Below are 229,103 nucleotides of genomic sequence, written 5' to 3'. Positions count from 1 at the left end.
TATCCTGGGGTTTAGATCTTTGGGCTCATGGGGGAGTTATCTGCAATTCTAGAATTGGAGTTGCGGGGTCAAAGGGCACGTGCCAGTGGTGACTTCCGCACGGAATTGAGTTCACCGCCCGGCAGGCGGAGGAGGAGAGAATGACCACAGGGCCTGAGTCTTCCATGGAATCTCCAAGTGGATCCGACGGGATCCCTCTCCTGCCTCTTCCAGTTCTGGTTGATGGGACGGTCTGCGTGCCAGGGACTTTGGATTCATCCTCCCATTGTCCCCTCCCAACAAAAGTACCGGAGAGACACCAACGCATCCTCCTCTGACAGGCGAGAACACGGGGGCTCAGAGAGGGAACGACGCCCCAAGCCACACAGCTCCGAAGGAGCGGAGCTGGGAGTTTGACTCTACAGTTTACGGTCGTTTTTGTTGCTCTTTTCCTTTTTTGAAACTTTTTTTAGGTGTAATTCACATACTATAAAATTCACCATTTTAACATGTGCAATTCAGTGGGTTTTAGTATATTCACAAGATTGTGTAATTGATGCCACTATCTAACTCCAGAATATTTTCATGGTGCCCAAAGGAAATTTGCACTCATTAGCAGTCACTCCACAATCCTCACAGCCCCCTGGCCCCTGGCAGCCACTAGTCTGCTTTCTGTCTCTATGGATTTACCTACTCTAGACCTTTCAAATAAAGGGAATCCTACAATACGTGGTCTTTTGTGTCTGATTTCTTTTACTTAGCACACTGTTTTCCATTTTCACCCATGTTGGAGCATCTGTCAAGACTTCCTTCCTTTTCATGGCTGAGTAATATTCCATTGTGTGGATGGATTGCAGCTCCTTTATCCATTCATCCGCTGATGGGCATTTGGGTTGCTTCCACCCTTTGGCGATTGTGAATAGCACTGCTCTGAGCATCTGTGCACACGTTTTTGCGTGGATGTGTCCTCCCATTTCTTTTGCATACATACCCAGGAGTGGAATTGCTGGGTCATCCTGTAATTCTATGTCTAACTATTCCAGGAATCCAGACTGTTTTCCAGAGCAGCTGCACCCCACCAGCAACGCACGAAGGTTCCAGTTTCTCTACGTTCTAACCAACACTTATTATTACCTGACTTGTGATTATAGTCATCCCAGTGGGTGTGAGACCGTATCTCATTGTGGTTTGGGTTTTTCTGATGACTAATGGCGTTCAGCGTCTCCCCGTGTGCTTATTGGCCATTTGTGCAGCTTCTTTGGAGAAATGTCTATTCAAGTTCTTTGCCCATTTCTTAACTGGATTATTTCTTTTTTTTTTTTTTCAAAGATTGACAACTGAGCTAACATCGGTTGCCAATCTTTTTTTTTTTAAATTTCTTCTCCCCAAAGCCCCCAGTACATAGTTGCAAATTCTAGTTGTGGCATGTGGGATGCCGCCTCAGCATGGCCTGATGAGCGATGCCATGTCCGCGTCCAGGATCCGAACGGGTGAAACCCTGGGCCACCGAAGCTGAGCATGTGAACTTAACCACTCGGCCACGGAGCCAGCCCCTATTTCACTTTTAATTGTTGAATTGTAAGAGTCCTTTATAGATTCTGGACACAGCTCACTTATGAGATCTGTGATTTGCAAATATATTCTTCCAGCCTGTGGGGCAACTTTTCACTTTCTTGATGGTGTCTTTTGAAACTCTAAACTTTTACATTTTAATTAAGTACTCACTAGTCCATTCTCTTGATCACCGAACTCTATTGCCTAGTGTTTATTCAGGGTTTTGTTCAGGGTTCTCACATGTGGGACAGATACCCAGAGAGAGGGGGACGGGGACCCAGAGAGAGGGGGACGGGGACCCAGAGAGGGGGACAGGAACCCAGAGAGAGGGGGACAGGGACCCAGAGAGAGGGAGACAGGGACCCAGAGAGAGGGGAAACACAAAAAGAGAGAGAAACAAAGTGCGGGACTGCGAGTGGGGACAGGAAGGCTCCAGGGTCGCAGAGGGCGGATGGCCCGAGGTGTCCGCAGCAGCCCGGCTCTGTGACTGGAGGGTGGGCAGGGGGGCGGCTGCTGGCAGGGGAGCCCCGGGCGGGGAGGGCGTGTGGTGCCCCGACTCTGGAGGCCGCCTCGGGCTGAGAGGCTGAGCAGAAATGGTGCAGCCCCCCCAGGGCAGGTGACCGAGTGGAGAGGAAGCTGGCGGGTGGCTGAGGCGGTGCCCCATCCATGGGTGTGACAGTCCCTGAACTAGGGCAGAAGTGCCCCAGGAGACAGGTCAGGGGCCCCACCTCTGCCTCAGGGCGACGCCCAGGCCTGGACTGGGGTGTGTGAGTACCTGTGTGTGTGCTATTTACTCAGCAGATAGCACAGCACAATATTTTACTTTTAAAACCCTTTTATTGTGAAATATAACACACATCCAGAAAAGGACACAATGCATAATGTGCAAGCGACCCAAGTGTCCGTGGACGGATGAAAGAATAAAGACAATGTGGTCTATCCATCCAGTGGAATATTACTCAGCCCTAAAAAAGAAGGAAATGCTGACACATGCTCCCATTTGGATGAACCTTGGGGACATCAGGCAAAGTGAAATAAGCCAGTCACAGAAACACAAACATGGCATGAGTCCACTTACATGAGGCACTCAGAGGAGTTAAATTCATAGAGACAGAAAGGAGAATATCGGATGCTAAGGGCTGAGAGGAGGGGAATGGGGAGTTAATGCTCATGGGTATGGAGTTCCAGGTTTGCTAGACGAAATTAGTTCTAGAGATGGATGGCGGTGATGGTCGCACGATGATGTGAATGTACTTAATGCCCTCGTACTGTATGCTTAAAATGGCTTAAAACGGCAAATTTTATATTGGATATATTTTACCACAATATCTTCTATGCTTTTTTTTTTTTTTTGGTGAGGAAGATTGGCCCTGAGCTAACATCTGTTGCCAATCTTCCTCTTTTTTTTTTTTCTCCCCAAAGCCCCAGCACATAGTTGTATCTCCTAGTTGTAAGTCCTTCTAGTTCTTCTATGTGGGACACCACAGCATGGCTTCATGGGTGGTGTGTAGGTCCGCACCCAGGATCTGAACCTGCAAACTCCAGGCTGTCGAAGCAGAGTGTGCAAACCTAACCGCTGGGCCACAGGGCTGGCCCCTAAACCCCTTCTTAATTCCTGACCCACAGAATCTGTGAGAGAGCAAACACTTACTGCTGTTTTCAGGCACTGCGTTTTGGGGTTATTTGTTACACAGCAGTAGGTGACTGTCACACTGCCCCACCAGGACGGCTGGAGGGAACTGCTCGTAGATTTGTCTTCTCTCTGAGCCAGCCCCAGACTCGCCAGACAAGTGGCAGCGCTTAACCATTAATTAATTAATTCAAACTCAGGCAGTCCCACCCTGGTGGTCCCCTTGGCCACCTGGTTCACAGGAAAGCTGGCGTTGGATTTAGTCCTTATTTACTTATTCCATTTCGCCCTCACCACCTCCTCCTTCTCCCCTGCCCGAACCGCCCTCCTGTTGTAAGCATTGTGCATCCTTCTGTTTGCAGCTGTTCCTACACACTGTGTAATTTTGGCTGGGATGCAAGAATCTTAAATTTGTATCAAGGGTATTGGGTGGGAGGTCTCGCCGTTTCTCACTGTTTTCAGCCAAATGCATGTCTGTCGCCGTGTGCACGGTGCAGCCTGTTGCTTCCGCCCCGGACGCCCCCGGGCACCCGCTGCTCCCCCCGTCGCCTCTGACCCGGCCCCGCCTCCATCAGCAGCGCCGGAGGAGCATCGCTGCCCCCGAGAGGGTGGAGTTGCCGGGCTGCGAGATCTGCAGGCGCTTCATTGAACCGAGTTTTGCAAAATGTACTCTGGCGTGGCCGCATCGGCGGAGGGACAAAGCCGGTGCTCCCTGGTCCTTGCTGCCTCCCACCCGGAGGGCCCTTCTGGCAGCTCCTACTTAGGGCACACGGCAGCCCCGTGCACAGGGCGTGGTGATGCAGGAAGAGGAAGGGATGCGCGAATTCATCTCCCAGTTCGCGTCTCGGAGAATGGTCTCCACCGCGGGAACCGCTATGATAAAGGGTCAATTCTGGGAGAGGCGGGCTGGGGCAGTAGGAAGCCAGGGCGGGCCTCTCTCTGGTCCGGAGAGAGGAATTTGAACCGGGTGCGAGCACCCCCTTGTGGTAGGATCACCCCATTACACGCTGAGGGCTTCTCTTCCCCTCCAGGAACGGCCAGCTAATTCAATTCAAATGATGTGTCGAGCGCTGTCTACGGGCTGGACCAGCGATGCCCAACGGAAATCCAAAGCGAGCCCCATATGCAATTTCAAACTTTTTCTTAACCACGTTAAAAAAGTAAAAAGACATAGCGGTTGGGTTCCCGCGTTCTGATTCGGCAGCCTGGGGTTGGTTGTTGGATCCCGGGTGTGGACCTACACACTGCTCATCAAGCGAGGCTATGGCAGCGGCCCACATACAAAATAGAGGCAGATTGGGCACAGATGTTAGTTCAGGGCCAATCTTCCTCACCAAAAAAAAAAAAAGTAAAAAGAAACCGGTGACAGTAACTGTATTAATAAACTTTATTTAACTCAGTATTCCAAAATATTATCAACACACAAACAATATAAAAATTATTCATTACGTATTTTACCTTTTTGGAGTAAGGCTTTGAAATGTTCTCAGGACAGCGCATGTCAGTTCATACACAATTTTCATTAAAAATACTCGATCTCTATTTAGATTTTATAACATTTACGGTTGAACAAGTAGATTCACGTACTCCAGTTGTTCCAAACGTGTCTGAAGGTTTCCCACTAACTGAATGGAAGATCTGGTTTTGAAAATGTAAGTTTAAATTAATCACAATTAAATACAGTTAAAAGTCAAGGGGCCGGCTGGTGGCCTAGTGGTTAAGTTCTCAGGCTCCACTTCGGTGGCCCAGGGTTTCGCTGGTTCAGATCCTGGGCACGGACATGGCACCGCTCACCAGGCCACGCTGAGGCCGCGTCCCATAGAAGAACTGGAAGGACCTACAGCCAGAATATACAACTATGTCCTGGGGCTTTGGGGAAGGAAAGAAAACAAAGTTCTGTTTCTCAGTCACGGCACCTTTCAAGCATCCGATAGCCACACGTGACTAGTGGCTTACGTCTTGGGCAGTGCAAACCTTTTTATTCCATTTCACCCTTGGGATAAGGTAGGTGTACTATGATGTCCACTTTCCAGAGGAAGAAACTGAGGCTCAGAAAGGGAAACTGGCATTTTCTTTTTTTTTCATTCAACAAACATTTATTGAGCACCTATTGTATGCCAGGTTCCTTCTAGGGGTTGGAGACATCATAGTGAGCAAGACACACAGGGTTCTGGCCTCCAGGGGCTTATTGGATGATATGGGAGAGAGACACACCAAAAAAGAATTATACATTGTCATTAGTGCCATGATGGAAACTGACATGATAATGAGTTAGAGTTGACGGCAAACTGTGGCCCCCAAGCTAAGAATAGTATTTACATTTCTAAATGGTTAAAAACTGTCGAAATAATATTCTGTGACACGTGAAAATTACATGAAATTCAAATTTCAGTGTCCATAAAATAATGTTTTCTTGGAACACAGCCTCGCTCATTCATTTCCATATTGTCTGTAGCTGCTTTCCTGTTACAACAGCAAGAGAACTATGGCCACAAAGCCTGAAATATTAACAGTCTGGCCCTTTACAGAAAGCATTTGCTGATCCCGAAAGTAGAGAATAACAGAGGCAGACATGCTTTCCAGGGGGTAATCTGGGAGGACTTCTAGGAGGAGGTGATATCGAAACAGAGAAGAATCAGGAGGCCTTTGGGAAAGTGGGAATGTAGTTGAACCCATCAAATCCATGTTAAATGTCCTGATGAAACCGGGGGCCAGCTTGCTTTAACTATACTCAGTTGTCTGTTTGCAAAAGAATTTAGATAATATGTTAGTAAATACATTACTATAGATAACAGCTCTGACGCCCAGGCCACCATGGTAACAAGTGCTTCAGTTGTTTTTCAGGAACCGAGAGTCGACTCCTCATCCAGTTCACTCGGTCCGGTTTAGACCACTGACTCATCCACTGGGCCTGCACGAATGCCCCATAGGTGACACTTTGACGTCAGGGAAGCTGAAAACTCTGCCCTCAGATCATGCTAACGCCACCACCTTGTGAGCATGCGTCCTATGAGGAGCCATGAGGCTTGACTACGCCTGCACAGATCATCAAGGACCTCACTTCTCCTCTCCTCCAACCATCTATCTCCACGCTTCAGACCATCCTGCCCCTTTATCCCATAATACCCCTAATCCCCATATTCAGGAGGCAGATTTGAGACTTGTTCTCCTGTCTCCTCACTCAGCTGCCTTGTGAATAAACCCTTTCTCTGCTGGAAACTCGTCGTCTGGGTGATTCGCATGCTGTGTGGCGGGCACGACGAACGTGGCTTGGTTACCCTGAGTGTGCGTTTGACCACTCTGGACACTCCATGTCCCTCACATAAGTGGACTCACACAGGGTCTGTCTTTTTGTGACTGGCTGATTCCACTCAGCACAATGACTCAGGGTCCGTCCACGTAGGAGCGTGTGTCAGAATTTCCTTCCTTTTTAAGACTGAATAATATCCTATGGTGTACACGTACCACATTTTGTTTATCCGCTCATTAGCCGATGGACACTTGGGTTGCTTCTGTGTTGCAGTTTTTGTGAATAACGCTGCTATGAACAGGGGCGCACAAATGTCTCTTTGAGTCCCTGCTTTCAATTCTTTTCGGCATAAACTCAGAAGCAGAATTGACGGATCTTATGTTAATCCTATTTTTAATTTATCTGAGGAAGCGCCATACTGTTTCCACAGCAGCTGGACCATTTTATATTCCCATCAAGAACGCACAAGGGTTCCAATTCTTCCACATCCTCCCCAACACTTGTTATTTTGTTTTGTTTTGTTTTGAGGAAGATTAGCCCTGAGCTAACATCTGCTGCCAATCCTCCTCTTTTTGCTGAGGAAGACTGGCCCTGAGCTAACATCCGTGCCCATCTTCCTCTACTTTATATGTGGGACGCCTGCCACAGCATGGCTTGACAAGCGGTGCCATGTCCACACCAGGGATCCGAACTGGCAAACCCCAGGTCGCTGAAGCAGAACGTGCAAACTTAACCACTGCGCCACAGGGATGGCCCCTATTTTTCATTTTTTGATGCTAGCCATCCTAATGGGTTTGAGGTGGCATCTCATTGTGTTTCCTTCTTGTTTTTTTAACATTGGCACCCGAGCTAACATCTGTTGCCAATCTCCTCTTTCTCCTCCTCCTTCTTCTTCTTCTCCCCAAAGCCCCCCAGGACATAGTTGTATATTCTAGTTGCAGGTCCTGCTGGCTCTGCTACGTGGGACGCCGCCTCAGCATGGCTTGGGTGCTAGGTCCTCGCCCAGGGTCCAAACCCACAAAACTCCGGGTTGCCGAAGTGGAGCACGAGAACTTAACCACTCAGCCACCAGGCTGCCCCTCGTGGTTTTGATCGCATTTCCCTAGTGCTCAATGATGTTGAGCATTATTTTCATGGGCTTATTGGCCATTTGTACGTCTTCTCTGGAGAAATGTCTCTTCAAGACCTTTGCCCATTTTTAATCAAAATTAACGTTTAATTAATCTTTATACAATATATTATGTATATGCAGAGAGGTACAGCAAATGCAAAGTGTTAACAGGACATATTCGACTGTTTATTATAGCATTCTTGAAACTTTTCTCTCGACTTGAAGGTTTGCAAAGTAAAAATTCCAGGGGAAAAAAAACAAAGGACATTTCCCTCCCTGTGGATTCATTGAATTTGATATTTATTGAGCAGCTAGCACATGCCAGCCATTGGACTAAAGCAGGGAGCCCAACAGCCAAACCCCTGCCTGCCCTCAGGGTATTAGCCTGCCAGAAACTCTCTTCTCATATCACACTGCTTCTCTGCCTCCCAGCAGTTAATGCAGTTTGTCATTATCTTTTTCCTTCTTTCTTTCTCTCTCTCTTTTTTTTTTTTTTGGTGAGGAAGATTGGCCCTGAGCAAACATCTGTTGCCAGTCTTCCTCTTTTTGCTTGAGGAAGATTGTTGCTGAGCTAACATCCATGCCAATCTTCCTCTATTTTGTATGTGGGATGCCTCCACAGCATGGCTTGATGAGAGGTGTGTATGTCCGTGCCCAGGATCCAAACCTTCAAACTCCAGGTCGCTGAAGCAGAGCGTGTGAACTTAACCAGTAGCCCCAGAGGCCCCTGTCATGATCTTATTTACTAATCTGTTTACCAGGTTTTACCTTTCTCCTCCCACCCCAGCTAGACCACACCCCGCGAACCAGGACTGTGCCCAGCTCATTCAGCCTGTCCCCAGCGCCGGGCACGTGTCCTACACCCACACCTGGCACACAGGTGCGCAGCACCCCCCGCGCCTGCGCACAGCGTCTATCCCGGCCCCCGCCCTTCCCCGGGGGTCGGGGGTGGGGGGTGGGGGGTGGGGGCGGGGCTGCGGGTTCCCTCGGGGACGTCACAAAGGCCCTGCCATGCCTCCCGCCCTGGCCGTGCTGCTGCTCTGGGGCCTGCTGGCCCGCGGCCGGGGCTGCCTGCAGTGCGAGCCCGCCGCGCAGGAGGCGCTGAGCCAGCTGCGCGCGGCCCTGGGCCCCGAGCGCTTCCAGCACGAGCGGCTGCACGCGCGCGCGCAGGCCCTGATGCTGGGCATGGAGGGGCCTTTCTTCCGGGACTACGCGCTGAATGCGTTCGTGGGGAAAGTGGGTGCGTGCTGGGGCGGGGGGGGGCGGGGAGCAGGGGGCCAGCCCACGGGGATGGAGACCCCGGGGCAGCCTTAGGCTGGTGGGGGAGACAGGCCACGCCCCCATGACCGGGGGGCGGGGCCGGGAGGATGGGGGAGGCAGGCCACGCCCCCAGGACGGCGAGGGCGGGGCCGGGCACAGGATGGTGGAGGCGGGCCACGCCCCCAGGACGGCGAGGGCGGGGCCGGGCACAGGACGGTGGAGGCAGGCCACGCCCCCAGGGCGGCGAGGGCGGGGCCGGGCACAGGACGGTGGAGGCGGGCCACGCCCCCAGGACGGCGAGGGCGGGGCCGGGCACAGGATGGTGGAGGCAGGCCACGCCCCCAGGACGGCGAGGGCGGGGCCGGGCGCAGGAGGATGGGGAGGCAGGTCACGCCCCCAGGACGGCGAGGGCGGGGCCGGGCACAGGACGGTGGAGGCGGGCCACGCCCCCAGGACGGCGAGGGCGGGGCCGGGCACAGGACGGTGGAGGCGGGCCACGCCCCCAGGACGGCGAGGGCGGGGCCGGGCACAGGACGGTGGAGGCGGGCCACGCCCCCAGGACGGCGAGGGCGGGGCCGGGCACAGGATGGTGGAGGTGGGCCACGCCCCCAGGACGGGGAGGGGGGGCCGGGCACAGGATGGTGGAGGCAGGCCACGCCCCCAGGGCGGCGAGGGCGGGGCCGGGCGCTGGAGGATGGGGAGGCAGGCCACGCCCCCAGGACGGGGAGGGGGGGCCGGGCACAGGATGGTGGAGGCAGGCCACGCCCCCAGGGCGGCGAGGGGGGGCCGGGCGCACGAAGATGGGGCGGTCACGTGGCTCTCTAGCCTTTCCTCCCTCTCTGCCCCCAGGAATAGGCGACCTAGAACTTGTGGCGTCCTTTCTCAAGAATCAAACAAGCCACTTAATGTCTAGTTCTCTCAAAGGTAGGAGTCGAGAGACAAAGCCTCTCCCAGCCCTCTTTCCCCTCCTTCCTGCCCCCGGGGCCACCACGCCTCCTCTTGATAGATAAATAAAAGCAAGAGCGCGTACAGCCTTGACGGTGAGTCTGGCAGGGTTCTAAGTGCTTGGAAAAGTCGAGGAAAACCTACACACCATTTGTTAATGTTTCTCCACGTTAACATACTGCCACACTTGCTCTGTGTGCGTGTGTGTGAACCATTTGACAGTTGCTGGCAGACATCACAACACTTTAACCCTAAAATCTTCTGCAGGTGATCTCCTAACAAGGAAAGACATTCTCTTATGCAATGAGTGTAACTAGGAAATTTAACATCGGCTCCACACTGTCATTGCATATTCGGTCCTCATTCAAATATCCCCAATTGTCTCAATTGTGCCCTTCGTTGCTTGTTTTCTTTCAATCCTCGGTCTCTTCTGGGGTCACGCATTGCATTCAGTTGTCTTTCATGACCCTGATGTTTTGAAACAGCCCGAGCCAATCATTTTACAGACTATGATTATGTTATCGGGGAGGGTCAGTCACATCCTATGGAGCGTCTGTGTGACTGACCTTAGCTGCCCATCCTCCAGCCCCTCCAGAGGTGGAGCTGCTACCACGTGACCCAAGGCTCCTGAGTAAGGACACTCTTAACAGGCAGGATATTCCAAGGACTCAGAGGTCCCCTCCCAGGAGCCAGGCAAGAGTCAAACCTTCTTTGGGAATGTGCAGGGTTTGGACAACCCAGGCCTGCCGAGTTAGCCCTCCAGGGCACAATATCATATGCCCAGTGGGGACAAATACTATGGAGAAGATAATAAAGCAGGGACCAGGACCAGGGGGTAGGGCGCGCTGGGAGCAGAGTGGGGGTTGCAGTTTAAAACAGGGCAGCCAAGGACATCACTGAAAAATCAGCACGTGAGGGAAGACCTGAAGGAGAGGGGAGCAGCCGTGAGGGGTCTGCGGCAGAAGCTGCAGGCAGAAAGCTAGTGCACTCCCCGAGATGGGACAGCGACGGGCAGATTCACAGAACCTCAAGGAGGCTGGAGCGGAGAGAGGGAGAGATGTGGGAGATGAGGTCCTAGAGGGAAGGGGGTGCGCGTGGGTAGACGGGGGAGGGCCTTCTCGGCCACCGTGAGGTCCCGACTGGACCTCAGCGGGCAGTCTAGGCCCGTGATGGAAACGTGGGAGGCATCCGTGTGTACAGAACAGCACTGTCCAATGGAAATATGATGGAAGGCGCCAAGAGGAGTCATATATGTCATTTTAAATTTTCTAGGAGCCACGTTTTTTATTTATTTATTTATTTTATTTTATTTTATTTTATTCCTTTTTCTCCCCAAAGCCCCCCGGTACACAGTTGTATATTCTTAGTTGTGGGTCCTTCTAGTTGTGGCATGTGGGATGCCGCCTCAGCGTGGCTCGATGAGTGGTGCCATGTCTGCGCCCAGGATTCGAATCGATGAAACACTGGGCTGCCTGCAGCGGAGCGCGCAAACTTAATCACTCGGCCACAGGGCGAGCCCCTAGGAGACACGTTTTTTAAAAGGTGAACAGATGAAATTGATTTTAATATATTTCACTTAACCCAATACCTAAAATATGACCATTTCAACATGCAATCAATGTGAAAATTATTAAGCTATTTTACAGTTATTTTTTTATACCATGTCCTCATAATCCAGCAAATATATATACATATATATATATATATATATATTTTAAAGATGGTCTGTATGCATTGTAACTTTTTTTAATTTAAAAACATTTTTTTTTGGTGAGGAAGATTGGCCCTGAGCTAACATCTGTTGCCAATCTTCCTATTTTTGCTTGAGGAAGATTGTTGCTGAGCTAACATCTATGCCAATCTTCCTCTATTTTATGTGGGATGCTGCCACAGCATGGCTTGACGAGTGGTGCTATGTCCACGCCCGGGATCCAAACCTGCGAACCCCGGGCCACCAAAGCGGAGCACGCGAACTTAACCACTACAGCACCAGCCGGCCCCTCCAGCATGTTTTATATGAACAGCACATCTCAGTTCAGACCAGCCCGTTCTGCATGCTCAGTAGCCATGTATGGCTGGAGGCTGCCATGTTGGACAGTGTAGGTCTAGGCAATATAAAAATATTTCGTGAGGCTGGATGAAGTCATGAGGGAGGGAGGGTAGACAGAGAAAAGAAGAGGAGGGAAGGGCAGATCAGAGGACAGGAGAGGAGAGGTGATCAAGTCACTCCTTCTACCACTTACCAGATGAGGAAACTGAGGCCAGGAGAGGGTGGTTTAGCCTGGGGCCGCACAGTGGAGGCAGGACCTCCCAGGTCATAGATTCGCCTCTTGGACCCTGACTAATACCTCGTCTTGGTCACTCCTGGCGCATGATAAAGAGCTTCCTCATTCCTTCTCTTTGAAGCTGCAGACGGGCTGGGCTTGCGGGGGGCCTCCCACCCCACCGGGATCTCCTTCTCTCCTCCAGATGGGCCCCTGCTGGAAGAGCTCGTGGCTCTTAGGGAGAGGGTAATCAAGGAACTGAAGAAAGCCTTGAGGTCGTATGAATTAAAAGGTGCATGGTTCAGCTGCCCCGCCTCTCCCCCACACTCCCTTTTCGCCTTTCCCAGACTCGCTCCTCCCTCCCTCTCCTTTCCTCTTCCCAAGAAACTCTCAAATAACTCCCAACTTAGCTCACCTCAGCTCTTTTCTCTTGCAGCCTGCGATCGCAAAATTTGCCGTGAGTCCTAGATTTATTGTCTGTCTGTCCCTCCCTTGTCTACCCTCCTACACCTCTTTGCTCTGTCTCCCCCCGGGTTGTCACGCCTCCTCCATCTGGTGGTTCCCCCACCCCAAAGCTATAGTACCGATGGATAGCTGACGTCTGAGGGCTGGTGAAAGTGGTTGCAACCTGCAAAAAAAGTATTAGGGGGATGTTGTCAGGATAGGATGGGCTATGCCATCGTAACAGATAACGCGCCCCCCATCTTACTGGTTTCAGAAAAGAAGGGTTTATTTATTTCTCTCTTACCCAAATTCCATTGAGAGGTGAACACTTCTTCCAAGGGGTGACTCAGGGATCCGGGCTGCACCCGTTGCTATGGCTTCTAAACTGGCTTCAGAAGAGAGAGAAAATAGAGAACCCCGTAGGGTCTTTTAAGGCCAAGCCTGGAGCTGGCCCGCATGCCTTTGCCCACTTTCCATTGGCCAGAACTCGGTCACATGGTTGCAACCTAACTGCAAAGCAGCCTGGGAAATGTAGTCTTCCTGTGTGACAGGAAGCGGAGGAGACCGTCCAGTGAGCATCTAGCAGGTCTATGCCACAGGGAGCTGCAAAGTAGGAATAGAGCAGTGCAAACTTTCTGTTTGGAGACGTATAATTAATTTCATTAATCAAATATCTCCAAACAGACAGTTGAGTCAACTGGGCAACTGCAACTCAATTCAACTCTTCAGTGATTATATAAAAATTATTTTTAACGTGAATCGTCCGTGCATTTTGGTCCACTTGCTCTGCTGCTCGTGGGACCTCCAAATTCGGGAGGACTGAGGGACTCCATCTTCTTCTTCCCCTTCTGCCTTTCTGCCCCTTGCTGGTCCTCTGATATCTTCCCTCATCCCGCTTCTCCGTGTCCCCTTGTCCAGGCTTGCAAAAGGAAGAGGTCTTAGACTGTTTACATTGCCAGAAGATCAGTCCCAAGTGTATCAAAAAGAAGTACTGTTTTGGTAAGCTCCGGGGGGTGGGGGGAGACGCGGGGCAGATGCGTGAGAGATGAAGACAGCCGTGTCCCAGTGGATGTGGGTTTTGAGGTCTCCCACATGCAGCCTTGAGTCCTGCCCTAAACGCTTGCTAACAATGTGGCCCAGAAGTTGCCTCCTCGTTCTGAAATTCACTTTCCCCCTCTCATTAAATAGGAAGACTCCTCTGTCACTTTACAATGCCGTGTAACTTTACATGGCAGGGGCTAGAAAAACATTTTCTTTTTAACCAGTGCCCTACCATTCCAGGGAGTCTGGAAGGATGTGCTGAATTCACTCATTTATTCAGAAATTTTTAAATATGTATATCCTTACAGGAGGGAGAATAGTACAATGAACCCCCACATATCCATCGAGATTGAATTGTTATGCTGGAGTTTTTCATGTGCTGTTCCCTCTCTCCTCACACTGTTCCTCTCACTCCCTCATGTCAAGAAAGTCTCAAAGTTCATCTCCTCAGAGAGGACCCCCCTGACCATACTCTCGAAAGTAGCACTTTCCATCAAATTGTGTTGACAATGAACATTCCTCCCCCGTGGCTTCACTTATTTATTGCCACAGTATTCTGAAAGAAATCTGGCGTTGTGAGATTTCACCCATACATAGTGTGGACCTCTAAAAATAAGGAATTTCCTACATCACCACGATGCCATTCCCATGCCCAACAAACCTAAGGACAATTCTCCAAGAACAAATAATTCCAGCTTCCCTAATTGTCCCCAGAATAGCTTCCACAGCCGATTCATTCAAACCAGGCTCCGAGGAGAGGACTTCTCACGTCATTCAACTGCTTGGCTTTCCCACTTCTTCTTCTCCTTTTTTTAATCTAGGAGACTTTCTCTCTCGGTTTTCCCTCCCATGGCATTGATTAGTTGAAAAGAAGAGATTCATCTATTTGCTCCCTTAAGATGCTGTTTAACTACAGCAAATATTTTCGGCACGCTGGAATGTCCCTAACTGAGGACCAGCAGAATGGGAGACAGTTGTCTCCCGGATCCCGCATTTTAATGGGGTGAAGGCTTAGACTAGGGTTTCTTGGCACCATTGACATGTGGGGCTGCGTCATCCTGTGCGATGGGGACCGTCCCGTGTGCTGTAGGATGCTTAGCAGCACCCCCTCCCCTCCACCCAGTAGATGCCAGTAGTACCACACCCCAAAGTCAGGACAATCATCTCCAGTCTCCAGACCTTTCCAAATGCCCCCTGGGGAACAAAATTGTCCCCAGCTGAGAACCACGGTTAGATGATAATTACGTGAACAAATACATGGATTAATTCCAGATAGCAATAGTGCTGTAATGAAAACGAAGCAGAACGGTCTAATAGAAGGTGCCCAGGGTGGGGGTGGGGGGGGGTGCTTCAGAGAGTGCAGGTGACAGGCGTCTCTGAGGAAGTGATGTTTGAGATCTAAAGGAAGCGAGGGAACAGTGTGAAGGACAGAGGGAACAGCAGGTGCAAAGATCCAATAGGGTTGAGCAACAAGAAGGACGCTAGTGTGGCCAGAGACGAGTGGATGAAGCGGAGGGTGGTAGGGGAGCAAGTCACATGGTGAGCAGATCGTGCAGGTCCTGGTAGACCATGGTGAGGACCTGGGCCCTTATTCTGAACGAATCGAGAGCCACGGGAAGAGGGTCGTAGGCGGACGTAGGTGTTAGCATGCGCCCTCTGGCGGCCATATGGGGAACTGTAGGGTGGCGAGGAGGAGGCAGCCCCGTGAGAGGAGCGACAGTGGAGGCTGGACCAGGCGGACCGGATTCTGGATAGATTTTGAAGGTCGAGCCAAGAGGCTTTGCTGACAGAAGGGAAGAGCTGGGGGAAGGGGCGAGTGGAAGATGCAGAATGCAAGGCCACGTTCAAGGCCACCAGCTAGGATGCAGGCTAGCTTTCCATCTTGCCTGAGATCGTCAGCGTTTTGCATCCTCCTCTCATATTCATGGGCAGTTGAACCACCCAAGTCCTCCCCCCCAACCCCCCCGTCCGATGAGATGCACGTAGCGCTGGGCTCTTGACTGTCACTGTTGACGTGCTGTGTAGACCTCAGGTGCCGTGAGGGCGGGGATGTTTGCACAGCAGTGTCCCGAGCGCCTAGAACGGAGCCCGGGACATATAATTTGAGGAAAGGATGCACCGAGAGTCAGACCCCAGGAGAGGGAGGGGCCACGTAGGGAGGAGGGAGCGAGAGGCCCAGGCTGCTGAGTGAGCAGGTGGGTGGGTGCAAGGCCAAGGAAGGGTGGTGACCTGGAGGTGGGGGCTATCCCCTCCACCCCCCCCCAAGTCGACGGGCAGCCCCGCATGACCCTGCAGTACCAGAAGGCGAGCGGATACTGGCGGAATCAGGCCCTGTTTGGCACCATCACGTCCGTGTGTCTGGCTGTCTTCCTCTTCGGGATCATCGTGGCTTCGTGAGTCGTCCCTGCCCGCTCTTGAGACCCCCCCCACCACTGCCCCACTGGGCCCCTCAAAACTGGCACTGCCCTCGATCGGTCACTCCTCCCCCGTCACTTGATGTCTCTGCCTCCCTCTGTCTCTTTTTCTCTCTCCCTCTTTTTCCTCTGTCTCTCCTTCCCCCTCTCCATCTCTTTTCTCTCTCTCATCTCTATCTCTCTGTCCATCTCTCTATCTCTCTCATCCCCTCTTCCCCTCATCCCTGGACCACATTACGTCTTTCTCGGGTCCTCAGCACTTTTGCCTTTGTGAGTCTCCTCCTCCATAAAAAAATACTACAAAAAAACAAACAAAAAAAAAGGGCGGGGGGAGCCGGCCCCGTGGCCGAGTGGTTAAGTGCGCATGCTCCACTCCGGTGGCCCAGGGTTTCACCAGCTCGGATCCTGGGCGCGGACATGGCACTGCTCATCAGGCCATGCTGAGGCGGCGTCCCACATGCCACAACTAGAAGGACCCACAACTAAAATGTACAACTATGTACTGGGGGGATTTGGGGAGAAAAAGCAGAAGAAGAAGAAAAAAAGATTGGCAACAGTTGTCAGCTTGGGTGCCAATCTTTTAAAAAAAATACTACAAATTATACTTTGTGAATGTGCTCATATGAAGAGAGACGGAATCCAAGCTGGATACATTATTATATATTCTTCAGCAGCAGCAGCAGCACTGTTACATTAATTTATCTTCTTCTTCTTTTCAAAGTATTTAAAAGGAAAACATCTCATGGGCCCTGAGGGGCGAAGTCGGCCTCACCTCCTCTGAGCGTTCTGTCGGGTCCCCTCCGCTCTCTTCCTCTCTGAAACTCTCCCCATCTCTCTGCCTCTCCCGCTGGGCTTTCTCCTCCCCTCGTCTGTCCCGTCCCAATTCTGCCATCTCCTCCTGCCCCTCCCTTACCCACAGGTGAATCTGTGTCCCTCAGTCTCTCTCTGCCTCTGTCTCTCCCCGTCTCTGGGTTTCTGACTCCCACCCAGCACCCCGCAGACTCTCTCCCTGTCTGTCAGCCCCTCTCTGCATCTTTGAATCTCCGCTGCCGCCGCCTCCCTTCCCCTCCTGCCTCCTCTCTCTTCCTCCAGCACCTTCCCCACAGCTCACCCTCCTCCTCCCACGTGTTTGAACGTCTCTCCCTGTCTTCACCCGGTCTTCATTTCACTCTCGCTCTGTCTTCCCCTCTCCCGTCTCTGGATTTCCCTTTTTGTCTTCAGTTCTGCTTCTCTCTCCCTCAGCCTCTTGCCTGAGTTTGGTGTCATCTCTCCATCTCTATATTGCAGGACCCTCTCCCTGTATCTCCATTTCCTGTGGCTTCTCTAACCAATGACCACAAACTGAGTGGCTTAAGGAATTTCATTCTCTCAGAGTTCTGGGGGCCAGAAGTCCAAAGCCAAGGGGTTGTCAGGGTTGGTTCCTTCTGGGGGTTCTGAGAGAAAATCCATTCCATACCTGTCTCCTACCTTCTTTTGGCTGCTGGCATCCTTGGCTGGTGGTTTCTGTCCAATCTCTGCTTCCGTCTTCACATGGCTTTTTCCTCCATGTCTGTGTCTCAGATCTCCCTCCCCTTTCACCTATAAGGACACCAGTCTTTGAATGTAGGGTCCAACCTCAGCCTAAATCCAGAGTGATCTCATCTTACCTTAATTACATCTGCAAAGACCCTATTTCCAAATAAGGTCATCATGGGTACTGGAGATTAGAACTTGAATAGATCTTTTGGCAGGACACAGTTCAACCCAGTACACTGGCTTCTCTCTTTTCCTCATTTCTCTCTTTCTGTCTTTCCCTTCTCTTTGAGTCTCTCTCCCTGTGTCTGTGTCTCTCAGAGTCCCTTCCTGTCTTTTTCCACTCTTTGTGTGTGTGTGTGAAGAAGATGCACTTTGAGCTAACATCCGTTGCAAATGCTCCTCTTTTTTTTTTTTTTTTTTTTTACTTGAGGAAGACTAGCCCTGAGCTAGCATCCATGCCAATCTTCCTCTACTTTGTATGTGGGATGCCTCCACAGCATAGATGATGAGTGGAGTAGGTCCACACCCGGGATCCAAACCTGAACCTGGGCCACCAAAGTGGAGCACGCAGAACTTTAACTACTTGGCCATGGGGCTGGCCCCTTCCCGCTCTTTCTGTTTCCAAATTTCACCCTCACTCCCAGTCCCAATTTTTCTCTCCTCTCGCCTCATGTGCCAACACTGATTGGCTGAGGACCCTAGACATTTGCCCAGAGACCCGTGATGTCACTGGCTGAGCCAAATAAGGCCAATGATTGGAGGGAAGTTTTGGGGGGGGGGTGTCGGTTGATCTGGAAGAGCCTGAAGTTCTCTTTCTAACCTCCAGGCTTTTTCTCTCTGACCAGGGCGATGACGTACAGGCAAAACCGAAAACTCCTGCTGCGCTAGGGCAGTGGTTTGGGAATTTGTAAGGGGAAAGGGAAAGAAATCTAATAAAGTCTATGACAAATTCCTAAATGTCTCCATCAGTTTCTGGAGGACCCCCCCCCCACCAATTGGTGTCCAGCTCTGGACACTGGACTGGGCGCTCCTCAAGTATTGGGACCAGGTCTCACCCCTCTGTAGACACCAGTTACCTTAATTCAAAGTAGAAGTGATTTGGACCCTCTAGAGGGATGGACAACCTACAGTGAGGGCTGGAAGGACCATTCCTACCTCAGGGGGGAATGCATCTCAAAGGAGATGATGCCATGGTGAGACCCTCCAGGACGGTCAGGCAGAGGAACAGCAGTGGTCCATGTGAAGAAAACAGGTTTCCCCCCTTATCTGAACTCTTACATTTTCACCTCTATGTTCCTGAATCGATTCTGTGGAAACTTTAGCTAAATTGGAGTCGGGAAGGCCTGTAGGGGGAGCTCTCACACCCTATGACACATCAGTCAATTAGTCCGAACCGGAAGAGACAGAGCTTGCATCTTTGGCAAGAAGTAAGGAAGATTTCCTTCCACGCTGGCAACAGCTCAGCCAATGAGAAAGCCCGCAGCTCAGCCAATGAGAAACCCCGCAGCTCAGCCAATGAGAAACACCACAGCTCAGCCAATGAGAAACCCCACAGCCCAGCCAATGAAAAGCCAGTTGCTGCCCTGAACTGCTACTTTTCCCCAATGGACTTCCATTTAGAATGTCCTGTCCCTACTCCCCCTTTTTCTCTATAAAGGCAGCTCCCCTCCTTTTTTTCCCCTCTGGATTTGCCTATGGTTTGCCACAGCATGCGTGTCTTGAATTGCAATTCTTTTGGCTATTCCCAAATAAATTCATTTTGAGGTAAAAATAACAGACAAATTTGCTTTTTAAGTTGACAGTTCAGATATATTTTCATGTAAATCTTTTGCTGTCTGAACTCTTGCTGCTCGCTAGCCCGAAGCAGGAGGCAAACAGGTTTGGATAACATGGTATCCTTCTGTTTCTGGACCTGCTGGCAGAACTGTTGCTGTCTCATTCAAGATTCGGATAAATGAGGATCTTTGGGAGGAAAGATGGGGGTTGATAAGACAGGCTGAATTTAGCTGAAGATTCAGCACCTGGCACTATACTTGACCCAGAGCAGATACTCCGTAAATATTTGTTGAATAAATGAGAGTGGTGGTGTTGGAGGGGGAAATCCTACCAAGTCAGTATTGATCCACACACTGAAGGGCTTTAAATGCCAGGGAAAGGAACTTGGTGGTTTTCCCCAGGGTCTGGGGTTGAAACCTCAAATATCTTCTGGGTCCCAGTAGATAAAGTAGACAAATGCAAGTCTCATTCATAGAGGATAGAAAATACTCAGCCCCATCCTATTGCCGTCATGGTGAAATAACAGATCCAGTGTTTTCAGATGTTCAGATTTTTAAAGCGAATCCAGAAATTCAAATTTTTTAATGTGAAATCTCTCGATAAGTAGTGTGGACAACTGATGTTTCCAAATACTAAAGACCAACTCAAGACACGTTTTGCCACTATTGTGAGGTGAAGGGGAAACATCTGGGGCTGGGTATTGCCTATGTATTTTATATTGGCGGGAGTTTAGCAAAGCAAAGTTTGGGTGTTGATGGATCCCGCAGGAGTCTCTAATTAACTACATTTCCCAGAATCCTCTGCCTCCCGCAAAAGCGTCCGTTGCCACAGATACTGTCCTTCCAGTCTAGTTAAAGGTAGGAGGGTGTGCGCGTAAAACTCGACTTCTGATTGGCCGAAACCTTGACTTCCTCGTTCCAGCCACCCGTTGCCAAGATACCAGTTTTCGCACATGCGTAGTAGAGCGCGCTTTGAATGGGGCGGTTTTGAAGATGTGAAGCCGAGGCTCCAACCTCTGAAACAGACCCAGCGCCAACCGAGAGGATTCTGTAAATGATAGTGTTGGCTTCCCCCATGCGCAGGCGCATTTCCTTGGATGCGGCAGACGCTGGTTGCCTTGGCTACGGCGCTCCTGGGGCGCATGACGTCACCGACACCTGCTCGCCGGCCGGGGGCGGGGCTTCTGCAGACGCGTCAAAGATGCTCCAGCTCATGCTCGCTCTTTAAGCTGGTGGCCGGCCCGAAGCTTACTCTGCGAAAGGCTCTAGCTTGGAGGTCGCAAGCTAGGGGCCTCAAAATGCTTTTTGCTTGGGTAGTAGTGTTAATTGGGGTTTTTAAATGTCTTCACGCTCCAGCTCGAGCTACTGCCTTAACTTCCTGGGAATTTCCTGGGAGCAATGCACAATAGACAGATAATTAAATTGTGCATAATTGATAGTGTGATAAGATCTCGCGGAAAACGCAGAGTCTGGGGCGGGAGAGACAGACGGTCACCAAATAATTACAATATAACAATTGCTATAATGTCGGCGCTAGGGTGCTGGGACGTTCCTGTGGGAACCCGGGGCTGGGGGGAGGGGAGGGAGTTGCCATCTCCAGCTGGGCTGAGTGGGAATAAGGGAAAGTTTCCTACAGGAATGGCTGTAAGATCTTGTTCTTGCAAGAAAAATAGGAGTTTTCCCAAAGACGTAGAGGAGAAAGGACATTCTGGACAGAGGGAACAGCAAATTCAAAGGTCAAGAGGTGGGAACTACTAACTTGTTTTTAATAATGCTGATAGCAAGCACGTAGGTGGTGTTTTCTTTTATATTCTGTTCTCATGGCTTTACTTATCAACCTATTCGAATCTCATAACCCAACGAAGAGGGCATTTATTATCTCCCCATGTGCAATGAGGAAACGGAGCACAGAGCGGTTAGTGACTTTCACTTTAAGACAACAGATAAGTGGGATTAACTGTTATGCTCTTTTGCGCTTGTTCCAGGACCCTAGGCTAAGTGAGCAAAGCGCTGTGCTGAACGACTTGTGTACAACATCAAAGTTAAGCCTCGTTAAGGCTTTAGGAGATGCTTGTGTCAGTCAGGATGGGCTAGTTATGCCACAGTAACAAACAGCCCCCCAATGGCTCAGTGACCTACAGCAATGGTTTACTTCTCGTTCGTGTGACATGCCTATCACAGGGCAGCTGGGACTGTGTTCCATGCCACCTTGACTCCAGAGTCCCAGCTGACAGAGGAGCTTCTGTGTGGGACGTTCTCAGGCATCATGATGCAAGGGAAAGAGGGCGAACTTGGCAGCTGTCAAAAGTAGTGGTTGCACAGATGGGCTGGGCCTGCATTCAACTTCTGCCTCTGTCCTTGACTAGCTCTGGGCCTTGAGTGGGTTACATAAATCCTCCGTCTTGGCGTCCTTGTCTAAAATAGGGGAGCAATGCCTTCTTCATAGGGTGGCTATGCAAGTTAAATGAGCTCCATGACTCATGTCACCTCCATCTGTAGCTCATTGGCTGAAGCAAGTAGCATGGGTGCAGCTGAATGCATACAGCAACCCTGGGGAAGGGTCCTGGTTGGTCCTGCTTGGGTCTTGGGCCCACCCCTTGGACCAATCACTATTGGTAAGATTGGGGTACATGATAAAGACATGGTTACAGGCAGTTAGGACCCAGTGTCATATATGCGCTTGATGGGGATAGCCCAGGACATTGTATGAGGTCAAAGGAGGACTCCAACCCAGCCTGGGCAATCAGCAAGGTCTTTCAGTGGAGGTGTCACCTTGGCTGTAACTTAGAAGATAAGAACCAATGGAATAAGAGACGTGAATGTGACTGATGAAGGCAGAGAGTGAGGTGGGCTGTCCCAAGCAGAAGCCTAGAGGGGAGAAGGGTATATAAGTAGTTCTTCGTGGCTGGCATGCAGGGTGGGATGTGGGAATGTGCTGTGGGCTTAAGGTTTGTGTTCGCTCACAATTCATGTGTTGAAGCTCTAACCCTCAAGGTGACTTTATTTGGAGATAGGGCCTTTATGGAAGGAAAAGTTCAATGAGATCATAAGGGCAGGGCCCTGATCCCATAGGAGTAGTGTCCTTATAAGAAGAGGAAGAGACACCAGAGCTTGCTCTCTCTACATTCTCATGCATCGAGGAAAATACCATGTGAGGATATGGCAAGAAGGTGGCCATCTACAAGCAAGGGAGAGAGCTCTCACCAGAAACCAACCATGCTAGCTCTGTGATCTGGGACTTCCAGGCTCCAGAACGTGAGAAATAACTTTCTGTTGTTGAAGCCATTCAGTCGATGGTATCTCATTATGGTACCCGAGCTAAGCTAGAGTGGGACGAAGTCAGGCAAGGCAGGCCCAGGGCTCATGGGGCTTCAAATGCCAGGCTAGGGCCTGGACACTTTCTAGAGAGGGATCCTGAGCCAGGGGAAGAGCTTTCTGCTCTGGGGCTGTGTGGGGGACAGACTGGAGGGGAGACACTGGAGGCCAGGACGTTTGGGATGAGACTGGAGTGAGGTTCCAGGGTCACAGCACAAGGCCTGAGCCAGGGCCAAGTTCATAGGCATGGAGAGGGCAGCAGAGCTGGGGAGCCTGGCAGTGAGAAGGGGGGTTTCCCTGGACCCACCAGTGCTAGCCGGGTCTTTGAGCCTTGGGGCTGCAAAGGTCTCCCAGGGGCTGCCTGACACACCTTCATAGGGGGGTTTTGCCAGTTAAATAAGCTAGTAAAGCCCACTGCATGTTGTCAACAAGTGACAGCTGCTGTTGTTTCTTTTTGGCAATGACCCATCTAGCTTCACTCACGTGTGTACATATATTTTACACTTTTATAAACATGAAGGATATGTAACTTTGCTACTTTTGTCCTTTTAACGTTTGTTTGCAAGCATTTCCCCATGTTATCGTGTCGTTGGCATAATTATTTCAGGGCTCGATGACATTTCCTGGACAGGCTGTACCGCCATTTATTTAACCGATCCCCTGAGTCCGTATAATTGAAAATAACTTTTTGTTCTCTTCTTTCTGATTGGAAATGGCCCTCCTCTGATTGACATTCAGGGACCTAGGCTCCTTCCGTCTACAACGGGTGACCTCCAGGGGCCCAGTCCTTCTGCATCGACAGAAGGGAAAAGACTGTGAACCGTGACAAAACACGCATGTCACTTCTCACATTTTATTGGCCAGACTTTAGTCACATGGCCACCCCAAATTGCACGGGAGGCTGGGAAATGTAGTCCAGCTGTGTGCACAGGAAGTAGAGGAAAAGATTTGGAGAAGAGCTATCCAGTCTTTGCGGCACGTTATTCCAATGAGGGATTACAGGCACACCTAGGAGATATTGTGGGTTCAGTTCCACACCTCCGCAATAAATCAAATATTGCAAAAAAGCAAGTCACATGAGTTTTTGGGTTTCCTAGTGCACATAAAAGTTATGTATACACCATACTGGAGTACCCTTAATTGTGCAATAGCACTGTGATTTAAAAAACAATATACATACCTTAGTTTAAAAATACTTTATCATTAAAAAATGCTAACCATCATCTGAGCCCTCAGTGAATCATAATCTTTTTGCTAGTGGAGGGTCTTGTAAAAAATGCAATATCTGCAAAGTGCAATCCAGCAAAGCACGATAAAACGAGGTATGCCCGTATAGAGAAGAAAGCCCAGATCCAGAGAGTGGAAACGAACTGCCAAGATCACAGAGAGATTAAAATCTATCAGGAAAATATGGCACTAAAATCCAAATAACCTCTTTTTCATTAGATTCCTCATAATTCTTTTTGCAAAGAGAAAACCTATTGTTTTTATTGATTATTTTTTTTAAAGATTTTTTATTTTTTTTCCTTTTTCTCCCCAAAGCCCCCCAGTACATAGTTGTACATTCTTCGTTGTGGGTCCTTCTAGTTGTGCCATGTGGGACGCTGCCTCAGCGTGGTCTGATGGGCAGTGCCATGTCCGCGCCCAGGATTCGAACCAACGAAACACTGGGCCGCCTGCAGCGGAGCGCGCGGACTTAACCACTCGGCCACGGGGCCAGCCCCTTTATTGATTAATTTTTTACCAAGTAATTTTACAAAGTTATCTTACTGCCTCTCTTAGCATTTCAGTTGCTTCTCTGATTTCCAAGATCTCAATCATACCACCTTCAAAGAAGGATGAAAACTCGGACTTCTCTGTTCCAATGACGTCTTTTCCTTCTCCTGTCTAACTACATCGATAGTTCCTCCAAAAGTAGTAATGGTGGACATTATCTTTTGTTTCTGACTTTAATAGGCAATCTTTTGGTGTCTTACCATCAAACCTGATCTGAAGCTTTGATTATATGTATTTAATTAAAAGCAAGGAGAGGCCAGTAACTCCTTAAGATTGTTATCATTACTGTTCTATGCGAGCCTATTCTTGGGGCCAGCCCCACAGCACAGTGGCTAAGTTTGGCGTGCTTCGTTTCAGTAGCCCGAGTTCGCGTATTCCAGTCCCAGGCACAGACCTACACCACTCATCAGCCATGCTGTGGCAGCAACCCACATACAAAATAGACGAAGATTGGCACAGGTGTTAGCTCAGGGCTAACCTTCCTCAAGCAAAAAAAAAAAGAGGAAGATTGGCAACAGTTGTTAGCTCCAGGCAAAATCTTCCTCAGCAAAACAAAACAAAACAAAACAAACAACAAAAAAGCCTTTTCTTAATTTATTAAGTTTTTATAGAAATAGCGCATTACTGAATGTTCTGAAAACCTTTTTCACATCTATGCACGTGATTGTATTATTCTGATATATCAGTAAGCAAATTATATAATAGCCTAATATTAAACCATCCTTGCATTTCTGGACATACACCTCTCAGCTCTCACTATAGGGGTCTAGTTCCTCTACCACACTACCCTTTAAGAGGTGATAGGTGAAACTCAGGCAAACAGGAAGGCGGATGCCCGGGGAAATTGAGGATTAAGTGACGAGCCTAGATGCATTCACCATCAGTTTAGGTGGGGCCTCCTTGCATGTGTCCTGAAGACCTGAGAGAAATTTGGGTTAGTTGGGTTAAATGGACTATGAGGTCGCCTCCCGTGGAAAGCAATGAAAAACACTCTGGCTAGAGTGGGAATATTCGCGGTGTCAATACAGCCAGACATTTCCCAAACACCATATTTCCTCCAGCTGCAAAGCCGCTCTGCATTTAGAGCATTCTTTGCCGCGCCCCACAGCCTACTCCCAGACTCCATTTCCCAGCATTCCCCTGCTTCAGGGTTCCGCCGGGAGGAGCGCGGACCGCAATGGTTTCTGGGAAATGTAGTCCAGTTGCGAAGCCGAGTTTAAAGTACGTACCAAGACTTCTAGTTCACAGAGGGCGACCGCGCAGGCGCAGTCAGCGGCCCACCAGGGAAGGAAGGCTCGGCAGCCCTGCGCATCCCGCGGGGGACGCACAGGTGAGTCCCGATCTGGCGGACCCGGGCGGAAGCGGGTGGGTGCGAGCCGGCCCAGGGAGGCGGGCGCTCAGGGGGCGGGTCCGCCTCCTTCTCAGGTGGGAGGGGGAAGGGCGCCGTGGGCAGTGCCTCGCCCCCTGCTGTCCTTCGCGACGCGGCCCCGGTGTCCTCCTGCGGTCCTCGCGGGTCGGACGATCTCCGCGCGCAGGAATTGGGCGCCTGCTGTTTGCCGGGAGTGCGGCCGATCGCGGGACCCCTGAGATCTCCCCGAGGAGGTACCTTTCCTCATTCGCAGGTGAAGAAACAGACTCTCCCGGGTCACAGTGCTGATAAGCGGTCGCCTGGGATCCCACCCGGGGATGTCCGACCGAGGGCCCCAGCGTACCCTGCACAGCCACGCCCTCGGTCTCGGTCCTCCTTATGCTGAGCATCTGTTCTCCTCCCTCTGGGTCTCTCATTTCTCTGATCTGCCCCCACCACCCCAACCTCCGTTCTGTCTCCCTCTCTCTCTCTCTGGGTCTCTGCTCTCCTATCTCTGTATGTCTCTCTCCACCTCCCCGTGTCTCTGTCCTCCCCTCTCTGGGTCTCTGCACGACCCCTGCCCCACGGGAGTCTCTGCTTTTTCTAAAAACAAGATCATTTTCTTTCAAAACCATAGCGCCATGATCACATCAGGAAATTCACATCGATACAATGCTATGAGCTCATCTACAGACCTTCTGCAAGTTTTGCTAATAGTCCCAAAAATGTCCTCAATGGCAAAAGAAAATCCCATGTCACGCACTGCTTGAGTTGTCAGGTCTCTTTCATCTCCGGTAGCCTGGAAGAGTTCTTTGGTCTTTCTTTGACTTTCGTGATCTTGGCAATTCTGAATTTTGCAGACGGTGTCCTTCTGGAATGTCCCACACTTTGGATTTGCTCGATGTTTCCTCATGATTAGATTTAGGGGGTTTTTTGGTAGCAATGCTTTAGGGGGCCAACCCGGTGGTGTAGTGGGTTAAGTTTGCACGTTCCTCTTTGGGGGTTGGGAGTTCTTGGGTTGAGATCCTGGGCACAGACCTACACACCGCTCATCAAGCCATGCTGTGGTGGCGTCCCATATACAAAACAGAGGAAGATTGGCACAGATGTTAGCTCAGGGCCAATCTTCCTCACCAAAAAAAGTAAAGAAGAAATGCTTTAGGAGTGATGCTCTGACCTTCTCATCAGATCAGGAGCCTGTGAGGTCTGTTTGGCCATCACTGGTCACGTCAACCTGGATCACTTGGCCAAGGTGGTGCCTGTCAGGTTTCTCCCTCTTCTTTTGGTAGCTTGTAAGTGACTTTGGGGAGCTGGTTAAGGCTCTGTTCCTCATTGCCCCATCAAAATGCCCCCCGCTGGTTTCGGTCTTCAGGGGCGTGCCTCCCTGTGTACCTGGGTGTGCGTGTGGCTGTTTGCCTGGAAACACGTGTGAAGCCCTGAGTCTTTATTTCTGGACTGGTTTCCCGTTGCTGCTGTAACAAATTACTGCAAACTCAGTGGCTTCAAACAGCACGGTTTTTGTAAGAGAACACTGTGCTCCCTCGCAGTTCTGGAGGGTGGGAGTCTGAGATGGGTCTCACTGGGCTGAAGTCAAGCAGAGCCGTGCTCCCTCCCGAGGCTCCAGGGGAGAATTCCTTTCCTGGCCTTTTCCAGCTTCTAGAACCACCTGCCTCCCTTGGCAGTGTCCTCTCTCTGACTCTGCTTCTCTTTTTCTGTCACATGGCCTTCCCCTCCATGTCAGATATCCCTCTGCCTGCCTCTTATAAGGACTCTTGTGGTTACATTTAGGGCCCACCTGTTGGTGTTGTGATTCAATGTACATACCAGGATAGATGCGCAGAGGGCTGATGGCCACTCTGAGTTTATTAGAACCAGCGTTTCAGTATATACATAGCTTATCTGTTAAACATACACAGGTGTTCTGGACAATGTAATTAGCAGATGCCAAGAATTCTTAGTGATTTCTCAAGGAGCCCTCCCTTGGCCTCTGTTTTGATATTATCATGTTATCGCTGTGCTCGTATATTTTATCTCAGAGCATGCAAGGCCTCCTAGGCAACGGCCCCTCCTGCTCCCGATATCGTGTCTCCATCTGTGCCCCTGGGTGGCCGTGTCTGGCTTAGGTTGCCTCCCCCTGGAGATCTTACCCGTCTTTGGCTAACCGGCCTTCTCACGTCCGGGTCACAGTTTGTTGGCAAGCCTTTTCCAGTGATTATTAACCCTTCCTGTGTCAGGGGCGGCTACAAGAACCCAGCATGGAGCCTGTCACTCACAGGGGGCTCAGAGGTGTTCGATGAATGAATGGGGGTGACCACAGTCTGAACACCAACTTCTCTTTGACAGGGACGCTCAACATTTTTGTTTAAATTTTTTTTTATTGGGGTAACATTGGTTTATTGCACTATGTAATTTTCAGGTGGACATCATTATATTTCGTTTTCTGTGTGGATGACATCATGTTCACCACCCAAAGTCTAATTATAACGCATCACCACACATGTGCCTGTCACCCCTTCCACCCTCCCCCCTTCCCCTCTGGTAACCACCAGTCCAATCTCTGTCTCTCTGTGTTTGTTTGTCGTTGTTTTTATCTTCTACTTATGAGTGAGATCATATGGTATTTGGCTTTCTCCCTCTGACTTATTTCACTCAGCATAATACCCTCAAGGTCCATCCATGTTGTCACAAATGGCCGGATGTCATCGTTTCTTATGGCTGAGTAGTATTCCGTTGTGTATAAATACCACATCGTCTTTATCCATTCGTCCCTTGATGGGCACCTAGGTGGCTTCCAAGTCTTGGCTATTGTGAATAATGCTGCGATGAACATAGGGGTGCATGGATCTTTACGCATTCGTGTTTTCACATTCTTTGGATAAATACCCAGCACTGGAATAGCTGGATCATATGGTAGATCCAGTCCTAATTTTTTGAGGAATCGCCATACTGATTTCCACAGTGGCTGCCCCAGTTTGCACTCCCACCGGCAGTCAACAAGGGTTCCCTTCTCTCCGCAAGGGATGCTTCAACTTTATTCCAACATCTTAAGCAAGAGTCCAGGATCCTTAAATAGGGTTTATAAGACAGATTGAAAGAACTCTGCAAAATGTGGTCCATCCACACAGTGGCATATTATTCAGCCGTGAAAAGGAATGAAGCAGGGATACGCGCTGTAACATGGGTAAACCTTGCACACGTTATGCAAAGTGAAAGAAGCCAGACACACAGGCCATCTGCTGTAGGAGTCCATTTATATGGAATGTCCAGAATGGGCACCTCCATTGAGACAGGAAGATGAGTGGTTATGAGGGGCTGGCGTGGGGCGGGGGGACAGGCAGATTTGGGGGTGACTGGTTAACGGGACAGGGTTCCTTTTAGGGTGATGATGAAAATGTTCTGGAACTAGATAGTAGGGATGGCTGCGCCACACTGAGAATGTCCCAAATGCCACTGAATCGTACACTTGTAAGCGGTTAAAATGGTATATTTGATGTTGTGTGTATTTTACCACAATAAAAAAAATTATAAGAAAAATAAGAGGGGTTGGCTCCAAGGCCAGACTTCTGGGTTCAATTCCTCTCTGACACTTGCTATCTCTATGACCTCGAGCAAGGGCTTCGACCTCTCGTGCCTCAGTTTCCCCATCTGGGGACAACTGTAGTTGCCTTTCCGAGAGCTGTTGGGGGGGGGGGCGGTGCAGTGAGCTGAACCTTTTTTTTTTTGAGGAAGATTAGCCCTGAGCTAACTGCTGCCAATCCTCCTGTTTTTGCTGAGGAAGACTGGCCCTGAGCTAACATCCATGCTCATCTTCCTCTACTTTCTATGTGGGACGCCTACCACAGCATGGCTTGCCAAGTGGTGCCATGTTCGCACCCGGGACCCGAACCAGCGAACCCCGGGCCGCCAAAGCGAACGTGCGCACTTAACCGCTGTGCCACCGGGCCGGCCCTGAACCTTTTGATTGCTAGTGGTGGCTGTTACAGGACGGGGGCCTCAGGCAGCACCCCCGTCACGAGGAGACCAGGGCCCCCACTGTCACCAGGCGTCTGTGGCAAAGTGTGTGCCTGTCTGGGCCAGAACTGACCGCTCTCTGCTCCGGGCTCCTCCTCCAGCTCTGCGGACTCAGGCCTGGGCCATTCTCCTGGAGGTGCATGCCGGGACCCAGCAATGGCCACCAGGACCCTGACGGCCGAGGACCAGGTGAGTCTGGGCTCCCTCTGCCCTGGGATGACCATCCCCGTCTCTGCCTGTGGCCTGAAGACCTTCTGCCCCTCCCGATACTGGGAGAGAGGCTGTGGTGGGAGGACCTCTGGGGCTGGGAGGTGCAGGGATGAGAGGGGATGGGTGGGAAGGGGGCAGGATGCTCCAAGCTGGGACATGGTGATGCGGTCTAAAAGTCAGTCATCTATCGTCCAGCAGCCTTTTGGTTACTCGGTGAAGTGGGAAGTGGACGGCTTTGCTTCACCCCAAACTTTATCTTTGGAGTCAGGAATGGGCGTTGGGATCAGGGTTGGGGTCTGGGATGGGGTGCAATTTCATAATAGCTCTGGCACACAATGGCTTGATAGCTTTTTAAAAAGTGTTTCTTGGGGCTGGCCCAGTGGCGTAGTGGTTAAGTTCACACACTCTGCTTCAGCGGCGTGGGGTTCACAGGTTTGGATCCCGGGCACGGACCTACATGCTGCTCATCAAGCCAGGCTGTGGCGACATCCCACATACAAAATAGAGGAAGATTGACACAGATGTTAGTTCGGTGACAATCTTCCTCAAGCAAAAAGAGGAAGATTGGTAACAGATGTTTGCTCAGGGCCAATCTTCCTCACCAAAAAAAAAAAAAAAAAGGTGTTTCTTAGGGCTGTCACATACAACTGTGTCGGTTACGCACTGCACAAGGGTGCCTCATCTCTGTTGCTGATTTATACTTTCTACCTCATATGTTGGTATATTTATTATGGCAGTTTTCACGCAGATGGCAGCAAATGGTCATACACTAAAAGAATTGGTTTATTATAACAGTTTTCCAACAGATGGCGGTAAAGAGTTGTGTGAAAACGGAGCCTTGTTCTCCTTTCTACCAAGGTGCTGCCCTCAACATCCGGTTTGATTCAGTCGTTCCAAATCTGCCGAGTCAGAATGTTCTAGCTTAAAGTGTGAGGCTCTTGACCCATGACCTCTCCACCCCCAGACTTCTGACAGAAGGTGCCCCTCCACCGTGTCAAATTGGCCCTTGCGGGAATCAGTGACTTTCAAGGACGTGGCCGTGGACTTCACCCTGGAGGAGTGGGGCTGGCTGGGGCCTGGCCAGAGGGAGCTGTACCGGGACGTGATGCTGGAGACCTACCAGAACCTTCTCTCACGGGGTGACGCCCCGCCCCCTGCCCTCATCTCTGTTGTGCCCACCCGCTGCTGGACGGTGGGCCTTCCCTGGGGGTCCCCGTGGTGCCCTCTCTGCTCCTCTCGCCGGTCCCTCCCGAGTGGCCTCTGTCTGTGTCTCTGTCTCAGCGTCCCTGAGCCCCGAGTCCCCTGCTCGTCCCCACCATCTTCCACCTGTGACCCCGCCCTCTTCTCAGGCTCCAAGAGCCCCCGATGTACCCAGTCAACAGGCTCCATGTTGGAATCTTCTCCCCAAAGCGCATACATGCTGTTCCCCAAAGGTGTCTCGAGTCCTACACTTGTCCACCCGCCCGCGTCCTGACCCCCCGCGAGGCCCCTCACGTTCCCCACACTCACCCTGCGCTCACGTCTCCACGCTGACCTGCTCCTTCTGCTCCTCTGCTCCCCATCTCTGGTTGGCTCCGCATCCCCCAGATTGGTTGGACCAGAGCCCCGGGCACCATCCTCAGCCTCCCCTGCCCTCCCTGACAGCCCCCGACTCTCTGTGCCCACAGCCCCGCCCCGCTCAGGCCTTGTCCTCTCCCCGGACCCCCCTCCAGCCTCCTCTTGGGTCTGTCTCCTTCTCGCTCCATCTCTTCCTTCTCAATCCCTTTCTCCGGCTCCTCCGTCCCTCCCTTTCCCTGTAAACCACGGCTGTCCCCAAGGCTGCTCCCAGGCTCCGTGATCCACTGGGAGGACCCACTGGCCTCAGTGTGTCATCGTCCTCACCCCCGGATTCATCACAGCAAAGGGACACGGAGAAGTTGGTAGAGGGATGGGACGCACGGGGTGAAGTCGGGGAGACCAGGCCTGCTTCCAGAGTCCTCTCCCCGTGGAGTCACACAGGCCGGCCCGATTTCCCCCACGTGGAGGTGTGACCACACATGGGAAATGTCAACCGGGGACACTTGTTAGAGACCCGGCACCCAGGGTTTGACAGGGGCTGGTCCCATAGGCCCCTCTGCCTGGTACGTACCAAAATTGCAGATCCCCCAAAGAAAGCGGAGGCTCAGCTTAACAGGTTGGGCACAGGGAGGCCCTCTTACTGGTCAGAGAATGCTGGAACCCTCCCGAAATCTGGGTTCGCAGCCGCCAGCCAAGGGCCACCTTGTGGGCAGGCCCCTCCGAGGACAGCAGCCAGCCTGCCGCGTTGCCCTTTTTCTGCACAACTTGCACGTACAGAATGAGGTCCCTCCAGTCTGTCCCCTGAGCTCCGACTTTGTGCAGCTGGTGGCCTCCAGGACCCCTCCCTGGGGAGGTCCCGGCCCCCAGACTCCCTGTGCCCACCGGGCTCTCCATGTCCCCCCAGACCCACTCCTCCTCTGGGTCCCCCATCTCAGGACCATCCTCCGCCCACCCGGGCACCAGGCCAGCCCCTGGCACTGGCTCTCCCGGCCCTTCCTACCCTCGTGTCCCTGCGTTTGCCCCACTCTCCGCCTCCAGCTTCACGTGGCCTGTTTCCCTCCACGTGTGTGTGTCTCTCCTCTTATGGGGACACCAGCCGCTGGCTTTAGGTCTCTCCGTCCCCCCGTAGGGCCTCATCTTAACTCGTTACATCTGCAAAGCCACTGTTTCCAAATGAGGCCACATTCTGAGGCTCCTGTGGACGTAATTTGGGGGAGCCGCTGTTCAACCTACTATAGGAAGAGGGAAATTAGTGATCTTGAAGACAGCGGACTGAAAAAAGTAAAAAGAAGCAGATGAAATTAATTTTAGTAGTATATTGTTTCACCCGATGGATCCGAAATACGGTCATCTGGGCACATGTCGAAATCATAACCAGTATACAAATTATTACAGCGAAGAAGATATTTTACACTTTTTTGCAGATTAGGTCTTTGAAATGGGGTGTGTATTTCACACTCAACTTGAACAGCTCAGAGTAAGAGCCTTCAACAGGGACGGCAGGTATGCAGTAGGTGCTCAATAAATGAGTCTGTTGTTGACCACTAGAACCTCTAAACATTAGGTGCCCAACGTATGCATCCCTCCTGCAGATCCGGGGCCTGGGGCCCGGCCCTGAGGCCTCCCTGTGACCATGGCACCCACAGCCAAGTCTCGTGTCTTTTCCACGGGGAGGGCTTCCCGGGTCCAAACCGGATATGATCTTCCGTCTGGAGCGAGGGGAGGAGCCCAGGATGGAGGAGAGAGAAGCCCTGCGAGTTACCCGTCCAGGTGGGTGAGGCTGTCCAGCGGGTGCAAGCCATCCTCCCACCCCATCTGTCATGATCAGACATGTCAAGAATGAGGCAGGGGCCAGCCCAGTGGCATAGTGGTTAGGTTCGCACACTCCACTTCGGTGGCCCAGAGTTTGTGGGTTCGGATCCCGGGTGCGAACCTACACACCACTCATCAAGCCACGCTGTGGCAGCGTCCCACATACAAGATAGAGGAAGATTGGCACAGATGTTAGCTCAGAGCCAATCTTCCTCACCAAAAAAAAAAGGGGGGGGGGGCAGGGTGACATATGGGCCATAATCATGAGTTCTGTGTTCAAATCCCAGCTCCACTACTTCCTGGCTCTGTGACCTTCAGGCAAAATATTTAGCCCCTCTGTCCCTCAAGTTTCCCATCTGCAAAATGGTGACAATAATCGTACAGTATTCCTTGGGAGGAATAAATGAGTTGACACACGCAAAGTGTGGCCCAGCGCCTGGCACACAGTGACAGAATGGGTCAGAATAGGCTGTGACGGTTATTGTTAGGATTATTCTATGGGAATCGTCTGTGTAAAGACCCAGCAGCAGTGCCTGGCCTGACCTGTTGGGGGACAGGAAGAAGCCAGAGTTTTGCCCCCACTCGCCCCCGAGCTGCATCAGAGGAGGGGGTGGAAGCATCTTTGTTTCTGCCACTGTCCACCCTGTTGTGGGGCCACACCTTGCGCCCTCCTTCCCCGTCACCCACCACAGCCTGTCAGTCCCCAGTCCCGCCCCTCCTGCCCCTAACTTCGCCCAGTGCCCTCCTCTCTCCCCTGCAGTCTGGGCTCAGGCCTCAGCTTCCCTCACCTGGCCTCTCACCCCAATCTCCTCCCTGGCCCCTCAGCCTCCAATCTTAAGCCCTCCAGTTCATCTCACACACAGCCCCGGAGGGGTCTTCCCTCGCCAAGAGCTGATACTGTCCCTCCCCTGCTCACAGCCCTCCCATGGCTCCCCAGTGCCCCTGAGTCGAACACCTGGCCCCTAAGCCTGGCACTCGGGGCCCTGTGTGTCCTCATCTCTCATCACCATCCGCCTGTGGTTGTACCCCATGCCCTGACCTCATGGAAGCACCTGTCCCTACCTGAACTTGATTGTGTATTCCCACCTTTGGGGCTTTGCACATTCTGTTCCCTCTGCCTGGAACACCCTTCCCTGCTTTGTCTGCCTGGTGAACACCTTCATGTTCCTCAAGATGAAAGTTACAGCTCACCTCCTCCAGGAGGCCCTCGCTGACTCCCAGGCTGAGCGACCTGCCCCTTCTGGGTGTTCTCACAGCTCCTTGCTTGAGCTGCCGTTACTGCACTTGCTCATGTTGTGATTAAGAGTGTGGGCCCTGGAGCCAGACTCTCTGAGTTCAAACCCCAGCTCTGCCACTGACAGGCTGTGTGACTGTGGGTAAGTGGCTTAACCTCTCAGTGCCTCTATTTCCTTATCTGTCAAGTGGGGACACTAATACTACCCACCTCGTTGAATTTTGAGGGGAGGCTAAATTAGTTAATAGATAGAACAGTGCCTGGCACATAGGAAGCATTTAATGAATATTACTTATTGCAATAATTATTATTAGTATTCTGTTACTATTACTGAATTACCTGATGTATTAATCAGGACTCGCATGTAAAAAAAATCAAAATAGCTTAAGCAAAATTAGATTTTTTTGGACCCGTATAAGTGGGACGACTTCAGGCATATGGATCTCAGCCCGTGAATGGGCTCGCTCTGTCTCTCTCCCCTTCCCTCCCCCACATGTTGATTCCACCCGTTTCTAGCTTCAGTCCATCTTCAGGCCTTTCCAAGTGGTGCTCGGTATGGCTGCCCATAGTCTCAACCTTCTATTCTGCCTAGCAACACCATATACCCATCTCAGGGAAGACTCTGATTGGCTGTGCTTGGATCTTGAACCAATTATAATTGACCTGGGGGACGGGCTATTCTGATTGGCCAGCCTGGGTCTCGTGCCCGCTCCTGAGGTGGGGATGGGGGAGACTGACGTTAACAGCCCCACCACGACTGCAGGAAAGGGGAGCCGTGGTTCTGCAAAGGCAGGGATGCTGAGGAGAGAAGGAAGAAATGTCCAAAATGTCTGAGTAGGAGCCTGCCCCTGCCCCTCTCTGAGGGCAAGGGTCAGAGGTCTGGCTCAGCACAGTCACCCACCCCCAGCACTGTGGTTGGCACATAACAATTACGTGATTAATGGGCATCCCGTGAACAAATCTACCAGCATCGAAAAGTCAGTCCCCTTCAACAAATTCCAAATGGTTTTGTTTCCCGTTCATCATCTCCTGTCTACATCTCCCTTTCTCCAAATTGCAAGATTGTGCCATTAAAGTTTCATATACATTAGATATTTGTGCATATCTTTTGATCAAATAAAAGTTATATGTGTTCTTCATAGACACTTTGAAAATCTCAATAAGAATAAAGCAGGAAGTGAAAATCCCCCAATAATCCTGCTTATCTCTAAAAAATTCACTTTTAAAATCTTAATGTAGTTCCTTCAAGAATTTTCACTCCAATATCTTTACTGCATTTTTTAAATATTTTATTTATTTTTTTATGCTTTTTCTCCCCAAATTCCCCCAGTACATAGTTGTATATTTTAGTCGAGGGTCCTTCTAGTTGTGTGTACTTTTTTAATTACAAAAGTAAATAATAACATAGATGAACCGTGGAGACATTATGCTAAGTGAAATAAGCCAGACCCCAAAGGACGAATATTATACAATTCCACGTACATGAGGTCCCCAAAGGAGGCAAATTTGTTAAGACAAAGTAGAATGGTGGTTGTCACAGCCTTGGGGGAGGGGGAATGGGGCCTTAATTGTTTAATGAGGACAGGGTTTCAGTTTGGGAAGATGAAAAAGTTCTAGAGATGAATAGTGGTGATGGTTGCACGACAATGTAATGTACTCATGCAGCTGGACTGTACACTTAAAAATGGTTTAAACGGGGGCCGGCCCCGTGGCCGAGTGGTTAAGTTCTCACGCTCTGCTTCAGTGGCCCGGGGTTCACCAGTTCGGATCCTGGGTGCAGACATGGCACCGCTCATCAAGCCGTGCTGAGGCGACATCCCACACAGAAGAACTAGAAGGACCCACAACTAGGATATATAACCATGTACTGGGGCTTTGGGGAGGAAAAAAAGAGGAAAATTGGCAGCAGATGTTAGCTCAGGGCCAATCTTCCTCACCAAAAAAAGCATACTTAAAAAAAGCAGTTTAAATGGGGGCCAGCCCTGGTGGCCTAGTGGTTAAGTTAGGCTCCACTTCAGTGGCCCAGATTCAGTTCCCGGGCACAGACCTACACCACTTTTCAGTGACTACACTGTGGTGGCAACACACATACAAAACAGAGGAAGATCAGCAACAGATGTTAGCTCAGGGCAAATATTCCTCAGGAAAAAAAAAAAAAGGTTTAAATGGTCCATTTTATGTTATGTATATTTTACCAAAATAAAAAAAGTAAATAATAAATTTAAAACCCACCACCACACCACACATGTGCACACATACATTCCCACACACATAAATTTATGGAAAATCTCTAGAGAGATTCACAATTAGAAACAGTGTAGGAACAAGGGAAGGAGAAATATTTCCTTTTCACTGTAATCACCTAGGAAAAACTTACTGTTAGTTTTCAATATTTATAATGAATAAAACATTTCAAATGTGTAATGTAGAAAGGGAAATTTCCCTCTAATCTTATTTATTTAATGGTTTTATTGAGATGTAATTCACTTACCACACAATTCACCGTTTAAAGTGTACAATTCCGTGTTTTTCAGTCTGTTCACTGAATTGTGCCCCCATTACCACGATCCATTCCAAAGCATTCTCATTACTCCCCAAAGAAACCCTGTACCCTTCAGCCGTCACTTCCTATCCCCCAGTGAACCCTGGGCCCCCAAAGCAGGACGTGTGAACTCAACCAGTGCACCGCTGGGCCAGCCCCTGGCTTCACTATTTTATTAGATTGTTTCTCTTTTTCGTATTGATTTGTCCAAATGTATTATATATTACTGCTAACAAACCACAGTGCATATCAACGGTTTTGCAACTCGGTTCTTTTCATTCTTAGACTCTATCTTGGCCATCTTTTCATGTCACCACGTGAATCTATCTACCTTGTGCGTTTTGAAATAGCAGCATAAACTTTGAAACTTTTCTTTTTGAGTTTCCCAATGTCAGTTCTAAATAATCAGCTTCCTTTGTCCTGAAACGGACGATATTCATATTTTCCATTTCTTTCCGATTTGGAGGCAAGCTCTGCAGCTACTCAGGAGATGCTTCCGAAAAAGAGCGTTTCTGAAGAGGCAGCCTCCCCAGGGGGGAAAATGGAGGGCATTTTAAGGGCTGTGCTTGGAGATGCCAAGTTGGGGGAATCCTGGACGTGTGGCCGTCGACGGGAGGACCAGGGAAAACAGGTGAGGCCTGTGAGGGGTGCCTTTGCTGCCCCCAAGGAAAACATCTGCGGGGAGAGAGGCCTCGGCTGGAACGAACTTGGGAGAAGCTTCCGGCGGACCTCAGGCTTCGTCAGGAAGCAGAGAGCGCCTGGGGGAGAGAGGCCCCAGAATTGGAATGGGCCATGGAAGAGCCTGAAACACCAAAGGACATTCGTAGGAAAGAATCCATTTAACTGCACGGAGTGTGGGAAAGCCTTCAGTTACCACTCAGACTATATCCTACAGCAGAGGACTCACACCAGGGAGAAACCCTACAAGTGCGACAACTGCGGGAAGGCGTTCAGCAAGAGCTCGTACTTCATCCAGCACCACATCATCCACACGGGGGAGAAGCCCTACGCGTGCAGGGAGTGCGGCAAGACCTTTACTCAGAGCTCGTCACTCACCGAGCATCAGAGGATCCACATGGGAAAGAAACCGTACCGATGCAAGGAATGCGGGAAGGCCTTCACCCAGAGCTCCTCCCTCATCAAACACCAGCGATGCCACACGGGGGAGAAGCCCTACAGGTGCCACCAGTGTGGGAAGTTCTACTCGCAGGTGTCCCACTTCACCCGCCACCGGAAAATCCACATGGGCGAGAAGCCCTATCGATGTGGTGAGTGTGGGAAAGCTTTCTGCCACACTTCCTCCCTCACTCGGCACCAGACCACCCACACCGGGGAGAAACCCTACAAATGTAATGAGTGCAGGAAGACCTTCAGCCACAACTCATCGCCCACGCAGCATCAGCGAGTTCACACTGGAGAAAAACCCTATGAGTGCTCCGAGTGTGGCAAAGCCTTCAGCCAGAGCTCGTCCCTCACGCAGTATCAGAGGATTCACACGGGTGAGAAGCCCTATGTGTGTAACACGTGTGGGAAGGCCTTACACGCAGATTTCCCACCTCATGAGGCACCAGAGCGTTCACATGGGCGAAAAGCCCTATGTATGTAATGAGTGCGGAAAGGCCTTTGGTCATACGTCATCATTTACGCAACACCAGACAATTCACACCAGCGAGAAGCCCTACAAATGCAACGAGTGTGGGAAAACCTTCAGCCAGAACTCGTCGCTTACGCGCCACCAGAGGATTCACACCGGCAAGAAGCCCTATAAGTGTCAAGTTTGCGGGAAGGCCTACATCCAGATTTCCCACCTCATTCGACACCAGAGGATTCACACCGGAGAGAAGCCGTACAGATGCAGTGAGTGTGGGAAAGCCTTCAGCTGGAGCACCCACCTCATCGAGCACCAGAAAGTCCACACGGGCGAGAAACCCTATAAGTGTAAAGAGTGTGGGAAGACGGTCCATCTCAGCTCGTCCCTCACTCAGCATCAGAGAATTCACACCAGCAAGAAGCCGTACGCCTGTGAGGAGGGTGGCAAAGCCTTCAACCAGAGTCTCCACCTTGTTCAGCATCAGAGGGTTCACACCGGGGAGAAGCCCTAAAAATGCAACAACTGTGGGAATACCTGTACCCAGATTTCAGACCTTATTCAACACCAGAAAGTCCACACGGCTGGCAAACGCTTGTTGGGGAGGATTTCCACTGGGGTTCACACCTGGCTAAACATCAGAGACTTCACACCATGTACAACGCGTGCATCTGCAATGATTCTGAGCAACCCTCTGCCTGGAGCTCAGAGCTCGCTGATCATCAGAGAATTCACGCTGACTAGAAGGCCTGGGACCATAACAGACTGCCCGTGCCACTGCTGGGTTCAGGTCTGGCTTCATTGGCACTAGTAACTTCCTCCCAGAGAGGAACCCTAACCTCGTATATTGAGAAAGTTGGTTTCTTTATCTCCCAGAAGGAGGCCGGCGTGATGTCTCACCAGCTGGGACAGCTTCTGCTCATTTTAGGAGCTTCCTCCCCGTTTCTCATCCTGACATTGTCCCAAGATATCGGTACTTAGGGGTGATCTAAATGCGATGCAACTTCATCTGAGATCTTTAATAAGGCCTCTCTGAGCTTTTCAAATGTATTGATCATTCATTAAATTGGAGCCTGAAAATTCAAGAAAAAAAAAACACAGCTGGGAAGATTAACCCTTTGGAGAAACAGTCTCAAATATGTGTCCTTGAACACGACTGCTGGACGATTTTAGTTTCCTTTATGACTTGAAGCTACAAATTTCATGGCAGAATCTGCAGTTGGCTTAAACACTGACTATTTTTCACACATTTACAGCCATTTTTTATGTCCTGTTGTCCCTGTCTTTTCCATTTCCAGAATTTGTGTTTTACAAAGCAGTTGCCCTATTATGCATCATTTTCTGATTTTATTTGTGCCCAAAGGGAGCACACATAATAAGACCTCATATTTTTTAATGTAGCATTTATTTTTTATTATAAAAACAATATGCATGTGTTTATAACGGGAAAAAAATTTTAAGTAAAATAACGTGCTCGTTGCAAAGGATAATTTGGAAAGTGTAGAGAAGTATGAACTAAAATACTAATTCCCCATAATCCCACAGCCCAGTCATTTTTGGGTGTATTTCTTTCTGGTTTTGTTTTACTCTGTATTCCATATCTTTATTTTTCAATGTTGAAAAATTTGGATCAAAAAACAAAACCCAGGGCCCAGCCCGGTACCACAGCAGTTAAGTTCGCACGTTCCACTTCGGCGGCCTTGGGTTCGCTGGTTTGGATCCCGGGTGTGGACACAGCACTGCTCATCAAGCCATGCTGTGGTAGGTGTCCCACGTATAAAGTGGAGGAAGATGGGCACGGATGTTAGCTCAGGGCCAGTCTTCCTCAGCAAAAAGAGGAGGATTGGCAGCAGACGTTAGCTCAGGGCTAATCTTCCTCAGGAAAAAAAAAAAAAACAACCATATACTCACCTACAGCTTGGCCACCCTCAGAAGTCATATTGTTCTGATTTTTTTCCTATTTCCTTCCAAGTAGCATTTCAAAATAAATGGAATTTTTTAATTGTAATCGGAGCGTAGAAACAATTTTGGCTGCTCCGTTTTGCCCTCATTATACCGTCAGCATTGTCCTTTGTCACCACATACACTACATACTCATCATGATTAGAGCTCATGAGATTTCGTTGGTGGGTGGAGAATAATTTACAAATCCACTCCCCCATTTAGGGTTTGTTCTGAGCCCGTGGTTATCATGGGTTGTTCACCAGTTTCTCCCCCAATTATGGATAATGTTATAATGAGCATTTCCATGCTTACTTTGGGGGGGGATTATTTATTTGGGGGAATTATTTCTCTAAGTGTAATTCCCAGCATGGGAATAACATAATCAAGACTCCAGCCCTTTCCCTGATTCCTAAGACAAGTCAGATTTCTTTCCAAAGGGACCGAACCTAATCCACCTGGCACAAGCTGGGCCTAAGGACCACTGTCCCGCTATATTTTTACCACCACTGAACATCAATCATATAATTTTTTCCCACCAAACATACAAAATGGCTAGTGCTTTCAGTAACTGTGTGCCAGTTCCTATTCTAAGCCCTTGGTGTGGATGAGCTCCTTCCATTCTTCCAGCGACCCCACGTGTTCCGGGCTGTGTGGCCCCATTTCACAGGTGAGGACACTGAGGCACAGAGAGATGAAGTGGCCAAAGTCCCACAGCTGTGAGCTCGTGGAGCCTGGGTTCAAGCCCCTGTCATCGGGCCCCAGAGGCCCCGCTCTGAACTTTTATGGGGATTGAACACGTTCCACATCTAACCTTTCCTTCTTAAAATAATGTTTATCATCTTATTATAAAAACCAACACATGCTTCTTATAGAAAATTTAGACGACCCCAGAAATCCAGATGATTTCACCCAAAGTCCAGGGCTACCCAGAGATGACTGAACATTTTTACTCCACTTCTGCTATTTTTAAAACTCAATATATAATATTATATATGCTTTACTAAATCTGGGGCCTACTGAGTATACTGTGTAAGCGCACTTCTATGTCTACTTAGCTTTACGTCATGGGCCTCCATCATTAAGTATCATGATTCGCTCATATCACTACACCCATATTATTAAATACCTATGTCATTAAATCATCTTTAACAACCAGGTGTTTGGGCGCTTTGCATAGTTTGTGTTTATACAAACAACGTACTGGCCAGGCCCCTGTTGGACATTTTGGTTGCTTCTAGGTTTTGACTTTTATGAGCATCCCTTCTACTGACGTCTTAGGCTGAGCCACTGGGCATCCCCATGTGAAATCCTGGTAGGGAGGTCGTGGGGTCAAAGGGAGAATTGTTCGGTGACCCTGTGCCCGTGGCCGGTGGCTTCCCAGAAGTTCGGTGTCAGTTGGCGGTCCGACTGGCAGTGGATGGGGCTGCATCTCGCTGACATCATCCGTGGTCCCTATGACCATGTTTAAAAGTCTTTGCCAGGTATTTTTTCTAATCTTCTGCAACTTCTTTCATGGTTGAAGAAATAGTCATTTATTGTGAATAATTCAGACTATACAAAAATGAAGAAAGCCATGGCTCTCTATAAATCTTCATTCTAAAGATTCTAGACTTTTTTCTGTGAATATGAACCTCCCTTTACGTTTTTATGAATGAAACTGGTTGTATATGTATGTATATTTTCACATAAATACGGTATACAATTTGTAGGGGATAAACTCACATATGATTTTAGAAATGACTTTTTTCACTTGGTCTAATGTGGATATTTTCCCATGACAATGCAAAACGTGTATATATTGTACATATGTATGTATCGTCATATTTCATGCTAGGCTTTCTTGAATTTCTCTAACGGGTCTCTCTGAATGGATATTTAGGTTGTTTTCACTTCCTTTCCCATCACTGGACATCTATGATTTGACCCTTGTGCAAAATATCTCCATGAGATGAATTCCTGCAAGTAAACCTGTGGGATCACAGAATGTCCATGTTTAAAATTTTGATGGTCATTGCTAAGTAATCCTCCAGAAAAGGAGGAACCAATTTACCCGACGCTTAGACATGTAGACGAGTGACTGTCGCTCTGTTCGTCCACTTCCTTCACAAATACTCAATATTAGTCTTTTTAAAAACATTTCTAGTCATAAGTAAAAATGTCTTATCGACAGTGAGATTAATAATCTTATGTGTTTACTGACGTTCTGTCTTCTTTGAATTGCTTATTTATGTATTTTGCCCATTTTTAATTGGGCTGTCTCTTTATATTGACTCATAGGAGCAAGTATTTATATATTACTCCTATTAACCCTTTGGTATATATGGTGCTAATATTTTCTCCCAGTTTATTATTTCTCTTTCAATTTTGTTTCTGGTGCGTTTTGCTATACAGAATTTTTTAATTTTCAGGTATTCAAATCTATTTGTATTGTCTTTTATAGTTCTTGGATCTACTATCATGCAAAAAAAGGCCTCTCTCATGCCCAAGATTATGAAAAAGGTTCTCCTATATTTTATTCCAGCACTTTTGTGATCTTTTTAACAATTAAATTTTGATTCCACCTGCTTTTTTATGGTTTATGGTATGAATTCTCAGTTTCTAGAGGCCACCTGTATTCCTTGGCCTGTGGCCCCTTCCTCCAACTTCAAAGCCAGCAGCGTAGCATCCTCCAGTCTCTCATCCTAATATATTCCACCATGCACGTGCCTTTTGCAGCACATTCGGTGCACGCCCTTCTCGAAGACTCACCCCCACCTTTACTAACGAACTAATGTAGAATGATCGGATTTTTAGTCTAAAAGAACCTAATTTTGAATCCTCCCTTTGCCATTGTCTTGCTGTCTGATCCAGTCTCCTTATCCTTTAAAGGAGAATGATCAGACCGTATTACCAAGGACGTTTTGGGTTTCAAGTGAAAGAAAACAACTCAAAATAGCTCAAACAAGAAGTTTACCAGCTCGAGCAGCCAAAAGGAGCAAAAACAAGGCAGTCATCCTCTTCATCCTGGAACTCGAGGATGCTGTCAGCAGCAAGGAAAAGAAAACCCCAGCTCAGATCGTCACAGACACTAGGAAGGAGAAATCTACAGGTGGGGCAAGCTCTGGCCACTATGTCTTAATATTTCTTTACAATTCCCTGGAAATTTATATGGTTTTTATTTCACACTTATGTTCTCAAATAATTAGATTTCCTGATCACACAGCCACCCTTTCATTCCTCTCTCAGCCCCTGTTTACTGCATAGTACTTAGAATTTCCTATTATATGTCTGCTAGTTACTGCCTGCTCTCTGGCTCCCTAATAGGGTCCCTGTGTGTCTTTCACCGTCACATCCCCAGGGCGTAGAGCACTGCCTGGAACAGCAGGTTCTCAGAAAATGGTCACCGAATAACTTACTGATTTATTTCAAGGCTGAAGCCACCCCCATCCCCACCTGCATGGTTGGAGAATGGTAGTTTCCCCATCCCCTCGTTAAGAATCTATGTCATACAACTTGAAATTTTGGCCAGATAGAGAAGACATTATTTTTTCCCTCTTCTCTATCTTGAGACCTCTTACTCATCCCTCAAAGCCTTATTCAAAATGCCCCCTACTCTGAGAAACCTTCCTCACATCAACTCTTTCAGTCCCGCCCTACCCAGTTTTCCTCCCTTCCTCGTGCTCTAACATAGTTTTCCATTAAGTTTCATGAGCTGAGCACGCTGTTCTGTTGGGCATCCCTATTACTTAAAAGCGCCTTTAAGCAGGGCCCTCGCCTAGCGCCAGCGCTCAGACAGTTGCCATGGAGACAAACTCGTCGTTTCCGGAGTTGTCCGTTGCCCTGGAGACGGACGCTGGTGACGGTTAGCTTTCAGAACACAGCCTGTGATGGTCGAGAGGAAAGGAACTGTGTGGCCGCCTTCTTCTCCACTCCGCCTCCGGAAGCCAGAAGGAGCTCTGAGATCGTAGGCCCAGGTGGAGGCCGCCCTGGACCCCTGGGTTCCTTCCGCCTTTGCCATCAGAGGACGGTGGCCCTGAGGAGCCTATATCCCGCGGGGATCTGGGAAATGTAGTTCAGCGGGGAGTCTGCGCAGGCGCAGAGGCATGCATGGCACACGGGCGGCACGTGCTGCGGCGATGCTGCCGACTAAGGCTTCCCCACTGGGGAGCGAACTCCTGGTGGGAGGCCAACCTGAGATCCAGGACCAGATTGCCAGGTACTTGACATGTCAACTTAAAAGGCGAATTTGCCTGTTATTTTATTTCATAATGAGTTTATTCAGGAATAGCCAAGAGAATTACAATTCAGGATGTGCATGCTATGGAGAACCATAGGCAAATCCAGAGAAGAAGGACGGGAGCTGCCTTTATTGCGAAAAAGGGGGAGAGGGAGGGGCTGTTCTAAAGGAAAGTCCACTGGGGGAAAGTAACAGTTCAGGGTGGCAACCGGCTTCTCATTGGCTGAGCTGTGGGGTTTCTCATTGGCTGAGCTGCAGTGTTTCTCATTGGCTGAGCTGCAGCATTTCTCATTGGCTGAGCTGCAGTGTTTCTCATTGGCTGAGCTGCAGCATTTCTCATTGGCTGAGCTTCAGTGTTTCTCATTGGCTGAGCTGCAGTGTTTCTCATTGGCTGGGCTGTTGCCAGGTGGGGAGAGAAATCTTCCTTCAAGTAGTAACGTAGTTTTACTTCCGGTGGAAGATGTAGCCATCTATCTCTTCCTGTTTGGTGTAATTGATGATGTGTGATAGGGCCTGAGAGCTCCACCTATAGGCATTTCTGACTACAATTTAGTTAAGGTTTCTTTTATTAATTTCTACAAGGATCTAAGTGTTAATAACACTTATCCTATCCTCCTGTCTTTGGCCAGAAGAGTGGCTTGGCTTGGGGATTTAGGTCACCTCCGTGGATAGAGGTGAGAGAAGCTGGCCCCGGCCAATGGGCCAGCAGGCGCGTGGCTGGCAGTCCGAGGCCGGTGGGGTCGGGATTAGAGGTGGTGGGGGGGTAGGGGGCGGGGTTATGGGCGGGGTTCTGAGCAGGGCCAGCCCGGATTGGTTGGAGTAGGCATGGAAGGAAGTGTGGTTGTGTCTAGGAAAAGGGGCGGGGCCTCAGGTGGGCCTGAGCTAACGAAGCCGGAGTGGGCAGATCACACTGACACTTGTTCTGAGAATCCTCGCACCCAGTATCCTTCTTGAGTCCAGTGGGGAAACTGAGTTTCTGAGAGGAGCAGGGATCCATCCATGGTTGTTCACTGATCTTCTCTTGCTTTTGGGTTAGGGACTCATGGGTTGAATTGAATGGTGAGGAACCAGCTTGGTTTCTCAGTTTCTAACCTCCCTTTCTAAGGCAGGTGATTGGTAAATGTTTAGTAATAAGAAATCTATTATTGGGGCCAGCCAGATGGTGTAGTGGTTACATTCATGCACCCCCATTCTGCAGCCCTCAGTTTGTGAGTTCAGATCCTGGGCACAGACCTACACACCGCTCATCAAGCCATGCTGTGGCAGCGTCCCACATAGAAGAACTAGAAGGACTCACAACTAGGATATACAACTACGTACCGGGGCTCTGTGGAGAAAAAAAAGAAGAGGAAGATTGGCAACAGATGTTAGCTCAGGACCAGTCTTCCTCACACACACACGCACAAATCTATTGTTATTGATTTTATGAGTAACACATTTTTCAGTCACTTATGAGTTGCCGGGTACTATGTTAAGGTAGAGGTTAAGGGCGTGTTCCAAGTTTACAAGTGCTAATCTTACAAAAGAAATCTTTAAAATCTGTGATAACAGAATGTGCTGGGTCCCAGGGCAATTGTGTGCTCAGCCTATTCAGGAAGTGCCAGATTGTTTCACTACTTCACTCCTTTTGCATTTATTCTTCTACTTTCAGATCAAAGTGGAAAATTGGAGGGACAGATGAAAGGATGGCTCTGAGCATGGCCCAAGCTCTGAGGTTAAAATTTAGGTTCCCAACCCCTGACCCCAGGAGGAAAGGCTGCTAATATTGCGGCTTTGAACCGCTCAGGTGAGAAACTCAGAAAAACGACACGTGTGAATTTCTCCCCATCCCACTGGTCCCAGTGACTTCAGAGGTGACTCATCTTAATGATTTCTCTGTCGGTGGTGAAAAGCATGAACTGAAATCTGTGCCTTCTGACTTCCACAGAGCTTCGCCTGAGCCACCTGCAGTGTCGCCGGGGGTGGTGGCCCAGTGGGAAGAGCAGGATTGGGGTTTTGATCAGGGTCTGATGTTTGTAGCTAATTCCCTTGGCCTGTCTGAGCCTTAGATTGCTCAGCCGTCAACTGGGGATCACAATATCCCCCTCAGACATGAAGATACACAAGAAAGAAAGTGTAGGGTCACTTCCATGAGCTTTTAGAGTATGACCGGCCCAACCCTTGGACGGTTTTCATGTAGAGGGCTCCACCTAGGGGGTGACTCGGGTAACCCCTCAAGTCTAGAATGGGACCCGTGATAACCACGATGCCTTCCAGCCATTGGGGAGTTGTGCTCAGTTATGAGGTCTCCTTTGTGTAGTTCTGATCATGGCATCGAAGCTTGCAGGGAATTGGTTTGAATACCTCCGTGAGAATGGATTCGCTAAGGTTTCCCTCACTTGATTTAGAACACGCCTTCCTGACTGAGGAATGAAGCGGTGAATTCAACCACTGTGCCAGCCAGGAATTCTTTGGCTGTGATGAATAGAAAACCTGCCTCCACCTGGCTTAAACAACACAGGGGAGTTACTGGCTCGGGTAACTGCAAAGTCCAAAGTTAAGTGTGCTCAGGTAAGGTTTGATCCAGGAGCTTAACAATGTCACCAAGGACCTAGTTTTGTCCTGTCAACTCACTTCACCTCCTGAAGTGCTGATTCGTCTAAGGCTGAGTCCCTGCATTAGATGCTGTAACAAAGTACCACAAACTTGGCGGCTTCAAACAACAGAAATTTATTCTCTCACAGTTCTGGAAGCCAGAATTCTGAAATCAAGATGTTGGGAGGGCCATGCTCCCTCCAAAGGCTTTAGGGGGAACCTTTCCTTGCCTCTCCCAGCTTCTGGGGGCTCCTGGTGCTCTCTGACTTGTGGCTGTGTCACTCCAATTGCTGCCTCTGTCTTCACGTGGCCTGCTTCTCTGTGTCTATGTGTCTGTGTCCTCTCTCTTATTAGGACACCAGCCATTGGATTCAGGGCCCACCCTACTCCCAGTGTGCTCTCATCTCAATCCATTAATTATTTCCAAATAAGGACATATTTTGAGGTCCTAGATGGGCATGAACTTGGGCCACCGTTTAACCCACTACAGTCCCCGGCATGGCTGGGGTGGCTGCCCCAGTGACTGCTCCACGTGTTTTTTGATCGTGCCCAGCAGGGAAGAGAGAGCACCTTTGTCCCAGCATCCTTAGCAGAGGTCCCAAGGTCCACTCTGATCGGCCCACATGCCCATTTCTGAACTAGTCACATTGGCCAGGGAAGGGAATGTCGATTGGCCAAACTAGGTCATATGTTCTTTGCCTAGAACTGGGGATGAAATGTAGGGGGCTGCAGAACTTTGTATAAGCCCAAGAGAAGTCAGGGCTGCTGGGGACGGGGTGAAGTGTGGATCTGAGACCTTTTTTTTTTTTTTGAGGAAGATTAGCCCTGCCTGACCTAGTATCTGCCACCAATGCTCCTCTTTTTGCTGAGGAAGACTGGCCCTGAGCTAACATCTGTGCTCATCTTCCTCTACTTTATATGTGGGATGCCTACTACAGCATGGCATGCCAAGCAGTGCCATGTCTGCACCCGGGATCTGAACCCATGAACTCCGGGTTGCCAAAGTGGAGCACACAAACTTAACCACTGTGCCACTGGGCCAGCCCCCCACCCTTTTTTTTTTAAAGCTTCAGTGCAGGGTTGTGTGGCCTAGTCGTAAGTTTAGTTCTCCATGGGAGCTGCCACCACAGTACAACAACTGACAGGCGGGTGGTGTGGTCCCACGACCAGGAAACGGACCTGGGCCACAGTGGTGAGAACGCCGAATCTTAACCACTAGACGCCCAGGGCTGACTCTCAATTTACGTTTAAAGAGGACTCAACCACTACCACAAGTGGGAAACTAGCACGTCTTCTCAGTACAGGGAAAAAGGGGAGAGCCAAATAGTATTAAATTCTAGGTAAAATCCTTGTTTGAGCCTGAGGCCTGCTGTGTCTTTGTAACGAGAGGAGGGTAAACAACATGCGTTCTCCTTGGTTAACTAGGAGTGCACTAGAATGGAAGTGTCGTTCGATGACGTATCTGAGGACCGGCTGAAACCATGTGGTTCCCCGGTGGTCCATGTCCCACCCAGACTTTGGGAAAACAGACCTAACTGCCCTGTTTTTTTTGGTTTTGTGTGTGTGTGTGAGGAAGATGGTTGCTAACCTCTATGCCAATCTTCCTGTATTTTACGTGGGACGCCACCACAGCATGGCTTGATGGGCGATGCTGGGTCCATGTCCGGGATCTGAACCTTAGGCCACCAAAGCAGAGCATGCGAACTGAACCACTACCCCACCAGGCCAGCCCCCTAATTGCCCTGTTTTATGGGATGGTTTTCACCATTACCAGCCCGGCCCTGGCTAGAACGTAAGCACATGGCAGGCAAGGACAGGTGTGTGGCAGCAGGCAGAGAGAAGGAACCAAGGCTTTTAGACTCGAAACTTTAATGAGAACCAACATGCACACATGAAGGGCGTTTTGACACTGGCCCACAGCCACACTGGTCATTAGTTACAGAGACTGCCCCACGCCCAGAGGCTGCCGATTTTCCACAGGGCCTCTGAGCTCTATTGTTTGGTGTCAAAACTCTCAGTGAACACTTTCAGTTTGAGTTCCCGCTGCTACTTCACCCACAACACCCTGGTGCCCCTTTGGTATAAAACAGGCCTGTCGCCCAGACTGGACGGGGGTACGCAGGCAGGGACCATGTGCAGGGAGCGGAACGTCTGGCCATCTGAAAACCAGTAAGCTCTTCGCTGTGGGATGGGCCCAAGGCTCAGCCAGTGTAAGTTCCCAGTTTCAACAACAAAACCAACCAACAGAACTCAAGGGGCGAGGATTATAAAGCACAGAACACGTACTCCTAAACGTTTTTAGCACCAAAAGTGTGAACAATATTAAAGTGTGTGTCCCATGTCTTCAAGAGATTCTGTTTGTGCTTCAGCAAAGGTGTGACCAGGTCATGTAGTGAGTGGGACACAGAAGCCCGGAGCTGAGGAGGAGCCGTCAAGCAGCAACTGGTTGTGCAGCTCCGTGAAGCGAGTCTCGGCTGTGGAGCAGGCCTGGCCAAGCTGAGCAGCTGATGCCAGGCTCCATCAGGATCGTGTCCTCACTGGGCTCTCCGACAATCCTCAGTGGCCCCAGAACTTGCTGTGACATGAGGGAATGCGACCTCTTAAGATGTCACTTGTCAACGAACAGGGCTCCTCTGTGAAAATGGGGCCATCCATTTCCTTGGTTCCAGAAGCTTCGAGGCAAGGGCAGGGCTTAGCATACTGGCACTCTGTGTCCCGGAGCCAGCAAAGTGCCTGGGGAGCAGCCAGCCCGGACAAACAGTGAATGAGGTACATTCCAGCAGTCATTTGCGTGGATCACAATTTTCACCACCAAGCACATCTGCACAGATTGTGTTAACCATGTGGCAATACCCGACGCAGCTCCCCTAACTGAATCTAGCCGTCTCCAGTATCATTAACGCCCATGACAAACTGGGCCTCATGTTATAACCAATGGCCTTAAATGGGCGAAGATTAGTGGAAGAGGCGGCATGTGTACGTGGGAGAGGGTCCTTCTGAGGGGCTTGGGAGCTCAAGAGTGGAAAGTTCTAGCCACCTGATGTTAGCTTCCATGCTCTTACTGGCTGTCTGTGGGTGAGTTAAGAAAATATTACAACAGAGCAGAGAGACGGAGGGAAGAAAAAGGCTAGACGTTTTCTTAAAAAAAAGAGCAAGGTGCTGGGTTGTTGGAACCAAATTAAGCCAAGGACATGTCAGCAAAAAAACTTTAAAAGCTGAAGTTCTGCATAATATTAGTAAGAATATTAACTGCAGTAAAATAGAGATTGAGGGTTGCTAATTCTTCTCTTCCTTTTAATATAAAACAGTATATTTATCTTATATCTGATGCGCATTTGTAGCTCACTCCTGGTGAGTACTTACTGTGTGCTAGGCACTCTGTTCTAAGTGCTTTCATCTATTTATTTATCCTCACAACAGCTGTCTGAGGTAGATAACTATGACTGTGCTCATTTTACAGATGAGGAGACAGAGGGTCTGAGAGGCCCCATGACTCTCCCCAGGTCACTTGGGTAGCAGATGGCAGAGCTTGGACTTAACTGGGCAGACTGGCTCTAGAGCCCACCTCTGCGTCCCCCTACTACCCAGCTTCTCAACTTTGTGTTTTCGTCATTTTAACAAAACTCGTGTGCAAACTTTCTAATCGATCTTTATTAATGAAGAGATTTACTTATTGGCGGGGAGGGAGCTTACGACGTGATGGTTTCAACTTCAGGCCTCGGAGGACCACGTTCTCAGATGCCTGGGACCCCGCTGCCCCCCAGCAGCCACGGGTAGTCTTGCTGCTTGTTACTTCTGAGCGTGAACTCGCTGATGCTGGCTGAGCCCGGAGCAGCAGCGGAAGGCTTTCTGGCAGTGTCGGCACTGATACGGTTTCTCCTGGGTGTGAATCCTCTGGTGCTGGCTGAGGTGGGCACTGAGGCCAAAGGCTTTCCCGCACACAGGGCAGGCGTAGGGCCTCTCCCCGGTGTGAACCCTCTCGTGCTGCGTCAGATTCGTTTTCTGGGAAAAGGCTTTCCCACATTCGGCACACACGTAGGGCTTCTCCCCAGTGTGAACTCTCTGGTGAATGGAAAGGCACCAGCTCTGACGGAACGTTTTCCCACATTCCTTACACTCAAAGGACTTCTTTCTGGCGTGAGTTTTCTGATGCTGAGTAAGGTGGTTACCCTGCGCAAAGACTCTGTCACACTTGTCACATTTAAAGGGTTCCCCTGTGGTGTGAATTAACCGATGTTCTGAGAGGTGTGCACTTTGGCTGAACGTCTTCCCACATTCGTTACATCTGAAGGCGTGCTCGCTCTTGTGGGTGGACTGATGCCTGCTGAGGGAGGTGGCATGGAGGAAGGCCTTCCCGCAGTCCCCACACGCATAGGGCCTCGCTCCGGAGTGGACCCCCTGGTGGCAGAGGAGCTGTGTGCTTTGGCCAAAGGCCTTCCCACACTGCTGACACTCAAAGGGCTTCACCCTGGCATGAATCTGCTCGTGCTGACTCAGGTATTTGCTGCAGCTGAAGGTTTTCTCGCATTTGTCACACTTAAAGCGCTTCTCGCTGACCCCTGGATGCTCTCTCTGTTCCGGGTTCTGATTCAAGGCCCTCCCACTCTCATCAAGGCTTCGTTTTTCTCTGGTGTGAATGCTCTGGTGGCACGTGAGGGTCGAGCTGCAGATGAAGCGCTCGCCGCACTCCTGACATGCGTAGGGGGCGTCCACGGTGTGGCTCTTCTGGTGGTGAACGAGGTATTCCTTATGGCTGAAGGTCTCCTTGCACTCGGCACAGCTGTAGGGCTTTTCTGGGGCGTGAGTGGACTGGTGTCGGATGAGGTGGGATGGCCGGCTGAAACTCTTGACGCACTTATGACATTTGTGGGGCCTGTAGCCCGTGTGAACCCACCGATGTTCATGGAGGTGAGTGTTCCGGTAGAAAGCTTTCCCACATTCACCGCATTTGTAAGGCTTCTCTCCGCTGTGAGCTCTCTGGTGGATCTTTAGGGTGAAGACATGGCTGAAGGGTTTCCCACACTCGTCGCACTTATAAGGCTTTTCCCCAGTGTGAACAGACTGGTGTTTGACGAGGGCCGAGCTCCTCCTGAAGGCCTTCCCGCATTCCTGACACGCAGAGGTGGTTTGGGCAGCATGAATTTTCTGATGCTGGAGGAGGTATTTACTCAAGTGGAAGGTTGCCTTGCACGTGGCACATTCATAGCATTTCCGAGCGTGGGTCTTCTGATGCCGAGCGAGATGGAAGGTCCGTCTGAAACTCTTGCCACACTCGTTACACTTGTAGGATTTACCAGCTGGGTGGGTCTGATGCTCCACAGGCTGCGTGCCATGGCCAGAGGGACAGTCGCCATCTTGACTCTCACGTGGTTTTTCTCTGGTGTGAACTTTCTGATGCCGCAGGAGGTGTGCATTCTGACGAAAAGTTCTCCCACACTTAGGACACCCATAGGGTTTGTAGCCCGTGTGCGTCACCGGACGCACAAAGAGGCAAGAACTCTGGCTGAAACCTCTCTCGTGTTCTTGATTCACAGTGGGTTTCTCCCTGACGTGCGTAATCCAGTGCTGAAGAAGGTCGTAACTCCGGCTGAAGCTCTTCCCACATTCACTACATTTGTACAGGTTCCCCCCTCCCTGCACTGTCATATCCTGCCGGCTCTGGTCTGAGTAGCAGTCGGAGTCATTCTGAGATTCCTGAGGCTTGGCTGGTGAGACGCTCTTTTCAGGAAGATCACGCATCACGGAATCCCCTTCCGTGAAGAGCGGGGACTCGGGACTGAGGCCTCTCTCAAGTTCATGACTCTTGCATCCCGGGGGACTTTCCTTGCTGGTAACTGTGTCAGCCCTCGGAAGACTTTCTGGATCTCCTAGCAAACTATCTAACCAGCTCTCGCCTAGGCAGGCTTCTGCCAACTCCGAGTTCCAGAGGCTGTCCTTGGAAAACATCTCCATCATCTCCTGGGAGAGTCCTTCTTCCGAGAAGTCCTCATGCCGAGGAGAGTTCTTGCTCTCAGCCTTGTCTGAAAGAGAGGGAAGGTGCCCATGTCTCCTGCTCCCCAGGGTGAAAAGACAGGAGCTGCAGGGCGAGGACACAGACAAGAGGGAGAACAGGAGATGGGTCCTGAGCCAAGCCTGTCCATCAAGGGGACGAAGGAGATGGGGCCAGAGTGGTGACCCAGCTGGAGCGGGCATCATAGGACACAGAGAGCCTGTTTCTAGGAGGGTTAAGGGGGAGCTGGGCAATCGCAGTGGCTCCACAGGAAAGGGCAGCCTCTCCGGGGATCTCTCCCCTGTCGCCTCATGGCTAAGGCCTACTTCCTGGAGAAGAGCACCATTCAAGGGGGCAAGAGGTAAATGATAACAACGCAACATGGTTGCTACCACTGGAGGGCGTATCTGGTTGTTGGTTGAGACACGGCTACACGTTCTCAGAAACAGCCCACAGGGTGAGGTGGCAAACACAGGAGTCTGGGCTTACGGGAGTCTGTGCCTGGGTTAGTCACCTGTGCGCAATGCTGGTGGCTGGACAGGAGGCCCCAGTGGGCTCCCGCCTACAAGCTCACAAGAGGTGAGCCACGGACGGAACTGCACGGTGGCTGGGGAGGGGGAGGCCGACTGAGCTGTGCAGCCAGCACCCCTGGACCCTCGTTTAGGGCCCTTCTCCTTATGATACCAAGAGAACAATGAGAAAAGCTTCCTGGGCCCAGGGCAAGGCTCTGGGCCCTGCTTTCTCCCACTGGGGATGTCCCAATCGGCTTAACTGGATCTCTGGAGGAACCATGGCCTGGGAGAGGGCAGAGCACGTGCCCTTGGCAGGGCTGAGGCCCGGGCTGGAGTTCCTAACAGATGTGGCCATCTGCTGTGCTCCAAGGGCCCAAAGCAGGGATGGGCCTATACGAAGGGGGCGACACAGGTAGATCAGGGCGTCCACGGTGCTCAGGGGGCGCCAGGCAGGAAGAGGGAGAGACTGTTGGGCGACGGAAGGCCACCCGTGCTGAGTCTGCAAGGAGCGAGGAGGGGACAGAGCAAAGGCCACAGGACGGCCACGTATTTACCGCTGAGGCGGCAGAAACAAGGCGGGCGTGCAGAGGGAGGGTCCAGATCCCTGTCGGGATGAGGGGACAGAAGCCAGCACATGGCAGCGAAGCCCAGAGGCTGCAGCTCACAATGGCTGGGAGCACATGCAGGGTCTGGATGGAGGTTCTGAGGACAGAGGGCACACTAACAGCCGCAGCCAAGACCCCGCCGCCTCCCGCCAGGTGCTGTGGCCCCTCCCCGCCCACTCACCAGGGCCCGTCGCTTCTGGACTTCCTCTCACCCGGGCCTCCAGCTCTTCCGTACCATCTGGACGGGAGGTCAGCTTGGGTCTCGGGGGGTCTGCAGGGAGAGAACGGCACTGCCATCAACCAGGATGTGGAGGCCATGCAGCCGCTCAGCGGGAACCTTCTAGCTCCCCCAGCTATTCGATGCTTTGCCCAGCACACACTCCGGGTGGCCAGATGCTGCCCTGGGCGCCTCCAGAGATGCCTGCCCTGCAAGGCTCCCGGTCCAGGGAGGAGCGGGACCCAGATGGTCATACACAATCCAATGTGATCAGAGCTGTCACGGCTGGGGACATAAAGGACTTGCAACGGCTCAAGGGATGAGCAGAGTCTGCCAGGTGGAAAGGCATGTGCTTCCTCAGCCGTTCATGCTTCACTCATCCACCCGTGGACCGCACCCTGCCTGAGGCCTCTGTGGGCCAGGCGCTGTGATGGAAGGTGGGGGGGGTCCCAGGGCCCAGTGCGTCTTGCACCCCACCCTCTGCAAACTCCTCAAGGCAGGGCACACGGAGCCCTAATCCCAGGGACATGCGCCACAGCAGAGGAGAACCCGGTGCTGGCTCTGAAGATGAGGAACAGGGCCATGAGCCACGCAATGCAGATGGTTCCAGAAGCTGAAAAAAGGCCAGGAAACGGACTCTCCCCTGGAGCCTTCAGCCGTCAGCCCTGCCGACACCTCGATTTCAGCCCAGCGAGACCCATTCCAAACTTGTGACCTCCAGAAGTGTAAGAAAAGAAATGCGTGTTTTAAGCCACTGAAATTGTGGCCTCTCTAAGGGCAGCCACGGAAACTAACACACTATTCATGCAAACACACACATGCCTGCAGGGGCCTCAAGGGAAACGGATTTCCACTGTGGGCTGAAGTTTAAAAACTAAAAAGAGGGGCTGGCCCAGAGGCATAGTGGTTAAGTTCACGCCCTCGGCTTTGGCAGCCCATGATTTGCAGGTTTGCATCCTGGGTGCAGACCTACATGCCGCTCAACAAGCCATGCTGTGGTGGCAGGCATCCCACATATAAAATACAGGAAGATGGGCACAGATGTTAGCTTACTGACAATCTTCCTCCAGCAAAAAGAGGCAGATTGGCAACAGATGTTAGCTCAGGGCCAATCTTCCTCACCAAAAAAAAAAAAGAAAGAAAGAAAAGAAAAGAAACTGAAAAGGTATTGAGCTCAGCCGTGCCCTCAGCTGCTGCTGTAGCACACATGGAATACTGTTTGGAGAAAATCTGTCCCAGCGTGACAAAATGACATCAAATGGGAGTTTCTAGTGTGTCATCTTTTTTTCATCTTTTGGAATAAACGACTCTTCTGTTTTTGGAAAAGAACTGAGGAACTAGAGAGGGGAAGACACTGTGATAGTGTCACAGTGAGGTGAATGCTAATGGGAACGCAGTGTAAGTCGTGAAAAAGGGAAGCCCCGGGGCAAGGAAGGGACGAGAGACTTCTAGGCAGGGGGGAGAGCCAGTGTGAAGACCCCAAGTGTCAGCTGGAGGAGTCACCCTCTAATGACAAAGAGGAAAGTGCCCCGAGGCTGGAGCGGCAGGCAGGGCCGGATCAAGGTTTCTCAACCTCGGCACTGGTGACATTTTGGGTCGGATGATCCTTGGTGGTGGTGGCTGTGCTTGCATTCGAGGACGTGCGCCAGCATCCCCAGGCTCTACCCACTAGATGCCTAGGAGTACACCCCTCCCCCAGTGGTGACAATCAAAAAGGTGGCCGGGCATTGCCAATGTCCCCTGGGGGCAGAATCGGCCGCTGAGCACCGCCAGGCAAGATCTTGCTAGCTCTGAGGTGCTCAGGAGCCGGGCATTCATCCGGGGGTGACGAGGGGCCCCGGGTGACCAGCCCGGGACAGACACTCACTCAGTAAGAAGAGACTCTGGTAGTTGTCCAGGGCCGTGTCCCAGAACAGGTCCCCCTGGTCCAGGTCCAGCTGCTCCCAATCCTCCACGGTGAAGTCCATGGTCACGTCCTTGAGGGTCACAAAGTCCTGCAACACGACACACCGTCAGTGACTCTGGGGCTGGGCTCAGGGAGGGGGCCCAGTGGCTCAGTCGCCCCCTGCAGTGTGCTAGGCCTCTGGCAAAAACCGTCTCGTGAGATTCTGAGTCGTGAGACGGGGCATCCCCATATTTTGTGGGCAAGGACATGGAGTCTTGGAGGGGGAACAGAATGTCCCCTCAAGGCCACACAGGCAGGACTTAAACTCAGCTCTGCCTGATCCTAAAATCCACCTGTTTCTGGCTTTTGCTTTTTTCTAGTGTTCATTCAAGATTTTCAGTTTTTATTACGGAAATTTTCAAACACAGACAGGAGGAGAGATGCACGTAACAGACACGCCACGTACCCATCACCCCTTCAACCCCATCAACGTCCAAGGATATTCGTGCTGCTGTGTAACCATCACCACCATCCATCTCCAGAATTCTCTTCTCCTTGCAAAACTGAACTCTGACCCCATTAGACACCGACGTCCCATCTCCCCCGCCCCCGGCCGCCACTCTGCTTTCGGTCCCTAGGACTTTGCTGACTCTGGGTTCCACAGTGTGCTTGCGGCTGGCTCGTCTGATTCGGAATGGAGGGAGGCCCATGCCCTGCGTGCGGCTGGTCTGGCTCTGAAGGGTTTCAACCTGCAGGCCTACCTCTCTGCCCTCTTTATCCCGCCACGCCCCCGATCTGAGGCCCACGTCCTGGATATGGCAAACCGCTTCCTCTTGGTGTCATTCAGCTGCTCCTCTGTCCACTGCACTTTCTGGAAACTGGTCCACAGAGCAGCAGCCTGATTCGATTCCGTACAACTTCTGGGGCAGGAGACCTGCATAGGTGGTGCTGGGTCCATGTTGAGCTGCATGACTCCAAGTGCCTGCCTGGGTGCCCAACTTTTAGTGATGCGATCTTTCTTAATTTTAAAACTTCCTAGTGAACAGGTGTTTGTTTTTTATTTTATTTTTTTTGCTAAGGAAGATTGGCCCTGAGCTAACACCTGTGCCCATTTTCCTCTATTTTGTATGTGGGACGCCACCACAGCAGGGCTTGATGAATGGTGTGTAGGTCTGTACCCAGGACCCGAACCCGTGAACCCTGGGCCGCTGAAGCAGAGCATGTGAACCTAACCACTACCCCACTGGGCCAGCCCCTTGAACAGGTGTTGAGAATAAAAACTCAAGTACTGGAGAAGTGCTGACAATAAAAAGAGACAGGCTTTCCCAAGCACCCCGACTGCAGGGGAAGCTGCGGCTGTCTGGCGTGTTCCTTCCAGACCCCCATCCATGCACACACATGCACGTTTTATGAATGAAAACCAACCCTTTCATCTGGGTTGGAGGCTTGGCCCCACTGCCCTCCCCTGTGCATGACCACTGGCAAGAAAGTCACAGGTCCCTTCTGAGCCCCACCCCGTCAGGGCTGCTCTGAGAAGCGACTGAAACGCCGCTGGGAAGTGCCCGCACAGTCCCCAGCACACGGGAGGGCCAGCCCCAGATACACGTCCTGTCCCCACCCTCAGGGGTCCGCCTGGGAAGGCCGTTCTCCGACCTGAGCTTCCTGTGTGCCGGGAACGGACTCAGCGCTTCAGTGAGTCAGTCACCGCCGCCTCCTCAAGGCAGGACTGTCCCCAGTTTACAGAAGACAAGACTGAGCCTGAGAATCAAAGGCACCTGCCCCAAGTCACACGGTCAGTAAGTGGTGGGGGAAGGAGCGTGACGCCCGGGAAGCCGACCGAGGTTACGGGGGTGGCTCTGGAGTCTGTAAGACAGACCGAGTTCAAATTCTGTTCTGCTGTTTATCAGCTGGGGGACCTTGCTATGCCACCTCTCTCAGCTCCGTTTCCTCGCCTCTAATCACGGCTGATGTAAGGATGAAGCAAGCCGAGGCCGCGCAGCGCCCGGCAGGGACCCGACCCAACAGGAAGCAGCGGGGCAAGTGGCGGCCACAACTGTCGCTGCTCGCCCGTCGTCCAATGACGCCCGGGCACCTGCCACGAGGCAGCCCCTGTGCCAGGCCTGGGGCAGAGCAGAGCAGGGTCCTGTTCTCATGAGGTTTGTCTGGGTGTGTCACGTTGATATTTGTGAAAAAAGCTGTGTAAAACTCTAAGCACAACAGCCAACACACGCACACACGCACGTGTGCATAGCACTTCCCCCTCACTCGAGGTTTCGCTTTCCACGGTTTCAGCTACCCGCGGTCAGAAGCAGAGGACCCTCCTGACGTGTCATCAGAAGGTCAACAGGAGCCTAACGCGAGGTCACAATGTCTACATACATCACTCACCTCGCTTCGTCTCATGACGGAGGCAGTGTATCAGCTCAGATCACAAGACGAAGGGTGGGGACAGTGCAGTACAAGATTTAAAAAAGAACAAGAGACCACATTCACATAACTCTTTCTTTTTTTTTTTGAGGAAGATTAGCCCTGAGCTAACATCTGCTGCCAATCCTTCTCTTTTTGCTGAGGACGACTGGCCCTGAGCTAACATCCGTGCCCGGCTTCCTCTACTTTATATGTGGGATGCCTACCACAGCATGGCTTGCCAAGCGGTGCCATGTGCACACCCGGGATCCAAACCAGTGAACCCCGGGCCACCAAAGTGGAAAGTGCGCACTTAACCGCTGCGCCACCGGGCCGGCCCCTCACATAACTCTTATTACAGCCTATCGCTATAATTGTTCTATTTTATCATTAGTTATTGTTATTCATCTCTTTCCAAGCCTCATTTCTAAATTGAACTTTATCATAGATACGCACATATGGGAAAAAACACAGTACATACAGGATTTGGGACCATCCACGATTTCAGGCATCCCCAGCCAAGAAAGGAGTCCCAGTCGGCTGGGGAAACAGGAGAAGACACGAGGGGCAGGACCCGGATCACGCAGGAATGGGCTGAGAAACCTGGATTTCATCCTGCGAGCAACAAGGATTCCTAAAGGGTACTGAGCGGGAGAGCGGCAGCTGCGGGTCTTACTTGAAGAAGGTCGTCTGGGGGCCAGCACAGGACAGCGAGCCAGAACACAGGGAGGCCGGCTGCCCAGCTTCTAGGGACGATCAGATAGGACGGAGGGACCCCCGACTCACCTGGGTCATAGCCAACTGGGGCCCGCGGTCCTCGTTTAAGCTCCCCGGCCTTCCCCTCCACGAGCCCGGCCGGCAGGGCTGCGCGAAGGACGAGGGAGGCGGGAGAAGGTCTCCTGTCGTCCCCGGGCTGACTCCCCGGCCATGCTGGAAGAGCCCCAAGGTGTCCGGAGGCAGGAGGATGAGTCTGGACGTGCGTCTCCCTGCAGGAATCACGATAATTGTATTTATTCAGATGACCCCGCCCCGCGCTGCCACCGTGCTTCAGAATCTAGAAAGCAACTTCATAGCTATTCTTAGCACTTATCGGTCAGTACAGACGTTGGGAGATGTGGCGATTACGGTCTGTCACCTGGGCGGGAGCTCCTGTCTTGCTCACCGCTGGGCCTGAGCACAGCACAGTGCCTGGTACACAGTCGGCGCTTTTTAGATGTTTGTTGACAGCACACAGGAGTCTTTCTCTTTTTTTTTTTTTGAGGAAGATTAGCCCTGAGCTAACATTTGCCAGCAATCTTCCTTTTTTTGCTGAGGAAGACTGGCCCTGAGCTAACATCCGTGCCCATCTTCCTCTACTTTCTATGTGGGACGCCTACCACAGCATGGCTTTTCCCAAGCGGTGCCATGTCTGTACCCGGAATCCGAACCAAAGAACCCCGGGTCACTAAAGGGGAACGTGTGCACTTAACCGCTGCACCACTGGGCCAGCCCCAACAGTAGTCTCTTTAACTGCACCTTGGGGGCCAATACTGCTGGCATTTCTGATCGTCATCTCTAGGATCTGGGTCTCGGTGAGTCGGCCTCCGAAAACTGTTGCCATTTCTACAACAGCAAGGTTTCTTTAACCTTTTTTTTAACCTCAACCCACAGTAAAGCAGACAATATGTATCCTGAGTGCTCATTCACATGCGTACGTAACTAAACAAAAGCTTCATGAAACAATACTGAATCTTAGAAAGGAGAACGTACTGAGATGTTTTCTATTCTGGTCTCTTTTATTTTACTTCATTAAAAAAAAATTATGGGGGCTGGCCCACTGGCATAGCGGTCAAGTTCGTGTACTCTGCTTCTGTGGCCCAGGGTTCGCTGGTTCGGATCCCAGGTGCAGACCTATGCTCCGCTTATCAAGCCATGCTGTGGCAGGTGTCCCACATATAAGGGAGAAGAAGATGGAAACAGATTTTAGCTCCAGGCCAATCTTCCTCAGCAAAAAAAAAAAAAAAAAAAAAAAATTATAGTCACTGCCCTACTCAGGCATTTGCAGCCACTGTGTATTTCCTAAGTAGCACATATCTATGGAGGGTTTAAAGCACTCATATCACGAAGCAGCAATGACACAGGTCCACAATTCTGAAGCCTCTGGGGCCAGATGTGCTTTGAAATTCAGATTTTAAAAAGGTGATCCGCAATATACAGTACACTCCATTAAAATCCCAGTGCAGTGTGTGGGGTAGACAGCATTTTGTACTGGAACACTTCAATATTTTTAGGGTGAAGGGTGTAAATATTCACTCTAGATAAGACAGTTAAAGGTTATAAAGCAACAGCAGTTCTGATCAGGTTTGGGCCCCAAATTTACGGGAAAAAAAAAGTTTGGTTTTCAGAGCTTTCCAAATCTTGTGATTGCAAATAAGGGATCGTCAGCACTAACATTTACTCGCCAACGGCTTCCCTCCTATGACAGAGCTTCAGCTCGACTGGTGAGTATAATTCAGTCCACAGATTCTTCATTTGGCCCACACAGTGATGGCAGAGCAAATGTTTTGAAAGAAAATTCTTTTAAGTAGTCCAAAACTTGAAAACTGCAAGATTTCGCCTAAAAATTCGGTTTCCAGCGGCTGAAAAATCCTACGATTTGGCCACACTGGCTCTCTGCATTCGCGGGAATGCTAGCTAGTCGAGGCCATTTAAAGCTACCCCCTGAGAAAGGGCGCCCTCCCCCCAGGCGGGTTCTCTCCCTTCCCTTTTCTGCCTGGCCCTCACCAACATCGGAGTCTGAGACCTCTGTCTACACTTTCCAAGTCACATGGTGTCCACATCAGATACACTCTCAGCCGGGAGGGAAGAAACCAGACCCCCTCATGTGAAGCTCAAGGTCACGCAGCCTGGCAGAGCGATTCCAGCCCAACAATTATGGGGCTGAAAAAACCCTGAGCCCTGGAGTCCAGGAGTCCTGCCAACCAGGGTGGGATCACGGCCAGACCCTTCCCGTCTCTGCCCCTCAGTTTCCCACGTGCAAAATGGGGCAAACACGACAGACCCACAGCCTCTCATCTGCAACTCTAGAAACCAGAACTTTACTTATAAACTGGCAGCGATACCTAACCTGAATTGCCACAGGCTATGGATAATCTATATTCCCTTCCGTATAAATATTTACGCTTTTCCCAACAGAAATAGTCGATTTCCAAGAACTGCCCCAGATTCCGCTGGGGGTGTTGCAAAGTTACGAAATATGCACCCTATTGATTAACGTCTGAAAATTCTGCTCCCCGAGACGACGCTGGTGCCCAGGGTACCCGATCTCTCAGCGCGGCTGCGGAGGTGACGGGGGAAAAAGGCGGGCACCACCCGGCGCCCGCGCGCAGACAGCCTCCAAGAAACATAACTGACCTCCCGCAGGACCCCATCCGTCCGTCCCTCACGATCCCGCCCGGCTCTGCCGGCGACGTCAGGCCACCACTCCCCTCCCCATCTCCCCGACCCCCCACCCCCCCAAATAAAACAGAATCGCTGCTCTCAGGGCCGCGGGCGAGAAGCCTGGCCCGCAACAGGCTCCGAACGAAGGTTCAAGACCCCCCTACCCAGGTCGACGCGCCCTTTGCCGGGGTCGCCCCGGGAGCATTCTGTCACCCCCTCAGGTAGGACGGAGCTCCCAAGCCTCCAGAGCCCTCGGCGACCCCAGCCCCGGCGTCCCCTCACCTCGAGACTGCCGCTAGCCCAGGGAACAGACTGGATCCCTCCGGGAGCCGGAGACCCACCTCCTCCCACACGCGCCTCCTCACAACCACTTCCGGTGCCGCGCGGATCTCCTCAAGGAGGCTCCACCCAGGAGCCTCCGCGCCTGCGCCAAGACTCCGTTTCCCAGAAAGCTGTGCGGATGCCTTCGTTTGTCTTCCTATCTCCACCCGCTTCTGCGTCCTTAGAGGTCCCGCTGAGCACTCTGGGAAATAGAGTAGAAACAGAATCGAGACCAGGTGGCATCTGGGTATTGTAGTCCAGCTTTTACCCTGTTGAAGGACAACCTAATCAGCCTTCTACAGCCTTTTCTGGAAGACTCGGAGGCTTTTCCTTTTCTGAAGGTGACAACTAGAGGGTTGCCATGGAAATGCGTTGAGGAAATTGGATTCCTGAGAAGACACATGGAAGTAAGAGGGCGTGGCTGACGCGGGAGAAATTATAAGAACTCTGTCTCATTGGAGGAGAGATGCTGCGTAGTTCATCCCTCCTTACGATTGGCTCCACCTTGGCATATGCGCAGTAGAACCAGGAAGCGTTCCAAAGAGGGTAGGCGATGAGGAAATAATCCCTCCCTCCCGGGTTCGAGTCAGAGGGCTGGCCTGCCGCGAAGGCCTCTGGGAAATGGAGTTCCCACAAAGGCACAGCTGGGGAGTCGTCGGGAGGTCAGCAGCGCCTGCGCGGGCGTAGTCCCGCCTTAGGGCAGAGGATGCGCGCGCAGCGTCTTCCCCTTCGGCGGAAGTTTCCGCGGGGCAGCTGAGAAGGTGAGTGCTTGTCCCCACGGAGGATCCGAGGGGGTGGCCGCGGTTATTTGGGTTTCCGCCCCGCCCACCCAGTTCCGAGGTGAGGGGAAGGCGAGGTGAGCAGGGGAAGGTGTCCTGATCTTCTCCTGTCCCCAGTTTGGTCGGGTGCCTGTGACTTCAGCCCGACCCTTTGTGGGAGGCGGAGTCCCCAGGGGCGGGGGGTGGAATGGGAAGCGTCTGGTCGCCGGGATAACCCGCCGGCCCTTGCGGCAGCTTCGGACTGTTAGTGGTGGGCGTGGCTAAGACGGAGGTGGGCGGGGCTAATGGGGAGTTTGACAGACGTCCCACCTTGGCTACGTCATCCTTGGTTCCGCGGAGGGCGGGGAGTCACGGTCACCTAGACCGCTGTTCCTCCTGCGCCGAGGTGGAGTCTGGCCCTTAGCTCTTTCGCTGTGTTGTGTCGCAGGACCTTCCCGGAGGGACACGATGCCCAACACATAGCAGACGTGCAGTAGATTCTTGTTGAGTAAATGAAGTAGATGGACGAATGAATGACAAAGCCTGGCCGGAGAGTGTCGGAGCCTTGAGTTTAAGTCCTGAACTGGCCACGTGACCTCGGACAGGTGGCTTCCGCGCTCTGAGAGTCCCTTCTCCCATCTGTGTTTATTGAGCGTTTGCTATGGCGCTGTCTCCGTCTGACCTATTCAACAGTTACTTGCTCATTTGTTTAGCATCTCGTCTTCTCCCACTGGAAGGAGAGCTGCCTCAGGTCAAGAGCCTGTGGTTTCCTTTGCTGCTGGATCCCCAGTGGTGGGCACGTGTTGGGAGTTCAGTGAATAATTACTGATTGAGTGAATGAGCTCAGCACGTGCTGGCTCCATAGCCGTGCTCAGTAAATGTTAACCGTTGTCTTTCACTTGCACGGGAAGTGAGTCTGAGCCGGCGTCTTCACCTTTCTTCACTTACAGGACTGTTAAGATGGAGTTTGCAGCCCAGTGAATCTGAGGGCCGGAACGTGACCCCATAAAGGTACCATCCCCTCCCAAAAGCCTGCTCCTGCTCCATCCCGTCTGTGTTGCTGCTCTCAGACTTCACTCCCAGGCAGAACGTTCTGGCGGGCGTGTCAGGGTCACTGGGTTCCACACTTGCCATTCTGGAGGCCATCTTGATCCAAGGGCACTTGGCACCTGGGAAGTTCCACTTAGAACTAAGCCACTTAAAACCACCACTGATTTTCAAACTTTTCACTTACATAAGTAACTGGGAAAGTCTTAGTGTATTCGTCAGACTAGGCTAGGCTAGGCTACAGTAACAGCAGTCCCCAGAGCTCAGTCGGTTAATGTGAACACAAGTGTCTCACGAATACCAAGTCTGGAGCAGCTCTCCAGGGCAGCCATCCCTTGGGCAGTTTTGATCTTGTGGCTCCAGTGTCAACACAAGGCCTTCAGGTTTGGCCTGATCAGGGCGTGGCAGTGACCCCTCTAAGCTTAACAAAAATGCTCACCAGCGCTTAGACCTTTGAGAAAATAGAGATGTCTGTTGAAATGTAGTTACCGGGACAACAAATTATTAAGTTACACAGACTTCTTAGAGGCTAAAGGATCCTTGGCAACAGTCTTGGCAATGAGATATCTGATACAACTCCTTTGCGTGAAATCTCAGAAGGGCCGTTTTACGCCACGGTGTGGTCTCTGCTCTTCTGCAGGCCGAGGGAAAGAGGAACTGTTTGCTCGCCTGGCTGAGATTTCGTTCACTAGCTATTTAGACGGCCTGTGTTTTTCGAGCACTGAGATTCTGTAAGGAACAGAAAGTCCTGAGAGACTCAGAACTTAGGACACGGAAAGAGACAAGGGAAGAATAGACATGTGAACAAATGGAATATAATAAGTGGGCTGCAGGGCGCGGTGTGTTCATGACAACCACGAACATAAAAGGCTTGCCCTGGGCCGGGCCCTGTTCTCAGCGCTCGATAGGAGTGTATTCATTTAGGCCTCGACAACCGCTCTGTCCGGTAGGTCCTGTTAGAAGCCGCCGTTTACTGCTGGGCAAACTGAGGCACAGCGAGCTTAGGGGGAACGTGCCCAGCATGTAGCCAGTCTGGAATTCAAATCCAGGCAACCTGGGCCCACAGCCTGTGATTTTTAAGGACTCTGCTGTTTTTTGCAATTGCAGCAGACTCACCTTCAGAGTCAATAAAGGAAAAAGGGGTGAGCAGGCTTAGCGGGACACAAAAAGACAAATCTCACGGGGTCTGGCTTACACGTGGAATCGAAAAAAAAGTCAAATTCGTAATAACAGAGAGTAGAAAAGTGGTTACCAGAGGCTGTGGCGGGGGAAGAGGGAGATAGTGATCAAAGATATAAGCTTTCAGTTATGAGATGAACGAGTTCTGGAGACCTGATGTGCGGCATGGCGACTGTAGGAAATAATGGTATATTGCAAAGAGTAGATCTCAAGTGTTCTCACCAGAAAAAAAAAAAGGTAACCGTGGGAGGTGATGGATATGTTAATTAGTTTGATTATGGTAATCATTTCACAGTGCATATATGTCAAAATATCACTTGGACACCTTAAATACAGTTTTGGTTTTTTTTTTTTAAAGATTGGCACCTGAGCTAACAACTGACTGTTGCCAATCTTCTTTTTTTTCTGTTTTTTTTTTCTCCCCAAATCCCCGCAGTACATAGTTGTATATTTTAGTTGTGGGTCCTTCTTGTTGTGGCATGTGGGACGCTGCCTCAACATGGCCTGATGAGCCATGCCATGTCCGCGCCCAGGATCCAAACCGGCGAAACCCTGGGCCGCCAAAGCAGAGTGCACGAACTTAACCACTCAGCCCTGGGGCCGGCTCTTAAATACAGTTTTTATTTGTCAAAACTAAGTAAAAGTATGGGGCCAGCCGGGTGACATAGCAGTTAAGTTCGCATGTTCCTCTTCAGTGGCCCAGGGTTCGCAAGTTTGGATCCCAGGCACGGACCTACACACCACTTAGCAAGCCATGCTGTGGCAGCGTCCCACATATAAAGTAGAGGAAGATGGGCACGGATGTTAGCTCAGGGCCAGTCTTCCTCAGCAAAAAGGGGAGGCTTGATGGCAGATGTTAGCTCAGAGCCAGTCTTCCTCAGCAAAAAAAGGGAGGCTTGACGGCAGATGTTAGCTCAGGGCTAATCTTCCTCAAAAAAAAAAAAAAACTAAGTAAAAGTAAAAAGGAAAGAGCTTTCTCTCGCAATGTGAACTGAAGTCACAAGCACAAGTTTCTTGTGACTTCTATTTTGATATTCCAGATTAGAATTGGTTCTGTACGCTAAGTCTTAGAATAAAGAACAAATAAAGTATATTTTTTCTCGTGCTATTTAAAATGTAATCATTGGAAGTGCCTGTTGCACTGTCATCCTTGTTGTTTTTCTCTTGTTCACTTGTTAAATAGTTTAATCCTGCTCTTATGGGCTGAATTCTGTTTCGCAAAAATTCACATGTGGAAACTCTAACCCCAAGTACCTAAGAATGTGACCATTGGGGCCAGCCCGGTGGCATCGTGATCAAGTTCTCGCACTCCACTTTGGTGGCCCAGGGTTTGTGGGTTCAGATCCTGGGCGTGGACCTACACACCGCTCATGAAGCCATGCTGTGGCAGTGTCCCACATACAAAATAGAGGGATATTGGCACAGATGTTAACTCAGCAACTATCTTCCTCAAGCAACAAGAGGAAGATTGGCAACACATGTTAGCTCAAGGCCAGTCTTCCTCACCAAAAAAACAAAGAATGTCACCATATTTGGAGTTAGGACCTTTAAAGAGGTAATTGAGTTAAAATGGGGTTGTTAGGGTGGGCCTGCTATGGTCTGAATGTTTGTGTCCCCCCAAATGCATATATTGAAACCTAATGCCCAGTGTGCCGGTGTTAGGAGGTAGAGCCTTTGGGAGGTGGTTAGGTTGTGAGGGTGGACCCCTCTTGAATGGGATTAGGAATCTTATAAAAGACACCCCAGAGAGCTCACTGGCCCTTTCCACCACGTGAGGACACAGGGAGAGGTTGTCAGTCTACACCATGGGATAGGGCCTTCACCAGAACTCAGCCATGTTGGCGCCTTGATCTTGGCCTTCCCAGGCTCCAGCACTGTGAGAAAGAAGTTTCTGCTGTTTATAAGCCACCCAGACTGTGACGTTTTGTCATAGCAGCCAAGACAGACTAAGACAGGGCCCTAACCCCGTGTGACTGGTGTCCCTGTAAGAAGAGGGTGGAACACAGACAGAGGGACGGCCTTGTGAGGACACAGTGAGGAGGCGAGGAGAGAGGCCTCAGGAGAAAGCAAGCTGGCTGATACCGTGATCGCAGGCTTCTCCAAAATTGTGAGAAAACAGATTTCTATTGTTGGAGCCCCCCAGTCTACGGTATTTAGTTGCAGCGGCCTGAGCAGATGGATACACCCGCCATAGCCTCATTTGTCATAGGCTCTATGTGTGATTTCAGTTTTGATTTTTTTTTCTTTTTGGGGGGCAGGGGAGGAGGTAAGGAAGATTGGCCCTGAGCTAACATCTGTGCCCATCTTCCTCTACTTTGTATGTGGGACGCCTACCACAGCATGGCTTGGTGAGCAATGTGTAGGTCCATGCCTGGGATGCAAACCCACAAGCCCCAGGCCGCCAAAGCAGAGCACACACACTTACCCACTATGCCGCTGGGCTGCCTCCTGGTTTGTTGTTTTTTTTTTAAAGATTGGCACCTGAGCTAACATCTGTTGCCTATCTTCTTTTTTTTTCTTCTTCTCCCCAAAGCCCCCCAGTACACAGTTGTATATTTTTAGTTGTGAGTGCCTCTGGCTATGCTATGTGGGACGCTGCCTCAGAATGGCCTGATAAGCCATGTCTGCGCCCAGGATCCAAACCCGCAAAACCCTGGGCCCCCGAAGTGGAGCACATGAACTTAACCTCTCGGCCACGGAGCTGGCCCCTGCCTCCTGGTTTTGATTTGTAGAGGTGCAGTCGTGCACCACATAAGAACGTTTTGGTCAAGAACAGACCGCATATACAATGGTGGTCCCATAAGATTAGTCCCATATGGGCTAGACGTGTAGCAGGCTGTACCATCCATGTTTGTGTAGCAAACCGAGCTGCAAGGGAGCCTGGGAAGTATATGGATATTTGGTGAGCATTCACCGTCTCTCCCATCCCCATCGTGTGATTCAAAAATTGAACATCACAAATACCCTTGAAGAGCCTCAGCGCTTCTGTGGCTGGAGCAGTTCTCCTCTGTAACTTTCACTGACCTCAAGGAATTATCTTTCATGAGCTCTCTGGTTTCGCTTTGCATCTGTTCTGGTTTGTACCTGCCCTGGGCCGTTAGGGAGAGACAGGTAGCTCCAGGCTGGATGCAATGGGTGAAACACGTTCTAGAAGTATCCACTTCCCGAGACAGTGTGTTCCAGGTGTGATAACTTTTCCCCCTTTTGCAATCTTGTCACCATGGGGAACTTGGATGAGTACTCAGCGGCAGTGGATTAAGTTTTTCTTTCTGCTTCCTGTTCCCTCCCACCACTTCTGTTTTCCAGCATGATCAGCTTCTGTCCAGACTGTGGCAAAAGCATTGAAGCGGCATTCAAATTCTGCCCCTACTGTGGAAAACCTTTGCCCACAGAGCAGCATGAGGCGCCCCAGACCTTTGTCAGACCTCTTGTTTCATCCTTCCGAGGTAACAACCAGGCCTTTGAGCTCCTCCCTGGAGGAGGGGTGAGGTGCGTGCAAGCGTTTGAGAGAATTTACAAAGCGCATTTAATATATTTAAAGAAATAAAAGAAGCAGTTAAAAAAATAATGAAGGAACAAAAGTAAGTTAAAATTGACTAGGCAGATTGAAAAGGAACCAAAGAAAACCTCTAACGATAAAAAAAGTTGGGGCCAGCCCGGTGGCGTAGTGGTTAAGTTTGCGCCCTCCGCTTTGGTGGCCCAGGGTTCATGAGTTTGGATCCTGGGCACAGACCTACACACCGCTCGTCAAGCCATGCTATGGCGGCACCCCGTGTACAAAACAGAGGAAGATTGGCACAGATGTTAGCTCAGGGAAAATCTTGCTCACCCCCAAAAATAATAATAATATCTATCTATCTATCTATCTATCTATCTATCTATCTATCTATATATCTCATCATGGCAATCAGACACTCACTGGATGGTTTAAGCTGCAGACTAGACATAGCTGAAGGGAGAATAATGAACTGGAAGACAGATCTGAAGAAATTACCTGGAAGAGAGCACAGAGCATCAAGATGATAGAAGATATAAAAGAGAGGCCTGTAGAGGAAAGAATAACTAAAACAAAGGAACATTTCCTTAGATACTTGGGTGACAGAAAAAGCAGGAATTGGCCGTGAGAGTCCAAAGGAAGAGAGTGCTTGAGTGTGACCTCAGGGTTTCTGGCTTAATGGTTCCTGGAAGGGCCTTTGTGACTCCTGTCTGCGTTCTGTCTTCCTTTCTCCAGGCTCAAGGAGAGAGAGGAACCCCAGTTCGGAAACCTCCCCCAAGAAAGTAAAGTGGTCCGGCTGTGTCACCTCTCCCACGTCATCCCTCTTCTCAGATGGTGACAGCTCTGGGTCTGAAGATACCCTGAGTCCCTGTGAGAGACCCAAAGGTGAGAGTTGGGATCACCCTGGCCTGGCTCGAGATGGGGAGAAGGTGGGTCATCTGACCATGTTTGGGGCCTCCCTCCCCTGCTCAGGCATCACCTGCCTCTGCCTGGACCCTCGTCCCAGCATGCTCCCTGCCTACCCGCCTCCGGGCTCCCCCTCCGGTCCATCTCTACACAGCCAGAGCTGGTCCCACGCCTCCCTGCTCACAGCCCTCTACATTCCCATCACCCCACAGTCCGAGCTCCTCAGCCAGGCATCCGAGGCTCTGTGTGGTCTGCTTCCTGTCTTAGCTCTCACCACAGCCCTGTGCACAGAAAACTCCCTTTCTGCAAATACTTCTTAGAGTTTTCAGCTTCTGGTGTTTGCTAAGTCTGCTCTGTCTGCCCGGGACACTCTCCTCTGCCTTCTTTGCCTGGCATGCTGTCAGTTTTCCAACACTCAGGGTCAGGTCTCTGGGAAGCCTTTCCTGGGCGCCAGTGGCTAGATCAAGGCCACCTCGTCTCCCTCCGGAACCTCTCTTTGTCCTCTTCATCCGGGCGCCCACAGTGCCAATGCTGCATCTCCCCCAGGCTCCATGTCTCTTTCTGCCTCACTTGCTGGACTGAGAGTCCTTTGTAGGCAGGGACCAGGTTGACTCATGTGTGTGCCCCGTGCCAGCCTGTGAGCATGGGAGGCCTGAGACCGTGTGCCCATCTCCTTCCCGCCTGGCCCTCAGATCTCAAGTCACAGCCCTCGGCATCTCCTCTGTCCCTTGTCATCCTCCAGGCACCCCTGCCTCTTGCCATTCTGTGCCTTAGGTGGATGGTGGGTGGGAAGAATAGAATAGGTAGTATCTTTTCCTGTGGCCATGTCTGTCTCCCACCTCACTGCCCCATTCTCTTACCAGTCTGGGAGCCCCTCAGGGGCAGGGCCAGAGTCTAACAAATTTCCTGGCCCTCTTCCTACTCAGCACAAGGCCAGGTCCCTGGCAAGATGTTTTTGGTTGAATGCTGGAATGTCTTTTTTGCCCTCTGGCAAACTCCTACTCACCCAACAAGACCCAATTCAAATATCCCCTCCTCCAGAAAGCCTCCCCTGATTTCTCTAGGCACAGTCAGTCTCTTTCTCTTATACCTCTGTACTGCCTTATCTCAGACTCCGTTCTGACTGGCTGTGTCCAGGTCAGACTCCCCACCAAATTTAGGGCTCCTCAAATTTGAGGGAAAGCCCCAAGTCTGACTCATCTGTGATTCCCCAGCTTTGTCACACAAGGACCTGACCCATTCAAGGTCCCAAGAAGTGTTTGTTGAATGACTAATGAATAAACAGTGTGATGAGTGTTATCTCATTACCCATCCAACTCTTTTCTCCCGGATGCCACTTTTTCTTTATTCTGACCATCCCCCAGGGTCCCGGAGCAAACCCCCAACCCCCAAAAGCAGCCCGCAGACAACCAAGCGAAGCCCTCAGACACTGAAGCGGAGCCGAGTGACCATCTCGCTTGAGGCCCTGCCCACGGGGACGGTGCTGACGGACAAGAGTGGGCGGCACTGGAAGCTGGGATCCCTGCAGACCAGGAATGACCAGGGCATCCTCTATGAAGGTACACTCTGTCCACAGGCGGGCAGGTGCTGTGCCGAGCCGGGCCATCTTGGAGCCAGGGCAAGGGGCGGGGACCCCCTTTCTGAGAATGGAAATGGCAGTCATATCCCAGCTGCTACCTGCCTCTCAGCATCTTACTCATAGACTTGGGACTGCAAACCTACTCACCTGCAGGGACTGGGCAGGTAGAGTAAATGAGGGGGTAAGGCAGTTGAGAGTGGTGGGGACTGTGGCTAACTGGAGAGCATGTGCCCTGGGTAAAGCGAGCGCTCTTGTTCAGCTCCCCCTGCTGTTGGCATGTGGGAGTGCAGGCCCAGTGTGGCCGAATGGTAAGGACCATGATGATCGTTCTGTCTGCCCTGCGGAGATAGGATGGATGCTCACCCCAAAACATTTGGTTTGAATGTTGAGACGGATGATATTGCACCTCGAGAAATGGAGTCAGACACCTTGTTACAAGGAAGAAGATAATAACTGTGCTGGAAGTGTGTGTGTTAATCAGCTTCAAATTTCCTGAGTGCTTCCTCAAGGTCAGGCCCTGTTCTAAGTGCTCTGTGTAAATTTGTAGGGATTTTTGCAATGTTTTAATTGCAAATTGAGATAAAATTAATGTAACACAAAATTCACTGTTTTAAAGTCTACAGTTCAGTGGGTTTTAGCTTATTCACGATAATGCTGTGCAGCCCTCGCTGCTATCTAATTCCATAACATTTCCATCCCCCCAGATGGAAACCCTGTACCCATTAGCAGTCACTCTCATTCCGCCCCCCTCCCCCCCCACCTCCCCGCCCCCCCTCGTCCGCCCCAGGCAACCACTAATTACTTTCTGTCTCCGTGGATTTGCCTGTTCTGGACATTTCACATAAACAGAGGGATACAGTCTGTGGACTTTTGCGTCTGGCTTCTTTCCTTGGCATGAGGTTTGCAAGGTCCATCCCCGTCGTACCACATGTCAGAACTTCATTCCTTTTCACGGCTGAATAGTATTCCAGGGTGTGTGTGTATCACGTTTGGTTCATCCGTTTATGAGTTGGTGGGCGTTTGGGCCATTTCCACTTCTGGCTGTGGTGAATAATGCTGCTGTGAACACCCGTGTGTGAGTTTTTACCTGGATGTGTGTTTGCTTTGTCCTTAACTCAGATAGTTCTCGTGACAGCCCTGTGACGTCAGCACTGTCATTATCCCCATTTTGTAGATGAGGAAAGTGAATCCCAGAGATGTTAGTAACTAGCCAGAGGTCTGGCTCCAGAGATCCTCCAAGTTTTCAGAAAAAGCCAGAAATCTGGATTTTGGTAGGAAATCTTGGATTTGGAAGTGCTGGCCAGCCAGATGCAGAGGAGACCAGTGTTGGGCCTCAGGCCCCCGGGTGGCCATCTCTGCCTTAGAGCCTGAGGAGGAGAGCTGGGCAGCCTGCCTTGGAGACAGACCCAGGGCCGAGTCGGGACTTGGCTCCAGCCCTGAGTGAGCCTGGCAAGCAGTTCTGCCTCAGTGTCCCTGCTGGAAAAGTGAGGGATTGTGCCCCGCCTGCCTCCTGGGGCTCTCGGTCCCAAATGATGAGGGGAGGGAGGCAAAGAGCTTGGAAAGAAGAAGATCTAAAGGGTTCTTCTGAGGCAGGGGTAGGTAGCGTGAATAATGGCGGGACAGAGGGCAGGGAGGAAGGAGAGAGGGAGAGGTGGGGGAGAGAGGAGAGCGTGAAGGAACACTAGGGAGCGCTCACTCTGTGCCAGGCGCTGTTCCAGGCTCACTATGTATTAACCCACCTACTGTTCCCAGCCACGTTTTGAGGGAGGTGCTCATGTTACCCCATCGCACAACTGGGGCACAGAGAGGGGAAGCCACTTGCCCAAGGTCACACAGCCTGGAAGTGGCAGAGCTGGGATTTGAACCCGGGTGGTCTGGTTTCTCAATCATTACACCACGAGAGAGAGAGAAAACGAGAGAGAGGGAGGGGGAGAGAAAAGGAAGGAATCAGGGTGAGAAGGAATGAGATGAAGGAGGAGAAAGGGAAAGGGGCAAAATCAACAGCCAGAAAGATGTTGGGGGGAGAGAAGGGTGGGGAGAGACCAAGAAGGCAGGGAAGGAAGGGGAGAAAGGAGACAGACAGAGCGAACCATCTGGAAAAAGAAACCACACAGGGCCTCACACCAGAAAGCGACAATGGGAGCGCAGGAAGGACACACTCTGGGTGGAATGGCTGTACTTTTGGTGTCTCAGGAAAAACGACAAACCCCTCCCAGTGCCGGCTGCCAGCACCATTCATTCCTCAGCAGACACCTGCCGGGTGCCAAGCGCAGGTGCTGGGCAAGGGACACCGTGGGGGAGGGGAGCTGCATCTGGGTGCCCCTCAGGGTGCCATCGCCCAGGGCACAGTGCCCTTCCCTCCTGCCAGCTTGCCCCAGTCAAGACGTGGTGGAGTTTGTCTTGTCATTTAAAACAGTAACAGTAAGACAACAGCAGCGACCAAAACTGTGGTTTTGATGACAGCGGCTGACAGTTTTGGCCCGCTCTGTGCCCGCCCTAAGGTCTCGCCATCTATTAGCTCATCTTACTCCCGTAACAGCCCTCAGAGTTGGCACTCTCTTTTCCTTTGGCAAATACTGAATTACGGTGCCGTCCTGGTCTCCCTGGAGCAGTCTGGGAGAGCCACACGGGTCCAGGCAGCTGCTCGCCCTGCTGTGCTTGGAGAGTCGGCGTGAGCAGCAGCTCAGGTTCAAGTCCAGGCCCGCCCTCCAGGTCTGTGCCCTTGGGGGTTGAAGTTTGGGGCTTGTATTAGTTTCCTGCGGCTGCTGTAACAATTGACCACAAACTTAGTGGCTTAAGCCAGCACACATTTATTCTCTCCCGGTTGTGAAGGTCAGAAATCCAAAATCAGTCTCTCGGGGCTAAAGTTAAGGCGTCAGCGGGGCTGGTTCCTTCTCGAGGCTCCAGCACAGAATCTGTTTCCTCACCTTCTCCAGCTTCTAGAGCTGCCCACGTCGCTTGGCTCGCGCCCCCCCCCGTCCTCCCGCTTCAGAGCTCGTCACCCCAGTCTCTGCTTCCATCATCGCGTCGGCTCCTCCTCTGTAGCCCACCCTCCCTCTGCTTCTCCCTTCGTAAGGACCCTTGTGACTACGTTACTGAGCAAAGGCTCGATCTGCTCGCCGCAAGATGAAAGACCGAGCAGGCAGTGATAAAGAACTTTGTTAAGCGATGAGCTAGCTGATCGGGAGATGGCGGACCGTCGTCTGGGAAAAACCCATCTTAAAGGGGAGCGGATTGGAAACGACTTATATAAGGCAGACGGGTTGGGGAGGGCTCAGGAGTGTCAGGTGGTGGGTGACTGCAGAACACTGGGTGCCTTCCTATAGACAAAAAAGTTTGGATGTGCTGGATGTGACATTCCTGAGGAATCTGAGAAAACACCAGTTACTTCTTTGTCTGAGACAGAAAGAGCTGTTTCAGAGGATTATGTTCAGAGGGTATAAATTTTCTACTAACAAGTTGTCCTCCCTGCTGGTCATTGATTGGCGTGCCTACATGCAGTTCTGAGTGTTTTTCCAAAGCAAGTAGACGGGGAGGGGGAGCACATGCAAATTCGGGGGGCGGGGCTTCTGAATCTGTGATGTCTGAACTTTACAGTCGGTCGTCCCAGCTTCTCGGGGCTCCTGCGTGAAGCTTCGTCAGGCAGAGGGTTGTCAGAGAGCTCCCATCTTATCAGCGGTCCCCCTGCTGGTCTGCAAAGCAAGTTCAGAAACTTTATTTACTTTCTTTCCCACGTGAGCCTTGTGGGTACCAGACATGGTCTCACCCCAAAGCGGGGAAATTTTAACTCCTTCGTCCTCAGTTTCAGTGACCCTAGGGCCCCCTGGATGACCCAGGACAATCCCCGCATCTCAGGATCCTTAATTTAATCCCATCCACAAAGACTCCCCCTGTTGGTTCTCTCCACCTGCGGGCCCTTAACGCCCCCGACCCATCTCCCCACAGCAGCCCCCAAGCCTCTCCTCGTTCCTCAGTTTCCACTGCTCTGGGAGGATGGTCACCTCCCCTTTTGAGGGGTCCCCCACGGATCCCCTGGAGCTCGTTTTATGTACAGGACTCCCACCCTCATCTATGGGGGATACGTTCCAAGACCCCCAGTGGGTGCCTGAACCCACGGGTAGTATGGAATCCTATACATACTGGTTTTTCCCATAGGTACGTACATACCTACAATAAAGTTTAATTTAGTGGCTGGCCCAGTGGCACAGCGGTTAAGTTCACATGTTCCGCTTCAGCGGCCTGGGGTTCCCCAGTTCGGATCCCGAGTGCGGACATGGCACCACTGGGCCCGCCATGCTGTGCCAGGCGTCCCACGTATAAAGTAGAGGAAGATGGGCACGGATGTTAGCTCAGGGCCAGTCTTCCTCAGCAAAAAGAGGAGGATTGGCAGCAGATGTTAGCTCAGGGCTGATCTTCCTCAAAAAAAATAAAGGAAGTGGCGGGGCACAGGGAGAAATAGAGCCTTGGTGCTGCCCTGGGACATCTCAGCTGGCCGCATGGGGCTCGGAGCAGGAGCGGTCCTGCAGCATGCTTCCGTGTTGGGCCAGCATGGCGGGACCTTTATATCCCCCTCCATCAGCCGTTGGACATGGGCCACCCCCAGACGTGCAGCAGAGGGGCTCCCTGGCCGGCTGAAGGCTGCCTGTGAGCCACTCGCCCAGCCGGGCGGGGGGGGCCAGGGCAGCGAGTCCTTCCTCAAAGGGGATCCGCATCCACCACTTAACGCATGTCTGTAAATAAATTCTGGCACGTACCCAAATTCCAGAGTCCCAAAGAAAGCAGGTGCTCAGCATAACAGGTTGGGCACAGGGGGGCCCTCTTACTGGTCAGGGAATGCTGGAACCCTCCAGAAATCCAGATCCGCAGACGTCAGCCGAGGGCCAGCCCTGCGAGCAGGCCCCTCCAAGGACAGCAGGCTCGGGCCTGCCGTGTTAATGACCCTTCTTGCACAGCTGCATGTAAACAGCGAGAGAAAAAACCTGTTGGAAAACAGGAAGGAGCAGGTCTTTTCAGCCAGAATGCACTTGGCCGTGTGTGTGGGCACCAGGGAACCAGAACTGAGCTCGTTCCTGGGCAGTCTGGGGACAGAGACTCAGCTTCCCAGATGGTCACCTCGCTCGTTTTGTCCGTCCACAGCGGAGCCCGTCTCCACCTTCGCCCGCGAGTCAAGTTCCCAGAAGCAAAGGTTCTCCCTTAAACTGGTGAGTGGCTGGGGGTGCAGCAGGGGCTGGGGCTTTGGCATATGCGTCCTCAACCTCCAAGCTCCTCCATGGCTGGGATGGGTGGGGGAGCATGGCCTTGGCCTGCAAGGAGCAGGGGTACCTTGGGCGGGGCAGGTGTCCCTTTGGCCTCAGGTTCTTTGTCACGTGGGGGTCCCTCAGAAGCTACAGTCGACCCACCCCCAGGCCCCGGCTCGGGTGCTCTCTGGCTGTGCCATCTGGGCACGCGCCTCTCTCAGGGCTGTTCCCTCCTCTGTGAGGTGGAGCCAGCAATACTTGCCCGCTGCCTCCAGCCTCACAGTCCGTCTTTATGGAGCGCCTACTGTGTATTACCGTGCTGCTGTCGGGATCCAGCAGAGAGCCAGTCAGACGGGAGGAGTCAGTGAAATCACGCATGACCTTCACATACAGGAAACACGCACTCGAGGGGGCCAAAAGGCACAAATAAACCGGGAAAGGGAGAGCGACCAGGTGGGCGAGTCGCATCCTCCAGCACAGAGGACGTGCATCGTCCAGAGCATCGTCCTGCTCAGGAGCCTCCTCGCCAGCCCTGAGTGCTGGGATTAGGGGTGACTTTTGTTTTCTTCCTTTCATTTACTCAGATTTTCTCAGGCCCTGGGAAAGGGGGACAGCTGGGCTGGTGCCTTCCCTCGGCCCCGCATGGAGGCTGTGTGAGTGGTTCCGAGAGAGGGCTCCGGAGCCAGGCTCACCGATGAGTGACAGCACCTGCTTTTGGGAGCCTGTTCTCTGCCCGCTCCTGGGCTAAGAGTTTCACAGGCAGGCCTGTGGGGTGGTTACTGTGTTCCCCGTTTAACAGATGAGGAAACGGGGACTCGGTCACTTGCCCAGCGGCACCCAGCATGCAAGTTGCTTTGTAGAAAGAATGAATGAATGGCAGAGCTGGGAGTTGAGACTAGCTCTCTTTGACCCTGTTTTTAAGAACCCAGCTGTAGGGGCCGGCCTGGTGGCGTAGTGGTTAAGTGTGTGCACTCCGCTTCAGCAGCCTGGGGTTTACAGGTTCAGATCCTGGGCGCGGACCTACACACCATTCATCAGGCCGTGCTGTGGCGGTATCCCACATATAAAGTAGAGGAAGACTGGCACAGTTAGCTCAGGGCCACTCTTCCCCAAGCAAAAAAGGGGAAGATTGGCAACAGGTCTTAGCTCAGGGCCAGTCTTTCTAACAAACAAACAAAAAACCCAGCTGTACTAGTTTTATTTAATTAAAATATTTGGTTTGACTGCCAGAAAAAAAGACCCAATATTAATAATACTTTAAGCAAAAATACTATTTTATTGCTCTTTCACTTAAAAGTCTGGGGCACTGGTCCAGGACTGATACGATGGTTCCAAAAACAAGGGGCCCACTTTCCTTCTCCCTTGTTGCTCCAGCATCCTCAACCCATAACCTCCATCTCTTGGGCTGAGATGGCTGCTCCAGCTCCCACCATCTCATCTGCATTCTAGCCAACTGGAATGTGAGGAGAGGAAGAGGATAGCCTGCCCCAGCCCTTCAGGAGTGTAACTTGTAACTTGGAAGTTGCCCATATCTCTTCTGTTCATGTCCTCATTGGCCAGAACTTGGTCATGTGGTCCTTCCTCACTGCAGGGGAAGCTGGGAAATGTAGTTTTTAGCTGAAGGCCATGTGTCTAGGGAGAACTTGTGGGTCCTATCATAAAAGAAAGAAAAGGAACCTGGGCAATGGGAGATAACTCGAAGTCTCTGACGCGTGTTTGTGGGCCGCCCCCTGGGGAATTTGGTTCTGATGTGCGGGATTTGACGGGGAACCTGGGTTGTTGCTGGCGTTACCCTGGGGTGATACATGGCCAGTAATGACCTGGGAGCCCTTGTCTACGAGGTCCCAGTGTGACAACCTCCTCCCCCTCCTGTCCCCCACTAGGATGCCAAAGACGGGCGCTTGTTCAATGAGCAGAACTTCTTCCAGCGGGCCGCCAAGCCTTTGCAAGGTATTCCGCTGGCAAGCAGGAAGGGGGAGAGAGCCGGGGGTACCAGCCTGGTCCAAAGAACTTGCTTCTCCCTGAAGGCGTGGGAAGGGATTAAATTAAAGGCCCAGATTTGCTCCCGTCACCTCTCGGGCCTCAGGCCTCAGGGGACAGACAGCATGGGTTGAGGCCAGCTCGTACCTGCTCTTGAGAGCCGAGTAGTAAATATTCAGAAATACCACGAGGCAGTTGTCAAACATAGCCATTATAAAAAATGAATTATTTCAACTTATAACCAAACAAATTATATTAAGAACAAGGATAATAGATACTCAAAACCATCGCTTCCTAATTTTTTGTCCGCATTTTCTGTTATCCGCACTCGAGGTGGTTTACGCTCATTGTGTCTGTTTGGTGAAAATACTGTATGCTGGCATGGTGCCACATTTCTTCCCAACTCCGCATTCCCTCATCTCACACTGGTAGCTTGAAATTGCCATCGTGGGAGGTACTCACGCCACAGAAATCAGCAAATACTACAAATCAGGGCCGTTTTCCCCTGGGCAGCAAGTCATTAAACTTTATCAGCACACCGCTGGGTCTGTGCTGCCCGGCTGAGACCCTGGGAGATGGACAGACATCTAGCGACACCACCTCAGACATTTCCTGATCTTATTAGCTATACGCGTGAATTCAGAAGCCGTTGTGTTGTTGTTCTCTCTTCCACTCACTCTGGATTTGTCTGTGCTTTCTCCCACGTTCCCCCCCCCACACCGTCACCTGCAAACGTAAAGTGCACACATTCAGGGGTCAGCCACGCCCACGCCATCACCACCCCCCTCACTGTCACCCACCCACAGAGATGGCGTCTCCGGCCAGAGACTCCGTCTGGCCTGGGCTGGGGCACGCCCTGCTTCTGGTCTGGGCACGGGGTGCTGTCCCCTGCGGGCTGGGACCGGGTGGGCTCTAACGCCTCAGGCCCCTACCTCTGCAGTGAACAAGTGGAAGAAGCTGTACTCGGCGCCCCTGCTGGCTGTCCCCACCTGTGTCGGGTTTGGCGTGCACCAGGACAAATACAGGTGAGTCCCCTCCCTTGCGGCCTCCCCCCGACCGCTGGCCCCTTTCTTTCTGTCCCTGTCGTGTGCCTGGGCATGGTCGGGACCCTGGAGCCACTGGCCAGTGAGTTGCCTCCTTCTTTTCCCCAGCTTTGAGCCAGGCTGACCCCCTGCCAGTCAGAACCCTTAATCTCACCCGGGACCAGGACCTTGTAGCCGCCCAGCCACCGGCCATCCTTGGTGGCCTGTGTTCCGCGTCCTCTGCTCATCTCTCCCGCCTCCTGGGATACTCCTGTCTTCCAGGTTCCTGGTGCTCCCCAGCCTGGGGAGGAGCCTTCAGTCGGCCCTGGATGACAACCCAAAGCACGTGATGTCGGTGAGGTCTGTGTTCCAGATGGCCTGCCGGCTGGTATGTTCCTGAGAGTCGCTGGCTCCAGTCCAGGGGGTGGCGCCCCGGGTCCTCGCTTGTTAGTCTGTCTGTTCATTGATTGATTTAGCCCGCGCCTCCCTCTGGGCACTGGGGGCTGCCACGCCGACTGACACAGGGGAGCACCAGCCATTAGAACCAGAGCGACAAGCGTACCAGGAGAGGCGTTCAGGAGGCCGCGAGGGTTGGGGCCCCAGCCTCAAATCGAGGGGTTCAATCGGGCTTCCTGGTGGAGGTTGTTTCAAAGCCGAGAATTGGAAATAGAAAGGTGCTGGGTAGAGTGGGACTGGGGACAGGTGGGGAGAATGTTCCAGGCCAAGGATGTAGCTTGGGCAAAGGCTCATGTGGGAGGGAGAGCATAAGGCATTTGCTCAGTCATTCACTCCTTCACGCATCCTCTCCTTAAATACCGATCAGGTCCCTGCTGGGTGTCAGACGCTATCCCAGGGGCCGGGAGCACAGTGGGGAGCAGCCCAGACGTGGTTTTTATGTCTATTGGGAGAGGATGATGTTAAATTAAACAATTGCACAAATTTGAAAAGTGCTCTAAATAGAAACGTCCCCCCGCTGTGATGGAGAATAAGGGGACCCAGTTTAAGTTGCTGGAGCGATGGGGGTGACGTATTAGGTGAGTCCCGAAAGTCTTTATGCTCAGAGTGTCTGCAGTGTGACATGTGGAAGTGTAAAGGGGAAGAGATGAGGTTGGTGTGGAGAGGTCAGCAGTGACCAGATCATGCAGTGCCTTGGACACCAAGCTGAGGAGCTGGGACTCTGTCCTGAGGGCACTGGGGAGCCATGGGAGGATTGGGAGCTGGGGAGGGGCAGGGTCAGCTCTGGGTGCAGAAAGACCCTGTGGGACAGGTGGGGACAGACTGTAGGGGTTGAGATGGAGGCCAGGTGAAGTCAACATGAGAGAGGACGAAGCCAGAGGAGAGGCCAGACTGTGGGGATGGGGGTGTTTTTAAAACAAGCAGAATTTGGTGAACAGTTAAGCCTTGGGGTGGCAGGAGGCTTGGGGATGTAACGAGGATGTAACTAACACCTAGGCAGTTCAATAGATGAGTCTGGAGCTCAGTGGAAAAGTCAGAGCTAGAGAGAAAAATTAAAATTGCTTCGCGAAATTTAGTTCTGCTCTCTAGGAGAAATGAGAGCAACTCCTTGATCTACATGGCTGTTGGTTTTTATTTTTGCGGGAGGACACTCACTCGCCAACTTCTTCCCCTCCTGAGTTTGGAATCAGCTAAGAAATAGATACAAGAGATAGTTGGAAAACCAAATATTAGCTTCAATGCTGAATTTTTTAAGAGCCTAATTAGAAGATAAGCTCAGGTGGGCTGTCAGGTGGGCTTCCTAATGCTTCACTCTGAATTGGTCAGTCTTAACCCCACCCCCAGTCACGAGCCACAAACGCCGCCCTAACAGTGGGGGTCCCTTCACCGGGCCTCTTTGTGTCAGTGTCAGTCATGCTACTCCTTGCAACGCTTGCTTTCTTCCCCCAGCTGGATGCCCTGGAGTTCCTCCATGAGAATGAGTACGTTCATGGAAATGTGACAGCTGAAAATATCTTTGTAAATCCAGAGGACCGGAGCCAGGTAATAGCCAGTCCTCCCTACCCTGGGGACTCTCTGGGCTCAGGATCTCATCTGTCTCAAAACCTCCATGTATTTCACAATGCTTACTGCAGACAAAGAATTGCTATCCATCATATATAAAGAGCTCCTTTGAATAAATAAGAGATAAGCAACTTAGTAGCACAATAGACAAAGGATAGGAAAAGCAGTTCATAGAAAAAGAAATCCACAGGTTAGTTAAATATGTGAAAAGCTGCTCAGCCTCCCCAATAATCATAGAAATGAAAATTGAAACATACTATTTTTCACCCTTTGGGTGGACAGGATTGAAAAGAATGATAATGTCTATTGCTCAGAAGGATGTAAGGAAATAGGAGTTCTTTACATACTGTTGGAAGTGTGAATTGGGCACCCTCTTTGGAAGGTGATTTGGATATAGCAGTCAAAATTTTAAATGCATATGTTTTGATCCACCAGTTCCTCTTTTAGGTATGTATCCTATCCATATATTCATAAGACTGTTCAAAGATATGTACAAAATGTTCCTGACAACACTGATTGGGAAAACCTTAAATATATACTCCCAGTAGGGTACTAATTAAATAGTATCTTAAGGTAAATTCTAATTACTCTTTCAGTTGCAAATGACAGAAACCTAATTTAACATGGCTTAAGCAAAAAAAAAAAAAAAAAAAAAGCTTAAGAAGTGGGGAGTGCAATTTATTGGTCCATGGAGTAGAAAAATCCAGGACTTCACTGGCTTCAGGCATGGCTGAATCTAGGAACTCAAACCATGTCATTGGGAAACTGGCTGTTCCATCCCTGGAGTCTTTCTTGTTTTTGCATTGCTCATTGTCAGGCAGACTCTCTTCCCTCATGGTGACACCATCACTGCTGGCAAATCAGGCTTAAATCCCCTCAGCTTAGCAACCCTGGTGGAAATAGAATGGGTGAGCCCCACCTCAGTCATAGGAACTGAGAGCTGGAGAGGGGTGACCCCGGAGAAAAATCCTAGAACTGTGTTAGTCAGAGCTCTCCAGAGAAACAGGACCGACAGAATGTGTGTGTGTGTAAAGAGATTTACTATAAGGAATTGGCTCACATGATGATGGAGGTCGAGTGGCCCAAGATCTGCAGTTGGCACGCCGGGGACCCAGGAGAGCTGATAGTATAATTCTAGTCAGAGTCCAAAGGCCTGATAACCAGGAGAGTTTGCTGTGTAAATTCCAGTATGAAAGCTGGCAGCTCGGGAGCCAAGAAGAGCCAGTGTTCCGGTTCAAGTCCAAAGGCAGGAAAAGACCGATGTTCAGCTGAAGCGGTCGGGCAGGAGACCTTCCCCTCCCTCAGCCTTTTTGTTCTATTCAGGTCTTTAGCTGGCTGGTGAGGGCCATCCCCGTTAGGGAGGGCAGTCTCCTTTACTTAGTCTACCAATTTAAATGTGAACCTCATCCGGAAACACCATCACAGACACACCTAGAATAACGTTTAGCCAAATGTCTGGGCACCTCGTAGCTCACTCAAGTTGACACGTAAGATTATCTATCACATTGACCAGAAGGAAAGAATATAGGTCTCACATGGACAAAACCAACAGTTGTCCACTATATGCAGCCATTAAAAAGCAGATATGGCTAACTGTGTGTGTCTGGTGGATGCACACTTTACTTTTTGTTCTAAACTCAGTTTAGCCTCATAGCAGCCCTGCAAGATGGGGACTATTATTGTCTTCATTTCACAAATGGAGAAATTAAAGCACGGAGAAGTTTCATAACTTGCCCAAGGTTGTGTGATCACTAAACGGCCAAGCTGGCATCTGAATCTGGTCCAGAGAGCTGCGGGACCTGCACAAGGGATTCAGTAAGAGGCCAAAGAAGGGGTTCAGGACCGTGGAGACAGGCTTTCTCACACAAGTGCAGCTCTCGGTTTTTACAGGCACAGACAGCAGGTGGCCAGACACAAGAGTCACGCTAAGGGAGCCACGGTAGGAATTCAGCACCATGGGTAGTGTCCCCGTGAGTTAGGGAGTTGTGGGGCAGTGTTCAGACCAAGGACAGCGGGCAAATGGCCGCAAGAAGGCTGCAGGTCTGGAAGTTCAGATTCAGGATCCAGAGTGAATATCCTGAACCACTGTTAAAGTGCAAAAAGCTGGGTGTCCGACAGGAGGTATAGTGTCCTCCGTCTCTGGAAGACTAGAGCCACATCCTCGTTCACATGTGTTTACCAGTTACTTAAAACTATTTGAAACAACACATAGGAAACTAGTATTATTGGTTACTTCTGGCCTGTGGGCTCAGAGGGCTGGGGAGTGACAGGGATGGCGGTTTGAGTTCTTTTCAGTTCTCACCCTTCTGTACTGTTCGGTATTTGGTTGTTTCAAGTTGCACCCACGATTGAAATGTCTGACCCCACAGTCCGAGCTCCTGACCTCCAAACTGTACAGCTTCTCCCTGTGTCCACACAGGTGACCCTGGCAGGCTACGGCTTCGCCTTCCGCTATTCCCCAGGCGGCAAACACGTGGCCTACGTAGAAGGCAGCAGGAGCCCACACGAGGGGGACCTTGAGTTCATTAGCATGGACCTGCACAAGGGATGCGGTAAGAGGCATGAGAAGGGGTTCAGGACCATGGAGACAGGCTTTCTCTACGAGGAGCGAGATAGTGAAAGCAGGGATGAAGGAATGGCTGAGAGAGTGTAAATGAGAGTAACTGAGAGACTCATGAGAGAGTGAGTAGGCGAATGAAAAGTGAGTAAACAGATGAGAGCCCATATGTTTGGATGGCTGAGTCAGTGAGAGAGGGAAAGGAAGGGGATGGACGTGTCAGTGAGTGGAACCTCCAGACTGAACTGCCACCTCTTCCCCTCCTTTCCCAGGGCCCTCCCGCCGCAGCGACCTGCAGACCCTGGGCTACTGTTTGCTGAAGTGGCTCTACGGGACCCTGCCCTGGACAAATTGCCTTCCCAACGCTGAGGATATCATGAAGCTAAAACAGAAGTGAGTCTGGGGGTCGGCAGAGCCCAGCACCGGCCCAGCACCCCTGCAGGCGGGGCAGAAGCTCAGAACCCAACAGGGAACAGGAAGGAGGGGGAGGCAGCATGCAGCAGAGCGAAGGCCTCTGCAGTTCTTGGGCATCTGCTCTGTTGTCCATTCCAGCAGACAAGAGCATGGGCTCTGGAGCCCTGCTACCTGGGGTCAGACTCCAGCCATCTGAGCAGTTAGACCTGGGGTCTGCCCCAGCATCTGGCAACACTGGTCATCAGTGTCCACACTTCCCCTCCCTCGTCTCTGCATATAACCACCAGATGCTGCTGGTTCAGTTTTAGACATTCAGCACCAAGGACGGGGCAGGGGGGCCCTGCTGGAGCAAAGGCAAGTCCTGTGCATGGGGTTCAGCACCAAGGACAGAGGGGGCGCAGAGGGAGCGGAAGGAAGTGCTGGTCTTGCGGTTCAGCACCAAGGACAGCGGAAAGCCGACGGAAGAGGAGGGCTGTGTTGGCTTCAGCACCAAGGACAGAGGCCAGCTGGGTGGGTTCGGTCTTCAGCACCAAGGACAGAGAACAGATGGACTCGGGGAAGCGGTGCAGGTGCGGAGGTTGGGATTCAAGATCTGGTAGGGACTTGAGGGATGCGAGTTGCCCAGGAGTCATCCAGGAGATGGTTGGCCATCCCTGTCTGAAGTGCACGAATGAAGTCGAAACAGAGATTCAGACCTCAGCGGCATCTCAGGAGTTGTCAGCAGAAGTCCTGGGAGGGAATGAGGTTATGCAGGGAAAGTGTGCAGAGTAGGAAGAGGGAAAACTCCAGTGAACAGCCTTGAGTGCATCGAACTCCTCCGTTCTCAGTATGCTGTGTCACTGCTTCGTGTGGAGCCTCTCTCTCATTTTATCTATTTATCCCCCATCTTCCTTCTCTCAACTATGGACACCCGCTCAAGCACATTTAACATGTGTTCCTCTGGTGTATTTGCTTCAGTGTCTCTGTGTCCTCAAACTTGCATGACGGTGGTGGAACTGTGTGTGTTTGACTCGCATAAATGCTATTCTGCTCTAAATCTCACCTCTTTCCAACTTTTTTAACTCACACAATGTTCTTCAACTTTAACCACATCATTATATACACGTCGAGTTTACTGCTTCTGGCTACTGCTTTTAAACAAGTTGTATAGATATGTCTGTGTTCTTGAACAATATATGATGAGTGTATTTAATTTGCATAAGTAGTATTGTGCTCTAAATTTCTCTCTGTTTCTTGCTTTCTCTCACTCAATGCTGCATTGTTGAACTTTAGTTACATTTGCTAGTTCACCACCTCTGAATACTTCTAAATTTGTGTGCTTAGATGTATCTGTGTCATGTTGTTGTTGCGTCTGTGTTTGATGGGCATAAATGGTGCCATGTCCTGAATCTCATCCTCCTTCAGGTTTCGGCTTACTCGTCACTCCCAGGGAGCCCATCCCTCACCCCCATGGCATCAGGTCTCCCACTGTACACCCTCAAAGGAAGGGATCTGCCCTGTCACATTGGCCTGCTCATAATGAGCTGATCAAGGCTAGCGTTTATCCTACACTTGTCTGCACTGGGCACTGTGCCCAGTGCTTCTCTGTGTCATCCTCAGAACAGCTCTGAGGTAAGTGCTCTTATGATTTGAGGCACAGAGAGCTCAAGTAATCAGCCCAGGTCACGCAGCTACTAAGTAGAGGTCCTTGGACTCACACCCAGACCACTGGACTCCAGAGAAGGCCCTTTCACCTGGATGCCAGTGTCTCCCAAGTGTGGGAGGCTGTCACGGATGGACTGGTGTCATTTGGATACAGCCTTCCTCCACTCAACAAATATTTGTTGAGCACCAGGCTCTGTTTTAGGCCCTGGGGATTAAGGAATAACTAAGGCAAACATCCATGCTCTCAGGGAACTCACATCCCAGTGAGGGACACAGAGTAAAGAGAGAAAGAGTGAAACACACAGTGTGTCAGAGGTCAGGCTGTGGGGGCATCGGGTCGGAGCCCTGTGCATCCACCAGTGGGACTGTCAGGCGTTGGTGGGTGCTGCTCTTTTAGACTGAACAGCCAGGGCAGGTCTCAGGGCGATGGTGACAGGCGAATCATCTCCAGAAGGGCGGTGAGGCAAGGAGAACGTCTCACTTTGGCTCTGTTATGCCCCTAACGTCTCTGCAGGAGGGAAGAGAGACAGAGAGAGAGGCCCTCAGCTCCCAGGCTTCCACAGGCAACCTCTGCATCGGAAGCTACTCAGAAACCACCAGAACATGAGCTCGTTGTCCTGTGTTCTGGGAATTTATTTTTGCACTTATTTTCTAGTTTGCCATTTTTGAAATGAAACCAGGTGAAAACGAGTCACAGAATTAGTAACACCAGTGGTAGGAGCATACGGCCTAATTGCCAAACCGTTATTTGTGACTGAGGTTTGTGAGCCTCTCCTGTACGTGCTTCTGTTGTGTTAGGGGCAAGGCTGAGCTGCTCTTACAAGGAGACCCTGGGCTTCAGACGGGGTGGATGTCTCCTTCCCTCTCACCAGCAGTCCAGAGGTAGGAGACAAAGGGTGGGGGGCACCTCGGCCCCCTTCAGCATGCATACATCCTTCTCGGGGTGCAAGCTCTGTAGCCACATCTCCTGTTGCCTTTAAAGGGCAGAAGCGGAAATGACATGCATCCTTGGTCATCTGGCCAACCCAAGCTTCTGTAGGGGCTGGGAAATGTCTCCAGCCTGTGGCTGCTGACCCTTGAGATTCTGCCATTCAAAGGGAAAAGTGACACTGAGTGGCAGGTAGCAGACTCCTCCACAGTGTCACCTTTCCTCAAATTTCTGTGAGGGCGGGGACCACATCTGCTCTCTGTCACCGTGATGTTCTCAACAGAGCCCTTGGGACGTTGTGGATGCTCGTGAAATAGTTGCAGAATGAGCGAATGACTGAGGAATGAAGGATGAGCCTTCCTTCACTGGCCTGGGCTGCTGTGTGGACACAGGCCAGGCGGATGCGGCTACAGCCTTGGGGTGTTCCCAGGCTGCGAGGAGACGCTGGACCAGGAAGCAGGGACTGCCTGTGATGGGGGAGACAGCCCGCAGAGCATTGTGGGAGCAGAGGGGAGGCAGGTGACCTGGCCTCGGGCCTCTGGGAGCCTTGTCCCAGGGGATACCTGACCCGATCTCTGGAGAGCAGAGGCGTTTCCCAGGCAGGCAAGGGGGAGGCAGGGTTTCTAGGCAGACAGGAGAGCACATACAGGAACTCTCCGTCCATTCGTTCATCCATTCATTCATTCGGAACCTGTTTCCGGGGGGCATCTCTGTACCGGTCTCTGCTCTGGGAACAGCTGGAGACCCAGATGTAAATCAGCTGAGGGCCCCTCTGGCGTCGGTGGACCTGCCCGCGGAGGCGCCACGGGTTGAATCCTCCGCCTCCTACTTCCTCTCGCTCCTCAGAACAGTCACGTCTCCCCTTTCACGTCTCTCCCACCTTCCCCTTCACGGGAAGTGATTGATGACTGTGACGCGCTTTATGAAGAGGCTTTGCGCTCGCCACGTTGGTGCAGAGTAAATAAGATAAATCCTCGTCATCATTTTAATATCGAGAATTTCAGATTGAGTAGCAGTTCATTCCAGAGCCCCAGATCCCAACCACGACCCCCGAAGGGGGGCCGGGAGCACGAAGATGCTCCCCGGGGAGGTGATGGCGGTGACGTTGCCCTCATTCTTCACGCCCCCGACCCAGCCTCTGTCGGGTGACCTGAGGCAGTAACCAAAAGGACCACGAGGGGGCGATGTCGCCACATGCACGTTTTCTGGAACTAACTTCTCTAAGATGTCTTAATGGTCTGTGTGACCGACCGCCTTCCATTCATTCAACAAGTATTTATTTGTTTGTGCATTCTAGCTCATGACAGAGTGAATGAATAAAAAAGAGGAGAGACAGCTGGTTTCCCAAGGCTCTCGGTGTGCTAGGCCCCCTGCACAGAGAGCCCAGACATGGGTCGAATTTGTCTCTGCTCTTAAGGCTGCCGGCTGGGCTGGGAGGTCCCATGGCACCAACAGCGACAGCCTGTGGGGGCAGAATTGCTAGCGCAGTTTACAACGTCCTGACACCACAGTCCTTTCGTGCCATCCCTCACCCACTCAGTCATTCGCCACACGCCTCCTGAGGCTGCTGGGGAGAGAGGGTCAGACCCGCCCTTCCTGTGTCCGTGTCTCGGCAGTTGCTATAGGGCATCCGGGGACCTACGCACAGGGGGCGCAGGCGCTCAGGAGGGCTCGATTTCCTCTGCCTGGAGGGGTTGGGGGAAGCTTCCAAGAGACCAGCCCTTGAGCTGTGTCCAGAAGGGAGAGCAGCCACCTGCCGGGGGTCAAGGTGGCAAAAGGCTATCCAGGGCAGAGGGAGTGGTGTGTACAGAGGCCGGGAGAGGCGGGTAGATGCGTGACCTGGTTGAGGGACCAGAAAGAGTTTGGTGTGGCTGGAGCCTGAGATGGGAGGGAGGAAGTCAGGGAGACCAGCCAGAGAGGCTGGCGGCCTTGCTTGCTGGGTTTCCCCCCAGGGCCCTGGAGAGCCCCCGGAGGGCTGTGAGCAGGGAGTGGCAGGGTCAGCTGTGGGCGTAGAAAGACTCTGGGGCCGTGTAGGGGATGCTCAGGAGGCCGGGGAGGAGGCTGGGGTCCACGGAGAAAGAGTCAGACCTGACTTGGGCCCAGAGCCATCGACGGGGGGCGGGGGGCGGGGGGGACAGAGAGGGGTGGGGAGCAAGAGGGTGGGGCCTGGGGATTTCTGGGCTGTGGGGTGGGGGGAGGACAGCACGCAGTGACTGGATGGACAGCGGGGAGCCAGCCCAGTGGTTCAGGCCAGAGAAGATACAATGGACTGGGGCTCTGAGGACGGAGCAGAGGATGGGCAAATTTCCATTTTTCCTCAGTGGTCTGAGAGGGGAGTGTGTGTGTGTGTGTGTGTGTTTGCATACACAGATATGTGCGTGTAGATAGTCGACGCTCGTTATTCACAGATTCCATGTTTATGAATTCGCCTGCTCACTAAAATGTCTTCGTAACCCTACAATCAGTGCTCGTATGCTCTCGAGGTCTCTCTCAGACACTCGCGAAGTCGAGAAAAGTTCGAGTCACCTGGTGCACGCGGTCCCAGCTGAGGTTGAACAGGGCGACCCTCTGCCTTCTCATGTCTACTCTCAGGCTGTAAGGCAGGGTCCTTTCATGCAGTCGATTTAATGGCACGTTTTCTACATCTTTATGCTTTTTGTTGGTGATTTCGCTATTTAAAATGGCCCCAAGCATAGCGCCGAAGTGCTGTCTCGCATTCCTCAGCGCAGGGAGACTGGGACGTGCCTCACCGAGAAGACGACATGTCAGATGAGCTCCCTTCAGGCCATGAGCTTACTGTGGATGAGTCAGTGTGATGTTAAATAGCGTGTTCAAACACGGGCACACGTAAAACAAGGTGATGGATTGATCCATTGGTGAAAACGTGGCCGGAGGCTCGAAGGAACCTAGTGCTGTGTTTACCCTAAAAGTGTGGTTGAGAGCTCGCTGACTCGGCTTTCGCGGCGACTCTCTAGGACATAAGCACCGCGAATAACGAGCATCTCCGGGACGTCAGAAAGACGTTCTGCGTCAAAAGGTTGCTCTCCCTTCCCTGAAAGACCTTTCGCGTGTCCCTCTGTCCCGTCAGGTTTCTTGACAACCCGGAGGCCCTCGTGGGACAGTGTAGTCGCTGGATCAGTCCCTCAGGTATGTCCTGAACCGGGAGGGACCGGCGGGGGCCGTGGTGGGACCAGGTGGTTGCGTCCATTGTAAGGTTGCCTCTCTTGTCACCCCTTTGTTTTCTTTCTTGGAGTTTTCCAAATTGCATGTGGATATGTACCCATTGTAGAAAAACAAGTTTTCCCCCAAAATTCAGATATGTCTCTGAACAATTACAACACACCCCCACACCCACATTCACATAATGGCCCCTTCTCTCTCTCTCTCCCTTTTTTTTTTTTTTTTTTTTTTGGTGAGGAAGATTGGCCCTGAGTTATCATCTGTTGCCAATCTTCTTCTTTTTGCTTGAGGAAGATTGGCCCTGAGCTAACATCTGTGTCGATCTTCCTCTATTTTATGTGGGATGCTGCCACAGCGTGGCTTGACGAGCCATGCTAGGTCAGTGCCCAGGATCCAAACCTGTAAACCCCGGGCCATAACACAGAGCACACAAACTTAACCGCTAAGCCACTGGGCCAGTCCCTTGGCACTTTTGTAAAGTGTGATAATGGTATTATGCTTTTTTAGCGGGAAAGAAACAAGAACAAAAACAGCCATTATCTTTTAGACTACGCACGTTCCTGGGGCGGCCCGCCTCTTTTCATAAGTGATGTTTTACATTTTGAAATGGCCGGGGGCACAAATTGAAAGAAGGACATGTCACGACACGTGAAACTTTGCTGCAGTCCCAGCTGCAGTGCCCTTAGATAAAGTCGTCTTGGCACACCACCACGGCCACTCGTGTCCCATCGCCTGCGGCTGCGTTAGAGGGAGAGCAGCTGACACGGACCGCCTTGCGCGCCAAGTCCGAAATGTTTCCTCTCTGACACTTGACAGTAAAAGTTTGTTGGGCCCATTGTAGAGATAAGCGCTAAATATTTACAGGTAGAATGGTGTCATCGGCTGGGATTTGCTTTGAAACGGAACAGGAGGGGGACTGGTGGGGTTTCGATGAAGCCAGACTGGCCACGAGTTGACAGTTGTGGGAACTGGGTGCCGGGTGCACTGGTGTCCGTGGTACTGGCCCACTGTGGCGTATGTCTGATGTTTTCCAAAAACATGTTTTTTAAAAATCTAAAGCAGCGCCAGGCACAGGAAGCGCTGAGGAAATGGCCACCCGTGGGCGAGCCCCCCAGGCACAGCCCCTGGGCTCCGGGCTGGGCGCCCGGCTCAGGCGTCTGCGTGGTGGGGGGTGTCTTGACCACAGAGACCCTGCAGGAGTACCTGAAGGTGGTGATGGCGCTCCAGTACGACGAGAAGCCGCCCTACATGCTGCTGAGGAACAATCTAGAGGCCATGTTGCAGGACCTGCGGGTGTCGGCCTACGACCCCCTGGACCTCCGGATGGTGCCCTAGGTGGGTTCCGGTGCAGGAGCCTGTGAGCCTGAAACCCTCTCCCTCGCTGCCCCCAGCCCTGCCTCCCGGCTGACGTTTGATTTTTCCCCCTGGGGCCAACTGCCCAGTTAGACGCTGGATTTTTCCACAGGATTTTTGAAACTTCCACCCCCAGGAATCACAAGTAGCAGGAACTCAAACTGACTTTAAGGAAAAAGGGGATTCATTGGCTCTAGGGTTTTTTGGGGTTGTGTGTTGTTGTTGTTTGTTTTTGTTTTTTGGTGAGGAAGATTGGCCCTGAGCTAACACCTGTTGCCAATCTTCCTCTTCCCCCCCAAAGCCCCAGCACATAGTCATGTATCCTAGTTGTAGATCCTTCTAGTTCTTCTATGTGGGACGCCGCCTCAGTGTGGCTTGATCAGCGCTGTGTAGGTCCACACGCAGGATCCGAACTGACGAACCCCGAGCTTCCAAGGTGGAGTGCATGAGCTCAACCACTACGCCACCAGGCCAGCCCCTGATTGGCTCTTGTAGCTAGAAGATTCCAAGAGGAAAGCTTTAGGCATTTCTGGATTTGGGGCCTGGAAGGCAGCATCGAGACGTTGTGGGTCTCTCTCTGTCTTTGTCACTTTTCTCGTCCCTCCGTCCCCCATCCCTCCACCTGTGGTCTCTGCTTCCTCTGGGGGGCTCCCCTGTCCCCCCACAAAACCTCGCTGGCTCTGGGCCCTGTGGTGCCCCCGGCTCTCCCGCTTCTCAGTTTATCCTGCAGCAGTTTCCCTGTCAGCACAGAAGGCCCCCGCGTGTTTATGCGGCGCAGAGTTCCGTGTCTGGGAGGAAGGATGTGCTCTGTAACCAGCCCCCGGGCATTGGCCTGGTTTCCAGGATTTTTGTTTCACAAGCAGCGCTGCCTTGAACCCCCGCGTGCACAGACCTCGCTCTGCTGTGCGCGTGTCTGTGGCCGTAGATCTTATTTTGAAAGCGATCACCAGCCGCACTCCGCCAGGGCTGTCCCGTTGACACTCGCATCGGCTCTGCGCGAGAGCATGCGGGGATTTTTGCGAGGTCAAAACTCAACTGAAGTCGCTTTGCAGTTGATTTTGGGGAAGCCGTGTGGGTGTGTTCTGAGAAGCTTCCCAAGGCCCCCCCTCTGTCCATGGAGAGGTCATTTCTCCCGTCGTGGCTGCTGGGATCAAAGCTCAGGGTTGGTCTGACTCAGGGGTCCTCACAAGGAGGTGGCGTTGCCCCTGGGGGGCATTTGTCACCGTCCTCGGACATTCTTGGTTGTCACGACTGGGGAGAGGGTGCCGCTGGCATGCAGTGGTGGAGGCCTGGGGTGCGGCTCAGCATCCCACAGCACACAGGCCGGCCCCACCACAGAGTCATCTCGCCCAGTGTCGCTGGTGCTGGTGAGGACGCCGGGTCCCAGTGCGTCCCCTGGGGTGGCAGCCTGTCCCCTGCAAAGGTCCTCTTCCTGGGGGCACCTTGGTTACCAACCCTTCTTCATCCCCTTGACCTCTGCTCACATCAGGGCTGGACACAGGAGCTAACAGGTGTCTAGAGCTCTCTGCACACGGCCTGCTCGCAGGGCGCTCCAAAAACGCCAGGTGGCTTTTTCCTGAGGATAGTGGGCTCCCCGCCATCACCGCAGACGTCTCCAGAGGGGAAGGCATGGCCTTCTGCCCCCGGCTGGCCCCTTCCCCAGTCCCTCCAGCTTGGTCGGCGGCTCCTCCATCCCCAGCTGTGCAGGAGACCTCCGGGTGCTCCCCACGGTCCTCCGCCACCCTGGCCCTCCAGGCAGTTGCCAGGTCCCTCCCGTCCACCTCCTCCAGGTCTCCACCAGGATCTCCCCGGGAGTGGCCCGCTGTGGGGTCGCTTGTGCAGTCACCCGCAGGCGGTGAGCTCCGTGGAGGGCAGGGTCACGTCTGGATCCAGTTGTCTGTGTCCCTGCAGGTGATGGCCTGGTGCGGGCGGAGTCCCCACCCATATTTATCAAGTCTGCGAGTCCAGTCTTCCCGCACGGACTGGCCTGCCTTACAGGGCCTCCCTGTCCACCCGGTACAGGGGACATTTAAAGACTCGAAACCTAACTGCCCCTTCAGGATCATTCTAGGGTCAGGTCTGCTTCCTCTGGGGATGATTTACCCAGAGGCAGTTGGTCCCTTGGTTAGAAACTTAGTGAGATGCTACTTGAGGAACCTGGTGACCTTGGAGCAACTTGGAGTGACATCTCGCCTCTGCTTTCTGGCAGCTCCTTGCCTTGGCCGGCGTGGCTGACCGCCCCTCAGATTCTAGACCAAGCTAAGCTCGATCCCACCTCAGGACCTTTGCACCTGCCATTCCCACAGGCTGGATGCTTTTCTCTTCATTTTTGCATGACTGGCTCCTTCTCCTTACTGGCTCTCAGATCCTGGGGCCTTCCCTGATCGCCTCACCTGTTTCGTGCACAGCCCTCGTCCCCATCTGGAGGGAAGTGTGTGTTTCATTTGTAATGTCCCCACTCTCCCTCCTCCAACTTGGAGGCCCAGCAAAGGGTCCCTGTTCCTCTTGCTCATGGTGACTTCCCCAGTCCCTAGAAAGTGCCAGTCCTTGAATGAAGAAAGCGCTAACAACCATTTTTATTGCCTTCCAAAACTTTCAACTCACAGTTTGAAATAGAAGAAACAAGAAGACATGTGACGAGTCCTGCTGTGGAGTCACAGATGAGCCTCTGGAAAGACCCCTTGAATGTGCGCTCCCACCACTGCTTCAGGTGAAATTTCTCCTCGGTCTCGATCAGCGTCAGGGAACTCGGCGGTGCGTCCAGATAATGTGAACGTCCTCCCTTCCACTCTCCTGTCCTTTCAGCCGTTGTCCCCCACCAGCTGCTGGGGCTGTGGGTGGAGAAGACCCCCAGCTCACACTCGGGGGGTCGGCTGGCCCCTCAGGGGGGACCCTTCCTGCCATCGGCACCTCGATGCTTTGGTAATAAATTGTTTCGCTGGAGCTTGGAGAGTTGAGGGTCTGCAAGAGAAGTTCCTTCTGGAAAATTTACCTCTGTTTTTCCCCATCCCTCCATCCCTTCAGCATTTCGTCCAGCCACCCACTCTTTCATTCATCTATCCAAACGTTCACGGAGACACCCAATCATCCATTCTTCTACTTATCCATCCAAGGGCTATCCACATACTTGTCCAGCCATCCGCCTCCCACCTACCCTTTCATCCACTCTTCCCACCCTCCATTCATTCATTCATACCTACCTCTTCACCTGTCATCCCTCCCTCCAGTCATTCAGCCTTTCATCCCTCCTTCGTTATCCATCCATTCACCCCTCCCTCCATTCATGCCTCGTTTCATCCCTCCCTTGTCTAATCTATCCATTCATCCTTCCTTCCATTCATTCATCCTTTCTTCCCTCCCTCTATTCGTTCATCCATTCATCTTGCCCTCCGTTACATCCCTTCCTCCATTCATTTGTCCCTACCTCTCCATTCATCCTTTCATCCCCCTTCCATTCATTCATCCATTCATCCTGCCCTCCATTGCGTCATCCCTCCTTCTATTCATTCATCCTTCCTTCCCTCCATTTGTTCATTGGTTCATCTTTCCCTCCATTACATCCCTTCTGCCCTCTGTTCATTCATGCCTACCTCTATTCATTCATCCTTTCATCCCCTTCTATTCATTCATGCATTCATCCTACCTTCCCTTCATTCATCCTCCTTCCATTTCTTCGTCGTTCCTTCCCTCTCCGTATTCCTTCATCCTTTTCTCCCTCCATTCATGTACCACTGACTCCCCCATCCGCTTCCCTTCCTCTCTTCCTTCCTTTTATCTGGTAAATATTCAGCAGGCACTTCTTGAGTGTGTGCTACACGACAGGCACTGTGCTGCATGGAGGATCCCGATGAACGAACACACCAAGGGCCTTGAGCTTTGGAGCCCACAGTCAGGTGGGAAGAGGCGGCGTTCACTGAGGCTTCAGGTCGTGCTCAGCCCTCTGCAGCGAAAGCGTGGTGCTCTGACGGAGAGCGAGGAAGCCGGGGCTGGCAGGGCACCTTTGGGGAGAGCCTGGACACAGAGAGGCCGAGGAGAGGCTGGTGCAGCCGCCCTGCCAGGGACATGAGGCCTGGGCCACAGCAGTGGGGCAGTAGGGGAGGAGGACGGCCGGGGGAGAGATTTCAAAGGCCGTGAGGCCAGCAGCGTGTGGTGAATGGTTAGACTGGGGGCATTAAGCAGGGGGAGAAGATGAACCCCCATCCCCGGTTTGGGCTTGAGCATGCTGAATCACCCACCATACTTGGAATGGGGAGACGTAGAGGCCAGGCGGGGGCAGAAACTGCTCCGAGACGCCCCCACTGGTCTGCTCAGGAGAGGCCGCCTGTCCTGGTTGGAAGAGGTGTGTCTAACCCTTTCCAGAAGGGGCTATTCCTCAACGAGAGAGAAAACCCGTCCGAAACTCCCCTGCATGTCGCCCCTCTTTGTTCACGAGTCACAAAAGGCGAAGGACATTATCAGCCCTTCTGGGCTCCAAATCGGGTACGAGGACGGTCAGCGCCTGTCGCTCCCGTCCTCCTGGCCCCGGGCCCAGTCAAGCACCCCGAGGTGCCAGCAGCCCCTCTGTGCTCCCCCTCGTCTCTGAGCAAGCAAAGCCTGTGGGGCCCGGCGCTGCTCAGACAGCGGGAGAATCCCACATCCAAGGAGCGTGAGGACAGTTTCCCTCCGTGTCCCCAAACCCGCTCTGGTCGATCTGTCTCCTGAGCCGGCTTCTTAACCTCGTGTGTTTTGACAGCTCGTCCCCCTAACTCTGAAAGAGGAGGGTGTTGTCATCAGCTTTAGAGAGAATCACGCGGCCCAGGGGATGGGGATGACCTGCATGCCACCATGCAGCTGATGGTGGCCGGAGCCGCTCCGTCCCTACACCCACCTCTGCCCCAGAATGAAACCCTGGCTGCAGGCTCATCAGATGCTTGTGGTGCTGGTGGTGAGTGTTTTAAAATAACTTTTGATGCAGGACAGCTTGAAGCCTTCAGTGAATGCAGGTGTGTGGTGTCTCCAAGAGGAATGAATGAATGGAGGGAGGGAGGGAGGAAAGGATGAATGGATGGACGAAAGAATGAATAAACGGAAGGAAGGAGGAATAGATGAATGAATGGAGGGGCTTGAATGGTTGGAGAAGAAGATTGGCAACTGATGTTATCTCAGGTGCCAATCTTTAAAAAAAAAAAAGATTCCATTTCTGGGAGAGCCGAAACTGTCATTAAGCCTCGGCTTGGTGCTGTGGGGCTTAGCATGAGCAACTCCATTTGGGGCCTGTCATCTTATTTTTAACACTGAGTTGGAAGTTAACGGGAAAAATGTTACTGCTTTTGATGGAGAGGCGACAAATACAGATTTTGATGGGCGTTTGTGAAAGGCATAGACAGTGTTTATTCGAAGTGGAAGCCCAGCGTGAATGAGTCCGTGGAAGGCGTGGGCGGCCCTGCCCGTCTTCCACGTGAGGGTGCTCAGCAGCGTCTGACGTCTTTTCTATCGACATTGAAGTCATTGTCAGGAAATTGTTTTCATAGCCCTTATACCATTTGAACCTAGCAAATAAAGGATTTTTATGATATATTGCTGTTCAGTATTCTTCAGTTCTCTCATTCAGAACCCCAGTTTCTCTCTAACCAATGAAGTCGACAGAACCCTCAGTTTATTTATTGGAAGCTCTGAAATCATGCTTTAATTCCAAAGAAAAGGCCCCCCCAGATTTTTAGCTTTTAAGATAATCCATGGAGTGAAGGCTTTTTTCTCTCTTAGTTATAACTTCCAATATCTGTTTAGTGCTGGGATTATGCAAATTGAAAGAACAGAAAACAGCGTTAAGCGCTCTGTTGCTCACAAGAACGTGCTGAATGTGTTAAAGAATTGACAAAAAATGCATCTCTTAAATGTCAAGGCGATTCTTAAAAGAGACATTACTTAGGAGAGAAAAAGAAATCCCAACTCAAAGTGGATAATTATTGCAGCATTTCCATGACTGTCTTCAAAAAGATTTTATCCCTTGATGGGGCCGGCCCCGTGGTCGAGCGGTTAAGCTCACTTGCTCCGCTGTGGCAGCCCAGGGTTTTGCTGGTTTGGATCCTGGGCGCGGACATGGCACCGCTCGTCAGGCCACGTTGAGGTGGCGTCCCACATGCCACAACTAGAAGGACCCACAACTAAGAATATACAACTATGCACTGGGGGAATTTGGGAAGAAAAAGCAGGGGAAAAAAAGATTGGCAACAGTTGTTAGCTTAGGTGCCAATCTTTAAAAAAAAAAAAACAGATTTTATCCCTTGAAGAATTTCATTCTTTTACATAGATATCGCTAAATACCAGCACAGGAGCGAGTGGAGCCATCGTGTGCAGCGTTGACGAAGGGAATAAAAAATGACAATGATGCTCTTCCTTCGTCGGTGGACGCCATTTTTTAAAGCCGTTGATCAAGAGATGCAACCTAACCCTCTAACGGCAAAGCAAGTTGTCCCGTGAAAGGTGGAATTCCCGTTTCCGGGTAAAGGGCCCACCGCCCAACGCGCACAAAAAGCCAATCCTATGGCACCAGGTTTGAGAAAAGAAAATGCTTTATTGCGAGGTCAACCAGCAAGGAGACAGGAGGCAAGGCTCTCAAGTCTGTCTCCCCAGTCCAAGGTTTGGGGTGAAATTTAAGGGATTCCGGAGGGCAGGTTGGTATGCGGAATCGCTGGCAGGATGAATTTCCATGGGCAGGGCTCCAAGCAAGACCAATTGTGGTAAAGTGTGGAGAAGGGCTTTCAAGTCAGATCTTCCTGGACAGCAGACCCCTCGCTTCTGGAAAGAGTCCATCTTTCAAGTTCCGTTTGCATCCCGGTCCTTTTGGCTCCGTGGGCGGGAATCTTTGGCTCAGGCGTTATTTCAGGTCTAAATTTTCTCTTCCTCGTGTGCTCCGGCTACACGACATGCAGTTTTGGCTGCTGCCCCGGAAAACAACTTTAGCGTTCTGTTGTTGATAAGATGGGGTCAGTTGAAACTGGTCCCGTGGTCGCATCACGGGCTTCAACTCATCCAAGCCAAAGAGCAGCTGTCAGCATCGTTCACTGTGTGCCAATACGTGTTTGACATATTGGCTCATCGCACCAATGCTGAGCATGCTTCCTCGTTAGTAGAAAAAAGCCACTGGGCATTCAGTGAAAAAAAGAACAAAAGTGGGATGTGACCACTGTAAAAACTACATAACAACATAGACTGTAATTGCAAGGAATTTTATAAGCAAATTCTGCAAAAAGAAGAAGCCATTAAAGGGAACCAAAACATCGGGGACGTATAATTAAAGAGAGAGCTATGTAATCTGGATGGCCCTTCATTTATTTCAGATACTCAGCGAGTGGCTCTCTGTGGGGTAAAATACCCCAGTTGGGTTTCCAGGAAGGAGGCGGTGAGAGAGCCCGGCCGGTAGGGCGTCCACGAGGAGGTGCCCCAGGGGTCGTCCCCTGGAGAGGAGGAGGAGGAGGCAGGTGGCCCAGAGGGAGAACCAAGCGGTGACGCAGCCCAACGACAGCCGAAGCCCGGCCTGTGGGGAGCTCTGAGCTAGAACAGCCCTGCTGGGTGGCCCCCATTTGGGCCAGGATGGCGGCACCCGTACACCAGCCCAGCTGCCCTGGGAGGTGTGGCCTCGGGCACCGTGCCCTCTGCCCACGCACCCTGTCGGATGCCTTAGGTCAATGACTGCCTCGACGCCCCACAGCCACCCTGTGGGGTAGGTTTGTTGTGTCCATTCTACAGAGAGGAACACTGAGAGGTCCGGGGACTTGCTCAAACTCACGCTCGTAACTGGTGACGGGGCTGAAATTTGAGCCCAGTTCTGCCACCAGTCGCCACACTAGTGTGACTCCCGTACACTCACTGGCAGCCCGTTTACATAGAAAACTGTACCCTCGGGGATTGGCCCCTGAGATCCCCCTTCCCGGGGAAGCCCTGAGTCCTCCGGCCTGAGGCCGCTGGAGCTGGGGGCCGTCATTTGCGGATCTTGACCTCACAGTATTCAGTGGTGCTGGTGGCCTCCTGGTCACGGGGCTCCCGGGGCCTCAGCTCGCAGAAAGTGAGGGAGGCATAGTGGAGCTCCTCCTCTCCCACGCCCGGGGTGGCCACAGCTGGGGGCAGGCGGTCTAGGGAGCTGCCTGGCAGGCACTCGTATTGGTCAGCCTGGGTGGAGGGGAGAGAAGAGGCTCAGATGAGGATAACGGTGGCCGGAAGGGAGCAAGGAAGGCCCACAAGCAAACCTGGAACCTGAGCATTGAGTCTCTCATCTATTCATTCCACAAACTGGCTGAACCCCCATTCATTCCTTCATTCATTCACTCAACAAACATTTGAGAGTAATGATGCCTGGCTCTTGATAATCAAGTGCCAGCCTCCTAGATTGCTTACAACAATCCACTGGGGAGACCCTGTTATCCTCCTTTATCAGATAGAGAAACTGAGGCCGATAAATACCCCAAAATCACACATTTAGTTGTTGGTAAGGTCAAGATTCATACGCAGGTCTCTCTGCCCCATGCCCACTGCCTTATGGAACAGCTCCCCTGTGCCAGGTCCTGGATATGCAGTGGGGAACAGAGCAGACGCCATCCCTAAAGCCCCACAGCTTGCAGTGCGGGAAGCACACATTAAAGTAGTAGTCAATTATATGACTATCTAATTGCAAATGGTGACAAGATGCACAGGAATGGGGCGGGTGGTGTGAGAAGGGTAGGGATTTGCTCAGACCTGGACTGCCCTCGGGGACCACTCAGCATTTCGGAAACTCAGGTAAATGCAATCGCAAAATTGTGTTCTGAACCCCAAAATCAAAGAATGTTGTGCAGTAAAGGGTTAACCTCGCCCAAAGCAAGCTTCAACCCTTCGCCCAAGCACCCAGCAGGGAATCTCTGACCTTTGGACTGTCCTGCCTGATAGGAGTGTCTGGGTTTACCTGGGACCTTGGGCCACGAGAGACAGTCTATGCTGACAACGGTGATTGATGGTGGGGCCTCGGGCCACGTGGTATCACCCTGACCCCTGGACTAAGGTCAGCCACATGGGCGGTCAGCCATGTCTACATGACCAACTGCCAATAAAAACCCTGGACCCCGAGGCTCAAGTGAGCTTCCCCAGTGGGCAGTACCCTGTCTGTGGGCACATGTCATTGTGGGAGAAGTAAGTGCCATCTTCGTGACGCCATTGGGAGCCACCCTGGAGGCTCATTCCTGGTCTCTCAGAACCCAGCCCTGTGAGCCTTTCCCCTCGGCTGATTTTACTCTCTGTCCGTTTGCTGGAATAAACCATAACTGGGAGCACAACAGTTTTCAGTGAGGCCTCAGAGCAAGTTATTGAACCTGAGTGTCTTGGGCACCCCTGAGCTTGCATTTGGCGTCAGAGGGAGAGTGGTCTGGGGGACCCCTGAACTTTGTTGTAGACAGTTATGATCCTGGGGAGATCTCTTTGGCAGCCAGTGTTGGGGAGGAGAGTTAGAAAGGAGGAGGAAAGTGGGTCAGGGGCCCAGAGAGAAATGAGGAGCTGGCGGTAGGGAAGGTCCCGTTGGAGCTGACACGGTGAGATGGACGGGCGTGGGGGTCCTTGGCTCTGTGAGAGGAGATGGAGAGCAGAGGGGAGGCGAGTCCTGGGTCACTGGACCTGGGGACTGAGTTGATGGGAACCGAAGAGCAAAAGCCTATTTATGGCATGATCACCATCTAAGTCCTCAAGAGGGGTGTGGCCGTGGGGACGTGGCCAGATGGGATCCTGATGGACAGAGAGCTCATCACTCACCGGGGAGATAGGACCCAGCCTGGAGGGGGCATCCTCACCAGCTGCCGCCTCGGGTGCCGCCTTCCTGCAGGTCTTCACTCTGAGGGGGGGAGGCCGGGACCGTTGACCAGCCGGCTGGCTCAGAGCTTGGAGTGTGGCTACGGTCCCCCTGCTTAAGAGGCTGAAAGAGCTGACCAAGGCCGGGAGGTGGGGGACACACCTAGCCTGATGACTTTCATAATGACAACAGGGGCCCTTCATGGATGGCTGGGATCGGGGGGTGGGAACAGACCCTGCTCTGATTCTCTGGCCCCAGACCCAATTCTCACAAGCTCAGCACCGTCCTGATTCCTCCAGCTGGGGCCGTCTGGGATCCCGGGACCTGGACCCCTGCCCACTGCCAGCACCCACCCTCCCTCCTGGGGACGACACTCACATGAGGAAGAGGACACAGGTGCAGAGACTGAGCAGGCCGGCGACACCAGCTCCCCCGAAAGCCCCCAAAACGAATCCTTCCCCGAGCTTGGGCTTCCCTGCCGACGAGTGGGGTTTGGGGTGACTCCCCTCCAAACCCCAGCACCCTCATGCCCCCTCCTCCCACGGAACTTGAGCTGTCACGTTCCTCAGCTCCCAACCAGCTAAAGACTCTGCCCCCCCAGCCCTTCCTCTCACGCTTTCCCATCCAGGCCCCAGCCGCTCCCCCTCCAAGCTTCATCTTCTCTAGGATGGAGAGTCCTTCCTCCCTAAGCCTCACCCCTCGGCAGACCCCTGACCTGGCAGCAGCAGGACAGTCATGCTCCGGGCCCCGTGGACATTCGTGGCCTCGCAGCTGACTCTGAGGCCAGAGCTGAGCCCCTCGATGAGGCTCAGGGAGCTGTTGGCCCAGGGCCCAGAGGAGCTGGAGGTGATGATGAAGGAGGCGTTGCTGCTGTTCCCCTCCAGCAGACGCTCCCCCAGCCGCCAGCGCAGGGAGGGGGCTGGCTGGGCTCGGGATGAGCAGCCACAGTGCAGACCCTCATCCTCCCAGGAGCAGGAGGGTCCCAGCAGCTGTGGGGGGTCTGTGGGGAAGGAGGAGAAGTCAGCGGTGCCTCTGCCTGCCCAGGACTCCCCTCCCTGGTCCTCCCACACTCACAGTGCACAGAGAGGTGCAGGGAGACGCGCAGGGAGCCCCGAGGATGCTGAGCTTGGCAGATGAATTCGCCTTCATGCTCCGACTCCACCCGGGGCAGCTCCAGGAGCCCGGGCCTCGAGGCCTGGAGGGGACTCAGGGTCTGGTTCCCCTTGACCCAGCTCAGTGTAGCCGGAGGGTTGCTGTCGGCGACACAGACCAGGCGCAGGGACTCCCCTTCCGGGATGGTAAGAGACGAGCCGTTCCCTGGGTATTTCAGTTCTGGAGAGAGAGAGACAGAGAGAGACAGAGAGAGACAGAGAGACAGAGAGACAGAGAGAGAGAGAGAGAGAGAGAGGGAGCACACTGAGCTCAGGCCTGAGGCTCAGAAACTCTGCTCCTATTTCTCTCTCCTCTCCTTTGCTTCTGTTTTGTTTTGTTTTTGAGGAAGACTGGCCCTGAGCTAACATCTGTGTCCATCTTCCTCTACTTTATATGTGGGACGCCTGCCACAGCGTGGTTTGATGAGCGGTGTGTAGGTCCACACCCAGGATCCCAACCCGTGAACCCCAGGCCGCCAAAGCGGAACGTGCGAATATGACCACTACGCCAGGGGCCGGCCCCTCTCCTTTGTTTCTAAGTTGGGAAGCGACCTCCACAAGGAATTTGTTGAGCAGCTTTATTGAGATATAATTCACATACCATGCAGTTCCACTTACATGCCGTTTAAAAAGTCGGGCAACCATCACCACAATCGATTTTACAATGTTTTCATCACCCCAAAAAGGAAAAGGGGAGCATACGAGAGAGTGTGGCTGGAGAAATCAAAGCGTAGCTTAAAGAAAGCAGCCTGTACCCTCGCCTCCCCCGGTCCTTCCACCCCGCAGCCCTAAGCAACCACTGACCACTTTCCATCTCGATGGCTTCATCTGGATTCGTCTAGTCTGGACACTGTGTGCAAATAGAATCATCTAGTATGGGGCTTTTGTGTCTGGCTGCTTTCGCTCCTCATGTTTTCCAGGTTCATCCACATTGTAGCGCCTGTCAGAACTTCCTTTTCATGGCTCAGTCACATCCATCGTCTGGATAGACCAGTCTTTGTTTATCCATCCATCCATTGACGGACACTGGGTTGTCCCTGGACCTCTTTTTTTTTTTTTTTTGAGGAAGATTAGCCCTGAGCTAACTGCTGCCAATCCTCCTCTTTTTGCTGAGGAAGACTGGCCCTGAGCTAACATCCGTGCCCATCTTCCTCTACTTTATATGTGGGACACCTACCACAGCATGGTGTGCCAAGCGGTGCCATGTCCGCACCCAGGATCCGAACCAGCGAACCCCGGGCTGCCAAAGTGGAACGTGCACACTTAAACGCTGTGCCACCAGACCGGCCGCATCTCCTGAACCTCTTTGAGGCAATTTGTCCTTGTCCACATGTCTCTCTCCCCTTCCTGAACAGTTCAGCATCCCTCATCCAGGCGTCCCAAATTCAAGGGCCGAATCCTTCAAGGTTCTCCGGGACCCGATCTCTACCTCCTCGTCTCCTTTCCCCCGTTATCTCAGGATAAGCAGGAAGTTCATATTTTGCATCCTAAAAGTCACAAAGGAGGAAGGGGTGTTGGGAACCAAGTCTCCCTGCCACACGGACTCCCCAGGCAGCTAATTCCTCTTGCCAGAGGCTACGCGTGTTTATGCAACTGTTCAGAGCAGCGCTGTTCACGTTAGCCACAAGGAGGACACAACCCACGTGTCCATCAACGGACGGATGGAGAGACAAACGGTGGTCCATCCAGACAGTGGAATATTATTCAGCCACAAAAAGGGACGGAGCCCTGATCCAGCCTACAATGTGGATAAGTCTTGAAAACATAATGCTGAGTGAAAGAAGCCAGACCCAAAAGACCACATCCTGTAGGACTCCATTTATGTGCAATGTCCAGAAGAGGCAAATTCATGGAGACGGAAAGGAGACCGTTAGTTACCCCGGGCTGGAGAGAGGGAGGAACAGGGACTGGCTGCTTCATAGGTACAGAGCTTTCCTTGGGGTGACGAGAATGTTCTGGAACTAAATAGAGGTGGTGTCTGCACAACATTGTGAATGTCTCAAATGCCAGTGAATTGTTCACTTTAAAATGGCTGATTTTGGGCTGGCCCCGTGGCTGAATGGTCAAGTTCACGCGCTCTGATCGGTGGCCCAGGGTTTCGCTGGTTCAAATCCTGGGCGCAGACATGGCACCACTCATCAGGCCACGCTGAGGTGGCGTCCCACATGCCACAACTAGAAGGACCCACAACTAAAGTATACAACTATGTACCAAGGGGCTTTGAGGAGAAACAAGAAGAAAAAAAGAAGATTGGCAACAGATGTTAGCTCAGGGCCAATCTAAAAATAAATAAAATAAAATGGCTAATTTTGTTATATGAATTTAATTTCAGTTGAAAACAATAAATAGGCAGGAACACGTATGTTTCAGTCCTATTAACATGATGTTTTCAAAAGCATGGTAAATTAAACATCGCGTAGGGATTCAAACATAGGAAGTAAAATTACAAGAAAAGAGAAGGAATGTGGACGTGTTCATTAACGTGATTGTGGTAATCGTTTCACAGTGTGTATGTATATCAATCATGTTGTATGCTTTAAATATACACAATTTTTGTGTCGATTATACCTCAATCAAAAATAAAGTTAAATAAAAGAAATGAGAATGGGGCCGGCCCAGTGGCGCAGCAGTTAAGTGCGCACGTTCCGCTTCGGCACCCAGGGTTCATGAGTTTGGATCCTGGACACGGACCCACGCACTGCTTGGCAAGCCATGCTATGACAGGCATCCAACATACAAAGTAGAGGAAGATGGGGATGGATGTTAGCTCAGGGCCAGTCTTCCTCAGCAAAAAAGAGGAGGATTGGCAGCAGGTGTTAGCTCAGGGCTAACCTTCCTCAAAAAAAAAAGCAAAAAGAAATGAGGAGACAAAATTCAGCATAGTGGCTTTCTCGGAGGCAAGACGGAAGGGCTCAAACTTGGGAAGGGGTATTTAGGGTGCCCCAAAGATGGGGTTGCCGTTCTTTTTCTTAAGCTCAGTGGTGAGAACCAAGGCATTCATTTTATGATGGTTCCTCATAACTTGCACATATTTGACAAAAAGTCTTTTGAGGGAATGAAGAGTAAGGAAAAACCATATGTTAGAGAGTGTATGTCGGGGGCTCCCATCTCTGCTCTCCCTGCATCTCTCCACGGGCCACCTGCTCCTGTCCCCACCTTGGGGAGGGGATGCCCCGTCCTACCTGTGCAGTTTCCCCGGAAGAGGCTGATGGTCAGGTCCCGTGGAGCATCTAGGACAGTGACACAGTGACGGATGGAGTCAGAGCCGGCCCTTCCGCCCGCCCCCTCTGCACCCCGGGAGGCACGGAAATGGAAAGGGAATCAGAAGGAAGCCTGTGTCCTTCCTGCCGTGGACCCCAGGCCTGGCCTCTGGGGCACCGGCGCTCAGCCCCCTCCCAGCCCTTCCCCTCGGCCCTCAGGAAACACTCACAGGACACGCTGAGGGTGAGGGTCCCCTCGGTGCTGACGCCAGCCCTGGGAAAGGTGACCCGACAGGTGAGGTTGGTGCCGTGGTCCTGCGGGCGGGGGGTGAGCGAGATCTCCCAGGAGTTATAGGCCCTCAAGTCCAGGCCCGGGGCTCCGAGGGCGGCCCCCGTCCAGGAGACGATGGGGGGCGTCGGCTGGAAACAGGCCCCCGGCACGGAGCACGTCAGGTGGCTGCGGCAGCCAGATTCCAGGGGCCGGTCGATGTGGATGTCAGGGGTCTGTGTCAGCGCTGGGGAGGAGAGCGGGAGAGGCTGGACCCCCATGGGACCCTGCACAGACCACGCCCCACTGTCCTCCTTAAAGATGCAGGGCCAGGGGGCCGTTCCTGCCCCCGAGGACACGCTCCGCCCATCCCTGGAGACCATTCCCTACCTCTCACTGTCACGGGGACCAGGACACTCTTGTGAGTGTTTCTCAAGTCCCCTCCTCTCTCCAGTTGAAAATAATAGAGTCCACCGTCCCCCTTCTTGGCGCCTGCGATGCTCAGAGAGCAGTTGTTGGTCTTGGGGTCCCCGGAGAGGAGGAATGGAAACTTGGTCTTCGCTTTTCCTGTCCTGGCTGGGTTGTTTGTGGCCACGAGAACGTCCTTTGGGGCACTAAACCTTTTCTGGAACCAGGAGCCGTAGGCAGGTGCGGGGTCATTCAAGCCAACCCCGACGGAGGACACCGTGCAGGACACGAGGATGCACAGGCCCTCCTGCACCGTCACCGACTCTGGCACTTGTATCTCCACCCTCGGATTCTCCTGCAGGGACCCTGGCGGGACACGGAGGCTCAGCTGCAGCCCCAGCCCCCCGCCCGGCCCAGGAGCCCCGGCCCTGCACCCACTCACCTGCCCACAGCAGGGGCGGCAGCAGCAGCAAGAACATCTCCAGGGTCCTCGGGGCTGGGCCTCCCCCTGGGACCGTCTGGCCTCTGGAGCTGCCTGTCAGTCCACAGGAAGCTCCAACAGGAAGCTTCTGAGAGGGGAGGGGGCAGTGACCATCCACAGAAGAGGAACTGAGGAATGCCAAATGTCCCAGAAGGTCCCCTCTTCCGACTTCTCCTTTCACAGATGGAAGCCACAGAGCAGAGAGAGGATGGGGTGGCGGGGCACTGGTCTTGTCCCAAATCAGGAAGGAGCCGCTCCAGGTCGGCCTCAAGGGGAGCGAGGTCCCAAGAGATGGGCTGTCAGGAGAAATAGTGAGTAACAGCTTCAGGTAAGGTCATTCATTCACTCAGTCATTCATTCATTCATCGCTGGGCAGACATGGACTCCATGCAGGCGCTGGGGGCCAAGACTAGAGCAGGACCCCCTGACTCCTGCCCTCAGGGCATCACCCTTGCGTGACCCCAAGCCCAGTGCCCCCACGAGCTCCCTACCTGTCTTGGGGCTGTGTCTACACAAGGCTCCCAGCTCCACAGTGAGAGCAGCCAGCTGCACAGGGCCACGAGCTCCAAAGGGCTTCCCGCTTGGGGTTTGATGCTTTGAGGTCAACATCTTGAAATCCTTAGTCATTTTATCCTTGAATTCATGTTCTGTAGGTGAACTCTAATGGGAGAATGGGGCACGCACCAGGGGACTTGAGACCTTGGACCACATGCGGTCATATCTCTGCCACCTCCCCACCTCCTCCATCTCCATGACAGGGTCTCAGCCCCACCTCACCCCCTATGCCCCCACCGAGGCACAGAGAGGGTCTGGGTGATGCTGAGTTGAGAGGCAGGAGCCCAGGCACCCTGAGGGATTGGACATTAACCAGCAAATAAAAAACACTTTGGAGGCCAGCCTGGTGGCACAGCGGTTAAGTTCGCATGTTCCACTTTGGCAGCCTGGGGTTCGCTGGTTTGGATCCCGGGTGTGGACATGGCACCGCTTATCAAGCCATGCTGTGGTAGGCGTCCCACGTATAAAGTAGAGGAAGATGGGCACGGATGTTAGCTCAGGGCCAGTCTTCCTCAGCAAAAGGAGGAGGATTGGCGGCAGATGTTAGCTCAGGGGTAATCTTTCTCAAAAGAAAAAACCCAGAAAACCACTATGAACAAAATGTGGTCCCTCCACACAATGGAATATTATTCAGCCATAAAAAGGAATGAAGCACTGAGAGATGCTGCAACATGGATGAACCTCAAAATCATCATGCTTAGTGAAAGGAGCCAGGCACAAAAGGCCACATATTGTGTGACTCCATCTGTATGAAACGCCCAGAATAGGCAAATCCACAGAGACAGACAGTGGATCAGCAGACACCAGGCCTGCAGGGAGTGGAGTATGGGGAGTGGCAGCCAATGAATTGGGGTCTCCTTTTGGGGTGATGGAAAAGTTCTGGAACTGGGTAGTGGCGATGGTTGCACAACATGTGACTTCATGTCACTGAGTTGTGCACGTTAAAATGGTAAATTTTATGTGGCCACAACTTTTTGAATGTTAAAAAACAAAACATCACAACAGGTCAAAAGAGAGAGGCCATGAAAGAAAGGAAAAAGGTTTTTCCTGCTTTTCGTCAAAGGGGCCCCCCATCTTCGTTTTGCTCAGGGGCCTGCAAATCATTTAGCCGGCTCTGGTGAGAAGCTTCCCGTCTCACACCCACCGTGACAGGAGGGCGTGGTCAGCACTGCCCAGGGCTTGCTGGATGCGCATCCCTCTCCTGAGAGTCAGGACCACATGAGAATGAAGGACAAATACCTGCTTGCATCCAGCCCAGCTCCTCAATTTACCAGCTGTGCATCTAGTAAAGAGCTAGCCTTACCCAAAGAGAGGTCTAGCCTTTGCCTGAGCTCCTGGGAAGCGACCCCTAAGCCCTTGGCATGTCCCGCCTGATAAGAGTGACTGGTATGGGGCCAGCCCGGTGCCATAGTGGTTAAGTTCGTGCACTCTGCTTTGGCAGCCCCAGGTTCGTGAGTTTGGAACCCGGGCACAGAACTACACACCGCTCATCAAGCCACACTGTGGCAGCATCTCACATACAAAATAGAAGAAGATGGGCACAGATGTTAACTCAGCGACTATCTTCCTCAAGCAAAAAGAGGAAGATTGGCAACAGATGTTAACTCAGGGCCAATCTTCCTCAGCAAAAAAAAAAAAGCACCACTTGGCTTACCTGGGGCCTTGGGCCACACCAGATAGTCTGTGTAACAACATGATTATGGTGGGACCTTGGGCTGTGTGGTATCAGCTTGACCCCTGGAGGGGCTGGAGACTCAACAACTAAGGTCAGCCACATGGGCGCTCCATGCCTGTGTGACCGACCCTGTGTCAGTTTCCTGGGGCTGCCGTGGCAAAGTACCACAGACCACACTTACAGAAATTTATTATCTCACTGTTCTGGAGGCTAGAAGTCTGAAATCAAGGTGCCAGCAGGGCTGGTTCCTTCTGAGGGCCATGAGGGAGAATCTGTTCCAGGCCTCTCTCCTGGCTTCCGCCAGCTTCCAGCTTTCCTCAGCTTATAGATGATGCTCTCCCTGCGTCTTCACATGGTCTTTCCTCAGTACGTGTCTGTGTCTGTGTCCAAATGTCCCCTTTTTGTAAGCACACCAGTCCTACCGCATTAGGGCCCACTCTCATGGGCTCACCTTAACTGATCACCTGCAGAGATCTTATTTCCCAATGAGGTCGCATTCACAGGTCCCGGGGGTTAGGACTCCAACACCTTTTCGGGGGGACACGTCAACCCATGACAGGCCCTCAGTAGAAGCCCTGGACCCCAAGGCCCAGAGGAGCTTCCTCTGTTGGCAACACTCCATACACATCGTCACCGTGTCACCGGGTGTGCTGCTCAGCTTCGGGCTGCCATGGAATTCCACAGACTGGGCAAGAAACAGCAGAAATTTACTCTCTCTCAGTTCTTTTTTTTTTTTTTTTTTTGAGGAGGATTAGCCCTGAGCTAATATCTGCTGCCAATCCTCCTCTTTTTGTTGAGGAAGACTGGCCCTGATCTAACATCCGTGCCCATCTTCCTCTACTTTATATGTGGGACGCCTGCCACAGCATGGCTTGCCAAGTGGTGCCATGTCCACACCCAGGATCCAAACCAGCAAACCCCGGGCTGCCAAAGCGGAACGTGCAAACTTAACCGCTGCGCCACCCAGCCGGCCCCTCTCTCTCAGTTCTGGAGGCTGTGAGTCCAAGATCAAGGTGCCGACTGGGTGAGGGCCCACTGCCTGGCTTGCGCGTGGCTGCCTTCTCTCTGTGTCCTCCCATGGCAGAGAGAGATTCCTGGTGTCTCTTCTCATCAGAACACCAATCCTATCTTATCAGGGCCCCCCCCCATGACCTCATCTAACCTTCATGACCTTCTTGGCCCTATCTCCCAATGCAGTCACGTTGGAGTCACCATTCAATGTGTGAATTGAGGGGGACACAATTCAGTCCATGGCACTGGGAGAATTAAGTGCTGTCCACACGACCCCACTGGGGGGGGACCCTGGAAGCCCACGCCTGGCCTCGCCTGGATGCAGCCCCGTACACGTTTCACTTGCAGATTTTAATCTCAGTTCTTCCACTCCAATAAACCACGAGTGGAATGGTTTCTCTGAGTTCTTTCAGTCCTTCTGGGGGATCACTAAAACTCGGGGTGGTCTTGGGGAACCCCCATAACAGTCTGCTTCCCCCCTCAGGCTGTGGTGCGGAAAACCACGGTTTTCTGAAGTCGGGGCGCAGGTGCCCGCCTGCCTGGGTCTGTGGATTCTGCGTCCCCCATCTCGGCGCCCTCGGTGCGCCCGCGGGTGGACATGCCGCAATGTGCTCGGAACCGGCCCAGAGCTTGTCTAGGTTGGGACAGGAAAATTGCTGAGATTATCACAAATACATAAAAGGAAATGGGACGAACCGTCCGACACGCACAGAGAGAGTATCACTTCCCTTTCGTCTGTAAGCAGTTCCTCACTACGCTTCTCAACCGCTCGTCTCTAACCACAAGGCACCATCGCTTTTAACCAAATGGTCCCAGGTTGGACCACAAGGACACCACCCAGCATCAGCAGAGCTCCTAACCCGTGGCTGGTTGACCCAAAGTCACCGCATCCCCTGCCCATCCTTCTTGTTGACACTGTGACTGCATCGTCCATAGCCCGGCCTGGACCCCACGGACAGCAGTCCGGGAAAGGGCCTCGGGGGCAGGAGGAAGGATGCCGGGACCTCCGTCTGACTCAGTCACTCTGTTTTGTCTTGTTTTGAGTCACTTTTTCAATTTCTGCAGAGTTGCAAAATGGGCCCCTAAAACTTCCCTTCTTTCAAATCAACTAAGCAATTCATTGCTTTTCCAATAGATGGTCAGAAAGAGTGGGGTGTGGTGGGGGGTCAGCCACCGGCAGGATTCCAGGGACCCAGGACCACATGGCCTTGACACATAGCATCACCTAAAGTCAGGAAGTGTCCAGCAGAGGAGAGAAACCCCGTTCTTTCTCTTCTATGGGAGACCTCATTGCCCCGGGTCTCCATGGCGTGAAAGCCAGGTCCACTTGCCTGGACACGGGGGCCCCCCCTTCTCAGGAGAAATATCAGGGTGGAGCGTCTAGCCCGGGACTCACAATGAAAAACACCCAAACGTGTGCGTGTAAGTTTGTGTGTGTGTGTGTGTGCGTATGCATGTGTCCCTCTGTGCGTGTCTGAATGTGTGTGTCCACTTTGTATGTATGTGTATGCATCTTTGTATCTGTGCATCTGCCTGTGGGCGTGCATGTCTGTGTCTCTGAGTGTGTGTTTTGTACCTGCATGTCCATATGCGGCAAGGATATCTATTTGTGTGTGTGTGCGCGCACACATGTGAGGCATTTGAAACCAGCCTCGTAGGCTAATCCTGAGAGGAGGACATGTATCTTGGGTACCACGTTAGGGGTTTGGGTCATTATTTCTGGAGCAACAGGAGCCGTTCAAGTGTCTATAAGCAGAACTGTGCTTATAGTTAAGGAAATATTCAGTGTTTCTCCAGAGGTGTTCACCCATTGATTGTAGAAGGGTCCAGAAGTGGCTGCCCGCAGCCTCTGGCTCATCCCGCTCAGCCTGGGAAGGCGCATCTTTGCATCTGGCCTGGCTCACTGACAGCCACCTGCCCGTCAGGCTGAGCTGGGCCCAGGAGGGGCTCAGACGAGGTGCAGGGATGGGATCCCTAGGACCACAGTGCTGTGACATCGCCCAGGGAGAGACAGAGGGTGTGGCGAGGGGCGGGGCAGAGAGAGCCCGTTTGTTTCTCTCTCTTCCCACAGACAGAATCGGAGAAAGTGCTATATCCCAGGTGGAAGATTCAAGCAGACGGTGTATGCGATAAGCTGAATAACGGCCCCCAAGGATGTGCACGTCCTGGTCCCCAGAACTCGGGAGTATGTCACTTCGAAGGCAAAAGGGACTTCGCAGGTGTGATCACGTTAAGCATCTTGGGATGGAGGAATTGTCCAGATGGTCCCTAAATGTAGCCACAAGTTTATAAGAGAGAGGCAGAGGGAGATCCGACTACACAAGGACAAGAAGGATGTGTGACAACAGAAGAGACTGTAGCGAGGCTGCCGAGGCTCAAAGGATGCTGGCGGCCACCAGCAACCGCAAGGAGCAAGGACCACATCCTCCCCTGGAACTTCCGGGAGAAACCCACTTGCCGACACCTTGATTTGACGCCCAGGAGACTCCCGAACTGTAAACGAAGAGATTTTCATTGTTTTAAGCCACTATGTTTAAATTTAAGCCCTGCTCCCTTGACGGACTCTAGTGGATGAGCCGTGTCTTTGCCTTTTCCAGCTTCTGGAGCTGCATTCCTTGCTCCATGGCCTCTGCCTCCGTCTTCAAAGCGAGTGGGGTAGCATCTCCTGTCTCTGATTCTGCTTTCTTCTGCTTTTCCATCACATGGCCTTCTTCTCTTCTGTGTTCAAAACCCCCTCTCCTTCCCTCTTCTAGGAGTGCTTGTGGTTGCATTTAGGGCCCACCTAGATAATCCAGGATGATCTCTCCATCTCAAGATGCTTAGCTTAATCACACCTGCAACTTCCCTTTTGCTATATAAATGAACATTCACAGGTTCCAGCGATTAAGGCCTGGATATCAGGGCCGGCCCGGTGGCGCAGCGGTTAAGTGCGCACATTCCACTTCTCTGCGGTCTGGGGTTCATCAGTTCAGATCCCGGGTGCGGACATAGCACCACTTGGCAAGCCATGCTGTGGTAGGCGTCCCACATATAAAGTAGAGGAAGATGGGCACGGATGTTAGCTCAGGGCCAGTCTTCCTCAGCAAAAAAAAAAGGAGGATTTGCAGCAGATGTTAGCTCAGGGCTAATCTTCCTCACACACACACACAAAAAGACCTGGCTATCTTTGGGGGTCATTAATCAGCCACGGGGAACACACATGGGGAGGGATGAGCACACGTTGCTTTTTCCTGTCCAGGACCCTCGAGCATAGGGAAAGGGGGGGTGAGCTTTCTCTTCTCCAGCCTGCCTGGCCTCCAGGGGGCTACGAAAGACACTGACAGCACGTCTTCCTCCAGGAGAGTTGAAATTTGACAGCCAAAGAAAATAAACGATTCCACTGCACCAATGGCCAAGCTGCTCCTTTCAGACCGACCCTCCCACAGATAGCAAATAACTTATTTATTAACAGCAACAATTCTTTACCTCTGGATAAACTCTGAAAACGGTTACCTGCAACAGTGAAGAGCAACCAAAGGGAGGCAACTTCTGAAATAGATTAATGCTCGGATGAGGGGGACAAAGGTCCTCTTAGATCCCCTTCTGTAATGCTTTCTGTCTGAAGGCAGATCTTAATGGGTCTTGGTCACCACAAGGGATGAATAAATCTTTGATAAAAACCAGCCATCCTACTGGTTGATGAACAAGAGGGCAGAGTTTGGGGAACCACAGTAGCTGGAAAAGGAGGGAGAAATCCTGGAAAAGGAGAAAGTCACATAGGGGAGTCCCAAATATTGCGTGTAAAGTCTTCCCAAATTTCTGGTGACCCTTAAGCAATGCACACATGTGTCAGAACCCCAAGCATCCAAACTAAGGCTAAAGGAACGAACAGAGATTTGAGCTGCTGTCCAGCTTGGAGGAGACAGAATTTAGTGAGAGTTCAGCCAAAGAAGCTGACCTCCAAAACAAGACACCTTAGAGGGACAAAACATAATCCACAACATATAGTTCGCAATATCCAGGGTACAAATCCAAAACTACTATAAAGGCAAAGAAACGGACTCAACATAAAAGACAATCGGTGAAGACCAACACACAAAGATAAACTAGATGTTGGAGTTTGCAGACGAGTATTTTAAAGCAGCCATTATAACCATGCTCGAAGACGTAAAGAAAAATATGGTCATAATGAATGAACACATATGAGCTCTTAGCAGAGAAAAAGGAATTACTAAAAAGAATTAAATGGAAATTCTAAAACTAAAAAGTACCAGATGAGAAGAGGGAAAGTGGAGAAGATAATTGATTGGATAATTGATCGAGAAGGGAGGGAAAGCTAGATCGAAGAGAAAGCTGTGGTTGGTAAAGCAGCAGCAATCACTCACACTAGTCAGGAGAGAGAGAGAAATTTGGGATATTTTTGGTTTGCACTGTGACCTTGTTTTTTGTCTGTGCTTAGACAAAATTATGAAGTGATCTTGGTTTTTGTCTTTTTTTTTTTTTTTAAAGACTGGCACCTGAGCTAACATCTGTTGCCAATCTTCTTCTTTTTTTTTTTCCTTCTCCCCAAAGCACCCCAGGACATAGTTGTATATTCTAGTTGTAGGTCCCTCTGGTTGTGGTATGTGGGACGCCACCTCAGCATGGCCTGATGAACAGTGCCATGTCTGCACCCATAATCCAAACCAGTGAAATCCTGAGCCACCGAAACAGAGCACATGAACTTAACCGCTTGGCCATGGGGCCGGCCTCTTGTCTTATTTATTAAGGTCAAAGAGTGGCCTTGCCTGAATTTTGTGTTCTGTGAGATTGTTTATGCCCAACGGGAGAACACCACAGCCTAGCTGTGTCAGGCCACTTGTGGGGTACCAACAGCTCACTTTCTCTTTCTCAGCACATACATGTTCTTAAAAATTCTTGCAAGGTTGCTTTTTATCCATTTAAGATATCCAAAGCTGAATCTCAGAGAAGCCGTGTGCCTTATTTTCATTCATTCATTCATTCAAGAAGATTGATGGCTGAGGCCAGCCCCGTGGCCGAGTGGTTAAGTTCGTGCACTCTGCTGCGGCAGCCCAGGGTTTTGCTGGTTCGGACCCTGGGTGTGGACATGGCACTGCTTGTCAGTCCACGTTGAGGCAGCATCCCACGTGCCACAACTAGAAGGACCTGCAACTAAGATAGACAACTATGTACCAGGGTGGATTTGGGGAGATAAAGCAGAAAAAAAAAAAAAGATTGGCCACAGTTGTTAGCTCAGATGCCAATCTTAAAAAAAAAAAAAAAAAGAAGAAGAAGAAGAAGAAGGAGATTGATGGCGCACCTGTTTGTTACAAAGTCCTGGCTGGATTCAGTGGGTATAGGAATGAACAAAGAAGGATGCTACTCCATTAGGCCCTTACGCCACGACCAAGAGGTCATCAGAGCTGTTTTCTATCTTGGCATATTTCGCTTCCCTCTCAAGTATATGTATTTTCTCTCAGCTTTGTTTTGTTTTATTTTTGAGGAAGATTAGCCCTGAGCTAACATCTGCCACCAATCCTCCTCTTTTTGCTGAGGAAGACTGGCCCTGAGCTAACATCCGTGCCCATCTTCCTCTACTTTCTATGTGGGACCCCTACCACAGCATTGCTTGCCAAGTGGTGCCATGTCTGCACCCGGGATCCGAACTGCGAAACCTGGGCCGCCAAAGCAGAATGTGTGCACTTAACCACTGCCACCGGGCCGGCCCTTGTCCTCAGTTTCTATCATGCTGGAAGTGTATCTTATTTAGTGCTGCCTCCATGTATATCCCTTCATTCAACAACCGTTGACTGTTCCCGCTGTGCCGGGGTGTTCCAATCACTAAGGAGGCCGCATTGAACCAAAGAGACAAAAACTCCGTTCTGTGGAGCTTACATTTGAGTCAAGACACACAAACAACACACAAGTATACGTGCGATGGTGGTAAGTGCTATTGAGGGAAATAAAAGGCAGCGCAGGGGACTAGAGAGTGAGAGGAGGACGTGGTGGGCAAACTGGAATGCAGCTCCCGATGACCCCTGCCTCCCGGTGTCCAGGCCCCTGTCTAATTCCTTCCCCTTGAACGTGGGAGGAACGAAGAAGGGATGGATGGTCTTAGGGTGGCCACATGCCTTCGGGACCGCCCGAGCCCTCCTGCAGCGCGGCGCCCCGGGAGCTATACTCGTGGCCGGGGCTTCCAGTCCCGGGAATCGGGATCCTGCGGTCCAGGCGGGACAAGAAATAACCCACCTGCTTGGACCGTCAGAGTCGAGGATGGAGCAAAACCCACTGGCAGCGGGGCGCGCGCGCCACCTGGCGGCCGAGTCCTGCTAAGACCGCCGCCCGGAGACGCACACGTTGCTTTGGGCGAAGCGGAGGCCGCGTCTCCAAGGGAGTCGCTATCCGGGGTGTTAACCGGGTTTGTCTGGAAATCAGTGCATGAAGCCGGGGCCGTGGACCAGCGGCTTCCGAAGGTTTCTGACCGTGATGCACGGTAAGAAATCATTTCACATCAGCATAGTTTCACTACCTACCACCCTTGTACGACCTGATGGTTTTTTATTCTATTCTATTCTATTCCTATCTTCAAACGCCGGTCAGAATCCTTTAAACTGGTTCCCAGACTCTATAACCGGTGCCTAGCTGCGCCATTTTTTCCAGCTCACAAAGAAAGATTATGATGGAGAAAAGGTTAGCGCCCAGGATGGACTCCCTCCAAACCCCTGGTAATGTCTGTCCACGTTGGGCTGCCTCTGGGGTCCTGCGTTGCCCGTTCCTGACTTCTGCATAAGGAACCTGGGCTCAGAGAGGCAGGACACCTATTCAAGGCCACACAGCTGGGAGGTGCAGCGCCAGCTTATGCCTCACTTCTGGAGGAGAAAAATCACTAAATGCTCCTAATTTCACTGTGAATGAGTAAAGCTTGATTTAGCCCTTTCTCCTTTTTTTGCCGGTAAGATTGACCTGCACTGGCCTGCTGTTTTCTTGTATGATGTAGATGAATGACATCCCAGCGCTGAGGCTTAAATTTGCAAGTCTTCATATGCAGCAAGACAAATCTAAGGTGGAGATAAAGAGTCTGTGTCTATTCTAGATTGTTCAAACAAGGCAGCCCTCCTAAATCTAGGTAAAGGTGACCAGTAAAATACAAAACTCATCTCTGAACAGCAATTGGCAAGGACCGCTCAGGCCAAAGTCCACGGGAATCGAGAACCAGAGAGGGGAGATGGCACCAAAGATGCTTCACCCTGAGGACCTTGGCTGCTCCAGGCGAACTTGAACTTGAACTTGGACCTTGACACTTGTGTTTGTTCCTGCGAGGGGGCAACACTAAGCAAGGATTCTTCAAACTGAGTTCAGACTCTGAGGGTCACTGTCCTCCTAACCCTAAGTACCCCGAGTAAACATCCGCAGGAAGGCTGGCTGTGGCCATGGCTTCTCAGAGATGCATTTTTTCCTATTCTTCTTCTTTTTTTGATCTTGCTCTGCTCAGCACCCAATAGATGAAGGATAGTGAAAAGCCTGGGGTCACCCAAGTGGGGAATCTAAAAGATGACCCTCACCGCCATAAACCGAGACCCTGTGTTCGTCTCCTTTGGCGGCCGTAACAAATTCCCACAAACTCAGTTGCTTAAAACAACAGAAGGTTGTTCTCTCACAGTCCTGGAGGCCGAAGTCTGAAATCGAGCTGTGGGCAGGGCCAATTTCTCCCAAGGATCTTGAGGAGAATCCTTCCTGGTTCTTCCGGCTTCTGGAGGCTCTGGGCGTTCCTGGGCTTGTGGCTGCATCGCTCCAGCCTCTGCCTCCATCCGCACAGGGCGCTCTCCTCCTCCTCTATTTGTGTCTCTCTTCTGTCCCTTATAAGGACACTTGTCATTGCATTTAGAGTCCATATCGGCATTTTTTTTCCAAATAAGATCACGTTCATAGGTTCCAGGGGTGAGGACGTGGACATATCTTTTGGGGGGACCACCTTTCAACCCATTACAGACCCCAAAGGCTAAACCATCAAGGGTGAACAAGAATTAAACCCACTCCACCAGCTCGTGGAATTGCAAGTGTCAAATAAAAACAGATTGGATGCACGCGGTTTTATTTTGAAGTGATGGAAATGTTCTGGAACTAGACAGAGCTGGTGGTGGTACAACATTGTGAATGTACTCCAGGTCACTGGATTGTTCACTTTAAAATGATTAATTTTATATTATGCGAATTCCACCTCAATTTAAAAAAATCAGATTTGGTAAGGAGAGACTCTACTCCAAAGGATTATTGCGAGGAAGAACTCTTGCAGAGGGGGGACACTATTGCAAGTGGAAAAACCGTAAGATTTGCAAGCTCCGAAGGGTTAGACAAAAGCCTTTCTTTTCTAGGGAGGAGGATGTGGGGAAGCGGGACGAAAAGGCAGCTTGATAGGACAGTAGATGGGAGAGACCAGCCATTCAGGGGTTGCATTCGGGCTCAGGCTGAGGATGGACCAAAGCTCCCGAGAGCAGGGGGAAGGAGAGAGACTTAACCTAAGTTTGGTTAGCCAGCATTTTGTTAACAATGGGGACGAAACAATTCAGCTAACCACTTATGCGTTCAAAAATGGCAATTTGGAGGGTCTGTGTGGCCCTGTCTTAGGTAAACAAGGGGTTCACTCCCTATCTAAGTCTTACGGACAAGGATGCCTCTTTGCTGTCAGTCATCTCCAGAAAGCAAAAGTGGGCGGGGCATTTCCCCCACTGTGGTCCAGACGCACAAGACGCGGGTAAGTTTCAGCATTGTCGCAAATAGAGATGCTTTACGGTGGGCGGACAGGAAAGCCCTGCTTCTGAGAAGCTGTAAGGAATGGTCACTTCCGGTGGAATTGCAGCCCCAGTTCAAACTCTTGGATGGTCCCATCGCGAGACTTGAATTTAAGGGGAAATGAATACTAATGCAGCAGGTGTCATGCTTTTTGGTCTCAGGAACTCTTTACACTCTAAATAAATATCAGAGACCCCAAAGAACTTTTGTTTGCATGGGCCGTAACTATCAATATTTAGTTTTAACAATTAAAATTGCAAAACTTCTAAGTCACAAGAATACACAAACACATGTTCTGTCAGCTGTCAGAGTGATGATGTCATCACACATCACATAACCTCTGGAAAACTCCAGAGAGAAAGAGAAGGGAGAGAGGCAAATAATGTCTTAGTATTATGATGAAAATAATTCTAACCTTGCAAATCACTTGAAAGGGTCTTGGGGACCCTGAGGCCCACAGACAACTGAGAACTGCTGGCCTCAAAGCCCCTGCATTCCTGACCTTGCTAATAACCATACTCCCTAAAGTCCATTTCACTTTCTTCTTTTTTTTTTTTTTGCTGAGGAAGATTAGCTCTGAGCTAACATCTGTGCCAATCTTCCTCCACTTTATATGTGGGTCACTACCACAGCATGGCTGACAAACAAGTGGTGTAGGTTCAGGCAGGGATCCCAACCCGCAAACCCAGACCGCTGAAGCAGAGCACACAGAACTTAACCACTATGCCACAGGCTGGCCCTGCTTCTTCTTTTTAATAATAGTACCACCTAGGTTCTGGCTGAGAAAATGGCCACCCTCCTAGAGACTACATTTCCCAGGATCCCTTGCAGCTAGGCAGGGCCATGTGACTAAATTCTAGCCAAAGGAAAGGCCAGAAAAGGTGTGGTGGAAAACTCCAAGCTTATGTCCTTAAAAGGAGGCTGCCTGCTCTCCAGTATCTCTTTTCCCTTTCCTGCTTGCTGTAACAAAGTCCTAGCAATTGTGACTTGGCTTAGACCATTAAGAGGGTGACACCTTAAGAGAATGGTTCCCAAAGTGAGGTCCCCAGACCAGCAGCAGCAGTGTCACCTGCATTTGTGAGAAATGCAAATTCTCAGGTTCCATCCAAGACCTGCTGAATCGGAAACTCTGGGGCATGGGGCCGAGCAATCTGTGTTTCAAAAAACCCTCCAGGGAATTCTGATGCATGCTCAAGTTTGAGGGCTACGGAGCTGGGAGATGCAGAGCAAGAACAGAGAAGGAACCTGGATCCATGAAAGAACTCAGGAGGCAGGGCCGCCCTACTCCCTTCCCCATCTTCCAGCTTGGATATTTACACAAGAAAAGCAATCTTCTATATTATTTAAGCCACCGTTATTTGGTCTTTGGTAAATGACATCAATATCTTAGTCAACAATATATTTAGATACATCCCTTCTTTTTTGAATTAAAAATTTTAGACATACACCTCACACCCATCAGGATGGCTACTATAGACAAACAAAAAACAATAAATAATAAGTGTTGGCAAGGATGTGGAGAAATTGGAACCCTTGTGCAGTGTTGGTGGGAATGGAAAACGGTGCAGTGCTGTGGAAAACAGTTTGGCATTTCCTTAAAAAACTAAAAATAGAATTATCATATGATCCAGCGACTCCACTCCTGGGTGAACCTTGAGGAGCTAGAATAGTACCTCATATAAGTGGATTTAAACACTAATTATCTTTTTGTGACTGGTTTATTTCACTTAGTGTAATGTTCTCAAGATTCATCCATGTTGTAGCATGTCAGAATCTCCTTCCTTTTTAAGGCTGAATCATATTCCATGGTACGTCTATACCTAGGCTCCCTTGCAACCAGGAATATCCATGTGACATAGATCTAGACAGTGAGATGTAAGCAGAAACCCACCAGAGTCTGCTAGTCCTCCTGCCTTGAATGCAGATACAATGCCTGGAGCTGTGGCCTCCATCTTGTGATCATGAGGAAAAGGCCAAAAGAATCAGAGAGACCTCAGCAACAACAGCCCTGAGCCTCTCTGAACAATGCCAGCAGGCCCCTCCCTCTAGATTTGTTGAAAAAATCCCTGTGGGGGATCAGAATTTGTCACCCCCAAATGTGTCTCTTTGGCTTATTTATTTTTATTGTTTGTGAGGAAGATCGGCCCTGAGCTAACATCTGTTGCCCAATCTTCCTGTATTTTATGTGGGATGCCACCACAGCACGGCTTGATGAGAGGTGCTGGGTGGGAGCCTGGATCCAGGCCTGCAAACCCCGGGTCGCCAAAGCGGAGCACGCAAACTTAACCACTAGGCCACTGGGCCAGCCCCTGGCCTGATTATTAAGAACAAAAGACTCTGAAGGAAACTTTGACCTTCCTAACTGCCTAAAAGAATTTAAGATAGAAGGCCTGTTCCAGGAAGGAGCTAATACCATAAGCCAACTACAGGATAATATAAACTAGGTGTGGCAGACAGGGAGAAACCTAACAAGGGCTCTTTAATCACAGTCCTCTCCATCTCTCATTATCTCGACAAGGCATGGCCAACATCTGTTTACCAAACATTTGCTTTTCCATCTCCATGTAAATTCCCTTCCTCCCCTTTTACCCTCAACATCCTCCTTTGTCTGTAGCTGAAGATGGCATTTAAGGTAGTGGCTTAGGCCATTTTGGTGAGTTACTCGGTTTTCCTGGGTTTCTCCGATATTATTAAAAACTCTGTTTGACTTTCTCCTGTTGCTCTGCCAGCTTAATTCTTAGATCAGCCAGAAGGACCTAGAAGGTAGCAGGATAGTTCCTCCTCCTCCACATCCTCAACACAGAGGTAGTGGGATGTCCCCACCATGGCTGCCAGGCCATCCTCCACCTACCTCCCCACTTCCCCGGGAGGCTGTCATCAGACAGCTGGCCCCTCAGTGTGGAGTACCCCACACCTCGTTTCAGCCATCCAGCCCCTTTTGTTTTGGCATCGTCCTTTTTGGGGTGTGTGACAAGGACCTTGAGGAGCTGGCATCTTTGGCTATCCTGTCTTTCGCTGTCTATGTAAGTAATTAACAGTGAATCTAAAAGTGGTTCCTGTATTTTTGCCAGTTCTATTGGTCCCAACTTGGCCATGTGCCCAGTGTGTGCACTCGATCCTAAGTATAACTGGTGGTTTCTATTATCATCATGATTGTCTTTGACCTAAGACCGCCCTCTCCCCGACTTCTCCTCTCACAGACAATACGCACAGGCCAGAGGAAGTTCTTCATTTTATTTCCGCTCACAACCCCCAAAGGATCGGTCCCCTCCCTCCCTCACCTAGAGGCGGCCCCTCCCCCAACACCTTCACGAAACACTGATGCCCCCCAGAGCTAAAATGCACAGCCAGTCACCCACGACGGCCATCCCCCGCCCCGCCTGCCTCCCATCTGCCTGCATAGCCACCTGCTCTGTGAACTCGGCCGCCTTTCGGCTCCCCACCCAAATGGAGCTCCCCCAGGTCCCTTGGCTTGTTTTTTTTTTTTTTTTGCTTATTACAAGGGTGCCATTCTTCAAACCCTCCCTTGTGGCCCCGATGGCTCCCCTTCCTCATTTGCATAGTGATTCTGCATAGCTTCCTGCCCTCGCGTCCCTGTTGGAGACCAGGTTTCCAAGCTCTGCCCTGCTCCCCGAGTCCCCTGTGGGCTTCAGCCCCCCAGCTCTTCCTTGAGGAGTGTAGACGTCACTCCTATGGCCAAACATTCCAGGATTCTGGGGAGGGACGAGGGGAGCAAAATGGACAAGAGAGGGGACAAGGATAAAAGCGGGGGGCGGGGGGAGAGGGATGTTTGGAATGAAGGTGGAGGCAAGGGGATGACAGGGACCCTCCCTCCTCAGCTCCGGAAAACAGAAGTGACCCAGAGCTGAGGACCAGCGCCCCCTACCGCCCAAAGCCCCTGCCCGGCTAGCTGCTGCGGGTCCTCTGGCTTCGAGCCTTGTACACTTCGATGAGCAGATCCTTGACGTACTGGATCTCCCGCTCCACCGACTCAGCCCTCTCCCTCAGCTCCCGGTTCCGTGCCTCCAGCCCCTGGCACTCGCCCTCCAGGGCCTCGCCCTCTGCCCGCTTCCTCTGGCGGTACCTCAGAGCTGCCGACTTGTTCTGGTCTCTCTTCTTTTGCTTGCGGTCCCCTCGGGTGGCGGCAGGATGGGGGTAGGGGGCCGCGCGAGAGGGTTGAGGTGGAGGAGGAGGGGGCTGCTGTGGGGGAGGCAGGGGCGCCAACCCCGAGTCGCCCTGCCCGGCCTCACTGCGGCAGTAGATGGCCAGCAAGTCAAGGGTGTCCAGGGCAGGGGGCTGAGGGAGGTCAAAGGTGGGGAGGGGGAGGGGCAGGGAGGGTGCTGGGGGTGATGGCGGTGGTGGTGGCGGTGGCGGGGAGGATGGTGGGAGGAGTGGGGCATCAAGGAAGAAGTCTTCCATCTGCTCCAGCTCCTTCTTGAGGAGGGAGGCCATGGCTTCCAGGTCAGGTGGGGGTGGGGAAGGTGGGGGGAGGGCTCCTGGGGGTAAGGGGGGCTCCAGAGGGAGGAGGGCTGTAAAGTCAACCCGCTCAGTCATCCAGTCAGAGAAGCCGTCACCTGGAGGATTGGGGGGGACATAAAGGTCCGTGAGTTCTTGATCCTCCACCCAACCTGGTGCTCACTCATGTCCGTCTGGTTCATCCCATTCATTGAGTAAAACCACCAATCAGCCAAGCAGTCAACCGACCGACCAATGAGTCATCAAATCAGTCAGCCAACCAACAAACCATCCAACCAAAAAACCAGTCAGACATCTAACTAACCAATTAACCAACCAACCAACCACCAGTCAACCAACCACCCAATCAACCAACTAAATGAATCAGTCAACCAAGCAATCAACCTTTTAACAAACCAATCAGTGAACGAGTCAACCAACCAACGACTCAAACAACAAAACAGTCAACCAGCCATTACGTCAACCATCCCAACATCCTCTTGACTGATTATTCTACCTCGGTGGTTTCTCTGATTTACTCTCTAGTTTATTCTTAAAAGGCAAACTAGACGGCACATACACAACATACTCTGTTTCATCCCTGATTCATTAATTATTGAAAACCCACTATGTGCCAAGAGTTGGGGATACACTAATGAATAAAATCATTCCTGCCTTGGGGCCTCTGCATGTGCTGTTCCCTCCTGCTGAAAAGCTCTTCCCGTGGGTCTTTTCACTCATTCCTTCCCATCCTTTAGGCTTCAGCCAAAAGCCTACCTACTTGGAGAGAGTTTCCTGGCTATACACTCTAAACTAGGTCCCCGTTGTCATTTTTCAGCTCGATGGCTGTTTCTCACTTATTCCAATACATTATCATTGACTTTGTCTCTTGTCTGTCTCCCCACTGGAGTGCAAGCTCCAGGAGGGGAAAGATGGTGTCAGTCTTGTTCCCATCTGTATCCCCAGCACCTGAAACAGTGCCTGACATCTTGGAGGTGCTCAATCAATGTCTATGGGATGAATGAATGAATGAATGAATGAATTCTTCCTCTCCTGCCCCCACACCCCAGCTCACCCCACCTCCATTCTTTGCCTGCCCTTACCTGCCAGGGGCTCTCCCCCCCCTGGAAGCCCGCCCTCCAGGGCTCCCCCAAGGACCTCATAGGGGCCCAGGGGGGCAGGGGCCAGGGGGAGTTTCCCATAGTCTACAAGCCAGCCCAGCCCGCCAGCTGGGAGCAGGGCCCTGTCCAGCTCCAGCCCCAGGGTCGCCAGGAGTGACATAGCAGCAACACAGGTGCTGGGCACGGACGGCAACGAAGGAGGCTGCACCGACAGCAGGGAGGAGGCTCTGGACGTTGCTCAGCTGGGCGAAGACAGGCACCAAGGCGGAAGTGGAGGACCTACAGGGGGAGAAAACAGCGCTGGGGTCAGAGGCCGACCTCCCCCAGCGCCAAAGTCACAGGGAAACCAAGCCACACCCCCACCTCCCCGGGGGTCCTCCCTCCCGTTTCCAACTGGGCTTGGGGCTTGCCCTCTCCGAATTCTAAATCTGCCCTTTCTTTCCCCAGATCTCTGAGGCCCATGCACTCCCAAGGGAATTCTCTTTAGGGAGGACTCGCTTTTCTTCAGAATTCCCAAGCCCAATCCTTCCAATACAGAAACCTAATGTTCTCCCAGGGTAATTTCCTTAAGGGCCCCCCCCCCACCCCCGATTCCCCTTCATAAAAAAACTCAATCCCAGGGGAATTTTCTGCCAGTCACACCCCCTTCCCCTAAAATATTTCCTTTAGGCCCCATCCCCTCGCTAAAGTCCATCTCAAATCAGTTCCCAGGGGAATTGCCCCCTGCCCCGCCCTTTCATCAACGTGATCCACTCAAATCCCACTCTGCCCTTTGAACTTTGCGGTGACCTCCGCCGACCCACTAAGTCCCGCCCCCCACTGTTTGTCTTAGCTCCACCCCTCCCCGATGATTCCCCAGAGGCCCCACCCCTTTCTCGGATCGAAACCCCACCCCCCAGCTACGAGTCGCTTAGCCCCGCCCCTTCACACAATGGGCTCCCTCAAGCCCCACTCCTCGCGATAGCTGTGGTCCTAGCTCCACCCCCTTCTAACAGGTTGCCCCTAAGTCCCGCCTTCTACCCTGTCAATCTACGCCAGCCCCCGCCCCAACAGGTGCCTGAATGAAAGAGGGGAAACTACTCAGTGCGCCTGAGCAATGTGGAGCCGGAAGGATGTGGGGGCGGGGCCGGCGCAGAACAGCTCCCCACCCCCACCCTTTCACACGCGGTTCTCTCGCCCAGGGCCAAAGCGCATGCTCCGCCCCTCTGGGGGTCAGTGCGCATGTGCGATTGCTTACTGCCCGCCCTTCGCACACAAATACGGACTCCGGTGGGCTGACGCCTGAGCAACCGCGCGCGGACAGAATGGTTCGAGGGGCTAGTGCGCAGGCGCAACTTCCCGCGGGCCGTCTTTAAACACCAAGATTCTCTGGAAGAACGCACCCTCCCCCCCCATCGGGCGGAGTGCGCATGCTCCGCCGCGGGCCGACCGCCCGTCTTCCCTCTTCTGCGCCTGCGCGACCGTGATTCCTTGCTTTCGTCTCCCCAGCGCCCAGGCCGGGTCGTGCGGGCCGCGAGCTTCGAAAGGGCGGGAAAGGCGGTTGGAGAGGGAGGGGCGAGCGGTTACTCACTCCATGGCTGCGGAGAGGAGAGGCGGCGGCGGCCTCGGCTGAAGAAGGAAGGCGGGAGAGGAGAGCGCAGGCGCGGTGAGCGCGGAGAGGGGCCCGTGGGCGCGGAGGGGTGGCGGCTACAGAGCCATGGTTGGGGCTACGCGGGCGGAGGTAGCCTCGGGGTAGTGTGAGGAGAGATCGTGAGCTGAAGACGGGGACTGAGGCGGCCCCGGGGATTGGGGACAGATATACTGGGGGCGGCGCAGCACGGCCCGCTCGGATCCCTCCGCGCCCCGCCCCCGCGGGCCCCAACCGGGAGGCGGGCCTGGTGCCCCCTCGGGATCCCGGGATGCGGCCCCTTTCATTCTTCTGCTCCAGAGGGTCCAGCCCCTTCTTCTTTCCGACCCCGGGAGTCCGGCCCTCGCTTGCCTCCGACTCCGGGGTTCGGGTCCCCTTCCCCCGGCTCTGGGGTCCCGTCCCTCCTCCCTGCCACTCTGGGCATTCGGCCTCTCCTCTGCCCCGAGACCCGCACCGGCCTCTCTCGTCTCCTTTCCCCTGTTCACTAGTTTCCGGCCAGCCACATGCTCGTCTCCTCCCCGCAGCTGCCTTTGCCCATCCCTCCTTGTGGGTTCGAGTCTGGCGTGAGTCACAGGCCGCGCTCCATTCAGATTTCAGAGCTGCGAGGGTGGCCTTGGGCACATCCCTTAAGTTCTCTGGCCTCATAGATGGGGAATTGTCTGTAAAATGAGAATAATCGGCTCTACCTGGTGGGGTGGTTCGTGAGCATCAAGTGAGTGGGGACCTGTAACCCCAGAGCCCGGCTCCCACGGGCCTGTTCAACGTATTTTATTACTAATGGGAACACGGGGCCTCGGTCTCACCCCTTCCTCCCCTCCTGGCAGGGGCCCCAGACTCTTGAGCGTCCAACACCTGCGCATAGGTCATTCTTGTGTCGCCTTTACTCCCCAGTTTCCAGCCATCGCGCCCCTCCTCCACTCCGAATTCTGGACGCCGCGCCCTTTCTTGGTGCAGGGAATTCGGGCAGCATCGCCCTGGCTCTCTTCTCCATCCCCTGCCCACCTCTCCGCAGCCCTCGTCCTCGCCACTCCTTTAGGGACACTTGGTTCATCGTTCTGTTCCTGCTCTTCACCCTGACTTCCTTTCAGATGGTCCTCGGCCTCCGCCGCCCCCGCTGGATCAGTGTTCCAGCCCTGCCCAAAATAGGGAGACCCACACTCCCATTTGCTAAAAGGGGAGAGCTCCCCTCCCTGGGCGCTGGGCCCTCCACCAGCCCAAGTGCATGTGGGTCTTTCCTCCGCTGCGGAGACCCCTCCCTGTCCCAGCCTGCCGCCGTCCACGTCGGGACGCTGCACCTGGAGTTCGACTTTTCATCGTTTCTGTGGCGTTTATGAGACTCAGTGGAGATCCAGAGAAGGTGGGAGCCACCTGATCTTGAGAGGCATCTGGGGATGAACGTAGGCAGGCTTCTGTTGGTGCAGGACGTCCTTGGGATCTGACCGCCTTCCCTCAGGGCTCTTACTGTCCACTCTGCCTGTATGGGGGCTACGTGACACCTAGGCAGCATGGAGTGGGTTAAAAGCACAGCCTCTGGAGCCGGGTTGTTGCCTTCAAACCCTGACCACACCCCACTTATTAGCTTGCTGGGAATTTCCCCTCACTTCCCTGTGCCTCAGTTTCCATTAATAGGACCAGAATAAAGTGTGGAGTCTGGTTAATAGAAACGTACCAGTGTTCGCGGCCATTATTGGTACCTAATCTTAGTTCTGTTAATGAGGATGAAATGAATTAGTCCAGGTCAAGCATTTTAAACTCATGCCTGGCACACAGTAGGTGCTACGTAACGGAGACTGTTATTATTGTCATTGTGGTGTATGTGTTTTATTTCCATTGCTAAGCGGTAAGTGCTTTAGAAGATCTTCCACCTTTTAAGTGAGTCTTAGGGGCTGCCCTCCTTCCGCTTCTCAGTATCAATCGTGAGCGATGGCGGGTGAGGTGAGGGTGGGCTCTGCTGGCTGTGGGGAGGCACAGCATCCCCCCGTCTTCTCTTCTGAAAAGACCTAGGTTATGCCCGTGCACTATGTGGAGTATTTCTCTTTAAACGCTTTCTTTTGCGATAATTTTAAATTTACGGAAAAGTCACAAAGATAGTAGCGTTTCCGTGTACCCCTCATCCAGTTCCCCCGTGGTTGACATCTTACATCTCTGTGGCACATTTGTCACCGCTAAGGACCCGACGTCGGTCTGTTTCTATTAACTAAACTTCACACGGTACTGATTTCACCAGTTGTCCCCTGATGCCCTTTTCTGTTCCAGGATCCTGTCCAGGATGCCGTGTTCCATTTAGTCCTCACGTCTCCTCAGCCGCCTCTGTCTGCGGCAGGTCCTCAAACTCTGCTTGTGTCTCGTGACGCCGACAATTTTGGAGAGTGCTGGTTGGGTATTCCATGGCATGTCCCTCAGTTTGGTTTTATCTCAGACTGGGATGGTGGGTTCTTGAGAGGATGGCCAGGGAGGAGATATTTTTGATGGCTGGAAACGAGTGTGCGGTGTGTGCTGACTGAGAAGACCTTGGGGCACAGACCCTGGTCCCCATGTCCCAGTCCCTTGTGCTTTTTTTCTCTAGCCGTTGGATGCCACCTGGTTCAGCCCTGGTGCCAGGTGCCCCCCACCAGCAGCTTGACTCAGTCCTGCTGAGTGGCTGCCATTTCGCACACTTAGCTCCCTGGGCCTTCCAAGCAGGTTCTAATTTATGGGCAGTGGGTCATCAGTGGCTACCTGTGAGCCCAGGTCTTGGCACCCTGAGCCGTCTCCTGTGCCCACCCCTGACCTGGCCCCATGGCCCGTCTGGGACTCAGATGCCCTGGCCTCCTCCAGCTTCACAGAGTCCTCCAGGGTCCAGGTGCCCAGCCCCTTCAGCCCCCGAGCTGGGGCTGGGAGCATGGGTGGGGCTGCTGGGGACTCTTTGTCGGTGCGGAGGAGCCAGGATTGGGGAGTGAGGTGGCCATTGCAGGCAGGTTGCATCACCCAGGCTCTTGGATGGGGAGGGGGAGTGGGGAGATTCTCTAGGGGGCCCCAGCGCACCTGGCAACCATTCCTGGTTAGAGCACTAGAGCCCGGGATCTGGGAGAGGTCCCAGCACAGCAAGGGAGGGGGTGGTGGAGGGGAAGGGAGAGCAGCCACCTGTGCAGGGCCCTGGGATTCTGAGACTCATGCCAAGAAGAGGCCCCAGATCACAGAGATTAACCCACTTGCCTTGCAGGGGACGAGACTGGGGCCCCAAGAGGTGAAAGGCGTTGAGCACAACCACACTGCTAGTTAGAACCCAGGCCTCAGCAGTTCTGCCCAGCTTCCAAGGCCCTCCAACCCCCAGGGAGAACCTCTCTCCCCTCAGATCTCCGGGGTCCCTGACCCCTGGCTCAGGGCACAGCCTGCCGGGAGGTCACCCAGGCTGGACCTTCACCTCAGGTCTGCTGCTCACATTGCCAAACTCTATTGATTCCCCCCTGCCCTGGGGGAGGCCCTCCTCACCTGTGCTGTTGCAGCAACCTCTCCCTGGTTTCCCAATCCAGGGGGCGGCCTGGCGTGATGGAAGAGGCAGCGAGTTTGCATCAGGTGGACCCAGTTGGCCTCCGAGCCCACATCACTTAGTCCTGGCCGGGGATGCAGACGTGGTCCTTCCTCTGCCTGAGCCTTGCTGCCTTCTGCAGAGCGGCTCAGAGCGTGGACTCTGGAGCCAGCCTACTGGTTTCACATCCCAACTCCACCACTTCGGAGACCCTCGGCAAGGGACATCTTCTCTCTGTGACTCAGTTTCCTCATCCAAGAAATGGGGATAAGAACCCACCTCATGGGCTTGTGGTGAGGATTAAGTGCGTCAGTGTATGTAAACTTCCCAGCTTGGGGCCTGCCCGGTCAGGGACGTTAGTCACTTCTCTGTGAGGGTCAGGGTGCTGGGAGGATGCTATGAAACGAGATAGGTCAGGCCCAGCATTTAGTCAGAGCTCAGGGTCTGTCGTGTTTGTTTCTCTTCCTGTCCCCACCACACTTTGTTCCGCTTTCACAGCCACCTCGCAGACAGATGTCTGTGTACATGACCGTTCCCCGAGCACTTAGAAGGCAAGGTCAGGACCCTCCTGATTCCCAGAACCGATGCCACAGCCCCCGGCCTCTGCTGCTGCCTCAGTAGACGTCAGTTCATTTTTCAGTGAGTTGCTCGTGCACAGAGGCTGGGCGTTCAACGCTGTGGTCCCTAACGAGGCGCAGGGGCAGGTGTCCAGGTCACACAGGCCAGGGGGACGGGTTGGAGGTATGCGTCCTGGCAAACAAGAGCAGGAAGGCCAAGGCCGGCTCAGCTGGGGAAAGGGCAGTGCGGGGGCTGGACCTGCAAGCACAGGCCTGCCACGTGGCCCAGGAGCTCAGAGTCCTCAGGAGCCCCTTCCCTCCCCTCGCTCCTGCTTCTCCCTTGGCAGAAGCAGCCGCAGCTCTTAGGACCCAGTGAACCCCTGCGCTCCTGCGCCGGCTCTGGCATCCTGGGTGGTCGTCTTCTGTGTTAGTCTGCCAGTTAGCTGCTGAAACAAATTGCCACAAACTTAGTGGCCGAAAACAGCACACATTGGTTCCCTTTCAGTTCTGGAGACCAGAAAGTCTAAAATGGGTCTGCAGGCCTGTGCTCCTTCTGGAGGGTCTAGGGCAGAGTCCATTTCCTTGCCTTTTCCAGCTTCTAGAGGCACCTGCGTTCCTTGGCTTGTGGCGTCTTCCTCACATCGCTCCAGCCTCTGCTCCCATCATCACAGCTCCTATTTCCCTCTTATAGAGGCCCTTGTGATTGCATTAGGGCCCTCACTGATAATCCAGGCTAACGCCTCCATCAAAGGTCCTCGATTTAGTCACATCTGTGAAGTCCCTTTTGTCACATGGGGTCACATCCACAGGTTCTGGGGCTTGGACTGTGGGCATCTTTGGAGGACCCTTATCCAGCCCACCATACCTCCCCTCTTGGAGCCTCAGTTTCCTCCTCTGGGAGATAAATCCTAGGGCCAGCCCTGGGGTGCCCCCTCTGTCACGGGCTCACGGACTGGCTATAGGAAAAGGACAGGACACACTGAAGGTAATTGATGACCTAATGTCCTGGAGCTCAGGGCACCACCACCTTACCGCGCTGTGGGCTCCAGCTAGATACCGTGCCCGCTTGTGCTGCGGTGGCCTCATCAATAAGGTGGGGACAATAGCAGAACCCTCCAGGGAGGGCAGTGGTGAGGAGCGTGGAGATGATACTTGCAAATGCCCAGAACAGTGCCTGGCTCAGCGAGTGGGCCATCCCCGCAGGCCCTGTCTCAGACGTGGCCTGCAGAGGCCCTGGGCCACCTGGAAGACACGACTGCTGCTCAGGGACAGCCCGTCTGCCAGGCAACAGTGCCGGCCTGGCGGTGCACAGCTGGTTTTACAGGAGAAATTGGAAATCAGATTTTTCTGCGAGATTTAAGTTTTAAAAGGTTAGTGAGTAATTCAGAGAAACCCCAACAAACCACAAATGTAGAGAGGCTCAGGCTGTGGGTCCTTCCTGACCTTTGTGTTCAGTGACGCCCCCCGCCCCCAAATCTGTAATCCACTCTGCCCATAGCAGAGAACAAAAGGACCCAAGTGCTTCTCATTCTAGAGTCACTGAGAAGTCAGGCCGCACCCCTCCCTGCTGGACTGAGCAAGATGAGGACACAGCAGGGCCTCGCTCAGACTCAGCCCAATGCCCTGTAAAGTCCTGAGGGGGGTGGTTGTGGGGAGCAGGGAAGGAGTCTCTAGAATATCGTCAGTGAGGGTTGGGTGCCTGCTGAGAGGGTGCTGGCATCTTATTACCCCGTCTGTTCCCTCTCAGCCATCTGCGCCTACAGCCAGAGGGCTCCAGCTGGGGGATCGCCCACCGTGGAGGCCCAAGGGTCCTCTCAGTAAGGGGGTGTTAGAGAAGACATGTTGGAGGAGCAGGGCAGGTCCGGTGACGGGAGGGTTCAGGGAGGCGGGGCAAGTCCCTGACCAGGCATCTCCATGTTATCCAGAGGGAGTGATGGGTGGAGCTGATGCTGGGTTAAGAAGCAGCTGTCGTCGGCTCTGAGCCAGGAGGGTTCGGTCATTTTTGTGCTTTGGACAATGTTTGTGTTTCTGTCTGTGTTGAGACGGGACTCCGGAGCGGTCTTATTTTTCTCTCGGTCCACCACAGTCAGGGTGGCCTTTGCTGTGGTGGGTGTTCTGTGAAATTGTGTGCACCAGGAGAGCCCCAGGGCCTGACTGCGCGGGCTGCCTTCCCTTCCTCACAGCTCATCCTGCCAAGCTGAGGAAGACAGGTGGAGAGCAGTGGCGGGGCAGAGGGGGCAGCCTCGGTGTGGCCTGTGCCCCTGCCACATGTTGGGCCACGGATGCGCAGTTCCACAGGGTTGCTTGGGCACAGAGGAAGTAACAGCACCAGTCACGGTGGGAGCTGACGGGAGCAAGAGAGGGGAGTGGAGCAGAGATGGGGCCGCAGCAGGAAAGCCAGGCCCCGGGGCTGCCAGGTGCCCCTTCACAGGCATGTTGGGATGCCTCACGGAGAGGTCGAGGGTCAGCAGCTTTGCCCTCTCCTCCTGCCCCTCCTGCCCGCCCCCAGCCAGAGCAGGATCAGATTCCTGAGGGGGGGACAGGAAGGAGCAGCCGAAGCCCACTGTTCACTCCCAGCCCAGGAGGCCAGCCCACCGCTGGGGGAGCCGGACGGCGCTGGCCTGGACTGGAGAGTGAGATCTGAGGAAGGCCCTGGAGGTGGCCCGCTGTGTCGTCAGAGAATGGAAAGGGGGTACTGGACGTGGCGCATGGTGGCGGGGGTGGGAAAATGTCGCGTTGGAGAGGCTCATGAGGCCCCAGCTCAGCTCTGGGGCCGGACAGCCTGGGTCAGTCCTGACTACCTGTGTGACTTGAGGCAGGCTCCCTAAATTCTCTTGACTTCACTTTGCTCGTCTGTAAAATGGGGTTGTTGATGGTTCCCGCTTCACGAGGTTGTGAGGCAGCGCAGGTGAGGCGCTGCGAGCAGGGCCCGGCACGTAAGTGCCAGAAACGTTAGTGTGGTGACTGGTACCCAGGGGTGGCGGGGGCTCCGCTTGGTTCTAACTCTCAGAATCAAAGCCACCCTACCCCCACCCCTGGCAGCGTTCACCTGGTCCCCAGAGAAGCCGTCTCCATGGCAACCGTCTCTGCCACAACCTGGCCTGGATGGGTCCCTCCCTCCCCCGCTGACATCACGGCCCCTCCCCTGGGACGCTGGTGTTGATTACAGGAGAGAGGCTGGGTGGGGGGGGCGCTCAGGTGTGTGCGGTCTGTCTACACGCGCACACGCCCGCCTGCTGTGCTCCAGAGCCTTCTCCCCACTCTTGATGTCTTCACGTTGTATCCGTGCCCGGCTGCCTTCCCCGTGAAGCCCCCTGATGGCCTCCCAGCTGGCTGGAGCATTTGAACTCCATTCTCCTCCCCAGCCTGTTCTCAACCAGTTTTTCTTATCCCCAGAAGAAAGTGGGATCCTGTCTTAAGAAAGTGCTCTGCCCAGGCCCTGCCCACCCTCAACCCTTTCCCAGCATCCCTTGCTTGGTTGGTTGATTTCGTGGCTTTATTGAGGTACTGTCATTCACACCCGTTTATTAAAGTGTACAGTTCGGTGGTTTTTACTACATCCACAGTTGTGCACCCATCACCACAATCTAGTCTTAGAGCATTTTCAACGCTCTGAAAAGAAGCCATATCCATTGGCCGTCACTCCCCATTCCCCCAGCCCTAGGCAACCACTAATCTGCTTCCTGTCTCTAGGGATTTGTCTATTCTGGACGTTTCTCGTAAGTGGAGTCCTACATTGGGTGGTCCTTTGTGTCTGGTTTTCTGGGTTCGTCCATTTTGTGGCGTGTATCAACACTTCATTCTTTAGGGCTGAATTATGTCCCATTGTGTGGATCTCCTACATTTTACCCATTCTTCAATTGATGGGCATTTGGCTGGTTTCTACCTTTTGGCTATTATGAATATGCATGTACAAGTTTTGTGTGGACATTGGTTTTCATTTCTCTTGGGAGATACCTGGGAGTGGAATTGCTGGATTATAGGCTAACACTATGTTTAACCTTTTGAGGAACTGCCCAACTGTTCCCAAAGTGGCTGCGCCATTTTTCGTTCCCGCTATTAATGGATGAGAGTTCCAGTTTCTCCATATCCTCTCCGACACTTGATATTGTCCATCTTTTTGTTGTTGCCGTCCTAGTGGGTGTGAACTGGTATGTCGTGGTTTTGACCTGCGTTTCATGATGGCTGATGATGCTGAGCATCTTCTCCCATGCTTGTCCACCATTTGTGTGTCTTCTTTGGCGTCATGTGTTTTAACACAGGGTTTAGCATCGTGCCCCAGACCAGCAGGCCCTTGCCCGTCTGAGCTTTGGCCTGGAATGACATTGATCTAACCCCTTCCTACCTGACTAACTCCTCCACATCCCTCAAAACAGGCTTCAACATCCCTTCCTCTTCTAGAAGCATTTCCATGACCCTCCCTTCCCACAGCCCCCAGGCAGAGTAAGTTGCCACTTCCCCCCAGCTTCCAGTGGGTTCTAAGCAAAGCACTTTCGTGGTGTCCATCTTGTCATCCTATAATTTCTCTCTCTGTCTGGTACCCTCAGTAAACTCTGAATTATCTCAGGGCAAGGACCTTCTCTTATTCTTTCTGACTTTGACATTGATGTTGACATTGGACAAGTTGCTTAACTCTAAAAGGGAGACGCGGATGGTACCTGCCTTGTGGTGGGAGGGTGAGAACTAAACCGGTTAGTAGGGGCAGCTGTTGTACAGCTCGTGGAGCTGACTCTCGAATGCGGAGACAGACAGCGAGATCCATCAGTTCAGTGTGTTATGTTTCAGATGGTACCAAGCCCTAAGCATAGCCAGGGAGGAGCTTGCTGAGCAGGTGACGTTTTAGCACAGACCTGCAGGAGGTAAGGGAGTAAGCCATGTGGACATCTGCGGGGAGAGCCTTGCAGGGGCGAGGGAACAGCAAGTGCAAAGGCCCTCAGGCAGGAGTGCTTTAGGCACTTCTGAAGAGCAAAAGGAGGCTGATGGGACTGGAGTGGAATGACGGAGGCAAACAGCGGTCGGAGATGAGGGCACCTTTTGGCTTTTGGGAATAATGCTCCTGTGAAGCGTTGTGTACAAGGTTTTGTTTGAATACTTGTTTTCAATTGTGGTGGCTTTTCTTTTATCGCATTTAAACAATGCTCAGGTTTTGGAGGGTAGTGACCATGCCATATTGTCTTTGTTTGCCCAGCACAAGGTCTGTCCTCTCCTAACTCTCAGTGATGTTTGTTCACTGAACAAATGAGGTATATTTGTGAGTTACCCAACACATGGTGGCACACAGTGGATGCTGAGTGGTTAGGGCTTTTATTATTATTTTTTAATGAATGCAGTTGGTACATCAGATTGGCAGGACTTTCCTAATCTCAGGTGCTGGCAGGTTGGAGGGAATGGTCGTATCAGGTGCTGGCACTTAGAATAAAAACAGGTCCATGCAGGTTCCAGGGCAATGTGCTAGTCCCTAGTCAAACCAAAATGCAAGAGTCCATGGCCAGCAATTCTCCATCTGGGGATCGGCCCTGGAAAAGTGTCTGTGCCTCTGCCCCAGAAAGCAGGACCAAGTGTGCTCGTTGCTGTGCTGTTAATAAGGAAAAATTGGACACGTCCTAAATGTCCATCAGTAGAGGCATGGATCAATAAAATGTGGTATCGTCATATCATAGACTGATTGACAGCGGCTAGAAGAAATGAAAAACATGTTTGGAAAAGGACAAGTTGGAGAGTGACACATACAGTGTGACACTTGGCGTAGCAGGGAAAACACAGGAATAAACACATTTCCTCTGGCTGTGAACGCGCACACAGATACACAGATAAAAGATACACCACAGGGGGCCGGCCCCATGGCCGAGTGGTTAAGTTCGTGCACTCTGCTTCAGCAGCCCAGGGTTTCACCGATTCGGATCCTGGGCACAGACATGGCGCTGCTCATCAGGCCATGCTAATGCGGCATCCCACGTACCACAACTAGAAGGACCCACAACTAAAATACATACAACTATGTACTGGGGGTCTTTGGGGAGAAAAAGAAAAAATAAAATCTTTAAAAAAAAAAAGATACACCACAGCTCTTAACAGGGGTCTCTCACGGGGCCAGGGACCAGGGTGGAGGACAGTGATCAAAGGAATCTTAGCTTTGTCGGTGATGTTCTAAACAATATTTTGAAGACAGGACTGATATGTGAACTGTGAAGTTAAAGTTTAAGTGCTAAAAATGCAGTTATCAGGGCCAGCCCCTGTGGCCTAGCAGTTAAGTTTGGCGCTCTGCTTTAGCAAACCAGGTTCGCTTCCCGGGCGTGGACCTACACCACTTGTCTTGTCAGTGGCCATGCCATCGCAGTGGCTGACATACAAAAAGAGGAGGATTGGCAACAGATGTTAGCTCAGGGCCAATCTTCCTCAGCAAAAAAAATGCTGTTAGAGAAAAAAGAATCTCTCAATACAAGAGAAAAACAAAACTGTGCTTGGCAAAAAAGGCACCAGCACCAGAGTATTCCTCAGATCTTTTCCAGTCTTATTATTTTATATTGAGTGGCTCTAGAATCTTCCTTAAAATCTACCCTTCTGCTTGTTTCCTGATGTCTGTTCCACTCATGTCTTAACTCATTTGCTTTCCCCATGGGGAAAATTGCTGTTTGTCCCCGACCTGAGCTCCTTTGGGGGCAGTCTTGGGCCTCAGGAGCAGGAAGGAGAGAGTAATTGCTAATTAGCCGTGCAGTGACTTCTTGAGGCAGAGATGGTGTTTTCGAGGGAAGGAAGGAAGAAGAGAGATGATTGAGAAGCTATGAATCCAAGAAGCATTTGGGTGCCAGCCTGAGGCCACCCTGAGCAGCCGGCAGCCAAGGCCAGGTGTCGGTGGCTGGCCCAGCGGGCTTCCCTCCAGCAGCCTGGAAGCCTGCGGAGAGTGACTCCTGAGCTACGTAAGTGAACGTGCAGTGTGGTGCGTGTGGCAGGACCGTGTGCACAGCGTGGGAGGGTGCAAACTGTGCGTTTGTTTAAATGCCCCGACAATCTCTGGGAGGAGGCACAAGAAACCTAACAGCTTGTCCCCAGGGAAGAGAGCTGGTGGCTCTGGGGGACGGGGGAGGATGGAGACCACTGTGTCCCCTTTTGTACCTTTTGAACGTCGAACCATGTGAGCAACTACCTATTCACAAAAATAATTCAATTTTCATTTTAAAAAATACCCAGTGATATGTCACTGCGTAGGTTGAGGAGTGGAACACGTGTGACAGTGCCTTCTCTGCACTTAATTTGCATGACATTACATGACATTAGCGATCCCTTCATGTGATTCGGACTGGAAGCCTGACAGGCAGTGAGGGTTTCTACGGCCCCTCCCCCTGAGGAGCAGACAGATAGACAGACAGGCCCCCTGTTTGTCTGTCTCCGCAAGGTCTCTAATACTTAATGCAAGTTGGTTATACCTGGGGGGGTGAAAGGGCTTGAGTGTGCCATCCTTAGGGAGGAGCAGGACGCAGGAAATCAGGACCAGAATCCCAGGTGGGCATCTATCCCGCCTTCCCTGTTGGGGAAGGCTGTAGTGTGGAGGAGAGGTGGCCTTTAGAGGGAGGTGAGCACCGAGCGGTCCTTGCTGTGGACTGGCTTCAAAACGCAGTTCCGCCCCTCTCTGTCTGTGTGTGCACTGCCCCTCTCTGAGGCTGTTTCCTGCAGCCTGGGCCGGCCGTGCCCACCAGGCAGCGTGGTTATGGAAGTGCCAGACAGTAGCCCAGGCCACCACCAGCTCCCCCAAGGGGACCGCAAGAGTCTTGCCCATCCCCGCCCCCAGCAGCCTGGGTGAGTCTTTCCAAACGTGAGTCAGATCCTGACACCTCGGAACCCTCCTGTGGCTTCGTGCCTCGCTCTGGTCCGGCCACACTGCCTCCTCCCTGATCGGGAGCCCCCAGCACACTCCTGCCGTGGCGGAGGGCTGGTCAGGGGCCGCTCACGGCTTCTCAGTTGATTCCATTCTCGAAAGGCAGGCTCTTGGAGCTCGTCTGTTGCTGAGGGTTGGAGGGTTTTTCTTTGCCTCGGGGGAGAGGGGAACCCATTTGAGATATCGAAGACGCAGAGTTGGTGGACTTGGGGAGAGCAGACGGTGAGTTCTGGTTGACATGTTGGGGAGACAGCCTGGGGAGATGACGGTGGGGGACAGGGGAGCCGACAGGGAGTCGCTGCCCTAGCACACAGGGCAGTGGTACCAGCCGGGCGTTTGAGCCTCAACTGGGATCCAATTCCCAGGGCTGGGCTGGTGGTGGCCCAAGGCACAGGTCCCCTCAGTCTCTGATCTTCCCCTTTTCCTCTCTTCCTCTCATCTCTGCTCTGATCCTCTGGTCTCTGAGCCCCGTGGTCTCACATCCTCCAAGTCTTAAATAGCTGATTCCGTAGGTGAAAGGGTAGTTCCCACCGGCACAGCGCCTGTCCTTCCTGAGCCGCCTGGGCTCAGCATTGTCGCCAGCGCCACCTGGTGGCTGTGGGCCGAATGCCAGGAGCGTTGGGTGCAGTCTCTCCAGAACTTGCGTTACTTTATGAGAGGTTAACGTTTCCTGGGCCCCAGGAGACCCCAGGCGCTGTGCGAAGTGCCTGACTCGCATCAGACCGTCTCGTCTTCACGGAGATTGTGTGGCTCTTGAGCCATCGTCCCCTTTTTTCAGATGAGGAAACTGAGGCGTGAGGGCTGAATTAGAATCTAAGATCCCAGTGCTAGGAGTGGATGGGCGGGGACTCGGGGCTGCTCCTCTTTGCTGAGCTGTGTCTTCCAGGGAACTGACAGAAAAGGACGGGCGAAGGCCCCTGTCCCCAGAGCGCACAGAAGTCGCAGTCTCGGCTCCTCGTGACAGCGGTCTGCCCGCTGCCGGAGCCCTGGGAGGTAGAGTCCTTCAGCCAGCTGTGCTCGCGGCTGCCCCCAGCGAACAGGATTTCTGTTCCAAGGTGGGGGCGGCAGCTGCCTCGGCCCCAGTGGGCCAACCACGTTGTGGAAGGGTCGCTCAGGCCTCAGGGGAGAAGATGAAGGGCAGCGGTGGGGTCAGGAAGGGAAACGGCATCAGGCCTTTGTCACCGGTGGAGGGACTAGCCTGGCACTCTGACTCTGTGGCCCGGCCCCACCTCCCACAGCCTGCTGCTCCAGCCACAGCTGTACAGAGCCTGGCCTGTATGTGTGTCACTCCCTCGGCGGCATGTCCACCCAGAGGACCCCACTCATCCCTTAAGACGTAATTCTGCCATCTCCTCCCCTGCCCCAGGTAGAACTTCAGGACTTGGCCCCAGAAAGATCTGGATTCCCGTCCAGGGCCTAGTGTTTGCTGCTGTGTGACTTTGGAGGAGTCACGTCACCTCTCTGAGCCTGTTTCCCATCCAGAAAGGGTTCAGTGTGCTGCTGCCGGTGCTCCTAGCACAGTACTAGTACACAGGCGGTGCTCAGGAAATGGTAGTTATTAGTTATCAGGCGGTCAGTCACAATTATTTATTGAGTGCCTGCTGCATACCAGGCATGCTCTAGGTGCTGGGGATACAGCAGTGAACAAAACAGAGAAATCCTGCCCCTGGGGCTGACACCCTCTCCAGCCCTCCTTGGTGTTCCCGGGCCACCTTGTCCCTGCCTCCATCACACCTGGCCTGTCGTTGCCGGGTGTCACACCCACACCCCTGGGGTGGTCACCCAGTGGCGGGGGCTGTCCAGATTTTCAGGATCGCCGCTCACTGTTCTTTCCCCACCAGCTCCCCGGCGATTGCAGCCCCATGGCCACCCCCACTTCCAGGGTGTGCTTCCCAAGCCTTTGTCTAGATTTAGTTCCTGCTCCTCCTTTCTCCCCGACCCTGTATCAGTTTCCTGTTGCTGTTGTAACAAGTTATCACAAAGCAGTGGCTTAAAGCAACACATTTATCCTCCTACAGTTTTAGAGGCCAGAAATCCCAGATGGGTCCACAGGGCTGCTTCCTTCCGGAGACTGTGGGGAAGAATCCATTTTTTGCCTTTCCCGGCTTCTAGAGCCGCCTGCATTCCTTGGCTGGTGGCCCCTTCCTCTGTCTTCAAAACCAGCGGCGCAGCGTCTCTCAGAACGTTCTTCCGTGGTCACATCTCCACTTAAGGACCCTCATGATGACATTTAGGGCGCACACAGATATCCAGGGTGCTCTCCCCATCTCAAAACCCTTAATTTCATCACATCTGTAAAGTCCGTTTTGCCCCTCACGTCACATATTCGCAGGCTCCAGGATTAGGACGTAGACACGTGGAGGCCGTTATTCTGTCTGCCACACACAACCTCCACATCCTTCTTCCTCCTTCCTTTCCTGTTGCTGCAAGGCTGAGGTCCCCCATCTTCGTTCCCAGGCGCCCCTGTGCCAGGTACCGAAGGAGAGGGCCTTTGCCAGGGAGGGGCGGAGAGTCCCAAGGCCGGTAACAGTGACACCTGCCCCTCATCACACTGGCACTGCTGTTCTTGTCCCACGTCAGGACCTTGTTGCAGCTCCTCCCTTGAGCTCGAACTCTCCTCCCTCTGATACGCCTCCGTTAATTTAACCTTCACCCCTGCACCGGCGCCCCCACGTTTTCTCTCTTCCAGAACACTTAACCTCTTCTAACACGCTGTGGAATTTCTTGGTGATGTTTGTGGTTCCCCGTCTGTCTCCCCTGCTGGAACAGCAGCTCCGCGAGAGCAGGGCCTCCCTCTGATCGTTCCCAGCCACGTTTCCAGGGCCCTGCACGGTGCCTGTGCACAGCAGGTGCTCAAAAACATCCGTGGTGTGAATGATCCTTATACTGCAGAGAATTTGTCTGCTCTCTGTGACCGCACCCCGGGGGATGGGCCTTTTTCCCTCTGTGTTGTCGCCACTGTACGCAGAGTAGGGCTGGGTAGCTGTTAGAGTAGATAAGTTAGATCAAGTGAGGATTGGGAGTGGCGGGAGAGCTAAAGGTAGAGGTAAGGTTAGCGGGCCTGGGTGAAGTTGGAGGTGGCGGCAGAGAACTGTGGTCCTCAAAGCCGGGGATGGGCTGTGTCTGGGTTGGAATCCCCTTGGCTCTCTCTCCGGCTCCCTGGGCTGTGAAGGTGGGTGGACATGGTTTGAAAAACAAGGGTAGAGGCAGGTCAGGCAAGACAGGGTGAGAGGGTGGGCCGCTCGGCCAGGAACCCGCTCGGTGACCTCGAGGCAGCTGCTTCTCCTCCCTCCGGGCCTCAGACTGGGGGCGACCTGCTGACAGCCGCAGCTGTGGCCGTCCAGCCCTGAGCACCTCGCTCAAGCACATCCTCCACTTTCTCCAGGAAAAGCACCGCTTCTGCAGTTTCTGTTCCTCCCTCCTTCCCCCAGCGCCGTCAGCTTCTCTTTTAGGAAAGCTCGGCTCTTTGGTAAAAGTGGAAAACCCTGTGTGGGAGCCCATGAGAGGGTGATGTGTTCAGCCACGTTGGTGAGAAACTCCCAAAGGCTTGGTTGTCAGCGGCCTTGTTCACTGGGACAGAAACATCGCTTGATTTCATTTTGGTAGAAACTTACACATTTCCCAAATTGCGGTCCTCTTCTCTCTGCTCAGAGTCCTGGCTCAGGCCTTGGGGTCTTGGCCTGGACCATCTCCGCTGCTGCCCGACCTCCAGCCTCTACCCACCTCCACTCCATCCCCCACACGGTTATCTGGCTAGATTGGTCCCCACTGCCCCTCAAAGGCCTTCCGTGGCTCCCTGAAAACAAAGTCTGAGCCATTAGCATGTCATTTCTCACCAACTTGTCCTGTTACATTACATGGCACTCTACACACATCGTGGTCAGGGGTCCCCAAGACCACCCTTAGGTTCCGGGGTTCGCTAGAAGGACTCAGAACCCAGCAAAGCTCTTAGAGTCGCAGTCACAGCAAAAGGATCGAGATTGGAATCAGCGAAGGGAAAGGGGCAGAGGGCAGAGGCCAGGCGGGAGCCTCAGTGTCTCTCCCAGTGGACTCACGGACGGCGCTTAATTCTCCAGCAGCAGTGTGGACGACACACACGCGGTACTGCCCCCCAGGGCAGCTCGCCTGAGCCTTGGTGTCCAGGATTTTTGCTGGGGGCGGTCATCCAGCGTGGAGCGCCTGTGTGATGACCGTCGTGTTCAGTCTTCCCCCCCCTCCGGAGGGCAGGCCAGTACCGCATGGCCCGGGGCCTCGCCGTAAAGACCCGCTTGATCAGGCAGGACGCTCCCAGGGCTTGGACGTTCTCTCGCAGGAGCCAGGCAAGGGCCAGTGCTTTCTTTGGAATGTGCAGGGTTTGGACAGCCTGGGGCTTTGTGTGTGTGCACATGTGCACGGACATACACTCACACACTCCCTCCAGCCAAATCGCTTAGGACCCTGGAGACACACCTGCTGTTTCAGCCCCTCTCGGGGCCTTCGCCCAGGCTGCGCTTGCCCCTCCCGACCCCACCCGTGCCCCCGGCTGAACCCGGCTGACCCCACATGCTGTAGCTGAGGCCTCTGCTCCTTGGGACCTGAGCCAGGGGAAGACCTCATCTGTGCTCCCGGAACATGTGACCCAGCCCTTTCCCTGTCTGGAGCCCTGGGCCTGAAGCTGACATTTGCCGTGTCTCTGGCTACCTCCAGGGCAGGGGCTGTGGCTAGGTCACCTCCCTGGGCCTCACTCTCCTCGTCTGTCAAGTGGACCTGCTTTCAGGAGTAAGTGAGCAGTGATCCACGTGAAGCGCACAGCCCAGGGCGGGATCAGTGCGTGTGCCCACTGTCAGTAGATCCCCGGCACCTGGGTATCAGAAACGGTCGAGGCGTTTCCTAACTGCCGAACCGTTAAACCAGGCAAGCCCCCACAGCAGATTCTTTCTCTTGTTTTTTAATAGCTATAAAGAGCTTTTTTGTAAATACTCGTCTGGGAAAATTTAGCTGCAACTTATTAATAGCAGAAACTCTCTTGGGCTGAGGTCTTGAGAACTGAGGCACGCAGGTGTAGCCGTTCAGGCGCTTCTGCTGCTGGTAACGACAGACCCGGCTTGAGGTGGCTCCGCAGCGAGGAGCGTGCCCTCTCCCCGGGAAGGGGCCTGGCCATCGGCTCCCCAGCAGCACGTGGCTGCGTGGAGGAGGAGACCGAACAAAAATGGGGGTCTGCGGGGAAGGCAGAGGGCGCAGTGGACCTTGGGGAGGTTTCTCCGACTCAAGCTAGGAGACTCCATGAGGACACTTCAAGAAATAAAACGGGCCAAAGAGCAATAGGGAGGAGCAAACAGGACTCGTGGGTGCCTTCTCTGGGCCAGGCACTTGGCTTCTCAGTCGTGACCTTGTTTATTCTTTACAGGAGCAGGGCGTTGTCCTTGTTACAGATGGGGAAACTGAGGCATGAGGCGGCTCAGGAGTAGCTTGCCCAGGGACCCACAGCTAGTAAGCGGCAGAAGCAGACTTCAAACCCAGATTGTTTCCTTGTGTCTGGAAACTAACTTGGTGCCTGGAGACAGGAAAATAGGAACCTGAGGGGGCTGGATGGAAGCTGGGGCCAGAAGAGCGGCCGTGGCACGAGGCAGGCCTGCTTGCCCCGTGACCAGACGGGCCCGTTTGCTGAAGCAGAGATAAAGGGAGTTTGCAGGGCCTGGGGAGGAGGACTGACACGTGGCTTCCCTCTTCTTGGCCTGTGTTCTGCCTCTGTACACTGGGGTCGTCACCCTGGCTTCCCTGGGCGAACGGTTGGTCGTAAAGGTAGCCGAGGGTCTGGCTGAGGAGAGAGGATGGAGCACCGTGCTGGGCACACAGCCGTCAGGGCCGCGGTTTGAAGCCCAAAAACCACCCTGGTCTCCCGGTTGGAATCGGCTCTTCTCACCGTGCAGCCTGAGGACCCGGGAGCATTCGTGAATTCGGAGTAAACTTGAGGTCAGCCACAGCCCCAGGTCTTTTTCACGAGAGCGTCTTCTCAGCCCTGCCCGGGCTCCCTTCTCTTTTCTCACCAGCTCCCAGGCTATCCCCAAAGTGGAGGTGCAGACAGGCGCCCGCACAGGCGGCAGTGACCGCGAGCACCCCGGCTGGGGCCCTGGTGGCGTCAGCCGCGCTTCAGCACTTTCCTCATGGGGGACGGAACCTCAGGTTGCTGTCCGTTGTTTGATACTAGGGCGCCAGGAAGTCATGGGGTCACACCTCACCTCTGTCACTTTCTGCTTCCCACCTGTACTCGCTTCTTCTGGCTGCGCGCACAAATTGTCGCAAACCTAGTGGCAGCAAACAGTGAAAATTTATTCTTACAGTTTAGGAGATCAGAAGTCCAAAATCAGTCCCACAGGGCTCAAGTCGGGGTGTCGGCAGGGCTGGTTCCTTCTGGAAGCTCGGGGTAGAATCTCGTTGCTCACCTTTTCCAGCTTCTAGCCACCGCCTGCATTCCTTGGCTCGTGGCCACTTCCTCCCGCTCCAAGTTGGAAGCGCGGCCCTCAGGTCTCTGCCTCCGTCGTCACGTGGCCTGTCCTCCAGTCCAGTATCCCTCGGCCTCCACTTCACAAGGGCACCCGCGATGACACTGAGGGCCGCCGTTTAACCCAGGTCATCTCCCCACCTCAAAACCCTTAAATGAGTCATATCTGAAAATTCCTTTTGCCACGTACGATAGCATACTCACAGGTTCCAGGAGTGAGGATGGGGGCGTCTTTGGTGTGACCTCCCACACCAACTCCCCTGGAAACCATTTAGGGCCCCCCCCCCGCCCCCGCCGCCCGAGAAAGTCAGGAAAGACAGCTCTTCAGACACGGCTCCGGGCCCAACGCGCTGTTAGATCCAGGGACGCGCTGTTAGATCCAGGGACGCGTTCCCCTGCTGCCTGCAGCCCAGCCTGTGGTCCCCACCCCCCGTCACCTTTAAGGTAAGACAAGGGCTGATGGAGAGCCAGCCCCGGAGACGCTTGTTAATTCAGTAACTCAATCTGTGCCACTCGCGTCTCGTGTTTTTAAAACCTGGCTGTGTTAAACCTGTGAATTCAGGTTGAATTCACTCCGCATAATTTGGGTCTCTCTCCAAAACCAAGCTTAGCGTTATGTTTCTCCATTATGCAAACAGAAGGAACATTTGCAAACTACTGCAAATTAGAAAGGAGACAGTCACCCTGTAGTCCCCGCGCCCACAGACAGCCCCTGCCCTCCTTCTGCTGGCTTCCTCCCAGCCCTTTCTGCAGACTTCTGTTTTTCCACCGTGAGATCACGCTGCACTGGTCAATTTGCATTCTGCTTTGCGCCCTTTCTGGTCGTTTCGCACATTTCTTGTGTATCGGTAGAGACAGTATCAGTGGGTGTAACGCAGGTCTCCCCTCATATCTAGTAGCTGATCGATCCCTCCTTGGGTGCAGGGAAATGCCCTGTCACCGGTGCCGCGCTGGGTGAGGAGGTTCGTGGATCGGGCCAGTGGAAGTCGGCGAGCAGGCCTGAGACCTGGCCTCAGCTCCTGGCTCCGCCCCTTGCCTGCTGGGTGACCCGGGGTATGTCACCGAAGCCCTCTGAGCCCCGCTTTCCTCATCTGTGACGCGGGGACAGCACTCCTGCCTCCAGTCGGTACTGAGAGTTAGTGGCCGTGGACAGACGGCATCGCGCCCACAGTCGAGGCTCGGTGTCTGACCCTTTACCTAAAAGCGCCTGCATCCATCATGCCCTCTGACCTTTCCTCGCCCAGGAGCCTCTGACTCTGCAGCAAACAGGTGGCTCTGCTTGGGGCCTTTTCAGTCAGAAATGACAGAAATTGAGTCGGCTCAAACTAAACAGGAACGTGCCGGCTCTGGAGCTTCTGAAGAGGGAGTTGGGGCCATAACATGACTGGGTCCATCCGGGAGTTTCTCTGTCTCTGTCTCCTTCCCTCTCTCCCTCTCTCCCCTCACGCTCTCTGGTGGCAGCTCATCATCTCCCACTGCAGGTGGCTGAGAAGATGGGGGCCGCCCCAGGTGCACATCCTCTGTGCCCTGTGCCTGGAGAGAAATCCCAGGGAAGTCTCTGGTCAGCCAGCTAGGGTCTCAGTGTCTCCTTGAATCAGTCACTGCGGCCAGGGGCGCAGCACTTAGGTCTCGTGCCCACCCTGACTTAGAAGCTGGGAGGGCAAGGGACACCCGGACGCTCCAGAGTGCTCTGCGTCCCTCTACATAGTGGAGGGTGTGCACGGACGGGGCCTTTGGTGCACACGGCCCCGCCGTCCCGCTCAGCTTTCCGGGCCCGTCTCTCTCCATGAGGTCCAGAAAGGCGCTCAGGGCGGCCCTCAGGCCCTGCTTCAGTCAGCAGGGAAACCTGGGGAGCAGGTCCTGAAGGGGTTACTTGGTGCCCTAGTCCCGCTCACTGGAAGCACCTCGAATCTGACCCCCTCCTCGGGCTGAGGTCGGTTCGGTGCCTGCCCAGCAGCCTTCTCCTTCTTGGCGGTGGGGGTGCCCGCTTGTGCGGGACCGTGGCCGTGCACACCTCAAGCACATCAGGCTCCTAGTGCCTGAACCCCCAGGGCATGGCTTTTGCTTCCCGATCCTTCTTTCCTAGTTTAGCATGGCCTGGTTAGGTTGCACAGCAAGAGGAGGAGGGGTGGCCGCACATTATAATCATCCAGGCCTGCCACCCTCTGACTCGAGCTCCATCGTGCTACTTAGGTTGCCTTTCCCAAACTGCCATCTGATCATGTCACTTCCCTTGCTTTAAAAATCTTTCCAAGGTTGCAGACGTCAGCAGATTTGCTCTGGAAGCTGGAGTAGCTGCTGCCACCAGATCTGGAGCCATGAGCGGGTTTAATTTCGGAGGCACTGGGGCCCCCACAGGCGGGTTCACATTTGGCACGGCAAAGACAGCAACAACCACACCTGCCACTGGGTTTTCTTTCTCGACGTCTGGCAGTGGCGGGTTTAATTTTGGGGCTCCCACCCAGCCAGCTGCGAGTACCCCTGCTACTGGCCTCTTCTCACTCACCACCCAGGCCCCGGCGACACAGACCACGGGATTCAGTTTTGGAACCACCACTCCTGCCGCAGGAGGATCCGGCTTTTCCTTGGGGATCAACACTCCAAAGCTCAACTTGAGCAACGCAGCTGCCACCCCGGCCGCGGCACAGCCCGGCGGCTTCGGGCTGGGCAGCAGCACCCTCACCAACGCCATCTCGAGCACCGTCACCTCCAGCCAGGGCACGACCCCCAGCGGCTTTGTGTTCGGCTCCACCACCACCACCTCTGCCGCTCCATCCACCACCCCTGGGGGGTTCTCGTTCACCAGTGGAAGCACGTCCCAGACCGGGGCCTCCGGTTTTAATATTGGCTCAATGGCGAGTTCGGCCCAGCCCACAGCACTTGCCGGGTTGCCGTTCACTCCGGCCACTCTGGCAGCCACGGGAGCGGGAGCCACACAGCCAGCTGCTCCCGCACCCACGGCTACCACCACCAGTGCGGGGCCCACGCTCTTTGCCTCACTAGCAACGGCTCCAACTTCGTCCACCACCACCAGCCTCGCCCTCTGTGCCCCCACAACCACAGCTGGAGCTTCCGGGGCTGGAGCGCTGGGCTTCAGCTTAAAGGCCCCTGGAGCAGCTTCTGCCACCTCCACAGCAGCATCCACCGCCGCCACCACCACCACCAGCAGCTTTGCCTTGAATCTTAAACCGCTGGCGCCAGCCGGGATCCCCAGCAACACGCCGGCCACCGTGACCGCTGCGCCTGGCCCCATTGCACCTGCTGGGGTCTCCGCCAGTCCCGTGATGACCTACGCCCAGCTGGAGAGTCTCATCAACAAGTGGAGCCTGGAGCTGGAGGACCAGGAGCGGCACTTCCTGCAGCAGGCCACCCAGGTCAACGCCTGGGACCGCACGCTGATCGAGAACGGGGAGAAGATCACCAGCCTTCACCGCGAGGTGGAGAAGGTGAAACTGGACCAGAAGAGGCTGGACCAAGAGCTCGACTTCATCCTGTCTCAGCAGAAGGAGCTGGAAGACCTGCTGAGCCCGCTGGAGGAGTCGGTGAAGGAGCAGAGCGGGACCGTGTACCTGCAGCACGCCGACGAGGAGCGCGAGAAGACCTACAAGCTGGCCGAGAACATCGACGCGCAGCTGAAGCGCATGGCCCAGGACCTCAAGGACATCATCGAGCACCTGAACACGTCCGGAGGCCCCGCCGACACCAGCGACCCGCTGCAGCAGATCTGCAAGATCCTCAACGCGCACATGGACTCGCTGCAGTGGATCGACCAGAACTCGGCCCTGCTGCAGAGGAAGGTGGAGGAGGTGACCAAGGTGTGCGAGGGCCGGCGCAAGGAGCAGGAGCGCAGCTTCCGCATCACCTTCGACTGAGCCCGGCGGCTCGGGGCCCTCGGGTCCCCGGGTGTCCACCGGGGCCGAGGTGCAGTTATTGTCTAGTTTTTGGTTGCAATGAAATACTTGACTGTGTGTTTGTTTCTTTCAAACAGTTGTGCTGTTGAGAGAACTGTTTTGTGGTTTGACTTTTCGTGTTAGCAAATAGAAAGTATTCTAGGTGCTCTGGTCCTGTCAGCAGCCTCGTAGACGTGGCTTCCACGTGTATCTTGTGTGTATCCTGAGCCCTTTTTCACCTGGTGAAACCGCCCACTGCCACGACCACCCAGCTCATCCTCCTCGCTCCAGCCCCGCGCTGGGGAAGAGCTGGTCCACCTGGGAGCCAACCACCTGTCTCCCAACCGGCGTTCGCCAAGTGGCCACACTGTCCAACCATAGTCACAGGTGCAGTGAGGAGAGACTGAGGTTAGACGACTCTGTCCTCCAGGACACAGCAGCCTGGGATGAGTACAAGATGTGCACGTGTGGAAATCAACCACCAGGGCGAAGAAGTGACTTGTGAAGAGAACAGATAGTGAGATGGGGAATTTCAGAGGAGGAAAGATGGGTCAGCTGAGGGACTTGAACGAGGCGTTGACAAAGGGTCAGACTCTAGCCAGGAGGCCTTCACTTGCCTGGCTGGCACACCTCCTCGTCCCCGGGTCTCCTTATCTTAGGCCTCACCTCTTCCAGGAAGCTCTCTCGGCTGGGTCAGGCAGCCGTCCTGCGGGCCCCACACTACCCTGAGCTCGCGCCTTTGGTAACGCTTGCCGTGCTGCATTATGCTGACGGGTTAGATTGTGAGCCCCTGTGGGCAGGGACTGTTTCTGGTTAGCTTTGTGTCTTTAGCACAATCTCTGTCCTATTTATCGTGTGAACGAGCAATGGAGATGAAACCCAGCATAATCGTTAATCCACAGAATGCCTGCTGAATTGGCCGCGGGTGGCAGAAGCAGCCACAGACTTGGTTCTGAGCCTCCCAGTGCCGGAGCAAACCCAGTCAGTCCCAGGGTGATGGTCGTGTGTCCAGAGGCAGAAGCCAACCAGTTACATCCCAGGAATCTTGTATTTGTCTGTACACTTTGCTGGACTCTCTGAAATACCTGTGATTGTGTGTTGCTTTTCTCAATAAAATGTATTGCAGAACTGAAAAGCTGCTCTTAATGTGGGTAACTTAGAAGGAGGAGGTTGGGTAAAAAGAGCAGGTTCCAGAAGACTGAGTCGAGTGGGATGCTGTTTCTGGAACTCAGAAACAAGCAAAATTAAACAACACGTTGTTTAGGCACGCATACATACGTACACACGCAAATGCTGGGTTGCACGGGGGAAGGAACCTGTTATACATGACGTTCCAGTATGTCTTAGAATACATGTAAATGTCATGTCATCAGTCACCAGCCCCAAGGCAGTAGCTCAGTGGCCACGGGTGTCATCAGCGGCCTTCCTCTCTCTGTTGCCGGGGCGAGCTCGAGGCTTCCGGCTGTGCTTCCACAGTGGAAAACAGGTAAAGCTGGGGTACGGATTTGTATCAGGTGATTTCCAGATAGACTGAAAGTTTGCCTTTGTCCCCAGTTCCCATAGGCGTGAGTGATGCCATGCACTTGATCTTGCTCCTGTGGGGGCCCCTGAGCCTCCCTCAGCCTGTGTCATGCTAAGCGGGCCCCCGATTGTGGCTAACGGTGCCCAAAGCTGCTTCCCGCAGGTGTGTGGCCCAGTTTCCCCAGCCTTCCCAGAGTCATGATCATGAGCCCTTATTTCCCTGGACCTTCTGGGGCTTTCAAGGACAGGTGTCCAAGTGGAAGCCTTGGAAGAGGGAGGGGAATGAGCCGGAGGACGGAGACCCAGCAACTCCAGTGGCTTCTCTTTGGAAGCTTCACCCCCTACGACAGTGGCCCTTTTGTGCAATCTGTGGGCCTTCATCCCTGACCCGTATCAGACCCCTCCAACCTAAAGGGAGGAGGGATGGGGTGGCCTCGAGTCCCCCTGCTTTGTATTTTACCGACATTTATTCATTCAACGTCCTTTTTGGAGCACCTGCTGCATACCAGATCCTGATCTGGCCTTGGGGTTATGAAAATACAGTGTTTCTCTGCTCACAAGGAGGTCATTGGCAGGGGCCACACAATGGGGGTAAGGAAAGTGTTTTTGAGCACACGTTTCCGGTGTATATAATATACCTGTTATGTTGCATCTTGAACATTAGTAAAGCTTAATTGCTTTCTTGCCAGCTGTATTTTTCAAAATAAAAAAGTGAAGTTCTAATATTTTTTTCCCCAAACCCTAAGGGACCTTGGGCTGTCCACTTTGAACAACACAAGCAATTACAGTCGTGTGCCACATAACGACGTTTCAATCAATGACGCGCCACATACAGACGGTGGTCCCATAAAATTAGCACCGTAGAGCCTAGGGGTGCAGTGGGCTATACCACCTGGGTTTGTGTACACTATGATGGTCGCCTAACGACGAAGTCGTCCAACGACGCGTTCCTCAGCATGCATCTGCCCCGTCGTTAAGTGGCACGTGGCTATAAGAAGTCAGGTGGTGGCCATGTGGCTGGAATGGCTGCAGGGCTCTGCTACTGTGGGGGAAATGGCCTGAACGGGCTTCCTGAGGGAGCCAGGGAGGGGTCCCCAAGGTTGCGACAGGACCAGCAGCTGACGGTGTCACCCTGCTGCTGATGGCTTCCTTGTAATTACAGTTTCCCTTTCCAGGAAGAAAACACACAGATGCGCCTCCCTGCCCGTCCAGACACATGGCCTCTGCTTAACTTCCTCCTCATTAATTAATATGAAGACAGCAAATGTGGTGACTAAATTTGGCATCAGAGGCTTTTAAAGGTGAATCTCTCCTCAGTGAGCTGTTACTGCATTTCTCCTCCCTGTTTAGGGAGAAGAGTGGCACTTGGACTTAGGGTGATGGCTTTCTTTTAATCGCAAAGAAACCCTCAGATGACTGCCTCCCCGATGGCACAGCCCCCTTCCCCAGGGTGGTGTCCCTACTTCAAGTGCCAGCTTGGCGTCCAAAGAATCAGGTCTTTGCAACAGAGATTCCCAGAGCAAGAGCAGCCTTGGTCTCCCAGGGGAGGCTGAACAAACGATTCCCCCTCAGCCGTGTGCTGGTGACTTTAAAAGCCGGCTCTCCGTGGTGGGGGAAGGCCTGATTGGCAGCGGAGGCCCATTTCCCTGGTGTAAATCCTCCCACCCTGGCTGATTGCAAGCCACCAACGTGAAGTCACCGAACACAAATTTGGGGAACTGGCACACACTAGACAGATACAATTAATTCAAGCCATGCTGTGGCAGTCATCCCACATATAAAGTAAAGGAAGATGGGCACGGATGTTAGCTCAGAGCCAGTCTTCCTCAGCAAAAAGAGAGTAAATATAATTGTACGATGCAATCAAATAATGAGGAAGTGATGTTTTGAGTATTTACTGTTTTTAATAAAAACCGTACATATTTATAATTTTTTAATAAGGGCTTGCAAAGCAAACCAAAAAGAAGATCCTGGAAATGAAACATTGGGCTCTGGTGAACCTGGAGGAGCCAGCTCCAGACGCCACTGCTCCCAAGTGTTCAGTCAACTTCAGTATTGTCTGGGTGCCATGAAAGTCTGCCCTCAGACCCTCAGGACAGTGGCGCTCTGCAGAACTTCCCAGGAACGAGACCCCTCACTCAGAAGCCAGCTCTGCTTCTGGGCACCAGCCAGCCCCCAACTGGACTTAACTGTCCCAGGCTGTCCCTGTGCCTGTTCCACGGCTGAAGTGTCCCACACACCCGGGTCTCCAGGTGAATCACTTCAAACACCAGTGATTCACCTGGAGACCCCCCCACCACACACACACCTCCCCTCCAGAGAGCATCCTGGCTCACCCCACGGCCTCCGAAGATTTCCCCGAGGCAGAAGCCAGACCCGGGCTGCTGCTCCGCCAGGTTCAGGCCCAGCCGGGTGCCATGGAGTCACATGAGACCCCCTGGTTCTTAGGACACAGACCCCAAGTCCTCTGACCCAAAAGTGACACCGATTGATGAAGACACTCAATATCACGCAAACACAGCGTGGGCTCTTATTTGAATCTTGATTCAAACCAACCAAATGTTAAAAAGAAATTCTGAGACGATCAGGGAAATGTGGACATTGAGTCAATGCCATTTTTAATGCGATAATATGGCATCATCGTTTTATTTTTTAAAAACCAAATAAGTTGTTATCTTTTAGAGCAGGGGTTGGCAAACTACGGCCCCATTTCCTGTTTTTGTTAATAAAGTTTTATTGGGACACAGCCACGCCCGTTCCTGGCCACGTTGTGGCTGCTTGTAGGGCAGAGTCGAGTGGGAGAGGAGGACCGTATGGCCCAAAAAGCTTCAGGGTTTTTCCTTTTAGAGCTAACATTGGTTTATAACAAATTTGAGGCATATGTCATTATATTTTGACTTCACTATAGTCTGTACCATGTTCACCACCAAAAGTCTAGTTGCCATAAGACTCAAATATTTACAGAAAAAGTTTGCCGACCCCTGTTTTAGAAAAACATCCTGAAGTATTTACCTACAAAGTAATAACATGTCTGGGATTTGGTCTAAATTAATCCAGTGGGGGAGGGAAAAAAAGTGAATGAAACAAGATGAGCAACTAGGCGATGAATGCACTCAGGTCATCCTGCCTCTCTGTTGTGACATGTGTTTGAAATCTTCCATAAAAAGCTTTCGAGAAGGGAGGGCCTGCCCTCCACTGCCTCCCAACCGCTCTGACCCCACACCAGGACCCTGGCACCTCTGGCTTAACAAGGACAAAGCCATCCCCATTCACCCCGGTTCTGCACCCACCCGACGATGACTTCTGTGCCGGGCTAACTGGAAAGGCCATGGGTGCTGAGAGAGCCCCCCAGAGCCAGCCATGCAGTGAGTGCCCCCCAGGGCCCAGGGGTTCTGGAAACGGGAAGGAGGGGCGGGATGGCTCTGTGGGAAGGGGACCCCTGACCAGGGTCAGGCCAGAGATCAGGGGGCCTCAGGTAAGTGTGTCCTCTGTTCTCTGCCCCCCTCCCCCTCCCAAGTTTGGACCCCTGGCTTCTGCCTGGGCCCCTGGCGTCCCCTGGGCGGGCCTTGCCCTCTCTGAGACTCCGTGAAAATTTTAATACCAACCGCTCAGGGTCTTTGGATCAACTCAGAGAAAAGACCGTATGTAAGGTGCTAGCCCCGAACATCTATCTCTGTGACCGCTGTCACTATCAACTGCCCTGACGGGCCACAGAAGCCCACGGGGGCTGCGGCCAGCTCTCTGGCTGCTTCCGACGTGACCTAAACCCCATCAGAACCGTCCTTGTGGTTCTAGAAGCAAACCAAATAGGGTAGGGTTTTCTCCCTGAAGACAGTTCTTAGCTGGAAGGATTGATGTTGTTTTCTAGAAACTCCGTCATAAAACCAGACTATCCCAAAATGAACTGAAGCAAACAAATACGTGATTTGATGGGAAGCCCCAGGCCTTTCCCCCCACTGCCCCGCCCCCGCTTCTCGCTGTGTGACCTGTCTCCCACCCACAAGCCTAGGAAACCTAACCTAACCCAGCCCCTCTTTCCTGACTAACCGTCCTAGTCCATACCCCAAATTCAGCCCTAACGCCCGTCTCTGGTGTTATCAGGAAGGACTCTGGAAGGTCCAGTTATTTCCACTAAAGCAGCCCCCAAATTACTCATTATCTGCTGACCCCACAGCCTCTGCCATGTGGCCTTCCGGCATTTCTTTTCCCGCCGGCCGCACCCAGGTCTCCGTCCTGGACACACCTGGCTGTTCTTGGGCGTCCCGCCCAGCATCAGCCAAACCCTCGCCCAGCGGCTCTCCGCCAGGCCAATCTTGCCTCCCCTTCCCCCGGGGAACGGTTGGCAATGTCTGGAGACGTTTGTGGTTGTCACGCCCCGAGGGGCAAGTGCTCCTGGCACCTAGTGGGGAGAGGCCAGTGATGCTGCTCAACAACGCACAGGACACCCCCACCGAGACGGCCCCGAGGTGTCAGTAACACCGAGGCCGAGACCCCAACCCGGCCCGTCCGCAAGCTCGAGCTGGATGCTGGTCACAAAGTGGTTCAGAACGCAGACCACGGGAGCAAACGCAGCTTCTGCCGCGTCTCAGCCGGTGACTTAGCTGGGCCTCAGTTTTCTCCACTGTAAAATGGGGATGGCAAAACCCCCCTTGTCCGAGTTGTTAGCGGGGTGGACGAAGGAGGCGGCGGGAAGCGTCTGGCACGTGGTACTAACCAGTACTCCCTGTCATTTCCTCAGCAGCAAGGGGACTGACCGGGCCCTGCCCGTTAGGATCCCTACTCTCCTGGGCGATGCGGGCTCCCGATTCTGGGTCGCCTCGGAGAGTCCTGCTCATCTCCCTCGCGCCCCTCCCCCGCTGACTCCCTGGGTCTCTTGGGGGAGGCCTGCCCTGCACCTCTCTTCCTTGGAGTCCAGGAGACCAGCGTGGGAGACGAGGGGGTCGACTCAGGGCCCCCCGCAGGGCCCGCCCAGCCGTTCTGGGGAGCAGTCCTCCTCGCCCACGCACAACCCAGGAGCCCCTTGGCTCTGCCGCCTGCACCCCTTTCTGCTCCCCTGCTACTTCTGTTCCGTCCTCTGGGGGGACATTGCCATGAAGCCAGCAAGCAGAGGGGCCTCTCGGCAGGGGGCAGCGGGGACTGGGGGGATCCGGGGCCAGCTGGTCCCCAGCTCTGCCGTTTCCCACTGTGGGACCCGGGCCCGTGCCTTCCCTCTGCGGGCCAGGTTCCCCCTCCCTCACAAGGCGTCTGGGATGAGACAGAAATCCTGCTCCATGTGCGGCTGCCGTCACTGCGAGTAAGGTCATAATAGGGTGGCGCTCCTTATCTTCTGGGTCGTTGTGGGGGAGGCAGGCAGGGTCTGCCGTGGAAGGGCCTTCCCGGCTCCGAGGCCACGGGCAAGTCCTGGGGTCCTACTCTGTGGGCCCCCTCGGCATCTCTGAGCCTCAGTTTCCTCTGTCCACCGTGAGAGCGGAGCATGAGCTTGGGGCCACCTCGGAGCGCTGTCGCCAGGACAGTCCCCCTCGCTGCTGTTCCGGCTGACCCGCGCTCTTTGCTTTCTCTCGCGTTCGGTCTCTGAGTCTTGTCTAGCTAGCTGAGTTTGTTTCCTTCTTGGCCACGGCTCCCCCTCAGCCGTCACATCATATGTTTCTGAGTCACTCATATGCCCCTCCATCAAACCACAACCCTCTCTGATTTACTGTTCGGACTTTCCCATCCTGGTGCTACAGCCTCTGCTGCCCTCTGGCTTTCCTCCTCACCAACGGCCTGGTGCCCCCTCTCACACCCCAAGAAAAATCCCCCAAATTGCCCTTCCACCCCCAACCACTCCAAGGGACTCAGTGCTGTGCCCGCTTCACGGAGGGGGACACTGAGGCTCAGGGTGGCCGTGTGGCAGGGAACGGAGCCTGCGAGGGCCCGTCAGGGTGTGGTGACAGCTGACACAGAGACTCAGGCTGTCAGGGCACACACAGCCCCGAGACCAGAGACCCCCTCTACCCCTGCCCCAGGAATGAAGGAGGCAAAGAGAACCCAGGAGGGCAGACACAGGGACTCTGCGATCAGGGGCTCGGGCAGGTCAGGGGATGGCCCCGCCCTTGGCATGGTTACCTGAGCATTTATTTCCGGCCTCCCAACCACCCCCAGAACTATTTGGGGCAAGAGGAAGAAAATAGACTCATTTGCTTCCTCCTGACGCCCCTTTCCCCTGGGCGCCCCCTCCAGACTCAACTAGACTCTGAGCCCCTGACCCTGCAACCGAGGAAAGTGGTTTCATTTCTCCCCAGCCCCATTTCCCAAAAAAGAGGGGAGGGCGGGGCTTGGCTAGTGAAAGGACAAAGAAGGGGGACCCGGCAGACGAGTGGAGGGGACAGAAGAGAGAGGCGGTGTGCTGTCCACGGAGAGGCAGGTAGAGAGGAGCTGGCGGAGAGACCCGGGCCCACAGAAATAGAGACGGAGGTGGGGTGCAGGAGAGAGGAACAGAGACAGACAGCCAGACGGGCAGGAGATGAGAGAAAGAGGGACCAGAGAAGAGAAGGAGAGACAAGAAAGCAGAGAGCTGGATAAAAACTGCAAGCGAGGCAGGGACGGGGAGGAGGGCAGGGATGGGGAGGAGGGCAGGGACGGGGAGAGGAGCGCAGGGACGGGGAGAGGAGGGCAGGGACGGCGGGGGGTGGGGGGCAGACAAGGAACACAGAAGCAAGAACTGCTTGAACCGGGATCAGCGGACCCATCCAGAGAGACAGGTGGCCGCCGGGGCTGAGACAGGAGCTGGGCAGCCCACAGGCTCAGGCTGGGGTGGGACACAGGCCCCCTCACAGTGGCCCTCGCTTCCCCTCCCACCCAGACTTCATCTCCCACCACGAGTCATGGCCTCGTTGGGTAAGTGAGCAGGGGAGGGGGCACAGGGACATGGCAGGCGGAACCCGCTTTTCTCCCCCCCACACACATCCACACCGGCCTGCCCTCTGACCCCGTCCTCTCCCACAGCCTGGCGCCTCCTCGTGCTCGTGCCTCTCCTCCTCAGCCTGGCGGCCTCCCTCAACTGGAATGCTGCCCACAGCCAGTCCCCTGTGGAGAAGTGCATGCACGATCCTGACTACGAGCAGCTGCTCAAGGTTGTGACCTTGGGCCTCAATCGTACCTTGAAGCCCCAGAGGGTGATTGTGGTTGGTGCCGGCGTGGCCGGGCTGGTGGCGGCCAAGGTGCTCGGCGATGCCGGACACAAGGTGAGAAGCGCTGCTTGTGGTCCACCCTGAGTTTTTCCTGCTGCAGGCTGGGAGTCCGGGGTCCCTGCCGAGGGCGTGGGGTGCTGGGCGGCGGCAAGGGGGGCTGTGTGTCCCCCGTGGTCTGGCGCGTGAGGCCTGAAACCGCCCACTCCAATGGACGTGAAGCCCAGAGGGAGCATGCTCCCTCTCATCCCAGAGGGAAATCTCTCATCGAAACCTCCTCCAACCTCCTGGGGGAATTTGTGTCGGTGGAGATGGAAACTCCACCCAAGGGGAAGTGCCCCCTGAGGTCTAACCACTACGGCTCTCACCGAAATCCAAGAATGAGAAGAGGCGGGGTAGGAGAAATCTCCCCACTCCTGAGCTGGGAAGTCCCTCCACGATCTGGCCCGCAGCCTTCCTGCTGCCATCTGGCGTTTTATTGTACCTGCTGGCTCCCACGTTCTGTTTTCCTGCCACCCCCCCCCCGCACCTCCCCATAAAGAAAGGGGTCCTTCTCTCATCTGGGTCTGTGCTGCTGTGGCGGTGGGAGGCGGGAGCTGGCACAGGGTGGCATGGGCGGTCAGTGGGAGGAGCTGAAGGGCCCTGCTCACCGCTCCCCACCCCCCAGGTCACGGTCCTGGAGGCAGACAACAGGATCGGGGGCCGCATCTTCACCTACCGGGACCCAAATACGGGCTGGATTGGAGAGCTGGGAGCCATGCGCATGCCCAGCTCGCACAGGTGAGGCCTGACCTGGCAGCCAGGGCGACGCGCCGGGGCCACCTCCAGCCCCACCTCCAGTGCCCGGACTCAACCAGATCCCCACTTCCATCCCCACACCCCTGCCGGCCCGAACTTCAACACCGACCCCAAACCGAGCCCGCCATCGAGTTGAGTCTAGACTCAGACTTCAGCTCCATCCTCTTCCTACTGTCAACCTCACCATCTCCCGGCTCCAGCCCGACCACCGGCGGCCTGATTTCAAATACTCAGACCACGCATCTAGCCAGACCGCTAGTTAGCCCCGCCCAGCCCCTCCAGACCCCCAGTTAGCCCCGCCCAGCCCCTCCAGACCCCCAGTTAGCCCCGCCCAGCCCCTCCAGACCCTCTAGTTAGCCACGCCCAGCCCCGCCAGGCCTCCAGCTCTACCTCCCCTGACCCTGGTCCCTTCCTCGTCCCAAGCCCCCATCCCGCCCAGCCTCTGTCCCCATTCCCACTTCAAACCCAGTGAAAGCAAGCCCCACTCCACACCCCATCCTAAACCAGTCCTGCCCTCAGCCTGCCAACCTGGCTCCCATTCCATTCCCGTCCCCGGCACCGATGACCCCAAATCGAGCCCCGCTCCAGCCTCATGCCCATGCCCAGCTGCCCTACGTGCCCCCTTCCCTTCCCCGAGCCCCGGTGGGCAGACGGGCCTCCTCCTCCCCGCCCCCCCCCACCCCCCCGCCCGGCCCTCACCAGCCTCTCCCGCCCTCAGGATCCTCCACAAGCTCTGCAAGAGCCTGGGCCTCAACCTGACCAAGTTCACCCAGTACGACGAGAACACGTGGACGGAAGTGAACGGCGTGAAGCTGCGGAACTACGTGGTGGACAAGATGCCTGAGAAGCTGGGCTACAAACTGTGCCCCAAGGAGAAGGGCCACTCGCCGGAGGAGATCTACCAGATGGGCCTGAGCAGGGTAGGCCGGCCAGCCCGCTGCCCTGCTCCTCTCCGCGCTTGGCGGGCCACGCTCCACGCTGATGCCGTGCACCCTCGTCCTCTTGGGACCACGGCCCAGCCTCCTCCCTGGGCTGGCCTTCCTTCTCTCCCTCCTCCTGGTCTCCCCATCGCTGGCTCTTCCATCTTTAGTTTCCCCGCAGACACTGCCCATCCCCAAAGCGCCATCAGCCTTTGGTCTCTGATCCCCGTCTCCCCCCACGCTGTCCTGGACAACCTCACCATTCCAGGCCTCTGGTGTGAACCTTTGATCTGCAGGCTGATGTCTTCCAGACCCTTCCCCTGAGACCCGGACCTATGTCCATCTCCCCCTGGCCATTCCCCGGGACCCTCCAGCTCCCACTAAGCTCAGCGTCTCCCCCTAAACCCACTCATACTCCCAGGTTCCCCCATCTCACAGTGGCCCCATCACCCCCCAAGTCACGAGGCCGACCCCCAGATGCCATCCTCGATCCCTACCTCCCCCTCCCCCTGTCAGTCGTCAGCCACATCCTTCCTGCCCAACTCTCTTGAGTTGGGGACCTCTCTGTCCCCACAGCCTCGGCCCCAACTCATCCCCCATCCTCTCCTCTGGACCCTCAGCCTGTCCCTCCCCTGTGCACAGCCCCCCAGGGCTCCCCAGTGCCTCAGCCTCGGGTTCAAGCCCTGAGCAGTCTGGCATCACCCACCCTGCTAGCCTCATCTTCTCTCCTCCAAGAAATTTTTGTTACGCCCCACAGCCTTCATGGTGGCCCCAACCCCCCGGCTCTGGACTCCTCGTACCTGCCAGGCTTGGTCATCTGCACTCACACCTACACCCATGTGCTTGCTGCCTGCCCTGCCTGGAGGCCTTTTCCCTTTCCCACCCAGGGAACTCTGGCCATCCCTCAAGAACCAGCTCCCATGTCCCCTCCTCCAGGAAGCCTTCCCTGATGTCCTCAGGGAGGAGCTGGCCTTGCATCCTCTGGGAGCTCCTAATTGCCCATTTCCCCTCAGGGACAAGGGTGGGCGCCAAGTCTGGGCCATTTCCTTGCCCTGGCACGCCCTGTTCAGGGAGCCTAGGGCAATGCGAGGTGAAAGGTGAGTGAGTGAGTGAACAGGCACATCCTTCGAGGGTTTCCTGGCCACAAGGGAGAAGCCAGGTGGACAAAGAAGAGGGCAGCGAGGCTTCCAGGAGGGGGCAAGACTTGAACAGAGCAGCGAAGGATGGCCACTCGTGTGCCAGGCCAAGATGAGGCAGGGGGAGCCAGCGTGGTGGTGGTGGGGTGGGCTGGGGGAGGAGAGGCGGCCACAAGGCTGGCCCAGGCACTTGGGCTTGAGACACCTGCCTCAGCGACCGCCTCAGGCTGTGCTGTAGGACCTGAGCTGCTGTAAGAGATGGTGACCAAGGGGCCAGCAGGGGCCTCAAACGCCAGGGTGAGGACTGGGACTCTGGCTCCCGGCGCTGGGGAGCCACGGAGGGCTTCGGGCAGGGAAGGGACCAGCGGACACACCGCCTCAGCAGTCAGGCCCCGTCAGCGCTGACAGATGGCAGGGGGGACTCTGTCTCTGTGCCCACAATGATCGAGGTGGCAGATAACCCCTGAGCCCCAGGAGGACACAGCACTGGCTGAAACAGACAGGACCCCTGCCTGCACGGAGCGCACGGGCCAGCACAGCTATAAGCCAAATAACGCCCAGCCCGGATGCGTGCGACAGTGTCTGGGTGGCCGAACACCCGGATGAGGGCCATTAACGACTCGGGAAGACTTCCCAGGGTGGTGACAGCGGAGTCGCACCCAGCGGAGAGCGGGGCTGAGCGCACAGCATGGGCGGAGGCCTTGGGCCTGAAGAGGACTGGTCCCTGGGGCCCGTGGGCGGGAGGGGGAGGTGAACCCCGGTCTGGACTCCCCGCGCGGCGTCCGAGGTCCTGTCCCCTCAGCTCAGCGCCGCCTGCTTGTTCCACCGCAGGCCCGCAAAGATTTCGAGACACTGGGCTGCAAACAGGCAATGAAGAAGTTCGAACGGCACACGCTCCTGGTGAGAGGGGGGCCTCGCGGCGCTGCCTGAGAAGCAGGACAAGGAGGGTGCCCGTGGGCTTCAGCCGGGAGGGAGTCAGAGCGCAGGGACCCGGCCCCCAGGCCTGCCACCGCCTCCCGCCTGACCCGGGGCTGGACAGTCCGCCTCTCAGGCTTCAGCTTCCCTCAACTGTCACAAGAGGGGGGACCGGATCGTGAAGGACCGGGGACCATACCAAGCCCACGGTGGTGTCCCAGAACCGAGCGGCTCGGCCGGGCCGGGGGCCGGAGCGGGCAGGTGCAGCCTGCCTGGGCCCTGACCCGGGTGCGCCGTCCCCAGGAATACCTCCTCGGGGAGGGGAACCTGAGCCAGCCGGCCGCGCGGCTCCTGGGAGACGTGATGTGCGAGGACGGCTTCTTCTATCTCAGCTTCGCCGAGGCCCTGCGGGCCCACACCTGCCTCAGCGACCGGCTCTGGTGAGGGGCGGGCCGGCGGGGGGAGAGACGGGCGCCCGGGCGGCCGCACCCGCCCGCATCCCGGGGGCCCGGGAGGGACGGGTAGGAAGGGTCCCCGGAGGCGGCGTGGCCCCGGGCAGAGGCGGGCTCCCGCGTCCCGCAGTTCCCCGCTCCCCGGCCTGGGGGACGTCGGGGCCAGGCGGGGGCGGGGCGGCACTAGAGGTGAAAACCAGCCCCGGGCGGCTGGGGGTGGGCGCTGGGGCGGGGGCCCTGGGGCGGGGCAGGGCCCGAGAGCCCGCGTCACCTCCCGCCCGCCCGCAGGTACAGCCGCATCGTGGGCGGCTGGGACCTGCTGCCGCGCGCGCTGCTGAGCTCGCTGTCGGGGCCGGTGCTGCTGCACGCGCCGGTGGTGGCGCTGAAGCAGGGGACGCAGGGGGTGCGCGTGCACATCGCCACCTCGCGCCGGGAGCGGAGCATGAAGGCCCTGGAGGCCGACCTGGTGCTGCTGACGGTGAGCGGGCCGGCGCTGCGGCGCATCAGCTTCTCGCCGCCGCTGTCGCGCAAGCGGCAGGAGGCGCTGCGCGCGCTGCACTACGTGGCGGCCACCAAGGTGTTCCTGAGCTTCCACCGGCCCTTCTGGAACGACGAGCACATCGAGGGCGGCCACTCCAACACCGACCGCCCGTCGCGCCAGATAGTGTACCCGCCGCCGGGCGAGGGCGCGCTGCTGCTGGCCTCGTACACGTGGTCGGACGCGGCGGCCACCTTCGCCGGCCTGAGCGTGGAGGACGCGCTGCGCCTGGCGCTGGACGACGTGGCGGCGCTGCACGGGCCCATCGCCTACCGGCTGTGGGACGGCAGCGGCATGGTCAAGCGCTGGGCGGAGGACCCGCACAGCCAGGGCGGCTTCGTGGTGGAGACACCCAAGCTCTGGCGAGCGGAGGACGACGACGGGCCGGACTACGACTGGGCGGTCCCCTACGGCCGCATCTACTTCGCCGGCGAGCACACGGCCTACCCGCACGGCTGGGTGGAGACGGCCGTCAAGTCGGCGCTGCGTGCCGCCGTGCTCATCAACAACCGTGTCAACCGCGGGAACGGGCAGACGCGCGCGATGCCCAGCCACCCCAAGTCCGAGTGCGACTTGGAAAAGGGGGAGGAGCCCCACCATCCGGACCTACGTATTTTGGACGCACCGTACGTGACCGACAAGAGGACCCAACATTAAAGTATTTTTGGAAAAAGCCGTGGTCCTGCCCTCTCCCTGGCTCTGTCGCTTCCCCCATGTGCATGGAGCAAAGCCACTAGCCCTCGCGGTGGAAGGGGCTGCGCCTTCCTGGAGTCCCAGAGGCTGTCCTCCTCCCTGGGCAGTGTGGGGCCGAGAAGAGGAGCGGGACGGACACTCTGCACCGCTCGTAAATGGGAACCACGGGGCGCAGCCGGCTGTCACCACACAGAGGGGTCCTGACGCAAGTAACAGAAAGCCCGACCGACAGTGGGTTAAACACGAGTTTATTTTTCTCACGTAACGAGAAGTGGTAGGCTGGGTCCCCAGAGTGCGCGCAGCTCTGCAGGCCGTTCCATCTCGGTTAGGACCAGGATGTGTCCCCGCACAGCTGCCAGGTGGTGGCCATACCCCATCCTCATGCCTCCAAATGCCCCAAGCTCCGGCAGCTAAGGGAGTCCTGCCTCCACAAGCCCCTACCAGTCACCCCCAAGGGACCTCCTCTTCCGTCTCATCGGCCGGGCCAGGGTCATGTGGTGAGACGTCGGTTCCGCAGAGCGGCCAGGGGGACCATGAGCCACCACCCCCTCCCCATCTAGGTCCAAGCCAACGTGGCAGCCTCCTCCACCCACACGAGGCCAGCTGGACACGCGGAGTGTCAGCTTAAAGGAACCAGCTCATCAGGAGGGCGCAGGATGCCCCCTCCCCCCCACCCCCCCAGCCTCCGGGAGAACCGGGACGTGGGGCGGGAGCTGGATAAAGTGCTTGTGCTGGGCAGGCCACCGCAGGCTGAGCTGGGTTAGGAGTTGGCGCCTTCCTCCTCCTCTTCTTCCTCCGGCAGGATCTCCAGGCTGCTGTCCGGTTGCGCTGCTGTGTCCGCGGGGGGAGGCGGGGCCGGTGGGGCCCGGGTGGGCGACAGCGGCAGTGGGGAGACAGAGGGCGAGGGGCTGCAGGGCTCTGCGGGCGGCACCAGACCCAGGACCTCCTGCACGTTGTGGGGCAGCTCCTGGAAGGTGGAGGGGTGGGGAGCGAAGTCAGAGGTTTGCTGGCCGGGGAGGCTGGCGGGAGGGGTCGGGACTCACCGGGCAGGCGGTCAGCTGCCGGTAGAGGGCCTCGGCCCGCGTCAGCACGTCCTCCACGCTCAGCTTCATGGTCAGCTCGTTGATGTGCTGCGGGAGGGGGTGGGTCAGGCTGCCCGCCGGCGAGCACTCAACCACCCCCGGGCGCCTACTCTGCCTGTGCTGGGGATGCACCGGAGGAAGACAGACCGGGCTGCCCCCTGGGGGTCGTGGTAGAGTTGGGGCATGGGGGTGCACGCCGGCTCAGGCTGCTTGACAGATGCAGGGCCCCGTGAAGGGGCAGGGCCCCGAGCTCCACCCCGCGGCCGGCGGCGGTAATGCACCGGGGGAGGGGCAGCCCCCGCCCCCCCCCCCCCCAGTGTGAGGGCACAGCCTGGAGTCAGGGCTAAGGCTGGGCTAGGAGAAAACAGACCCCACCTCACGCATGAGGCCGTGGTGCTCACAGCTTAGTTGTTTGGAGTACTTTCAACAATTCTAAGTACCTATTACTGCAAGGTACCGACGGTGGCGTGGCACACTGCCAGGCTCCGGGTTCACACCTAGACGTGTCCTGTCCACTGCAGGTGAGGATGGGCAGGGAGATGGCAGGGACCCGGGAGGGTGCCAGGGCCTCACCTTGAGGATTTCGTTGGAGCCGAAGCCGGAAAGCATGAGGGTGTCCCGCTCCATGTCCAGGATGGCGCAGGCCACCAGCAGGTGCAGATTGGGGCCGGGAAGCCCTGTCCACAGCACCTAGGGGTGCGGGGGGGAGGGGTCATGGCCCAGCCTCTGCCTGAGGTCCCCCCAGGTCTGCCCCCCCCACCTCCAGGATAGCTGGTGAATTTCTCCTCCCTCGCTGCCCTCCCAGCCGAACAGGCTGGCCCACCTCCCACAGCCGGAGGACATCCGGGAAGGGGAATTCTCTCTTGAACCAGATGAGCAACCACCGGAAGCAGAAGCAGAGAGAGCCGGAGTCCTGGGAGTCTGGAGGGGCAGAGGGGTGGGAGGCGTGGAGCTCAGCAGAGAGCAAGCTCACAATCAACACCAATCTCACTTCAGTTCACAGTGACGCTCGAAGCAGCATCGGGGCCGTGAGAACCTCACCACCCGGGCAAGGAAGGAACTCCTGCCAGCGTGGGAAGGCTTCAGACCGAGACACGGATGCCCGCTGTCGACAGGAACGTCTCCCATCCCATCTGCCAGACGAGGTGGGCTAGTCCCACGGCTTCCACTCGCCCGTGGAAGGGATGCCCAAGCACCAGAACACTCGGGGGAAAAATGAAACCTAGTCAACACCCCGTGCTGGAGGCGGCGTGAGGAAGCTGGCACTCGTGTCTGCTGCTGGCAAAAGGGCAAGCTGGTGGAACTTTCCAGGAAAGCAGGGATGGGGTCAAACATTTCAAAAGCTACAAAAACATGTCCTGCCCTAGAAACAATTTCACTTCTTGAAATTTAAACTAAAGAAATTATCCAGACTGTACTCATCACCATGAAAAACTACAAATAAAATGTCCAGCGGGTCAGGTTAAACCTATTCTTGTACATCCTTTTTTCCTTTCTTTTTCTTTTCTTTTTTTCTTTTTTGGGAGGAAGATTGGCCCTGAGCTGACATCCACTGCCAAGCCTTCTCTTTTTGCTGAGGAAGACTGGCCCTGAGCTAACATCTCTTGCCAATCTTCCTCTATTTTGTGTGTGGGATGCCACCATAGCATGGCTTGATGAACGGTGCTAGGTCCGTGCCCAGGATCTGAACCCACGAACCCCACGCCATTAAAGTGGAGCACATGAACTTAACCACTATGCCACTGGGCCAGCCTGTCTGGTACATCCTTAAAATGGACAGAACACCATGCAGCCAGTAAGAGTGAAGGTTTAGAAAACTGTCAACAACACAGGAAGGCAGCTAATGCCCCAGGGCTCCGGAAGCGGCCCGTGCTTCCTTCCTAAGCCTCAGTTTCCCCTTCAGTGAAGTGGGCCAGCTCGCCCTCCCTCCCCCAGGGCGATCCTCAACTTCAGGAGAGAAACGCTCACAAATAAGTTACCTTACCGTCATCTGCACGCAAAAGAGCAATACCATGAATGGCAGCTTCCACTGTCTTTTCTTTATCTGAATTTCCAGCATTTTTCATGTTGAACAAGTAACGAATAAAAATTTTAAGGCCGGAATGCAGGAGTCCCGGCCCCAGGAGCACAGGAACCGGTTTCCAATCCCGGGCTCAAGCTGAGTGGAGACGGGAAGCGGAGCCGCCCACCCACCGAGGGACATACCCAGGAAGTCACAGAGCGGCGGGTCCAGCACCCTCAGCAGCAGCAGGAGTTGGCCCAGTTGCCGCTTCATCGTCTCCTGACTCTCCTCGAAGTTCCCGTGCTGCGGGTGGGGCGCCCAGTGAGGACGGACCGAGCCCTCGAGGGGGCCCATCTCCCTCCCCCCGCCCCGAGCCTCACCACGAGCTCCATGAAGCCGCAGAAGCACCAGAAGGCGTCCACCTCGTTCTGAATGACGTAGAGGATCGGGGAGAGGAGGTCACTCATGCCCTGGACGTAGCCTGGGGGGACACGGGGTCAGGGCGCAGCCGGGGCCCCCAGCGTCCCCCGAGGGGAGGGAAGGCCCGGCCCCAGCCCCTCGCCGGCCGGCACCCACCGAGGTCGAAGTGGTACATGCAGTAGGTGAGGAGGATGTCGCTCAGCAGGCCCAGCCCGGGGTTCTGGGGACCCTCGTAGAATTTGTTGGTCCTATCGGTGCGGCTCACGTCTCTCTCTGTAGGGACGGGCGCAAAGGTGACAAAGCTGCGGGGCCACCAGCACAGCCCCCAGCCCTCTCGTCGGCAAATCCCAGGTGGGTGGGGGCTGCTCCAGAGACCGCCTCGAAGGCTCTCGAGTGAGGCACTGTGCTTCATGCTCCCAGTTCACCACGTCCTCCCAGCCACTGACCGTTACTCCACCACCCACGGATGGGGAAACTGAGGCCCAGGGAGGTAAAAGTCCTTGCCCAGATCTCACAGTGAGCAGATGGCAGATCTGAACCCAAGGAGCCTGGCTCCCCGCACCCCTCCTCGTGGATGGCCCTGCTCTGCTCTTGGCAAGGCCAAGAGGCAAGGACTCCCCGGGCCCTCCCTGCCCACCCGTCTACCGCCTGTCTCCCGCCTGCCGCCCGGCCCCGCGCACCAATGAGGCTGCGGTATCCATGCAGCAGCGAGTTCCTGCGCTCCTGCTCGGGGCTCACGGATTTCCACTGCAGCTTCATGCGGAAATATTCGTCCCTGAGTGGTGGCGAGAGGCGAGATGTGAGGACACCCCACGGGGCGGCACCCAGGGAGCGCCTGGACACCCCACCGCCTCATCCCTCAGCCCAGGTCACCGCCTCAGAGCCCCCGGTCAATCTTCCCACTGCCCCCGCTTCCCCTTTCTGACATCGTACAACACAGAACGCCCTGGGGGCTTCTGTTGAAAGTCCGTCACCCCAGGGACGGAGAGCACCGGGGGACGGGACCAGGACACACGGCAGGGGCACAATGTACACCAGGAGTGAGGCAAGGTGGGCCCCAGGGGTTTAGGAAGCCCGCCGCCAGGGGTCATGGAAACGGTATGGCGCCATGATGCAAACAGTGATGGAGACGGGCCTGGCCCGTGTGCCTCCGTGTCCCCTGTGCGTGGTCGGTGCCCCGCACACGGCAGGCTGGCAGCCGACGTTTGGGGAGCAAGCCCCTCTGTGCATCTGTGAGGTACTGGGCGCCACGCTGGCCACTGGGACACACTGTGGGTCAAAACCTCCAACGGACTTGGGAGGCGGGAGGCTGGGGCCTGGCAGGGCGGGGGCCGCACTCCTCACTCACGTTTTCTTGCGCACGTGGGCCTTGTGCTCCTCGGCCGAGCCCTCCCAGCTGAGGTACCCCAGGAGGAACTTCCAGGCCTCGCGCCTCAGGCCGGGGCTCAGACCCTGGGGGCAGAGCGGGGCGGGCAGCTCAGCGGGGCCTCCCCCACCCCTGCCCAGGCCTCCCCACCCACTCGGCACCTCACCCCTGAGAAGATGCGGGCTTTCAGCGCCGGGACCTGCTGCAGGCGGCCCTCGGGGCCCACGTGGCGGGACCACTCCTCCTCCGTGACCGGAGGTGCCCGCTCCACGGCCGGCCGCGGCCCCAGCTCCACCTGCGGGACACAAGGCAAGTGAGCCGGGGGCTGGGCCGGCCTGCTGGGCTCCTGTCTTGGGGGGACCCCACAGCACTCCCCAGCCTCCTCCCAGGCGCCGTCCACGGCAGCTCAGAGCCCCTCATAGCGCAACAGACGCTTAACGCTCAGGGTGGGAAGCGTCTCCATCGCTGGGTCAATGACAAAGTCACCTCCAAGTCAGGAAAGGCCTCCCAGAAATAACAGGTCCCAGGCACACAGGCTGTGAGCACTTTCCGCAAAGTCACTCAGCAACCCGAAGAGAAAGATGCCATTCCTATCCCCATTTTACTGAGGAGACTGAGACCCAGGGAGATGCAGCCACGTGCCCAAGGTGACACCCAGAAAACAGTGGGGTCCACCCTGATACTCACACAGGAAATGACCTCGAACCCAGGCTCGGGCTCGTCCTCGGGGGGCGGAGGAAGGTCGGGGGACGCCCCCTCCGGATGTGGCTGCAGGGCTCCCCGAAAGAAGTTGGTCACGCGGGAGAAGCCGCCGAAGGTGGTGGAGTAGGGGTCCTGGAGGAAGCGCTGGGGACAGGGCCGGGGGCGTCACAGCCCCGCCCACTGCGCTGCCCGCCCCGCCCCTCCACGCCCCACCCCCGCCTCCGCTGGCCCTGGGACTCACAGACACGACGTTGGAGCTGTCCTGGTCAAAGAGCTGGAGCTGGTGGAAGGAGCTGGAGAGGGCCGAGGAGTCGTGCGGGAAGACGAGGTAGAGGCGGGAGTCCTGCGGGGAGCTGGGGAGCAGACCGCGGTGACACTCAGGTGGGGCCTGCGTCCTGCGCGGTCCAGGCCGCCCCACCTGGGTTCCCGCCCCCTTCAGTGGCAGCGTCCCACCCCTTAGGAATCCCTCCCTTGGGCCTGTGACCAGAGCTGGACCCCAGCCGGGCACACGACCCAGGGCTGGCCTGGCCAGCGAGGGGCCATGGGATGCTGCTGGGATCTCTCCATCCAGTGGGGCTGCTGGGGGCCCAGAGAGTGCCACCAACTCGGGAAAAGAGCGGTTCTTTCCACCACCCCAGGGCTCGGGTCCTGGCCGAAACCAAAGTCCCCTTGGCCTTGGCAGTTAGCCTGTCCTGCTTTACATCCGTCTCAGTTGTGTCTCTCACGGCCCTGGGGCCAGGCTGCGGACGCGGAGGGACAGAGCGGGCGCTGGCAGAAGGCTCACCTGGCCAACAGCAGGTAGCGGCTGAGGACGCGGAGCAGCGCTCGGGTGCCCCCGCGGTGGAAGTGCAGGGCGGGCAGCGAGCCTCCGGCCTGGGTCACCAGGACCAGGTAGGCCCAGCTGAGGCCCGGCTTGGACCGGCGGATGGACTTGAGCTCCCCCAGACTCACGGAGAAGGCCCAGGAGCCCCGGGGGGAGCTGGGCTCCGCACCTGCGGGGAGGGCGCAGTGTCAGGAGCTGGGGAAGAGCCCGAGGGGGCACCGTCGGCTCTGTGAGCCCACCCCCACCTTGAGCCAGCCCCAGGCCCCCTCTGGGAGCTCTAGGTCACCTCCCGTTTCCTTGGAAACACAACCGAATCCATCAATCAGGCAGGGAGTCGGGGGAACATGTGCCTGCTCCAGAACCACCCCCGGCTGCCCTCACCAGAGGCCCCTCACCTGTCCCCTGCCTCCTGCCCGCCTCCCCTCCCACCCTCCCTGCACTGCAGACCCCACACTCGAGCCACAGCTAAAGTCTGTGGTTTGTGACACACGCCCCGTCCGCTGGTCTGGCCTGGGCTGTTCTCAGTCGGGACAGAAAACTCCAAGTGTCCCTCGGAGCCAGGCTCCTGTCCCTGGAGGCTTCCCCAGCCCCTAATGGGTGCCTCCCCTGGTGCCCCCAGCACCTGGTGTGACTCCAGGGTGGCCCAATCACCCTGCACCTGGTGCCCCCACGGCCTGGAAAGCTTCAGCGGCAGGACTCATGGGGGAGAATGCCCACAGCCAATCAGGAAGCCCAGCGGGACGGGGGAGGCTGCAAACCCCGGAGACGCCCTGGGCCAGGGATGGGCCTGCACCCCATCTGCTCTCCGGCGACAGGAAGGCCAGTGCCGGGTGGCCATCTTGACTGTGGGCCGCAGAGCCCGTGCAGCCGTGACCCTGAGGGTGAGACCTGTCTCCCCCCACCCGCCCCGGGCGCACCGCTCAGCCCACCTCTCGTGGGCTCTGAGCGGCGGGCCCGGGGCCGCACGGTGCTGATGACGGCCCAGTCGGGTTCATAGCCGGGGTCAAAGGTCGGTTCCTCCTCCGAGGTGCAGGAATCACTCCCACTGGCATCCTTGGGGGAAGAAAGGAAAAGAGTGAAGGGGGCTGTGGCTTCAGAGTTTCTAGATCTGAGCTGCGAGGCCACCCTGGAAGGTAGCCCCATTGAACCAAGAGGGAAACTGAGGCACAAAGAGAGCACAGCACTTGCTTCGGGTCACCCTGCACAGCCAGGGACTGGGACCGGGCCAGGACTCAAAGCCAAGTCTCATGGTGGCTCTAACCAACACACCCCACGTCAGGAGCAGGGAGTCAAGCAGGAGCCACGGTGCTCTGCAGCCAGACTGCCCGAGGTCATGGTGCTTAAAGGAAGTGGTCGGGAGTCACCAGCGCAGGTCGAATCCGAACCTACTTCACATAGCCTGGGCCGGCTAGAATAAGGACAGGGAATGACAAGTGTGGGTGGGGATGCAGAGAAACCGGGACCGTTCATAACAGGCAAGATGCAGAGAGAGCCCAGCTGGCTGCCAAGTTGACGAAAAACAAAAGAAACGTGGTCTAGCCACATAATGGAATATTACTGAGCAAAGAAAAGGAATGAAGCATTGAGAGATGGTACAACGCAGATGGACTTTACAGCACCCTAAGTCAGGAAGCCTGTCATAGGAAACCACGTATTAGAGGATTCCGTTTATACAAAACGTCCAGGATAAACAAATCTAGAGAGACGGACAATGGATCGGTGGTCGCCAGGAGCCGGGGGAGGGGGCTGGGGAGCGAGCAACTGCTAATGGGTACAGGCTTCCTTTGGGATGATGAAACGTTCTGGAAACTAGACAGTGGTGATGGTTGCAAAACCTTGTGAATACTAAAAACCACTGGGCTACATACACTAGGGAAATTTTAAATTTTACCATAAAATTGAGTTTTACGGTCAGTGAATTCTATCTCAATAAAAAAAAAAAGTAGCCGGCTCCCAGGTCAGTATGAAAATCACCAGGTGCCCAGCTCGGGGCTGGCAGTGGCTGCCGGGTCCTGAGCTCAGCGGCCTGCTGGGCAGATTCAGGGGAACCGGGCAGAGGGTCAGAGTGAAGTAAAGGCCACAGTGCTGGCCACGGGCCATGCGGGAGGACAGGGAGGGGACAAAGTGTGTGAGGACTGTGGCAACGGTGAGTCCATTCCCAGGCCGGTGTCCCCTCCCCTATGGCAAAGGCCAGAAAGCTGAAAACTATATTTCCCAGACTCCCTTGCAGCCAGAGTTCCAGACACAGGATAGAGTCTACCAATCAGATGCACTCAGATCCGGAAAATGGGAACCGGGTAAGGGCCACTTCCTGCCCTTTGGCCGTGTTAGGCTGACGAGCAAGGAGACATCTCTGCCTTCATCTTCTCGCACACAGAGAGGCAACTGGGGCCGTCAGGGGGCCAGCCCAGTCTTCCAGCGCCTGGTTACTAGCTTTGTGGGGGCCGAGCAGTGGCTTTGGTGTGTTCTTGAACTGGACAGCTCCAGTGACGGTCCCATTTCCCCACCACCCCCGTTTCGACAATGGTGGCAGCTCCCCTGGCAGGTCAGCTCTGCAGCGTCAGGCCTGTTCCTCCAGCCCTTGTACAACTTCTCTTAAGCCTCCACTTCTTTGCATTTAATCCGTTATGGCTGAAAGCAACTGGCATGATCTGTGACTCCCGCAATGAAGCCAGAAGGCCCAGGCTGTGGGGCTACCCAACTGCCATTTCTGCTGCTACTTCCAAGATGAGAGGCCCTCCCACCGCAGACGTGGAGCTCTCCCAATATCCGCTCACCCAGCCTCCCCTGCAGCTCTGAGTGGCCTAGGGACCCCACCCTGGCCACTGGGAGCTGACAGGACATCCGTGGGGCACTCGAGGAAGGGAGATTTCTGATCAAAAGGCACCTGCAGGAGAGAACACTCTATTCGGGCTAGCCTTTGGGTGCTGTCGGGGGACGACATGGTGTCTGGAGCTGTGGCAGCCAACTAGGGCCATGAGGGGAGGGCCAAGGAGAGCCAGGGACACCTGTCCACACAGCTGCCGAACCAGCCCTGGCAAAGCCACCTCTGCCCTTTGTGTTTGGTGACATGAAGGATTCAACCATTTCATCAAGGTTTACACAGTGTAACGATAGTTAATAGTGCTGTTTATCAGATACTTGCAGCTCTCTGTCTCTTGGGCACATGGCAAGATCACAGCTCACAGAATCCAACTGGTTGGGTGGAGCCGTGCAATTAGTTCTGGCCAAGGGACATATCACTTCCAAGATGGACTGTTTAACTGTGAGGACAAGACCTCTAGAACTCTCTTTCCCTCTGCCACAACGAATGGCAACTTTTAAGATGGTGGCTGCTCTAGAGGCACGCTTCCTTGAGTAATCGTAATGAGCAGAGCTCCCTGGCCAAGCTGCAACACACATATAGAGCAGGCAAAAACAATCCAAAAGGCTGGAGCTCCAGCAGCCCTTCTGGGCCAAGAGGCAGCCTTGAGGATGGATGCCACATGCTGAGGATGGCAGAGCAAAGATGGAAGGAAACTGGGTTGTTGATGACCTGTGAACCTGTACTGCTGACTTCCGGGTTTTTTAATAGAAGAGAAATGAGCTTCTATCTTGCTTAGGCCACTGTTATTCCTATTTCTATTACGCATGGCCAAATGCAACTCCTAACTGCTATAGATGGCTTCTGGGAAATCTCTTGCTTTCCCTGATGAGAAAGACATATGTGATTGTCACCCTGCTTGCCCCCTTCTTCCTGCCATAAAAGGCAGATGCAATGGCTGGAGGTGAAACAGTCACTCAAAGGCCACTGGGACAAGAGAGGCAGGGTCCCAGTGACCCAGGCCCTGACGTCATCAACCAAGGCAGGCAGTCCCACACCTCTTGGAGTCTCGTGAGATAAGAGAAACTGCTGGGTAAGCCCCAGTGGCCTACTGGTTAAGTTTGGTGCACTCCACTTTGGCAGCCTGGGTTTGGTTCCCAGGCACGGACCTACACTGCTCATCTGTTGGCAGCCATGCTGTGGTAGTGGCTCATGCACAAAAATAAGAAGACTGGCAACAGATGTTGGCTCAGGGCAAATCTTCCTCAGCAAAGAAAAAAAAGGAAAGAAAATAAGAAAGAAAAAAAGAAACAAGCTGTTTGCCTAACCCGTCAGCCGGGTATTGTGTTCCTTGGAGCTGAATATATCCTGAATGCATATGTGCCCTTTCCGCTGAAGCTCGTCTCAGTGGGTTTCTGTTATTTGAAAACCAGAGAGTCAAGGAGGACAGCAGTATTCTCAAGAAAGGCACTCAGGTTGCCTGCGAAGTTGGTGAAAACTCAGGATCTTGACTGCTTCTTCGGAATCTCCACTTGTGCCCCGCCCCCCCAGATCATCTGACCCCACAGCCCCAGCTGAGGCTCCTTCTTCTCTCCCTGATCCCTCACACCGGCCTCCTCCCTGACCTCCCAGCCTCCAATCTCCGTCCACTCCATCCTTTGGTCCACCTCTCACATGACCCCCAGAGGGGCAGTCCACACCCACATCCTTCTCCTCCCACATTTCCCAAGGGCCCCAGGACAGGGTCGGAGCTGCTCAGCCCAGCACTTCAGGCCCAGCCACCTTCCCAGCAAACCCCTGTTCAGAGCACACCACTTCCTCCCGTGCCTGGCAACACACTTACCCATGCCACCCCTGAAACACCCTCCCATCCCCATATCTCTCGAGTCCCAGCCCAAACGTGTGCTCCCCAGGGAAGAGGCGGGGCTCTGGAAGCAGAGCGTCTGGGTTCCAACCCAAGTTCCAACACCTCCTAACTTTTTTGGGCTTCCTCTCATTGTGCCTCACTTTCTCAAAAAGGGAATGGGGATGAGGGCTTAGGCAGGGTCTGGGTTGGACTCATCTCTGGGTCCCAGCAGAGGAGGCCTCAGGAGGCATCTGGTAACAAGATCCTGTACAGGGGGAGGAAGGGTCTTGGCACAGGGGGGTGAGCAGCCTCAGTTAGGTCCTGTTCCCCCTCCGGACATGATGGCAGGACTGGCCCAGAGGAGATGCCACACCCCTTCAAGTTCTTACGGGCTGACAGCCCGTGGATGCAACCTGGTGGGGCTCTCCCAAGAAGCAAAGGGGTGAGAGGGCAGCAGTCCCCAGAGCCACGGATCTTGGGGTGTCTGCTTGCTTTCTATGAAGGGGCATCTTCAGCCCCATTAAACAGAGAGGAGGGGGCTAGAAAGGCACGAGCTCCCAGCCAGGATCACACACACCCCTAGGGGAGGTCTGGGATTGTTCAGGTCCTTCAACTGCCTTCCACTGCCTGGATCCAGAAAAACGCAAGAGGTGAGGGGGGAGGCCAGGGAAGCCTACCTTCTTGGAGAATCACACACACCCCTAGGAGAGGTCTGGGATTGTTCAGGTCCTTCAACTGCCTTCCACTGCCTGGATCCAGAAAAACGCAAGAGGTGAGGGGGGAGGCCAGGGAAGCCTACCTTCTTGGAGAAGAAGATCTGGGTGGAATCTCCAGCCTCCTCTACAGGAGCCCAGTGCAGGAGAACATCGTTGTCCTGAAGGAAGGAGGGAGGGGTTAGAGGAGCTCCCCTCCAAACTCCTTCCCCGTTCTGGACCCTCAGCCTTACGAAGCCCCCCCCCCCACCCGCCTCTAGTCTGCACACCCAGCCTTCCTGAGGTCGCATCGCTGACTTCCAGGCCCCACGCTCCTATAGAGGTCGCCTCCATCCCGCTCCGGGCCTGCCCGAGCTCTGCTCCCTGCCGGCCCACCTTCTCCACGACGCGGATGACGCCCGCGATGAGCGAGTCCGGGTCTTGGTGCTTCTTGGCACTGGTATGCAGGTACACGCCGCCCTTCTCAAACACCACCTGGAGGCGGGAGCCGGTGAGGGGCGGGGCCCGGGGCCAATGGGAGCGGGCGCGGGGAGGAGCTACCATAAGGGGGCGGGGCCCGGGGAGGAGCTACCCCCCAGGGGGCGTGGCCCTGGAGGGAGCCAATGGGAGCTGGCCCGGGGGAGGAGCTATCCCCAAGGGGCGGGGCCCAGAGGACGCTTACCGAAGGGATGGGGCCCCTAGTGGTGAAGCCTCTACGACAGCCATGCGTTGGGGGCTAGGTGGTGGAGAGGGGGCAGAGGGGGAGAAGGAGGGAGGGGGAGAAGGGGGCAGGAAATTCCGAAGGGGGCAGGGCCCAGAAGAGCATCACAGCAGCCCCGAGGGCGGGGCTAAAAGATAGGGTCTCCCTAGGGCAGCGGAGGGGAGGCTAACAGCGCGTTTATAGGGGAATGGTGTGTTTGCTAAGGAGCTGCCGGCCTCCCAGGACCCCGGCACGGCCAGAGGGAGAAGCTGGCCACCGGAGTGGGGCGCTGCGCATCGACAGAAGCGAAAGAACCCGTCCACACTGCTTACCCTGTAACCGGCTCCCTCCATAGCTGCGGCCCGGGCCCCACTGCCCCGGCCCCCTCCTTTTCCGGGTCAACATGCGGTCACATCCGGATGGGAGACTCCCCTCAAGCCGTGACAGTGGTCGCGCCCTTGCCTGTTCTGGGACGGGAGTGGGTGTAACCATCTTTCAGAATCGGGTGGTTGAACTTGAAGCACGAGGGTTGAAGTCACATGGCACAGACGCCAAGGGTGGAGCGGGCCGGCAAGAGTGCGCAAGCGCAGTGCTGTGGCCGTCACCACGAAGTAAACAAGGAGTCCAAGAGCTCCACCCCCTCGCTCATGCTCCCTCGGAAACGCCTACTTTTTCTCCATATTGTGTACTGGCATCGAAGCCAAAGAGATGCCATTTTGCTCAAGGGCACGGCTAAGGCCGGTCCGCTGCGGCCATGTTAATACGGGGCAGTCCCATCTCTGTGCGGGGCGCTCCAGGGCGGGGTGGGGGAGGGTCCTGGAAAAGAGAAACGGATAAAAGAAAAGGTGAGAGGAGCTGTACGTCACAAGAGGCGCTGAGGGACTCGGGTTAACGGGATGAAGCCGTCAGTATCCCCGAGAATGAAGCCGTCCCAGACGAATTCCTGAGTCACCCTGGGGAGCAAGCGGCCTGCGCCGCCATGTTGAAACTGGGCAACCCGAAGCAGGAAAGGCTGCCATGTTGGATCTTTGCCAGCCTTGGTGCTGAAGGGGGATAGGCTGGAGAGACGGGGAGCCCATATACTTTATGGGCAAATGATGCCCGCTGGCTGCCATGTCATCAACGGGCAATGCTTTCCTCCCCTTCTGTGGGAGAGGTTGATGACGGGTGAGGGACCTCAGGTCTCTTCGCTTAGTTTACGGTGGTCCGAAGTGGGCGAGTGTGGACGGCCATATTTCTTAGGGGCAAATCCTGAGGGTCTAGGCTTGTTTCCGAACAAGCTGAAGCCTTTCTTTCAACCATCTTTCTTATGGGCGCCCTGCTGTCACCTTTGCCCCGCGGTGGCCCCGGGAAGCCCCGCGGCCGCCATCTTGGTCTCGGGCGGCTCGGATCAGGGAGGCGGGGCGAGGCGGTGGGGAGGGGCCAGCCGCGCGGAAGTGACGCGAGGTCCCGCCATGTCTTTTGCGGGCGGCGACGGCGCCGGGCCGGCCATGCTGGCTCCGGGCACGTGAGTGGAGGCGGCGTTGTGAAGCGCGGTGTGGGGAGGATTTGGCCGTCCCGAGGAGAGGGGCGCTGGGAGGGCGAGCGGCTCCTGGGAAGGGAATGGCCTGCGTAGATCAGAGGGCAGAGATCGCCCGGCGACGCTACGCGGAGCGCTGGAAAGGGGTCTCCCGTGGGCATCGTCGTGTCTGACCCGAGGCAAATCCTCGACAGCCTTGTCCTCCAGCCTCCAGACCCACTGGGGTCCTCCCCTTGGCCGTGGACCATGTCCGCAGGGTCGGGGGGTTGCTCGGGGGGCCTCGGGGTGCCCCTCACCCGTCCAAAGGCGGGACTTCCGGTCCTGGGCCCCACCTGGGCGGGATTTCCTGTTTTCATCCTGGAGAAGTGGGTCCTCCCTGGACCCCTGGCCGAGGTGGGGAGGTCTCTGAGCGGGGGAGAAAGACCCCAGACAGTCACCCCGGCTCCGGCCCCGGGGCGCATCCTCGCGTTCCTCCCACCTGCGAGTAGGGGGGCAGTTCCAGTTTGACAGGTGATGGGAGGGGGGCTTCACCAGCATCCCTCACTCAGTGGGGCGCTCACCCTCTTTCCTCGCCTCTTCCTGGGCTCAGTTTCCTCCCCTCCCCTCCTCACTGCATCCTGAGAGGCCAGTCTCCTTACCCCTCATCCCCCTCCCGCGGGGACAGGTCTCACCTTCTCCTTTCCCTCATCTTAAGTTCCTGCATTGAGGGGGGGGCTCCATCTCTCAGTTCCTTGGAGGATGCAGGACTTCCTCCAGGAGCTGAAGGCGCGGGAGGACTCCCCAGGTCTTGGCTCTCTCCGGGTGGGTAACCAACTCCAGAGAGCCCCCAGGCCTTGCCAGAGAGGCCTGCCTGATGCCCTCCTCCTTTTGGCCCCTGCCTCCTCTTTGAGGTGGGGGACCCTCCCGTTTCACGCTTTTCAGCCCTGTGGCTCCTCTAAGATCAGGACAGAGAGGATTTCAAGCCTAGCGTCCCAAGGAAGTGAGAGCGCCAGGCCTGGCTCTGCTGGGCTGTGCGACCTCAGACCAGTCGTTTCCCCGCCCTGAGCCTCAGTTTCCTCTTTCATGAGCTGGGGGTGAGCCCAGGAGTGGCTGTGAGACCCTGAGCACCCCCCAGTTCTGTGGGGTTTGGAGTCGGGCAGTTAGCAGATTCAGCCCCACTGGTGCCCTTTCTGGCTGTGTGCCTTATAGCCAGTGCCCTGAGCTCTCTGGGCCTCGCTTTCCCCACCCGGACTAGGAGATTATAAATCTTTCCTCCTAAAGGAGAGGGGATGGCAGTCGGGATTCAGAACAGGCTCTGCATCCAGATCCAGGTGGGGCGATAGCTGCTCCCTCACCAGGTTGGTGAGACGGGGCGATGAGGATGTTGAAGACACACTCGGGGCCCTGCCTGGCTTGAGGGAGGTGTGGGATGAACCTGCCTCGGGGTCTGTCAGGAGCGGTGCTGCTGTCTGTGGCTCTGTGCCCCGTGAGCCTCTGTTGTCTCGCTTGTGAGGGAGCAGCCCCCACCTTAGGGGGCCAGAAGGAGGGGAGGTGACAGGTGCAGAGTCCCTGCACCGAGTAGGTGTTCAGCCAACACTGGCTTCTGGGATCATGAGTTGCAGAGGGCCCACACATTGAAATCAAACTACGACGACCCTGGCGGGCTGGGTCACGACTCTGCTTGGATCCCTTGAGTGATGGGGTGCCTACTGCCTCCCCAAGGAGGGTCCTCAGCCACCCAGCAGCCCTGGCTCAACCACTCTGTTTTACAAGGGAGAGAAAGTGAGGTACAGAGAGGGCCAGTGAATGGTCCAAGGTCACACAGCGCGTTTGAAGACAGTCAGGGCCTGAAGTCAGCTCCCTTGCCCCTTGCTCATCTCACATCCTAAGGAGATGCCTCCAGCATTGTCTGCTTAGGGCTGACCTATCCTAGGGACACAGATCCCTGACCTCGGGCTGCCCACAGTCTGACGGAGGAGGCAGATGGAGGTACAGCTGTCACAAGCTCAGTGACATGAGCTGTAATGGAGGTAGCCCAGGGCATTGCGGGTCTTGGGAAGGCACCTGGCCCATCCTGGGTGATCCAGGGAGACGTCTGGAGGAGCTGCAGGCCCAGGGTCTCGTAGGAAGCCCAAAAGCTTCGCAGCTGGAGCTCAGGCGCAGAGGGCAGCTCGAATGGCATGTTCTGCTCTGGCTGCTCTCCGAGGCCGGCCACGTGCTGGGCTGGGGCAGTGGCTCGGAGACAATCGACAGGCTGCCCTTGGAGGCTCCCACACCAGCTGGGGAGAAGGACGTGGTCCAGACAGCATTCCCCAGAGGGACATGTGCTAGAATGGGGGTCGCTCAGACTTTGTGGGAGTCCCGGGCTGGGGGGCTGCTTACACACTAGCCTGAGCAAGAGAGTGACAGGTAAATGGAGAACAAGTGGTCCGGGTGTAGGGTGTAGGGGAACCACCCTCACCCAAGGCCTCAGGCCTCAGAAGTGGAGAAGGCCGTGAGGCTGGGGCAGGGCCAGACCACGCAGGCCCTTTACTGCCAGGCCAAGGGGCTGTGACCTTGTCCTAGGGGTGCTGGGGAGAGGCAGGGTCATGGCCGGGTGTGGAAGGCCCCTAAGGGGCCAGGCCGGTGGCTGGGAGGTGGGGGTGGTGGGTGGGATGGGGTGGTCCGGGGCAGCAGCATGCAAGAGAATTGTCGGACAAGCCACACATCTAAGTTCAGATTTCCTATAAGCCACATTAAAAAAGTACAAGGAGAACAGATGAAGTGCACTTCCCTATACATTTTATTTGGCCGGTGTAGCTCAGATGTCATTTCCACACGGAAACGCCATCAGATTGCTAATGAGCTATTCCACATCCTCCTTTTTCTGCGCCGAGTCTTCAAAACCCCGTGTGGATTTCACACTCCCGGAACCTCTCGTTTTGGACTGGCCACATCTCAAGTGCTCCTCAGTCGCATGTGGCTGGTGGCTCCCCTCTTGGACAGGGCAGAGCCAAGAGGAGAGACCGGGGCTGTGTGGACGAGGCAGGGCGGGAGCGATGGGGCTCGGGGTTGAGGACGGCACCCCAAGGTCTGGGTGCGGAGGAGGCCCCGGGGGAGTCTCGGGTTTGGGGGAAGATGCTGAGCGCAGCCGGGACAGGTGGACACGGGGCTGGGTGGGGTGGCGCGGTCCGCCAAGCCTCAGCCCCCCGTGTCCTGCTCTGCCCCACAGGGCGCGGATGGCATCGGGGCGCCCCGAGGAGCTGTGGGAGGCCGTGGTGGGGGCTGCCGAGCGCTTCCGGGCCCGGACGGGCACGGAGCTGGTGCTGCTTACGGCTGCGCCGCCCCCGCCACCCCGGCCGGGCCCCTGCGCCTATGCAGCCCACGGCCGTGGGGCCCTCGCCGAGGCTGCCCGCCGCTGCCTCCACGACATCGCCCTGGCCCACAGGGCTGCCACCGCCGCCCGGCCCCCCGTGCCCCCACCAGCGCCACAGCCGCCCAGCCCCACCCGGAGCCCACCCCGGCCTGCCCTGGCCAGGGAGGAGGACGAGGAGGACGAGGACGAGCCCACGGAGACCGAGACCTCTGGGGAGCGGCTGGGCGTCAGTGATAATGGAGGTGAGAGGTGCGGTGGGCAGGGGCTGGGGAGGCCCAAGGCTTGGCAAGTGGCCTTTGTGATAGGTTTTCCTGGAGGGTGGGACTTGCTCGTCCCTGAGTCCTGCTCTGTGGAAGCTGCCGTCTCAAAGAGCCTGGGGGCCAGGTTGGCTGGCCTGTGACCCGCTGTGTGACCTTGAGCAAGTCACTTCCCCTCTCTGAGCCTTGGTTTCCTGACGCTGTGTCCTGGGGTCAGCTCTGTGCTGGGAGGTGCTGGGCACAGACCCAAAGCCAGCTCGGGCCCTTTTCTCGAGGGACACCCAGTCTGCCAAGGAATTGGAGTCCTGACAGGGGGCGGTGTCCTGTGGAAGCCGTGGGGTGGGAAGGGGCCTCCTCAGCTGGGAGCATGAGCAGGGCAGGAGTTGTTCCCAGATCTGGGGTGCCTAATGCCTGTGAGGACCAAGATAGGAGTTAAAGAGGAGTCAGGGATGCAAGCAACAGCCGAGGCGGCCATGGGAGGGAGCACCTGGCTGTTTGGGGGGAATCTGGAGGTTGGCTGCTTCCTAGAGACTGGACTGTAGCATTAGGGCTTTGAAGAGTGTGTAGGAGTTTGAAGAGTGTGTAGGAGTTTACAATGGCTGGTTTCCTCACTGTTGCTGGAGAAAACCCGAATCGGGTTCAGGGCACAGACTGTGGAGCCCCGCGGGCTGGGTTCAAATACTGGTGAGGCTGCTATTGGCTGTGGGACCTGGGGCGAGGGACTTCACCTCTGGGTGCACATTTGCCAAACAAAGATCGTAATTGCCTCCTTTCTCTCAGCCTGTATTTTAAGTCACTTCATCCTAAACCGGTCTTACAGATTTCATGTCAGTCCAGCCAGTCGCTTTTACCTGAGGGTGTAAGAGAGAGACAGAAACTGGATTTGGTTCTGTCGGTGACCAGGGGGAGGGTGTTGGAGGCAGACGGAATGATAATTCTGGAAGCCCTAAGGCTCGCAAGGGCCTGGCCAAATCAGGGAGTGGGCAGGCGATGGTAATGCTGGAGTCCAGGGCACGGGAGTGTGGCGGGGACCCAACTGGCCGGGGCCTCTCACGCCATCCACAGGGCTCTTTGTGATGGACGAGGATGCCACGCTCCAGGACCTGCCCCCCTTCTGCGAGTCGGACCCCGAGAGCACAGATGGTGAGTGTCCCCACTCCCGGGGGGGCTGGGACGAAGGCAGGGACAGAGGCTGAAGTCCACCCTCTCTCCCAGACGGCAGCCTAAGCGAGGAGACCCCCGCCGGACCCCCCGCCTACTCAGTGCCCCCGGCCTCAGCCCTGCCCACCCAGCAGTATGCCAAGTCCCTGCCCGTGTCCGTGCCCGTCTGGGCCTTCAAGGAGAAGAGGACGGAAGCGCGATCGTCAGACGAGGAGAACGGGCAGGTGCGGGCACATGGGAGGAGGGGAGGGGGGGTGGCGGGAAGAGCTCAGAGCTGCCTCCTCCAGGAAGCCCTCGGGCCTAGCTGCCCGGCTTCACGGGGTTGTTCTTCCCCTCCCCCTCTCGAGGCAGGTCCTGTGGCCAGAGCCCTGCATTTTTAACTGTTGCAGCCTTATCACGTGTCCCAGTGCCTTGTGGGGAAAACCTCCTCTCGTTTCCAGAAACAGCTCCGTTTATAGAATCCGGGCAAGGCACAAGTACTTTGGTGTCCCCTCCAGATGAGGACCCTGAGGCTCAGAGGGGTCGGAGCACCTTCCATCCCCACCCCACACATTCCTGGCCCCTCCTGGAAGTTGTCCCCCGCCTTATCCTCTGTTCCTCCCACACGACTCTACATGAGGAGTCCTGGGCTGGCGTGGGTGGGTTCTCCTTGCCCGTCACTGAAGCTCCCTGAGGCAGAGGGGAAACCGAGGCACTGAGAGTTCATGTCACTTCCCTGGGACCTCTGCCTAACTGTTAGGGGCAGAATGGAAACGGGGACCCAGCTTCCTTTCAGAAAGGAGTTGCAGCCTGCGAGGGAGGAGGCCGTGGGTCCCCGGGTCCCCCCTCCTAGGATGCCTCCGTGTTGTCGTTTACACGCTGGCAGGTCCAGCGTCCGCTGCTGTGTTGTTTGCTGCTGGTGCACTCGCCGCTGATCTGTGAACCGGGGCACCGCCTGAGTGCTGGGCTCCGGTCCAGCCTCTGCCGCTGGCCTCTCCCATTCTGCTGGGGGCCAGGCCGGCTCGGGGTGACCGGGCCTATAAGGGAGGTGGCACTAGGTGCTAGGACTGCAGGAAAATGCCAGGACCCCTCCCCAGTGGAGGCCGACACGGAGGGGGATCCTTTCTGTACAGCGCTGGTGAGATGACAGTCGCCTTTCTTGAGCGATCACCGTGCTGACTGTCTCAGACCCCGTTCTCAGCCCCGTTTTTCGGAGGGGGGACGGAAGCCTAGGGAAGTGAAATCCCTGTTGACAGCTAGTCGGTGGCAGAGGTCTGATGGGAACGTGACTGAATCCCAGTCCCATATCCTGGGATGCCAGGCCCTCTGGGTGCACCCAGCCGTGATGGTTGAGAAGGAACTGGAGCGACGGGGGCCAGGCGGCTGTGCCTGCTCATAGGTCCAGGCCAAGAAGGGGAGGAGAAGGGCAGGAGGGCTTCCTGGAGGAGGAGGTGTCCGAGTCGAGAAGAACGCTACGTGGAGCAGGACAGGGTGAAGGGGGCCTTGGGCATCGCAGGGGCCCAGGGCGCAGCCGCTGCTGACCCCGTCCCGTGCCCGCAGCCCTCCTCGCCCGACCTGGACCGCATCGCGGCGAGCATGCGCGCGCTGGTGCTGCGAGAGGCCGAGGACACCCAGGTTTTCGGGGACCTGCCGCGGCCGCGGCTCAACACCAGCGACTTCCAGAAGCTCAAGCGGAAATACTAAGGCCCCGGGAGCGCGCCGCCCGGCCGGCGTCGCCCCGCCCACACTACACCCCCGCCCCGCCCCCGGGGCCCGCCAATCCGAGCCCGAGCCGGGACGGGCCCCGGCGGCCCCACCGCCCTCCGGCCCCGCCCTCCTGCGCCGAGTCGGCTCCCTGATTGGGTCTGATCGCCGCTCGCCCCGCCCGGCGACAGGCTTTCTCCTAAGGGGTTGGCTCGCTCCCCGGTCGGGGCGGGGCTAGTTCTAAGCCCTGAGCGGGTCTCCTCCGTCGTTTTCTGCCTAGCAACAAGGGCTTTGCTCCCCCGGCATTGGCTCCTTCCCTGGAAGAGCACAGCCAGGCCCCAGGATTGGCTGGTGGCCCTCCACTTCAGCCTAGGGAATAGGCAGTTCTTTCATTTGATTGGCCCGAGCCCAGAGGGTTTGGCCAATCGCCAGAGAGTCACCGTCCGCGCTTCCCTAGTCCCACTGGCTGATTGGCTCCAGCCTCTTGGGGGCGTGGCAGACCCTCCCCCTGCGCCCAGGATTAACCTGTGGCCTTAAATTTACGTTCTTTACACTACTGGGGCTAGGGCCGTTTTGGCCCAAGTCCTGACAACTTGTCCCTGAGGGGGCCACCTCAGGGATGGCCCAGTCCTGTCCCTGCGTCTGACACCGTCTCATTGGTCCCATCCCACAACAGCCTGCCAATCGAAGCCCGTCCTTGCGTCCAGGACGGTACCAGCTCCCGCCCCTCTCCCCCCACCCCCACAGGTGCCTTAAAGGGCCCTCGTCCACCCAAGGTGGGGGGCAGGGGGCCTCACTCTCCGGCCCTGGTGTGGGGGAGAGAGTGGGGGGTGGGCATCGGAAGTTGGGAGGGGCGCTCTGAGATTAAAGAGTTTTACCTCTGGCAAATGAGTACGAGGTGTGTTGTGGGTGTTCATTCAACAAACATTTTGTGAAGCCAAGGGATTAGCATCGCCTGGATTTTCAGTGCGAAGCTGGGAGTTGGAATTATTGTCCCCAAATCACAGACAAGAAAACGGAGATTCACGGGACAGGAGGGACAGTGCCAGCCCTGTGTGACCGTGGAGCCCCAGTCTTGGCGGGGGGTTGGGGGGGCAGAGTTGTAATCGGAGTTGGTCTTTAAGGAATCCGTCTCCTGAGAGCACGTGAACCCAAGCAAAGCCGGGAGCCTGCGATTGAGGCCGCGAGTTTCCCCGCTAATATAAGGGTGGAGGTCAGAGAACGGCGACCTGGCCCGAAGTTAGGGCTGGGTCAGCCCAAAGGTAAACGATGGACAAGATTAAACAGGGCAAACTAGCGCCCTGACAAATAGAAACGGCAGGCAATAGGATATATTGGAGTATATGAAGAAGCCATTGGGTGTAAACCTAATTCTGCCTGACTTTGTTTTTCCAAAAGGGCCTGACGTGGCCGTTGAGCACGCATTGTATTTCTGCTTTCAGCATTTCCTATGGCGAGACAAAAGCCCTTAAGATAAAGATGCAACTTGCCCCCACATTGGCATTTCCTCAAGGATAAGCATCTCTCCTTAGGCTAGGAACTGATTGCTGTGCTCACCTGTGACCACCCAGCTCACCTGTGACCACCTAGCTCGAGACAGCACACCTGCCACCCTGCTGTGTCCACCAATTGCTGTGCGGACAGAGCAGTCTCGTGGCTATTGTAAAAATCGTATGTGACACATGCTCTTTGAGGTCATATAACCACTCTGTACACCCCACTTCTTTCGTGCCCTTCCCTCCTTGGGGAAGGAAGGCCCCGGGCTATATGGTCCTCACCTTTGGCTCAGAGTAAACTCACCCCAATTTTCCTTTATAGATTGGTTATGGATCATGTGCTTTGACACCCAAACACTGTTACAAGTTATTTACATGTATTCACTCCTTTCACCTTCTAGTAACCCCACCAAGTGGAAGCGATTATCCCCACTTTATAGATGAGAAAACTACCGCCTTGAGGGCGAGGAGGGTTGTCGGGGGCGGGGATTTCTTCCACCAAGAGTGATCCTCAAATGGGAAAGCACTTCCTCCCGCTGTAAAGATCTCCAGCCCAGGGAATGAAAGTTAGAGCTCAATGTGAAGACTCTGGACGGAGGACCCACGCCCCCTGCTGGCCTGAGCCTCCCACGGCAGCAAGAGAGACGAAGGTCAGAGCTGCGGAGGGACCGTGGGGGCCGGGGGCGGGGCCTCCGTCATGGGAGGAGCCAGGCCCCGCCCCGTCGGCGGGACGAGTCATTTCCGTCCGCCAGGAGCCGAGCGAGCGGCCGGCGGAGCTGCGGGCGGGCCCTCCCCGGTCGGCAGCGGGAGCGAGCCCAGGCGGCGGGCGCGGGTGAGCGCGGGGTCCCGGCTCCCCGAGGGCCGGAACGGGGCGTCGTCGTCTGGGAAACGCGCCCCCCGGCCGGCGAGTGGGTGGGATTTCCGGAGCCTTCCGGGGATGGAGGGAATTCCCCGTGGAGGGGGCGAGAGGAGGCGGGACTTCCTGCAGCAGTCCGAGGGCCACCTGCCACTCAAACCTCTTGACCTGCTTCCCCGCAGGCAGGCGCCCAGGATGGCCGAGGGGGAGGCGCAGGGCCGCCTGTGGCTGGAGAGCCCCCCTGGGGGGCCGCCCCCCATCTTCCTTCCCTCGGACGGTCAAGCTCTGGTCCTAGGCCGGGGACCCCTGACCCAGGTTACCGACCGGAAGTGCTCCAGAAACCAAGGTGGGCAGGGGCGGGGTCTGAGCTGGAGGGGGTGTGGCCTGCTGCAGGAGCGGGAACGCAGTCGATGGGAACCATGCACAGTCAATCCCGAAAGGGACGTGCTTGGCACTAGGCGGAACGCGTGCTGCAGCCAGGCCTGAAGTTAGTAGGGGCCCTCTGGGGAGCTGGAGAGAAAGGTTGCCCCGGACCTGGAACCAGCCAGATCCCTTGAGGGGGAAGGGGATGGCGCCAATCCCGAGACAAGTCACTAGGCAGAGAAGGATGCTCACAGTGCCCCGTGAAAGCGCACATCAGGCCCCGACCCTTGTCAGGAGAGAGCCGAGCCTCTGGAGAAAAGTGCGTGTTGCTCAGCAGGGAGGGGTGGTAGCGGGCCAAGCCCAGGACCGGCATCTGGCCACCTCTTCGTGCAGGAGAAGCCAGTTCTGTACAGAAAAACACCCACCCTGTCCCTAGGCGAGGACCAGTGTCACAGGCAGTCCTAAGGCCTTTATCTGTCCAGGAACAAACTAGTTTTAGAAATAAACTGCTCCTCCTCCTGCATGGGTGCTCAGCCCCATCCTGTGGCCTAGAGCTGGCCATGCTCCCCAGGGGTTGGGGAAGCAATAACGCAATGATGCAAATCCTGACTTCACCGCCCCCACCTCAGTGGAGCTGGTCGCGGACCCTGAGACTCGGACCGTGGCAGTGAAGCAGGTACCAGTTTGTCAGCGAGGCCCGGGGGCGGTGTCAGGGAAGAATCACTACCCAGCAGGGAGCAGACCCTTTGGGAAAATCGGACTGGCTGGGAGGGAAGAGGGTGTGGCCCGTTCCAGTGGGGTCAAAGTCCAGCACAATTTAAATTGGATAAGACTGGATGCCTGTAACCTTTCCAAAGCTCTGATTGGTGGTACACAGTGAAGAGGTGGGGCTTAAGGGTCTGATTGGCAGTTGGAGAGGCACGGTCTGTCCTGAGGTTTTTGATTGGAGGAGGTTACCGGTGGGGGCGGAGCCAGTCCCAGCCCCTCCCTCTTCCTCTACAGCTGGGAATTAACCCCTCAACTGCCGGGACGCAGGTGCTGAACCCGGGGTCCAAGGGCTCTCTGGGGGTGGGGGACACGCTGTATTTGGTCAACGGCCTCCACCCGCTGACCCTGCGCTGGGAAGAGGCCCGCACGGCAGAATCCCAGCCAGACACTCCACCTGGCACACCTCCGGCGGCCCCAGACCACAAGGAGGATGTTGAGCAGCCCAAGAAGCGGATACGGAAGTCATCCCCCGGCTGGGAGAGCTTTGAGAAGCTGCTGGTGTTCACAGCACCTGGCGTGAGGCCCCGGGGCAAGGTGAGCGCCCCGCTGAGAACTGAGGGAGCCACCAGAGACTGGGGACTCAAGCCCAGGTTTGCTGTGTGCCCCTGGGCAGGTCACTCAACCTCTCTTAGCCTCCACTTTCTCTTCTGAGAAATGGCCCCGATGACACACTCAGGGGTTGTAAGCACTGGGGGAATTGACGTATGTCAGCTCCTGCCTGACCCACAGTGACTGCCCAGTGACCATAGCAACGCTCACGAACATTTTCGCAGGAGCTACTATGATGAGTCTTTCTCAGGTCCAGAGACACGAGTTCAGATGCTGTTACACCGTGTTCTCTGAGACCCACTTCCCACCAGTGAAATGATGAATCCGTGGGAAGCACGTGGCACCGTCCCTGCCGGGCAGTCAGCACCCAAACAAAGCTCGGCTCCTGTTTTTATTTTCACAGCCAGGGGAAGAGCAGGGGTCGGATACGAGCCCCCCACCTTTTTTTTTTTTTTTTTGAGGAAGATTAGCCCTGAGCTAACTGCTGCCAATCCTCCTCTTTTTTTTTTTTGCTGAGGACGACTGGCCCTGAGCTCACATCCGTGCCCATCTTGCTCTACTTTATATGTGGGACGCCTACCACAGCATGGCTTACCAAGTGGTACCATGTCCGCACCCGGGATCCGAATCGGCAAACCCCGGGCCGCTGAAGCAGAACGTGTGCACTTAACCGCTGCACCACCGGGCCAGCCCCAGGAGCCCCATTTTAAAGACTGGAATACTGAGGGTCTTAGGAGGAGTGGGAGAGATGGTCCAGTGAAGATTGCAGGCTCTATACTCAGGTGTCAGGAACACATGGGACACATCCTGCTGTGCCTTGTCCTTACATAAGACGTGTAGGCGCTCTATGACTCAGTTTCCCCATCTATAAGGGGTGGGTGGTAATAGTCCCACCTAGCAGCCTGTGAGTGAGGGGCGTCAGAGGCGTAACGCTGCCGCTGTTCCTCTTCTCTGGTGATGCCAGGTGGCCGGCTTTGATCTGGATGGGACCCTCATCACCACACGCTCCGGGAAGGTCTTTCCCACCGGCCCCAGTGACTGGAGGTGAGCAGAGGCCGGAGGAGGGGGTGAGTGAGGCCCCCTCGGAGCCCCAGGTCACCTTGCCACTTCCCGCCCGGCCTAGGATCTTGTACCCAGAGATTCCGCGGAAACTGCGGGAGCTGGATGCCGAGGGCTACAAGGTGAGTTTTGTGTGTGTGTGTGTGTGTGTGTCTGCGTGCAAGCAGTGGCCAGCCCACGGGGCAGGCTGGGGCCTGGTGAGACGGGCACCGGTGACACCCATCTGCTCCCCAGCTGGTGATCTTCACCAACCAGATGGGCATCGGGCGCAGGAAGCTGCCAGCGGAGGAGTTCAAGGCCAAGGTGGAGGCCGTGCTGGAGAAGCTGGGGGTCCCCTTTCAGGTACAGCTGCTGCTTATGTTGGGGGACAGGGACACTGCGGTGGGGGGCAGAGAGGAGGCAGCAGAGCCCCTGCTGAGTGGCGCGGGCCCCGGGTGGGGCTGTGCTGACAGAACCCGCCCCGAGTGGCCGGTTCTGGGGCACGGGGGGCTCTCCTTGGATCGGCAGGGCTTGGGGAGCACCCTGGGGACCCACGTGCCCTTGAAGGGCTCTGGGAGCCTGAGGAGGCGCTGAGGACAGTGTCTGTCCCCACCCTGCCCACAGGTACTGGTGGCCACGCACGCCGGCTTGTACCGGAAGCCGGTGATCGGCATGTGGGACCATCTGCAGGAGCAGGTGAGACGGCCTCCCGGGCGGCCTCCCCACGCCGCCTCTGCTCCTTGGCCGCCTCTGCTCCTTGGCCGCCTCTCTCCTCCTCTCATCTCCTCCCCGGGCCTCACCTTCTAGTGTGGGGATGCGAGGCCGATGCGCTTACACTCTGACAACCAGAGTGGTGGAGCGAGAAGTCGCTCAGTGAGTCACTCATTCGCTCGTTCACTCGTGCGTGCGCTTGAGCTGACGGTGTCAGTGAACAGGACAGGGAGCCATCTGGGTTTCTAGGCACAAGTGGTCCAGGTGGAGGTGCCGGCAGGTGCAAAGGCCCTGAGGGCAGCCCGGTGTGTGGCACAGTGAGGCCTGGGGCTGGACCTGAGCGGGTAAGAGGAGAGGGCACAGCATGAGGTCAGAGGGTGAGCAGGGGTCAGGTTGTGTGCGGCCCTGTGGGCCAGGACCCGGCGCCCATGGTGGCCACGTGGAGAATAGAGGGGGCGAGACCAGCCAGAAGGGGCTGAATAGTCCAGGTGGGCGACACTGGTGGCCATGGTGGAGGCGGTGGCAGTGAAGGGAGTGAGAAGTGGCTGCAGTTGGGGGCCCACGGAATCTGCTGATGTGTCAGATGAGGGGCATGGAGGGTTAGATATGGGCTGACTCGGGGCACAGACCTGCTGAGCATCCCCGGGGAACCAGCCATGCTCTGGGGGAGCAGACGTGGGAGCTGGTTCCTTATGCCTGTTGTCTGTCCCCAGGCCAACGAGGGCGTGCCCATCTCCATCAGGGACAGTGTCTTCGTGGGAGGTAGGGCCTGGGGGTGGGGGCAGTGTGTGGACCCTCAGCGCTGATGGAGGGGGCTGGTGGTGACCCGGTGTGTCCTCCGTATGTTCCAGACGCAGCTGGACGCCCAGCCAACTGGGCCCCCGGGCGGAAGAAGAAAGACTTCTCCTGCGCCGACCGCCTGGTGAGGCCCTCCGCCCGTGCCCCCCGAGCCTGGCCCTTGCCCCGTCTGATCTCCGCCCTCGCCCCCAGTTTGCCCTCAACCTTGGCCTGCCCTTCGCCACGCCCGAGGAGTTCTTCCTGAAGTGGCCGGTGGCCGGCTTTGAGCTCCCAGCCTTCGATCCGGTGAGGCCCACGGGCCGGGGCCGGGGCCGGGGCTGGGGCAGGGGGACCGGATGGGACATGCTGGGGGCATCCTCACTCATCACGGCCCCCTCCCAGAGGACCATCTCCCCCTCCGGGCCGCTCTGCCTCCCTGAGTCCAGCTCCCTCTTGAGCTCCGACCCCGAGGTGGTTGTCGCCGTGGGATTTCCAGGGGGTGAGACACCCTGACCCCTGACGTCTGACCTCCAGAAGCCCCAGCCCCCTCCAGGCCCCGGGCTCCCACTGACACCGCCCTCTCCGCAGCTGGCAAGTCCACGTTCCTCCAGGAGCATCTCGTGTCGGCCGGATACGTCCACGTGAACAGGGTAGGACGGGTGTGCAGCCCGCGTCGGTCCTCAGTCCCGGTCCCCCGCCCCGGCTTCCCTCCCCGCTCCCTGCCGTCCCCCTGTCGGCCCGTGTCCCCATCCAGGTTTCCGCTCCTCCTGCATCTCCGTCCTCTTTCGGGGTCTCCCCCTCCGCCCTGCTCCCCAGTGTCTCTCTCCCTGTCCCCCCCAGTCCCCGGGTCTCCTGCCCGCCTGACTGCCCTCCCGCCCCAGGACACTCTGGGCTCGTGGCAGCGCTGTGTGACCGCGTGCGAGGCAGCTCTCAAGCAGAGGAAGCGGGTCGTGATCGACAACACAAACCCAGACATCCAGAGCCGGGCCAGGTACGCGTGGGCGGGTGCCCTCTGCGGGGTGGCCCGGGGCCCCTAACCAGCGGCCCCTTCCCGGCCCCCAGGTACGTCAAGTGCGCCCAGGACGCGGGGGTCCCCTGCCGCTGCTTCCTCTTCAGCGCCTCCCTGGAGCAGGCGCGCCACAACAACCGGGTGAGCAGCCCCCCAGGTGCCCCGCCCCCTGCCCCCTCCCCTCCCCCAGCCTGACCCCCCTGCACCCCCCTCCCTCCCCTCCCCCAGCCTGACCGCCCCCCGCACCCCCCTCCTCCCTCCCCTCCCCCAGCCTGACCGCCCCCCGCCCCCCGCACCCCCCTCCTCCCTCCCCTCCCCCAGCCTGACCGCCCCCCGCCCCCCCTCCTCCCTCCCCTCCCCCAGCCTGACCGCCCCCCGCCCCCCCTCCTCCCTCCCCTCCCCCAGCCTGACCGCCCCCCGCCCCCTGCACCCCCCTCCTCCCTCCCCTCCCGCAGCCTGACCCCCCCCCTCCCCCCCGCAGTTCCGGGAGATGAGCGGCGCCCCGCACGCGCCCGTGTCCGACGTGGTCATGTTCGGCTACCGGTAGGCGAGGGCGGCAGCACCCCGGGTGGGCGCGGGCCCAGGGGGTCGGTCGCCTCCCTCACCCAGCTCTGCCACCAGGAAGCAGTTCGAGGCGCCGACGCTGGCCGAAGGCTTCTCGGCGATTCTGGAGATCCCGTTCCGGCTGCGCCTGGAGCCGCGGCTCGAGCGCCTGTACCGCCAGTTCTCCGAGGGCTGAGCCGCCCCGCCCCCAATAAATGCTCTTTTTCTTTAAGTTTGGCCAGCGCTCTGCGGGGGAGGGGGGGGGTCTGGTGGGCCCCCCGCGAGCTGCCTGCTGGTGCCCAGGCCGGGCTAGCGGCCGGTCCCGGGAGGGGCATGGGGGGGCGGGCTCTGTCCCCAGCTCGGCACTCGGTTTCCCCCCCCACGGCCCGCCGCCTCCCCTGCAGCGGGGACTCCGGCCTCTCAGGGCCACGGCTGCTGGCGGACCCCGAGAGCGGCTCTCTCCACGCGTGGCCGCCCCCGCTGTGACGCCCGCATGACCCAGCCCAGAGCTTGGCAAGGCCGAGCAGGTGACCCCGAGGCCGAGAGCCGGACCGCAGCTTCCGTGAGAAGCGAGCGCTCTGCCCGCCGGCCTTGCACCCGGGGCCTGGGCCCTGCGGCCGTGGGGGCTGAGAGCGCGGCCAGGCCCGCAGCTCGCCACCCATCCCAGGAGGCGGACCAGGCCCCGCCCGCCCCGTGTCTGCCTCCAGCGCAGCGGGGCCCTGAGTCCGAAGGGAACCGAAGGGAACGGGAACGCAGCTGGGGACACCGGGCAGGGGAATCTCAGAGCAGAGCACAGCCGGCCCCAGGAAGGCCCTTGAGGATGCGGCCACCAAGCCCTGCCCACCCCATCAGCTGGGGACGGCCCGCACCAGGTCCCCGTTCCCTCCCGGCTCAGAGCAGCCCTAAGGCGGCCACCTGGGAATCTGTTAGGGCCGCACAGGCCCCGCCCAGCTGGCCCCAAACTCGGGGAGTGGGCCTAGCCGCCAGCCCTCTGGGGACCGACGGCGCCCAGGTGCGGGGACTGCTGTCCCTGGAGGGGCTCGGCCTCTCCCAGCCATGGCGTCTGGACAGCGGGCACGGCAGCCGGCGGGCTTTTAAAAGACTTTATTAGGGAACGTAAAGGGGTGGGGACCGTCCTCGGAGACATCTCAGGACTCTGTCCTCCATCTCGCTGGGCAGTTGCAGTCCCCAGGGGCCCCCGCTCAGAAGCATCTGACCTGGGGGCAGGGGGATGTTGGGGGGGCTGGACGCAGGCTCCAGGAGCCCCTGGACCCCCAGGCCTTGAGCCCCAAGGCCCCTGCCCGGCCTGGAGACCCCAGTTCTGCTGCCTCTGAGGGTGGGGGGCCTGGGGCTGGCGTTGCCCAGGAGGCCTGGGCCCACGGGGGACGGTCGTGCCTCTCTCTGGTCTCTCAAGGCCAGGGTCACACCACTTCCGGAACCCTCCCGGCACGTCCAAGGCTCCAGGCTGCACGCGACCCGGGTGCCACTCACCAGTCTTGGCAGGGGCCTCGTCTGTGACTCCTGGAGGGGCCCAGCCCGGGGGCGGCCACTACCCCCCCATCTGTGGGGGAAGTGGGGAAGAGTGAGCACCGAGGGGCCGCAGGGTGGGGTACCGCACCCGGGGCACCCGCCTCACCCCTCGCTGCTGCTGCTCCTGCTCCAGGTTCCGCTGCAGGACCTGCTGCTGGTTGGCGATGACACGCCGGATGCCGCTGACGAAGGTGCCCTGGTCGTGGGGGATGAGGCCGATGAAGATCTTCTTCTCGGACGAGTAGAGCAGCATGAGCACGCGCACCTCGCACGCCGCCTTGTAGGAGAAGTGCACGCAGCCCGCCTGCGGCCGGAGCGCGGCGTCACGGCGGGCACCGGGGACCGCGTACGCCCCTGCCGCCGGCACCACAACGCCCACCCGGCTTGTCCTGGGGCTCCGCCCCCACGGCCCCAGGACCGCTGCCATCTGGGGACGAGGAGACAGACGGCCCAGGACTCTGCCCTGAGGAGATGGCGGCGCCCACTGCCCACAGTGCCACCGATGCCACACAGGCCAACACCCGGATCATCCCCAAAAAGGGACCTGGCCCACAGCAGACAGGGTCTGCTCAGGGTCACCGGGAGGGGGACCTGGGGCTCCCGATCCATTTCCCAGCTCCTCTCTTCTCCCTCGGTGGCCAGGCCTCACAAGCCCCAGGGGAGGCTGGCAGCTCGTGGCCCACAGCCCCGGGCCCTGCATGGGGACCCGCGTGTGCCCGGGGGAGGCCCAGCCAGAGGCACACGGGGCATTATGGGGTTTGCCGAGGGAACTCTATGCTTTTAGACTCTTTAATGTGGAAGACACACAACCAGCCCCCCAGATGCACAACAGCACGGCTGTGGCAGCTACAGCGGACTGAGAGCCAGGAAGGTGACGTGGGCACCGACATCACCCAGGAACGGCAGATCCCCACAACAGTGGACAGCGCCGGCTGCAGCCTCTGAAACCCCCAAGTCCAGCCCTCCCCGCCTCACAGGTGGAGAAACTGAGGCCCAAAGAGGAAAGGACTGGGCCGAGACTCTCCAACAGCCAGACGGGGTGCTGAGGGGCTTGGGCTGGAGGCAGGCACGCCACCCCCACCGCCCGCCGCTGGAGCAGGGCCTCCGGGAGCCCCAGGAGGGAGCAGGAGGTGGGCAGGTGACGAGCCGGGAGCTCGGGGTCGGCACTGGACACTGGACCCTCCTGAGGCCGCAGGGGTCCAGTCCCGCCCCGGCCTTGAGGCCCCGCCTGAGCTTCTCCTTCCCCATCTGTAAGGTGGGTTAGGCCCCCAGAGCCCCAGGGCAGTCACGTGGCCCGGGAGCTGCTATCACTCTCTCCAGCCGCCTGTGGGGACACCGCCACTGCTGGTCTGTCTCACTTCAGTTTGTAAAGCCCTGCATGGACGTGGCCCCAGCCCTCCCCCAGCCCCCCTGGCGCCGGCCTCCCGCGGCCGCACTTACAAAGCCGTTGTCCATGATGCGGCACAGGCTCTTGAGTGTCTCCAGGTCCTTGGTGAAGTGGAACTGCACCAGGCGCGAGTTCCGGAACAGCGGCACCAGGGTGGTCTGTGGGCAAGCCGAGGGGCTGGCAGAGCTTGGCACAGCCCATGGCCACGCTGCCCGGTGGAGGGCCGAGGCCCAGGTCACGCCCTCACACAGGTCTTGTGACCCTCAGCAGGGCTGCGGGCCCCATGCCCCTGCCCTTGCTGGCCTCCACACACCAGGCAGGCCAGCCTCCAGCCACAGGCCCTTTGCACATAACATGCTTCCACCTTCCTCCTCCAGCTGGCAACTCAAAGGTCTCCTTCTTGGGGAAGCCACCCCCCCAGGTCCAGAACAGCTCCTGTCACGCCGACCTGGTATGCCTCGCACCCCCGTCACCACTCACCAGCAGCTGCTGTGGGATGAGCTGCATGTACAGCTTCCTCGGCCACTGCTCAGTCCTCCTGCGGGACACACGGCGACCGAACTCAGGAGGCCGGGTCTCACTGAGACGCCACCCCCGCCCCAGCCCGACACTCACAGGATCTCCCCTTGGTTCACGTAGACGTGCGACGGCAGCCACCTCTTCGACCGACTGTTGGGCTCAGGTCTGGGCTTTTGGGGAGAGAGAGAGGTGAGACCACCGGGAGCGGGAGGCCACGAGTCAGCGAGGATGCGCTGGTCCTGCGGCCACCCGGGCCACCGCAGGGCTCACCTCCTGCCACTCCATGACTCCACTCCAAGCCAGGAACTTGTTGTTGACGATCTGGACTGGGCCGGCAACGCCACCAGGTCCCACTGCCTGTGGGAAGAGACGGCAGTAATCCCCAGAGGCGGCTTCTGGGAACCGCAAAGCTGTCCCAGGCCACCCCACCCTTCCTCCGTGCCCCTGCCATGGGGCCCATGCTGTCCCCGCCCGGCCTGCCCAGGAGACCCGCACCCCAGCCTTCCTTCTGGCTGCCCGGCTCCAGCCTGTGCACAGCCCCAGAGGACTCCCCAGGGCTGGCCCGGCCCCTCAGCCTGGGGTACGGAGCCCGTGGGGACGGCCCCTCGGCCTGGAGTACAGAGCCCGCGGGGACGGCCCCTCAGCCTGAGCAACCAGAGAATTTGATGCACAAACTGGGACCTTTTCAGGAGAGAGGGACAGCATGAATAACTGGTTCAGCATGAAACAGGACACGTGGTCATCTTCTGGAGCCCCCTGCCCCCCGCCACGGGCGTGCCCACCTGCCCCACCCCATGGGCAGCCGACCCTCCTGCCAGGCCCCTTGCTTGGGCGGCCCGGGCCCCGCACACCTGTTTGCGGGTGGTGATGACCTGCCGGATGGCGTTGACGAAGCCGCTCTGGTCGTAGGGGATGAGGCCCATGAAAATCTTCTTCTTAGACGAGTACAGCAGCATGAGCACGCGCACCTCGCATGGGGAGATGTGAGGGAAGAGCATGCAGCCCGCCTGGGGGGGGCCAGGAGGTCAGGCAGCGGGGCACTGCCGGCCAAGCCAGACGCCCCTCCACGCCACCCGAGACCGCTCGTCCAGGTGATGAGGTCACCGTGGGACAGCCCAGTCCTCAGTGAGAGACACGCACACATGTGCCCCACGGAGTCCCTGAACCCCATGATCACGGTCAGGGCCAGGGCCTGGCACGTCCACTAGGGTGTAAGGACCTTGAGGTCTCCATCTACAACCCGGATGGAGGCAACCTGGCCTTGGGGCTGAGAGCACAGCCGTGGGACCCACCTGCCTAGTGCAACCACAGCTCTGCCACCTCCTAGCTGTGCGACCCAAGGCAAGTCACCTCAGGATTCCCGGCCTCAGTTTGCCCATTTGTAAAACGGCATAACGACAGCACATGCAGTAAGTGCCACATAAATGCTCCTGACATGAGATGCTGGTGCGACCTCCGTGGGACGTGGAGAATGTGCACCCGACAGACCGCCCCATCTGGGAGCCTGGAGAAAGGGCGTGTACTTCCCAGGCCACCTCCCGGCACCTCTGCCCGCGCTGCCTGCCTTTTCTCATCCCCAGGGCCTGCCCACCCGGGGAACCCGGCCCTGGGCTCCGGGATCCACGTGCAGCCGTGCAGCCGGCCCTCCCGGAGCCACCACGGGGGCAGCAGCATCGGCCGACAGTCACAGAGGGCACGTGACAGCCACCTTCCCTGCAGCCTGCACTCCTGGGGGCGCTGGGGGCTGTGCAGGGCAGGCCCTCAGCAATGGTGCTGGACGAAGGGGTGACAGGGCAGGCAGGAGACCCCACCCCAGCCACAAGCCCTGGCCTGTCCAGGCCCTGAGGGAGCGGGATGTGCCTGGACGTGAGGGGTGTGGCACACAGCGCCCGCTGCAGGCAGCGGCCGGGAGGTGGGGGGCCTGTCCCAAAAGGGACCAGGACTGGAGGGAACCCCAAAGCCAAGCTGTCTGGGGGTCCTGGGCAGAAGACGCACCCCAACCTCGTGCCACCCCCTCCCAGCACCCGCTGAAATTAGGGCGTGGACTCTGGGGCTGCAGGGCCCAGGCTGAGTGCCACTTCCTGCCGGCCCTGTGTTTGAAGGGCACTTCCCACACTCACTGGTCCGGTGGCCTCCAGGGGGTGTCAGCCCGACCATCGCCCATGACCCTCTGCCTGGCTCACCAGCTGCCCCCCAGGCTGCGTCCCAGGCCCAGGACAGCCAGCCCGGGCCTCCACCACCTGCACAGGCAGCTCTCAGCGGGGCCCGGATCCTCCGCTCTCCGCTGCACCGAGAACTTCTCAGACCCTAACTTCCCGGCAGGGACGGCGCATGGACGCTCTCCCAGACCCCCGGGAGCGCCAGCCTGCCACCCCGGCCCCCTCCGCCCCGCCCCGCCGCACTCACGAAGCCGTTGCCCATGATGCGGCAGAGCCCCTTGAGGGAGTCGCAGTCTCTGTTGGTGAAGTGGAACTGCGCCAACTGCGAGTTGCGGAACAGGGGGCCCAGGGTCGTCTGGGGGCAACAAGGGGACAGCCGGTCACTGCTGGGGTGGTGGGGGCTCCGAGGCGCGGGCTGGGGGGCTGGGGGCGGGTCTCACCAGCAGCTGCTGGGGGATGAGCTGCATGATCAGCTTCTGGGGCCACTGGTCAGTCTCCCTGCGGGGAGAAGAGGTCAGGGGACGCCGGCCGCCCGTCCCTGCCCCCGCACACCCGCCCGGCACTCACAGGTTCTCGCCCTGGTTCACGTAGGCCTGGCAGGGCAGGGCCCGCTTCAGCTTCGCCGTGGAGTCCGAGTAGGGTCTGCGCTTCTGTGGCGGGAGCAGGAGGGGTCACTGGACACAGCCCAGACGCCCGGGCCTGACCCCCCCCGCAGGGGCAGCCCCACAGGGACTGGCAAGGGGACCTGACCGAGCTCACCTCCTGCCACTCGAGGACGCCACTCCAGGCCAGCAGCTTGTTGCTCAGCCGGTGTTCGCCTACAGCCAGGCCCCCGAGGGTGAGCCCGGGTGAGGAGGGCCCGATGGGACCCAGGGCCCCGAAGACCCGAGCACCTTGCTGCAGCAGAGGGGGGTGGGGAAACTGAGGCTGGGGGACGCACAAGGACAGGCTGTCCCCCACACCCCCATCCCCATGCTCAGACCCAAATCGTCCACTCAGAACTCCCGGGACCAGATCTAAGCTCCTCGTCCTAGGGGTCAAGACCCCACGTGGTTGACCCCCACATCATTTTCCTGCCACCACCTCCATACTCCTCCCACCCAGAGGCCGTCTGTCACCTCATCACTGGCCCGTGTAGGGTCCCTGAGAGCCACCGCCCGCTTCCCCCTCCAGCCTTCGCTCCAGCTGTGCTCTTGGCCAGGAATGCCATCCCCACCCCCAAGGAGGTGCCACCCACCCGTTCTCCGGGCCTCGTCAATTCTGGGTCCCTCTGTCGAGACCCAATGCAGAAGCCAGCTCTCCGGGGCTCCAGGGCCTCCTCGAAGCCCCCACCATGCACCAGCCAGCCTGGGCCGTGTGTGTCTGTCTATCTGGCACGTGGTCCGCCCCATCCCGCCCCTCCAGGGCTCCCCGTGGCCCTCCAGACAAAGTCCAGACTCTTCCCTCTGGCTCCTGCCAACCTTCCCAGGCGGTCGCCGACCTGCCCTCCCCACATCAGGCTGCCCCAGGGAGGCGGCGACCAGAAGCACACAGAACAGAACCAGCTGGGAGGTGGGGATGCATCTGGAAGAGGGAGGGAGGCAACACCTGGAGGGGCCTCCCACACAACATCTGGACAGGGTTTGCCTAACACCAAGAGAAGCTTCCAGCAACAGAGCCCAGGAAGGCTGCACGTTCTCCTCCCGGGGCACTCTCCCAGCTATCTTTTTTCAAATCAAACACATCTCAAAGCAAACAAGGGCGGGCTTCGGAAGAGCCAGGCTGCAGGAGACCCACGGCACCCTCACCAGCAAGTACCTCCAGGGAGCAGGAAAACCCGAACGGTTGTCACTGTCATTTTATTACTAACGGGCATTTCCCAAATTTCCTATAAAGCTTCTTGTCCCAGAATAAGGACACACAGGACCAACTTTGTTTTTGGGGGGGGGCTTAAAAAGCAAAGCAACCTAAGGAAGCAGGCTCCCCATCCGGGCAGGTGGCCCCGGGATGTGGGCAATCGCACGAGACGAGGAAGAAACAAGAGCGTATCCTGGTGTGAGCACACCAGCATGTCTCAGGGTTGAGTGTGTCTGAGACAGAGAAGGGTGCTGAAGCCCTGAGTCTGCAGGTTCCACAGCTGGAGCATCGGAGGGAATGGAGTGAAAGCCCACAGCTGGAGGAGCCTCTGGCATTCACACGAATGCACCTAAGGACCTCGGCAGGGTGCGCGCCGGGAACACACATTTACGGTCCGCTTAGCTGGGACGGCAGGCTGAGCGTGCAGGACTCGAAAGCCATCTCATCCCGAGCGTAAAGACCAGGGATGCCCGCGTGAAGCTCGGGCCCACCTGCAGCAGCAGGATGCCCATGGCAAGGCGGGAGGACCGAACGGAAGGACCAGGCTTCAGGACAACCCTAAAGGAACCCTGCCATCTGGGGCTGCGCCTCCACGTCAGATTTGCCGTCTACTCCTTAGGAAGGTCTACTCGAGACTTGGGAAGAGAAGGAAAGCCTTAGGGTGCATGTTTAAGGACCCAGGAAGCGCTCCTGAACGACTAAATGTGAACGCCCAAGGAAGCGGGGAAGGCAGTGGAGAAAGCGCTATGTTTAAGTTTGGGGAAGAGTTCAGAGTCTGGACATCTCCGTTTAAGACGCCAAGAAGCCTGTGTGAGGCTTGTCTCGAGCTGCCACAGCTCCACGCCGTGCCCAACGCGGGGCAGTGTACTGAAGAAGTGAGCGTGAGCGCCAGCCTAGGGCAACACGCACATCTGGGCAACCGTGAGCACGGCAAACGGCGGGGTGTGCGCTCTCAGCGCTCCAGGTAAGGAAACCTTATCCAGCTTTTTGCAAAGCAGGTGCCTGCCTTAGGGCTGGGGAAGCCCGTGTAGCTTGGTGTTCCTGCAAACCGGGATGCTGATGTCTAGGGTGTGCAATCCGTGAGGGCATCCCCCATCGGGGCGAGCGTGCAAAGCGGGGCGCACACGGCGCGGGCCCGGGGAGAAGGCCCCCGGGTGCAACACCTGGGCGCGTCAGTGCCGTACGCGGGTCGCCGGGCCCCGCGCCCCCACCCCGGGAGACACCAACTTTCCGATCGGAAAAGGCAGCGCGCACACCGAACGCCCGCCCCCCGCCCCGCGTTTAAATCGGGCCGCGGAGTCAGCAGTAATTTGAGCCCTCCCCGCCCCCGTACCCCACCCCCGCCCCCCGGCCCGCACGCGTAACAAAGGGGCGAGCCCGGCGCGTACCACCCGGGCTTCCACGGGGGCAGCGGGCCCGGCGGAACCCCCCTGGGGCCACCCGGGAGCCCACGGCAAGGAGGGGGCGACGGACAAAGACGCCAGCCCTGGGAAGGGGCCGGCGGGGGCGGGGCCGTGGAAGGCTCTGGAAGAAGGGCGGGGGGCTCACCATGGGAGGGGCCGAGCGGGCCCGGATCCGCGGCGGCTGCGGGCCCCGGGGGCTGGCCGGCCAGGAGCGCGAGCGGGCGGCGCGCGCCGTGAGGGGCCGCGGGGGGCGGCCGCGCCCGCCGAGGGGGCCCCCGGCGCCGGAGCGGTGCGGGGCGCGGCGCGGACGGACCATGGCGGCGCGGGCCGGGCGGGCGGGCGGGGGCTGGCGCGGGCCGCACGGGGGGCTGCGGGTTCCGCCGACGGACGGGCGCGGGCGCGCGGCTGCGGGGCGACGGGCCGGGCTGGACCAAGCGCGGGTCCGCGCGCCGGAGAGGGGTCGCCGCGGCCGAACCACTGCGGCGCGCGGGGGAGCGCGGCGCGTACCAACGCCGTCCGCTGGGGGCGTGGCCGGCGCGTACCACAGCCGGGCCGGGGGGGGGCCTGCGGCAGTGGGGAGGGAGCGGGGGGCGGGGAGAACGGCCATTGGAAGATGCCGTGGGCCGCTCGGGCCAGCGGGGAGGGACCGAGAGGACGTGCGAGAAACAACTTGGGGGGTGGGGGGGCGTGGCGGGAGAGACCATCCCAAAGGTGGGGGGGGTAGATGAACGTAGAGGACGATACCAAGTTGGCCCCGGGCTGGGGGTCGGGACGCCGCGAGACTTTGAGGCTCTAAGTGAGTCGCGGAGCCGGGAGGCTACACCAAGAGACCTCAGGAAAGGGGGGAGGAAGGAGTAACGGGCCTGGGGGCGAGGGAACCTTCCTCGAGGTTTGGGGATACCGATCGTACCATAAGGTTTGAAGGCAGTGACGTGGCTAGGTGGGCAGGGGACTACAACTCCCAGCGGTCCTCGCGCGGCCTGGGCGGGGCCAGCGATCCCAAGAGACGCCGCCAGCCAGAGCTGCGTACCCATTGGTCCCCTGCTCCCTACGCTCCGCCCACGGCCCTCCGCACCTCCCCCGACTTCTCACCACCCTCCTCAGGGCCATTCATTGATTCCCTCATTCACTCAACTATTACGTGACTGCGTGTTCGCTTACTAGAAGTTGTGTGAGACTTTTTGCTTCAGCTTCCCTGTTTCTTAAATGTGGATCATAGCTAAACCTAAAGTGGTTCTGAGGATCAAATGAGTTAATAAAGTATTAAGACCAGTACTTGGCACAGTAACGACTTAAATGTTATCTTCTCTTTTTAAAAAATCATGAGCAGTACCATTTCCAGTTCTGGGCTGGGCAGTGAGTGTACTGCGAGGACCAAAACAGACCAGGTCCCTCCCAGAGCCCAAGATCCACTGGAGAAAACAATGGCAGTCTATGGTGTTATAAACAGCAGAAATGCACAGGGCGATGGGATGGGGACCGTGAGAAGTCAGGAAGTGACCTTTAGGCAGCCTGCAATTCCACATAGGCTGGAAGAGTGTGCTAAGATGAGGGAACAGCAAGGGCACAAATCCTGAGAGTGGAAGGAAGGCAAGGTCGGCCACTGTGGCTGGAGCGGAGCTGTGGAAGTGGCCAGGGGCCACAAGCAGGTTCCTGTCCCCCTGGGATGGAATTAGGATTTTAGTCTCATTTTGCTGGGGAACCACCAAAAGGTTTTTGGCAAGGGAGTGATATGGTCTCACGTTTTAAACCATTCATAGGATGCATAGAATCATACACGCAGTATCTCTACAAGTCTCCGGCAGAAGCGGGGACCCACAGTTGCTTCTGAGGAGAGAAGCGGCAGACGGAGCGGGGGAAGGGGCCACAGAAGGGGAAAGGGGACTCAGTTTACCCTTTTAGATTATTTGGAATTCTTACCCCATGCAGATGTTACCTATTGCAAAATAATATTTGAAGTCTTTAAATCTTTTTTTAAGGATCCTCTGGCTGCTGTTGAAAATAAAATTGTAAGGGGTGAGTGGAAGCAGGAGGGCAGCGAGGAGACTGTGGCCGTAATCCAGGCAGGAAGTACACACGGAATGGGTCGCAGGCAGTGGCCACCGTGCAGGCGGTCATTCTCACAATTTATTTTCAAGCTGGAGCCCAAAGGACTTGTGCAGAGTGAGAGAAAGGGAGGGGTGAAGGGTGAGGCCAAGGTTTTAGTGAAATGGAGCTGACTACAGAAGGAGCAGTTGGGGGATCCCCAATTCCGTTTGAGATGCTGACTGAGCAATGGGGATCGGGGAGTCTGGAGACACCGCTTCCGGAGTCTTCAGTGTTTGAATCAGAGACCAAATGAGACCACGCAGAGCAAGTGTGTGGACAGAGCCCGGGACACTCCAGCCCCTTAGAGGTCAGGGCCATGAGGGGCAACCAGCAAGTGAAGTGGAGTGGCCAGTGAAATTCGGGAAGCCTGGGCCAGGTTGCACTTCTGGTCTTTGCTTGTCCCACCCATGAAGCCGCCTGTCCCGGGGCTCCCCAGCCCTGAGCCCCTAATCGCACCTGGGCTGTGGCCAAATGGGGAGTCAGTCCTCTCACACCCAGAGCACAAGCTAGAGATCAACAGTTATCTCCAGAGCCCTGTCAATCACCCGTCAGGACGCCCCATCGCTGGCAGCAGGAAGGAGAAAGCAGCACAGAGACAGAAGCTGCCTTCATCTCCCTAAATCCTCATTTCTCACCATTCTCATTGCTCCAAGCCATCACCATCTCTTGCCACCTTGTCTCTCTTATTCCACTAATCAACCACCCAGTGCCCTTGGAATTAAATACAGACTCTTCCTCTAATGCCCTGCATGGTGTGACCCCTGCTGCTGTCTCCAGACTGATCTCATTTACATCCTCCCTGCTCTCCACCTAGCTGATGCCTTCCCATCCTTAAGAGGCCATCAGGACACGTGTGGATTGTATAAGCGTGGAGAAATGTGTGCCAGGATACACTCCAGCATGAGAAAAATGGAAACATGTCAGAATGTGAAATGAACGCACGCACTGAAATTCTATTAGAAATATAGAGTCCAGCTCTCCAAAACCATCTTGCTTACCCGGTGTGCTAGTTGGAAAGCCACCGTCCATTTCATCAAAACCTGCTGCCCTGGCAAGCACGCTACGATTATGACTAAGCAATTCTGCGCCCATCTGTTAGGCTGCCCACTTCCTGAAAAGTAGCTGTCTGTTACCCAACCTGTTTATGCCAGTTGTTCTGAAGATAATAACTTAATCCTATCAAACTAATGAAATATTAAAGCAAGAGACTTGTTTATATGCAAACCAGGTTGCCTGCACTGGAAATGAAGGTGAGTTGCTGGAAAAGAAGAAAAAATGCTGCCAGATTAGTTGCAAAGCGACTGTAAATGACCGAATGGAAAAGCTCATGAAAACCTAGGAAGACCCAGCCCTCAGTTTGCTTCATAAGTGTCTTTAGGTTCTCAAGTCACTTCAAAAAAAAAAAAAAAAAAAAAACTGGAAAGGATAGATGACTCGTTGTGGTTTGTGGGTGCTTTTTATACAGGAATCTGATGTCCTAAGATACCTGGAAGACCAAGACTTACAGAAAAGCTCCTGGTCCTACCTATCGAGATGAATGTCAGTTTAAACGTTCCTGGTCGAGATAAAAGGTTCCAAGTGTTTAGCCAGTCATCCGTGCTATTTGCCATGTATTTCTAACTCCCCACTTGGCCGGCAATTGAAAGGACTGCACTTCCTGACCCCATTGTGGTTGAGTGGGGCCAGGTGACAAATTCTAGCCAATGAAATGCGAGCAAAAACGACGTCTGTGAATTCAGCGCGGCGTGTTTCACTATTTGTGCGAGACCAGAGCTGTGGGCGCCTGTCCCACGCCACCTGGCACTGTCCCCAATCTATCAACACCGGCTGCACCCACGGAGCACGAGTGAGAAGACCCACCTGCGCGATTTCAAGCCACTGCCATTTGGCGGTTGCTTGTTATTGTCACATAAGTCAGCCCGTCCTAATATAGAAATGTCCTTTTCCAATAATCCCGTTTAACCAACTAGTGTTTAACCACCGACTGAGTTTACTAAAAGGGCGAACTGGGAGTACATAGAGGTTGGGTGTGTGTGTGACACAGACGAGCTCACGAAGACAGTTGGACAAATAAAAACGCTTTCTACCACCAAACAGGAGGAAGGCGATCTCTGCCTGGAATTTTGATTTTTGTTTTTCCAATTACAAAATCATGTTTGTTTAAAAAAGGTCTGCCTGATCCACGTTCTTCCACCTCCACATTTTCCTCCTCAAACTCGCTCATCGTGACTTGTAATATTTGTGTCTCCTAAGGACAAGGAGCCCGGCCAGCTTGTTCACCGAGCCCTCTAGGTCTAAGCGTCCGTCCCCCCAGAACCCCCTCGGCGCCTCTACACAGGCCGTGGGAAACGTCCACCACCCCCTTTCCGCTTCCGGGTCACCCCAGGAAACCACCTGTCGCAGCTTCCCCAGCAGTAGGTCAGGACGATTGATTCTCACCAGTGGGAGCAGAAGCGTGAGCGGCATGGCGTCATGACGTCACTTCCGGTCCCAGACAGGTAAGCGCCCGCATGCGCACTTCACCCCCTTGCGCCACTGCCCCTTCCAGGGCTGGAACCCAAGGACCCCCGGAAAGGAGGTGACGGTGACTGGCTGGAAGCAGCGCACCCTGAGTCACTGCTGGAGGAGAGCCACCAGGGGACAGCCGGACCCACATCGGACTGTCACGGAGCGGGGGAGGGACACAAGCCTGGCTAAGCCGCTGAGATTTACGGATTTGCCGACGTACATCATCTGATCGACCACACGCGCAGACCCGGACAGCGCTCTTTAATCCTGTTTGTCCCCTCACCTCCATGTGCCCTGTAGTCTGCAGCCTGCAGGCCTTTGCCACACTGTCCCCGCTATCTGGCGGCCCTTCCCTCAGTTGTTCCTCTCAAAGGATGACCCTTGATGGTTTAGCAGGGACTCTGCATTGAGCACGGAACTGTCGGGTCCCATCTCCTTCTCGCAGGGCCGGCCTGTCGCAGCCTCACCTTACAGACCCCAGAAATCCGGATCTGCATGGTGAGCCACTCGGCCACTCCCTGCCACCTCCAGGAGGGCGGGGCCTACAGCCATCCTTTCACTGCTGCAGCCCCAACCCCTAGCGGGCATCCAATGCATATCTTCAAACAAACGACCTGCAAATCTATGACTCCAGCGTCAACTGGGCCCCCGCTGCTGCCTCCTGCTCTTCCATAAAGTTCCTTGATTACCTCCTAGAGGCTGGTTCAGCCTCCGCCACCCTACTCAAGGCTCTCAACAGTAACCTGGTGGATCCTCAGCCATGCGCACCCGAGTGGGTCAGACTGGTGGTCAGAGCTGGTGCCAGCCTGTATCACTTAATTTTAAAAGATGTTCTTGGAAAAGCAATAATAATAGTATTTCTTAAACACTATGCTAAGCACCTGCTCTCTGAACTCTGAATCCTCACACACCAGGCCACGAGGTGGACAATTTTATTATCCCACCTACAGGTTGAGAAACCAAAGACCAAGAGGCCAGAGCCGGAGGCCATGGACCGAGCAGAGGCGGAGGGGGCCCCGGCGCAGGTTCTTGCTTAATCTCAACAGAAGCCCTTGACTCCTCACTTGATGAAAAGAAAGAGGCGCATTAGAAGTGAGCACCTCCCCTTTCCACCCCTCCTGCCCAAGGCCCACCATGGCCATCAACTCCGGGTTGGGACCCTCCCATCGTTGTCACGGCAGCGCCTCTCACATCTGCCGCTCAGCCACCACCTGCCCTCCAGCACATACTGTTTCCAACACTCCCAGATTGTAAAAATGTGGGCCTCCCCTCGTCCTCAAACCCAGGGGCCTTTCTCCTTGCAGTGAGATGACCATGTCCCGCCCAGCCTCTCCTGATGCAGTGTCATCCACACCAGAGAATTGGTGGGACACTTGTTAGTATGCCAGATGTTTTTTGGAGGGGCAGTTTGGCAGCTGTGTCGCAGTTTAAAATGGGCCCCCAAAAGACCAGAAACATCCTACATGGCCAACAATAGGGGATTGATGGGGAAAATGATGGCATTCACACAAGGGAATACTATGCAGCCATGAAAAAGAACAGAGAACTTTTTGCCCTGGTATGAACTAGAGGAAAAGAGTAACCTACAGAATAAAGTAGGCTGAATAAGTTCTAGATCTGTGGTCCGACACAGAGCCCGTGGTCAGCAATACTCCACCGTGCACATGAACTTCGGAGGGCAGACCTCATGTTAAGGGATCTTACCCCCCCCACACACACACACACAAAAAAAGACCCAAAGGGACACAAGGAAACCTGGAGGTGACATGCCCCCCACCTTGATTGTTGTGATGCTTCCATAGGGGTATATTTATGTCCAAATGCATCAAACTGTATGCATTGAGTACATGCTTTTTGTCTATCAATTACACCTCCATAAAGCTGTTTTCAAAAAATAAAGTAGGCCGCCACCAGGGAGAGGAGCCAGAAAATGAATATATTTCTGTTTGCTTCCACCTGCTTGTACCTGTCTCTGAAAGGGCACGAGAAATGGGGAATTGACCTCCAGAGGGAGCTGGGAGAGACCATGCATTGGGGTGACTTTGGAACCTCAAGGTGTGAACCATAGGAAGCTTTTCTATATGCAAAAAATCAATTCCATTTTTAAAAAGTCAAGTAAAAATAAAATTGGCATACTCCTCAATTTTGAAATTTTGCTAAGAATGGATCCCACAGGAATGCCTGCATGAGTGAGCAAAAAACACATATAAATAGGCATATGCTCATCCTCTGCATTTTTTTGTGCTGAGGAAGATTAGCCATGAGCCAACATCCATGCCCATCTTCCCTATTTTGTATGTAGGACACCGCCACAGCACAGCCGCCAGCAAGTGGTGTAGGTCCAAGCCCTGGAACTGAAGCTGGGCCGCCAAAACAGAGCACGCCAAAATTAACCACTAGGCCACAGGGCTGGCCACTTGCAACATTTTTGATAGTAATGAAAGCCTGCACAGCCCATAGTCTGCCCACTATGCCCACAGTGTGACAAGTGGCTTCAAAGATGGCCCCCGTGCCCCCACCTCCTGGTATTACATTCTTATGTTACCCCCGCAGCTCCAGTGTGGGCTGGACCTAGTGACTTGCTGTAAAGAACAAAATATGGCAGAAGTGATGGGCTATCACTTCTATGACTGGGTTATGAAGACTTTGGCTTCCATCTTGGGCACTCTCTTACTTCTAGAGAAGCTGGCAGCCACACTGGGAGCTGCCCTATGAGGAGGCCTACATGGCGAGAAACAGAGGGCAACTTCCAGCCAATGGCAAGCAAGGAACTGAGGCTGTGTCCAACCACTTGCAAGGAACCGAATCCCACCAGCAAGCACGTGAGCGAGCCTGGACATGGGCCCTCCCCAGTCGAGCCTTCACATGAGACTGCGGCCCCGGCCCACAGCTTGATGGCAACCTTGAGAGACCTTAAGCCCGAGGCATCCAGCTAAGCTGTGCCCAGAGCAACCGTGAGACAATAACGCTTGTTGTTTTAAGCCACTGAGTGGTGGGGTTTGTTACACATCCACAGATGGCTTATCCAGACTGGATGGTTGGTGCAATTGGAAATGTGTCCATTTAATAAAGTACCGAAGGCAACCGTTTCAAGACAGAGCCACACGGAAAGGACAATGTGGACGGATGGCCGTTACTTAAGTGAAAAAAGAAGCAAGATAAAGAACAACATAGAGAGACTGACCCCACTTAGGAAAAACATGAAACTATAAATGCATCTGTAACTGCATGCACATAAATTCAAATGCCGGACTGACCTGCCTGCCTGCCTCTGGGGAGGAAAGTGGTTCTGCTCAGAGTGTGTTTTTGGGGTAAGAGAGGGGAGAGTGAGGTGTGGAAGGGTCCTTCACTTTTTATTCGACACACTTCAGTGCTTTTTCATTTTTATGAAACTGTAGTAACGTGTGTTAAGTCAAGACGTTTTTAAGATTAATTTTTTAAAACCCCAAGATGGTGGGAAAATATTAGTGAGTTTTAGGTACCTTGAGACATACACTCCCTGTTTGAAGGTGTCATTTTTCTTATAACTTTTCTTTATAGAGGTCGTAGGTGGGCATTTCCTCTCACCCAAGACAGGTTGGCAACTATTCATGTGTTTCGGCATTTTTTTCCTTAATTTTTTTTTTTCAATTATGTTCTGCCACTTTTGCCAGATCTGCTCCTTTGGGAGGATTCTCCTGAATTTCCCAGTCTTGCTTCCAGCTCTAGATGCACAGTCCAAAAGCAAATTGGTCAAAAATGAAATGTTTCCAACCAGTCACTCACCGATTACGCCCCTCATGCTCGCTCTGGTGACTCAGACAAGCTGGCATGTTCAGCAGCAGGTCTGCCCACATTTTACCTCCTAAGGGTGGGTTTTGGCCAGTGACGACAACAGTGGCTAATGGCAGCTCTCCTGTGTAGAGAACTGTGCCGGGCCAGCCACGTGCTCAATCCTGTGGGAAAGGCACTACCTGACAGATGGGGAAACTGCAGGAGCTGGAGTTTAAGGCCTCTAAGATTTTCACTATTTCTTCTACACCTAAGCAGCTTTCATAGTTCCTTGTGTGCAGAGAAAAACTTTCCAAAAAGATCTGCTGCTGGCATTGGCTGGTTTTAAGATGCGTGTTAAGCACTGACGCCCACCGTCTTTATGGGATTGTGAACCGTGGAGGTGAGCTCTGTGTGTCTGGATCTTTTCTCACTCTCTGGGCATCCCGCTAAGCTCGGGCCGCCTGCTGCCTCACTTTGTGAATATGCCCCTGTGATTAGGTCATGACAAGTCCCTGGGGGTCATCTGATTGGGTGCTGAGGTCAAGAGGACCTCACTAGCCAGAGATGGCCAACCAGTGACTGGAAACATTTCTTTCTGATCAATTTGTCCTGGACCCAAACTCGTTTCCCTGCTGGGTGATTCCACCCCGGTGCAGACAGCACTGGCTGCCCTGGTCCCCTTCCCCTTGCAGCGCCCTTGGACGCAGTCCATCACTCTCTCCTCAAACACTCAGCTTCTAGAACACACTTGCCTGGTCCTCCTGTCTTCCAGCTCCCTGCCCCACCCTCACGCATGCGTCTTTCTCAGGGCTCTGTCCTTGTCCTCGCGTCTCCTCCTTCTTCTAGAGGTCACAAAATGGCGGCCCGGCAGCCTCATGAGACCCACAAGCGGATTTTGTTTGGTCCTCACAGTATTTGTGGTTTTTAATTTGAATGCCATTAGGCGGGGCAAGCACTCTCCAAGTTCGCCACAGTCCCTATCATTCCCTATTGTCTTACACCCGTCCGCTTCACACATTTCCATCACCTGCCTGGTCCCTGAAGCCATCTGAGTTTTCAAAAGCCCCGGCTACACATGCCGCCGGGGAAACCTCACACACTTTCCCTTCTTCGACTACCACGAGCATCTCCTACTCCATCTTTCGTTGGCATGAGAGTCACCTAGGAAGCTTGCTCCAAATGCCGATTCCCAGCCTCCCACCCTCCCCCAGATTTGGCTCAACGGTCCTAGGACAGGATCAGAAACTCAAATGCTTACGGGAGCCAGGCGGGCCACATAAATGAGTGAACAAGCCAGGTATAAGAAAAGTCGACGGCCAGAAATATAATCAAATTGTATCTTTACTGAACTAGGGTGAATGCATGGAACAGAATACAAACATGTACGATACTGGAGTTCATATTTCAAATTCAAAATTGAAAAAATACAAATTGAAAAAATAGAGATATTTAGCTATGAAAATTTTCTCTGTCATAACTCTTTTGCCCCTTTGATTTGAAGTGGGAATGCCAACACCAGCCCTGGCGCCCCGAGCTGTCAGCGTCAGGCCTCAGATGTCACCGTGGGATGGGCAGCTTAGAATTCAACTTGGAATCCTGAACCCGGGGGCAGGATATAACTTGACTCAGTTTGGTAACGGAAAACAGCTGTTCACAAGCCTGGGGACTTGCAAATGCGGAGATTCGGGACAACTACTGGAGAGAGCCGTAGGGTCGGGATCTCCCAACAGAATCACATTTAGGAACCAGCACCCTATGGCACTGCGGTGCAGGAACTACCGTTTGGGGTCTGCATTCACACGATCGACGTTAACCAACAGAGCCAAACTGGACAGTGTTTGTTTGTTTTCATCAAGTCTGGATGCAGGGAGCTCCAGGGGCGTTTGGTCTTCAACTCCAACCCACCAACTTGGATTAAGACGGTCCGGGCCGTCTCTTGCATTTCAGGAAACCAACTGCAGCCAAAGGAGTCAGATTATTTCTTGCCAACGGCTCCCCCATTTTTGCCAGGACTGAGCAAACACGATCATACATTCAAGGAGCTGTTTGCGAACATCCTTGTGGAGAAACTGTGGTGAGAAGGGTCGTAACCTTGACCAGAACTCTTTGACCGACCTTCTCAGAGGAACCAAGGGGTGGCTTTGGCTTCGTTTGAAATGAACCCAATAGATTGATTTCCACAGTTCAGGTTTCTTTCACACCATCGTGTGATGACCAGGTCACGGAACTTCTGTAAATTACATCAGGTCAAATTCACCCTCAACTCGCTCGTGGTCCAAGTGCAGGGGTGTGTCGAGGACGGCCAAGTGTGTTCCATTTCGCTTCTTAGCATGATTCTTGGTGGCTGATGCAATGACCTGACTTGTGCGTCCTTGCCAAAGGTTGCCACCTTGGATCGAGTGTCCTGATCCATCCCCGTGTGACACAGACCATTAGTTTACCACAACTGTCTGCAGCTGTGCTTAGGAATTCTGACCAGTCGACACGAAACTTCTCGTTTCTCTTAATACACAAAAAATAAGTCATTTCTCAGTGTTGGGCCTGCCTTGGCACACCGTGTCACAGATGTCTTCGGTCACCTCCAAATTCTCAACACCACAAATAAATAAAGCTAACAGGGTGGTCAGAGTTCATGAGCAGCGATCGAAAAGGCCACAATTGATTCGACTCTTTCGAGCAACTGGGCTCGTAAACCATCTCGTTTATCTTCGACTCGCTGCGCAAGGAAAACGCCCGTTAGACGGAAATAATGGTCTAGCAGACTGCGTTTCTGTGCAGGACCCGTCATTTTGCTCCTTTTCAAACTCGCTGTCTGCAGAAGGATTTCATGCCCGGGTAGTTCTTTCCACGTTATTCTGGAACTGTGTACCGCAGCCTCGCCATTTCTGTTATTTGCTTTCTTTCCGAAGCAAACCTACTGACACTTGAGGCCCTTTTTCAGTTCGTTGAGTATCGCCTCTCGTGTCTGCTCCGTGTACTGGTCGAAGCTCTTACTATGCTTGGATTCGTAATGACGTCTCAGGTTGTATTCTTTCAACACAGACACGATTTTTTTGCATATTAAACACGTTGGCATGCTCTTCACTTCCACAAAGAAATAGGCTCGCTCCCACTTTTCTCGAAACACGTGGCCCTCTCGTTCTCTCTTGCGTTTTGCCGCTTTTGACAGAGACATGGGTACAAGAAAGATTTCACTTGCCTCTGAATGCTACCGCAGACAGGAACAAGCACAGGGCGAGCCCGTGACAACGGCAATGACCCTCTGCCTCACAGTGGGGGAGCCAAGAGGGAGTGGTGCGGACTGTGGCGAACCAGAGAGCACACGCCCCATGGAGAGGGGCAGCTCCAGCCCATTGTGGCCAGGCAGAAGGGCGGGCCCAGGGTGCCAGATCTTCTGACTTGTCAAGAGAAGCCAAGACTGCAGATTGTATGTGTGTGTGTGTGTGCACGCACGAATTATCCTGATTTTTACTACTAACTTGACAGAAAAAAATGCCACGTATGCTAACACAGGGAAGGCCAAACAAAAGTCATCTGTAGAGTGGCCCACGGGCCACCAGATTGCAACCTCTCTCCTGGGACAGGGCCCAGGATCTGATGTTAACCAGCGTCCCAAACAACGCAGATGCTGGTGGTCCAGGCGTGGACCACACTGAGAAACGCTCGTCTAGGGTCTGACAACAGACAACAACTCTGCCTCCAGGCCAGACCGCCCCTGCACGCAGACCCCCCAGCTTACCCGGTTGCCCCGGGGACATCTCTCTGAGGACATCCTTCCGGTCTCTCGCCACACCACATGCCAAACCTGCTCCCTGCTGGATTCTCATCTTGGGGACAGCCCCACTGTCAACCCTATCCAAGCCCCAGATGGCCAGTCTCTGACTGGGACCGGGGGCTTACCCTCTCACCACGTGAGAGCTCGTCCTCTCCTGCGGCCTCAACCACCAAATGTCCACTGTCCCCTAAGGACACGTCCTGTCCACACGTCATGTGGACAGCCCTCTGATCATTAACACTCACTGCTGGTTCCTTCTCCCAGTTCCCCACCATCTACAGCACCCAGGCCAGGTCCTCTGGACAGACCTCAGTGCCCCACCCACCCCTAATTCCTTCACGTGGCACGCCAGTCCCCAGCCTCACCCCTCCTGCCCCGGACTCTGCCCGACCCCTCCTCTGGCTTCCCCTCTCTCCAGGACCATCACCCCAGCCTCCTTCCTGCCTTCCTGTCTCGCCCCATCACACACCATAGCCCAGAGGGGTCTTTGTGACACCCAGCCCACCGAGGCGTCCCCTGCTCCTGCCTCCTGGCTCTTTGGCGTCCCCAGGACAAACCTTGAGCCGCCTGCTTCGGAACCTGAGTGCCCTCCCGACTCGGCGCCTGCCCACCTCTCTAACCGCTCCCTCCCTCACGCTCACGCTCCAGAAGCATTGATGGCTTGCTCCTCTGAACACCCCAAGCTTTCTCCTGCCTTCGAGCATCCGTTTGTGCTGTCTCCACAGCCTAGACTGCCACTCGCCCCCTGCTTCTCCTCCGAGGCTCTGCTGGGCCCGGCTGGCACCATCTCTACCCCCAGGAGAGCCCGCGGTCCTGTGAGCTCTGCCTGCCTGCCTCCTTGTCGGCCCCGAGCCAGGCGCACCGGACTGCCTGCCTCACTGCCGAAGCCCTGGCGCCACCAGCCCGGGGCCTCAGGGATGTCTGCTGAAGCGGGAACAAGGACAGAGATGTCTCCCCGCCTTGGTCGCCTCCTGCCCAGTCCTGGGGACGTCAGTGACGGGAGCCGGGGCATGTGTTAAAAGGAACTTTATTGGGTGTCGGGGGTTCAGATGAGGTCCATGAGGATGTCGTCCTCCATGACGCTGGGCTGCAGGCCCGGCTGGGGGACCGGGCCTCGGGGACCCCCGCTCAGCAGCATCTGACCTGGGGGGCAGTGGGGAAGGGACTGCATCTCCCAGTAGTCCCTGGGGCCCTGGAGGGCCCTGGGCCTGCTTCCTCCCTCCTCCTCTGGGAGCCCAAGTCCTGAGTTCTCCAGGAAGCCTTGGGGGGACCCATCGAAGGCGCCTTCTGACCCCATCTGGTAACAAATATGTTTCCCACGAGCCTTTGGGAGCCCATCCCCCAAAACACCTCTCTGGCTCTAAGACCATGTTTCCCAGAAACCCCAAGAGGATGCCAGAGGGGAGGCAGGGGGACAGCTCTCGCCCCCTAAGTCCTTGGTCCCCTGGGCTGTATGTGCCTCAGAACCCCCAAGAGCCACGGGGAACCCGCTATTCTCGAATCCCAGAACTTCACCTCCCAGGAGCCCTTGGTCTCGGCGCTCCAGCCCCAGGGCTGCTGGGACACTCGGTCCAGACCCCGGCCTCCCCCGGGGCCCCTTACCTGGCAGTGGAGCCCGTGGGGGAAGCTGTGCAGGCCAGGACTGGGCGGGAGGCGGGTGCAGGAGCGGGGGCCCCAGCTGGGGCTGCCCCAGGCCCTGGTGTGGTGGGGGCAGCAGTGCAGGCGCCCCTGGCGGTTGGAGGTGGTGGAGGGAGGCCTGGGGTGGGGGCACCCCGGTCTGCGGCTGGGGGAACAAAGACAGCAGCTCAGAGGCCCCCAGCAGAGAGCCCACCCCACCGTGCAGCCTCTGGCACAAAAGCTGCTCAGAGAACACCTGATCCAGGGGCTTGCCGGGGTCTTTCTTAAAGGAATCTTAGCAGAAGCCCACATAAACCTCAAAGGAGCCGGCGGGCCTGGAGCCCTCGGCGGGGCTCTACTCACACCCGCTGATCAAGCCAACCTCCCTCCTCCGAGATGGAAGAACACAACCGTCAGGGCGAGGGGCCCACGCTCCCACGCCCCCAGCTCACCGGCGGTGGGTTGAGGAGGAGGCTCCGCAGCTGGGGGTTGGCCCCGGGGTTCTGGGGCCGGAGGATGGGTCCAGGAGGGGGCGGGCCGGGGGCCGCTCCAGGAGGGCCTTGGGGGGCGCCAGGGGGGGCCTGGGCAGCACCTTGGGGCTGGGGCTGCCCGGTGGCCGCAGAAGCTCCCACAGTGCCCTGAGGCTGGGGCTGTGGTGGGCGGAGCTGGAGCTGGTGGGAAGAGACGGGGGTGAGGGACACGGCCCCCGGGGCCCCTCGGCCTCCAGGGTCGGGTCAGCACGACAGTGTCCTTGGGGCCTCCCCTGCCCCCGACCCCACTGGCCCTGAACTCACCAGGTTCTGCGAGGGCCTTGCCTGGTCCTCCAGAATGGGGCCCAGGCCCGGAGGCGCCTGCTGTGCCCCCATCTGTGTGGGGAGAAAGGGAACAGGTCAGTGACTGGGGGGGGTTCCCCACGTCGGGGAGGGTCTGAGCCCTGAAGGGGAACCTGTAGGGAACTGGAAAGGTTTTCTTTGTGGAGTGGAGAGTCTGGGAAGTAAACTTTACATTCCCAGTTCCCAAGAGAAGCTGTGTCTTGGATATTCGACGAGGACACTGAAAAGGGAGAGAAACGTTGCGAGAAAATATACAGACAGGCCTGAACGGGGCAGGGGCCACATCAGGAGACGAATAGGCCCCGGCACTGGAGCCCCATGGGACCCCTGGGGGGTTTGGCCGGGAGCTCTGGGGCCCAGGTAGGCGGGGTGGGGGGGCGGCATCACTCACCCCCCGCTGCTGCTCCAGCTTCTGCTGCTGGACTTGCTTGTGGTTGGTGATGACCTGCCGGATGCCGTTGACAAAGCCGCTCTGGTCATAGGGAATGAGGCCCATGAAGATCTTCTTCTTGGACGAGTACAGCAGCATGAGCACGCGCACCTCGCACGGGGCCGTGTGGGGGAAGTGCACGCAGCCCGCCTGGCAGGGAGAGAATCAGAACCAGTCATATCCTAGAGGAGGAGGGATCTCACCCCCTCCTGGTTCTAGAAGGTTCTAGAAGCCCGAAAGCAAGGGGTGGCACGGTTTCTGCTGTAAAAGGTTGAGGAGACTAGAGGTTTGCTTGAGGCTGCTCCAGAGACAGAAACTGAGGGGCTCAGAGGAGAGCTGAGTGCCCAAAGGGACACAGCGAGGCCGGGATTCCTGCTGACTGCCAGGAGGGAGGGGGAGGAAGCGCCCCAGACAGAGGGCTGGGTCCCAGCACTCTGACCTTGACCCACCACCCCCGCCCCGTGGGCTGCCCTCCTCAAGGGCCCCTGGGAGGGTCCATGGCTGAGAGGAGGGGCCTCCCTCCAGAGCTGGCACCGGAAGCGCATGAGCAACGGTGGTGGCAGACACCATGACTGAACCCTGTTCCATTTAGGGGAGCGACGTGTCCAGGCCCCAGTGCACTCGTGGGCGCCTGTTCCCTTGCAGCCTCCTGTGCAACCAGGGAGGCCCAGTGGCCGGGGTCTGGCCCAGGAGATGTGGGAAACGCGTGCCCGGGGGGTGGGAAAGTGCTTTCCTAAAGAACGAGAACATGTGGCTGATGCCACACCTCCCCCTCGCCTTCCCCCATCCAGTTATGCAAGATTCCTTGAGCTTCCAGAGCTGTCTTGTGCCCACGAGAAAGATGCCGAGAGAACCACAGAGATCCTGGCCTGACGTCAGGGTACTACAGAACTAACCCCGATAGCTGCCCCCCTCTGGACGTCCTGTTCTGTGTCAAAAATAAAGGCCTGCTCGTTGAATGCTCGCTTTTGGGGCGTCCTTCTCAGAACCCAGGATGCCATGATGTGAGGAAGTCCAAGCCACACGGGGAGGCCATATGGGGGCACTCTGATGGATGGGCCTGCTAAGCTTCCCGGGGACAGCCGGCACCATGTGGGGGCCACCCTGAATCTCGAGCCCAGCTGTCAGGTGGCCACGGTCTCAGGCACCCTCTGACAGCAACCGCTAGAGATCTGTTCCTATTTAGAGAGGTCTCCCTTGGGGCAGGCCCAGTTGCGCAGCGGTTAAGTGCGCACATTCCACGTCGATGGCCTGGGGTTTGCCGGTGTGGATCCCAGATGCAGACCTACACACCCCTTGGCATGCTATGCTGTGGCAGCGTCCCACGTATAAAGTAGAAGGAGATGGGCACAGATGTTAGCTCAGGGCCAGTCTTCCTCAGCAAAAAGAGGAGGATTGGCAGCAGATGTTAGCTCAGGGCTAATCTTCCTCAAAAATAAAATAAAATAAAGTCTTAAAATGAATAAATAAAAATAAAGTCTTAGAGAGGCCTCCCTCAGTGCTGTGGGTTGAACTGTGTCCTCCAAGAAGACACGGTAAGGTTCCAACTCTTGGCACCTGTGAACGTGACCTTATTTGGAAATAGGGACTTTGCAGATGTGACAAGGTAAGAGGAGGCCATTAGAGTGGGCCCTCATCCGAATGACTGGAGACCTTATAAGGAGTCAGAGACACACACAGGGCGGCGAACGCCACGTGAAGACACAGACAAAGAGGGGACAGCCACGTGCAGGTGGAGGCAGAGATGGGACTTTGGCTGCCTGATGTCAAGCACGCTTGGGGCTACCAGCTGCAGGAAGAGACGCAGGGTCCTCCCCAGAACCCACGGAGGGGGCAGGCCCTGCTGACACCCTGACTTCAGACTGTCAGTTTCCAGAACTGAGAGATAAACTTGTCGTTCTCAGCCCCAGGACACCAATACGCCCAGTAACCCGACGGACCCAACGGCTTCCTCCTGACTGCTCCTGTCACACCCTGTCCCATTTTTAACACATTTTTAGCTCACAAGGCCCACCCCACCATCACGGATGGCTCCCTCGGGCCCAGAGGACAGAGGGGCAGCACCCCAGGGCCCCACGCAGCCTGGACTCACGAAGCCGTTGCCCATGATGCGATAGAGGCCTTTGAGGGACTCTAGGTCCTTGTTGGTGAAGTGGAACTGGACCATCCTTGAGTTCCGGAACAACGGGCCCAGCGTGGTCTGGGGGAGACACAGGCCAGCCAGCGCGTTGGGTAGGGAAGCGAGGAGGGGAGAAAGGAGGCGGGAGGGGGCAGGGCAGGGATGAGGCAGGAGAGAAGGGGCAGGGCGCCTGGCAGGGGTCGCGGTCCTCCGCCTGCCACTCACCAGCAGCTGCTGAGGGATGAGCTGCATGATCAGCTTCTGGGGCCACTGCTCGGTCTTCCTGCGGGCGATGCCGGGAGAGGTGTCAGGAGGGCGCACACCCCAGCCCACCCCGCCCCCGACCGTCACCTACAGGTTCTCGCCGTGGTTCACGTAGACCTGGCAGGGCAGTGAGCGCGTCAGCTTGGTGTTGGCGTCCACGGAGGCGGGTTTGGGCTTCTGAGGGGCAAGAAGGGCGAGTCGCAGTGAGAAGGGCTCCAAGCTTCAGGCCCCCCGCCCCATCCTCTCGTGGGGGCCCCAAAGCTCAGAATGGCCCTTAGTTCAAGTCTCACGAGCCCTGGGCCCCTCCTCCAGACCATCAATCCTGCAATCCTCTAGCCTTCCAGTTCCACAAATGTGGGGGCTCCTCCTCTAGCCCTCTGTCCCCCAGAGGCCATAATCCCCTGCGCCAGTTTTATCCAGGATCCGAGGGTTCTCTCGGTTCTTCACCTGCAACACAGTTCTTACTACCTCACCAGTCCTGAACTACAAATCCCATGCTTCCTTGGGACTATCCTCAGGACCACAAGTCCCATGAGCCCCTGGAGCACTGGCCTCACCCCGCACCCTGCCAGTCCGGCCCTATGAGATCCACGTGCCCAGAGACTCCTCAAGCCACTCACCTCCTGCCACTCGAGGACTCCGCTCCAGGCCAGGACTTTGTTAGAGACTGACTGCTGCCCACCGAGGGCTGGGGCGCCCAGCTGGGCCGGGGAAGGGCCGCTCACCCCACCTGGGGCTACCGTGGCCGCCTGCCAGGGGGAGGAAGGAGGGCAAGGAGCAGGGTCAGAGCATCTCCCAGGAGGGGCTGTCCTGAGAGAGGGACAGACCAGCAAGAATGGGACGAAGCTCCCTTCCTCTGCACACCCTCCTGAGGACACCACTCAGCTGTCCCTGGGACCACCAACACTCTGACCCTGTAGGATTAGGGACGCTCAGTGCCGGGATGGCCTGGCCTCCCAGGACCTCTCGGGCTCCCAAGAACAGTCTTCACCCCGCCAAAGCCGCCAGGCCCAGGACTCCATCCGCAGACCCAGGAGTCTACACGTGTTCTCTAGCATGAGCCCCGTGAGCCCCAAGGGCTCAGACCCGCAAGCTCCACGTGCCCGTGGCCCCTCAGGAAGGCAAACCGCGCCTCCGCAGCACTGTTAGCCCCGGGCAGCCCGGAGGAGGGAGCGGGCGTGCAGACACCTACCATGGAGGGGGCCCCAGGCTGTGCAGCAGGAGCCAGGCCTGGGCCAGGGGCCACCGTGGAGACCAGGCTGGGCTGAGAAGCGGGGGGCGGCTTGGGGGCACCAGGGGGCCCTGGGGGCAGTTGGGGGGCTGGGGTCTGGCTGAAGGGGGGACCCACTCCGGGAGCGGCTTGCTGGAGAGGGTTGATGGGCGAGACTGTGGGAAAGAGCAGAGGAAGAGGTGGGGCACAGGTGTGGACGGAGGCCGGGCCGCCCCCGCCTGCCCCGCAGCCTCGCCCCAGAACTCACAGCGTGGGCCCAGCCCAGCCTTCTGGTTCTTGGCAGCCTCCACCGCGTTCTGGGCGGCCACTTGAGCTGCGCTCAGGTTCCCAGGGACCTGGGGACAGAGGTGCGAGACTGGTGAGGACCACATACCTCCGTCCTGGTGTCCCATGGAGGTCACACCGCCCACGCCTGCACAAGGCACAGCTGCCCCAGCTCCAATGTCGAGGAAGCTGTTGACTCCCACCACTCCCCGCGGATGTGATCTCCCAAGGGTCCCCCACCCCGTCCCAACGTCCCAAAGGAGACTCCCGTCACCCTCCAGGCCCCAACTTCCAACTATACCTCTCCCAAGGGACCAAGGCCCCCCCATGCCCCAGGAGCGTGTCCCCTTCCTGCGGACGTCCATACCTGATACTGCTGGGGGACAGGGGGCAGAGGCTGCTGGGGGGCTGCTGACAGTGTGGCGCCTGAGGGTGGAGCCGGAGGAAGGGGGACGGGCTGCTTCGCCTGGAGGGGGCCTGGGGCCGAGCCGCCCCCAACTGCGAGCCAAGGACAGATGACCGAGCCCAAGAGAAGGGGTGTGATGGGGAGAGAGAGGAAGGAACATCAAGTGAGGGGGAGCCGGGAGGACGCCTCCCGTCGCCCCACCGATGCCCGGGCCTCACCGGGCAGCACGAGCCCCCGCACCAGCACCATGTGCCGCGGGTCCTGGCTCACGTCTGTTGGTGGCTGCAGCGGCTCCAGCATGGCTGGGGGAGCCGCCTTTTCGAACAAGAGCCGCAGGGCGGGCAGCTTCCGGGGAGACACGATGGAGAAGTGGATGCCTTGCTGAAGGAGGGGAACGAGCCGTCAGGACAAGGCTGCAGGTGCCAACCCAGACCCCAAAACCAAATCCCCATCAGGCTTGGGGACAGGGAACCACAAGACCTGTAACAGCCACCCCAGGGGATTCTGGGTTATAGCTCTTCCAACAAAAGTAAGCAGAGCTGGCCAAACAATTTGTCACTATTCTGTGACCCAGGAATCCAGTTCTAGCCCTCCTCCCTCAGACCCAGGAGTCCAGTCCCAGCCCCTCCTCCCTCAGACCCAGGAGTTCAGGCCCCCTGCCCCTCCTCCCTCAGACCCGGGGGTCCTCACCTCCCCAATCTTCTGCACGAGACTCTCCGTCGTGTACCCAGAGTACGTGGTGCTCTCGACAGCGGGAAGCAGGTACGGGGGCGAGTTACAGATAAGGAGGCAGACGCGGTGTGTCTGGCCGCTGCCAGGGACAAGGACAGATGTGGAGCAGGCAGCCACAGGGGCCCTGAGAAGGGACGGAGACCCCGCAGCAGCAGAGGTCCAAGAACTCTGCCCGCCAGGATGCCAGGAGGAACACCCCCATTTTACAGCCAAGATCCCTGAAGCTCGGAGAGGGTCCTGATACACTCTAAGTCACCCAGCAGGCAGGGGAGGCAGGAGGCAGGCTTGGAGCTGGCTCCCCTTCCTGCTGAGGACACTGAGGCCAGGGGACACCTGCCTCCCGGCCCCGAGTGCTGGCACACACGGCCCACCCGCTCCCCAGCGTGGACGGAGCTGGACAGGCCCGCCCAGATGCACTCACATCTGCTCACGCATCTTCTTGAAGTCGTCGAACAGCTGCAGGGCCGTGCTGAGGCCTTCGGCAATGAGGCTGCAGCTCTCGCCGCCCCCGCCCATGAACCTGCAGGGCGAGGAGGTCAGCCCCCGGGGGCCCCTGTGGAGCCCAGGGCTGCCACCCCCCAGCACACACTTGAGCCTGTCCCTGTGCCGTCCCCTCCCCCACTGGACTGTGCACCTTGGGACAACAGGGACATGGTTGAGTTCCCTGCGCTATTCCCAGTGCTGGCACAGCGCCAGGCCCAGAGAACGAGAACAGGGGACATTCATCTCCTGCAAGGAAGTCCCTCTGGCAAGAGGCCCCATCGGAGGATGGAACAGAGAAAGGACCCAAGACACCACGCAAGGAATCCCATGCTATGTCGCAATCCCTGTGCGCCTCCCCTCTCTGGGCCTTCTGCTCCATCTTTAAAGCCAGCACTGGCCTCACCACCTTCCCAGCCCAGGACGGAGGCCTCTTCTGTCCTCCTGCAATGTTACAGGTGAACTGTGTCCCTTCAAAAAGACAGGTTCAAGTTCTAACCTGCAGTTCTCCAGGATGGGACCCTATTGGGAAACAGGTCTTGGCAGATGAGCCAGTTACGAGGAGGGCCTGCTGAAGGAGGGTGGGCCCTAATCCACTACGCCCCGTGTCCTTACAAAAAGGGAGAACTGGGACACAGACAGGCTCAGAGGGAAGACGAGGTGGCAAGACACAGGGCAAAGACCATGTGGAGATCGGGGTGACGCTGCCACAAGCCAAGGAACATGTGGGGGGACCAGGAGCTGGAAGAGGGGGCGAGGACCCGCATACCGGATCCAGAGGGAGCTCAGCCCTGCCCACACCGTGATCTGGGACTCCTGGGGCCAGAACTGTGAGACACCAAGCTCCTCCTGTTCTAAGCCACCCAGTTTCCAGTACGGTATTGCGGACACCCGACAGAACTATCACACACACAGACTCGGGTGCCTCCTCCCCCGATCTACAGATGGGTCCCTGGCGTCCGTGCCCTGGGGCGTGGGGAAGGCCCTGCTGGACTGCAGCTGTGGCTTCTTCAGGTCACATGGTCCTGAGGCCGACCCTTTGCCCCAGGGGACTTTGTGCAGACTGGGCCCCGCCACCCTGCCCTGTGGCCCCTGTGTTCGCGTCAGTACCCATCTCCCCCAACAAAGAGGGACAGGGTCTGAGGCCTCTCTTGCCCCCAGCCCCGCCCCCCACAGTCTGGCGAGAGGGAGACCTTGGGAAATAAACAAATGAGTGTTAAATAAACAAATGGCTGCAAGTCCATCGAGGCCAGAGTAACACCAAGCCCTCAGCTGGGCATCCAGGGCCCTCCGTACCCTCCGACTCCATCCCTCTCTGGCTGCAAATCCTCTGGAACATCTCGAGTGTCCCTGCTCTCCGTGACCTGCCACACGCCCAGGCCTCTGCCTGTGCCGTCCGCCCCATGACCACAAACGCCCTTCTTCTCGCCTGGGTGGAAACCCTGCCTATCTACCATGACTGGCAGCCCAGAGTCATCCTCCTGCAGGAAGCCTTCCCCACCTGCCACCTGATTTTAGGCCCCACCCTCGATCACATCACGTCACCGACACTGTGACTGTCAAGCTTCCCTTCACAGCTCACCTTCCCGCCCCAGGGCCGGTGCAGCCCTCAGGGAGGGAGACCAAGCGGTCTGAGCCACCTCTCAGCCACCTCTCGGCTGTGGCCGAGGACACGCAGGGCCTCAGGAAGTGCCTGCTGAATAAGTGAGCCACCAGCAGCCTGGCCGAGAGCCCTGACGCTGACCCCTTCAGTCCGTCCCCAGCTCTTTCCGGTTGTGGGCTTCCGGCCCTCTGCCTGTGCGCTCGCTGCCCCTTCCCCTCCTCTCTGAGGGCACGGAGCCCACACCCCTGCTCCCTACCACTGCCCCCTTCCTAGAACTCCTCTCCCCCTGCACAGGTATCTTCACACCCCAGAGTCGGGGCAGGCCCCATGAATGAACCAACCCTGGACCCCCCGACTGCCAGCTCCCTGTTCTGGAAGAAATCGAACCGCTATCTTCATGGCTGGGGCTTGGGGACAGGGCTGTGGGGGTGGGGCAGAGACAGGGAGCAAGTGCTTCACACTTGCAGAGCTGGCCAAACAATTTGTCACTATTCTGTGACCCAGGAATCCAGTTCTAGCCCTCCTCCCTCAGACCCAGGAGTCCAGTCCCAGCCCCTGGAGACGCACGGGGTCTCCTTTTAGGGTGATGGGAATGTTCTGGAACCAGATAGAAGTGAGAGTTGCACAACACCATGAATGCACTAAATGCCACTGAATTGTCCGCTTTAAAATCATTACTCTTGCTATGCAAATTTCACCCCAATATTGGAAAAGTAATTTACGAGGGAAAGGGATCAATTAACTACTTTGAGATCCTAAAATGTGCTTTTTTCTTATTGAACGTTGAGCGTAAGCCGTCTGTTATGAGCTCAGAGACATGTAACAAATACTTTGTCCAAGAAATGAGAAAAACTTGAAAATGGGAAGCAGGAAAAAAAAGGGCGACCTGTAAAATATGCTTTGGATATCATCAAGTTTATGAGAAACCTTAATTCCCAATAAACCCGTCGATGTTGTCAACACACAGTAACATACAAATGACATGGAAGGGCCCTGGGTGATCCTGGTGGGCTGTGACTCCTGGGGGTCCTCGGCCTCTCAGCCTCCCCACGTCACCCCCTTGAGTCTCCACCACCCACTTTCACAAGCTAATGGCTCCCTGAAGGCCCCGGAAGGGAGTAGTCAAAACGGACAACAGTTACAGCAGCCGGTGCCCCACCCAGCCTGTCGCCCTCCACAAACACCAGCTCCAAGAGGGCCGAGACCCTGCCCATCCCCTGTCCCGGCTCCTCAGGACCTTTGGACAGTTTGCTCCACACATGTTTGCTGAATGAATGAGTGAATGACGAGTGGACCGTCACATGCCGCAGGGCAGACACTCGGGGCTGTCTTCCTTCTGTCTCCCTCCTGTCGGATTCTGGGGCACTAGCTGTAGGAGAGGGAGACAAAACCGCCTCTCTGGGAAGAAAGGGAACGTAGCCTCAGAAACGAATCTTCCCGAAGCAAGGATGTTTCAAACACACCGCATGCTTTGTTCTGAAATCAGGTCGGCCCGGGAGAAGACAAGGTTTCTCCAAGTGTGAACAGAACTTGCTGACTTCGTTTGTGATCTGCCACAGGCTGCCCAGAATGTCACAGAAGCTGAATTTAAATGGTTACTTAGACCTGATAAACGACTATGAGTGCTAAATAATGGCTTCAATGTTTATCGTCTGGTGGGGAGGATTCTGAAGGGCGGGCACGGCAGACAGAGCTTTTCCATCTGGGTAAAGGCACAGTGTATTCTAGGCCGACTCAGGGGAAGGAACCCCACATGGGATGCGAGGATTCAAAAGCACTTCCCTCTTATCTTCCTAGTGCCCTGGAAAGTTTTATTTTATTTATTTATTTATTTTTGAGGAAGATTATCCCTGAGCTAACTACTGCCAGTCCTCCTCTTTTTGCTGAGGAAGACTGGCCCTGAGCTAACATCCGTACCCATCTTCCTCTACTTTATACGTGGGACGCCTACCACAGCATGGCGTGCCAAGCAGTGCCATGTCCACACCCGGGATCCGAACCGGCGAACCCCAGGCTGCTGAGCTGCAGAAAGTGCGAACTTAACCGCTGCACCACTGGGCTAGCCCCTGCCCTGGAAAGTTTTAAATAACGTGGTTTGACTGCCTTTCCTGACACCCAATCACCCACCAGATCGTCTGGTTTCTTGGTGATTATCTTCCCCACAGCTTTCACTCATTCATCTCCTCAGCCAGGGTCTCCTGGGGCCTCCCAGGTGCCAGGCCCCAGCTGGAGGCAAACGGCAGGAGAAACACGCAGGGTCCTGGCCATTCACAGTCCAGAGGTGTGGGGCTGTGACAGGGGAACACCTGGGAGTAACGGGGGCAAAGGAGGGAGCAAGTGGCTGCTTGCCAGAATCAGGGAAGGGCCATTTAAGTTGGGCCTTGAAGCTTACACAGGAGTTTACCAGGGAGAATGAGGACATGAAGAGCATTCTGAGCATTCATTCACTTACTCATTCAACAGAGTTTTCCTTAGGCCCCCTTGGTGCCAGGCCCTGTGCTGGGTGCTAGGGACTTGAGCGACGTCAGACTTGGACTCAAGCCTCAAAGAGCCCCTACGTCACAGTATTTAAGTCATATCACAATTTATCCCAGCGATTCTCAACGGGGTGGATTCTGCCCCCCCAGGGGACGTTTGACAACGTCCACAGATATTTTTGTTTGTCACACCTTGGGAGGGAAGTGGCTACCGGCAGCTGGTGGGCAGAGGCCAGGGCTGCTAGTAAAGATCCTACAACGCACAGGACAGTCCCCAAAATGGGGAATTATTTGGCCCAAAGTGTCAACAGTGCTGAGGCTGAGAAACTCTGCTCCATCCTGACGAGTAATGCTAACGACCACGAGGGGGGTCAACATTCCACCAACTGTTCAGCACCCCGTCCAGCTCACACAGCCTGGGACCAAAGGCCTTCGGAGATTCGCTGCACGAATGTCGCAAGATAACGGTATCCCATGAACTGGTGCCAGTTAATGAACTCCGACCACAGGTCAGACCCAGAGGGACACACGACACATGGTATGACATCAGCTCCTGGGATCCTCCCACAAGGGTTACCACGCACAAACCCAGAAACCGAGACATAATAGGAGCGAACACAGACGGAGCACTTAACACCCGCCAGGCACTGTTGTAAACAGTCAACAACTCACTTAGCTCCCAAAAGAACCCTATGAAGTCACGGTAACCAGGCCCCCAACGATCCCGCCTCCTGGCACAAAACCCCCCCAAACACCGAACACGACTGACTTGTGGACTAAACAGAATGCGCCAGAAGTGACAGTGTGACACTTCCGGGATCTGATCATCAAAGGCCCTGGGGCTTCGCCGGTGCTCTTTCTGTGGGATCCCTCGTCCGAGGGAAGCTGGCAGCCATGTTGGGAGGATACTCAAGCAGCCGCAGGGGAAGCCTTGGGGCTCACAGCCAGCAAGGAATGGAGGCCCCCTGCCGACAGCCAGAGGGCAAGCCACCTTGGAGACGGATCCTCCGGTCCCACTCAAACCTTTGAGAGACCCTGAGCCCAAAGCAGCCAGCTAAGCCACTCCTGAATCCCTGACTCAGAGAAACTGCATGCGGTAATAAATGTTTGTTTCCAGCCAGTAAGTTTGGGGGTAACGTGTTATGCAACAGTGGATGAGAAATACAATAAACGACGAAGACAAGCACTATTAACACCCCCCCTTGGGGCTAAGTTAGAGGAGGCGGAGCCAGCAGGGACTCCAGGTGTGGCAGTTCTGGCACCTAGAGCTGTGATTTGGCCCCAGGCTGTCCACACCTGCAAGAGCTGCCTGTAAACTATCAAAACTGGATCCAAAGCACAGAGGGATCTGTCCTGGCCCAGCCCCCCCTCCCTGCCCCCAGGCTTCGATGCGCCCATCTGAAAAATGAGGGAGAGAGTAGAGACACAGCAGACAAAAAGGCGAGAACCACACACGGGGCACAAGCTGGCTGCCAGGGTCAACAGGCCTCCTTGTCTGGGAAGTTTTCGTGCTTTCGAATCTGACGGCAAACTCGCTGAGCACACAGAACCCCCCACGGAAGTGCCTTATGGACAAAAACGCCACCCCATGTGAGGCAATGGCTCCAGCAGCTCCAACCCAAGCCACCATCCCTTCACCGTCCCTCAAGGGCTCCCCAAACCACCCCAAGCACGGGAAAAAGCTCACTTAATGCCATCGAGCCAGGTGACAAACTCATAGGCGCTGCTGGTGGGAGCGTGACACTGGACGTAGGACTCGGGAGCGCAGTCCACCGTGTTGAACACCACGAGGCTGTACTGGGTCCCCCCATACTGGGAGGGGAGGACAGAGGAACTCTGCATCTGGGACCCCAGCACTCTTTCCCTTTAGAGGAGTCGGGGGGGCCCCCACCTCCCTCCTTCCTCTGACCCAGGAGTCCAGGCCCCCCCCCCCAGCCCCTCCTCCCTCAGACCCAGTCCCAGCCCCTCCTCCCTCGGATTCAGGAATCCAGCCCCAGCCGTAGGCCCTCCTCCCCCAGACCCCGGAGTCCAGGCCCCAGGCCCTCCTCCCTCGGACCCGAAAGTCCAGGCACCAGCCCCTCCTCCCTCGGACTCGGGAGTCCAGGCCCCAGACCCTCCTCCCTCAGGCCCAGGGGTCCAGACCCCGGCCCCTCCTCCCTCGGGCCCGGGAGTCCAGCCCCCAGCCCCTCCTCCCTCGGACCCGGGGGTCCAGGCCCCCAGTCCCACCTCCCTCGGACCCGGGAGTCCCAAGACTCACGTCTCCCCCGAAGTCCGTCTCGGCAGGAGGACCACCGTTAAAATACCTGTGGGGGTCAGCAGTGAAAGTCGGGGTCAGGCCAGAAGCGGTGGGAAACCCAAGGCAGAGGGCGGGGCTGGAGTCGCGGAAACGGCACTCACTCGATGGCCGGGAGCAGGTAGTGCTTGCGGAGCCCCTCGAAGTAGGGCCCCAGGTTGGCCGTCCCCTCGATCACAAACACCACGTCGGCCACCAGGCCCCCGGCGCGGGCCGGGCCCTCCGACCCGGGGACCATGCCCCGCGCCGCCGCTGCCGCTGCCGCCGCCACCGCCACAGCCACCGCGATAGGAGCGGAAGTGCGCCTGCGCTGCGCGCGCACCCGCGCCGGTCGGCTTCGCGCAGCCGCGGACACGCCCGCGGCCATGGCTGTGCGGGGCGGCCATGTTTGTGCGGGGCACCCAAGGCCGGTGGGCCTATCTCCATCCTCGCTCGCGCCCACCGCGTGCAAGTCTCAGCAAGGGCGTAGCGAACCCCTTCGGGGGCCCGATGCGGAAGACTGAATAACCGGCACGACTGTCCAGACCGAAATGTACCGAAAGCGGCACAGTCAGCCGCCATCTTTGAGCGGGGCGCCTATTCCGACTCTGGACTCAATGGAGGATCAGGAGACCTGGTTGCTATGCAACGCGTACGCTGCCCTTGTTTTCTACCAGAGAGATTAAGTTTCTGCTTCAGTTCTTTCCGGCGCTGGGTGGGATGGGGGAGGGTCGTGTGAAGGGTCCAATCACGTCGTCCGACACGCGGTTTCTAGGCAACGCTTTCAGGTTGCCCTCAACCCCGAAGGGAGCGCAGCTGTTTTTCGCCCCCCCCCGAAAAGAAGCCGAAATCCAATCCAAGTGGCTGTTGCTAGGCAACACCTGAGAGTTGTTTTCTGGGCGAGGGGCCAGCAAGTGGCCTCGAACATAAATACATTCCAGGCGGATTAAAAATGTCCGTGCAACAAATGAAACCGTAAAAATAGCCCAAGGAATAAAGAAACACGGTGTATCATCCTGAAAACTGGAAAAAAGAGTTTATCATCACGGGAAAGCCAGAAAACGTAAGATATTGATCGGTTTGTCCGCAAGACTCCAAACACCAAGTTGAAAAAAAGACGATAAACTGGGAAAGTCATTGTAACGTGTGTTGAGAAAAGTGTACTACAGAGATACGTCTTACCGATCAATAAAAACTTGAGAAAATAGAAATACTTTATTTTATTTTTTTTGATAGGAAGGAATCTAAGCAGGCTTTTCCCACACGCATACAAAATAAAGCCAGTAAATAAATACCTGAAAACTGCTCATCTTCGCCAATTAAAAAGTGCTAATAGGGGCCGGACGGTCAGTGTAGTGGTTAAGTTCGCCCCGATTCTGTGGCCCCGGGTTCGCGGGTTCAGATCCCCGGTGTGGACCTAAACACCGCTCATCAAGCCAGGCTGTGGCGGCCTCGCACATATAAAAGAGAGGAAGATGGGCACAGATGTTAGTCCAGGGCCAATCTTCCCTCACACACACACAAAAGTGCCAACGGAAAGTCCAATGATATAGTGTTTCACCTTTGTCATGTTAATTAATATTGGAAAGAGTAATGTCTACGAGGGTGGGAGGGTTTGGGTGAATGAACAGGCTCAGAAGAGGGGCTGGAAATCGGAACACTTGCTGCAATGCAGTTTGGCAATATATTTCAAGGGAAAAGAGTGCATTCTCTTTGCACAGACCGGTATTACCACATTTTCACGCTGACCTTCATCCCTTTTTTCTTTTAGTTTCTTTGCCGAAGGCTTTTAAAGCAAATCCCCACCATCATGTCACTTTCCCTTTACATGCTCGACAGGCATCTCTAGAAGGTATGGCCCTTTTCTTACATGACCACTACGCCATTATCGCTCCTGAAATGGTTATTTCTTATTATCGTCTGACACTAAATCCATAATCAGACTTCCTCAGTTCTCTCAAAACGTTTTTTTTTACAATTGCTTCATTTGCATCA

General features: G+C 55.3%; 13 protein-coding genes and 3 long non-coding RNA genes across 36 annotated transcripts; 9 read left to right on the top strand and 7 right to left on the bottom strand.

Moving 5' to 3' along the window:
* The first annotated feature begins 8,528 nt into the window (after window positions 1–8,528).
* Window positions 8,529–18,362, top strand: IZUMO2 (IZUMO family member 2). Of its 3 annotated transcripts, XM_044758887.2 has the most exons (7): window positions 8,529–8,764; window positions 9,634–9,708; window positions 12,199–12,285; window positions 12,430–12,450; window positions 13,356–13,436; window positions 15,745–15,871; window positions 18,253–18,362. In XM_044758887.2, exons 1-7 carry the CDS (start codon window positions 8,536–8,538, stop codon window positions 18,293–18,295), a joined length of 663 nt encoding a protein of 220 aa, XP_044614822.1. In that variant the 5' UTR covers window positions 8,529–8,535; the 3' UTR covers window positions 18,296–18,362. The 3 variants fall into 3 exon arrangements, with proteins under 3 accessions (XP_044614822.1, XP_070355027.1, XP_044614825.1); XM_070498926.1 differs by lacking the exons at window positions 12,199–12,285; window positions 12,430–12,450 and having other exon boundaries at window positions 15,774–15,871; XM_044758890.2 differs by lacking the exons at window positions 12,199–12,285; window positions 12,430–12,450.
* LOC123281046 (uncharacterized) lies at window positions 10,977–12,911 on the bottom strand. 5 transcript variants are annotated; one of them, XR_006520264.2, is made up of 4 exons: window positions 12,742–12,910; window positions 12,409–12,621; window positions 11,973–12,209; window positions 10,977–11,248 (listed from the first exon to the last, which is right to left on the bottom strand). It is a non-coding gene; the product is annotated as an uncharacterized lncRNA (long non-coding RNA). The 5 variants fall into 5 exon arrangements; XR_011498545.1 differs by having other exon boundaries at window positions 10,978–11,201; window positions 11,973–12,262; window positions 12,742–12,911; XR_006520263.2 differs by having other exon boundaries at window positions 10,979–11,201; window positions 11,973–12,227; window positions 12,742–12,909.
* A 7,107-nt stretch (window positions 18,363–25,469) lies between the features above and the next one.
* On the top strand, window positions 25,470–39,235 carry LOC106824176 (zinc finger protein 345-like). Its single transcript, XM_070499305.1, is given in 4 exon segments — window positions 25,470–25,603; window positions 29,734–29,821; window positions 37,454–38,524; window positions 38,526–39,235. Coding segments are annotated over 3 exon segments (1,668 nt in total). The 5' UTR covers window positions 25,470–25,603; window positions 29,734–29,788; the 3' UTR covers window positions 39,090–39,235.
* Window positions 39,236–44,366: 5,131 nt separating this feature from the next.
* On the top strand, window positions 44,367–57,864 carry LOC123281050 (uncharacterized). The gene is made up of 4 exons (XR_006520273.2): window positions 44,367–44,714; window positions 46,387–46,521; window positions 47,123–47,285; window positions 56,898–57,864. It is a non-coding gene; the product is annotated as an uncharacterized lncRNA (long non-coding RNA).
* ZNF473 (zinc finger protein 473) lies at window positions 49,171–62,765 on the bottom strand. Its single transcript, XM_014830304.3, has 5 exons — window positions 62,626–62,765; window positions 59,710–59,909; window positions 56,500–56,626; window positions 54,597–54,686; window positions 49,171–53,329 (listed from the first exon to the last, which is right to left on the bottom strand). The coding sequence occupies exons 2-5, from the start codon at window positions 59,716–59,718 to the stop codon at window positions 51,099–51,101; spliced, it is 2,457 nt and encodes an 818-aa protein (XP_014685790.3). The 5' UTR covers window positions 59,719–59,909; window positions 62,626–62,765; the 3' UTR covers window positions 49,171–51,098.
* A 418-nt stretch (window positions 62,766–63,183) lies between these two features.
* On the top strand, window positions 63,184–94,913 carry VRK3 (VRK serine/threonine kinase 3). 6 transcript variants are annotated; one of them, XM_014830310.3, is made up of 15 exons: window positions 63,184–63,425; window positions 64,373–64,433; window positions 68,955–69,094; window positions 69,880–70,029; window positions 71,415–71,609; window positions 76,766–76,830; window positions 78,750–78,816; window positions 79,787–79,871; window positions 80,151–80,256; window positions 81,774–81,866; window positions 84,307–84,439; window positions 84,717–84,837; window positions 90,519–90,577; window positions 91,797–91,945; window positions 94,570–94,913. In XM_014830310.3, exons 3-14 carry the CDS (start codon window positions 68,956–68,958, stop codon window positions 91,943–91,945), a joined length of 1,362 nt encoding a protein of 453 aa, XP_014685796.1. In that variant the 5' UTR covers window positions 63,184–63,425; window positions 64,373–64,433; window position 68,955; the 3' UTR covers window positions 94,570–94,913. The 6 variants fall into 6 exon arrangements, with proteins under 6 accessions (XP_014685796.1, XP_044614769.1, XP_044614768.1 ...); XM_014830312.3 differs by having other exon boundaries at window positions 63,400–63,504; XM_014830311.3 differs by having other exon boundaries at window positions 63,418–63,520.
* A 3,583-nt stretch (window positions 94,914–98,496) lies between these two features.
* On the bottom strand, window positions 98,497–107,362 carry SIGLEC11 (sialic acid binding Ig like lectin 11). 5 transcript variants are annotated; one of them, XM_070499309.1, is made up of 9 exons: window positions 107,223–107,362; window positions 106,763–107,146; window positions 106,335–106,619; window positions 106,087–106,134; window positions 102,828–103,085; window positions 102,469–102,753; window positions 102,132–102,228; window positions 101,717–101,885; window positions 98,497–100,111 (listed from the first exon to the last, which is right to left on the bottom strand). In XM_070499309.1, exons 1-9 carry the CDS (start codon window positions 107,257–107,259, stop codon window positions 99,923–99,925), a joined length of 1,752 nt encoding a protein of 583 aa, XP_070355410.1. In that variant the 5' UTR covers window positions 107,260–107,362; the 3' UTR covers window positions 98,497–99,922. The 5 variants fall into 5 exon arrangements, with proteins under 5 accessions (XP_070355410.1, XP_014685793.3, XP_014685794.3 ...); XM_014830307.3 differs by having other exon boundaries at window positions 101,717–101,795; window positions 107,223–107,350; XM_014830308.3 differs by having other exon boundaries at window positions 101,755–101,795; window positions 107,223–107,350.
* A 15,129-nt stretch (window positions 107,363–122,491) lies between these two features.
* ATF5 (activating transcription factor 5) lies at window positions 122,492–127,358 on the bottom strand. Its single transcript, XM_014830303.3, has 3 exons — window positions 126,418–127,358; window positions 124,830–125,126; window positions 122,492–123,845 (listed from the first exon to the last, which is right to left on the bottom strand). The coding sequence occupies exons 2-3, from the start codon at window positions 125,005–125,007 to the stop codon at window positions 123,178–123,180; spliced, it is 846 nt and encodes a 281-aa protein (XP_014685789.2). The 5' UTR covers window positions 125,008–125,126; window positions 126,418–127,358; the 3' UTR covers window positions 122,492–123,177.
* On the top strand, window positions 126,061–149,918 carry NUP62 (nucleoporin 62). The gene is made up of 2 exons (XM_014830301.3): window positions 126,061–126,492; window positions 147,149–149,918. The coding sequence occupies exon 2, from the start codon at window positions 147,212–147,214 to the stop codon at window positions 148,763–148,765; it is 1,554 nt and encodes a 517-aa protein (XP_014685787.1). The 5' UTR covers window positions 126,061–126,492; window positions 147,149–147,211; the 3' UTR covers window positions 148,766–149,918.
* A 1,560-nt stretch (window positions 149,919–151,478) lies between these two features.
* On the top strand, window positions 151,479–162,998 carry IL4I1 (interleukin 4 induced 1). 3 transcript variants are annotated; one of them, XM_070499316.1, is made up of 8 exons: window positions 151,479–151,605; window positions 153,531–153,669; window positions 157,289–157,527; window positions 158,138–158,250; window positions 158,987–159,188; window positions 161,156–161,224; window positions 161,543–161,679; window positions 161,980–162,998. In XM_070499316.1, the coding sequence occupies exons 2-8, from the start codon at window positions 153,633–153,635 to the stop codon at window positions 162,884–162,886; spliced, it is 1,704 nt and encodes a 567-aa protein (XP_070355417.1). In that variant the 5' UTR covers window positions 151,479–151,605; window positions 153,531–153,632; the 3' UTR covers window positions 162,887–162,998. The 3 variants fall into 3 exon arrangements, with proteins under 3 accessions (XP_070355417.1, XP_070355418.1, XP_070355419.1); XM_070499318.1 differs by lacking the exons at window positions 151,479–151,605; window positions 153,531–153,669 and adding exons at window positions 156,594–156,707; window positions 157,146–157,180 and having other exon boundaries at window positions 161,980–162,995; XM_070499317.1 differs by lacking the exon at window positions 151,479–151,605 and having other exon boundaries at window positions 153,496–153,669.
* A 155-nt stretch (window positions 162,999–163,153) lies between these two features.
* TBC1D17 (TBC1 domain family member 17) lies at window positions 163,154–176,507 on the bottom strand. The gene is made up of 17 exons (XM_044760223.2): window positions 175,691–176,507; window positions 175,055–175,153; window positions 174,766–174,840; window positions 170,247–170,370; window positions 169,279–169,486; window positions 168,736–168,847; window positions 168,480–168,638; window positions 167,959–168,087; window positions 167,775–167,878; window positions 167,107–167,201; window positions 166,583–166,699; window positions 166,387–166,487; window positions 166,210–166,309; window positions 164,828–164,925; window positions 164,578–164,694; window positions 163,966–164,052; window positions 163,154–163,889 (listed from the first exon to the last, which is right to left on the bottom strand). Exons 1-17 carry the CDS (start codon window positions 175,709–175,711, stop codon window positions 163,683–163,685), a joined length of 1,953 nt encoding a protein of 650 aa, XP_044616158.2. The 5' UTR covers window positions 175,712–176,507; the 3' UTR covers window positions 163,154–163,682.
* AKT1S1 (AKT1 substrate 1) lies at window positions 176,144–184,204 on the top strand. 2 transcript variants are annotated; one of them, XM_044760226.2, is made up of 5 exons: window positions 176,144–176,203; window positions 180,068–180,453; window positions 181,534–181,611; window positions 181,684–181,853; window positions 183,169–184,204. In XM_044760226.2, the coding sequence occupies exons 2-5, from the start codon at window positions 180,075–180,077 to the stop codon at window positions 183,310–183,312; spliced, it is 771 nt and encodes a 256-aa protein (XP_044616161.2). In that variant the 5' UTR covers window positions 176,144–176,203; window positions 180,068–180,074; the 3' UTR covers window positions 183,313–184,204. The 2 variants fall into 2 exon arrangements, with proteins under 2 accessions (XP_044616161.2, XP_014685788.3); XM_014830302.3 differs by lacking the exon at window positions 176,144–176,203 and adding an exon at window positions 176,762–176,865.
* Window positions 184,205–185,486: 1,282 nt separating this feature from the next.
* Window positions 185,487–191,654, top strand: PNKP (polynucleotide kinase 3'-phosphatase). Of its 2 annotated transcripts, none has more exons than XM_070499212.1 (17): window positions 185,487–185,640; window positions 185,847–186,010; window positions 186,657–186,703; window positions 187,030–187,329; window positions 188,309–188,388; window positions 188,468–188,525; window positions 188,638–188,745; window positions 189,007–189,078; window positions 189,807–189,855; window positions 189,945–190,015; window positions 190,084–190,176; window positions 190,273–190,369; window positions 190,459–190,520; window positions 190,752–190,861; window positions 190,933–191,020; window positions 191,361–191,422; window positions 191,505–191,654. In XM_070499212.1, exons 2-17 carry the CDS (start codon window positions 185,860–185,862, stop codon window positions 191,635–191,637), a joined length of 1,581 nt encoding a protein of 526 aa, XP_070355313.1. In that variant the 5' UTR covers window positions 185,487–185,640; window positions 185,847–185,859; the 3' UTR covers window positions 191,638–191,654. The 2 variants fall into 2 exon arrangements, with proteins under 2 accessions (XP_070355313.1, XP_044616159.2); XM_044760224.2 differs by having other exon boundaries at window positions 191,501–191,654.
* Window positions 191,655–192,511: 857 nt separating this feature from the next.
* On the bottom strand, window positions 192,512–200,671 carry PTOV1 (PTOV1 extended AT-hook containing adaptor protein). Its single transcript, XM_044760225.2, has 13 exons — window positions 200,402–200,671; window positions 197,777–197,914; window positions 197,585–197,667; window positions 197,458–197,515; window positions 197,265–197,372; window positions 195,710–195,865; window positions 195,129–195,215; window positions 194,955–195,028; window positions 194,820–194,877; window positions 194,393–194,497; window positions 193,059–193,256; window positions 192,914–192,983; window positions 192,512–192,639 (listed from the first exon to the last, which is right to left on the bottom strand). The coding sequence occupies exons 1-12, from the start codon at window positions 200,570–200,572 to the stop codon at window positions 192,972–192,974; spliced, it is 1,248 nt and encodes a 415-aa protein (XP_044616160.2). The 5' UTR covers window positions 200,573–200,671; the 3' UTR covers window positions 192,512–192,639; window positions 192,914–192,971.
* On the top strand, window positions 198,369–216,224 carry LOC106824151 (uncharacterized). The gene is made up of 2 exons (XR_001396331.3): window positions 198,369–199,817; window positions 216,052–216,224. It is a non-coding gene; the product is annotated as an uncharacterized lncRNA (long non-coding RNA).
* On the bottom strand, window positions 209,929–227,438 carry MED25 (mediator complex subunit 25). Of its 2 annotated transcripts, none has more exons than XM_044760220.2 (18): window positions 227,234–227,435; window positions 227,094–227,139; window positions 226,524–226,648; window positions 220,698–220,796; window positions 220,235–220,355; window positions 219,763–219,925; window positions 219,506–219,636; window positions 219,122–219,209; window positions 218,836–219,029; window positions 218,264–218,392; window positions 217,735–217,820; window positions 217,605–217,662; window positions 217,353–217,460; window positions 215,222–215,410; window positions 214,792–214,863; window positions 214,450–214,668; window positions 213,983–214,163; window positions 209,929–211,764 (listed from the first exon to the last, which is right to left on the bottom strand). In XM_044760220.2, the coding sequence occupies exons 1-18, from the start codon at window positions 227,365–227,367 to the stop codon at window positions 211,520–211,522; spliced, it is 2,388 nt and encodes a 795-aa protein (XP_044616155.2). In that variant the 5' UTR covers window positions 227,368–227,435; the 3' UTR covers window positions 209,929–211,519. The 2 variants fall into 2 exon arrangements, with proteins under 2 accessions (XP_044616155.2, XP_044616156.2); XM_044760221.2 differs by lacking the exon at window positions 209,929–211,764 and adding an exon at window positions 213,392–213,523 and having other exon boundaries at window positions 227,234–227,438.
* Window positions 227,439–229,103: the final 1,665 nt, after the last annotated feature.

Source organism: Equus asinus, chromosome 26, assembly GCF_041296235.1.
Source record: "Equus asinus isolate D_3611 breed Donkey chromosome 26, EquAss-T2T_v2, whole genome shotgun sequence".
Classification (NCBI taxonomy): domain Eukaryota; kingdom Metazoa; phylum Chordata; class Mammalia; order Perissodactyla; family Equidae; genus Equus; species Equus asinus.
Note: the sequence above shows the minus strand (reverse complement) of the source record. Positions and strands in the feature narration are given on the sequence as shown.

Coding starts and splice junctions, on each gene's coding strand:
- IZUMO2 (XM_044758887.2), top strand. CDS start 8,536: ATGCCTCCCGCCCTGGCCGTGCTGCTGCTCTGGGGCCTGCTGGCCCGC. Junction 12,286..12,429: donor GAGGTCGTATGAATTAAAAG/GTGCATGGTTCA, acceptor TTTCTCTTGCAG/CCTGCGATCGCAAAATTTGC. Junction 12,451..13,355: donor CTGCGATCGCAAAATTTGCC/GTGAGTCCTAGA, acceptor CCCCTTGTCCAG/GCTTGCAAAAGGAAGAGGTC.
- ZNF473 (XM_014830304.3), bottom strand. Junction 54,687..56,499: donor CCAGAGTCTCTTCTTACTGA/GTGAGTGTCTGT, acceptor CTCTCCCTGCAG/ACCCCCCGAGACCCAAGCTG. Junction 53,330..54,596: donor TCCAGAAGCGACGGGCCCTG/GTGAGTGGGCGG, acceptor CCTCTCTTTCAG/ACAAGGCTGAGAGCAAGAAC.
- VRK3 (XM_014830310.3), top strand. CDS start 68,956: ATGATCAGCTTCTGTCCAGACTGTGGCAAAAGCATTGAAGCGGCATTC. Junction 76,831..78,749: donor AAAGGTTCTCCCTTAAACTG/GTGAGTGGCTGG, acceptor GTCCCCCACTAG/GATGCCAAAGACGGGCGCTT. Junction 90,578..91,796: donor TCGCTGGATCAGTCCCTCAG/GTATGTCCTGAA, acceptor TCTTGACCACAG/AGACCCTGCAGGAGTACCTG.
- SIGLEC11 (XM_070499309.1), bottom strand. CDS start 107,259: ATGTTCTTGCTGCTGCTGCCGCCCCTGCTGTGGGCAG. Junction 103,086..106,086: donor CTTCCGGGGAAACTGCACAG/GTAGGACGGGGC, acceptor CTCTCTCTCCAG/AACTGAAATACCCAGGGAAC. Junction 102,229..102,468: donor GACTGTCCTGCTGCTGCCAG/GTCAGGGGTCTG, acceptor ACTCGTCGGCAG/GGAAGCCCAAGCTCGGGGAA.
- ATF5 (XM_014830303.3), bottom strand. CDS start 125,007: ATGTCACTCCTGGCGACCCTGGGGCTGGAGCTGGACAGGGCCCTGCTC. Junction 123,846..124,829: donor GGGGGGAGAGCCCCTGGCAG/GTAAGGGCAGGC, acceptor CCAATCCTCCAG/GTGACGGCTTCTCTGACTGG.
- NUP62 (XM_014830301.3), top strand. CDS start 147,212: ATGAGCGGGTTTAATTTCGGAGGCACTGGGGCCCCCACAGGCGGGTTC.
- IL4I1 (XM_070499316.1), top strand. CDS start 153,633: ATGGGTGCTGAGAGAGCCCCCCAGAGCCAGCCATGCA. Junction 161,225..161,542: donor TCGAACGGCACACGCTCCTG/GTGAGAGGGGGG, acceptor CGCCGTCCCCAG/GAATACCTCCTCGGGGAGGG. Junction 161,680..161,979: donor TGCCTCAGCGACCGGCTCTG/GTGAGGGGCGGG, acceptor GCCCGCCCGCAG/GTACAGCCGCATCGTGGGCG.
- TBC1D17 (XM_044760223.2), bottom strand. CDS start 175,711: ATGGAGGGAGCCGGTTACAGG. Junction 169,487..170,246: donor CCGCTCAGAGCCCACGAGAG/GTGGGCTGAGCG, acceptor CCCTCCCCGCAG/GTGCGGAGCCCAGCTCCCCC. Junction 167,879..167,958: donor AAGCCCGCATCTTCTCAGGG/GTGAGGTGCCGA, acceptor CTCTGCCCCCAG/GGTCTGAGCCCCGGCCTGAG.
- AKT1S1 (XM_014830302.3), top strand. CDS start 176,813: ATGTCTTTTGCGGGCGGCGACGGCGCCGGGCCGGCCATGCTGGCTCCG. Junction 176,866..180,067: donor GCCATGCTGGCTCCGGGCAC/GTGAGTGGAGGC, acceptor TCTGCCCCACAG/GGCGCGGATGGCATCGGGGC. Junction 181,612..181,683: donor GGACCCCGAGAGCACAGATG/GTGAGTGTCCCC, acceptor CCTCTCTCCCAG/ACGGCAGCCTAAGCGAGGAG.
- PNKP (XM_070499212.1), top strand. CDS start 185,860: ATGGCCGAGGGGGAGGCGCAGGGCCGCCTGTGGCTGGAGAGCCCCCCT. Junction 187,330..188,308: donor GCGTGAGGCCCCGGGGCAAG/GTGAGCGCCCCG, acceptor TGGTGATGCCAG/GTGGCCGGCTTTGATCTGGA. Junction 190,177..190,272: donor AGCTCCCAGCCTTCGATCCG/GTGAGGCCCACG, acceptor GCCCCCTCCCAG/AGGACCATCTCCCCCTCCGG.
- PTOV1 (XM_044760225.2), bottom strand. CDS start 200,572: ATGGTCCGTCCGCGCCGCGCCCCGCACCGCTCCGGCGCCGGGGGCCCC. Junction 197,668..197,776: donor GCGTCCTCGAGTGGCAGGAG/GTGAGCTCGGTC, acceptor CTCCCGCCACAG/AAGCGCAGACCCTACTCGGA. Junction 197,373..197,457: donor TCATCCCCCAGCAGCTGCTG/GTGAGACCCGCC, acceptor TGTTGCCCCCAG/ACGACCCTGGGCCCCCTGTT.
- MED25 (XM_044760220.2), bottom strand. CDS start 227,367: ATGGTCCCCGGGTCGGAGGGCCCGGCCCGCGCCGGGGGCCTGGTGGCC. Junction 217,821..218,263: donor GAGTCCTCGAGTGGCAGGAG/GTGAGTGGCTTG, acceptor CTTGCCCCTCAG/AAGCCCAAACCCGCCTCCGT. Junction 214,164..214,449: donor TCCTCCTCAACCCACCGCCG/GTGAGCTGGGGG, acceptor TTGTTCCCCCAG/CCGCAGACCGGGGTGCCCCC.